Consider the following 288,358-nt stretch of genomic DNA (forward strand, 5'->3'; position numbering starts at 1 on the left):
AAAAGGGGGGACATGATCGAAACATTTAAATATGTTAAAGGGTTAAATAGGGTTCAGGAGGGAAGTGTTTTTAATAGGAAAGTGAACACAAGAACAAGGGGACACAATCTGAAGTTAGCTGGGGGAAAGATCAAAAGCAACATGAGAAAATATTATTTTACCGAAAGAGTAGTAGATGCTTGGAACAAACTTCCAGCAGACGGTAAATCCACAGTAACTGAATTTAAACATGCCTGGGATAAACATATATCCATCCTAAGATAAAATACAGAAAATAGTTTAAGGGCAGACTATGAGGTCTTTTTCTGCCGTCAGTCTTCTATGTTTCTATGCCCACTTTGGGTCCCTTTAGGCCTCCTCTGCCCTGCTGTCACTCACTTGTCACTGGCTGCAGCTGCAACAGGGCACAGCCCTCCTTCGAGTCCAGCACTTTGTAGTACGACAGTGTCTTTCTTGCCTCCTTGTTTTGGAGGCTCTTACGAGACGGGGAAGCCACAGGAACTGCCTGTAATCCAGGCAAGCATCAGCGTTAGCACCAGTCAAGCACAAAGAGTCACGATCATACGTTAAGCTCCAGCACAGAACATTTATGATTCAAGCCCAGACACAAGAATCTAGTCAACTAATGCTCAGCACTAAACTGCTGCTAGATAATAATCAAGGTGTTAAGGGTTATTACCTGTAAGGCCCTACAGATTATTTATGGAACTGCCTTTCTGCCTCACCTGCATTGGCTGCCAATTGGTTTCTGGACTCAATTCAAAGTGTTGGTCGTGATCTATAAAGCCCTACATGGCATGGGACTAGTGTTGGGCGAACCCGCTGAAGTTCGGGTTCGGCGGGTTCGGACGAACTCAACGTCGAAGTTCGGGTAGGTTCGCCGAACCTTGACCGCAACCCCTCTGGCCCGGCGGGCTTCAAGCGGGGGGTGGGCGGGAGGGCTCTGGCTCGAGCCTCCGAGTACTCCCCGCCCCTCCTGGCCATCACCCGCTTGAAGCTGCCGGCGGGGATCCTGAATGGCCGGCCGGCAGAGCCTGCCTCCCGAGCATGACACCCCCCACCTCCAGCGCTTTGCTTCCTGCGGGGCAAGAGGGCTCGGGAGGCAGGTTCTGCCAGCCAGCTTTTCAGGATCCCGGCCGGCAGCTTCAAGCAGGCGATGGCCGGGAGGGGCAGAGAGTATTTGGAGGCTCAAGCCAGAGCCCTCCTGCCCACCGCCCGCTTGAAGCCCGCTGGGCCAGAGGGGTTGCGCTTCAGGTTCGGCGAACATACCCGAACTCTGACGTCGAGTTTGTCCGAACCCGCCGAACCCAAACTTCAGCGGGTTCGCTCAACACTAGTTGGTGCCCGGATGCCCGGTGATGGCCGGGAGGGGCGGGGAGTACTCGGAGGCTCCAGCGGGTGGTGGGTGGGAGGGCGAGGCGGGGAGGGGTCTGAGTCACCCACCACGGTCATCGGCCACCATGGTGGTGTGTTGCTTGAGCCGCTCCAACTTCTGCTTTTTCACGGGGGAAACTGACTTGATCGCACGAGCGGTGGCAAAAGAAATTAAAGGAGGAGGAGGGGCTGTGGTGTCCGAGCCTTTTTTGTAAGAAATAAAAGGAGATTGACACGCACGTGGCTTCCGGGCCTGCGCCGCCCGAAAGTTTTGTCTGACAGGCAGCCGCGGGCTGTTTTGCCGAAGACGGGAGGGCGGGGCCTACGTCAACACAGAACACCCCTCCCCTTTCCCAAGAGCGCCGGGGTGAGCTAAGGCTGCCCTGGGCAATGGGCGCAACAGGCGATTGGTGCAGGCTTTGGTTTAGTTTCCTGCTCGGCAGCCAATCAGTATCGCTCTGGGTTGCAGGACGAGCAGGGCGGTATCGTGGCCTTAACTTCCTTATTTATTTAGTCCAACCTTGGCAACTTTTAAGACTTGTGGACTTCAACTCCCAGAATTCCTCAGCCAGCTTCGCTGAATCAGAGCGCTCCCGCCCACCGCGGTGTTCAAACAAACAGCAAACCTGAACCCGGACTTCTGAAAAGGTCCGGGTTCAGGTTCGGTATGCCGAACACCACAACCTTCGGCACAGACCCGAACTATGCAAGTTTGGTTCGCCCAACACTACATGGGACCAGACTACTTGCGGGACTGCCTTCTGCCGTGTGAATCCCAGAAACCGGTTAGGTCTCACAGAGTTGGCTTTCTCTAGATCCCATCAACTAGACAATGTTGGTTAGTGCGTTCTAGGGGAAGAGCCTTCTCTGTGGGGGCCCCGGCCCTCTGGAATCAACTTCCCCCAGAGATTTGTATTGCCCCCACCCTCCTCACCTTCCATAAGAGTCTTAAGCCTCACCTATGCCATCAAGCTTGGGGTTATTAAATTCTGCCCCCTGGCCAATGAATGTATAATGAGTTTCTTTGAATGTTTTAATGGATATGTATGTATTTTAATAGGTTTTTAAGCTTTTAAATGTAACTTTTTAATCTAATGTTAACTGTATCTCGATGTATACTACCTTTTTTATACTGCCCCGCGTCCTCGGAGTGGGATAATAATAATAATAATAATAATAATAATAATAATAATAATAATAATAGTAATTTGGAAAGGACAGATCCCACAGATTTGGCCTTCTCCAGGTCCTATCAGCCAAGCAGTGCTGGCTGGTGGGGCCGCGGGGAAGGGCCTTCTCTGTTGCAGCTCCGGCCCTCTGGAACCAACTCCCCCCAGAGATTCGCACTGCCCCCACCCTCCTGCCTTTCGAAAGGCCTTTAAAACACGCCTTTTCCGGCAGGCTTGGGGCCACTGAGTGACAACATCTTGCTCTGGCCACTAGCTATGAATGAATGACAGATGAGAGTCTTTTTAATTTTAGGGTTTTAAACTTTGTATTTCCCTTTTAACCTTGTATACCGCTCTGACTCGTCAGGAGAAGGGCAGCCTATAAAAGCAAAATAATAAATATATGAATAAGCAGAATTCAGGGGGAGCAGGGCTAGATTTGGATCCTTTGTGGTGATGCAAGGATTCCAAACTAATGATGCCTTTAACTCCGCCTTCCCCAGCTCTGTTTGGTCTTCTCCCACATCATCTAATTAAATCTGTGCCCAGGGAAGGAAGTGCAATTCCAGATTGGCAATATTGGGATTTTTTTTAATCTGTTACCCTTCTTGTCCAGAATAGCAGCCAGAAGCCTTCTAGAACCACAATCTAAAACTCTTCTGTCCATACCCCACTTACCACATTAAGGCCATCAATCTCCACCAACTTGAGGCCTGTGTGAACTTCTCCTTCAGTAGCTACTGGAGTCCTGGTAGTCACAGCACTGCAAAGAGAAGGATATCAGGCAATGCTTTGAAAACGATAGGGAAAGTGCGTGGATAAAATATATCCACAGCTCACATTAGAGAAACATCTTTCGGCTGTGGCGAGGGGGCCGTTTGCCCAGGTTCGCCTGGTGCACCAGTTGCGGCCCTATTTGGACCGGGAGTCACTGCTCACAGTCACTCATGCCCTCATCACCTCGAGGCTCGACTACTGTAATGCTCTCTACATGGGGCTACCTTTGAAAAGTGTTCGGAAACTTCAGATCGTGCAGAATGCAGCTGCGAGAGCAATCATGGGCTTTCCCAAAAATGCCCATATAACACCAACACTCCGCACTCTGCATTGGTTGCCGATCAGTTTCCAGTCAGAATTCAAAGTGTTGGTTATGACCTATAAAGCCCTCCATGGCACCGGACCAGATTATCTCAGGGACCGCCTTCTGCTGCATGAATCCCAGCGACCTTTTAGGTCCCACAGAGTGGGCCTTCTCCGGGTCCCGTCAACTAAACAATGTCGTTTGGCGGGGCCCAGGGGAAGAGCCTTCTCTGTGGCGGCCCCGGCCTTCTGGAACCAACTCCCCCCGGAGATTAGAATTGCTCCCACCCTCCTCACCTTTCGTAAGCTCCTTAAAACCCACCTCTGCCGTCAGGCATGGGGGAACTGAGATACTCTTTCCCCCCTAGGCCTTTACAATTTATGCATGGTATGTTTGCTTGTAGGTATGATTGGTTTTAAAATAAGGGTTTTTTAGTTGTTGTAGTATTGGATTTACATGCTGTTATTATTATTGTTGTTAGCCGCCCCGAGTCTACGGAGAGGGGCGGCATACAAATCCAATAAATAAATAAATAAATAAATATATTCCTTTAGGAAAAGCTTTCCTTAACGGATGCTCTCCAGGTACTTGGATTGCAAAATTTCCAACTGAAGAATCTAATGAGTCCACAATCTCCCATCCATCCCCCAAAAGGAAAACAATAGAAAATGTTTTCTCACCAGTAAGTAGCAACTGGCTGTTTTTTCTTCTTACGCTGACTGTAAAAATCTTGGAGATATCGGGTGGTTTTTGGGCAGCTTGACAGCAGAACAAGCCCAGAACCTTCCCTATAAAATGCACAAAGTCTTTAAGAAATATCCACCCATTCTTTGACCGGAGCTATTAATAAATCTCACTGAATGATGGAGACTCTACTCAAAAAGAGGATAAATCAGCACCTAAAAAACAATAACTTATTAGACCCAAATCAGCATGGCTTTACTGAAGGCAAATCATGTCAGACTAATCTCATTGATTTCTTTGACTATGTCACAAAGGTGTTGGATGAAGGTGGTGCCGTGGATATTGCCTACCTGGACTTCAGCAAAGCCTTTGATACGGTTCCACATAAAGAGCTGATAGATAAATTAGTGAAGATTGGACTTAATCCCTGGATAGTTCAATGGATTTGCAGCTGGCTGAAGCGTAGACATCAGAGAGTTATTGTTAATGGCGAGTATTCTGAGCAGAGTCAGGTTACAAGCGGTGTGCCACAAGGGTCTGTTCTGGGTCCTATTCTTTTTAATATGTTTGTGAGTGACATAGGGGAAGGTTTGGTAGGGAAGGTTTGCCTATTTGCCGATGACTCTAAAGTGTGCAATAGGGTTGATATTCCTGGAGGCGTCTGTAATATGGTAAATGATTTAGCTTTACTAGATAAATGGTCTAAGCAATGGAAACTGCAGTTTAATGTTTCCAAATGTAAAATAATGCACTTGGGGAAAAGGAATCCTCAATCTGAGTATTGTATTGGCAGTTCAGTGTTGGCAAATACTTCAAAAGAAAAGGATTTAGGGGTAGTGATTTCTGACAGTCTCAAAATGGGTGAACAGTGCAGTCAGGCGGTAGGGAAAGCAAGTAGGATGCTTGGCTGCATAGCTAGAGGTATAACAAGCAGGAAGAGGGAGATTATGATCCCACTATATAGAATGCTGGTGAGACCACATTTGGAATACTGTGTTCAGTTCTGGAGACCTCACCTACAAAAAGATATTGACAAAATTGAACGGGTCCAAAGACGGGCTACAAGAATGGTGGAAGGTCTTAAGCATAAAACGTATCAGGAAAGACTTCATGAACTCAATCTGTATAGTCTGGAGGACAGAAGGAAAAGGGGGGACATGATCGAAACATTTAAATATATTAAAGGGTTAAATAAGGTCCAGGAGGGAAGTGTTTTTAATAGGAAAGTGAACACAAGAACAAGGGGACACAATCTGAAGTTAGTTGGGGGAAAGATCAAAAGCAACATGAGAAAATATTATTTTACTGAAAGAGTAGTAAATCCTTGGAACAAACTTCAAGCAGACATGGTAGATAAATCCACAGTAACTGAATTTACTGGGATAAACATATATCCATCCTAAGATAAAATACAGAAAATAGTATAAGGGCAGACTAGATGGACCATGAGGTCTTTTTCTGCCGTCAGACTTCTATGTTTCTATGTTTCTATGAATGGAGAAAACCAAAGTTCTGTTTGAGACCACTCAACTAATTTACAGAAATGATGGGATCTGAACTTTGGACATTTTTCATGCAGTTTTAGTTTACATCATATCATGAGCCATTGCTGACTTAACTCATAATCCTGGATAATCATACAATTGGCTTGAATATAGTAACTGAATCAGACAAACTACAGGTAGTTCTTGACTTATAACCAATTAAGCCCATAATTATGTTTGGATGATCATTAAGGTGGTCACCCAAGATGACATAACCCGATTTTATGACCCTTATTGTGGAACCCACTAAGTGAATGCAGTGGGCATTAAGCAAATGTTAAGATTATTAAGCAAACATGTTTTCTATTGGGCATTTCTTTTGGCTAGAAAACAGAAGAATAGATTAGAATAGAATAGAATAGAATTCTTTATTGGCCAAGTGTGATTGAACACACAAGGAATTTGTCTTTGGTGCACATGCTCTCAATGTACATAAAAGAAAATATACATGACAAAATTGAACTGGTACAAAGATGGGCTACAAGAATGGTGGAAGGTCTTAAGCATAAAACGTATCAGGAAAGACTTAATGAACTCAATCTGTATAGTCTGGAGGACAGAAGGGAAAGGGGGGACATGATCGAAACATTTAAATATGTTAAAGGGTTAAATAAGGTTCAGGAGGGAAGTGTTTTTAATAGAAAAGTGAACACAAGAACAAGGGGGCACAATCTGAAGTTAGTTGGGGGAAAGATCAAAAGCAACGTGAGAAAATATTATTTTACTGAAAGAGTAGTAGATCCTTGGAACAAACTTCCAGCAGACGTGGTTGGTAAATCCACAGTAGCTGAATTTAAACATGCCTGGGATAAACATATATTCACCCCAAGATAAAAATACAGGAAATAGTATAAGGGCAGACTAGATGGACCAAAAGGTCTTTTTCTGCCGTCATACTTCTATATTTCTATTTGTCAATGTATATTTGGCTGGCTGTGAAATTCTGGAAGTTGAAATCTCCAAGTTTTAAAGTTGCCAAGGTTGGAGACCCAATTTAAGGGCACCCTAGGATGGCCTTCGAAGAAGCAACGTGGTTTTTAAAATTAAGCAGACCTGGAGGCCTGATGATGGAAGATAACTTTTGTCTATCACTTTTACATTTCTCCCTGGAACTAGGATTCAGCTACTTACTTTTCTGGAGCTTTGACCACCTCAAGAGTCTGTGGAAGATTTAGATTCTGGCTTAGCTGTGGCAGAACAGATTGCAAAGTCAGTTCTTCTGGCTTGCCTATTGGAGGAAAAGAAACCCTATAAGCGACACACATTCCAAACAAATCTTATTTACCACTCCTTCACTTGTAAGAGAACTTTTCCCCTTACCACTGGAGGTCTGCTTGTCCTCCAGATTAAAATTAATATCAGTTCCTAATTTATTTTAAGAGAACACCTGTTATCTTCACATGTCTCCTAAATTATTTGGAGAAGAGTGCTAACAGAAAATATGCAGATACTTTCACTGATTGATAAAAATGCTTCATTATTTCATTTATAAGAAAAGTATCCAAGACAGTCAGCTGTGTCATACCCCATACAATCACAGGACTGCATACCTGATACAGGGATAGCACAAGATTTGTTAATGGCCACGAGGGTACCTGAAATACAAAATTGAAAGGACAGGTGAGTTCAAAACAATTCCAGAACAGGCTAACAACTGCTCCAGTAATTAGAAGCAATTGCTGCCAACCTGCCTTCCATTGAGGACCGTATATTTCAGGAGTTAAAAAGAGGGCTGTGAAAATATTTACTGACTCCTCACATCCTGTACATAAATTGTTTCAACTCCTACTCTCACAATGACGCCATAGAGTACTGCATACCAAGACAACGATATACAAGAACAGTTTTCCCGAATGCCATCACTCTGCTAAACTAATAATTCCCTCAACGCCATCAAACTATTTTCTAAGTCTGCACTACTATTACTACTAGTTTTTTCCCATCATTCCTATCACCCATTTCCTCCCACTTTTGATTGTAACTTGTTGCTTGTGTCCTTAAGATTTTTATTAATTGTTGTGGTTAGCTCTGGCCCAGCTCCTGCCCCAAGGACTGTGGATGTGGGGGAGACATCCACATGCTGCAGGCCTGTTTTGCCCCCGGTGGAATCTGATGATGAAGGCTCCTCTGACCAAGAAGACATGAGTGACAGGGAGGAGGAGAGTGTGGCAGACATCTCAGAAGGAGATCAATTATCTAGCTCCTCCTTGGATTCAGAACATGAGTTAATGATACAGCCAGGCATGCGGAGAGCGATGCATAGGCAGCAACAACTGAGAGATTATTATCAAAGAAAATGAGGCCACCTGTGGTTGGGTGGGGCTGTGGTAATTAGTGAGGCTGCTATAAATAGCAGCCTGTGGGTTTGGCCATTGTGGAGGATTATCTGATCGTTGTGTTCGTGACTGCTTTACTGACTTTGACCTTTTGTGTGCTGATTTTTCCCTGCTTTGAAACTAAACCAGAGCAAAGTGTGTTTCACTTTGTGAAAGAAGAAGGACTGTGAATTGCCTCACAGCTGCAAGCTAAGTATCACAGAACTGATAAGGGACTTGTACAAATTACCAGTTTGTTTGGAGACGAGTGCTCTTTGCTATACCAAAAGAGGGCTTAGGTTAAGTGAATTTTCATTTATAAAGAACATTGTTTTGAATTTTCAAACGTGTGTGTATCTGAAATTTGTACCTGTGAATTTTTGGGAGGAGTCTACCAGAGAGCCCGACAGAACATTAATATTGTCTCTTGATTGCTTATTTGAACCCTATGACAATCATTAAGTGTTGTACCTCATGATTCTTGACAAATGTATCTTTTCTTTTATGTATACTGAGCATATGCACCAAAGACAAATTCCTTCTTGGTCTAATCACACTTGGCCAATAAAGAAATCTATTTTTGATAACTCAGAAGTTCTGGTGGAGTTGCCTTTAGGGAAGTGGCTATCTTATTACATTTCACAGTTCCCGTATTCATTCCTTTCTTCCCATTTTCTTTTAAGTTCAAGGAAAGGAGAGAGAGAGAGAGAGAAATATATAGACATTTGAAAAATGTACAAAGTGACTCAAATTGTAACTTGTTACTTTCCAAGATAGGTAATCCTTATTTAACAATCATACATTACATTGTGAAGCCAAAACAATTGCTAAGTGAAATCACAACTGTGCTAATGATTTTCCTTCAGTTTTACAATTCTATAAATATCATAAATGCAACGTTTGGTCGTAAAGTTACTTTTCCATCAATGTGGTAACTGTGAATGATGCTAAATGAGGACTACTTGTATCAACAGAAAGGATTCGATCGCAAATGGCTATGAATGACAAAAACAATAGCAATAGCATTTATATACCACTTCATAGTGCTTTTACCGCTCTAAGCGGTTTACAGAATCAGCCTATTGCCCCCCAAAATCTGGGTCCTCATTTTACCCACCTCGGAAGGATGGAAGGCTGAGTCAACCTTGAGCTGGTGGTGAGATCTGAACTGCTGAACTATAGCTAGCAGTCAGCTGAAGTTTTTTGTGATCACATGATCTTGGGATTGCTATGTTGGTCATAAGTATAAGGATAAGATTTTTTTCAGTGCCATTGCAACTTTGAATGGTCATTCAATAAATGGCTCTATATTGAGAACTCCCTGCATATACCAGGGTGATTCAACAGAAAACACAGACACATATGTATATACAGTATATATATTAAAAACTTATAACAATAATGGAATTTGAATTCAGCAAGGTTTCACTACCATTGGCTCAAGAATTATGAGAGAAGACACATACCATCCGCATGGACTATAGATGTTTTCAATATTTTCAACAAGGAATCAGGCTCCAGTGACTTTAAAGGTTTCAAGTAGCTTATTTTATTGGGGGTTTCTCCCATTGACTTGTCTACTTTTTTAAGGTTCAGCAAGTGATACCTAAGTAAAAAAAAATTATTAAAAAATATGACACTTGTATTTTTTTTCTAGTAATTTTCTAGTACAATACCTCGTGATTCTTGACAAATGTATCTTTTCTTTTATGTTCACTGAGAGCATATGCACCAAAGACAAATTCCCTGTGTGTCCAATCACACTTGGCCAATAAAGAATCGTAGTGTATTCTATTCTATTCCAACTGTTTTTGGTTACATGTAGATGACTACACTAGACACTCTTGGCAGTTAAGGGCTGGAATTATGCCCATCAAAAGATTCACAGGATGCAATGAGGGGGAAACCTAGATGTTGCTGCACAGCAGTGAGTGTTTGCAACTGCAGAGCAGCAACATCCAGGATATTTCGTATCAATATTTTCATCCCTCGCTGCATTTCTCGTGGGCACCAGTCATGCCTGTTGAGCTTCTGCCTGTCACGCACCGAACAGACCGAAGCCCGAGTAGAAGATGATAATGGAAACCGACCGACTTTTCTTTTTCTTACCAAGACGGAGGGGTGCTGAAATGCGCGCGCAGCCTCCCGCGCCCGCCTCCCGCCCGGTGGAGGCTAAGCCCGAACATCCCCGAGCGCGCGGCGACCCAACCCGGAAGTGTCTGCTGCACGGTAGACAAAGCATGCGACGCCTGCATAAATCTAATGAAGAAGCGCGGTGCCTGCTGGGAAATGTAGTTTCCTTCCAGAGAGAGAGAGAGGAGAGAGAGAGAGAGAGGGAGACAAAGTGGGAGGGGGGAGCAAATGACACTTAGCACCGCCTCTTTTCCCAAGCACCCGGGAAAGCCCGCCCGACCCAAAGAAGCAGCCATTGACAGAAAGTACAAATTCGCGGGAGGCGGGGCTCCAAGAGCAACACGTTAGCACATGTGAACACGCATGCGCTCTTCGCTTCGGCGGTCCCTCTCTCTGACCCTCGTGAAAGATGGCTTCGCGCGCGGGACCTCGAGCCACGGGAACCGATGGCAGCGACTTCCGGCACCGGGAGCGCGTGGCCGAGCATTACCAAATGAGGTGGGGTGTGGGGTGTCGCGCTCATGCACCCATTAGGAAGCGAAAAGAAATATATATATAGTGTATATATATATTTGCTTCTTGTCTTTAAACCTGCATGTTGCAGCACATCGAAGGCTGCCGCCTTCCTGCCTGCCCTGTCTGATCCGTGCTCTGCAACCGACTCGGCAGGACGATTGTCGTTTAGTTGCTCTTGTCGATCATTGAATTGGTGGTTTCCCCTAAAATGAGAATCAGTTAGTGCATTTCTCTCCCCCTCCCTTTATGTGTGTATATGTGTATATGTGTATGTATGTATGTATGTATGTATGTATATGTCTTCGTATGTATGTGTGTGTGTAGATATAAACTATAGATCTATACTAGTCTCCCTTTTCATTATGAGCAAAAATATGTTACACACACACACACACACACACACAAGACGGATAGCATGCTGTTCGATTGCAGTGGCTTGGTGCATCCTCTATGTCACAGCAGGTAGTGGTGGCAGCATTTAGCTCACCTCAAAATAGCTAAACAGGATTAGTACTTATTATTAATTATTATTAGTAATTAGATTTATTATTATTTTTATTATTATTATTATCCGCCCTTCTCACAGACTAGCCAACCATCCTCTTTTATTTATTTATTTATTTGTTGATTGATTGGATTTATATGCCGCCCCTCTCCGAGGACTCGGAGGATTGGATTTATTGCCTAGATAATATGCCTTTGGGGTCAGCAAGATTTGACTTGCTGGAGGCCCTCTTTCATCCAAATAAAATGCTTTTGCAAGGTTTGAATGAGAAATGTGCTTGTTAAAGCAACTTTCTCGAGATCTAAATGGAGTTTATTGAGAGAAGAAAACAAGGAAAAACAAGGGTGGCTAGTATCACCTAGACCAGACATCTCCAACCTTGGTAGCTTTAAGACTTGTGGACTTCAACTCCCAGAATTCCTCAGCCAGCTTGGTTTTGCTGGCAGAGGAATTCTGGGGGTTGAAGTCCACACGTCTTAAAAGTTGTCAAGGTTGGAGAACCCCGATCTAGACAGACTTTCAAATGGAACAAATCCATTCAATCCAGCTATCTTTAACGTCTTCACTTTCACCACATTTTCGATACTTATTTCAGAGAATGTGGCCTCCTTTGATGTTAAGCAAGCCTTCCTTGTTTTCTCGGACATTGTCCTCTGTTTTTTGGAATGGAGAAGAGTAGAGAAGTATCTTTACTTGTAAACATAGGTTTTAGCAGGGTTATTGTTTTATGCAAGTCACTTTAAACTCATGGCAACTTTCTGGAGGAGTCTCTAACAATCTTCTTGGCAAGGATTTTTGATTTCAAAGGTTCTCTGATGTCATGAGTTTGGCCAACCAATCAAAGTATTATTGGATACTTAAGCCCACCTTACTTACTGATTTATTTATTACATTTTATCATGCCTCTATTTAGCATTTAGACTTAGCTAAATTTAGCATTTAGGCTTCACGGTTATTTACGGGTTCACAGTGCTTTATAGCCCTCTCTAAGCAGTTGACAGAGTCAGCACATTGCCTCCAACAATCTGGGTCCTCATTTTACCCACCTCAGAAGGATGGAAGGCTGAGTCAACCTGAAGCCTGGTGAGATTTGAACTGCAAAATTGCAGCTAGCAGTCAGCTGAAATTATTCTCAGTGCCGCAGTCTAACCACTGCACCACCTGAGCTCAATGTTACCACTTTATAAATATCTCAAGGTGGAGAACATACATACCGTATTTTTTGCAGTATAAGATGCACCATTCCCCCCTCCCAAAAGAGGCTGAATTATATTCCAAAAATACGGTAATACACCTCCCTTCTTTTCCTATTTACCCTGCAACAACGACCTTGTGAGTTGAGTTGGGTTGAAAGAGCATGATTGATCAATTCATGCAACCAGCTTTCACGCCTAAGGCAGAAATAGAGCCAGAAATAGTCTTGTGGTTTTTAGGCCAGCACCTTAACCACGATGGATTATTCGTTGATTGATATAGGAACTGACTTGGTTTTTCTAGCGGCTGAAAAAAGAGGTAAATGGAAACCAAAAGATAGAGTCTGTCTTTCCAGGCGTTTAATATGTTGCCGATTTACCAGATCTTTCTTTCTTTCTTTCTTTCTTTCTTTCTTTCTTTCTTTCTTTCTTTCTTTCCTTCTTTCCTTCCTTCTTTCTTTCTTTCCCCTCCTTCCCTCCCTCCCCCCTCCCCCCCTTCCTTCCTTCCTTCCCTCCTTCCCTCCCTCCCTTCCTTCCTTTGATTTCTATGCCACCCTTCTCAAAGCAACTCAGGGTGGCGTACCTGAGTGGGTACATATTGAAAAATGAGAAAGTTGTCATAATCTTCCCTGTGACATAGGTGCCACAAAGTGGTCATTCTTGGCAGGGGTGGAATTGAAAAGCCAGGGTAAATGTTTCAGTAAATACTGTGTACAGCTGTCACTTGGTGGCAATTTAGCTGGTGAAGCTTTTTCCATTGCAATATCATTCCACTGGGAAAAACGGTCAGCAAATGTTTGCTTGCTAGGCTTTGGGAGAAAAACATTTTCACAAATACCTCTTCACCTTTCTCACGAAACAGTTTTCCTCAAAGAAGCAATGTGCATAGGCCTCCCTGAAGTCTGGGACAGTGAAAAAATGTCCAAACATTTCAGGACAAATCTGATTTTTACAAAGCCTGGAACAAGTGGTATAATTGGCTTAGCCAAAACAAATATTCAAAATTCCAAAACTAAATAAAAACTGAGACAACCTAAATACAGAGAAGATCTAAATGTCTATCTTCCTACACGGACCGAAAGAAATTAATTTTAGAAATTTACTAATAATAGTTAACCAAAGCGAACGCATCAGACCGTTATTTTAATTATCAAATGAATACAAAGTTATGAAGAAATATATCATATACAGTAGTACCTCTAGATACGAGCTGCTCCACATGCGATCATTCCAAGTTACGAGCCACGACGGGAGCAAAATTTCTGTTCGACACCCGAGCTCAAATTCGGGATACGAGCCGAGCTTCCACTAGGTGGCGCAAGAATCCTTGCTTCTGGTTATCTCGGCATGGAAAAACAAAGGCTAAAGGCATTCGTTTGAGATACGAGTTGATCAACATACGAGCTCAGTTCTGGAACGAATTAAACTTGTATCTAGAGGTACTACTATATTATAATCAATTTAATTTCTTTGTTTTAGTATACAAAATCACTTAAAACAAAGTTATAAACACATATAAGATACATAGGAGATACACACTTTATCAACAGGTCGTAGAACATAAAGATCAACAGGATGTATTCAAGTATGTTGAATGTCTTCTACATAAATATGTTTACATAGAGAGATTTATAAGTGATTGCGTAATTGTGAATGTAAACTTGTATATATGAAAATATTTGTGTGAATGTATGTTTGATTGTTTATTTGTCTTCTCTTTTTTATGAATACATTTGATAAAGATTATTAAAACAATAAACAAATGGGCAAACCAGAACTTCGGAAAAAAGGACTTCCAATTTGCCCATAATGTTGTTTTTCGCACTCAGGTTCTTCAGGAAGTTTCCCCGAAGCTTCAGGAGTGCAAAAACAGCCCAACGGGCAAAACGGAAGTCTGTTTTTCCAAACTTCCGGTTTGCCTGTTGGACTGGTTTTTGCACTCTGGGCTATAGGTTCGCCATCATGGATCTATCCCGTAGTTCAGGAATAGGTAATGAAGCAACCATTGGTGTTTTTTCTTAATAGCTGTCAGATTATCTGCAGTAGCTGGATAGTTTTTTCCCCCAAAAAAGATTATTTTAAATGAAATAAAAGGAAGTGCCCATTGAAAATAAGTACCAGTTTTATTTGTAAAGATAGTGCTCGACTTACAATCACAATTGAGCCCAATTTTTTTTTTTTTAAATAGAATTTATTAGTTTTAGGTCTTTTTTAATTTAAAAAATTATTTATTTATTTATTTATTAGATTTGTATGCCGCCCCTCTCCGTAGACTCGGGGCGGCTCACAACACAATAAAACAGTTCATGACAAATCTAATAATTTACAATTTAAAATATTAAAAAAACCCCATTATTAAGCAGACATACATACAAACATACCATACATAAATTATATAGGCCCGGGGGAAATAATCTCAGTTCCCCCATGCCTGACGACAAAGGTGGGTTTTGAGGAGTTTACGAAAGGCAAGGAGGGTGGGGGCAGTTCTAATCTCTGGGGGGAGCTGGTTCCAGAGAGTCGGGGCCGCCACAGAGAAGGCTCTTCCCCTGGGGCCTGCCAACCAACATTGTTTAGTTGACGGGACCCAGAGAAGGCCAACTCTGTGGGACCTAATCGGTCGCTGGGATTCGTGCAGCAGAAGGCGGTCTTGGAGATACTCGGAGATACAATAAATACACTAAGTGATTCTGCATTGTTACATCATTGAGCCCAGTTTTCTAAGCAAGGCAAGTGCAGGATCAAACTCACCATTCTTCCTTCTGTCTTTTCTCTGCTGTCCACAGCGTATCGCTCAAGTCAGAGATTAAGAAGCTGATCTACATGCAGGTGGGCCTGTGGCTGTTGGTGGCAGCCCAGATGTGCGTGGCTCACTTCAGACTCTTACCCCACGACAAGGTGGCCATGCCTTACCAGTGGGAGTACCCGTACTTGCTCAGCATCGTCCCTTCCCTCTTTGGCCTCTTCTCCTTCCCCCGAAACAACATCAGCTACCTGGTGATTTCCATGATCAGCACCGGCCTCTTTTCAGTGGCGCCTCTCATCTACGGCAGCATGGAGATGTTCCCGATGGCCCAGCAGCTGTACCGCCACGGCAAGGCCTACCGTTTCATCTTCGGTTTCTCTGCGGTCTCCGTCATGTATTTGTTGGTGGTGGTGGCGGTGCAAGTTCACGGCTGGCAACTTTATTACAGCAAGAAGCTCTTGGACTCCTGGTTTACCAGCACTCAGGAGAAGAAGAAGAAGTAAACAAGAGGGTTGGGCAGCTGCATGCATCAACACTTGCTTGGATTTGAGGGGTGGGGGAGAGGGGGGGAGGTCGATAGCGCTCTTGGGTTTCTCTTCACAATTCATACTGAGCAAATGGGAGATCCGGGAGTTCCACCTGCCTGAATGAACATTGAACTAGGCTCTGCGGGGTTTTTTTTTCCAGCTGCTGTGATTTTACAACTGGGAGTTGTAGACTTGGTTAGTCCTGCTTTGAAAGGGATTTAGGGAATCTTCCTTCCAAAGGAGAGGCAACGGATTACCCTTTAGAGCAGGGGTGTTGCAAACTCGTGGGCCAGAAATGCCACACGCTGGCTAGGCCCACCCCCGTTTTCAATAAATAAGGGGGGAAATGGCAATACGTCATATGACAGCAGCATGTCATCACGAGTTTAACAATCCTGTTTTAGAGATAATGCTTCCATCACTTGAGTTAGGCAGACGAGACTTGGCTGGGAGTCTCCTGTTGGTTTGAAGGAAACCAATATTGAGCTATGCACTTTAAAAGGTTCGCCTGTGCACTATTTTGAATTACGCTGTGAATAATTGGGTCCTGGTAGAAATAGGAAAACAGCACACAAGGCCAGAAAACCCCTCTTCCCTCCCTCCCTCCCCTCCCTCCCTTCCTTCCCTCCCTCTCCTACTTCAGAATATTATACACTGCTTAAAAAATAAATAAATAAAGGGAACACTTAAATAGCACATCTTAGATCTGAATGAATGAAATATTCTCATTGAATACAGTGGTACCTCTACTTAAGAAATTAATTCGTTCTGTGATCAGGTTCTTAAGTAGAAAAGTTTATAAGTAGAAGCAATTTTTCCCATAGGAATCAATGTAAAAGCAAATAATGTGTGCAAACCCATTAGGAAAGAAATAAAAGCTCGGAATCTGGGTGGGAGGAGGAGGTGGAAGAAGAGGAGGAGGACAGTCGCTGCCGAAGGAAGAAGATGAGGTGAATCAAAAAAATCCAAAACTTTAAGGCTTAAAAATAATAGGGACTCTGAGGCGGTGAGGAGGAGCACGCGCCTCCCATATACCCAGCGCAAGGCTGCCTCCCATACACTGCGCCAGGGAGAGAAACCCAGGGGGAATGGCAGGAAACTGGCCGGGCCTTCATGCCACTCTCAAATTTACATAGAAACAGAAACAGAAGTCTGATGGCAGAAAAAGACCTCATGGTCCATCTAGTCTGGCCTTATACTATTTTCTGTATTTTATCTTAGGATGGATATATGTTTATCCCAGGCATGTTTAAATTCAGTTACTGTGGATTTACCAACCACGTCTGCTGGAAGTTTGTTCCAAGGATCTACTACTCTTTCAGTAAAATAATATTTTCTCATGTTGCTTTTGATCTTTCCCCCAACTAACTTCAGATTGTGTCCCCTTGTTCTTGTGTTCACTTTCCTATTAAAAACACTTCCCTCCTGGACCTTATTTAACCCTTTAACATATTTAAATGTTTCGATCATGTCCCCCCCCCCCCCTTTCCTTCTGTCCTCCAGACTGTACAGATTGAGTTCATGAAGTCTTTCCTGATACGTTTTAAGACCTTCCACCATTCTTGTAGCCCATATTTCCTGGGAAATTTCCTGGGAAATTTTTCCAGGCTCGGGTTCTTAAGTAGAAAATGGTTCTTAAGAAGAGGCAAAAAAATCTTGAACACCCGGTTCTTATATAGAAAAGTTCTTAAGCAGAGGCGTTCTTAGGTAGAGGTACCACTGTACTTTGTTCTGTACAAAGTTGAATGTGCTAACAAAATGAAATTGATTGTCAATCAGTGTTGCTTCCTAAGTGAACAGTTTGATTTCACAGAAGTTTGATTTACTTGGAGTTATATTCTGTGGTTTAACTTTATTTTTTTGAGCAGTATATGATCCAAACCCAGTCAAAAGATTATTGTTACCTGTGGTCATGCCAGGAGCAGCTACTTACCCTGGTGGTAAGAGCTGCCGCCCCAATTTTACTCTTTCTCCAGCCCTGCCAATCAGGGACTGGTACATGCCAAGCACTGAGACCTCCGTTGCTGAACTTACCCTCAGCTTGAATTGCCGTCTTCCACTATAGCCAGCCCAACAGGGACTTTTTTAACAAGCTGCCTAGGTGTTCCAGGAATGGCTGCCGCTACCCATCTCTGCTCTTGATGCTTGTGAACCAAATAAAATGCTACCTTAAAAAAATCTTGTTCTCAGTTAATGTGTTTTTTAAAGTGGATCATGTGTCTTTATGGTTTATGGTTTATGGTTCCAACAAATTCAGTCGTTCTACTGTAAGACCTTAATTTTGTTAAGAAAATACATTAGCTCCTGTAAGAGGTATGCAGTGATACCTTGTCTTACAAATTTAATTGGTTCCGGGACGAGGTTCTTAAGGTGAAAAGTTTGTAAGACAAAACAATGTTTCCCATAGGAATCAGTGGAAAAGCGATTAATGCGTGCAAGCCCAAAATTCACCCCTTTTGCCAGCCGGGATTCCCCTGAGGCTCCCCTCCATGGGAAACCCCACCTCTGGACTTCTGTGTTTTTGCGATACTGCAGGGGAATCCCAGCAGGGGAATCTCAGCATCACAAAAACGAGCGCTTCGCTGGCAACAGAAGTCTGGAAATCCCACCTCCGGACCTCTGTGTTTTTGCGATGCTGCGATTCCCCTGAGGTTCCCCTCGCTGGGAAACCCCACCTCCAGACTTGCGTTGCCAGCGAAGCGCCCGTTTTTGTGCTGCTGGAATTCCCCTGCAACATCACAAAAACAAGCAAATCTGGAGGTGGGGTTTCCCATGGAGGGGAGCCTCAGGGAAATCCCAGCAGCGCAAAAAATTGACAGGTAGGACATTGTAGCAGATAATTTTATGTACTACATTTAGGTCAGATCGAAGATGGCAAAGTTCTAAGTTGTGTAAGTCCAAAATTTCAAGTCTGGTGGCATAAGGTATTCTGTTGCAAGCAGAGGAGTGGAGGACTCGACTCAAGAAATATCTCTGGACACGTTCCATTGTATCAATGTTTGATATGTAGTGCAGGTTCCGACAGATGAGTTGTGAAGAATCTAATGATTTTTGTTGTTGTTTTGGTGCCTTTGAAATAGTACTGAGTCTTGCTGACTATCTGAACTAATCCTTGCAGTGTTTTTGGCAAGCATTCAGATTTTACCTCCTTCCTAAAGTGGAGAGTGAGGGCCTGGCATAAGTGTCCAGTTGGCCTCATCCTCAGGTGGTCTAGAACTTATTGTCTCCTAGTTTCTACCTTGATGCTTTAATCATTGCAACAAACTGTACACTTTGATTTAATGAAAATCAGCCAAGACCAGCATGGTGCAGTTATCTAAATGCCGATTGAGAGAAAAACAATGATAATCACAGGGCAGTGGTTTACCACCACCGGTAGCAGATTTCTGAAAACTGATGGTTGTTATGATAAACGGAGAATTCTGCAGTACACGATCTAAATGTTTATTCCTGGAATGTTGTACCACAATGCTAGGAAAGTGGCAGGGTTTGCAACAAGGAAAGCCCCATTTTTCTTCGTTTAAAATAATTTAAAATGACATGAGGACAAGTGAGGGCTAAACCAAGCAATGTTTTTGCTGGGGTTTTAGTTGGCGCCAGGATGTAATAAATCTGCTCCAGCTGGCTCTTAACATATTTTGATACGCCCAAGTTACTGTATTTTTCACCATATAAGACACACCTTCCCCTCCCCCTTAAAAGAGGTTGAATATTTGGGGGCGTCTTATACTCCGAATGTGGCTTTTTTGGATATTTTCAAGAGGAGATTGGACTGCCATTTGGCTGGAGTGCTGTAGGATTTCCTGCTCAAGCAGGGGGTTGAACCTGATGACCTGTAAGGTCCCTTTCAACTATAATAATAATAATAATATTAATAATAATAATAATAATATTCCTGGAGGGGTCTGTAATATGGTAAATGATTTAGCTTTACTAGATAAATGGTCAAAGCAATGGAAACTGCAGTTTAATGTTTCCAAATGTAAAATAATGCACTTGGGGAAAAGGAATCCTCAATCTGAGTATTGTATTGGCAGTTCTGCCTTAGCAAAAACGTCAGAAGAGAAGGATTTAGGGGTAGTGATTTCTGACAATCTCAAAATGGGTGAGCAGTGTGGTCGGGTGGTAGGAAAAGCAAGTAGGGTACTTGGCTGCATAGCTAGAGGTATAACAAGCAGGAAGAGGGAGATTATGATCCCGCTATATAGAATGCTGGTGAGACCACATTTGGAATACTGTGTTCAGTTCTGGAGACCTCATTTACAAAAAGATATTGACAAAATTGAACGGGTCCAAAGACGGGCTACAAGAATGGTGGAAGGTCTTAAGCATAAAACATATAAGACTTAATGAATTCAATCTGTGTAGTCTGGAGGACAGAAGGAAAAGGGGAGACATGATCGAAACATTTAAATATGTTAAAGGGTTAAATAAGGTCCAGGAGGGAAGTGTTTTTAATAGGAAAGTGAACACAAGAACAAGGGGGCACAATCTGAGGTTAGTTGGGGGGAAAATCAAAAGCAACGTGAGAAAATATTTCACTGAAAGAGTAGTAGATCCTTGGAACAAACTTCCAGCAGACATGGTTGGTAAATGCACAGTAACTGAATTTAAATATGCCTGGGATAAACATATATCCATTGTAAGATAAAATACAGGAAATAGTATAAGGGCAGACTAGATGGACCATGAGGTCTTTTTCTGCCGTCAGTCTTCTATGTTTCTATGTTTATAATAATAATAATAATAATAATAATAATAATAATAATAATAATAATAATAATAATAATAATAAAAAGCTTTCTCCCCCAACCCTAACAAGGTGCTAACAATCTTCCAGGCTCTTCCCTGCTTGCAAGATTTTTTCATTGCTACTTTGAAGAAGGTTTTTTTCCCAGCCCTAAGTCTTTGCAGGCTTGATTTCATTGTTACTCCTTCTAAAGATTATTTTTCCCATCCCTAACCAGGGGATAAAATAGTGTGCTAAAGCTGACCAGACTAAAGACGCTAGCCAGATGAATCCCTGACAGGTAGATTTTGTCCCCTATTTTCCTCCCCCCAAACTAAGGTTATACTCTGTTGAGTCTTTTATACAGTACTCCAAAAATATGGTACTTTTTACCAGCCACCTTTTCCAGAAGAGTCAATTTTTTCATGCCTACCTTTTTTTTACAGTACTGTATATCTATTCATTATTTCATTTATTAGATTTCTATGCTGCCCCTCTCCGTAGACTCGGGACGGCTCACAACAACAATAAAACAATTCATGACAAATCTAATAATTTAAAAACATTAAAACCCCATTATTAAAACAGACATACACACAAACTTCCTGTCTTTCGTAAACTACTTAAGACTCACTTATACCGCCAGGCATGGGGGAGTTGAGACACTTTTCCCCCAGGCTTTTTTATACTTTGTTTTATATTTGGTATGAATGTTGCTGTTTGGTTTTTGTTCTCTTCTATGCATAACTCTACGCATGTGTGGGTCTAGCAATTCCTCATCCGAATCTACCGAAGATAATGGAGATTGGCTTCCTGGGCTGTCTGCCAAGCCCCCCTCTTCCAAGTCACCCCCACCTTCTTCTTCCGAGGAAACTTCACTACCTGACTCTGTCGGCAATAAAACAGGCCTATGACATGTTGATGTTTCCCCTGCATCCACCTCCACATTCCTTGGGGCAGGAGCTGGGCCAGAGCCAACCACAACAGAAAGAGTCTTTGGACAACACTGTCTCCTTCGGCTAAGAAATGGAGATGAGCTGTGTGTTAGGCCGAAGCCATCATTTGAGTTTGAGAATTTGGCCTGCCATATATTAGAACGTTGAATCAATATTGGGTTCCTACTGGAACGGGGGGGGGGGGGCACGTTGCAATAGTGAAAATGGTTCTGGGTGCATAGCTCTGGGTGACCAGTGGGCAAGCGCGCATGCACAGGAAGTAAAATCTATGAGAGGACGTGTGGGATGTGAGATTTCGGTGATTTTCAGGTGTTTTTTTTTTGCTTCCGCACATGCACAAAAGCAAAAATATTGCCAAAATCTCACGCGCCTGTGCATCTTCTTGCGAAATTTGTTTCTTGCGCATGCACAGAAGCCAATTCTCAGTTCAGCGTGTGCGCCCGCCAATCACCTGGAGCTGTGCGTGCATCAGCACCGGTAGCAGAGATAAATTGCAACCCTGCCTGTGTAGAATGTATAAGTGCTGTAGAAATTTGGAAGGGGCAGTTGCATGAGTGTGGAGATGTAGCCATAACAAATTTCTTCCAGATTCTCAAGGTCATCCTTTGTTCAGCACCTGCCTGGAAGTTGATGGGAGGACTGGACATGTTGGCAGAACCAGACTGGGCCATGTGATGAACTTGTAGGTGTGGGAACAAGGGGAGGAACTTTAAACTGGGTGGAGAAACCCACGGGTCGTCAGATTCGGGTTTCCTCCAGATGGGCCAACATGGCTCTGCTAATAAACTGGTTTCTTGACGAAGGCCTTGCCTCCGATTCTGATTTCATTTTGGATGCTATTTGGAACCCTGACACAGTGCCCGCTAGAATCAGACACAACTGGATAGGGCAGGGTTGTCATAGAAACATAGAAGACTGACGGCAGAAAAAGACCTCATGGTCCATCTAGTCTGCCCTTATACTATTTCCTGTATTTTATCTTACAATGGATATATGTTTATCCCAGGCATGTTTAAATTCAGTTACTGTGGATTTACCAACCACGTCTGCTGGAAGTTTGTTCCAAGGATCTACTACTCTTTCAGTGAAATAATATTTTCTCACGTTGCTTTTGATCTTTCCCCCAACTAACTTCAGATTGTGTTCCCTTGTTCTTGTGTTCACTTTCCTATTAAAAAAACTTCCCTCCTGAACCTTATTTAACCCTTTAACATATTTAAATGTTTCGATCATGTCTCCCCTTTTCCTTCTGTCCTCCAGACTATACAGATTGAGTTCATTAAGTCTTTCCTGATACGTTTTATGCTTAAGACCTTCCACCATTCTTGTAGCCCATTTTTGGACCTGTTCAATTTTGTCAATATCTTTTTGTAGGTGAGGTCTCCAGAACTGAACACAGTATTCCAAATGTGGTCTCACCAGCGCTCTATATAAGGGGATTACAATCTCCCTCTTCCTGCTTGTTATACCTCTAGCTATGCAGCCAAGCATCCTACTTGCTTTTCCTACCGCCCGACCACACTGCTCACCCATTTGGAGACTGTCAGAAATCACTACCCCTAAATCCTTCTCTTCTGAAGTTTTTGCTAACACAGAACTGCCGATGCAATACTCAGATTGAGGATTCCTTTTCCCCAAGTGCATTATTTTACATTTGGAAACATTAAACTGCAGTTTCCATTGCTTTGACCATTTATCTAGTAAAGCTAAATCATTTACCATATTACAGACCCCTCCAGGAATATCAACCCTATTGCACACTTTAGAGTCATCGGCAAATAGGCAAACCTTCCCTACCAAACCTTCCCCTATGTCACTCACAAACATATTAAAAAGAATAGGACCCAGAACAGACCCTTGTGGCACACCGCTTGTAACCTGTCTCTGCTCAGAATACTCGCCATTAACAATAACTCTCTGATGTCTACGCTTCAGCCAGCTTGAAATCCACTGAACTATCCAGGGATTAAGTCCAACCTTCACTAATTTATCTATCAGCTCTTCATGTGGAACCGTATCGAAGGCTTTGCTGAAGTCCAGATAGGCAATATCCACGGCACCACCTTGATCCAACACCTTTGTCAAACTCAAAATCCATAGGCTGGATCCAGCCCATGGGAGGAAGTTCTGAAAACAGCCAAGGTGCCTTTGTCAGCAAAAAGGGAGCTTGAAAGGGCCCCAGGCAGCCTCCCGAGCTCCATTTTCACTGGCAGAGGCTTGCAGGAGGCCATCGCAGCCAGAAACATCTTGGGAGCCCATTTCCATCGGCAGAGAACCACCGAGGTCAAACACAATGAAATGGAGTTTGACACCCATGGGATAGGAAAAACCTTTATACACAGTATTGCCTATAAAAGGGAGAGAAATGTTATTTGAGTCAGTAGAAAAACCAACTTGTAAAATAACTAGTTCACACAAGAGGGAGCTCTTTTTTTAAAGTTTCCTACAGCATGCAAGTCTAAGTTGGTACTTTGGCAAAAGGTCAAACACATTCAATGTGGTCAATGGTCTTAGGAGGAAAGCAAATTAATGTATCCTTTCCAAATAGAACCTGGCCCAGTGATTTTGCTCTTTCTCTTAGGCCCCTTCTCATAAAAATAAATTATGGACAGCCCCCAAAGAACTTTTCTTTGTATGCATTGTATTTATTGATATTATTGTGAAATAATAAATAAATGAATATTGTACAATGCTGTAATTTATAGTGAAACAATATGGTAAGGAATATCCTTCTGGGATCTGTTCCAAGTGGGGATATCTCAGGGACCGCCTTCTGGTGCACGAATCCCAGCGACCGGTTAGGTCCCACAGAGTGGGTCTTCTCCGGGTCCCGTCAACTAAACAATGCTGCTTGGCGGGACCCAGGGGAAGAGCCTTCTCTGTGGCGGCCCCGGCCCTCTGGAACCAACTCCCCCCAGAGATTAGAATTGCCCCCACCCTCCTTGCCTTTCGTAAACTCCTTAAAACCCACCTCTGCTGCCAGGCATGGGGGAATTGAGATGCTCTTTTCCCCTGGGCCTTTACAATTTCATGTATGGTATGTCTGTATGTATGTTTGGTTTTTTTATATTAATGGGTTTTTTAATCATTTTTAGTATTTATTGGATTATTATTGTACATTGTTTTATTACTGTTGTTAGCCACCCCGAGTCTCCGGAGAGGGGCGGAATACAAATCCAATCAATCAATCAATCAATCAATCAATAAGAAAGAAAGAAAGAAAGAAAGAAAGAAAGAAAGAAAGAAAAAGAAAGACACTGGATTCATAGAAGTTGCTTGGAAAAATGGTTTACTGATGGACAGGAGCACATGGTACAATCTCCTGAACAGATCCACGTATGGGGGCCTTTTAAAACTAACAGATCGTGATTTTGTCAATGTTTATTGTTTTCAAATGTCAGTTGAGGTCTTTTGGCACTGGGACCTGTACTGGTTTATGCCAGAGTTGTTGTAGTTCGATTTTAAGATCCTGATATCGGCTACATTTTTCTTTTTGCTTTTCATCAATTCAACTGTCATCTGGTATGGCGACATCAACGATCCACACTTTTTTCTTTTCCACAGTTATGAGGTCCAGTGGATTGTATTCCAAAGCCTTGCCAAACATTGAATTTGAAAGTCCCAAAGTATTTTGGGTCTTTATCAGGTTTAGGATCCCACCAGTTCTTTACCCCTGGTAGGTTATAGTTGTGGCACAGGTTCCAAAGGAGCATCTGGGCCACGTAGTTGTGCTTCTGTTTGTAGTCCGTCTGTGCGACATCATCATCATTATTATTTACAATGCGGATTCCAGGCAGACGAGCTGTATTCCAGAATTGATCTGGCAAAGGTTTTGTATGTCTTAGTTTGCCATAAATATGCTATGTGAAATTACAGGAGAAAATAATGTAACATAGAATAACAAATCAGTAACAAATTTATTGAGAACAACCCCGAAGATGCTTTTTCTTCAAGAGGCAACTGGACTTTCTAGTTTTTCTTTGAAGGTGTTTAGCTTCTCATCCAAGAAGCATCTTCAGCTCTGTAAATTTGGGATAGAGGACTAGATTCTAACCCTAACCCTGTTGTGTTTGGGCTTGGGCCAGCCGTTGCTCCCACAGATGGGAGAGATGCAGCACAAAGTGAGTGCGAAAGCTTGGCTGACAGCCAGGAAGACGTGGCAGATAGCCAGGAGGATGAGGCCACTGGTTCAGAGGAGTTGGCAGACAGCACGCAGGACTGAGCAGACAGCCCAGGGGATTTGGCATGCAGTCGCTCAGACAGTCTATCGTCCTTGGATTCCTCTGCAGACCAATTCATAGACATGTGTAGCCGAAGAGCTATGCAAAGGAGGGCTCAATTGAAGGATTATTACAGGTAATCAGAGTAGCACCTGGGCTGGGTGTGGTTCCCTTAATGAGGGCTAAAGGTATAAAAGGGAACAGAGGCACAAGGCAAACTGTGGCTGTTTATCTGTGTTATTTTGTGGTTCCTGCTTTGAAGTTTCTGTTCCGTGCCTTTGGATTTCAACCCAGCCTTTTCAGGCACGTGGGAGGTGAAACCTCTGGGACTTGCTGTTTGCTCTGAAGATTCAAAGGACTCCTGAAATGTTTCTGCTCCATGCAGGTTGTCTTTGTTTGCTTTTTCCTGTGTTTTGTATGCGGCTGAATTACGCCTTGCACTATCATTATTGCCTGACATGAAGGACTGTTTTGGTTAACCCTTTTTTGTTTGTTTAATACAAGTTTGCTGATTAGAAGAACACGTGTGTGTTTGATTTCTTTTCCTTGGACTGTTACGCATTGCCTGAGCCCAGTCAGGCAGAACAAACCCTAACCCTAGCCTAACCATTACCTTAACCCCTAACCCTTCATGAACATGTGTGTCAAACTTGTGCAGGGCCCCATGCTAGTTTGTTGTTAAAACACCAGGCTAGAAACTGGGAGACCATGATTTCTAGTGCCACCTTAGGCACAAAGCCCACTGAGCAATCTTGGGCCAGTCACCATTTCTCAACTCTAGGAATGAGATAATGTCAAACAACTTCTGAAAAACTTTGCTAAGAAAATTGCACGCAGTTTTCCAATCTCCAAGAACTGGACACAATTGAACAGAAGAAAAACAAAGTTATTACACTTACACACACTTTCCTGGAGACTTTGATGCATTTCACAATACAGTAGTGGCTTTCACACCACCTATCTAAGCTAGGGATCTCTAACCTTGGCAGATTCTAAAGTTGTCTAAGCTAAAATAACATTACATCAAGCCTTACTTTGTTGAATTGCTATAAACCAGCCAATTATTTCTCAATTTATTCTTTTTCCTTTCTTTGTCTTAATCCTTTCCCATTAGCACATCTTAATAAATGGCAAAGCTTAAAAAAAGATTTGTAAAAGTAGGGCTTAAATAAATGGACCATGTTTGACAGTAATTAACCTCCCTTTTAATAGGGCTAACCAATGATATTTTCTAATTCCCATTAATACGCTTAAATCTTACCAAGTTTTCATAAACCCAAACCATAACTGCCAAAATGCTGATTTTCACAAACATCAGCTACATATATTGTTTAGAATGAAATCCTCAAAATATAGAAGTACAGTGTTCCCTCGATTTTCGCGGGGCATGCGTTCCGAGACCACCCGCGAAAGTCGAATTTCCACAAAGTAGAGATGCGGAAGTAAATACACTATTTTTGGCTATGAACAGTATCCCAAGCCTTCCCTTAACACTTTAAGCCCCTAAATTTACAATTTCCCATTCTCGTAGCAACCATTTAGATTATTACTCACCATGTTTATTTATTAAAGTTTATTTAAAAAAAAAGTTTTTTAAAGGAAGATGAAAGTTTGGCAATGACATATGACATCATCGGGTGGGAAAAACCATGGCATAGGGGGAAAAAACGTAAAGTATTTTTTAATTAATATTTTTGAAAACCGTGGTATAGATGTTCGGCGAAGTTCGAACCCGCGAAAATCGAGGGAACACTGTAGTGCATTTCTGAGGCAAAACTATACATTCTCTTACCAAGGAAAAGCTTGCATTTAAGATAACAATGGAAAAAGAGAAGGAAGAGCAAAGTTTTTTGACGTGACAGTTTGACAGTTCAAAAGCTTTTTGATTTATTTTCTAATTCAGAGTTAATTGTCAATAGCAGTAGCTTCTATGCATATATATTTATTCAGAAATTTGTTTCAACATGTCTGGTAGGACTTGTTCCAAAGTAAAGAGTACAATGGGGCCTTGAATTGTATAAAGGTAGTGCTTAATTTAGGACCACAATTGAGAATTTACAGGGAGTGGACAAAAAAATGGAAACACCATGAAAAATCATCAAAATATCTTTTAATATGGTGTTGGTTCACCTTTTGCGGCAAATACAGCCTCAATTCTCTGTGGTATTGATTCATACAAATTGTGAATTGTTTCCAAAAGAATTTTAGCCCATTCTTCAGTTAAAGCACCCTCCAGTTCTCAATAATGTTGAGGTCTGATGATGGTGGTGGCCAGATGAGATGCTGAACTTCATTAGAACGTTTCTCGTGCCATTCTTTAACAATTCTTGCTCTATGGATTGGTGCATTATCATCTTGAAAGATGGCATCCCCCTCTGGAAACAGTTCTTGAACCATAGGATGAATTTGGTCGGCCAAAAGTCCTAAATAGTGATGGCTGTTAATTCTTCCATGAAGGGAAATCACTGGCCCGGCGGATTTCCAAGAAATAGCACCCCAGATCATCACTGAACCCCCGCCATGTTTGATGGTTGGGAGAAGGCAGTCTGGATGAAATGATTCTTTTGGCTGTCTCCAAACGTAAACACGTCCGGAGGTTGGAAAAGATAAATGATGATACGTCAGAGAAAATCACATTTTGCCACGGCTCGAGGGATCATTTCTGGTGGTTTCTACACCACGCTAAATACTTTGAAACATTTGTCTTTGAGAGCAGAGGTTTTATAATTGCAGCTCTTCCGTGGAATCCAGATTTGTGAAGCTCCCTTAGAACAGTTTTTGTGGAAACTGGGTTCTGTACGTGTCTATTGAGCTCTGCAGTGATTTCAGGAGCTGTGGTCTTGTGATCTGCTCTCACAATTCGCTTTAGAGTCCAACGGTCTCTCTCAGACAACTTTGACATTCAACCAGATCTGTGCTTGGCTGAGGACATTTTCCCTTCTCTTTCAAAAGCAGTCATTACTTTTGAGACATTACCTCTTGAAACGCCAAACACTTTCTGTTACACTAGTGCCTGCCATTTGAGCTCCAACAATTTGGACTCTTTGAAAGTCCGAGAGGTCTGTCATTTCTAGAAGGTATAATCAATTTCCTTAAATTTCTGTAAAATAAAAAGGTAGTTTAAAAAAACATATCAAATAACAGAATTAAAAAAAAACGCAACTTGGGCATCCTCCTCGATCCACAGCTGACATTGGAACATCATCTTTCGGCTGTGGCGAGGGGGGTGTTTGCCCAGGTCCGCCTGGTGCACCAGTTGCGGCCCTATTTGGACAGGGAGTCACTGCTCACAGTCGCTCATGCCCTCATCACGCTCTCTACATGGGGCTACCTCTGAAAAGTGTTCGGAAACTTCAGATCGTGCAGAACGCGGCCGGGAGAGCCATCGTGGGGCTTCTTAGATTCGCCCACGTTTCTGCAACACTCCGTGGCCTGCATTGGCTGCCGATCAGTTTCCGGTCACAATTCAGACCTTTAAAGCCCTGCATGGCATTGGACCAGAGTACCTCCGGAACCGCCTGCTACCGCACAAATCCCAGCAACCGATAAGGTCCCACAGAGTTGGCCTTCTCTGGATCCCATCGACCAAACAATGTCGTTTGGCGGGCCCCAGGGGAAGAGCCTTCTCTGTGGCAGCCCCGGCCCTCTGGAATCAACTCCCCCCGGAGATTAGAACTGCCCCCACACTCCTTGTCTTTCGTAAATTACTCAAGACCCATCTATACCGCCAGGCATGGGGGAGTTGAGACACGTTTCCCCCAGGCTTTTTTATATTTATGTTTGGGTTTGGATATGTTGTTTGCTTTTTTAAATATGATAGGGTTTTATGTGCTTTTTAATATTAGATTTGTTTTCGCTGGAATATTGTTTTTATTATTGTTGTGAGACGCCCCGAGTCTTCGGAGAGGGGTGGCATACAAATCTAATAAATTGAATTGAATTGAATTATGATGCCAAAAAATCAAGTGTTTCCATTTTTTTGCCCACCCTGTACAACCTTAATCTATGTGGTCATTAAGCAAGTCACCATGGTAGTTAGGTGAATTGTTCAGTCATTAAGGGAATCTGGCTTCCCCCATTGGCTTTGCTTGTCCTAATCTCCCTGCTAAGGTTGCAAATGGCAAACATGTGTTCCCAGATGTCATAACCATTTTAAATATGCCGGTTGCCAAGTGGCTAAATTTTGATTTTATGACATTAGGGATATTGCAACAGTCCTAAGCACGATAACTGGTCCTAAGTCAGAACCTGGGGTTATTTGCAGGGTGCAAACAAGTTTGAGAAATAATGCAATGCATAATTTACTCAAATGAAATACTGTATACTGAATTATATTTATCGGCAAAGAAATGAAGAGAGACTAGAAGATCTATTTCAAGCTATTTAGCTCTCCTCCCTTCGGGTATGGCTAGTTGAGGAGAGCCAAATATCGCATTCTTAAGACTATAAGATGAAGAGGAAAACAACAAAAAGTTGTTGGCCTCCGTATGCCCCATTTTCTAACCTTCTTTTGGGTCTTATCCAGCCTTTTTTCTGCCTATTTTTGAGGTTTTTTTCAGCCCATTTATCAGGCTTTTTTCATCCCATTTTTGAGGGTTATTTTAGGGATCTTTTTTTTTTAAAAAAAAATCACCCCCTGGAAAGCCTCAAAAATAGGCTGAAAAAAGCCTAAAAAATGAGCCAAAAAAGGCCTCAAAACAGGGCATGCAGAGGCCAAAAATGACTGACAGGTGAGCAAGGCTTGGGCAATATTTGGTCTATAAGACATAGAAACATAGAAACATAGAAGTCTGACGGCAGAAAAAGACCTCATGGTCCATCTAGTCTGCCCTTATACTATTTCCTGTATTTTATCTTAGGATGGATATATGTTTATCCCACGCATGTTTAAATTCAGTTACTGTGGATTTATCTACCACATCTGCTGGAAGTTTGTTCCAAGGATCTACTACTCTGTCAGTAAAATAATATTTTCTCATGTTGCTTTTGATCTTTCCCCCAACTAACCTCAGATTGTGTCCCCTTGTTCTTGTGTTCACTTTCCTATTAAAAACACTTCCCTCCTGGACCTTATTTAACCCTTTAACATATTTAAATGTTTCGATCATGTCCCCCCTTTTTGACTTTTTGGCATCATAATGTTTGAACATGTTCAAATCAATCAAAACACATATATATTTCCACTCCCTTTTGGGAGACAAAGAAGTGTGTCTTATACTCTGAAAAATACAGTAACCTGAAATAGATCTGCACTAAGCCTCCCTTTATTTCTTTGGTGGTAAACATAAATTCAACACAAAAATAGTTTGTCGCGAAAACGACTGCCTGTGAAGGCTCCTGGATTGGGGGTGAAAGGCGAAAGCGGAAGCAGTATGCTATTTATTTTATTTTATATTTTATTTTATTTTATTTTATTTTATTTTATTTTATTTTATTTTATTTTAATATTAATTTATATATTAATTTATATATATTTTTATTTATTTTTTTATTTAGACTTACCGTCTATGCCGCCCAACTCCTGAAGGACTGCTCTGTCCCATAATTGGGCAGGCCAGGTTGCCCTGATAGACCGGTCTCACCGGAAAACAAATGGAATAGCTTTTAGGGCAGCATGCAAGATTTTTGCAGCTGTAATATTTGTTCTAGTCCTCTCCTCCATAATTAGGTGAGTAGGAATGGGAAACTAGGCACGCTCCTTTCCCCTGTTCTTTGCCAGACTAAAAAAATCCATTTCAGGTCATAGATGACTCAAGATACCTGCTCATCGCAGGCACGGGAGTGACTAGAATTGATGGGGAAAAGGGGGTTCCCCACCTCCTCATCCAGTCTAGCCTGAGGTAGGTTGTTCTTTCTATGTCATTGATGGCTAACCTTCTTTTCCTCGGGTGCCGAAAGAGTGTGGGTGCGCGCTATGGTGCATGCACGAGTGTCCACATCCAATTCAATGCCTGGGGAGGGCGAAAATAGCTTCCCCTGCCCCCTGGAGACCCTCTGGAGGCCAGAAATGGCCTGTTTCCCAACTTCTAGTGGGCCCAGTATGTTCGTGTTTTGCCCTCCCAAGGCTCCAAAGGCTTCTACGGAGAGGGGCGGCATACAAATCTAATAAATAATAACAATAACAACAACAACAACAACAACAATAATAATAATAATAATAATAACTGAAATGAATGAGACTCAGACAGGAGTACAAGATGGTTCCGTTTATTCAGCTCTCTCGAAAGTGACTTCAGCAAGGAACGCATCTGAGCTGTCAGTGTCAGAACAGCCCTTTTTATACCTTTGAGGCTCGCGCCTAAAAGAAACGGCCGTGCGTCTTAGCCAATCAGACGCGGCCAAGGTTTATTCATAGTTTAAACAGTATTTACAAGGCATTTTCTTTTACAGATTTTACATTGGTTATATACAGACTTAACACCCCTCCCTCATTAGTTGAGACAACTGTCACTCAGTGAGCCAAGTGACGTAGTCCTCCAATCGATTGGGTCGGCGTGACGTGCGCTCAGACCTGCGCAGATCATTACCGGCTGGTATGTCTATGGTGGAGGTTGGTTCGTCGTTGTCTCCTGTCCGCGGCTGGGCCCAAGTTGGGGCTCTGGCCTGCGGAGATAAGTATGCTGATGGTGCACCGTGCCCAGAAGAGGAGGAAGGCTCGGCATCGCTGGAGGAGGCATCTGGCCGTGGTAAGTCCTTTTGTAATTCCAAAAGTTCGAGTTGCGAATTAATGTCTGCTTGGGGGGAAGAATTTCCGTTAGCGGCCGGCAATCCATTTGATGCTATGCGCCCCCTTAAATGATCGATGTGCCGCCTCCATGTGCGGCCATCTTCCAGTTGTACCACATAAGACTTTGGGGCTGTTTGTTGCAATATTTTTCCTTTCAGCCAACTCAACCCCCCATCAAAATTTCTAGCAAAAACAAGTTGCCCTAAGTACATAGTTCTTTCAGGTGTTATACATGTTTCATTATTTACATTTTGAGTACAATAACGAGGGTGCAACCTGTCCAGGGGGGACCTTATTTTTCGACCCATTAGAATCTCTGCTGGGCTTTTATTTGTGATAGAATTTGGGGTGATATGCTGCATTAATAGAAACTGATCTAATTTGTGTTGTATTTCCCCTGGGCCTGCCCTGCGCAAGGCTTCTTTGGCCACACGTACATAACGTTCTGCAAGGCCATTAACCCATGGCGAGTAAGGGGATGTGAGTGCGTGTCTGACCCCCAAGTTGCTCAAAAAACACTCAAATTGTCTGGCAGTCAATTGTGGCCCGTTATCTGAAACTAGGATGTCTGGGCACCCATGTGTGGCAAACAAATGGTATAGTGCCTTGATGGTGGCACAAGTAGTAATGTTTTGCATAGCAATGATTTCCACCCATCTGGAGAACGCGTCTACCACAATTAGAAAGTTTTGGGTTCCAATAGGCCCTGCGAAGTCAATATGAATGCGGGACCATGGCCCAGTGGGTCTTTCCCATTCCAGAGGTGTTGTTTTCGGGGGATTGGGCCGTGACTCCTGGCAAGGGTCACAGTTTGCTACCCATTGCTCAATGTCCCTATCTAAACCTGGCCACCACAAATAGCCCCTGGCCAACCCTTTCATTCTGACAATGCCTGGGTGGCCTGCATGCAACATACTTAGTACCTTCTGTTTTAAGGTATTGGGAATGACCACCCTGTCACCCCATAACACGCATCCCTTCAAGTAGGATAATTCCAACCTTTTAGATTTGAATTCTGACAGCCCAGTTTCCTCAGAGTCTCCCAACCATCCTTTTAGAATACAATTGATTACTTTTAACAATAGTAAATCCTTCTTGGTGTGCTCAGCCACCTCTTTGGCAGTGGTCAGGCAGTTTTCCTCAAGGTCAATTAGTAAGACATCCTCTGTGGGGGTTGGATCTGAGACTAACTCGGGCATGGGGCATCTACTTAACCCGTCAGCATGATTTATTGATTTTCCCCCCTTATGTGTTAGATGGTATTGGTATCCTGACAGGAAAAGGGCCCATCTTATTAATCTGGGGGACATGAAGGGAGGAGTTGGTTTATTGGCAGCTAGAAGACCAAGCAGGGGTTTGTGATCTGTTATTAGTTCAAAACTCCTCCCACAGAGATAATAATGGAATTTCTTAACGCTAGAGACTAGGGCCAATGCCTCTTTGTCTAATTGGCTGTAGTTTCTCTCTGCCATGGACAATGTTTTAGAAAAGAAGGCGATGGGGGCCTCTGTATTGTTTGGCATTATGTGAGCTAATACCCCACCTACCCCATACGCCGAAGCATCGCACGTGAGCCTTATTGGCAAAGTTGAGCTATATTGAACCACTACGCTTTTAGAGGTCAATAACTGTTTTATTTTATGAAAAGCTTCGCGCTCCATTGTGCCCCAGGTCCAGGGAACTCCCTTCTGCAGCAGTCGGTGTAGTGGTTCTGCTGCCGTTGCCTTCTGTTTAAGGAAGACAGAATAAAAATTAAGGAGGCCCAGAAATGCTTGGAGTTCTGTCTTATTATTTGGCTCGGGTGCTTTGGTTATGGCCTCTAGTTTGTCTGCTGTGGGGTGTATTCCCTCACTGTCTATTCTATAGCCCAGAAATTCTATGCTGCTTGCTCCCCACACACACTTGTCTGGTTTTACTTTTAACCCCTTAGCTTGCAGTCTAGCCAATACTTCTCTTATGCGCATGTTTAATTCTGCTTGGTTTTTTCCTGATATAAATATATCGTCAAAATATGGGGAGGTTCCTTTTATACCTGCCAATAATCGTTCCATGAAACTTTGGAAAATACCTGGGGCGGTACTGACCCCAAATTGCAGGCGGGTGCACCTAAAAGCACCCCTATGGGTTACTATGGTCTGGGCCAGGGATGTGGCCTCATCGACCGGAAGCTGTTGGTATGCCTGTGCCAGGTCGATTTTCGAAAATACTCTCCCTTCCCCCAAAGAATGAAGCAATTGTTGGACCACTGGGATCGGGTATGGATGGTGTTGAAGGGCCTTATTGATAGTGGCTTTGTAGTCTGCACAGACCCTTAAGGAGCCATCAGGTTTAACTGGAGTGACAATGGGGGTTTCCCATGGCGCTTGTTCTACAGGGACTAAGATGCCCTGGGCAATCAATTTGTCCAATTGGATGTCTAGTTTAGGCAATAGTGGTAGGGGTACCCTACGAGGCTTAAGTCTGACTGGGGGTACCTTGGGATCTAGAGAGAAGGAGATAGGGGCCCCATTATAGGTGCCCAAAGTAGGGCTGAAAACCTCAGGAAATTCTTGGATAAAGTTAGGAATATCAGGTTCAGCATTTACATGACAAAGACCCAGTATTTCAATTCCCAAAGGAGACATCCATGTTAACCCCAGGAGGGAGTGTTTGGCTCCCTCAACCACAATCAGAGGAAGAGAATATTCACAATTTTTAAATTTCACAGGCACATCTACTTTCCCCAAAACAGGTATGACATTACCTTGAAAATCCCTTATTATCAAAGTTGAGTTAACAAAGTCAGTTTTAAGAAAATTTGGCATGTACATTTTGAATTTGTCCCAAGGCATAATAGAATGCTTAGAGCCTGTATCTAATTCTAGGTTACAAGGTTTGTTATTTAAAAGTAGTGAGATGATAATCTTGTTCCCTCCTTTAGCAGTTGCGCAATTTACGTAAGTTTGTGCTTTACCTCGTGCGTAGTCACGGTTAGCGGTAGAGTCGTGTCTGCGATTGAAGCCTCTGGAAAATTTGTTGTCTCGCGGTTGTTGTGCCTGGTTGTTGAAACGTTGTTGGCGGGGTGTAGAGAAGGACTCCTCTGGAAGGGGCGCTCTGCAAGCCTCGGCGATGTGCCCGCGTCGATTGCAGCGGCGGCAAATGGCGTCCCTGAAGGGGCAGCGTTGTCGTGGGTGATTTCCTCGGCAACCGGGGCATGGGTTGGAGGGGCGTTGGTATCTGGGTTGTCTGGCTTGCTCGGAAGGCAGCAGGAGACAGGTGTCGTCGTCCGTGGCAGCTGGGCTGAGGTCATCTGTGGTTTCGGCGCGGGAAACAGCAACGGAGATTTTGGAGACGGTGTCTTTCTTTTCGTGTTCCTTGAGTTCTTTGGCGGCCGCGTCAGCTACTTCGGCTGTTTGAGCCAGCTTGATGACTGACTGAAGTGTTGGGTCGTCCTCTGTTAGGATTTTGTTCCGGACGGTCGCATTCTTCATCCCAAAGATCAGAGCGTCTGTGAGGCGAGCTTCTGGGCTGTCAAATTTGCACTTTGACAGCACCGTGCAAAGTCTCGTGGCGAATTGATTGATTGTCTCAGACTCACGCTGGGTCATCCTGGAAAATTGATGTCTGTAGACTACGGCAGGCTTCGTTGGTTTGAAGTGGTTTGCCAGTCTTGCTTGGAGGTCGTCCCACGGAACGGATTTAGCTGGAAGCGGGTCGGTAAGCGTTTGGACGAGGTCAAAAATCTCAGTCCCGCAATAGTTCAAGAAGATCGCCCGCTTCCTGTCGTCTTCAGCTTCTCCCATTCCTGCCGCTTCCAGGAAGATTTCAAATTTCGCCATGTAGGCGTCCCAAGACGACTTCTCGGGGTCGAAGTAGTCGGGAGCCCGGCCGATCTGGAGGTGATTCATGCTTGACTCGTGGATTCTTCGTTCTCTCGTCGCCAGTGAAATGAATGAGACTCAGACAGGAGTACAAGATGGTTCCGTTTATTCAGCTCTCTCGAAAGTGACTTCAGCAAGGAACGCATCTGAGCTGTCAGTGTCAGAACAGCCCTTTTTATACCTTTGAGGCTCGCGCCTAAAAGAAACGGCCGTGCGTCTTAGCCAATCAGACGCGGCCAAGGTTTATTCATAGTTTAAACAGTATTTACAAGGCATTTTCTTTTACAGATTTTACATTGGTTATATACAGACTTAACAATAACGCCCTCTCCCATCACCTGGAGGCTCTCTGGAAGCCAAAAACGCCCTCCCAGAACCTCTGTGCAAGCCAAAAATCAGCTGGCCAGCACACAAAGGCACCTTGGATCTGAGCTGGGGCAACGGCTCACGTGCCAACAGATATGGCTCTGCGTGCCACCTGTGGCACCCGTGCCATAGGTTCGCCATCACTGTTCTATGTCGATTGAACCTAAACTTGGGCTTTCAATGAAATGCAGAGGCAACACCACCAGCCCCATGTAGATAATATGTGAAGCAAAATTGGAATGCTGACTTTTCACAGTTTAGCTAACTAAACAATGTCGTTTGGCGGGATCCAGGGGAAGAGCCTTCTCTGTGGCGGGCCCCGGCCCTCTGGAACCAACTCCCCCCAGAGATTAGGACTGCCCCCACCCTCCTCCCCTTTCGTAAATCATTAAAAACTCATCTATGCCACCAGGCATGGGAAAATTGACACCCCACCCCCCAATTGTCAAGGTTGGTGAATGGTTTGATTGGATTGTGTTATTATTTTATTATAAGAGTTTTAAATTGTATTTTTTTAAAATTGGATTTGTACACTGTTTATGTTGTCGTGAGCGGCCCTGAGTCTTTGGAGAGTCTTTGGAGAGGGGAGGCATACAAATCTAAATAATAATAATAATAATAATAATAATAATAATAATAATAACAACAACAACAACAACAATAATAATAATTACACTGGTAGCAACCCATCCCTGAATTTAAGGGAAAGGGAAATAATAATAATAATAATAATAATAATAATTATTATTATTATTATTATTATTACTATTATTATTATTATTTCCCTTTCCCTTAAATTCAGGGATGGGTTGCTATCAGTATGATAGGCAACTGTGCACCGGTGGCGACTGCCAGATTGCGCAATTTACGCATGACCGTCCGATGCCAGTCCTATGGGTGACGCCATCTATTTTCCCCCCAATTTTTTTTCGCTTCTCGCGCATGCACAGAAGCAAAATCTCATGAGGGGATACATGTGTGTGCAAGATTTCAGTGATTTTTTTGCTTCTGTGCATGGACGTAAGCAAAAAACCGCTGAAATCTCATGTGTGCACTCATCCCCTCACAAAGGTTTGGTGCATTATTGTTATTGTTATTGTTGTTGTTGTTGTTGTTGTTGTTGTTGTGGTTGTGGTTGTGGTTGTCGTTGTCGTTGTCGTTGTTTGTTGTTGTTGTTATTGTTGTTGCTATTGTTGTTGTTATTGTTGCTATTGTTGTTATTGTTATTGTTGTTATTGTTATTGTTGTTATTGTTGTTATTGCTGTTATTGCTGTTATTGCTGTTATTGTTGTTATTGTTGTTGTTATTGTTGTTATTGTTGTTATTGTTGTTGTTATTGTTGTTATTGTTGTTATTGTTGTTATTGTTGTTATTGTTGTTATTGTTGTTATTGTTGTTATTGTTGTTATTGTTGTTATTGTTGTTATTGTTGTTGTTATTATTATTTAGATTTGTATGCCGTCCTTCTCCGAAGACTCTACTAAGCATGCGCAGAAGCAGAATTGCACGAGGGAACATGCTCGTGTATGCAAGCAGAGCAATAGTACATACACGAAACATCACAATGCAAACTGGTAACGAAGGTAAGTGGAACCCGCTCCTGACCATTTCTGTACAAGGATCAATTAAGTTCTCAAACCCCTTTGGGGATCGAATGACCGTTTCACAGGGGTCACCTAAGACCAGGGGAAAAGACAAATTTCCAACGGTGTTAGGAACTAAAGCTTCTATTCTGGCACCTTGGAACCTATTTTTACAATACGACCAATCAGACGTTTACAGTGGGGGTGTCCCTCTGATCTTCCTGCCAATCAGCTTAAAGCTCTGTTGGGAGAATCGGCACTAGACTTATGTTTGGGGGTCACCACCACATGAGGAACTGTATTAAGGGGTCGCGGCATTAGAAAGGTTGAGAACCACTGAATGAAAGAATACTTCCACACAGCCAGTGTTTTCAACTCACACAGCCATAGATGTCATCATCATTGCTAATAAGATGTTGATCAACTCTTTCTACTTGGCCAATTGAGGTAACCAAATGTCAACATGCGAGATTGCAAAACTACTTGTCAGTCATCCAGGTCAGGGTTGTCCCAAAGGTGCTTTTTCTGGGTTTTTTAAATCTTTCTTTGAAGTCATTTCACTTCTCATCCAAGAAGCTCCTTCGGCTGTGACTGGACAGTAGGGAATGGAAGGATTTACCCTCCTTGAAGGCGGCTGGTCAATTGCATCCTTTTAGTGAGTCATTAAAATCACCTGGAGGTTTATCTGTATCATCAGGTTCACCTGAGTGATGCAAATGGGCGTGGAGCCTTCTGGAACTGTTGAAAGGACTGTGTAAAAGATTGGAGATTCTACAACATGGTCCTTTCAACAGTTCCAAGAAGGCTCCGCACCCATTTGCATCACTCAGGTGACCCTGATGACACAGATAAACCTCCAGGTGACCTTAACGACTCAAAAGAATGCAAATGACCAGCTGCCTTCAAGGAGTGTAAATCCTTCCATTCTCTCACCATCTTGTCACAGCCGAAGAAGTTTCTTGGATGAGTAGCGAAACGTCTTCAAATGTAAAACCAGAGAGTTCAGTTGCCTCATGCAAAAAGCCCATTTGGGACTGCTTTTGTAAAGCCTTCTCCAGAACGGCAGCAGCAGGTTGGAAGTTCATTGGCTCAGCACTGAAGCAAGTAGGCTTCAGTCAGGTCCTCCGTTCTGGAGGGAAAATACTGACTGTTGATTGGCTAGAGCAGTGAGGGCAAACCTTTTCTCCCCTCAGGTGTCAAAAAAGCATGGGCACGCTCTATGAGCACCCACACCCATAATTCAATGCCTGGGGAAGGCGAAAACAGTTTCCCAGGCCCCCCGGAGGCCCTCTGGAGGCTGGAAATGGCCTGTTTCAAAACTTCTGGTGGGTCCAGTAGGCCCATGTTTTGCCCTCCCCAGGCTCCAAAGGCTTCCCTGGAGCCAGGGGAGGGTAAAAACAACCTCTCCCATCCCCCAGGAGGCTCTCTGGAAGCCAAAAATGCCCTCCCAGAGCCTCTGTGCAAACTAAAAATCAGTTGGCCGGCACACACATGCGCGTTGGAGCTGAGCTAAGCAACGGCTCATGTGCCAGCAGATATGGCTCTGCGTACCATCTGTGGCACCTGTGCCATAGGTTCGCCATCACTGGGCTAGACTGTCTGGCAGCTCCCTATAAAAGGGCTGTCTGTCAGACAGAGACTTTGATGGGTTATAAATAGTTGCCAAATAAAGAGTTGTTGTTTTGAAGCCACTTCTGTCTGCCTCTTCCATTCACCCTATCCAACACAAACCAAACCCAGCTTGACAGCATCATGGCATGCAATACAACTAGTATATTTGGTTTGCAAAATTCTGGACAACCACCAACTAGGAGATACAGAATTCCCTTCAACTTTCCTTCCATTGAACATTCTGGATTTTATAGTCCAGATATAATAACCTTAGTGAAGTAAGTGATTACAAATTGACATAATGTGTGTAATAGAAGGCAGTCCTAAGACTCCTAGGAGACATTATCTGTTTTTATTTATTTGTATTCCACCTTTATTATTTTTACAAATAAGACAGCAAACATATCCAACACACCTTCCTCCTCCTATTTTCCTCACAAGAAGAACAACTCTGAGGTGATTTGGGCTGAGAGAGAGAGAGAGAGAGGGAGGGAGGGAGAGAGAGAGAGAAAGAGGGAGGGAGAGAGAGGGAGGGAGAGGGAGAAAGAGAGAGAGAGAGAGGGAGGGAGGGAGGGAGGGAGGGAGGGAGGAGAGAGAGAGAGAGAGAGAGAGAGAGAGAGAGAGAGAGAGAGAGAGAGAGAGACTGGCCAAAAATTACCCAGCTGGCTTTTAAAGTCAAACAAACAAACAAACAAACAAACAAACAAACAAACAAACAAACAAGATTAGGAACTCCCAGTCTCCCACTGTTTATAGTAGCCTGGTGGTGACTTGTACTAAACCAAACTGGCTCAGTTGAAATATTAAAATTAAACATCACTAATTTTTCTTCCCAGAATATGTAGATGTCAGCCTGGGTGCACTGAGTTTCAATAAACTGAAGTTTTTCCTTTCTAGAATTATACTGAGAAATTATACCGAATTTTATATCGATTAGAATTATACTGATTTTTTTTTCTAGAGTTACACTGAGTAATACGTTTTAAATCTTTGATTAGAATTAAACGATCTTTCAAATTCCAAGGCTGTGGTCACTCAACACACTGATGAACATTGTTACTACATGTATGATGAGAATAATGATGTTTAATTTTAATATGATATTCATCACTAGAAGATATTAAGAAGATAATGAAAAATTTAACCAAGTTTAGTATATCATAACTTTAAGTTTAGATAAATAATATTGATGTGGATGTGGATGTTGTAAATGGTGAAAGATGTAGCACAGAGATTTTTCTACCCAGATGACTCATTACTTAAGGAAAGATGAAAATTTTATATTTTTGAAAATGAAAAATACTTATGGAAACCCCCCCCCCCAACACACACATGCTGGATCATAAATTAACCAACTACTTTTTAGGCTGGTGTGAGATATAAACTCAGACCCCGAGGCTAATCTGTGATTCATTTGTCACAAGAATCTATAATATTGGACTAAATCATGATTCAACTTATCATGTCAAATGAAGCCTGAATCAGAAAGTGGTTTCAGTCCTGTGCAATTTGCATTAGATTATAGACTCGGAATAACCATACAGTTGGAAGGGACCCTGGAGGTCTTTTCGCTTAGCATTTATTCATGTATTATCAGATTCCTGATTACTCAAATGCTGTTCAGAAGATGGTAGTATGGACTTTTATAATCTGTTTACAAAGATGCAAAGCTCTACAGGATTTTCCAGATGGCCAGCCTTTCCATTCCCCCAATTTTAGAAACATAGAAGACTGACGGCAGAAAAAGACCTCATGATCCATCTAGTCTGCCCTTATACTATTTTCTGTATTTTATCTTAGGATGGATATATGTTTATCCCAGGCATGTTTAAATTCAGTTACTGTGGATTTACCAACCACGTTTGCTGGAAGTTTGTTCCAAGGATCTACTACTCTTTCAGTAAAATAGTATTTTCTCATGTTGCTTCTGATCTTTCCCCCAATTAACTTCAGATTGTGTCCCCTTGTTCTTGTGTTCACTTTCCTATTAAAAACACTTCCCTCCTGAACCTTATTTAACCTTTTAACATATTTAAATGTTTCGATCATGTCCCCCCTTTTCCTTCTGTCCTCCAGTCTATACAGATTGAGTTCATGAAGTCTTTCCTGATATGTTTTATGCTTAAGACCTTCCACCATTCTTGTAGACACTTGAAGATGATCCGACCTGTTTTAAGTATCTGCCTATTGTCTCACACATCAGGGATGTTGTAAGCCTAGCCAAGTTTGTAAGTGTGAGAGTGGATTGTTTACAGAGAACCCTTAGCCAGTGAACTAAGTCACATTATCCTTTCAGACTAGCCAATGGAGTAGAATTCAGACTTTAAAGCACAAACTGAGTTTGTCCAACCTTTAGAAACATAGAAGATTGACGGCAGAAAAAGACCTCATGGTCCATCTATAGTCTGCCCTTTTACTATTTCCTGAGTTTTTATTATTTATTTATTTATTTATTTATTTATTAATCAAATTTGTATGCCTCCCCTCTCCACAGACTCGGGGCGACTAACAACAGTAATAAAACAATATAAACAAATCTAATATTTAAATTAATTTTAAAAGAAACCCCAATTTAAGAAACCAACCATACATACAGACATACCATGCATAAATTTTTATGCATGTTTAAATTCATAAATTAAATTTATCCCAGGCATGTTTAAATTCAGTTACTGTGGATTTACCAACCACGTCTGCTGGAAGTTTGTTCCAAGCATCTACTCCTCTTTCAGTAAAATAATATTTTCTCATGTTGCTTCTGATCTTTCTCCCAACTGACCCCAGATTGTGCCCCCTTGTTCTTGTGTTCACTTTCCTATTAAAAACACTTCCCTCCTGAACCTTGTTTAACCTTTTAACACATTTAAATGTTTCGACCGTATCCCCCCTTTCCCTTCTGTCCTCCAGACTATACAGATTGAGTTTAGTACTGACCTGCCAGCAGAAGTAAACTGTTTTCTGGTCCTTAAATCTCAGCCCCACATTTGACCTATGTCTGGTTTACTGAACAGGACAGCTATTAAAGTTATTTTTTTTAAAAATGAATACAAAGCAGTCTATCACGCAGAAATTGTAACTGAACCTTTATATTTAATGTTCATAAAAACAGACAATATTAACTGCAGCACTGAAATAAAAGGTCCAAAATTTTAAAAGGTTTAGAAAAGAACGTTTCTCTAAGTGGACAAATATAGCACTGTTCGTTATTTAACAATAGCATCATTGGAAGGACTTGTGTTGAAGTCTACTTACTTCAATACAAGTCCTTCAATACAAGTCCTTCAATACAACTGGTTTATTGATAGCACTGGAGCTAAAGATGGGGTAACAATGCCTCTTTATAGACTTGTGCAGATTTGAACATGATTGGATGCAGCAGCAAACAATGAGTATTTCTTTAGATCATATACCTAGTGAGGTCAGTAAGGCCATTAGGATATAATTAATAAGGCAATGTGTTATGTACTGACATACGGACTAAATTTGCATAGCTGCCACTGATTGAACATCAGAACCTAAGAAGAGCCATGCTGAATTAGGCCAAACCCCATCAAGTCCAGCATTCTGTGTCACACAGTGGCCCACCAATTGTCCATGGGGATCTTGAGCAGAAAGAGAAGGCAAGACCCTCCCTTTCCCCTGACCCCCAACCAATGGTACCCAAGGGAATCCTGCCTGCCTCAACCAACATAGAGGCGGCACATAGACATCCATTTCAATAACCACTGATACACTTGGCATCCATGAATCTGTCTAATCCTGCCTTGAAGCTATCAAGGCTGACAGCTGTCACGACCTCTTCAGGAAGTGAATTCCATAAACCAACAACCCTCTGGGTGAAGAAATATTTCCCTTGATTTGTCCTCGCTTTCTTACCTTACCTATGAGCTTTAGGGGGTGCCCCCTCGTCCTAGTATTGTGTGATAAGAGAAAATAATTTTCTCTATCCACCTTTTCTATCCCATGCATGATTTTATACCCTTCGATCAAGTCACCCCTTAAACGCCATCTTTCAAGGCTGAAGAGACCAAGGCTTTGCAACCTGGTATCATAAGGGAGATGCTCCATTTCCTTGATCATTCTTGTTGCCCTTTTTTGCACCTTTTCCAGTTCTATTATATCCTTCTTGAGGTGCGGTGACCAGATTGGCTAATGTAGTGGCGGCAGAATTGAACAGCTGTCACTGCCTGGCCAGATTTCAGGGAAGCCCTTAAAAGCGGCTTCCCTGCGGCTCTCCGGCAGTTTTATCTTAGTAATAGCCGAAGCTCAATAAAGGTGCTGAACTGTTTTACATTTCGATTCTTCATTTCTGTGCAATCTAATACAATGGGACCGCTCTACAAAGACAGTAGGGTTTCAAAAGAACAAAGAGGCAGTATTCCACAAACATTGTTTCTTCTAGGACAGTGGTGTCTGATATCTTAATAACCGAAAGGGACATACAAATAAAATATCAGAAGAATGAACAGCTTTCTTACCTTGGGCATACAAAATAGATGTGTTATACTTATGACAGAATTCCTGAGAAATGACAAATAGAAAATGAAAAGAAATCCATTTTTGGCATATTATTTAAAGGGAATAAAGATATTTAAAAGCGAAAAGAAGGAATATAATGTTGCCTTATTTGATCATAGATATAATTACACCAACACACACACATGAAGAGACACTTCCATGGTCATATAGCCAGCATGCCTATACATCAAAGGCTCACAGAAAGCTGCTTCTTTCTTACCAAAGAGGGAAGGTATTAATATTTATATATTAATAATTAACTTTATTAATATTGATTGCTTCCTGATTGCTTATTTGTACCCTTTGGCAATCATTAACTGTCGTACCTCATGATTCTTGACAAATGTATCTTTTATGTACACTGAGAGCATATGCACCAATGACAAATTCCTTGTGTGTCCAATCATGCTTGGCCAATAAAGAATTCCATTCCATTCCATTCCATTCTATTCAGTACCTATTTATCTATGGATTGTATTTGCATGGTTTCAAACTCCTAGGTCGGCAGGAGCTGGAGCAAAGAACAGGAGCTCACTTTATCTTACTGTACTTAGGTCTCAAACTGCTAATCTTCTGGTAGACAAGCCCAGTATGTTATCCACTTAGCCACTATATTCCTATTATGTAAGTATGTATGTATGTAGGTAGGCAGTAGGTAGGTAGGTAAGTATATAATCATAGCTCCACCGGACTACGGCTAAAACATCAGAAATATAGAGAATATAGAACCCCCCCCCCCCCACGTCAAATGAGCAACCTGCTTGGAGGTGAGGTGTCCCTGCTTCCGAAGACCTGAATTCAGCGTTGTTCGCGGCAGGGGTGAGCTGTTTGGCCGCGAACACGCCCGGAGCCGGATTGACAGAGACGCGGCGGAATGGTGGCTGCTGTTTACAGCTGAGCTGTGTTGTGCTGTCGGGAGGGAGTCGGAGGCGCCGGACAGCCCATTTACAGCTCGTTTGCAGCCCGGTGGCTTGGAGGGTGAACATTTGCTGCGTGTCTTCTGTGTGTCTTCTGTCTTCTTCGCTGTCTCCTTTGCTATAAAGACTGTCAGACCGATCAGCTGGGAAGCGGGAATGGCGGCGGCTAATTAGAACTCAGCCGCCCCCCCCCCCGCTGCATGTTGCCTTCCTCTGTTGCCGTGCTCGATAGGATGGGGAGATTTGGAGGCTGGAGAGAGAGCACCCCCAATAAGACCTTGATACCTGCAGCTCTGGAGTGTCTTTCGGGTGGTTGTTGTTGGGAAATACTACCGAGACTGAGCACCAAGATTGAACAAGGCTGGACCCTTCAGTGTTAAATCTAGTCCCGGGACGCTGTGGTGCCAAATGGTGGGGGCGCCCGTCGTCGGGGGGACTACTGAAACGGGGGCCATGGTGCAGGCCTGGAGCCAGAGAGAATATTGCGAGGGGAGATGCCACCCAGGAAGAACAGCGAGCAGTGGAAGGCAATTGAAACAAACGACAAGAAAAAAGAAGAACATAAGGTTGAGGAAGTTGGGGGAAACAATAATTAAACCATATGGACTTGGACTGGGGATGCTGGTCAGTGGTCAGGGCCAGCACTTTGGTGATCTTTTTCCCCAGAAACCTGGAAAATTGCTAAGTGGACAATTATATAAAATCTTAAGCCATTTACCTAGACTTTGGTACCACCTTGCTATTGACTATTTAAGAACTACTGACTGGCTCCTTTTTCTTCTATATTTTTCTATATTTTTAATACATCTTAATACATTTTATTCTTAGCTATTTTTATATTTTTATATTTTTATTTGTTTAATATTTAACTAACTAATTAATTAACTGGAAATTGCATTTTTTACATATTTATTAGTGTTTTTACTGTTTTAACTGTTATAAATTTAATCTATTTTTAGTATTGGGGGTTCAAAATTTAAATGGATGACTGGGACAGAATTACTTGTGTGCATGGGCTGAATGGCCGGTATGATTGGGATGACTGGGGTGGGTGGGGTCACGGTATGGATGAGATGAATGGTGGGAGTATGAATGGTAGATTTGGCCCACCTGACGCTCAAGAGGCGGGAGGGGATGGGGCATCGATCTCTGGGGTGGCAGAGGGTCGGAATATTCCTGTGTTGCTGGGGAGAGGCAGATATGGCGGGGGCCACGGAGTTAGCCGTTCCAGGGGAACGAGGGACCGTTGCTTAATAACGATCCCTTGTTCTGGCTCCGTGAGCCCAATCTTGGGTACTGGTGATGAGTGTAACTCTGGCCCTGGACTCAGGTTGCTGCTGCTTAATGCCAGGTCGGTGGTAAACAAAGCTCTCCTCATCCGGGATCTGATCCTGGATGAGGAGGCCGACCTGGCATGTATTACTGAAACCTGGCTGGGCCCAGAGGGAGGTGTTCCTCTCTCTGAAATTTGCCCAGCTGGGTTTCAGATATGGCATCAACCTCGACCCCAGGGAAGGGGGGGAGGAGTGGCTATTATAGCCAGGGAGAGCCTTTGCCTACGTGGACTCATTGCTCCGGAAATTGCGGGTTGCGAGTCACTCTTGATGAAGTTGGACCTAGGGGTTCAGGTGGGCTTATTTCTCACGTACCTGCCTCCCAGCTGCGTGTCAAAAGCCCTGCCTGTGCTACTCGAGGAGGTAGCCGGGTTGGCGGTGGAGTTCCCCAGACTTATTGTCTTGGGGGACTTCAACCTGCCGTCACTCGGCGAAACCTCTGGGTTGGCACAGGAGTTCATGGCCACCATGACAGCCATGGACCTGACTCAAGTAGTACGGGGTCCGACTCATGAGGGGGGGCACGCACCCGACATGGTATTCCTTTCCGAGCAACTGAGTAATGGTCTGAGACTAAGGGGCTTAGAAGCAGTGCCTTTGTCATGGTCAGACCATTTTCTACTACGGCTTGACTTCCTGGCTCCAATCCTTCCCCGCAGGGAGGCGGAACCAATTAAGATGTTCCGCCCCAGACGCCTGATGGACCCAGAGGGCTTTCAGACGGCGCTTGGGGTTATACCAGAGGCACTTGTCCACAGTTCGGCAGAGTCTCTTGCGAAAGCCTGGAACGAGGCTGCAGCAGAGGCCCTTGACCGGATTGCGCCTTTGCGACCTCTCCGTGGCGCTAGACCCCGTAGAGCTCCATGGTTCAACGAGGAGCTCCGGGAGTTGAAACGCCAGAAGAGACGTCTAGAGAAGCGATGGAGGAAGAGTAGGTCTGAATCTGATCGAACACTTGTAAGAACTTTTATTAAGACTTACAAAGTGGCGCTCAAGGCGGCAAGATGCGCGTACCATGCCGCCTTGATTGCATCAGCGGAATCCCGCCCGGCCGCTCTGTTTAGGGTGACCCGCTCCCTTCTTAATCAGGGGGGAGTTGGGGAGCCCTTGCAGAGTAGTGCCGAGGACTTTAACTCGTTTTTCGCTGATAAAGTCGCTCGGATTCGGGCCGACCTCGACTCCAATTGTATAGCAGAGTCGACTGACAACGAGTCAGTCGAGGTGACTGGGGCATGTACTTGTCCACCTGTCTGGGAAGAGTTTGATCTGGTGACACCTGATGAAGTGGACAAGGCCATTGGAGCTGTGAGTTCCGCCACCTGTTTACTGGATCCGTGTCCCTCCTGGTTGGTCTCGGCCAGCAGGGAGGTGACACGGAGCTGGGCCCAGGAGATTACCAACGCTTCCTTGGGGAGGGGAGTTTTTCCATCACTCTATAAAGAAGCGCTTGTGCGCCCCCTCCTCAAGAAGCCCTCCCTGGACCCAGCTGTGCTTAATAACTACCGTCCAGTCTCCAACCTTCCCTTTATGGGGAAGGTTGTTGAGAAGGTGGTGGCACTCCAGCTCCAGCGGTCCTTGGAAGAAGCCGATTATCTAGGTCCCCAGCAGTCGGGTTTCAGGCCCGGTTACAGCACGGAAACCGCTTTGGTCGCGTTGATGGATGATCTCTGGCGGGCCCGGGACAGGGGTTTATCCTCTGTCCTGGTGCTCCTTGACCTCTCAGCGGCTTTCGATACCATCGACCATGGTATCCTTCTGCGCCGGCTGGAGGGGTTGGAAGTGGGAGGCACTGTTCTTCAGTGGTTCTCCTCCTACCTCTCTGGCCGGTTGCAGTCGGTGTTAGTGGGGGGATAGAGGTCGACTCCTAGGTCTCTCCCTTGTGGGGTGCCTCAGGGGTCGGTCCTCTCCCCCCTGCTATTTAACATCTACATGAAACCGCTGGGTGAGATCATCCAAGGACATGGGGTGAGGTATCATCAATATGCCGATGATACCCAGCTTTACATCTCCACCCCATGCCCAGTCAACGAAGCGGTGGAAGTGATGTGCCGGTGCCTGGAGGCTGTTGGGGCCTGGATGGGTGTCAACAGACTCAAACTCAACCCGGATAAGACGGAGTGGCTGTGGGTTTTGCCTCCTAAGGACAACTCCATCTGTCCGTCCATTACCCTGGGGGGGGAATTATTGACCCCCTCAGAGAGGGTCCGCAACTTGGGCATCCTCCTCGATCCACAGCTCACATTAGAACAACATCTCGCAGCTGTGGCGAGGGGGACGTTTGCCCAGGTTCGCCTGGTGCACCAGTTGCGGCCCTATCTGGACCGGGACTCACTGCTCACAGTCACTCATGCCCTCATCACCTCGAGGTTCGACTACTGTAATGCTCTCTACATGGGGCTACCTTTGAAAAGTGTTCGGAAACTCCAGATCGTGCAGAATGCAGCTGCGAGAGCAGTCATGGACTTACCCAGGTATGCCCATGTTTCACCATCACTCCGCAGTCTGCACTGGCTGCCGATCAGTTTCCGGTCACAATTCAAAGTGTTGGTTATGACCTTTAAAGCCCTTCATGGCACTGGACCAGAATATCTCCGAGACCGCCTCCTGCCGCACGAATCCCAGCGACCAATTAGGTCCCACAGAGTGGGCCTTCTCCGGGTCCTGTCAACTAAGCAATGTCGGTTGGCAGGCCCCAGGGGAAGAGCCTTCTCTGTGGCGGCACCGGCCCTCTGGAACCAACTCCCCCCGGAGATTAGAACTGCCCCTACTCTTCCTGCCTTCCGTAAACTTCTTAAAACCCACCTTTGCCGTCAGGCATGGGGGAATTGAAACATCCCCCCCCCCTGGGCACGTTGAATTTATATATGGTATGCTTGTGTGTGAGTCTGTTAGTTTGTGGGGTTTTTTAAATCTTTAAAATTTTAAATTGTTGATTACTTATGATTTGTCTTTTTACATGTTGTGAGCCGCCCCGAGTCTTCGGAGAGGGGCGGCATACAAATCCAAGTAATAAATAAAATAAGTGTATAAGCATAGGGATAGGTGTGTGTGTGTGTGTATATATGTAGTCTTGATCAAATAAGCCAGCATATTACAACACGCTAAACATATACACACACAAACACACACATTATGGTATATACAATGTATATATAGTATATATGGTATGTGTGTGTGTGTGTATGTATGTATATATATATATATACACACACACACCATATATTTAAGTATATATTTATATATATATCTGACATGTTTGGGTTTTTTTTGCTGAATTTGAAAATTAAGGGAGACTAGGATAGATCTATTTCGGCCTTATTTTGGCCTCATCAGCTAGCCATACTCTCTGGGACTTGAACCTCCAACCTTTGCCTTGTAAGGCAGAGAATTACCTTCTAGGCTACAGTATCCAATCCCTTCAGCTCTGCACCAGGGAAGGGTTACATATTTTTGTGTCGAATCACTCTGGTGTATTGAAGGAACATCACAGCTCCTTATTTGCCTCTCAGCCCCACCCAGGGCCATTTCCAAGGCAGTTAAATTTTATTGATAGCCGACAATTCTATCTGTATGTGTCACATGTTTTTTTTTTTTGCCGAATTTGAAAATTAAGGGAGAATAGGATAGATCTATTTCGGCCTTATTTTGGCCTCATCAGCTAGCCATACCCACTGGGACTTGAACCTGCAACCTTTGCCTTGTAAGGCAGAGAATTATCCTCTAGGCTACAGTATCCAATCCCTTCAGCTCTGCACCAGGGAAGGGTTACATATTTTTGTGTCAAATCATATATATATATACTTAATTTAAAAAATTCAGCCAAATAGTTTGTTGGCTATGATCAAATTAACTGCCTTGAAATGGCCCAGGGTTGGGCCTATAGGCAAAAAGGAACTGTGACGTTCCTTCAATATACCAGGGTGATCCAGCAGAAAAAACATATAGCCCCTCCCTGGTGCAAAGCTGAAGGGATCAGATCTGGTGGCCTAGAGGTTAATTCTCTGCCTTACAAGGCAGAGGCCCCAGGATAAAATCCCAGTAAGGGTATGGCTAGCTGATGAGGCCAGAATAAGGCCGAAATAGCACTATCCTAGTCTCCCTTAAAATTAAAAATTCAGCAGAAACATGTGATATATATATAAAACATGTGTATGTATACATACATACATACATACATACATACATACATACATACACATACATATATATACACATACACACACTGTATATATACTGCATATATGTGTATGTAATGGATTTTTCTCAATCAGGAGTGAATAACAAGGCTTTAAAGATTCGTTTATAGATAAGCGAAGAAGAAATCTTTTTGGTTCTATTTTTCAGAGAAAGTGATAGACGATGGTGTTTAAAGTAAAGAATTACAAAGCTGGCTTGTTAAAGATTAAAATATAAATGTTAAGGAGTTTCTCAGAGGAGATAAATAGAAAATGACAAGAAATTAACTTGTTGGCGTAAAGATCAGGAATTTTAATACGTTGTTGTTTCTGGTAGCTCTTAACAGATTTTTCATGACTAGGTTTGAATGACTAGGTTTTAAAGATTTGTTTACAGATAAGAAGGAAGTTATGGGAAGGAGAGATTTTTCTTGTATTTTTAGTAAAAAGGGTAATTACTGTGTTCAAACCAAAGGAAAAGTATATGAAACTGATTTATTTGATTAAGGTTAAGTATATTGTTGTTATTTCTGGTAACAATGGACTTTTTGCTGGTTAAGACTGAGTAATGTGGTTTTATATTTCATTTACAGATAAAAGATAAGATACGGGAAGAAGAGATTTTTAGCTGAAATTTTAGAGAAGGTGATAAGTTACTGAAATTATACTAATCCTAGTCAAGGGGAAAAATAATTTCTTTATCTTTTTCTCTTTATACCTTTTTTCCTTTTTTTCCCTTTACGTTTTTATTATTATGCTTTTCTGAATTTCATTTTTAAAAAATCTTTGTATTTTTAAGACAGACAGGCAGAAGACTAGCAAAGTGCATCCATGAACACCAAGTAGCACTCCAAAAACATGTTGAAAATGCTTTATTTATTATTTATTTATTATTTATTTATTGGATTTGTATGCCGCCTCTCTCTGTGGACTCAGGGCAGCTCACAACAAACATAGAATACATAATAAAACAATTTGATCCAGTCAACGAAGCAGTGGAAGTGATGTGCCGGTGCCTGGAGGCTGTTGGGGCCTGGATGGGTGTCAACAAACTCAAACTCAACCCAGACAAGACGGAGTGGCTGTGGGTTTTGCCTCCCAAGGACAATTCTATCTGTCCGTCCATTACCCTGGGGGGGGGAATTATTGACCCCCTCAGAGAGGGTCCGCAACTTGGGCGTCCTCCTCGATCCACAGCTCACATTAGAAAAACATCTTTCAGTTGTGGCGAGGGGGGCGTTTGCCCAGGTTCGCCTGGTGCGCCAGTTGCGGCCCTATTTGGACAGGGAGTCATTGCTCACAGTCACTCATGCCCTCATCACCTCGAGGCTCGACTACTGTAACACTCTCTACATGGGGCTACCTTTGAAAAGTGTTCGGAAACTTCAGATCGTGCAGAATGCAGCTGCGAGAGCAATTATGGGCTTCTCCAAGTATGCCCATATCACTCCAACACTCCGCAGTCTGCATTGGTTGCCGATCAGTTTCCGGTCACAATTCAAAGTGTTGGTTATGACCTATAAAGCCCTTCATGGCACCGGACCAGAATATCTTCGGGACCGCCTCCTGCCGCACGAATCCCAGCGACCAGTTAGGTCCCACAGAGTTGGCCTTCTCCGGGTCCCGTCGACTAAACAATGTCGTCTGGCGGGACCCAAGGGAAGAGCCTTCTCTGTGGGGGCCCCGACCCTCTGGAACCAGCTCCCCCCTGAGATTAGGATTGCCCCCACCCTCCCTGCCTTTCGAAAACTCCTTAAGACCCACCTCTGCCGTCAGGCATGGGGGAACTAAAACACCTCCCCCTTGCCCATGTTGTTTTGTTGATTGATTGACTGTGTGCCTGTTTTTATATATACTGTACTGTTTTTATGAGATTAATAATTTTAAATTGTAATTAGATTGGTGGGCATTGGATTTGGTATTATGTACTGTGCTGTTTTTTTATTATTGTTGTGAGCCACCCCGAGTTTGCGGAGAGGGGCGGCATATAAATCCAATAAATCTAATCTAATCTAATCTAATAACAGTTAAAAGACTTAAAAAACATCATAAAAGCTTAAAAACATTCAATTCTCATTCGCTCAATCCATAGATTATTCTAAACACATTTGTTGGTGAGGAGGAGAGAGATCTAATGGCCCCGAAGATGAGTCTTCAAACTTTTTTGGAAAGCAAGGAAGGTGGGGGCAGTGCGAATCTCTGGTGGGAGCTGGTTCCAGAAGGCTGGGGCCCCCACAGAGAAGGCTCTTCCCCTAGGCCCCGCCAGCCGACATTGTTTGGTTGATGGGACCCTGAGGAGACCAATTCTGTGGGACTTCACCGGATGCTGGGATTTGTGCGGCAGAAGGCGGTCTCGGAGATAATCTGGTTCTATGTCACGTAGGTCTTCATAGGTCAACGTCATCACACTTGGACAGACTACACCATTGTTTCAACTGGAAATCCGTGACCATCCTAAAGCAGGAGTCCCCAACCTCCAGTCCGTGAACTGTCACCCGGCTCTGCCATTCTGAAAACCACACAAACAAGCAAAACCCCATCCGTTGGATGCAGGCAGCACACAAAACTGTGCCTTCTCCAGTCCATGGAATATTCTCTCTCCGTGGTACTGATCCCTGGCAGGCGGGAGTTGTCCAACGGGACATGTGCACCGATTGGCATGTGATTTGGCTTCTGTGCATGCACAGCAAGTGAAATCCCACGCGAGGGTGCTTATGCATGTGAAATTTTGGCAATTTCTTATGCATGCGCAGAAGCAAAAAAAAAATGCTGAAAATCGATGAAATCTCACCCGCGAGAGCGTCCTTGCATGAGATTTCACTTGCTGCGCATGTGCAGAAGTGAAATCTCATGCAGGTGCGCATGGGCTCACGTCGGGAGTGCAGAAATGCATGCACAACGCCATTTCCGCCACCGGAACTCCGATTCTAGCCGTAGCGGCTGTAAACCATGACTCGTCCCTGGTGTCCTTAAGGTTGGGGGCTGCTAGAGAATTCCTAAAAGCCTGGCACAAATTGGCCATCAACAGGCACATAGACATAAACAACATCTACATACCATTTAGAAGAAACAAGAATAAAGCTAAAAGGAAACAAAAAGACGTCCTCACCAGCAAGCAACACCCAGATGAGCAGATACTAACACCACAATTGACATTAGATGGACAATGATGAGGTCAATATCCATACAAACTGGCAGTAAACCACAGCCCAATCTCAGAACCCCTCCCACCAACACTGACAGGGCAAACAATCCACACTCCATACTAGCACTTATAATGTTACCTAGTTTGGTAATGAAATGTCTGCAAGAACTCAACCAAACTCAGAGAGCACCAAGGACCCCACAATGCATTTTTACACTTTTAATACACCTTATTATTAAAAAAACAAAATCTATTAAAGCCTTTCCATTTGTATGTAAACGCCCAATTCTAACAGATATTAGTATTTTCGTATTTGTTCCATCTTCTTTTCCTTTGTTGTTCGGATGGGAACTTAATAGTGGGAGATATGGTAAAGGAAGAGTATTCTCTTTTTTTTATATATATATATTTTTTAAATTCTCCACCTTATAATTCATATGCAAATGAAAAAACAACATCAATGCCTAACAATATACATACAAAATTTTCTTATCTCAAAAAACTTAACAAAGCATTCTAAAATTCTGTTTTCATTTCATCAGTCGTAATTCCATCACTTCAACAACTAAGCTAAAAAATAATTATAAAAATTTTGTAATCAAAATGATATAAATCTTAAACTGCTTTAAACTTGTGTTAAATAATTATCTAACGCTGCCACCATTTCTCTTTTCATCCTCTGGGTTTCTACCATCCAATTTGTAATTCTTTATTTACATTACTTTCAAAATAATAATAATCTATTTTAATTATTGCTATTTTTATTTTCAATTCCTTCATAAATTTTTTCCCCAAACTTTGTAAGTTTCCAACAGAATATTCTCCATTGGAAGCAAGGGACAATTTATTTAGTTATTGATTTATTCATGATTCATGATGAGCCACGGCGGGAGAGGGGTTAGAGTGCAGTATTGCAGCCTAATTCTGCTGACTGTCAGCAGTTCGATTCTCACTGGCTCATGGTTGACCCAGCCTTCCACCCTTCCAAGGTCAATAAAATGAGGAACCCAGATTGTTGGGGGTGGGCAATATGCTGACTCTGTAAACTGCTTAGGCAGGGCAGTAAATCACTATGAAGCAGTATATAAGTTTAAAGTGCTACTGCTATTTATTTATTATGTGCTTGTTTCTTGAAGCACATGGCTGTGATACAATGCCATTTCTGAAACAGCATTTCCCCACCCACAGAAACAACCCTACGGGCATGGTGTAATACAGTCTTTCTCAACATTGGCAAACTTGAAGACATATGGACTTCAACTCCTGGATTTCCCCAGCCTACCCATCTTCAAGTTGTCACAAAAACTTGTACAGTGGAATCAGGAGTGGGCTGCTGCCCAGACGGGGGGGGGGGGGGCGATGCAGTGGGGATAGTGAAAATGGAGCTCTGCCCCAGAGGACCCAATTTGCACCCAACAATGGTGAAAGAAAATGCAGGGTGTCCTCTTTGGGCAACCTCTGCCTTCTTCCTGAAAGGGTTTAAAACCCCCAAAATCAGCGTTTCTGCTACAAACTAAAGTATCTAGGAAAAGTATAAGGAGATAATAATAATAATAATGATGATGATGATAATAATAATAATAATAATAATAATAATAATTGTGCTGAAACTACCATTTACCAGTGGCAAAAAACTGGTGGGATCATAAGCCCGAAAAAGTGGTCGAAAATGAGCAAGCAAAACTACTGTGGGACTTCCGACTTCAGACTGACCGAATTCTGAAGCATAACACACCAGACATTGTGATCGTGGAGAAAAAGAAAGCATGGATCATCGACATCGCAATCCCAGGAGACAGCAGAATTGAGGAGAAGCAGCTACAGAAATTAGTGAAATACGAAGATGTAAAAATCGAGCTGCAACAACTCTGGCATAAGCCTGTGAAAGTGGTCCCAGTGGTACTTGGCACGCTAGGCGCAGTGCCAAAGGATCTCAGTGGACATTTGAAAACCATCGGAATTGACAAAATCTCCATCTGTCAATTGCAAAAGGCCGTTTTACTGGGATCGGCAAACATAATTCGGCGCTACATCACGCAGTCCTAGGTGCTTGGGAAGCGCCCGACTGGTGATAAAATACGAAATCCAGCATAGTGATCTCATTTGCTGTGTTGTACTGACATAATAATAATAATAATAATAATAATAATAATAATAATAATAATAATAATAATAATATATTAAATTTGTATGCCACCCCTTTCTGAAGACTCTGGGCGGCTCACAACAACGGTGAACAATATACAGTGATACCTCGTCTTACAAACGCCTCGTCATACAAACTTTTCGAGATACAAACCCTGGTTTCAAGATTTTTTTGCCTCTTCTTACAAACTATTTTCACCTTACAAACCCACCACTGCCGCTGGGATGCCCCGCCTCCGGACTTCCGTTGCCAGCGAAGTACCCGTTTTTACGCTGCTGGGATTTCCCTGAGGAATCCCAGCAGCGCAATGGGGTTGCCCATGGAGGCTCCCCTCCATGGGCAACCCCACCTCCAGACTTCTGTGTTTTTGTGATGCTGCAGGGGAATCGCAGTAGGGGAATCCCAGCAGCGCAAAAACGGGCGCTTCGCTGCCAATGGAAGTCCGGAGGTGGGGTTTCCCAGCGAGGGGAGCCTCAGTGAAATTGCAGCATCACAAAAACACAGAGGTCCAGAGGTGGGGTTTCGAGGACTTCGGTGTTTTTGTGATGCTGCGATTTCACGGAGGCTCCCTTCTCTGAGAAACCCCACCTCTGGACTTCCATTGCCAGCAGAGCGCTCGTTTTTGCACTGCTGGGATTCCCCTACTGGGATTTCCCTGCAGCATCGCAAAAACACAGAAGTCCGGAGGTTGAGTTTCCCATGGAGGGGAGCCTCAGGGGAATCCCAGCAGCGCAAAAATGGGCGCTTCGGCTGGCAAAAGGGGTGAATTTTGGGCTTGCGCACATTAATTGCTTTTCCATTGATTCCTATGGGAAACATTGTTTTGTCTTACAAACTTTTCACCTTAAGAACCTCGTCCCAGAACCAATTAAGTTTGTAAGACAAGGTATCACTGTATAACAAATCCAATAATTAAAAACGCTGTCTAAGATAAGATCTGGAATTAATTATATGTGATCTGGGTTTCTGCCTCGCCCTCCTTTCCAAATTGCTGTAGTATTCTCTAGAACGGAGGTCTTCATAGCTGGCTGGAGAATTCTGGGAGTTGAAATTCACAAGTCTTAAAAGTTTGTTTGTTGGATTTATATGCTGCCCCCCTCCGAGAACTCAGGTGGCTTACAACATCTCAAGACAGTGAAAACTTCGGAAATCCAATTAAATTTAAAAACTAATTAGTCTAAAACCCCAGTACATTTAAAAAACAGTCACTCCCATTTAAACAGCAATAATAATAATAATAATTTATTAGATTTGTATGCTGCCCCTCTCTGAAGACTCGGGGTGGCATCTTGGGGCGTGCATAAGTGCACCAGTGTGCCTTCCGTCCCCTGTCCAATTGTCTCTCCTTATCTCATTTATCTTTTCTTCCTTTCATATATGATCTCCTATACTTTTATATCTTTTCTTCTCTCCTTTTCTTCATTTATATTACTACATATCTATTCTCTTCAATGTGAATTATGTATTGGACTAAATAAATAAATAAATAAATAATCTCAAGCAAGCATCCCTTTCATTCATCGGCCAGGGGATAAGCAGTTATTATTATTATTTTTTATTTATTATTATTTATTAGATTTGTATGCCGCCCCTTTCCGTGGACTCGGGGCGGCTTACAACACAATAAAACAATTCGTAACAAATCTAATAATATACAATTTAAAATTTAAAATAGTTATAAAACCCCATTTTTAAGCAGACATACCTACAAACATACCATACATAAATTATATAGGCCCGGGGGAGATGTTTCAATTCCCCCATGCCTGACAACGAAGGTGGGTTTTGTGAAGTTTACAAAAGGCAAGGAGGGTAGGGGCAGTTCTAATCTCTGGGGGGAGCTAGTTCCAGAGAGTCGGGGCCGCCACAGAGAAGGCTCTTCCCCTGGGACCGCCAACCGACATTGTTTAGTTGACGGGACCTGGAGAAGGCTGACTCTGTGGGACCTAATCTGTCGCTGGGATTCGTGCAGCAGAAGGCGGTCTCGGAGATATTCTGGTCCGATGCCATGAAGGGCTTTATAGGTCATAACCAACACTAATAGCCCCAGGCCTGGTGGCGCAAAAGTTGCCAAGTTTGGGGACCCTTGCTCTAGAAAATAAATGAATAATGCTTGAAACCTAATGTTTTGCCAGAAACCTTGATTTTGTTTGGTAGTCTGCAGGAAGGAGGGTTAAGACTGTTATGTGGAATGGAGCATTTTGGGTGTTCACTTAGGCTGTGAAAGTAGAAAGGAACACTTTAGATTGTTGCCTTTGAGTAAGTGATTATGTTGTGAGTGGCCATTTTAATCATGAAGGCACCTTTACGACAATGCTCAAAATGTGCTTTCCAAATTCTAAGTGAGATGTTTCTGTCATTTCAGTGTTCTATAGCTGCTCACTTCTAGGATGTGGGTGAATTTGATGACCTGCTTTTTTTTGAGTCCATTGATATGGGTATTGTTTTGAGGTTCTTGGAAAATCTTTGGTCAAGTCACATGATCTTCAAGCCACTCCCACCTTGTCACATGGTCAGCAAGGCACTCCTACCTGGTTACATAACCATCAAGCCACACCCACAAAATAAGCCACACCCACAGTGTGGTAATAAATTTTTTGACAGCCCTTCACTTGATAGGTCTTCTGCTCAGGTAGGGGGTTGGATTAGAAGACCCTCCAAGATCCCTTCCAACTCTGTGTGTGTGGGAGGCAATCTTGATGTTTGAAGGACAATAGCTTTAAAAAACCAGAAACATCTCTCCCCCACTTAACAATTTTTGTCCAGCCTGGCTACAATGAGGTGGCAATGGGGCTCATTGAAGACTCCAGGGTTACTTAGAACATACTGTAGAATACCATGTTTTCCCGAAAATAAGACGTACCCCGAAAGTAAGGCATGTCAGAGGTTTTGCAGAATTTGCTAATATAATGCACCCCTCAAAAATAAGGCGTAGTCAAGTTTACATACTGTGTAAACCGGTGGAAAAACATACTGTACCATTCAAAGCTGTTCATAGCGGTACCGTAATAATGTGGCGTCCCCTGCTGGCCCCTTCCATCGCATTGTACCGTCCAGTACAGCAGATACAGTCTGCTGCTGTCTCACCGCCATTACAGTCTCCACTACAGTGCGTAGACTGTAGTTCCTCTGGTGGCCGGAAGCTGCAATAGCGGGAGTATACTGTTGTACCATATAAGTGCCGTTGTTTGTGTGTGTGGGTGCCATACTGACAGGTACCGTACCGTAATCAGTGTACCGTACAGTACACTTTCTTTGGGGGTGTCAGCTTTTCTGCCTGTGAATTTGTCTTATTTGAGAAATATAAGGCACCCCCCGAAAATAAGACGTAGCACAACTTTTGGAGCAAAAATTAATATAAGACAGTGTCTTATTTTCGGGGAAACACGGTAATAAGATTTGGAAGGGACTTTGGAGGTCTTACTCCAGACTTGGTATTTCCTGCTTTAAAGAAGTTGTTACAACAATGGCAGCACAAGGTGCTTGAACTAAGCGAAAATGATTGGTGTTGAATAAGGTGTGAGTAAGACTTCCTCTGTCTCTCACTTAGAGCTGCTGCATGTGTCTCTCACTATAGTGGCTTTTTGTATTTGTTTCACAGCCCCCATTATCCACCAAGGCAGCCTTACAGGAAACCTCAGCTAAAACAGGTCACCCACAGCGTGGCCTAGATTTCGCACCTAGGTTCTTTGAACAGTCTTTCTGAAGGTGAAGAAAGGACCAGTTTGAAAGAGTTGTGAGAGGGGGAGTTAGAAACCGAGTAACTCTAACACTACCCGGTGAAGAATGTGCATATTAAATAATTTGAAATAACGCTTTGAAATAACGCTCAGAGGTTTGCAAAGAACGACTGAGGTTTATTAGAAAGAGCTGTAAGGAAGTAGAAGGCTGGCAACAAGTAGAAACCCAACAACTCTGGCCACGCCTGGCAGCTATTTATATGTCCCACTGCCAGGCTGGGCCAGCTTAATATTAATCGCTCCAAACATGACTGTAAAAAATATGACTTTAGTAATCGAGTTGTCAAAGCGTGGAACTCATTACCGGACTCCGTAGTGTTATTTCCTAACCCCCAACACTTTACCCTTAGATTGTCCACGGTTGACCTCTCCAGATTCCTAAGAATCTAAGGGCACTAGTGTGCCTCCCGTCCCCTGTCCTATTGTCTCTCCCGTATCTCATATCTCATCTCTTCTATCCCTATTCTTTTATTCTATTCGCTCATTGATATATTTTTTCCTATATTTTCTCCTCTATTCTTTCCTTGATATATTTTTCCTATATTTTCTCCTCTGTTCTTTCCTTGATATACTTTACTTCGAGGATATCCACTATAATCTTCATTGTGTATTATTGTGTATTGGACTAACTAACTAACTAACTAACTAACTAACTAACTAACTAACTAACTAACTAACTAACCCCGAGTCTACAGAGAGGGGTGGCATACAAATCTGATAAATAAACAAACAAACAAACAAACAAACAAACAAATAAATAAATAAATACCTAACAACTTCTGCAGGCAAGTTTTTCCACTGATTAATTGCTCTGACTGTCAGGAAATTTCTCCTGATAGTTAAAATTAAAAAAGGATGCATTAGTAAATCTGAGAGACTGTGGGAGGTGTGTGGGGAGGAATCAGCTCTTAGGTGAACAGAATTGATCAAATCAGGTTAGATATGCAGAGATATAAGGCCCCAGTTTGTTCTTATTGGAACAATTAGAATTTGCAAATGCAATGCTTTTCTTGTGGCATCGGGCAATCCCAAACTGACCCCTGCTCTTGTTTTCCTCCCTGTTTTATTGCTTTACTCCTCCCTTTTGGTTTCTGAAGGAAAACAGGAGCAGGAAATAACTTTATTCACTTTAGAAACTTATTATTAACTTGAGATCCTTTATACATGAATATGTACGCGGTCTTGTACATGGTTTATGCATTTGTCTTTTGCATCTTTCAGTGACGTACAAATATTAGGGTATCCCTTTGGGAGGTGAATTCTCTTTCAATATTATTGGGAGGAAAGCCCAGCAATATGTGCTATTTCAATAACCATTGCAAGTAAGCCTTGATGATATCCGTGTTTGATTGCACAGGATTTTTGGCAGATTAGCCATAATCCTGCTTCCCAGTGGTTTTATTACTGCCCATTCTTCTAAATATGCATTGCTGGAATTTATTATATTTGGGGGAATTAGGAGAAGGTGTTTCTATGAAAGAAGAGGGAGCTCCATTCAATTTTGGAATAAACGATTAACTCAAAATTATTCATTCTGAAAATAGTGAATCTCTTTGTGGCTGGATAGATCCTGGTGGGTGCATCTCAAGATTCTGGTAAAGCAAAAAAACAACACACAACAAAACTAGACTTACAATCCTGGGTCTCGAAAGCTTAGAACTACGTCGCCTTAAACATGACCTAAGCATAGCCCATAGGATCATATGCTACAGCGTCCTCCCTGTCAACGACTACTTCAGCTTCAACCACAAAAACACACGAGCACACAACAAATTCAAACTTAATGCAAACCGCTCCAAACTTGCAAAAATACGACTTTAGTAATCGAGTGGTCAAAGCATGGAACTCATTACCAGACTCTGTAGTGTCATCCTCCAACCCCCCAAATTTTACCCTAAGACTGTCCACTATTGACCTCTCCATATTCCTAAGAGGTCAGAAAGGGAGGTGCATAAGGGCACCAGCGTGCCTTCCGTCCCCTGTCCTAATGTCTCTTTATGTCTTACTAACTTCATGAATATGAACTCTATTTTTCCCAATGATTATTACTTCTATATTATTCCTAATGTTTTTCTAATCTTCTATTGATGTATATTACTATGATTATATAATAATAATAATAATAATAATAATAATAATAATAATAATAATAATAATTTATTGGATTTGTATGCCGCCCCTCTCCGCAGACTCGGAGACTCCGCAGACTCCTCACAACCCTACATTATGTACCAGAATAAATAAATAAACATACAGAATATAGTTGTCGGCTATGAATAAATTAACTACCTTGAAATGGTCCTGGGTTGGGCCTAGAGGCAAAAAGGAGCTGTGACGTTCCTTCAATATACCAGGGTGATCCAACATAAAAAACATATAGCCCCTCCCTGGTACAGAGCTGGGGGGATCAGGTCTGATGGCTCAACTGTTAATTCTCTGCCTTACAAGGCAGAAGCTGCCAGATCGAATCCCAGTAAGGAAGGGTGTGGCTAGCTGATGAGGCCAGAACAAGGCCGAAATGGTACCATCCTAGTCTCCCTTAATTTTAAAATTTCAGCTAAAAACATTTGATACATATATATAAACTATATTTACAGCAGCACGAAGCTTACAACTTCAGCCTGATGATGGTGAATGCGATTTCACTGAAACATCGCATAGACATGCATAATATTACACGGGGCAAAACCCGAACTCAGAACAATCTACATACATATACCCGTGAAAATCTACGAAAACAAATATATATATTTGTTTATATATATATAAAATCACAGTAGTGTAAGTCTAACTACCTTTATATGAGGTACATTGGATTAATAGAAAGAAATTCAGCTTTGACTCAGGTCTTATCTGATTCTTATCTTTATCTCTTTTTTTAAAAATATAATTTTTATTGATTTTTATAGGTTTACAAAAAACAAACATATAACAGTGCACAGTGCTTGTGCCCATCACCAAACAACACACACACCCCGTCACCCCTACAGGAGGATTCAAAGAGGTTTAACTTGTTTATCTATCTATTAATCCTTGGCTCTATCCTGAGCAAATTTTACTAAAAGAGTGATTGTAGTTTATTTTTCGTATTTATCTTTATCTCAATGTATAGTTATCAGTGTATTCTACCCACAAGGTCTCTGTTCAATCAGGTGTCCTTGCCACGCTTCAGTTGAGTGCAGGGCATGCAGTATAAAGAGCATATAAGGCAAGTTGTAATTTATATTGGCTGTTGTATTTCAGCAGGGAAATAGCAATAAATTAACCTGTGTCATTTCAGCAGGAGATAACAGTAACCTCACCTGATTTGACCTGGGATTGTATGCTATGGTGGCTTTTGTTAGAATTCAGGTGAAAGACCACCTAATACAGGTAGTCTTCAGTTTGCGGCCCCAATTGAACCCAAATTTCTATCACTAAGTGAAACATTTATTAAGTGAGTTTTGCCCCATTTTATGACTTTTCTTGCCAGGGTGGTTAAGTAAATCACTGCAGTTGGTAAGTGTTGAATATGTAAATATTCAAATGTACAAACGTTATGAGTTCACATTTGCATGATGACCATTGATTGGCTACCCTGTCTTAAGCGGGAAAAAGCAACAACTGTCAAACTGCGCCTGTTGCTGGGGGAGAAAGGATGAATAGTTAAAGATGCCCGCGCTTTCCCTCAGACTTTTCGCGCCTCTTTGAGTAGACTACTCCTGATTAGAGCTAGCCGATCTTTAGCAAAATAAACTACTACACAGTCTGTCTCCAGTGCACTTATTTCAGTAAATTAGTATTATTTATTTATTTATTTATTGGATTTGTATGCCGCCCCTCTCCGAGGACTCGGGGCGGCTAAAAAACAATTAAAAAGACAATGTAACAAATCTAATATATTAAAAAATAATCTAAAAAACCCCAATTTAAGAGACCAATCATACAAACAAGCATACCATGTGTAAATTCTATAAGCCTAGGGGGAAGGGAAATTTCAATTCCCCCATGCCTGATGACAGAGGTGGGTTTTAAGGAGCTTGCGAAAGGCAAGGAGGGTGGGGGCAACTCTGATATCTGGGGGGAGCTGGTTCCAGAGGGTCGGGGCCGCCACAGAGAAGGCTCTTCTCCTGGGTCCCGCCAAATGACATTGTTTAGTTGACGGGACCCGGAGAAGGCCAACTCTGTGGGACCTAACCGGTCGCTGGGATTCGTGCGGCAGAAGGCGGTCCCAGAGATATTCTGGTCTGATGCCATGAAGGGCTTTATAGGTCATAACCATATGACCATGTAACCATAATATCGCTAAAAAACTTTAAAAAACTCTAATAACATATAAAACCATTCATTCCCATTCGCATATTACACTCGTCGGCCAGGGGGCTGGGATCTAATGGCCCCAATCCTGGCAGCACAGATAGGTCTTTAGACTTTGATTGAGGGAATGTTTAACTTTATCAAGGTGATGGATTTCAAGAATGCGTTGAAGTACAAAGTAAATCCATATTTAAAGGTTTTCTACCGATGAACCGATCAAGAATCGCAGAAGATTCTGTCTTGCCTGGCCGGTGACCACGCCCCTTCCCGAATCGCAGATATTCTTAATTAACAAATAACAATCATATCCAACATGTTATTGTCTTCCAGTCATGTTGAACTTCAAAGTCTTTCATGCTCTTGGGCTAAGCTCAGTGAAAATTTGGGCTGTTGAAATTCGGTTGAGCTGGAGAGCATGAAATTGTGGAAGACTAACATATGACTGTTTTTATATTAAGGGTTTTAAATTGCTTTTTAACTATTGGATTTGTACTGTGTTTTTTGCTGTGAGCTGCTCCGAGTCTCTGGAGAGGAGCGGCATACAAATCTAATAAAGAAAATAAAATAAATAAAGCCTATACTGTATACTGTTTGTGTCTGAAGAAGGATAGACAGAGAGATGATTGGGAAAGATGAGAGAGAAGAATGTTGATGGTTCTCCTGGCCCTTTTGCTAAGGGAACTACGAGATATTTTTATTTATTCTTATTTATTCATTGGCTGCCTGTTCATTGGGGACAAACCACAGGCCTTCCATTATTACAGTAGACTCAACTGTGCACAGGGAAAGAATATACTGTATTTTTTGGAGTACAAGATGCACCTTCCTCACCCCCAAAGGGGCTGAAAATTTAGGTGCGTCTTATGCTCGAAAGTAGCTTTTTTGAAGCTTTCCTCCCAGCCCTATTTATTAATTTATTTATTTATTGGATTTGTATGCCACCCCTCTCTGAGGACTCGGGGCAGCTCACAACATATCAAATAATATTCAATGTACATATCTAAAAAATCCAATTAATATCGCTAAAAAACTTTAAAAACTCTAATAACATTTAAAATAATTCATTCCCCTTCACATAGCAAGACATGCTATACTCGTCGGCCAGGGAGCTAGGTATAATGGCTCAAAGCTTGGCGGCGCAGATAGGTCTTTAAACTTTTACGGAAGGCAAGGAGGGTAGGGGCAGTGCGAATCTCTGGGGGAAGCTGATTCCAGAGGGCCGGGGCCCCCACATAGAAGGCTCTTCTCCTAGGCCCTGCCAAGCGACATTGTCTAGTTGATGGGACCTGGAGAAGGCCGACTCTGTGGGACCTGACTGGTCGCTGGGATTCAGGTGGCAGAAGGCGGTCCCGGAGGCAATCTGGTCCGATGCCATGTAGGGCTCTAATGAGGTACTAATGATCTTCCTGGCTCATCCTGGCTTCCAGGCTTGTTTTCATTGCTACTCCCTCCAAAAATGTTTTTTCAGCCCTAATCAGGGGATAAAATAATGTGCTGAAGCTGACCACACTAAGGATGCTAGCCAGATGAAAGTTTGTTTTATCTATCTATCTATCTATCTATCTATCTATCTATCTATCTATCTATCTATCTATCTACCCACCTACCTACCTACCTACCTACCTACCTACCTACGGAGGGTGGGGAAAATTCTGTTCCAGAGGGTCGGGGCCACCACAGAGAAGGCTCTTCCCCTGAGTCCCGCCAGACGACATTATATCTTTGTATACCACCAATATGTACTTGACAAAACAAACAAATAAACAAATAAATAATATAGTGCTGTCAATTGCTCTCGGGATACGGATTCCCCTTTTGACTCCAGTAATTAAGACTGGAAATGATTCTGAAAAGCTCACGTTGGGCTGTATTTCCCCAGGAAGAAGTCGAGATATATTGGACAGGAGGGAAAAATAAAAGTAAACCAGGAAGCATCTGGTAGCGGGCACGTTTTATTGGGGTGGGTAGGTGGGTGGGAAACAGCAGCTTTCGTGAGCTACCGCAGACTTAACATGCTGTCCTCGTAGGACGGGGCAGAGAGAGAAAGAGAGAGAGAGAGAGAAATTTCCCCTTTCCCCCGCCTCCCAGCGACAGCCCTGCACAACTCCGGCTGTCCTTATCAGCAGCAGCACGAACAGCAGCAGCCAAAGAATGCAGCCCAGCCAGATTAGTTAGGTTAGGGCAGGGCAGGGTAGAGAGCGCGGTGTGCAAGGGAAGAAGAGGTGGAGACACGCTGGCAGCTCTCTTTGGCCTAGATACTCTGCGGAGAGCTCTCTGACTCTCGAGACTGTTTGACAACAGCCATGTTCCAGCCCAGCTGAGGTCGAGCCCCTCACTCCATGGGGAGTCCCACTCCGAGGGTCCTCCTGCTCCTCACCGCCTTCCTCCTCAACCTCCAGTCTGCTGCGCTCCAGACCCACCAGCCGTATCTCTGCGGAGAAGTCCTCACCAACTTTGTAAGGAGATTCTCTTCTGGGGCAGGAGAATGACAGGGTGGGTGGGAGGCTTGGTGGAGGTCTTCCTCTCATACGCGACCAGGGTTCGAATGCCGAGGACGTGGGAATTGGTTTCTTCTTGGTTCACGGGAATGAAAGCCACCAGGAGCGGTGAAGGAGGCACCTTCTCCCGTGCCTGTTCCATGGCGTGACAGGTAGTGGAGAAGACTTATCGAGGCCATGTGGTTTCTGAGGTCGGAACGTATGAGGAAAGGATATCCTTCTGCCCGACCTCCTCGGCTAACTTGTGGCTGACGGTGGATATGTTTGAAGGGAAAGACATTGTCACGTGTGGTCCTATGTGGCACATCCAAGAGTTGGAGGTTTTGTGTTTAGCAACATCATGAACGAGGCTCATGCCAGCATGTTGTTTGTCCTCTTAATAATTGTTGGAGTGATGAAGTTGTGATAGGTCTAAAGAAAAATAAAAATTTAAAAGTTTTTTTTTTGGGGGGGGGAATCAGTAGTTAAGAAAATGTTATATACACTGCTCAAAAATAAATAAATAAAGGGAACACTTAAACAACACAATATAACTCCAAGTAAATCAAACTTCTGTGAAATCAAACTGTCCACTTAGGCAGCGACGCTGATTGACAATCAATTTCACATGCTGTTGTGCACATTCAACTTTGTACAGAACAAAGTATTCAATGAGAATATTTCATTAATTCAGATCTAGGATGTTTTATTTGAGTGTTCCCTTTATTTATTTTTTGAGCAATATATATAAATTGTGAGGCATTGGTGTTGTATTTGTTGTATTTGTTTACTTTTACAGTTTAAATATTTTAGCTGTTAACCTCATGATCCATCTAGTCTGCCCTTATACTATTTCCATCTTAGGATGGATATATGTTTATCCCAGGCATGTTTAAATTCAGTTACTGGACATATACAGTATATCGTTAGGCATTGATGTTGTGTTTTTATTCATGTATGTTTTATTTTAAGGTGAAGGAAAATAAAAAAATTTATACTCAAAGTAACTGATACCAGCCTTACCTTTAAATTTAACTTGCATGTTAAAGGTCAGTTTCATGCTGTAAAATCAGAATAAGTGGCAATATGTGACGAATATATTCAGTTCATTACTGAGTTAGTCATAAAGAATACCAGACTGAGTAGGGCTCAAAGCTCAGAGGGCACAGATTCTGGACATAGAATTGTCCCAGGCTGAAATAATGGATTTCACAAACAGTACAAAGGTGCAACAGTTTATTGCCTAGCATGATGTGGACAACCAATCAGTTATCAATTTATTGTTGATAATCCCTTATACAGTCCAAAACAAAATTGACAAGAGTATTGGAAAGAGAGCAGAGAAAACGGAGACGGAGGAGTGGAATGGGGTTTCTGGCATTTTAAAGGGGAAAAAAAAATCTTGCATTAGCTACAGTAAAAAAATAATAATAAATAAATAATTTTAAAATCTCAGTTGTAATTGACAGAATAGCTGTCTATGTAGAAATTTAATTTAAAAATATGTTATTATGCAACAGAGGCAGTTCAAGAATTTTTAAACATCACAGAGATTTGGAGAATTTCAAAAGCTTACATTAGGCTTAAAGGGTGTGCTTGCTATGTCATCAAAATGATATATTTATTTGTTGCTAAAGGTGCTTGCATTTTTCTGAGCATTTTATGAAAGATGTGCAAACCAGCAGCAATAGAGAAATTTGTCTATTTTGGCTCCCCCCCCCCCTTCTTTAGCAAATCTGTAAAGTTGATTTCATTGAATTGGGCTGTTTTTAGAGTTAGTATTGTGATTTGCACATTCCTTGGGGAAAAGGAATCCTCAATCTGAGTATTGTATTGGCAGTTCTGTGTTAGCAAAAACTTCAGAAGAGAAGGATTTATGGGTAGTGATTTCTGACAGTCTCAAAAAGGGTGAACAGTGCAGTCAGGCAGTAGGAAAAGCAAGTAGGATGCTTGGCTGCATAGCTAGAGGTATAACAAGCAGGAAGTGATAGATTATGATCCCTCTATATAGAGCGCTGGTGAGACCACATTTGGAATACTGTGTTCAGTTCTGGAGACCTCACCTACAAAAAGATATTGACAAAATTGAACGGGTCCAAAGACGGGCTACAAGAATGGTGGAAGGTCTTAAGCATAAAACGTATCAGGAAAGACTTAATGAACTCAATCTGTATAGTCTGGAGGACAGAAGGAAAAGGGGGGACATGATTGAAACATTTACATATGTCAAAAGGTTAAATAAAGTCCAGGAGGGAAGTGTTTTTAATAGGAAAGTGAACACAAGAACAAGGGGACACAATCTGAAGATAGTTGGGGGAAAGATCAAAAGCAACATGAGAAAATATTATTTTACTGAAAGAGTAGTAGATCCTTGGAACAAACTTCCAGCAGATGTGGTAGATAAATCCACAGTAACTGAATTTAAACATGTCTGGGATAAACATATATCCATCCTAAGATAAAATACAGAAAACAATATAAGGGCAGACTAGATGGACCATGAGGTCTTTTTCTGCCGTCAGACTTCTATGTTTCTATGTTTCTATGTTTGATGTGCATGTCTTTGAATTTTACTACAAGTTCACACTTTTGCAAATAATTCCTTTTATAATGTTTTTTGTGCATTATTTTCACGCATACATGCATTGTAATTCACACGTTTTTCCTTAATAAATGTGTTTAAGAACACCGATGAACAACATTACAGTATTCAATTTCAAAATACTTAGAATTTTGAATGACAGTTTAGCTTTGACTTGTAAATTGGTTTTTTTTTTTTAAATGGGCAAAATTAAATAAACAAATGTCTCCCTAATCCCTGCATCTAGTCCCATGACTTTGATCAGAAGTCAGATCAGGTGATACAATCTTAATATCCTGATCGTAACCTACAAATTAGCAACTTTCCAAAAGCTATACGATTTGGAAGCCACTCCTAGTCCTTTGGCAGTTGGGCAGCATATAAATATGGTTAATAAATAAATAAATAAATAAATATGCTACATTGTCAAACCCAAGATCCCCAGGGCTAATTTATGCATTCAACAAAGATAAGAGGATTTATTTCCCCTAATAAAGTTCTCATAATGTGGGTGTGAGAGAGTATAGGTTCTTGCATGCACATACATGTGCAAACACCCACTTCCTTTTAATTTTCCAACTCTCAACCCTGGAGAAAGTGACGGGGATTGGTGATACATACACACTGTCGTTCAGGTGCATCAAGGGATGCAGAAACTCAAAAAGTAAAAAAAAAGAGAGGAAGGAAGAGACATCCCAAAATAATACGTCTTAAAAGACATAGGTAACTGGAATTGATCAATGGAAAGTGAGAGGCCTGTTCTCCTAACTTTATTTATTTGTTGTATTTGCTTATTTATTGTATTTTTATGCTGCCCAACTCCCGAAGGACTCTGCGCGGCTTACGATTTATCTGAAATTTATCAATTTCAGAGCCTGTAATAAAATAACAAGGATTTCCTATGACTTCTAACATTTCACTAAAGAGCAGAGAGGAACATAGAGAGGGTGCAGGAAATGATGGAGCTGCAAACTTCCAAACTGTTATAACTTCAGGATGGGATTGCACTGGAGGAGAGGGCTAAGCTGCCATTGGTTTAAGATGCTGAAGGGCCGCACTTACCTTTCCCTACCAGATCGGTCCTGGAGGCGGGTGGGTTCACCGGCGGCGATGGGTGCATGCACTCCAATGCGAGAATTTGCTTCCGAACATGCTCAGTTGGCAAAAATTGCCGAAATCTCACATGAGGACATTCGCATGCTAGGGGTGAGATGCAATTTTCTGCGATTTCTTTGCTTCTGCCCATGTGCAGAAGCAAATTCTTGCATGGGCGTGCGCAGGGCATCCACTACCAAATCGGCAATCCCAGGAATACCAGGACCAGCCCAATACTGGTTTAAGAAAAGTATCATCTCCTGCATCAGCTAAAGCAGATCTAACCCGTGAATAGTATATTTATAAGTAGTGTTGGGCGAACCGAACCCGCACAATTCAGGTCCCTACTGAATTTTGTGGTGTTCGGCATGCCGGACGCGAACCCGAATTTTTAAAAAAATTCATGCTCCGGTTTGGCGTTCGTGCTGAACACCGCAAAAGCCACCGCCCGGCTGTCATCTGCTGAGAAGAGGAGGAGGAGCCGGGCGCCGGTGGCGGCGGAGGAAGGCGAATACCGGGAAGCTGTCAGCTGGTTGGGAGGATGGGAGGGAGGCACAAAAGGAGCTGGGGAATCCCTCCCATGAACAGATTCCGGGGGGCGGAGCTTTGACATCACGTATACTGGCAGGTTGCTAAGGATGCCAGGGTGATCATTTCCTGGATTCCACCTTTCGTGGCCGGAAAAGGTGGGGAGAAGCCTCCGTGGGGTCTCTCTAGGAATCTCCCGGGAGGAAACAGGGCCTCCACCCTCCCTGTGGTTTCCCCAATCACATGCATTATTTACTTTTACATTGATTCCTATGGGAAAAATGGCTTCTTCTTACAACCCTTTCTACTTAAGAACCTGGTCATGGAACGAATTAAGTCCGTAAGTAGAGGTACCACTGTATTTATTAATAGTATATTTCTGTTTCGTTTGCAGATAAATTAAGGGATGGTGCTAGGGATGAGATGCTCTCGGTTTGGGCGTGCCATTTGGTCACTGGATAGCCGATCGCAAAGGGAGTTCAAGACTCCGCCTATCCATTGCCATTTGGGTTCTTTCACCCTCTGCACATGCACAGAATGCTTTGTGCATGTGCAGAGGGTAAAAGAATCCAAATGGCGGTATCCAGTCAGGTGGGTGGAGCCTCACACTCCCTTTGCAAGCGGTTCTCCGACGACCGACAGGCACGCCCGAACTAGGAGAATTTCACCCTGGATGGTGCATATAGAGCAGTGATGGCTAACCTTTTAGTTATTTTCAGCTTTCCATTGGTTGGTTTCCTTGTGTTGCACAAAGAATTGTAAAAGAAATGTTCTTCCTAAATACAAGTGCGAGTACAAGTGCACTAGAGTGCCTTCCGTCCCCTGTCTATTGCTCTCCTATATCTCCTATACCTTTCTTCTATTCCTATATCTCTTCTTCCATTCTTTCATTGATATGTTCTATTACTATATCTTCTTTTTTATTCTTTCTTAGATATATTTTACTATGAGTATCTCCTCTATAACCTTCATCATGTATTTTACTATGTGTGTGTGTGTGTGTGTGTGTGTATATATATTTGTTTTCGTAGATTTTCACGGGTACAGGTATGACGGTCTTGGTATATTCGGGTTTCTTCCCGTGTAGGATTTGGAAATTTCTGGCGACGTTTCGACGAGGTCTCACTCGTCATCTTCAGGCTGGTGTTTCTGTCCTTGTTCTAAGGCGAACACTGAGATACCTAAGCTGCCTTCCTTCTATAAATACTGGTGGCTGGGTGTGGTTTGATGGCTCAGCAATTGCCTGCTGTGTAGAAACTTCCTGGTGAGTCAGTGGGGTAACATCTGGGGTCGTTGATGTAGCTGAAGTATGCTGATTAGTTAATGGTTGTTGATTAGGTGTGATATTTCCAAAACAGAACACTACAGCAAAAGAATAATAATGGAAGCCATCGAGATAGAAAAACATCCCCAAAATAGGAACAAGCGGGATGATACCTGCAGCCTACCAGACATCTGGAAACCAGCCCTCAAACGTAACCCAGCCATAAAAACAGAAACTACAGTGATCCCTCGAGTATCGCGAGGGTTACGTTCCAAGACCCCTCGCGATACTCGATTTTTCGCGATATAGTGGTGCGGAAGTAAAAACACCATCTGCGCATGCGTGCCCTCGCGCATGTGCAGATGGTGTTTTTTACTTCCGCACTTGGGAAGACCCCCGCCCAACAGCTGAGGACCCGCCTGCCCGCCGCTTGTCCGGCCGCCGCGCCGCTCGTGCCGCCGCGCCGCTCGTGCCGCCGCTGCTGGCGCGAGCAACGCCGCTTCCCAGCTGAGTGGCGCGAGCAACGGCATGGGTGGGCGAAGGGCGGGCGCGCGGACAAGGGGCGCACGAGCGGCGTGGCGGCCGGACAAATGGCGGCCGCGCCTGGCGGCAGCACGAACAACACAAACAGCGTGGCGGCCGAACAAACGCATGAGCAATGCAAGCGGCGTGGCGGCCGGACAAATGGCGGCCGCGCCTGGCGGCAGCACGAACAACACGAACAGCATGGCGGCCGAACAAACGCACGAGCAACGCAAGCGGCGTGGCGGCCGGACAAACGGATTCTCCTCCGACCTGCCCTCACCTTAGCTTCCAGCTGATGCTTCGATCCTTGGAAGAGGCCAGAGCGCCTTTCTGCACCACACTCTGCGCTCGGGTTCCTTTCCGGAAGATGGAAGTTTCTCTCTTTCCATCCTTTCTAGCAATACAATACTCGATGGTTAAAACCATTTTAACCATCGAGTATTTTATTGCTAGAAAGGATGGAAAGAGAGAAACTTCCATCCTTCCATCCTTTCTAGCAATACAATACTCGATGGTTAAAACCATTTTAACCATCGAGTATTGTATTGCTAGAAAGGATGGAAAGAGAGAAACTTCCATCTTCTGGAAAGGAACCCGAGCGCAGAGTGTGGTGCAGAAAGGCGCTCTGGCCTCTTCCAAGGATCGAAGCATCAGCTGGAAGCTAAGGTGAGGGCAGGTCGGAGGAGAATCCGTTTGTCCGGCCGCCACGCCGCTTGCGTTGCTCGTGCGTTTGTTCGGCCGCCACGCCGTTCGTGTTGCTCGTGCTGCCGGCAGGCGCGGCCGCCATTCGTCCGGCCGCCACGCCGCTTGCATTGCTCGTGCGTTTGTTCGGCCGCCATGCCGTTTGTGTTGCTCGTGCTGCCGCCAGGCGCGGCCGCCATTTGTCCGGCCGCCACGCCGCTTGCGTTGCTCATGCGTTTGTTCGGCCGCCATGTCGTTTGTGTTGATCGTGCTGCCGCCAGGCGCGGCCGCCATTCGTCCGGCCGCCACGCCGCTTGCGTTGCTCGTGCGTTTGTTCGGCCGCCATGCCGTTCGTGTTGCTCGTGCTGCCGCCAGGAGCGGCCGCCGTTTGTCCGGCCGCCACACCGCTCGTGTGCCAATGTCCGCGCGCCCGCCTTTCGCCCGCCCACGCCGTTGCTCGCGCCACTCAGCTGGGAAGCAACGCTGGGGTTTCCCCGCCGCCCACGCAAAGGGGAAACCCCGGCAAGAGGGGGAAGACCCAGGGAAGCCACCCAGCAGCTGATCTGGCCAGGGGGAAGCAAACTCCACCATCTACGCATGCGTGGCCATAGGAAAAAAAAATGGCGCACATGCGCAGATGGTGTTGTTTACTTCCGGGTTGAAAAATCGCGATATAGCGTTTCGCAATAATCGAGATCGCGAAACTCGAGGGATCACTGTATACTCAGAACACATGTTGAAAAACAATCAAGTAGCCTGCAAGCTCCAACTACCCAGGATATCACGCCTAATCAACAACCATTAACTTAAACCCGAACTCAGAACAATCTACATATATATATATGTTCGGGTTTTGCCCCGTGTAATATTTTGCATGTCTATGCGACGTTTCGGTGAAATCACATTCACCATCATCAGGCTGAAGTTGTAAGCTTCGTGCTGCTGTAGATATGCTGTAGATATATATACACCCACTAAAACTCTCATTGTGTATGGGACAAAATAAATCAATAAACAGACAGACAAACAAACAAACAAACAAACAAACAAACAAACAAATAAACAATTCCCTTTGGGGAAGAGGGATAACTTTATATTCTACCTGTCCTCTCCTTCTTCTTTTTCTTGTCCTCCTTCCCCTTCTCCTTCTCGACAACTACACACTTTTACCCCGTTAAGGCTGTTTATTCTGTTAATCTCACTTAGAAGTTTAGTATTTTGTCCTCCTTTGCAAAGCTCTTAATCACTTGGTGACCACTTATATCTGACAGGTGACAATTTTCAGTTGGCACTTTCTGTAGCAAAGAGAAACAAACTCTTGACTTTCTGCCCATTCTCTACTTTACTTGTTTATATAATAGCATACGCCCGCCCATAACAGCTTTAGAGCTTCAAAGACTTTGTATTTATTTTAATGTAGGTATTGCTACTGAAAATGGATTAATGTAATGTAATGATAGCGGATGTGTATTCACTTGAGTTAAATTAGGCATTAATGTAGGGAAAATTCTCAATATTACCACTGTGCTTTTTTCTCACAATTCCTCACGGGGACCTGATTTCCATGTTTTCCTCCAGATATTTTGTCTTCCAATCAAATATCTGTGCCCTACACACAGTGAAAGGCTGCATTTTTTTTTTACTACCACACTATGGGCGTGGCTTATTTTGTGGGTGTGGCTTGATGGCCATGTGACCACGTGGGAGTGGCTTAACGATCATTATTATTATTATTATTATTATTATTATTATTATTATTTATTAGATTTGTATGCTGCCCCTCTCCGTAGACTTGGGGCGGCTCACAATAGCAATAAAACAATTCATGACAAATCTAATAATTTTAAAACAGTAAAAAAAAAAACCCCGTTATTAAGCAGACATACACACAGACATACCATACATAAATTGTAGTCTCAATATCTCAATTCCCTCATGCCTGGCGGCAAAGGTGGGTTTTAAGGAGTTTACGAAAGACAAAAAGGGTGGGGGCAGTTTAATCTCCGTGGGGAGCTGGTTTCAGAGAGTCGGGGCCACCACAGAGAAGGCTCTTCCCCTGGGACCTGCCAAACGACATTGTTTAGTCGACAGGACCCGGAGAAGGCCAACTCTGTGGGACCTAATCGGTCGCTGGGATTCGTGCGGCAGAAGGCGGTCCCGGAGATATTCTGGTCCGGTGCCGTAAAGGGCTTTATAGGTCATAACCAACACTTTGAATTGTGACCGGAGTGGCTTAAAGATCATGTGACTGGCTTAAAGATGGCCAACTTGATATCACTCACGTCAAGGATTTGAGTTAGGGTGAGGGTTAGGGTTAGGGTTAGGGTGCCTGGCCTCTCCTTGCCTCAAAGAAATACAATTTCCCTATCTATTTACTATTGCTGAAGATCCAAAATATACCATTTAATTCTGTGTATATAGGCCATATGTGTACATACATATTACGCACAGGCACACAAAAATATACATTATCTACTATATAAACTGTATGTGTATATACACACAGAGAGACACGCACAGCTCTTCCAAAATTATACACCTTCAACCTCATTTACTGCGATAGGAAAAACAGACCCAGAGCCCAGGAGGGATTTTTTTTAAAAAAATGCAAAATATTTTTACCCGTTCTGCGTACCTGACCGTACCCGTAGGAGCCCATCACTGCATACACATTAATACAATGTTGCATTGGACCTTTAACGGAATAATATATAATATAATTTTTTAAAAAATCTTTGGGGATTATTGACAGGCTCTCTACAAAGGTCATAGTGCCTTTAGCTCGATCTGACCAATTGGGGGGAACCCATCTTTGGGTCCCGCCCATCTCTATCCCCTTGTAGGGGTTAGACGGCAAGACCTCCCACATGCAGGTGCATGGCTGGGATCCAGGTGAGGGCAGGGTCCTTCACCTGGATCAGCATGGAGCTACGCCCATAAGTTGCCCCGGAAGTTTTTCTGACGTCATTTTCCGCCCCGGAAGTAATTGTTTGACCCTGCGGGTCCTTGTTAGGGTTTAGTTAAATTTATGCTAATTTAATGAATAAATTACGCAAATTTAATTAATAAAAATGACCCATTTTAAATCCAGCTCTCTGTGTCCGTGTCGTTACTCCGCCTCTGCTGCAATAATATTTTTTCCTTCACCATTTTTTCCCATGCCAAAAAAAGACCATCAGTAGTTTTCCGTTATTTATGAACAAAAACAATGATTAAGTATTTTACGCCCTCTTCCTCTTCTGCTGAAACGACTCCTAAGGGGTTTTACGCATCAATCAACGGAATTGTTGCCATCGTTTTTACAATAAAAATGACATACCTAAAAGGAAACAGCGATGGGAAGGGAAGAGGAAAAGGATGATGATTGACTGGTACAAGGAAATCAAAGGCGCCTTGTCTTTGCCGTTGTTGATGAGATAAGCTTGCTTTTAATTTCTCAGTCTGTTGCAAACTCTCAGAGAAAATTGTAAACAAAAGTTGACTGTCTGCCGTAAGATATTTATTCTTCTTAGTAAGTGCAGATTGTCCTTGACTCACATCAGTTCATTTACTGACGGTTCAAAGTCACACCAGCACTTATGACCGTTTTTCACTTTTACGGCATTTGCACGTGATCTTAGTCACGTGGTCAAAATTCGGATGCTTGACAACTGGCATGTGTTTGTGTCGGTTGTAGAGTCCGGTGGTCATGTGATCACCTTTCTGACGAGCAAAGCCAATAGGGAAGCCAGAGTTACTTAACAACTGCAAAGTCTGCGGAGAGGGGCGGCATACAGATCCAATAAATAATAATAATAAAAAATAATAATAATGATTCACTTAACAACTGAGGCGAGAAAAGGTCGTAAAATTCGGCAAAACTAACTTAACAAATGTTTTGCTTAGCAACATAAATTTTGGGGTCAATTGCAACAGTAAGTCGAGGACTACTGATAGAACTCTGTACAGTGGCACCTCTACTTATGAACTTAATTCGTTCCATGACCAGGTTCTTAAGTAGAAGAGTTTGTAAGAAGAAGCAATCTTTTCCATAGGAATCAATGTAAAAATAAATAATGCGTGCGATTGGGGAAACCACAGGGAGGGTGGAGGCCCTGTTTTCTCCCAGAAAATTCCTAGTGAGGCACCACAGAGGCCTCTCCCCACCTTTTCCGGCCCTGTTTCCTCCCAGGAGATTCCTAGAGAGGCCCCACGGAGGCTTCTCCCTGCCTTTTCCGGTTACAGTTTCGGAGGCTCAGGTTTGTAAGTGGAAAATGGTTCTTGAGAAGAGGCAAAAAAATCTTGAACACCCGGTTCTTATCTACAAAAGTTCGCAAGCAGAGGCGTTCGTAGGTAGAGATACCACTGTATTTTCTTTTGCGGATCTTGTCATTCTTTGCTTTTTATATTCTATTGTTACTTTTTCCAATTCCTTTTCCAATTCCTGTTTAGTTAATTGGAATTCTTGTCCCCTTGCTGCCTCATCCAGTAATTTCACTTCTCTTCTCAATTCTAGCTCTCTCATTCCTTCTTCAGTCTGCGTGTGATTCTCATGTTCTCTTTGCAGTTCCAGCTCTCTTATTCATTCCTCTGTGTACATATACAGTATATATATATATATCTTATATGTACGCAGAGAAACGAATTTTCATTGTCAGCAAAAATATGTTACATATATATTATTTATATTTATATTTATATTTATATTTATATTTATATTTATATTTATATTTATATTTATATTTATATTTATATTTATATTTATATTTATATTTATATTTATATTTATATTTATATTTATATTTATATTTATATTTATATTTATATTTATATTTATATTTATATTTATATTTATATTTATATTTATATTTATATTTATATTTATATTTATATTTATATTTATACTTATATTTAATTATTTATATTTAATTATTTATATTTAATTATTTATATTTATATTTATATTTATATTTATATTTATATTTATATTTATATTTATATTTATATTTATATTTATATTTATATTTATATATATATTTATATTTATATTTATATTTATATTTATATTTATATTTATATTTATATTTATATTTATATTTATATTTATATTTAATTATTTATATTTATATCTATATCTATATCTATATCTATATCTATATCTATATCTATATTTATATTTATATTATTTGAAACATAGAAGTCTGACGGCAGAAAAAGACCTCTGGTCCATCTAGTCTGCCCTTATACTATTTCCTGTATTTTATCTTAGGATGGATATATGTTTATCCTAGACATGTTTAAATTCAGTTACTGTGGATTTACCAACCACGTCTGCTGGAAGTTTGTTCCAAGCATCTATTCCTCTTTCAGTAAAATAATATTTTCTCACGTTGCTTCTAATCTTTCCCCCAACTAGCCTCAGATTGTGCCCCCTTATAAGGGGGCACAATCTGAGGCTAGTTTGGGGACTAAAGCTTTGCCTCCTAATTAAGATTTTTATAATTTGAAAGTACAGTATCTGGTTGTCTATCCCAGCCTTAAATCCCCAGCTTTCCCTTTGTACCCAGAACAGATTGAGTAATGTTGCTGCAGTAGAGCTCAAATGTTTTTCAGTGATTTGTTACTGGCAGAGTGTTACACAATCAAAGGTGTGCCTCTCTCTCTATGCCTCTACTTGGTTAGAGCAGAGGTTGCCCTGATGCAGGAACAGAAAACCACATTTGTGGGCACGCTGAATGCACCAAATCTCCCCACACTGAGAAGCGAAACGAGAGCAAAAGTCAATTTTTGAATTGCCCGTCTCCTGAGATAAGAATCGTGTGTCAACAACCGCGGAGAGAAATATCGAAAGAAAGCCAACTTTCCTATCCCTGATCTCCATTTTGTCTTAGATCGCAAATGACTAATAGAGGATCGTGTAGGTGGGGGAAAGCAGGATTATCTGGTGGATCTGTTTTTGACTAGGCCGTATTAAAGTCGTTGCAGAGTTTGGTAAACAAAGTAACGTGGTGGATTATACGGGGAAATGGGTTGCTGCAGTATTTTCCCCCAATCCCTTCGTTCTTAGAAAAATTAGGATTCGCTCAAGTCCTGGGAATCTTGGTGTCTTTCAAAGGAGTTTAAGAAAGGGCATTTAGAAATAATAGAATTTTTTTCTTTTAAAAAAAGGTGAATGGTGAGTAAAGATATTAAGTAAGGAGAGGGAACAATATGGCTTAAAATTAAGAGGCATGAGAGAATCTTTTGGGAAGTTATGCTATAGCGGTTACTTTGGGAAAAAAATGAAAATGAATTGGTAGTACAGTATTCCCTCAATTTTCGCGGGTTCGAACTTCGTGAATAGCCTATACCACGGTTTAAAAAAAATTATTAATTTAAAAATACTTCGCGGGTTTTTTTCTATAACATGGTTTTTCCCGCCTGATGACGTCATACTTCATCACCAAACTAATAATTTTTCCAAATAAATAACAAAAAAAATAATTATTGTTAATAAATAATTATGTTTATAAATATCAGGATCACTAAGTGTCTTATTCAATAGTGAGTACCAGTAATAATGGTGAGTAAATTATTGTTAAGGGAATGGGAAATTGTAATGTAGGGGTTTAAAGTGTTAAGGGAAGGCTTGTGATACTGTTCATAGCCAAAACTAGTGTATTTACTTCCGCATCTCTACTTCGCGGAAATTCGACTTTTGCGGGCAGTCTCGGAACGCATCCCCCGCGAAAATCGAGGGAACACTCTAAACACAAGAGACAAAAACTACCATATTTTTCAGAATATAAGACGCATCTTTTTCCTCTCTATAAGAGGCTGAAAATTTGAGTGCATCTTATATTCCGAATGTCACTTTTCCAAAGCTTCCCCCACTCCCCAGCCCTGAATATCTGCTGGAATCCCAGGTTTCCTCTGTACATGTCCTTGATAACTCAAGGGTTCTGCACACTCCTTAACAGTATATTATTGACATATTTTAAGGTATGTGTATTGATATACAGTGGTACCTCTACTCACGAACTTAATTCATTCTGTGACCAGGTTCTTAAGTAGAAAAGTTTGTAAGAAGAAGCAATTTTTCCCATAGGAATCAATGTAAAAGCAAATAATGTGTGCGATTGGGGAAACCACAGGGAGGGTGGAGGCCCTGTTTCCTCCCAGGAGATTCTTAGAGAGGCCCCATGGAGGCTTCTCCCTGCCTTTTCTGGCCCTGTTTCCTCCCAGGACATTCCTAGAGAGGCCCCATGGAGGCTTCTCCCCACCTTTTCCAGCTCTGTTTCCTCCTAGGAGATTTCTAGAGAGGCCCCACAGAGTCTTCTCCCCACCTTTTCCAGCCCTGTTTCCTCCCAGGAGATTCCTAGAGAGGCCCCACGGAGGCTTCTCCCTGCCTTTTCCAGTTACAGTTTCGGAGGCTCAGGTTTGTAAGTGGAAAATGGTTCTTGAGAAGAGGCAAAAAAATCTTGAACACCCGGTTCTTATCTAGAAAAGTTTGTAAGTAGAGGTGCTCTGAGATAGAGGTACCACTGTATAAATGGAAATTGTGGAGAATTTTTTTTAAAAAATTACAAAAAAAAAAAAAAGAATTTAAGAAGAGTCCTTCCTGCGATGCTTCCCAACTCAATGGAAACTCCCATGAAGTTTATGTCAGAAATGGTGCTTTCATACCATGGAGTTGCCTCTGTTTTTCAACGGGCAGATTTTACGCAGCCCTGTAGATGACCTTCAAGAGTTTAGATGGCCTTAAAGATCAGCAGCCACGGTATCATTGTGGTGACGAAAGTCCCCAAATTTTATTAGATGTTGTGTGAAGAAGTTGTTCTTTTATCTCGTCATCTTCAGACTGAGCAAGGGTTGGCTGAAACCCAGTGACTATGTCCAATACACACGCAATACACAAAGCCTCCAGAAGAGGCTTCAGAGAGCTTGTGAATGTTCTGTTTTACAAAGCGAAGCCTTGGATTTCACTCCCCCTCCCTCTAATTCTACCTTTCTTTCTTGTTTTGCAGGATTGCAGTGTTTCTGGTAAGAAAATTAACATTTTTAATGAAACTTACTCTATGTTGAACTTGAGCCCGGGCAGCGGTGGGCTACTAGCCGGAATGCTAAATTGCACTCGCCCCCATGGTTTGTAAGTTCTTGCGGGACCAACGTGATTTTGCTGCTGCACCTGCGGAGGTAGCAAAATCGCGCATGGAGCTGCAGGTGCACCCGTGTTTCTGCATGTACGGAAGCAAAAAAAACCTAGCCGAAACATGGGCGCACCTGCGGTTCTGTGCGTGATTTTGCTTCCTCCACAGGTGCAGCAGCAAAATCGCGCTGGCCCCACAAAAACGTACGAGCTGCAGCATCGAGCGCAATTAGCGTTCCGGCTCCAGCCCAGGGAATATGGAGATAGCAATTGGGATCTGAATGAGGGGTGCGGAACGGAGATCGTGCAGCATTCAGTTGGGCTGAGGTTGGAGTAGACAACCAGGGGTCTTTGGTGCTCTCATATGATGGATTCTCTTGACCAGCTTAATTGATGATGGTACCTAGCTGGGTAGTGAAATGTCTGCAAGAAACAACCAAGCTCAGAGAGCACCAACTCTCATTTCAACTCTTGAGTTACAAATATTTATTTATTTATTTATTTATTTATTTATTTATTAGATTTGTATGCCAGCCCTCTCCGAAGACTCGGGGCGGCTAACAACAATGAAAAGACAATGTAAACAAATCTAATATTAAAAATAATCTTTAAAAAACCCAATTTAAAGAACCACTCATACATACAAACATACCATGTATAAATTCTATAAGCCTAGGGGGAAGGGAAATTTCGATTCCCCCATGCCTGACGACAGAGGTGGGTTTTAAGGAGCTTGCGAAAGGCAAGGAGGGTGAGGGCAACTCTGATATCTGGGGGGAGCTGGTTCCAGAGGGTCGGGGCCGCCACAGAGAAGGCTCTTCCCCTGGGTCCTGCCAAACGACACTGCTTAGTCGATGGGACCCGGAGAAGGCCAACTCTGTGGGACCTAACCGGTCGCTGGGATTCGTGCGGCAGAAGGCGGTCCCGGAGATATTCTGGTCCGATGCCATGAAGGGCTTTATAGGTCATAACCAACACTTGGTAGGAAACCAGTGCAGATTTGATTTCAAGGCGTTGTGACTTGAGACCAATGGTGCACCACTACAAAAACTGTTAAATTTGCCCTCGTGGGTTTTTGAAGAGCTTTTTGATTTCAGCTACTGTAGCATATCATCTTATCCATGGCATGAAGACACCCTGTTGACTTTTTTTTTTTTTAACATTATTCTATTAATTTGATGTTATCCCCAGATACCCAGCTAAATTTGAAAGTTACCGTATTTTTCAAAGTATAAGATGCACCTAGATTTTAGAGGAGGGAAACAAGGAAAAAAGTATTCTGAACCACATGGTGTAGTAATATATTAGTTCATAAAATACCAGTGTAGCAGAATACGTTTTACAACCATGTACACTTTTTACAACCATGTACACTTTCTACAGCCATATACACTTTTTACAAACTTCAAACTTGGCAGCTTTAAGACTAGTGGACTTCAACTCCCAGAATTCCTCCTCCAGTCATGCTAGCTCAGGAATGGGAGTTGAAGTCACGGCAACACTCATAAATTCCATGCCTGTGGCCATGGGCCCAGATTTTGATCAGAGTTGCTTGATTGTTGCAAGTGCAAGGACTGATGATAAAGTCCCCTCTTTCAGCACCATAGCAACTTGAACAATCACTAAACACCTGTGGATAGAACAAGAAACACTGGATGGAAGCTGAACAAGGAGAGAAACAACTTAGAACTAAGGAGAAATTTCCTGACAGTTAGAACAATGAATCAGTGGAACAGCCTGCCTCCAGAAGTTATGAATGCTCCAACACTGGAAGTTTTTAAGAAGATGTTGGATAACCATGTGTCTGAAGTAGTGTAGGGTTTCCTGCCTAAGCAGGGGGTTGGACTAGAAGACCTCCAAGGTCCCTTCCAACTCTATTGTTATTATTATTATTAAGTCAATGGCAACATCAATGGTGAAGTGCAGGCAAGGGTGAATGCATAGACAAGCATCCGAATTTAAATTAACATTTAAATATGTTAAAGGGTTAAATAAGGTTCAGGTCTCCAAGGTCTCTTCCAACTCTGTTGTTGTTGTTGTTGTTAACAGCCACACTTGTGGTTCTAAGTCAAGGGTTATCTGAACCACAGTTTAGATAGCAATAACATTTAGATTTATACAGTGTTCCCTCGATTTTTGAGGGTTCGAACTTTGCAAATAGCCTATAACACGGTTTTTCAAAAAATATTAATTAAAAAATATTTCACGGTTTTTTTCCTATACCACGGTTTTTCCCACCCAATGACATCATATGTCATCGCCAAACTAATAATTTTTGCAAATAAATAACAAAAAAAATAATTATTGTTAATAAATAATTATGTTTATAAATATCAGGATCACTAAGTGTCTTATTCAATGGTGAGTACCAGTAATAATGGTGAGTAAATGGTTGTTAAGGGAATGGGAAATGGTAATTTAGGGGTTTAAAGTGTTAAGGGAAGGCTTGTGATACTGTCCATAGCCAAAAATGGTGTATTTACTTCCGCATCTCTACTTCGCGGAAATTCGACTTTCGCGGGTGGTCTCGGAAAGCATCCCCTGCGGAAATCGAGGGAACACTGTATATCGCTTCACAGTGCTTTACAGCCTTCTCTAAGCTATTTTTACAGCTTAGAGAGGGCATATTGCCCCCCAACAATTTGGGTCTTCATTTTACCGACCTTGGAAGGATGGAAGGCTGAGTCAACCTTGAACCTACTGAGATTCGATCTGCCAAACTGCTGGCAGCCGGTGATCAGCAGATGTAGCTTGCAGTACTACACTCTAACCACTGCACTACCAAGACTCTCTGAGTTTGGGTGTTTTTTCCCCCCTCCACCGCTTAGTATGATGTACAAACCCACTCATTATTGGTTTAACATTCGATGTGAACCAAAAACAAATTATTTTTCTTTAAAATATCCTGCCTTAGCACCGTGCGAATGCAGTCAATCAAGCGTGCTGGTTTGCTTTGGAAAATCACCGAAGAAATCCACCTCCTTACTGCAATAGAGGAATTCTTCTTTTTTCTATGTTACATGCTAATATTACAGAAATCCTGCCGTGTTTTACTTCTTCCTTTGGAGCGTGTGCAAGTAGCCATTGTAAATAGACTTAACAATCAGCTATTGTATAGACACTATAATGCGAGTTAGGTATCCAAACAAGCTTTCTTATCCAGTCTCTAAGTGTATTTGTTTATTAGTGGATTACATGGAAAGGAAGATAATGGCTGAGTTTGCACATCAGGTAAAGACAAAACCAAACAAATCCTAATCAAATGTGAGTTGATTATAAACCAGGCAAATATGTCACCAAGGGCATTCAAATACATCACTCACCAGGGAATAGGTAAACATATATGGTTTTTGCTAGGTTCTTCTTGTCCTTTTTCTATAGAGACATACGCATTGCACTTTGATGCCTTACACCTTTTTTGCCTTACACGCAGGTTGTGCGTGTGGATTAATGTAAACTTTGCCCTAGAACCTGTTTGCAGTTCAATGTGCCTGTTTACATATTTATTTCATTAGTCAATTTGTGATGGCTGCCCACAGCTCACATTAGAGAAACATCTTTCGGCTGTGGCGAGGGGGGCGTTTGCCCAGGTTCGCCTGGTGCACCAGTTGCGGCCCTATTTGGACCGGGAGTCACTGCTCACAGTCACTCATGCCCTCATCACCTCGAGGCTCGACTACTATAATGCTCTCTACATGGGGCTGCCTTTGAAAAGTGTTCGGAAACTTCAGATCGTGCAGAATGCAGCTGCGAGAGCAATCATGGGCTTTCCCAAATATGCCCATGTAACACCAACACTCCACAGTCTGCATTGGTTGCCGATCAGTTTCCGGTCACAATTCAAAGTGTTGGTCATCACTTATAAAGCCCTTCATGGCACCGGACCAGGGTATCTACGAGACCGCCTTCTGCCACATGAATCCCAGCGACCAGTTAGGTCCCACAGAGTGGGCCTTCTCCGGGTCCCGTCAACAAAACAATGTCGTTTGGCGGGCCCCAGGGAAAGAGCCTTCCCTGTGGCGGCCCCGGCCCTCTGGAACCAACTCCCCCCGGAGATTAGAATTGCCCCCACCCTCCTCGCCTTTCGTAAGCTCCTTAAAACCCACCTCTGCCGTCAGGCATGGGGGAACGTAGATATTCTTTCCCCCTAGGCCTTTACAATTTATGCATGGTATGTTTGTTTGTATGTATGTTTGGTTTTACAAATAAGGGTTTTTTAACTGTTTTAGTATTGGATTTACATGCTGTTTTGTACTACTGTTGTTAGCCACCCCGAGTCTACGGAGAGGGGCGGCATACAAATCCAATAAATAAATAAAATAAATAATAATAATATTTCATTAGTCAATTCGTGATGGCTGCCCATCTCAACAAATAACTCTGGATGGCAAAATCAGAAATGATTTGGCTCATAAATACAAAGATTGAAACCCATAGTAGCAACCACAGAAGATAACAGATTAAACATTTGAATTTGAGGCCCAACGTAGGTTCACAATCAGGCACTGGGATTCAGGCCTCTCTCTACTACACAGTTATTAATTGTAGCTTCAAAATCTTTTTGGGGGTGGGGTGTTTCCTAGGAAGCTCAATATAGAACCGGACCGAACTGCCAGCAACCCATCTCTGCTGTGGTTTTCTTGTCAAAATTTCCCTTGCTGGCTTCTTCCTAGGGCTGAGAGAGAGGGACTTGCCCAAGGTCACCTAGTTGGCTTTACGTGTAACGCAAGACTAGAACTCTGGCTTGATGCTCTAATTCATTATTGCTTAACATTCTGGGTGAGAAATTCTGGGTGTTGAACTCCCCATGTCTTAATATGGCCAAGGTTAATATTATTATTATTATTATTATTATTATTATTATTATTATTATTATTTATTAGATTTGTATGCTGCCCCTCTCCGTAGACTCGGGGCGGCTCACAACAATAACAAGAACAATGTAAGAACAAATCTAATAATTTAAAAAATGCTAAAAACCCCATTATTAAAAGCAAAAATACACACAAACATACCATATATAAACTGTATAGGCCTGGGGAAGATGTCTCAGTTCCCCCATGCCTGATGGCAGAGATGGGTCTTAAGAACTTTACGAAAGGCAAGGAGGTTGGGGGCAGTTCTAATCTCTGGGGGGAGCTGGTTCCAGAGGGTCGGGGCCGCCACAGAGAAGGCTCTTCCCCTGGGTCCCACCAGACGACATTGTTTAGTCGACGGGACCCAGAGAAGGCCAACTCTGTGGGACCTGACTGGTCGCTGGGATTCGTGCGGCAGAAGGCAGTCCCGGAGATATTCTGGTCCGATGCCATGAAGGGCTTTATAGGTCATAACCAACACTTTGAATTGTGACCGGAAATTGATCGGCAACCAATGCAGACTGCGGTTGGTGTGACATGGGCATACCTAGGGAAGCCCATGATTGCTCTCGCAGCTGCATTCTGCACGATCTGAAGTTTCCGAACACTTTTCAAAGGCAGCCCCATGTAGAGAGCGTTACAGTATTCGAACCTCGAGGTGATGAGGGCATGAGTGACTGTGAGCAGTGAGTCCCGGTCCAGATATTGTTCTACAATATTGTTCTACAAATTTGCGTCCTTCTTCTGATTTGCTCTTCTTTGCTTTGTATTGGAAGATACTGACTTACTGTATTTTTCAGAGTATAAGAAGTACCCCCCCCCAAAAGAGTGTGGAAATGTAGATGTATCTTATATACCAAATACAGCCATTTTTGGCCTCTCAAAGCCCTCTCTCCTCCACCTGCAGAGAACTCTTGGGTGCTGGGGAATGGCAAAAATGCCTCTGTTTTTGTGAAAAACAGGCCAATTTTTGCCCGTTTTTCTCTCTCACAAAAATGGGGTTGAAGAAAGGGTCTGGCGAGCCTGCAGACTGCTCCTGGGGACTTGGGGAAAGTTTCTGGTCACAATTCAAAGTGTTGGTTATGACCTATAAAGCCCTTCATGGCATCAGACCAGGATATCTCTGGGACCGCCTTCTGCCGCACGAATCCCAGCGACCAGTCAGGTCCCACAGAGTCGGCCTTCTCCGGGTCCTGTCAACTAAACAATGTCGTCTGGCGGGGCCCAGGGGAAGGGCCTTCTCTGTGGCGGCCTCGACCCTCTGGAACCAGCTCCCCCCAGAGATTAGGATTGCCCCCACCCTCCTCGCCTTTCGTAAACTCCTTAAAACCCACCTCTGCCGTCAGGCATGGGGGAACTGAGACATCTTCCCCAGGCCTATATAGTTTATGTATGGTATGTTTGTGTGCATGTTTTTTAAATTATGGGTTTTTAACTTTGTAATATTAGATTTGTATTGTATATTGTTTTCTATTGCTGCTGTGAGCTGCCCCGAGCCTGCGGAGAGGGGCGGCATACAAATTTAATGAATAATAATAATAATAATTGTTTGCATGATAGTGGCCACTATCTTGAATTTTTGGATCCCTGTGGAGAAACCCTGTTCTGGTCCCATCTGCTTCTTTTCTGTGACTCAACTGATTTCCTCTCTCCCTGTTTATCTCTGTATCCTTGACAGAGTCCTTTGGAAGTGGGGCAGCTTATAAGTCTAATGAAGGAAGGAAGGAAGGAAGAAAGGAAGGAGGGAGGGAGGGAGGGAATAGATAGATAGATAGATAGATAGATGATAGAGAGAGATAATAGATAGATAGATGATTGATAGATAGATAGATAGATAGATGATAGAGAGAGATAATAGATAGATAGATGATAGATAGATAGATAGATAGATAGATAGATAGACAGATGATAGAGAGAGATAATAGATAGATAGATGATAGAGAGAGATAATAGATAGATAGATGATAGATAGATAGATAGATAGATAGATAGATAGACAGATGATAGAGAGAGATAATAGATAGATAGATAGATAGATGATAGATAGATAGATAGATAGATAGACAGATGATAGAGAGAGATAATAGATAGATAGATGATAGATAGATGATAGATAGATAGATAGATAGATAGATAGATGATAGAGATAATAGATAGATAGATGATAGATAGACAGACAGACAGACAGACAGACAGACAGATAGATAGATGATAGAGAGAGATAATAGATAGATGATAGATAGATAGATAGATAGATGATAGAGAGATACATACATACATACATACATACATACATACATACATACATACATACGAAAGTAAGAAAAACTTATTTGTCTCTGCCTTTCAATCACTTTTTACTCTCTTCGACAGGAGATCCACCCAGCCTCTGTTCCCAATGCCAGCGCAAGCTGGAGGAAACCCCATCTCAGCAATTGCCAGACCTTCTCCTAAGTGCAGTTCAGTGTTGCAACAATGAAGAACAGACCTGTCTGCAAATCTACGTGGCTCTGAACTCTACAGGTATGATGGAGCCCAGGTGGAGGGTGTTGAAGTTGGGGACAATATTGCTGAAGGAGAGCTCAGGTTGTTGAGGGTGCAATAATTGTGGGAATCTTGATAGAACATTTGGAGTGCTATAGGTCGAAGTGGAAAGGGCAATGCCTTTCTAAGGCACAGCCTTGAAAACATTGTTTTCACAGTATTATTAATTTTTTATTTTTTCCTTCATACTCTTTAGTACAATGTCAAATATCTTCTATTTCCAGTACAATAAAAGGCAGTATTTTGTTAGTAACTCTTGTATAATCTCAGGAAAAAATCGTATACAAAATTCTTAATTTCTCTATAGATCTTTTGCAAATATATATATATATATTTATCTAATCCTGTTGTCCAGCAATCAAAACCATCATGTATTACCTCTCTTCATTAATGTTCCCTCAAATATATACCGACAAATAATATTTCTAACATTATAATTAACTGATGGGCTACAGTGCCTCCTATTTCTATTTACACATTTTACTTAAATCTAAAAACCCCTATATCAAATCATAAACATTGAAAATACTGTACTAAAAAAGGCAAGAAAAGAAAAAAATATAACCAATTTCTACATTTTTTTTCAGTACACCATAAATCATCTATTGTTCATTAATTCCATTTTTATGAATCTTTCAAAACCATCTCTGTTCTTATATGCCAATTTTACTATCAAATTCGACTTGCTTTATTAAAATATTTCTTTAAAATATCTCTATTCTTATATTTCAGTTTTATTTATCATATTTAATTTGTTTTATTTGTACATTTCAATAAAACTAATTAAGCTTATTTTAATATAATGAACCAACCTAATATTGTTTTGTTTATCGAGGACTTCCTGTGAATCCAGTAAGTACACAAATCATACAACATAAATATAAAACACGTGGAATTCACCCTATTTGGGAAAGCTAGGATATAAGATTTTCCCTTCTTGTTTGTTTTGACTTTAGGTATTAAAGGCTTGGAACTGGACTTTTTCGATCCAAGCTCTAAGCGTTTCGGCAAGCTTCAGGTCATGAAAACGCAGGAGCATCAGAACAAAACTGTGGCTAAGGTAACATATGCGCACAATAACCTGAACAAGGCACACTTGACCCATCTTGGGACCAGGTTATCTGAGAAACTGTTTCATGCTGGTTAGATCTACCCAGCCCACTAGAGCAGGGAGGCAAGCAATGCTGCGGTCCCATCCCCTAAGGCAGTGATGGTGAACCTTTTTTGTTTCACATGCCAAAAGGGGTGTGGGTGTGCTAGCATGCGTGCAAGTGCACACACCCCTTCCCTTCCCCCCCATCCATGTGCACCACCCCATTCATGAACACCTCCACCCCATATCTCCGGGAACCGCCTTCTGCCGCACGAATCCCAGTAACCAGTTAGGTCCCACAGAGTTGGCCTTCTCCGGGTCCCGTTGACTAAACAATGTCGTCTGGTGGGACCCAGGGGAAGAGCCTTCTCTGTGGTGGCCCCGACCCTCTGGAACCAGCTCCCCCCAGAGATCAGAATTGCCCCCACCCTCCTCGCCTTTCGTAAACTCCTTAAAACCCACCTCTGTCATCAGGCATGGGGGAATTGAGATATTCCTTTCCCCCCAGGCCTATACAATTTATGCATGGAATGTTTGTGTGTATGTTTGATTTTTAATAAGGGTTTTTAGTTATTTTAAATATTAGATTTGTCATATGCTGTTTTATTATTGTAGTTAGCCGCCCCGAGTCTACGGAGAGGGGCGGCATACAAATCTAATAAATAAGTAAGTAAGTAAGTAAGTAAGTAAGTAAGTAAGTAAGTAAGTAAGTAAGTAAATCAGTCAGTCAGTAAGTCAGTAAGTCAGTAAGTCAGTAAGTGAGTAAATAAGTAAGTAAGTAAATAAGTAAGTAAATAAATAAGTAAGTAAGTAAGTAAGTAAGTAAGTAAGTAAGTAAGTAAGTAAGTAAGTAAGTAAATAAATAAATAAACAATACCACGCCCCACCCGCCCGCGCATGTGCACAGGCCTTGTCTGAAAAAAATGCAAAAAGGGCAAACCGGAAGTTCGGGGAAATGCACTTCCGGCTTGCTGTTGTGCTGTTTTTTTGCACGCTGGAGGATTCAGGGAAGCTTCCTGAAGCTTCCCTGAATCAAAAACCAGCACAATGGGCAAACTGGAAGATCAGAAAAACACAGTTCTAGTTTGCTCATTGTGCTTTTTTGTGCACTCCGGGGCTTCAGGAAGCTTCCCTGAACCCTCCAGAATGCAAAAAATAGTACAATGGCAAAACGGAAGTGCATTTTTCCAAACTTCCGGTTTGTTCGTTGGGGGATTTTTGGCAAAGTCTCACGTGCCTTCTGTTATGGCTCCGCATGCCACCTGTGGAGATATATCTGGCGGGACCCAGAAGAAGGGTCTTCTCTGTGGTGGCTCCCTTTCTCTGGAACACAATCCCTGTCAGTATATAAGAGTTCATGAATTAGAATAGCCATGGTAACAGGTTGTGAAGTAAATCTGGTTTCCCTATTGCGATTTGACAAGGAAGTCAATAAGGAAACCAGATTTACTTCACAACTCAACTACTCTTTAGTTGTTACCAACTTAACAACTACAGTGATTGTTGTTCTGTGGCAAGAAAGGTTGCAAAATGTGATAAAACTCACTTAACAACTGTCTCAATGGAAACTGCAGTTTAATGTTTCCAAATGTAAAATAATGCACTTGGGGAAAAGGAATCCTCAATCTGAGTATTGCATTGGCAGTTCTGTGTTAGCAAAAACTTCAGAAGAGAAGGATTTAGGGGTAGTGATTTCTGACAGTCTCAAAATGGGTGACCAGTGTGGTCGGGCAGTAGGAAAAGCAAGCAGGATGCTTGGCTGCATAGCTAGAGGTATAACAAGCAGGAAGAGGGAGATTGTGATCCCCTTATATAGAGCGCTGGTGAGACCCCATTTGGAATACTGTGTTCAGTTCTGGAGACGCTATAGTATTACAAACAACAGGTGTTTCATGGGTGTGTGTGTCAATTGCGGTCATAAGGACTACCTGTATCAATACAAGTTGTATAACAGGCAGAAATTCAGTGAGTTAAGTACTCTATTCCATCCAGGGAAAACTGTAGATGTAGAATTTCTGCCCCTTGTAACCTCTTCTAGCCTGGATCTTTATAAACATGAGTTGCAGTCCATGTGAAGTGGTCACATGAAGTGTTAATACCACTTTATAAAGACTTGGTAAGGCCACACTTGGAATACTGAATTCAGTTTTGGTCGCCACGATGCAAAAAGGATATTGAGATTCTAGAAGAAGGGCAAAGAACAGTGACAAAGATGATTAAGGGACCGGAGGCTAAAACATATGAAGAACGGTGGCAGGAACTGGGTAGGCCTAGTTTAATGATAGCAGACCTGATCGCAGTGTTCCAATATCTCAGGGGTTGCCGCAAAGAAGAAGGAGTCAAATTATTCTTCAAAACACCTGAGGGCAGAACCAAAAGCAATAGGTGGAAACTGATCAAGGAGAGAAGCAACTTAGAACTAAGGAGAAATTTCCTGACAGTTAGAACAATTGGTCAGTGGAACGGCTTGCCTCCAGAAGTTGTGAATGTTCCAACACTAGACGTTTTTAAGAAGATGTTGGATAATCATTTGTCTGAAGTAGTGTAGTGTTTCCTGTCTAAGCTGGGGGTTGGACTAGAAGACCTCCAAGGTTCCTTCCAACTTCTATTCTATTCTATGTTTCTATGTTTCTATGTTTCTATGTTTCTATGTTTCTATGTTTCTATGTTTCTATGTTTCTATGTTTCTATGTTTCTATGTTTCTATGTTTCTATGTTTCTATGTTTCTATGTTTCTATGTTTCTATGTTTCTATGTTTCTATGTTTCTATGTTTCTATGTTTCTATGTTTCTATGTTTCTATGTTTCTATGTTTCTATGTTTCTATGTTTCTATGTTTCTATGTTTCTATGTTTCTATGTTTCTATGTTTCTATGTTTCTATGTTTCTATGTTTCTATGTTTCTATGTTTCTATGTTTCTATGTTTCTATGTTTCTATGTTTCTATGTTTCTATGTTTCTATGTTTCTATGTTTCTATGTTTCTATGTTTCTATGTTTCTATGTTTCTATGTTTCTATGTTTCTATGTTTCTATGTTTCTATGTTTCTATGTTTCTATGTTTCTATGTTTCTATGTTTCTATGTTTCTATGTTTCTATGTTTCTATGTTTCTATGTTTCTATGTTTCTATGTTTCTATGTTTCTATGTTTCTATGTTTCTATGTTTCTATGTTTCTATGTTTCTATGTTTCTATGTTTCTATGTTTCTATGTTTCTATGTTTCTATGTTTCTATGTTTCTATGTTTCTATGTTTCTATGTTTCTATGTTTCTATGTTTCTATTCCATTCCATTCCATTCTATTCTATTCCATTCCACTCCACTGCACTCCACTCTATGACTGAGTCTTATTATAGGAGATGTTGTCCTTTTCTATTTGACTGAGAATCCCCTTCCCACCAAATGGATCAGGTGCAGAAAGAGGCCTCTCCTCTCAGACTTAGGGTAAATAACGGTTCTTTTATTTAACAGAGCAGAAGGTAACAGTTAAGGAACAAAACAAGACAACAACATGGCCGTTCCTGGCAGCTATATATACCCTTGCTGCCAGGCTCAGCCAACCAATCACCTTGTAGTATTTCCCCGCCCAAGGAATATGGGGCGGGTACAAGGCCTAACTCTCCTCTGGACACAACAGTACCTGATTCACAAGGCTGGGGTGACAGACAGTTATCTTGACACTGGAAATAGATGCTGCAGTGCAGATGATTCACAGGGCTGGTGAGAAAGCAGCTGCATCATCAGCACATTACTTTCAAAAGCGATTTCATGAATCTCCATTGAGCTGAAGTCAGGCAACTTCGTGGCTGCATTGTGGGCTGTAGGAGAATTGGCTGAAGTCCATGTACAGCCCTCAAAAGCTTATCAGATGGTTTGTCATCCCTCTCTCAACCCAATTCAAAAGAGCCTCAATGGTGCAGTGGTTAGAATGCAGTACGTACTGCAATCTACTTCTGCTGATCAAGCAGATCGAATCTCAGTAGGCTCAAGGTTGACTCAGCCCTCCATCCTTCCAAGGCCAGTAAAATGAGGACCCAGATTGCTTACTCTCTGTAAACCGCTTAGAGAGGGCTATAAAGCACTGTGAAGCGGTATACTGTACAGTGGTACCTCTACCTAAGAAATGCCTCTACTTACGAACTTTTCTAGATAAGAACCGGGTGTTCAAGATTTTTTTGCCTCTTCTCAAGAACCATTTTCCACTTACAAACCTGAGCCTCTGAAACTGTAATCGGAAAACTCAGGGAGAAGCCTCCATGGGGCCTCTCTAGGAATCTCCTGGGAGGAAACAGGGCTGGAAAAGGCAGGGAGAAGCCTCCGTGGGGCCTCTCTAGGAATCTCCTGGGAGAAAACAGGGCCGGAAAAGATGGGGAGAAGCCTCCATGGGGCCTCTCTATGAAACTTCTGGGAGGAAATAGGGCTGGAAAAGGCAGGGAGAAGCCTCCATGGGGCCTCTCTAGGAATCTCCTGGGAAGAAACAGGGCCAGAAAAGGCAGAGAGAAGCCTCCATGGGGCCTCTCTAGGAATCTCCTGGGAGGAAACAGAGCCGGAAAAGGCAGGGAGAAGCCTCCATGGGGCCTCTCTAGGAATCTCCTGGGAGGAAACAGAGCCAGAAAAGGTGGGAGAAGCCTCCGTGGGGCCTCTCTAGGAATCTCCTGGGAGGAAACAGAGCCAGAAAAGGCAGGAGAAGCCTCCGTGGGGCCTCTCTAGGAATCTCCTGGGAGGAAACAGAGCCAGAAAAGGCGGGAGAAGCCTCCGTGGGGCCTCTCTAGGAATCTCCTGGGAGGAAACAGAGCCAGAAAAGGCAGGAGAAGCCTCCATGGGGCCTCTCTAGGAATCTCCTGGGAGGAAATAGGGCCCGAAAAGGCAGGGAGAAGGCTCTGCGGGGGTCACTCTAGGAATCTCCTGGGAGGAAAGAGAGCCAGAAAAGGCGGGAGAAGCCTCGGTGGGGCCTCTCTAGGAATCTCCTGGGAAGAAACAGGGCTGGAAAAGGCAGGGAGAAGCCTCCGTGGGACCTCCCTAGGAATCTCCTGGGAGGAAACAGGGCCAGAAAAGGCAGGGAGAAACCTCCATGGGGCCCCTCTAGGAATCTCCTGGGAGGAAACAGGACCTCCACCCTCCCTATGGTTCCCCCAATCGCACATATTGTTTGCTTTTACACTGATTCCTAAGGGAAAAATTGCTCCTTCTTACAAACTTTTCTACTTAAGAACCTGGTCACAGAATGAATTAAGTTCATACGTAGAGGTACTACTCTACTCTACTCTACTCTACTCTACTAAAAGTCGTATGGGTTTGCCTGACTTTGGTTTCCTAGTCTGCTCTACCTTGGAGGCTTGGGAAGATCCATCATGATTCACACGCTGGGAATAATGAAAGGGGCATTTCTGACTCCCAGGCATTGTTTTTCCAGTGGCAGATGCAGTTCGGCAGCTTCCAGGTGTCCAGTGATGAAAAGGTGTATGTCTCAGTGAAGAGCATTCCTGCTGGGAAGCTAAACCTCAAAGAGATATATAAAGTCCCTAATAACCAACCAGGTAAGACCCCTTTACAAGGCACGTAAACCATGCATGCATCATCACCTCCTATCTTCCAATGTATATTTAGAAAAAAAACAACCCCAAAACTACTTCTGCTGGACATCAAAAACTTCAGCATTGAGAGTTGCTGAGTATTTATTAAGTGAAGAAGAGAAATGGCCACGAGATCGTTGGAAGGTTTTAAAACTAGGATAAGAGGGAATCCACCAGTTCCAGCCATCATTGAGCTCCCTCTGCTGTTAGCTGATAACACAACGCAGTCCTCTTGACTCACAATCAGTCATTCAAGCTATTCAAGCTATTCACCAAAGCACCCGAGGGCAGAACAAGAAGCAATGGGTGGAAACTAATCAAGGAGAGAAGCAACTTAGAATTAAGGAGAAATTTCCTAACAGTTAGAATAATTACTCAGTGGAACAATGTTGTGAATGTTCCAACACCGGACGTTTTTAAGGAGATGTTGGATAACCATTTGTCTGACATAGTGTAGGGTTTCCTGCCTAAGCAGGGGGTTGGACTAGAAGACCTCCAAGGTCCCTTCCAACTCTGTTATTCTATTGTATTGTATTTAGTGGCTGTTGAAAGTTACAATGGCATTGAAAAAAGTGACTTATGACTGTTTTTCACATTTATGACTGTTGCAGCATCCCCGCTGGTCAAAATTCAAGCGCTTGGCATGGATTTACAACAATTTCTCTGTCTTGAGGTCATGTGTGATCACCCTTTGTAACCTTCACAGCTGGCTTGTGACAAGCAAAGTCAGTGGGGGGATGGGGGGCAGAGCCAGATTGGCTTAATGATTCATTTAACAACTGCACTGATTCATTTAACAACTTTGCCAAAAAGATTGTAAGACTCACTAAAAAACCTTTTTGCTCAGAATTGGAAATTTGGGGGTCAGATGTAAGTTGAGGACTAGCTGTACAGCGATTGCCATGTTGTGGGGAAAAGTGTGCCATGGCAAGGAAGGCTGTGTGGTTGTAGCCTCTTGACAACAAAAGACAATTTGGCACAGGAAACTGGAAAAAGAAATGAAACGATATAATTACTGGGGAGATTGTCGCTATGCTATTGTTGTGAGCTGCCCTGAGTCTTCGGAGAGGGGTGGCATACAAATCTAATAAATAATAATAATAATAATAATAATAATTATTATTATTATTATTATTATTATTATTATTATTTATTAGATTTGTATGCCACCCCTCTCCGCATACGTGGTTATTATTATTATTATTATTATTATTATTATTATTATTATTATTATTATTATTATTATTATTATTATTATGAAGCAGGAGCGTGGAACTCCATTTTATTGAGGGCTGCATCAGGGCTGTGATTGAACTCCGGGTCTGGACAAGCATGGCTGACTGGGTGGGCATGGCCAGCTTGATGCCACTCACTGGGGGTGACCAACTCGGTGGGCGTGGCCAGCTTGATGCCACTAACGGGGGGTGACCAATTGGGTGGGCGTGGCCAGCTTGATGCCACTCACGGGGGGTGACCAACTGGGTGGGCGTGGATGCCACTCACTGGGGGTGACCAACTGGGTGGGCATGGCCAGCTTGATGCCACTCTCCAAACTGCTGGCATGCGGGTCATTCTTTGTCAAGTGGACCAGGTGTCCCCACTCGACTACCTTCAGTTTCAATGAAACTTTGCACATATATTCCCTATGGTATAAAACTGAAATTTTGCATACCTCAGTTTTATACCATAAGGAATATATGTGCAAAGTTCCATTGAAACTGAAGGTGGTCGAATGGAGAAGATTCTGAAAATTGGTCCACTTGACAAAGAATGACCCATGCGTCTTCCTTGCATTGACCGGGCTAAAGCAATGCAGGCCGCACCCTTACATTTTCCAGCATGGCCCCGCCGGCCAGATCCAACCACATCTGGCCCTCAGGCCTTGTGTTTGACACTCCTGCTATAAAGGAACTTGTCATTTGATGAGACTTAATTTTTGTTCGCTGGTAACAGCCGAGGATGTCTCTGATTGGTCATTTCGCAGAGAGGGAGCTTCCGGAGCTTCCCATTGGTTGCTGCATCTGATAGCTGCATATAAATGAGCTGTCAGATTGCGGCTGAGGTGATTTTTGTCTATGTGTTATTGACACTTCTGTCTTTTTTTTGCTGTTGTTTCAATAAAAGGGCTTCTCCCATTCTGGCTCGCCTTGCTTTCTCAGTGTCCGGTCATAACAATTCTCTACCCTGTTCTCCCACTTTCAGGACTTGAGTTCGATTACAAATGGATACCAGCTTCCCGAGCTATTGAAGTGTCTGCTCCCAAGGCCATTACTGCACGCCTCTGTCATCAGTTGAGTTTGGGATGCAAAGAATTGCAGCCATCTTTCCATCGGCAGGTGGGCTCATGAAGGGGAAAAAAGTCAAATCTGGAAAATACCCATGGATGCAGGGGTCAAATCCAGCAGGTTCTGACAAGTTCTGCAGAACCGGTAGCGGAAATTTTGAGTAGTTCGGAAAACCCTGAATTTGTTTGGAGGCACTTTAACTTTTTCTCTTAATGCTCAGTTTATTTTGCTCTTATATAGAATAGAATAGAATAGAATAGAATACGTTCTGTCGGGCTCTCTGGTAGATTCCTCCCGAAAATTCACAGGGACAAATTTCAGACACACCCACGTTTGAAAATTCAAAACAATGTTCTTTATAATGAAAATTCACTTAAACCAAGCCCTCTTTTGGTGTAGCAAAGAGCACTTATCTCCAAACAAACTGGTAATTTGTACAAGTCCCTTATCAGTCCTGTGATACTTAGCTTGCAGCTGTGAGGCAATTCACAGTCCTTCTTTCACAAAGGGAAACACACTTTGCTCTGGTTTAGTTTCAAAGCGGGGGAAAATCAGCACACAAAAAGTCAAAGTCAGTAAAGCAGTCACGAAACACAACCATCAGATAATCCTCCACAATGGCCAAACCCACAGGCTGCTATTTATAGCAGCCTCACTAATTACCACAGCCCCACCCAACCACAGGTGGCCTCATTTTCTTTGATAATAATCTCTCAGTTGTTGTTGCCTATGCATCGCTCTCCGCATGCGTGGCTGTATCGTTAACTCTTGTTCTGAATCCAAGGAGGAGCTAGATAATTGATCTCCTTCTGAGCTGTCTGCCACACTCTCCTCCTCCCTGTCACTCATGTCTTCTTGGTCAGAGGAGCTTTCATCAGCAGATTCCACCGGGGGCAAAACAGGCCTGCAGCATGTGGATGTCTCCCCCACATCCACAGTCCTTGAGGCAGGAGCTGGACCAGAGCTAACCACAACAGAATAGAGTAGAATAGAATAGAGTGGAATAGAATAGACCAGACCAGAACAGAACAGAATTCTTTATTGGCCAAGTGAGATTGCAGACACAAGGAATTTGTCTTTGGTGCATATGCTCTCTGTGTACATAAAAGAAAAAGACATATTTGTCAAGAGCCATGTGGCACAACATTTAGTGATTGTCGTAGGGGTCAAATAAGCAATGAAGAAACAATCAATATTAATAAAAATCTTAGGATACAAGCAACAAGTTATAGTCATACAATCCGGAGTGGGAGGAAATGGGTGATAGGAATGATGAGAAAAAACTAGTAGGAATAGAAGTGCAGACTTAGTAAAAAGTTTGACAGTGTTGAGGGAATTATTTGTTTAGCAGAGTGATGGCATTTGGGAAAAAACTGTTCTTTGTGTCTAGTTGTCTTGCTTTGCAGCTCTGTAGGGATGTTTTGAGGGTAGGAGTTGAAACAGTTTATGTCCAGGATGCGGGGGGTGGGTGGGTGTCAGTAAATATTTTCACAGCCCTCTTTTTTTTTTTTAGTTGGCATTGGCGTCTCTTGTAAAACTCAAGACTTGAATTTTGCTTATTTGTTTTTTTTTTAATGGCTTTTTTTTCCTTTTTACCTCCCAGGTTCTGGTTTCCAAACATCGCCCTGCATTGCTGCCATACGAGTTCCTGCTTCCTTGTCTGTGCATAGAGGTGTGTGCAGCATCTCAAGAGGTTTGAATAAAGGGGGTTTTTTTGAAGTGGGGACAATGCAAAATTTGGAGAGAGGGATTAAAGAACCCTACGAAGTTCAGTCTCGAGACAGATCTCACTAGATTCCTTTGTATATTTTTATTGATTTATTTATTCATGAAATTTATATGGCTGCTCATTTCACACAAAAAAAGGTGATTCTGCCTGCCGTACAACTGGTGGTGGTGTTCAACTGGTTTGACAACCAATTCGGTGAGCGCACGCCAGTCGCGTACATGCCACCCATTATAAAGCTCTAAAACTTACCTTCCATTGCAGTGCTGGTGATTAAAACAGCCGAGGTGCAGCAATCGTATCAGGAAAGACTTAATGAACTCAATCTGTATAGTCTGGAGGACAGAAGGAAAAGGGGGGACATGATCGAAACATTTAAATATATTAAAGGGTTAAATAAGGTCCAGGAGGGAAGTGTTTTTAATAGGAAAGTGAACACAAGAACAAGGGGACACAATCTGAAGTTAGTTGGGGAAAGATCAAAGGCAACATGAGAAAATATTATTTTACTGAAAGAGTAGTAGATCCTTGGAACAAACTTCCAGCAGATGTGGTAGATAAATCCACAGTAACTGAATTTAAACATGCCTGGGATAAACATAGATCCATCCTAAGATAAAATACAGAAAATAGTATAAGGGCAGATTAGATGGACCATGAGGTCTTTTTCTGCCGTCAGACTTCTATGTTTCTATGTTTCTATGTTTCTATGTTTCTAATCTGCTGTGCCACACGAATCAGCTAAGCTGAAAAACACAGAAACATAGGACAGAATAGGGCGGGGGCAAGTGGGCGGGGCCAGCTGATCCCCGCAACTACCAGTTCATCCGAACTAGTCTGAACCGGTTGAATACTAGCCCTGCATACAACTAAAATAAACTGTCCTGAGTCCTTCAGGATTGGGCGGCATAGAAGTCAAATAAATTAACAATAACAATAACAACAATAACAATAACAACAATAACAACAACAACAACAATGATGATGATAATAATAATAATAATAATAATAATAATAATAATAATAATAATAATGCTTTACTGCTTTACTGGGATCGGCAAATATAATTCGCCGCTACATCACGCAGTCCTAGGTGCTTGGGAAGTGCCCGACTGGTGATAAAATACGAAATTATTATTATTATTATTATTATTATTATTATTATTATTATTATTATTTATTGGATTTGTATGCTGCCCCTCTCCGTAGACTCGGAGCGGCTAACAACAATGATAAAAAAAGCATGTAACAATCCAATACTAAAACAACTAAAAACCCTTATTATAAAACCAAACATACACACAAACATACCATGCATAACTTGTAATGGCCTAGGGGGAAGGAATATCCAGCATAGTGATCTCGTTTGCTGTGTTGTATTGACATAATAATAATAATAATAATAATAATAATAATAATAATAATAATAATAATAATAATAATAATAACGGCATAAGCCGGTAAAAGAGGTTCCAGTGGTACTTGGCACGCTGGCTGCAGTACCAAAGGATCTCAGCGGACATTTGAAAACCATCGGAATTGACAAAATCTCCATCTGTCAATTGCAGAAGGCAACTTTACTGGGATCGGCAAACATAATTCGCTGCTACATCACGCAGTCCTAGGTGCTTGGGAAGCGCCCGACTGGTGATGAAATACGAAATCCAGCATAGTGATCTCGTTTGCTGTGTTGTACTGACATAATAATAATAATAATAATAATAATAATAATAATAATAATAATAACAACAACAACAACAACAACAACAATAATAATTATAGAATGCCTCAACATAAATGCTTCTGTTGGTCTATACCAGTGATGGCGAACCTATGGCACGGGTGCAACAGATGGCATGCAGAGTCATATCTGCTGGCATGTGAGCCGTTGCCCTAGCTCAGCTCCAACGTGCATTTGTGTGTCAGCCAGCTGATTTTTGGCTCTGGTTCTGGGAGGGCATTTTTGGCTTTGAGAGAGCCTCCGGGGTGATGGGGGAGGGAAGCCTTTGGAGCCTGGGGAGGGAAAAACATGAGCCTAATGTGCCCACCAGAAGTTGGGAAACAGGCCGTTTCTGACCTCCAGAGGGGTGGGGGGAAGCTGTTTTCGCCCTCCCTGGGCATTGAATTATGGCTGTGGGCACTCACGCATGCGCGACAGCGTGCTCACACACTCTTTTGGCACCCGAGGAAAAAAAGATTCACCATCACTGATCTATACAGAAGGTGGCACAATATTATTTGAGGGGTTCTTGGCAATTTCCATCCTTAGCCCTACCTGAGCTCAACCACTGGGCCAAGGATGGGATGCAATCAACTGGTACCTTTCTGACTTAGTTTCTTTTTCTGCAGGCATCAGATAGCAAGAAAGACAGCGTTCGCAAGATCGTGTGTCCTTTCCGGAATCAGCCAAAAGCTTGTGAGTCCTGCTATAGGCAAGATTGATGATAATGATTTTTTTTTTTTTGGTTTATTAATTGGCTGAACGAGAGCTAGGATTTCATAGGTTATGGGAAGAGTCAGTGGCTCACAAATAATAGTACGGGCAAATATCTGATGCCTATATTACGGAATCCTTGGTGGTCTGAACTTGGTTGTTTGCTTGCAAGCATTTCATTACGTCATCAGTGCTGGTGTGGGGTTTGCTCCCTGATTATATACAGTGGTACCTCTACCTAAGAATGCTTCTACTTACAAACTTTTCTAGATAAGAACTGGGCGTTCAAGATTTTTTTGCCTCTTCTTAAGAATCATTTTCCACTTACAAACCCGATTCTCTGAAACTGTAACCGGAAAAGGCAGGGAAAAGCCTCTGTGGGGCCTCTAGGAATCTCCTGGGAGGAAACAGGGCCGGAAAAGGCAGGGAGAAGCCTCTGTGGGGCCGCTCTAGAAATCTCCTGGGAGGAAACGGGGCCGGAAAAGGCGGGGAGAAGCCTCCATGGGTCCTCTCTAGAAATCTCCTGGGAGGAAACAGGGCTGGAAAAGGTGGGGAGAAGCCTCCATGGGTCCTCTCTAGAAATCTTCTGGGAGGAAACAGGGCTGGAAAAGGCGGGGAGAAGCCTCCATGGGTCCTCTCTAGAAATCTCCTGGGAGGAAACAGGGCTGGAAAAGGCGGGGAGAAGCCTCCATGGGTCCTCTCTAGAAATCTCCTGGGAGGAAACAGGGATGGAAAAGGTGGAGAGAAGTCTCCATGGGTCCTCTCTAGGAATCTTCTGGGAGGAAACAGGGATGGAAAAGGCGGGGAGAAGCCTCCATGGGTCCTCTCTAGAAATCTCCTGGGAGGAAACAGGGCTGGAAAAGGCGGGGAGAAGCCTCCATGGGTCCTCTCTAGAAATCTCCTGGGAGGAAACAGGGATGGAAAAGGTGGAGAGAAGTCTCCATGGGTCCTCTCTAGGAATCTTCTGGGGGGGAAACATGGCCTCCACCTTCTCTGTGGTTTCCCCAATCGCACACATTATTTGCTTTTACATTAATTCCTATGGGAAAAATTGCTGCTTCTTACAAACGTTTCTACTTAAGAGCCTGGTCACGGAATGAATTAAGTTCGTAAGTAGAGGTACCACGGTGCAATAACGTATCCTGCCATTGTTAATGGGGTGTGTGATCTTGTCCTTCATAGTTTCTTGATCAGGCTATTGTTTTCTGCTTGGTTGTTTGTCTGCTTGATTTTTGTGTGGTGTTAATCCCTCCTTATCTGCAGGTCAGCTACTGAAGAGAGTATTTTTGTTTCCTTCTTTGTTTTTTTCATTGTCTCTTTTCAATGGTGGGTATATGTGGATTATCTCTTTGTGTTCATGGTTGATGCCCATATCTCAGGGGCCTTTAAAGCCCTGCCGTTCCCCACCCCTACAAAGTCTGAGGGCAAGAAACTGATGTGATAGCAGGAAACTGGCAATCTGGAATGTAACCAGGAAGATTTAAATTTAATTTAATAAATAAAGATAAGAGTAATGATCCATATGAGGAAGAGGTTTTTGTTTTGTGTTTTTATTAGCCTCACCTTTTTACCAGTCTCTTGTTGCTCAGACATTGTTTATCTCGTTGCTAGTGATGACCCAACGGTGTTCAGGTTTGGCAAGTTCGGACGAACTTTACGCAAAATTCGGCCGAACCCGAACCGAACCCGAACTCGAACCTGAACGGGGGATACCTCCCGTGAAGAGATTCCCGGGGTGGAGCTTTGACGTCACCGGCAGGTTGCTAAGGACGCCAAGGTGATCACTTCCTGGATTCCATGGAATCCAGGAAGTGATCACCTTGGCATCCTTAGCAACCTGCCAGTGACGTCAAAGCTCCAAATGCCGAACACGACCCCAAACTTTGCCCGAAGTTTGAAAAAATTCCAGGTTCGTGTTCGGCATACCGAACATTGCAAAATTTGGTACAGACCTGAATTGTGCGGGTTCAGTTCGCCCATCACTACTCGTTGCCATAAAATATTAATTACCGGTAGCTAATTTCTACATAAAGAAATAGTTTAGAAGCTGGGAGACCGTCTGTAAGTACTAGCCTTGCCTAATAAAATCTTAATAAAATCATCCTGGTGACTTTGGGTCAGACAGAGAGAACAACTAGGATGATTAGGGGACTGGAGACCATAACATATGAAAAGAGGTTGCAGGAACTGGGCATGGCCAGCCCTAGCGAAGAGAAGGACAAGGGGAGACATGATAACAGGGTTCCAGGACCTGAGTGGCTACCACAAACAGCTTTGTTTTTGGAAATTGTGGGAGCTTCGTCATTTTCAAGAAGAGATTGGACTGCCATTTGTCAGAAGTGGTGTAGGGTCTCCCCCTTGAGCAGGGGGTTGGACTAGATGACCTACAAGGTCTCATCCATCTCTGTTAATCTGTTAACCTTCTCTCAACCTTAAGAAGAAGGAAAAAGAAATTCTGAAATTATTGCCAAGAAAACATCATAGATTTGTCGAGGAAGCTGCCTGGAGTCAACAATGACATGAAGGCACACACACTGACAACACACGCACACACACACAGAGAGCACAAACAAAAGCACATAAAAATTTACTATAGGTAACAAATAAAACTAAACTCTGCCAAATCATTGCCTAATTGTTGGCAAACTGAATCAATCAAAACTTCCTTTGTGTTATAGTCATACTGACTCTCTGCCTTGATTAGTAAGTATAAATGTTGCCTGTACCGTAAATGGTCTTTGCCAAGGTCTGAAAATATTCCTTTTCATTCTGCTAACAGAGCAGGTGCTTATTTGATTTACCAATTATCCGTTGTGGCTTTCAAAACAATTGTTTCCAAGCCGTGCTGAGCAAATATTTGCAGAATTATTTGGCCCATCAATTATTAGTTGACTCTCCTTGGCCAGGTTTAAACATCAGCTTTTACATGGTTTATTTGTTATAGACTTTCTGAGATTTGTGAACCCAGCCAGTTGATATTTAACAAAATTGTAGCTATTATACATGTGGGAGTTTAGCTGTTTTCTTTAAATCCAACAGAATTCATGCCTTTTGTGAAGTTAAAACAGCGTAACTTTGCACAATTTCAATTTTTGTTTCTTGGATGAATTACATTCCCTGTGTTAACTCACTGTTGTTTTAGAGTTAAACATTAGAACTGTTTCAAATATGTTGTAACATTTTAATTTTTCTGGGAAACTATAGTATTTTACTTATATATTTTGTGATCTACCCTACGCATATGTCAAAGGGGGCAGGCAGGCAAGCAGTAGGCAGGCTGGCAGGCAAGAAGGAAGGAAGGAAGGAAGGAAGGAAGGAAGGAAGGAAGGAAGGAAGGAAGGAAGGAAGGTTCATTTTCTCTTCTATATTTATTTCTACCTGAGGTAACAGAGAACTTAGTCAGCTGGGGTACCTGTAGGTAGGAAATGCAATGGTAGAAACCAATATTTATTTTCAATAGGTTGAAAGACAGCTTGTGTTGAACCCTACATCCATTTCTCAAATTCATATTTGCCTTTGAAATTTAGGTTATACTGTATGACAGATCAAACTGATTACTATATAGACCATGCAGACAGGATACAGCAACACATATTTCTAAACAATACAGGGTGATTGCCTGGGGTTCCTGAAAAAATACTGTTTCTTCTAACAAAATAAACACTAGGGAAATATTATGCAACATAATACAATATTAATGTCATAGTGTCAAAAGGAGGTATTGAAAAACTGGTGTAAGTTTAGAAATCAATCTTTCTTTCTTTCTTTCTTTTATCGTATTTATCATATTTAAGACATCTGACCTATTTCCCTGAAAGAGCAATTCTGGGCAGCATGCAAATAGCATGAAAATGTAGAAATTGGTTCATTGGTTCGTTCGTTCATTCATTCATTCATTCATTCATTCATTCATTCATTCATTCATTCATTCATTCATTCGTTTTCCTTATTTATTTTCCTAGATGCTGCAGATCTCTGGTCTTCGGCGCATTTTTATGACTTCAGTTCCATTGACAAAACTGAAATGGCTATATCTTTGAGTGGCCGCTGCAAGTTTCAACCCACTGTCTCACTTTGCTGGAAGGAAAACTCTGCTCCAGAGGCTATGTGCAAAGATATCCCCAATTCCACAGTCCCTGAAGTCAACCAGGTGAAAGGACATCTAGATCACACTGAATAGCATGAGAATAACAAGGTTTTGTGGGAAGGGCAGTCAAGTGTTTATTTATTTTTATTTTATTTAGTTCATCAAACAGAAAATAACAGGTATAAGTAGAAACATGGACACGAATACAGGAAATGAGTACTAATAAATGAGGGACCGTAGGACAGGGATGGTAGGCACGTTGGTGGGCTTATGCATGCCCCCTTACGGACCTCTTAGGAATGGGGTGAGGTCCACAGGGGACCGTTTAAGGTTGAAGCTGTAGGGGTTTGAGGACGTAACAACGGAGTAAGGTAGAGCATTCCAGGTGTTGACCGCTCTGTTGCTGAGGTCGTGTTTTCTGCCATCGAGTGTGGAGGGCTTTACCTTGAGTTTGTATCTACTGTTTGCCTGTGTATCACTGCAGTTGAAGCTGAAGTAGTTGTTGACAGGCAGGACGTTGCAAGCAGACAATTTTGTGTACTATGCATAGTAGTAGCAAGTGATGAAGGCCAAGTGATTCTAGGAACCTACTCCCTTAGTTTCGCACGCTTCATTTCCTGAACAGATGGAAGAAAAAGGTGGAAGGCAGAATTGGTATTTGTTAAGAGAATGTCCTTATCAGGCACTTTACGAGAGAGCTTCTCCCAACCTGCCATGCGAGCTGAGGAAATGAGAGTGAAGGAGGTTGGGGTGGAGAACATCATCTTTCGCCTGGTGCACCAGTTGTGGCCCTATTTGGACAGGGAGTCATTGCTCACAGTCGCTCATGCCCTCATCACCTCGAGGTTCAACTACTGCAATGCTCTCTACATGGGGCTACCTTTGAAAAGTGTTCGGAAACTTCAGATCTTGCAGAACGCAGCCGCGAGAGCCATCGTGGGGCTTCCCAGATTCGCCCACATTTCTACAACACTCCGTGGTCTGCATTGGCTGCCAATCAGTTTCCGGTCACAATTCAAAGTGTTGGTTATGACCTTTAAAGCCCTACATGGAATTGGACCAGAGTACCTCCGGAACCGCCTACTACCGCACGAATCCCAGGGGCTGATAAGGTCCCACAGAGTTGGCCTTCTCCGGGTCCCGTCGACTAAACAATGTCGTTTGTCGGGTCCCAGGGGAAGAGCCTTCTCTGTGGCGGCCCCGGCCCTCTGGAATCAACTTCCCCCGGAGATTAGAACTGCCCCCACCCTCCTTGTCTTTCATAAATTACTCAAGACTCATTTATACCGCCAGGCATTGGGGAGTTGAGACATCTTTCCCCCAGGCTTCTTTATATTTTGTTTCATGTTTGGTATGAATGTGCTGTTTGGTTTTTAAATATTTGATAGGGTTTTATATGCTTCTTTTAATATTAGATTTGTTTTGTTATAATATTGTTTTTATTGTTGTGAGCCGACCCGAGTCTCCGGAGAGGGGCGGCATACAAATCTAATTAATAATAATAATAATAATAATAATAATAATAATAATAATAATAATACATAATTCTGAGACATTCGGACATTGTATCTCTGGTATTCATTTACTTATTTTCTTTATTTATCCAGACTTCTGTGCCCTTTGAGTTTGTGGACATTGACAGGCGTGCAATTCCTATTGCAGTAAGTAAGATTAAAACCCTCAAAGCTAATCATCTAATCAGTTCATATTGCCTGGAGACCTTGGGGAAAAGTCATCCTTTTGGCCAATCTCCAATAGATGGGTTAAAAAACAAAACTGTTTCATGAAAGCAGAAGAAGAGCAGAGAGGGATAACCTTATACATGGGGGAAGCCTATTGCAGAAGAGGGTCTGGTGCACCAGGTCTCCTGATAATCACATTCCTTCAAAAGCAGGACTCTTCTCTTTCCAATCTCGCTGGATAAATAGATATACTCAGAGCACATTACCAGGCCTTGAGCATATACAGGGCTTCAAAAGTAACAATCAGCATTTGAAATTGCACCCAAGAGATAAGCAGTACCAAATGTAGCTCTTGCAGTCGAGGTTCCATGTGGATCAGGGGTCCCCAAACCCCTTAGGCCACAGCCCCCTATTGGCTTATGGCCTGTTCGAAACGATTAAAATTCGTAGTAAAATAAAACCAGAAGTGTACACAGATGACTCATCAAGCTGGATTCAATAACTTCTTTATAAAAATAGTAATATGTGAATCTACAATACCATTGTAGATTCATACATTAGTTCTTTCTTTAAGCAAACACAAGCAGGAGTTAGTTTCATTACAGCAGAATTCAGAGTGGAAGAATTTAGAGTGGAGACAGAGCAGAGACTGGAGCCACAGCCAAGCTTAAATTCCAGTTTTGATTCTCTGCACAGACTCAGAAGTAGTTAGCTCCCATTGGCTGATGGAGTTGCTAGGCCTATTCATTGGCTGACCTTGCTACCACTGGCTCTCCCAGTCATGAGTAGTGTTGAGCGAACTGAACCTGCAAAGTTCAGGTTCGTACCGAACTTTGCGCGGTTCGGTATACCAAACCCAAACTTGAATTTTTGCAAAAGTTCGGCAAAAGTTCAGGTTTGGGAGAGCGCCAGTAAGCACCGCCGCCCAGCTGTCACCTTCCAGAACAGTCGGGGAGCTGTCGGCCGGTCGGGGGGCGCAAAAGGAGGTGGGGAATCCCACGAGGAGATTCCAGGGGTAGAGCCCCCATTTCAGCTGGCCAGGAAGGATGTCTCAGTGATGTCAAAGCTCCGCCCCTGGAATCTCGTGGGATTTCCCACCTCCTTTTTTGCCTCCCGACTGGCCGACAGCTCCCCGGCTGTTCTAGAAAGTGCCGCCGCCCAGCTGACACCTTCAGAAACAGCCGGGACGCTTCTCGGCGGTCTCCTGAATGCCAAACCCAGAAGTTCGGCAAAAGTTCGGGTTCGGGAGAGCACCAGGAAGTGCCTCGGCTGTTCTGGAAGGTGACAGCTGGGCGGCGGCGCTTCCTGGCGCTTTCCCGAGCGCCGAACTCGAAAGTTCGGCAAAAGTTCAGGTTCAGCACCCGAACACAAACTTTTTAAAAAATTCACCCAACACTAGTTATGAGTATTGTAACAGAAACTAGGCTTTGTGAACGATAGACAGGCACATGCATGAAGTTCTACTTGCACAAGCATCAGGAAAGCACATCCATACAAAGCCCTACTCATGGGAGCAGTGAACCCTTGCACTCCTATGGAAAGCTCCACCTGCACAAGCAGAGGGCACTTGCACATCAAGCTCCATTCATACGAATGGGGCTTTGCGCAGAAGCACACTCCTTTTGCACGAGGGGAGCTTCGCACACGAGCACAAGCATCTGCCACTCTTGGAAGCAGAGCTGCCTGCTTGCCACTTGAACGATTGGAGCTTTGCACAGGAATGCAAGTGCCCACCACTTGCGGACAAAGCTACATTTGTGCGAATAGAGTGTGTGTGCTTTGTCCGCAAATGGCGGAGACTTGCGTTCCCATGCAAAGCTCCATTCGTGTGAGTGGAGTGTGTGTGCACCTGGTACTAACACCAATACTAGCACCAACTCTGTGTGTGTTGTGTGGGTGTGGGTGCACACCTGCCACTCACAGGCCATTCCACCCTCTGTGCCAGGCCAGGCTGTCAATCTGGAAAGGTTGGGTAGCGCTAATGTAAATAAACTCCAGCACACTCATCATTCCTAGAGCTGCTGCATTTTAAACAAGTTGGAGAAAATGCAGCCAGACCCTCCTGTTTTTTTTTAATAGCAATAGCATTTAGACTTATGCACTGCTTCACAATGCTTTATAGCCCTCTCTAAGTGATTTACAAAGTCAGCGTTTTGCCCCCTCCCCAAAAATCTGGATCCTCATTTCACTGAAGGATGGAAGGCTGAGTCAACCTTGAGCCTGGTGGGATTCAAATTGCCAAATTGCAGGAACCCTCAGTCAGCAGAAGCAGCCTGCAGTACTGTATTCCAACCACTGCACCACCATGGTGCATAATAATAGCTGGAGGCAGCATGGTCCATATTCCTAAATACACAATATATAACGTCAAGTAAATCAAACTTCTGTGAAATTGAACTATCCACTTAGGAAGCAACACTGATCGACAGTCAATTTCACATGCTGTTGTGCAAATGGAATAGTTGTGCAAATGAAATATTCAATGAGAATATTTCATTCATTCAGATCTAGGATGTGTTATTGGAGTGTTCCCTTTACTTATTTATTTTTTGAGCAGTATATAATAATGGGAAGACTTGCTGGTTGTTTTTTATTATTTTTTCCCGGGGTTATTTTGAGGCACAAAGACTGTATTGGTTTTTGAGAGAGAGCGAGAGAGAGCGGGAGGGAGGGAGGGATAGGGAGAGAGAGAGAGAGAGATGCTCCCTTCCATTGTCCTAACATTTAATTCTTATGCTAGGCGTACATCATTGAAAGCGTAGATGTGAATCCACAGCTCTGCTTCAAGGTAAGAGATACATCTACACATAAACACCCATCGCATCCTTATGAAATAGTTGCCTGTTGAGAACTGAGTGACTGTGATCTATTATAAGCCTAACAAACACTAAGAAAGTTTGAAGGTACAAATGTGCAGTGAAAGCAATGAACTTTATCTAGTTTAGGAACTGTTGAAGTAAATTGTATCTAAGGAAATTAAAACTGCAGCATTGGAAAGTGCTCAAGCGGTGATAGTTTTAGGATGGAAAGATTCTACAAAATGGACAGTACAAAATTGGTATTGGTATATGGTGGATCACATATATTTTGAAATTATGGAAATAAGATTAAATAATTTTGATCAGAATAAATTAGAAAAGCTGATGGTGCGATGGAACAAGGTAAAAGATTATATGTTAAGTAAAATCTGTGATGTAAATACGAAAAATAAACTACAATCACTCTTTTAGTAAAATTTGCTCAAGATAGAGCCAAGGATTAATAGATAGATAAACAAGTTAAACCTCTTTGAATCCTCCTGTAGGGGTGGTGGGGGTGATGGGGTGTGTGTGTTGTTTGGTGATGGGCACAAGCACTGTGCACTGTTATATGTTTGTTTTTTGTAAACCTATAAAAATCAATAAAAATTATATTTAAAAAAAGAAGAAGTAAATTGTATCTGTGCTCTTATGAAAGTATACAACTAAGATGCACGTCTATAGGGAATCCTTGATTTATAACCCGTTGCTTAGTAACTGTTTGAAGTTATAGTGAACCTCCTTGTGGGGGACCTACAACCAGAGTTCCAAAGTGACCCTTCCACCATCATCATGTGACTTGGGTACTTGGCAACTGGCCTGCATTTACTGTTTGCAGGCTGCCACAGTCACGTGGCTGCATTTTATGAGAGTTTTGTCAAAGGAAATGACATCTACTTCCATTTTTCAGCAAAAACAACCCATAGTGAATCATTGGTTTATTTAATGATCGCCGCTGAAAGGTTATAAAATCGGGTGAGCCACAACTTAAAATTGTGATGGGTAGACTCCATTATAGCTGCAAATTGTTCATCGCCTTTAGAGCAAAATGCGCCATTCCAAAAGAAAATTACTCAGCCCAAACTACTTCTTTGTAAATCTTTGAGACTCAGTAAACAGTCATTGAAAAGTCTTTCAAAATGTACTTTTCATACATTTACAGTATAGTAATCAGACTGTTGAAGCTACTCAGGGTTATATTCGGGGGTGGGCTAGTGCCCGGATTGGGGAGGGATGCAGTTGGGTAGCGAAAATGGAGCTCCACCCTAGCGCATCCAATTTGCACTGAAAGATGTTAAAGCAAATGCAGGGCGTCCTGCATAAACCACGCCCACAGTGTGTTAGTAAAAGTTTTGGTAGCCCTTCACTGGTTATATTGTATAAGAAGGGAGTCATATAAGTCTTTTAAATAAACAAAAGTTAAAAACCATAGAAAGTGTATCCAAGGAAAGAGACACTAGCAGCATATAAGATGTAGGTTTACTTAAAATTATGTGGAATATATCACGCAACGTCAGAAGATTGATGATGTAGCAGTTCAAGATGGGTTACTATAGTCTATGTCTGCAGGTCTACAAATGAATCAGTTCTAAGAATAGAAATTGAAATAGAAATAGAAATAATAGAAATAATAGAAATGATAGAAATGATAGAAATGATAGAAATGATAGAAATGATAGAAATGATAGAAATGATAGAAATGATAGAAATGATAGAAATAATAGAAATAACAGAAATAATAGAAATAATAGAAATAATAGAAACAGAATAGAATAACAGAGTTGGAAGGGACCTTTGAGGTCTTCTAGTCCAATCCACTGCTTAGGCAGGAAATTTTGGCCTATACAATTTCAGACAAATGGTTATCCATTCCCTTCTTTAAAACTTCCAGTGTTGGAGCATTCACACAATTTTTGGAGGCAAGTTGTCCCACTGATTAATTGTTTTATCTAATGTAATGATTGCTAATATGGCACCTGCAAGGTTTCTCTCCTCTACCTGCATCCCTATGACTTCCAATTTTGAATTTAAATAGAAATGATGACAAGTCACATAAGATCTTTCTGATGTTGTACAAGATGTCACGAGAGCTTATATTAAAATGCAAGATGTCCAATGAGAGTTTGGCAAAGTTTAATTTTTTAAAAGAATTGTATTATTCTTGGTTGAATTACAAATTCCCGCCCCCTCCTCCCGCAAAAAAATTAGTAAATCTTCTTTTCTGGAAGTCTTTAGAGTCAAATGGGATAGTCAGGCTTCAGCCTTGAGGCAATAATTAAAAGATTTAATATAGCTCAGTCCTTTGATTTAGGGCAGTTCCTCATTCTAGCGTGACAAATGTTTAATGAAGGAAGGTACAAGGTTAACTGGGGGACTTAAATTTTCTTAAGTATTAAATCCGAGTTAATATTAACTGCAGGGTTTTATATGATTAGTCACAACTCAATCTTTTTTTTTTAGTTTTCTTATATGAACACCAGCCACACCGAGTGCCCACACCAGGCAGGTGAGTCTACTTAAGTCACAATGTGAACCCTTATAGATATGATAATCCATTTTTAAATCCATTTTTTAAAAAAACTACCGGTTCTGTGGGCGTGGCTTAGGGGGCGTGGGCGTGGCAGGGAAGGATATTACAAAATCTCCATTTCCTCCCCACTCCAGGCAGAAGGGTATTGCAAAATCTCCATTCCCACCCCACTCTGGGGCTAGCCAGAGGTGGTATTTGTCAATTCTCCGAACTACTCAAAATTTCTGCTACCGGTTCTCCAAAACCTGTCAGAACCTGCTGGATTTCACCCTCTGCCTCAATAACAATATCCCTTAGACTTATATATCGCTTCACCGTCCTTTACAACCAACTCTAAGCAGTTTACAGAGTCAACCCAGTGACCGATTAGGTCCCACAGAGTTGGCCTTCTCTGGGTTCCGTCGACAAAACAATGTTGTTTGGCGGGACACAGGGGAAGAGCCTTCTCTGTGGCGGCCCCGGCCCTTTGGAACCAACACCCCCCAGAGATTAGAATTGCCCCCACCCTCCTCGCCTTTTGTAAGCTTCTTAAAACCCACCTCTGCCGTCAGGCATGGGGGAACTGAGATATTCTTTCCCCCTAGGCCTTTACAATTTACGCATGGTATGTTTGTATGTATGTTTGGTTTTATAACTGCCCCCACCCTCCCTGCCTTCCGCAGTCTATCTTGGCAGGCATGGGGAAATTGATTCCCCCGGCTGTCCCGTTTTATGCATTTTATGGTTTGTTGAGTTGTGTGATTGTTTTTAATAAGGGTTTCTTAATGTGTTTTGTTTTTAAATATTGGATTTGTAAATTGTATTGCTTGTTGGAAGCCACTCCGAGTCCTCGGAGAGGGGCGGCATACAAATCTAATAAATAAATAAATAAACCTATTGCCCTCCAACAATTCTATCCATCTTGGAAGGATGGAAGGCTGAATCAACCCTGAGCTGGTGAGAATCAATCTGCCAAATTGCAGGCAGCCAGCAGGCAGCAGAAGTAGCCTGCAGTACTGCACTCTAACCACTGTGCCACCATGGCTCATAGTTATTGTCAGTACATTTATCATGTACCGTAACACATTTCTCCTCAAAAGATTGGAAATAGTAGATTATTGTCTGATAAATGAACACAATTGACTTTGTTCTTTCTTTCCAGATGCTACGTGGAATGTATCTCTCAGTGTGAAATGTCTGCAACTCCACTTAAACTTCCATTCTCGCACACCAGCTTCCTTTAGTTCCGCCTTGTGCCAGCCAGTATCTTCAAGTCAGTGCCAACCTGAACCCCCTGTCTATAGCATCACCCATGTAAGTGACTCCTGGTCTCAAGCGGAGGCATTTGGGATAGTTTCCAGAAATAACTCAGTCATGACTGCTGAGTGTGGAATACCTAAGAAAAGATGTTGTATTTGACCAGGTTGGTAGCGGAAGGATTTAATTCAAGGTTATGTTTTGCAGACAGGGGGATCTTCCTTGGGTGAAATGAACCTCATTGTTCCTTGGACAGTCTCCGGAAGTTGTGTGCTGGTAAGGGCTAGCTTCCATTCTCCCTTTGTTAAGAGAAGAGTAATTCCTTAGTGAAATGTGTACAGTTTTACCACAGAATCAATTCCTTCTTGTTTTGTGAGGAATTGGGCCTGGCAACTTGGCCATGTAATTTTTCCCTAAGTGAAAATCACATGACCTGGATTTTATGGTTTTCGCTATGACTGTGATTATATGACTGTATACTGCACGAGTCAAAAAGAGGGCTGGAAAAATATTTACTGACCTCTCACATCCTGGACACAAACTGTTTCAACTCCTTCCCTCAAAACGTCGCTACAGAGCACTGCACACCAAGACAACTAGACACAAGAACAGTTTTTTTCTGAACGCCATCACTCTACTAAACAAATAATTCCCTCAACACTGTCAGACTTTCTACTAAATCTGCACTTCTATTCTACCAGTTTTTCTCATCATTCCTATCACCCATTTCCTCCCATGTTGACTGTATGACTGTAACTTGTTGCTTATATCCTAAGATTTTTATTAATATTGCTTCTTCATTGCTTATTTGACCCCTATGACAATCATTAAGTTTCGTACCACATTATTCTTGACAAATGTATATTTTATTTTATGTACGCTGAAAGTATATGCACCAAAGAAAAATTCCTTATGTGTCCAATCACACTTGGCCAATAAAATTCTATTCTATTCTATTCTATTCTATTTTATTTTATTTTATTTTATGATCAGTTTTCCTTTGCTTCTGGCTACGTTCCTTCAGGTCAACTGGGCTACTTCCGCTTTGAGGGCATCTCCATGTAGGGCAGTGTTTCTCAATTATTTTCTATTACGCCCCCCCAGGAAGAAGTAAACATTTTGCCCCCCCCCCCCAACTCTCTGCCAGGATGATTGTTTGCAATATTCGGCATGTTGGTTATGACCTTTAAAGCCCTTTATGGCATTGGACCAGAATATCTCCGAGACCGCCTCCTGCCGCACGAATCCCAGCGACCGATTAGGTCCCACAGAGTGGGCCTTCTCCGGGTCCCGTCAACTAAACAATGTCGGTTGGCGGGCCCCAGGGGAAGAGCCTTCTCTGTGGCGGCACCGGCTCTCTGGAACCAACTCCCCCCGGAGATTAGAACTGCCCCTACTCTTCCTGCCTTCCGTAAACTCCTTAAAACCCACCTTTGCCGTCAGGCATGGGGGAATTGAAACATCTCCCCCTGGGCATGTTTAATTTATACATGGTATGCTTGTGTGTGTGTCTGTTAGTATATGGTTTTTTTAAAATCTTTAAATATTTTAATTAATTGGATTATTTATGATTTGTTGCACTTGTTGTGAGCCGCCCCAAGTCTTCGGAGAGGGGCGGCATACAAATCCAAATAATAAATAAATAAAATAAATGTTTTTGCTGAAAAATCTCAAGCGTCTTATCAGCGTGATTGGGGTGTAATGTGTTTAAGTGACCCCTTAATTTATTTGGCTTCATGCTGTCCGCTGCCAACATTTTTAGACACAGTAAACTTACCGGTCTTTCCTTGTCTCCCACTGTAGTCACAGTGAAGCTAAGCGCTACATATGCTTCGTCATATTTCCTTGTCTTAGCTTTCAGGTGACTTACGTTTGTCTCATTATCTCCGTCTCTCTCCTCCTTTCTTTTCATCCCTGTTAAATATTTTTCCGTGGTGTCTCTTAAGACACCATGGAAAAATATGGTTATCTGCACTTCATAAATCCTGCTCTGTGTTGTGTGCTATTATTTGGTTCAAACCCCCCCCCACTCCCTATGACAAAAAAAAATGTTCCCCAGGGTCATACGCCCCCCCCCCACCCTGGAATTGCTCCTTGCTCCCCCAGAGGGGCCCACCACACAATTTGAGAAGCACTGGTAAATAAGCAAGTTAAAATAAGAGCAGACAGACACTGTGAAAGTCATAGATGACTGATTCAGCTGGATTCATTAACTTATTTAGAAACCTAACTATATATTTACAGTACCATTAGCACAGTTCTTCTTCAATCAGTTACAGACAGCAGAGAACATAGTTTCATTTCAGCAGAGTTCAGAGAGGAAACCGCAGAGTGGAGACTGGAGCCACACCCAGCCTTAAGCTTAAGTTTTTTAATTTCAATTCTCTGCACAGACTCCAAAGTAGTTAGCTCCTATTGGCTGACTGAGTTGCTATGCCTATTCATTGGCTGACCTTGTTACCGCTGGCTCAGTTCATAAATATCTTACCAGGTTCTATTGAACTGGTTTGAGATGTAGGAAGTCACCATTGGGCCTCCGCCATTGACTTTGCTTCTCAGAAGGGGTCTGAGTAGTTTGCAAATGGTGACCAGGATGCTACAGCCACCAAAAATACATGCTTGTTGTCAAGCATCTGAATTTTGATCCCATGACCATGGAGATGCTACAATAGTTATAAACGGGCGGATTCCACTTACCGCTGCTACCAGTGCGTTTCCCACAGAGCTCTGTGACCCCAGCATGTTCCCCCATGTGTCCGAGTGATATTTTGCTTCTGAGCATGCACAGAAAGCAAAATCTTGTGAGTGGGTGCATGTGCACACAAGATTTCATCAGTTTTTCTTCTTCTGCGCATGCGCATAAGCACAAAATGGCCAAAATCTCGCTCTTACACCTGTCCACCCACAAGATTTTCCTTCCTGTGTATGCACAGAAGGATCTCCACCCCATGTCCAGTCAACGAAGCAGTGGAAGTGATGTGCTAGTGCCTGGAGGCTGTTGGGGTCTGGATGGGTATCAACAGAATCAAACTCAACCCTAATAAGACGGAGTGGCTGTGGGTTCTGCCTCACAGGGACAATTCCATCTATCCATCCATTACCCCGGGGGGGAATTACTGACCCCCTCAGAGAGGGTCCGCAATTTGGGCGTCCTCCTCGATCCACAGCTTACATTAGAGAACCATCTTTCAGCTGTGGCGAGGGGGGCATTTGCCCAGGTTCGCCTGGTGCACCAGTTGCAGCCCTATCTGAACCGGGACTCACTGCTCACAGTCACTAAATGAATAATGTTGTAAGCCGAGGACCGTCTGTACTGAGTTCCATTATCTCATTCCCACCTCTTTTTTTCCCTCCCACTTTTTAGGTCTGGCGTTCTGATGTACGGTTTGCTGGCAAGCGACTCCTGTGTCCGGATGGTAAGTTCGGAGATTGTTCCGACAAAAACAAAATGAATAAAGAGGAGATTGTTGTGTGATCCTATTGTGAAAAATAGCCCTTATGTTGTGACTTCTGTGGTGTTTTTTTGGAAGGTCGAGAGAGACCAAGGAACTGTGGTACAACTGTGGTAGCCACAACTGAGAACAGAATTCCCATTGTTAAGTAAACAGGTTGTTAGAGGAGCTGTGCCTAATTTTACAACCATTTTGCCAAGGTTGTTAAGCAGATTGTTGCAATTGAAAAAGTGAATCCTGTGGTATTTTAAGTAAATCTGGCCTTTCCCAATGACTTTGCTTGCTAGAAGCTGGCTGGGAAGATTGTTAAATGGCAGTCACGTGACCATAGTTCCCTCTAAGCTGAGCAGTGAGCAATCGCTCACTTAAAAATCATCATCAACTCAGAGTTTTTCAAACCTGCCCAGAAGCCGAGAGGGAAAGAGTGAGAGGGAAGGAGAGAGAGAGGAAGAGAGGAAGAGAGAGAAACAGATAGAAAAAAGAGAGGAAGGAAAAGAGAAAGAAAAAGAATGGGAGTAAGGAAGAGAGAAAGAAAATCAAAATCTAGTTTGAAACTAGCTCAACTATTTAAGTGGCATTTTGATATTGATAGAGTTGCCCTATTATGAGCTCACTGTTATAGACACACAGTACAGTATTTTATTTTGAAATTCTCTGAGGCAAAACAGGGTGGGTTTTTTATTTGTTTGTTTGTTTGTTTGTTTATTTATTTACTTACTTACTTACTTACTTACTTACATACTTACTTACTTACTTACTTACTTACTTACTTACTTACTTACTTACTTACTTACTTATTTATTTATTATTTCTGTGCCGCCCAGTCCCAAAGGACTGCTGCTCAGACACTATACTTTTCTGCCCACCCCCCAAAAAAATTAGAGGGAACACTGCACGTGACCCCAGAACACAGCACACATTGTAAATACATGCCGGATGTTGAGCAAACAAATAGCATTTAGCATTAGCAGTAGCATTTAGACTTATATACCGCTTCATAGTGCTTTTATATCCCTCTCTAAGCGGTTTACAGAATCAGCCTATTGCCCCCAACAATCTGGGACCTCATTTTACTCACCTCGGAAGGATATTTTTGATTCCTCAAAAATATCCAAAATGAATACAATGTAGTATACAGAACTAAAGAAAACAAACACACAATTCCACACACTAGATACAAATGTACTTAATATTAGGTTGCTTGATAGTGATAGTCAACAATACAGTTGTCTTTTATACAAGTAAATATTTGTATGTAGTGAAAGGAAATATTAACTGATGATAAGCAAATAACTATCTATGTGCATATATCGAACATCATTGAAACTGAACGCTCTATATGTTCTATAGGTTTATAAGCTGATTGGTCTGTCTACTTTCCTTCATTTTCCTTTCTTTTTTCTTTCTTTGTATGTTTTGTTTGTTTAGATTGTTTTTTATATGTAGAAAATTAATAAACATTTTTTTTAAAAAAAAAATTTCACCTTGGAAGGATGGAAGGCTGAGTCAACCTTGAGCCGGTGGTGAGATTTGAACTGCTGAAATATAGCTAGCAATCAGCTGAAGTAGCCTGCTGTGCTGCACTCTAACCACTGTGCCACCCCGGGTCTTTTTTGTGATCACATGACCTTGGGATTGCTGTGTTTGTCGTAAGTGTGAGGACGGGTTGTAAGTCATGTTTTTCAGCGCCGTTGCAACTTTGAATGAAATGAATGGCTGTATATCACTAAATGAATGGCTGTATATCGAGAACTCTCTGCATATACATCTGACAAAGCCCAGATTGGGGGAAACTGATAAGTAAGAGATATGACATGGGTGCCTTTCTGCAGAAATGCACAAGTAATCAAGAATTCCCTTACTTTCTATAGCGATTTCGCATCATTTTTCTTCTTTTCCTCCTAGTTACTCACCGACGCTGGGGGTTGCTGGCCTTTGGTGTAGGTCTGGGCCTGGGATTGCTGGCTCTGGCAATCTTCCTGATTCACTGGAATGTGCACAGACTTCGTAGAGGTAAAAAAGCATCAGGAGAACTGGTTTATAATGGGCGTGGGTGGATACGACTCTATACTTTTTACCAATCTCAAGCAGCCAAGCAGAAAATACGACGATGCAGCAGAGACTTGTCAATTTCATGAGAAATTGAGTCTTATAGTCAGCCAGAAAGACGATAACTTTTTGCAACATGCATAGACTTGATACACATTGGATGCCAAATGTACAAGCAGGCCTTGAGTTACGACTGGTCACTTAGCGATCGTTTGAAACTATAACAAACAAAATCTACTTACCACCTGCATTCAAAGTTCCCGTAGCAAACTATGCTTAATGACCACCGCATTTGCTTAATGGTTGCAGCAAAAAAAGATTGTAAAATTGGTTGTGGTCACATGACCCGCTTAATCACTACGATGTCTTAACAACCAAAATTGCAGTTGTTGCCATTGTAAATTGAGGATAATCTGTATGCAAATGTGCTAATCAGGGCTCAGTATTACAAGATCCTGGGACACGTATATTTGCTTAGTATTACATATAGAACAGTCCACACTAACTTGTTTAATAATCCCTATTTTAAAACGATCACTGTGCTGGAATAGAATAGAATAGAATAGAATAACAGAGTTGGAAGGGACCTTGGAAGTCTTGTAGTCCAACCCCTCCCCTGCTCATCCTGGCCTATTTCCTGGAGTTTTCGGAGAGGGGCGGCATATAAATCCAATAAAACTTGAAACTAAAACTTGAAACTTGAAACTATACAATTTCAGACAAATGTTTGTCCAATCTCTTCTTAAAAACTTTGAGTGTTGGAGCATTCACAACTTCTGGTGGCAAGTTGTTCCACTGATCAATTGTTCTCACTGTCAGGAAATTTCTCCTTAGTTCTAAGTTGCTTGTCTCCTTGGTTAGTTTTCACCCATTACTTCTTGTTCTACCCTCAGGTGCTTTGGAGAATAGCCTGACTCCCTCTTCTTTGTGGCAACCACTGAGATATTGGAACACTGCTATCATGTCTCCCCAGTCCTTCTTTTCATAAGACTAGACATACCCAATTCCAGCAACAGTTCTTTATACGTTTTATCCTCAAGTTTAATGTTGTAGCTATATGGATCTAAATGTTAATTTAAAAAAAAAAACCTCAAGCAAACTAAAATGAAATGTGCTAGGGAAGATGGCATAGAGAGAAACACGAAAAAGAAGTTGATTCAGTTGCATTCAGGTGACCTTTCGTTAAGGAATTATTTCTAAGGCTTCCAAATATGGATTATTAAAAAAACACCTCTACCTTTTATCTTTTGTCTTATCCTTGAGATAAATATGTCAAATGCATGAGAAGATTCCTATTTGTTTCTTTTAGTATTTTGATTTATATTTTCTTTGCTTCCCATCCAACATGCCATGTAATTTAATCTTATAAGATCCAATCAAATGTTTGTTTGTTTGTTTGTTTGTTTGTTTGTTTGTTTATTTAATCAAACATGTATAGGACAGTAGTTTGTATAAACATAACGTAAGATGAGTAAAAAGTAATGATAAAAGAGGACAATAGGACAGTAAAAGAGGGACGGTAGGCACAGTGGTATGCTTATGCACGCCCCTTACAGACCTCTTAGAAATGGGGAGAGGTTGACTGTAGATAGTCTAAGGCTAAAGTTTTTGAGGTTTGGGGAAGAAACCACAGAGTCAGGTAGGGCATTCCAGGCATTGATCACTCTATTTATTTATTTGTTTATTTATTTATTTGTTTGTTTGTTTGTTTATTTATTTATTTAATTAATTAATTAATTAGATTTGTATGCCACCCTTCTCCTTAGACTCAGGGCGGCTTACAACATGTTAGCAATAGCCCTTTTTAACAGAGCCAGCATATTGCCCTCAAACAATCTGGGGCCTCATTTTACCCCCCTTGGAAGGATGGAAGGCTGAGTCAACCTTGAGCCGGTGGTGAGATTTGAACCACTGACCTACAGATCTAGCAGTCAGCTTTAGTGGCCTGCAATCAGCGGCGGGCTACGAGCCAGAATGCTAAATTGCGCTCGCCGCCTTGGCTCGTAAGTTCTTGCAGGGCCAGTGCGATTTTGCTGCTGCACCTGTGGAGGCAGCAAAATTGCATATGGAGCCACAGGTGTGCCCGTGTTTCGGCATGCGCAGAAGCAAAAAAACTCACCAAAACATGGGCGCACCTGCAGCTCCGTGCATGATTTTGCTGCCTCCACAGGTGCAGCAGCAAAATTGTACTGGCCCTGCAAGAAGTTACAAGCCGCGGTGGCAAGCGCAATTTACCGTTCCGGCTCGTAGCCCACCGCTGCCTGTAGTACTGCTCTCTACTCACTGCACCACCTGGGCTCATTGCTGAAGTCATATTTTCTGCAGTCGAGTTCAGATCGTGCAGAACGCAGCCCGAAAGCCATCGTGGGGCTTCCTAGATTCGCCCACGTTTCTACAACACTCCGTGGCCTGCATTGGCTGCCGATCAGTTTCCGGTCACAATTTAAAGTGTTGGTTATGACCTTTAAAGCCCTACATGGCATTGGACCCGAGTACCTCCGGAACTGCCTGCTACTACACGAATCCCAGTGACTGATAAGGTCCCACAGAGTTGGCCTTCTCTGGGTCCCATCGACCAAACAATGTCGTTTGGCAGGCCCCAGGGGAAGCCCCGGCCCTCTGGAATCAACTCCCCCCGAGATTAGAACTGCCCCCACACTCCTTGTCTTTCGTAAATTACTCAAGACCCATCTATACCGCCAGGCATGGGGGAGTTGAGACACCTTTCCCCCAGACTTTTTTATATTTATGTTTGGGTATGTAGATGTTGTTTGCTTTTTTAAAATATGATAGTGGTTTATGTGCTTTTTAATATTAGATTTGTTTTTCGCTGGAATATTGTTTTTATTATTGTTGTGAGCCGCCCTGAGTCTTCGGAGAGGTGCGGCATACAAATCTAATCAATTGAATTGAATTGAATTAGATCAGAAATATCTTGTTTATGGTCTCTGGCTAGCCTTCCCAATAAGAGTACAGTAAAAAAAAAAAAAGAGAGAGAGAAATAGTTTAGCACATGTTTGTTGTTGGGGAAGGGAAAAATAATTATAGGACAATATTTTACTGAAAGAGTAGTAGATCCTTGGAACAAACTTCCAGCAGACGTGGTTGGTAAATCCACAGTAACTGAATTTAAACATGCCTGAGACAAACATAGATCCATCCTAAGATAAAATACAGAAAATAGTATAAGGGCAGACTAGATGGACCATGAGGTCTTTTTCTGCCGTCAGTCTTCTATGTTTCTATGTTTCTATAAAACCATTAAAATGCTAATTAAAAGCCTTCCTCATTCCCTTTCATTTCTGCTTCTCTTTCAGACGCCCCTTGCCGGCACCATTCCCGTCCCATCCTGCTGATCTACTCTCCTGATTCAGAGGAGCACAAACAGTTGGTTTGCTCCTTCGCGGCATTGTTGCGGTCGGCCCTGGGCTGCCCTGTGCTGCTGGACCTCTGGGAGTTGGGCCACGTGGGACGACTGGGCATCCTGCCCTGGATGTACGCCCAACGGGAACTCGTGGGTCACAAGCAGGGCCAGGTGCTACTGCTGTGGAGCGCGGGCAGCGCCAACGCTTACGGACTTTGGCAAGGAGAGGCAAGTAGCCCTGAGAGGAAAGCCCCAGAGCCCTACGACCTCTTTGGGGCAGCCATGGCCTGTTTACAAGGCGAGCTTCAGGGTGCAGCTGGAACGGTCCCGCGATGTGACTGGGTAATTGCCTATTTCAACAAACTGTGCGACCGGCGGGATATTCCGCGTGCTCTGCGCCTCCTCCCCTGTTACCGCCTGCCTCACGACTTGCGGGACCTGGTTGGGGTCCTGCAGGGCAACTCCAGCTCAGGACCCAGCTGGCTCCACACCAGTGCCAAAGCCCTTGTGTGCCATCTGCTCAAAGCCGAGAGGAAGAGGGGTTCGCGGAAACAGCGGAATCAGCCCTGGAGCAAGGACATCAGGAGACTGGAAGAATCCCTCTTCCCCCTCCGTCAACCCAAGGTGCACAGGCCAAGCTGCACTTGAGGTGTATTGCGAAACGGGATTGATCCCACTGGGGATCCGTAGCCAGAAGGTGTTCGTTGGGCCTCAGAAGGGTTGGCTTCTTTATGGTGTCTTAAGAAAGGACATCTGTAATCATCTTGGCTAGTCAATCCAATGCCACAAAAGACAAAGGAAGAGGTCCAGCCCAGCTTGAATGTAAATCAGAGAGATTTCTCTGGGTGTGCCAGAGAGGCCTCCTTTCTCCGCCTTCATCATCTGGTGGTCATGGCGTCTGTTGCCATAGAGATGACAGGGTACTGTGAAGAAGGAGTCGCGGCCTTGCTGCTGAATGTGGGATGGTGCAATATGAAACATTGTTGGGCCGTCGTGTGAGCGGTTCACAGGGGCTGCTTCCTAGCGAATTCCTCCGGGAGGATAGTAAGCTTGTCCGAAGGCAACCAGGTCATCTTGTTGCAAGCTAGATGGACTGAGCGAAGAGGCTTTAATTCTTGCTTTGTTCAACGCCCATCACTTCAGGACTCCAACCCACAGAAGGTGGAGAACATATCTGACACAGAATGTTTATTTTTCTTTTTCCTTTTCTTTTCAAAACATGGGTCCTTAAACATTTCTACTCGTGGAGACACAAAGACCAGCACAAAGAAGCCTGCAGATAGCAATCTCTGAGATCCATGATGGTGAACCTGTGACACGCAGAGCCATATCTGAGGGCACACAGGGGCATCGTCCTATGTCAGCTCCAGCGTGGATGTGCATGCTGGCCAACTGATTTTTGACCTTCCAGAGGGTGGGGGGTGGCCGTTTTTGCCCTCCTCAGGCTTCTTCAAGAAAGCCTCTGGAGCCTGTGGATGGGGAAAACAGATCAAATAAGCCTACCGGAAATTCAGAATAAAATTCAGGTAGGCCCATCGGGCTGTTTTTTGTCATCCACAGGCTTCTAAAGTCTGGGGAGGGTGAAAAACAGCCCAATGGGCCTACCGGAAGTCTGGAGGCTTCAGTGAGGCCTGCACACATATGTGTGTGTGGAGGCAGTGTGTGTGTGTGTGTGTGCATGAGAGGGAAGGGTTATGGGTTTGGGCACATGCATGAGAGAGAAAGAGAGAGAGAAAGAGACAGAGAGAGAGGGAGAGAGAAAGAGAGTGAGAAAAAGAGAGAGAGAGAGAGAGTGAGAGAGAGAGAGAGCAAGAAGGGGGAGAGAGCAAGAGAGAGAGAGACCAAGTGACAGAGAAAAAGAGAGGGAGAGCAAGAGACAGAGAGTGAGAGAGAGCAAGAGAGAGTGAAAGAGAAAGAGAGTGAGAAAAAGAGAGAGTGAGAGAGAGAGCAAGTGAGAGAGAGAAAGAGAGGGAGAGAAAGAGACAGCGAGAGAGAGCAAGAGATAGGGAGAGATAAAGAGAGAGTGAGAAAAAAAGAGAGTGTGAGAGAGAGAGAGAGAGAAAGAGAGAGAGAGAAAGAGGGGAAGAGAGCAAGAGAGAGAGCAAGAGAGAGATTTTTTTTGGCTAAACTTTTTTTAGCCCCTTCCCCCACACTCAATGGTGTCCCTCTTTCCCAATCTTAAAATCTGGCACTTTAACTAAGAGACATTCCCCAATGTAGAGTAAAGGTTCTCTCCATCGACCTATGAGCTGGCCAAAATGCTATGGTATGCCAGCAGGGAGTCAGCTGTCCCTATTACCAATGCCTATCCCAATTCTGTCATCCGTCCATGCAGTCTCCTGACTCCCTTCAAGGAAATGGGATGACAAAGACACAACAGGTTTAACACCCCTTAGAAACCACTATTTCAACACCAGTGGAGAAGAGAAGCCATTTTGCTCATAAGCTCTGGGGCAAGATGATGGCAGCGGATAAAACAAAATAAAAAATTATCAGGGTGCATTGTGGTTGTGTACAAGCGAGTCAGAAAAGGACTTACAAAGTCATACAAACAGGTGAATTTGAATGTAACCAGCTACCCACTTGCCTTGCTTTGGACAACTCCGTTTCCAATCCAGCAAAACAAGCACGTTGCTAGGAGAGTTGTAAGAGATCTTTATTTTGTGTGTTTAATCTACAGAGGGATTTTTTTGTTGTTGTTGTTGCTGCTGCTGCTCAGGTCTTACATCTATTCTTGGTGCTGTTATCTTGAAATTACAACAATAAAGATGACTTTTAAAGGAATCTTTTCTACGTGAGGTATCTACAACACTTGTACAGATGGTCTCTTTAAAAAGTTTAAACCTTTAAAAAAACTGGTTTAAAAAAGTAGAAACCTTGATAAACTAAAGTCACCATGCCTTATTTAAAAGTATTTCTGTGCCTTGAGGGTTTGAAAGTAAGCTTGCTAATCTTTTTGTTAGTTGGGGGAAAGATTAGAAGCAATGTGAGAAAATATTATTTTACTGAAAGAGTAGTAGATGCTTGGAACAAACTTCCAGCACATGTGGTTGGTAAATCCACAGTAACTGAATTCAAACATGCCTGGGATAAACACATATCCATCCCAAGATAAAATACAGGAAATAGTATAAGGGCAGACTAGATGGACCATGAGTTCTTTTTCTGCCGTCAATCTTCTATGTTTCTATGTTTCTAAATCATTTTTGTTTCAGTGCTGTTGTCACTTCAAATGATCACTAAACAAATTGTTATAAGTCGAAGACTACCTATATATCATACAGGGCTTGAGGTATTTTGTTTTGTTTTGTTTTACTTTCTTATATGCCTTTCCATTTCATCATTCAAATGACCCAATACAATGAATGTAGAAATAAAGGCACATTTCCGATTCATGATGAAACATATCTGATCAATAGCTATTCTCTGAGGAGATGGTGGCCCTTAAGTCAAGATTATTGAGCCCTTGTTCTATCTATGCTATTCAAATAATGTCAAAGGAGTTCCAGAACTTACAGTCAAATATAGAAACATAGAAACATAGAAGTCTGACGGCAGAAAAAGACCTCATGGTCCATCTAGTCTGCCCTTATACTATTTTCTGTATTTTATCTTAGGATGGATATATGTTTATCCCAGGCATGTTTAAATTCAGTTACTGTGGATTTATCTACCACGTCTGCTGGAAGTTTGTTCCAAGGATCTACTACTCTTTCAGTAAAATAATATTTTCTCATGTTGCTTTTGATCTTTCCCCCAACTAACTTCAGATTGTGTCCCCTTGTTCTTGTGTTCACTTTCCTATTAAAAACACTTCCCTCCTGGACCTTATTTAACCCTTTAATATATTTAAATGTTTCGATCATGTCCCCCCTTTTCCTTCTGTCCTCCAGACTATACAGATTGAGTTCATTAAGTCTTTCCTGATACGTTTTATGCTTAAGACCTTCCACCATTCTTGTAGCCCGTCTTTGGACCCGTTCAATTTTGTCAATATCTTGTTGTAGGTGAGGTCTCCAGATATCTTCCATCTGTTTTCCTCTTTTCTTAAACAAAAAGTTCCATCTAACTTTGGAATGGGTCTGTGGGAAGAATGGAGCTAAAATTTCCTGTTCTCCTCATCGATTCAATGCCTCATTGGCAAAGAGAGGAAGCGTGGTGGTGTAATAGGAATTCCCCAAAAGAAGTGAAGAAATCAAACAAGCCATAGTGATTTAAATTTAGCTTAAGATAACCCCAACCATGCATATAGTTGAACTACATTTTCCATCATATCTACCAGGGGAGGAGTCATAATTTCTCCCCCCTGAAATCACACTGATTCCTAGAGAGGCCTATGTCCAAGGCAATTTCAGTTCTCCAAACAGTTGCAGGCCAAATCGAGGTGAGTACGGAAGTGAGGGTGGGGATAAGAATAATTACAGAAACAGGTGGGAAATTATTTCTTGTCTGAACTCATTTGCCGTGTTGTGTTTTTTTCCTTAATTTTCTTTCGGTGTATCTCTAAGGGAACCCCCAGTTTCCTAAAATGGAATATTTTGTTTATTTATTTATTTTTCAAATTTATAAGCTGTCCCTCTCCTTCCAAATTCAGGGTGGTGTACAACAATAAAATATTAAAAAATACCCCAAAGTAGATACAATAAAAACAAATACAAAAGTTGAAACCCATATAAAATACACATACAACCAGGGGTGGGCTACTGCCCGGACAGGCAAGAACGCAGCCGAGTAGCGAAAATGGACCCAGAGCACCTAATTTGCATTGAAATATGTTGAAAGAAAATGCCACGCCCACAGTGTGTCAGTAAAGATTTTGGTAGCCATTCACTGCGTACAACTATCACTCATTCATACCAAGCCTGCCGGCACAAGCATATATGTGGGAAATAAGGCAAGATGGGGAACCCTATAGAACCCTATAGAGAAGACTGTCTTGGAAAAGAGACAGTCATCAACACTCCACGGCCTGAACTGGTTGCTGATTAGTTTCCGGACACAATTCAAAGTGTTGGTAATGACCTATAAAGCCCTACATGGCATCGGGCCAGAATACCTACCATACCGCCTTCTGCCACATGAATCCCAGTGACCGATTAGGTCCCACAGAGTTGGCCTTCTCGGGTCCCGTCGACAAAACAATGCCATCTGGCGGGACCCAGGGGAAGAGACTTCTCTGTGGTGGCCCCGACCCTCTGGAATCAACTCCCCCCAGAGATCAGGACTGCCCCCACTCTCCTTGCCTTTCGCAAACTCCTAAAAACCCACCTCTGCCGCCAGGCATGGGGAAACTGATTCCCCCCAGCCGCTCCGTTTTATGTATGGTTTCTTTGGGTTTTATGATTGTTTTTAAATTCAGGGTTTTAACTGCTCTGTTTTTAATCATTGGATTTGTATTGTGTATTGTTGTTGTGAGCCGCTCCAAGTCTTCGGAGAGGGGCGGCATACAAATCTAATAAATAATAATAAAAAATAATAACGGAAGGCTGAGCCAGTCAGGATCGAACTGCTGGCTATGGGCAGAGTTAGCCTGCAATGGGGAAACCAGTTTCACTTAACAATGGAGTTACTAATTTAACAACTGCAGTGATTCAGTTAACAAATGTGACGAGAAAAGTCATAAAATCGAACAAAACTCACTTAACAACGGAAGCAAGAAAGGTTGTAAAACGGAGCAAAATTCAGCCAACAAATGTCTCACTCAGCAATATAAAATTCGGACTCAGTTGAGGTTGTAAGTCGAGGATTACCTGTACATCTTCTGAAGCCACCAACTTCATTCCGCTATCAACTATATGTGTTGTCTCAAAGAATGCTGGTTTTGTTTTGGGTTCCACACAAACACAAAAGGCAAGGGGATTGCTTTATTCTGTTATAGAACAAAGGGCAATTCCAAAGCAAGCACTGTTAGTGGTAGGGAAGTACGATCTGTTGGAATTTGTTATCGACACGTACTAGTCGTCTCCTGGTTCCTTTTGCGCTTTAGATTGTTCCAAGTCAAGGCTTATCTTTGCCTGATTTTGAAAGTGATAGGGATTTCTGCTTTTTAAGCTAATGATTAATAAAAGTCAATCCGGGTTCATAAATTCGTACCCCCTGCAATTCTATCACAAGGGCTAGGACGTACAAGTTTAATCCAGGCCGTATAGCAATGTGTTTTAACCATGGCAACTTTAACGTGTATGAACTTCAACTGCTGGCAGAGAAATTTTAGGATCCACACATCTACAAGCCACCAAGGTTGAGAATCACCCTTGAATTTTGAAATCCACACATCTACAAGCCACCAAGGTTGAGAATAGTTATGTCTGACAGTTAAAGCAATCTATCCATTTTATTGGTTCCAAGCGACCGACGGCAGCAGCCGCTGATTGGTCAAGACAAATGCCACCAAAAAATAAACAGCTGTCTCAGTTTTCCCGCCATTTAAAAAAGTACAAATAGTGGAATGGTTTGTCGGCGTGGTGTGTGGAGTTTATGTAGTGTTAGTTACTGGTTATTGTTACAGCTCTTGTTCAATAAAGACAAGTTAAGCTACAACAGACTCAGTGTCATCACTGACTTAACAGTGGCGATGAAGGTGCCCGAACCTTCACACGACTCGGCTCAAAATGCAGTCCTCTATGGCTCAAGTGTCAGAATTCTTCAGTCAAGAAAAAGAAACCTAGACAACATATATGTCCAAATTTAGAATTTTTCTACAAGCAAGCAAGAAGGCTTCAAGAGTTGTAAACCTAATCTTATGTAGCTTCTGCTCTGGCAATCTCACACTATTTACCAGAGCTTACAAAACTTTTGCCAGACCCATCCTCGAAGACAGCTCATCTGTTTGGAACCCATATCGCACCTCAGACATTAACACCCTTGAAAATGTCCAAAGATACTTCACCAGAAGAGCCCTTCACTCCTCCACTTGAAATAGAATACCCTACGAGACTAGACTTGCAATCCTGGGCCTAGAAAGTTTAGAACTAAGACGCCTTAAACAAGATCTAAGTATTGCCCACAAGGCTACCTTTGAAGAATGTTCAGAAACTCCAGATCATGCAGAATGCAGCTGCGAGAGCAATTGTGGGCTTCTCTAAGTATGCCCATGTAACTCCAACACTCCGCAGTCTGCATTGGTTGCCAATCAGTTTCCGGTCACAATTCAAAGTGTTGGTTATGACCTATAAAGCCCTTCATGGCACCGGACCAGAATATCTCTGGGACCACCTTCTGCCACACGAATCCCAGTGACTAGTTAGGTCCCACAGAGTTGGCCTTCTCCGGGTCCTGTCAACAAAACAATGTCATCTGGCGGGACCCAGGGGAAGAGCCTTCTCTGTGGTGGCTCCGACCCTCTGGAACCAGCTCCCCCCAGAGATTAGGATTGCCCCTGTTGTATCCTTGTAAATAGTTGGTTCCGTGTGGAAACGTTGTCTGAGCGGGAAACAGGAAGTCGCGTCTGATTGGCTCAGACGCGGGCTGCTCTCTTTTGGCGGGAGCCGCAAATGTATAAAAAGAGCGGTTTCTCCCCAGGTTGAGCACACGGTATTCCGCTGATTGTCACTTACCTATAAGAGCTGAAATAAAGGAACCGTCTTTACCTAGCCTTGTCTCTGGACTTTTCACTGGCGACGACGGACGGAAGAACCACGCGTGCAAGATGAACAACCTTCAAATCGGCCGGGCTCCTGAGTTCTTCGATCCGGAGAAATCTTCCTAGGACGCCTACATAGCCAAGTTCGAGATCTTCCTCGAAGCTGCGGGAATAAGGGACGCCGACGCCGAACGAAAGCGGGCAATCTTCCTGAACTACTGCGGCCCAGAAATATTCGATCTCGCCCAGACTCTCACCGATCCGCTCCCAGCCAAATCCGTCGCTTGGGACGTCCTGCAAACCAAGCTCGCGAGCCATTTCAAGCCTACGAAACCAGCCGTCGTTTTCCGGCACCAGTTTTCAAGAATGGCCCAGCTCGAATCCGAATCCATTAATCAGTTCGCGACGCGTCTTCGAACGGTGCTTTCAAAATGCAAGTTTGATAGCCCGGAAGATCGCCTCACTGATGCCTTAAACCGGATGGCTCATTGAGGGTTTGCGCTGACTATAAGTCTACGCTCAACAAAGCCCTCCAACATCACCCTTACCCCATTCCAGTGGTACAACAGCTCCTTCACTCCCTGGGGGAAGGGAAAGTGTTCGCAAAAATCGATTTAGCCCAAGCTTACCAGCAGCTCCCTGTCGATGAACCAACAGCACTCGCACAGACAATTGTCACCCACAGGGGTGCATTTAAATGTACCAGATTACAATTTGGGGTAAGCATAGCTCCCGGGATTTTTCAAAGCATAATGGAACGTTTGCTGTCAGGAATTAAAGGGACCATTCCCTATTTTGATGACATTTTAATCTCAGGAGAAAACCAATCTCAACTCAACGAAAGAATAAGAGAAGTATTACATAGACTACAAGATAAAGGGCTAAGGATCAAACCTGACAAATGTGTGTGGGGAACCAACAGTGTAGAATTTCTAGGATATAGAATAGATGGGGAAGGCATACACCCCACTACTGAAAAGTTAAAAGCCATCAGGGAAGCCCCAGAGCCACAGAATAGAACAGAATTGCAGGCATTCTTAGGCCTTCTAAACTTTTACTCTGTCTTTTTAAAACAGAAGGCAACAGCAGCAGAGCCTCTACACCGGCTACTGCAGAAAGGAACCCTTTGGACATGGGGGAGAACTGAACACGAAGCCTTTTTACAAATAAAACAGTTGTTAACTTCCGCAAGTGTAGTAGTCCAGTATAGCACGTTACTACCCGTCAGGCTTACGTGCGATGCGTCCCCATATGGCGTAGGAGGGGTTTTGGCACATGTGTTGCCAAATAATACAGAGGCCCCAATTGCTTTCTTTTCAAGGACAATGACCAATACGGAGAGAAATTACAGCCAACTAGATAAGGAGGCTCTAGCGTTAGTGGCTGGGGTGAAGAAGTTCCATAATTATCTCTTTGGCAGGAGTTTTGAATTGGTTACCGACCACAAGCCTTTACTAGGCCTCTTAGCCCCCAACAAACCAACTCCCCCATTTATGTCTCCAAGATTAATCAGGTGGGCCTTGTTCCTCTCAGGATACCAGTACGAGCTCATTCACAAAGGGGGTAAAACCATCAACCACGCAGATGGTCTCAGTAGGTGCCCAATGCCAGAGTTAGTAGAGGACCCTGCCCCATCTGCTGATGTTTTAATGATAGAGCTCGAAGATAACCCACTAACTACTGCAAGGGAGGTGGCTGCGCACACGCAGCAAGACCCAATTCTAAAAAAGGTGGTAAACTGTGTACTTAAGGGGTGGCAGAATGACTCTGTAGAATCTGATTTATGTGATTTTAAAACCAAAAGACTGGAATTGTCATATGTTAAAGGTTGCCTGTTGTGGGGTGATAGAGTAATCATTCCTGGAAGTCTAAGGACCAAAGTACTCACAATGTTACATGTGGGCCATCCTGGGATTGTCAGGATGAAGGGCCTAGCTAGGGGGCACTTATGGTGGCCAGGTCTGGATACTGATATTGAAAAGTGGGTAGCCAAGTGTGATCCATGCCAAGAGTCGCGGCCTAACCCCCCCAAAACAACTCCAGCAGAGTGGGAATTCAGGGAGGAGGGGACTAGATTGGGAAGTATAAAAGGGTCAGAAAAGCCATTTTTAAACTGCACTTTCAGAACACAGAGGAAGAGGAGAGGAAAATAGTGCTGTTTACAGTTTGTATTCTTGAATTCAAGGAGGAGGGTATATAGCTGGCTGTAAGGGGAAATTTCTTTGGCTGATACTGTTATTGAATTCAAGGAGGAGGGGATATAGCTGGCTGTAAGGGGAAATTTCATTGACTGATTGCGTTATTGAATTCAGGGAGGAGGGGACTAGATTGGGAAGTATAAAAGGGTCAGAAAAGCCATTTTAAACTGCACTTTCAGAACACAGAGGAAGAGGAGAGGAAAATAGTGCTGTTTACAGTTTGTATTCTTGAATTCAAGGAGGAGGGTATATAGCTGGCTGTAAGGGGAAATTTCTTTGGCTGATAGTGTTATTGAATTCAAGGAGGAGGGGATATAGCTGGCTGTAAGGGGAAATTTCATTGACTGATTGCGTTATTGAATTCAGGGAGGAGGGGACTAGATTGGGAAGTATAAAAGGGTCAGAAAAGCCATTTTAAACTGCACTTTCAGAACACAGAGGAAGAGGAGAGGAAAATTATATAACTATAAACCAAAATCAGCAAAGTTTGGTAGCAATAGGGGTTCATTTTCTTGCTAAGTACCTGTATTCCAATACATTCTTAAGATGATTGGCTTGGTACAGTGTAACACTTGTTTGGCTGTTGTGTTCCGTAGTACCTTGTGGAACTTGGGGTACTGCCCTCTTTGCATTAGGACATCTAGGTTAGATGGCGAGATCTCTAGATTGCAGTCCTTAGTTTGTAGCTTGCAGGCAGAAGTGGAAAGATTGTCCCAACCACGTGCTGTATTGCAGCCATGTGTGCAGCCTCCACTTCCACAGCGCCCCCCGAGGAGGAGGGCTGTTTGGACAACTGTTGGTTCAGGAAGATTACGTGCAGTTGAACAAAAACATAACAATTTTGGTCTCTCTGTATCCAACTCCTATAATGTTCTTGCGGATTTAAATAGTAAGGATGTTGTAGATATTAGCAAGGCCCCTCAGGCGGAAAATGAGGGGATGTTCAAAGGAGAAGTTGTTGTAAATGAGGAACATAGTGTCACCAAACCAAGTCCAGTTAGTAGAAATAAAGAGAGGACACATGTTCTTGTGGGTGACTCGATTGTCAGAGGTGTTGATTTGGGACAGAGGAAGGATGTGGTGAAGGTGATGAGGTGTCTTTCAGGAGCCACTGCCCACAGGGACAGGAGGCGGATTACAAACATTGTCAGGGCTGTGAGTAAAGGTAATAAAGTTGATGTGGTGGTGCATCTTGGCACAAACGATCTGTCCCAGAGAAATGTTAATGTAGTAAAAAGAGATTTTCAAAGTCTAAGTGTGGAGCTGGGTAAAATAACTGATTCAGTGACTTTCTCAGAGGTGTTACCGGTTTGTGGCCAGGAGGGTAAAACAAGTTGTATCAGAGAGTTTAATGTGTGGTTAAGGCAGTGGTGTAAAGCTGAAGGTTTTGGTTATGTAAGTCATGATGTCAGTAGATGGTCTAATAGGGAGTTGTTTAAGAGGGATGGTTTGCATCCATCATACAGAGGTACCCAGGTGCTCGGTGAGGAATTCAGAGCTTTTTTGGACAGGCATTTAAACTAGGTAAAGGGGACAGAGATGTACCAGATGTGGAGGATTTCTGTCCCCGACCAATGAGGATACATCAGTTTCTGGAAGCTTATGAAAAGGGAGCTGAAAATAAAATAGATGTAGTTGTTGATGATAAGGGGCAAACTAATAATGAAAATAATGTTCTTCGGGTAATGTGCACGAATGCTCGAAGCTTGAGCAACAAGCTCTGTGAGTTAATGGCCATAATATCTAGAGATAATTTGGATCTGGTTGCCATAACTGAGACATGGTTTAAGGATTCCAATGAATGGGAAATATCCATACCAGGATATACACTGTATAGGAAGGATAGAATAGAGAGAAGGGGAGGTGGAGTAGCCATTTATGTTAAAGAAAGTCTAAAAACAATACTAATTCAAAATACATGTAAAGATCTGGAGACCCTCTGGATTTGCATGCAAAATAAAGACGGTTCTGTCATTAGAATTGGGGTGATCTATAGGCCTCCAGGGCAATCTGAGGAACATGACAACAAGATGGTGGATGAGATTACCCTAATGGCAGTAAAGGGAGATATTGTGGTTATGGGTGATTTCAACATGCCTGATGTTGACTGGAATATCCCCAGTGCCCTTACATGCAAAAGTAAGAATATAGTAGAGGCCTTTACAGGAGCAGCTATGGCACAGCTAGTTAAGACACCAACTAGAGGGGAGAATATTCTAGATTTAGTTTTTACAAATGGGAATCGGGTTTCAGAGGTCAAGGTGGGAGAAAATTTAGGTTGCAGCGACCATCTATGTTTGTGGTTTGATGTAAAAACTGATTGTGAGCAATCCTATACTGCAACCAAAGTATTGGATTTCAGAAAAACAAATTTTAATGCAATGGGGGAATATTTAAATAATGAATTAAAGGGGAGGGATAAAATGGCAGGAGCGAGCACCCAGTGGACTGTATTAAAAAAGGCCATCTTAAAAGCCACAAGACTTTATGTAAAGCAAGTAACTAAAGGTAAAAGGAAGAAGAAACCGCTATGGTTTAGCAATGATGTAAGGGCTATAGTCAATGAAAAAAAGGCTGCCTATAGGAGGTATAAAGAGTCTGGAAGTATAGCTGATAGAGAGGTGTATAAAATGAGACAGAAGGAGGCGAAACAGATAATATATGCTGCTAAAGCCTCAAAAGAGGAAGAAATAGCAAAATCTGTAAAGAAGGGGGATAAAACCTTCTTCAGATATATTAGTGATAGGAAGAAAAAAAACTGCAGCATCACAAAGCTTAGTACCGGGAATAATACATGCATTAATGGGAATAAGGAGATCGCTGACCATTTCAATAGCTACTTCTGTTCAGTTTTCTCAAAGGACACCTTACAAAATAATACTATAGAGGGATATAGCATTGCTTCCAGCTGTACGGATTCAGCTCCAGTGATCTTAGAAGCCGATGTCTTAGAAGAACTTGAAAGATTAAAGATAAATAAGGCAATGGGTCCAGATGGCATCCATCCCAGAGTTCTTAAAGAACTCAGATCTGTCATTGCTACCCCCCTGACTGATTTGTTTAACCAATCCCTGTTAACAGGAGATGTTCCTGAGGATTGGAGAATGGCCAGTGTTGTGCCTATCCACAAGAAGGGCAGTAGAGAAGAAGCTGGAAACTACAGGCCAGTTAGCTTGACATCAGTTGTAGTTAAAATGATGGAGACTCTACTCAAAAAGAGGATAAATCAGCATCTAAAAAACAATAACTTATTGGACCCAAATCAGCATGGCTTTACTGAAGGCAAATCGTGTCAGACTAATCTCATTGAGTTCTTTGACTATGTCACAAAGGTGTTGGATCAAGGTGGTGCTGTGGATATTGCCTATCTGGACTTCAGCAAAGCCTTTGATACGGTTCCACATAAAGAGCTGATAGATAAATTAGTGAAGATTGGACTTAATCCCTGGATAGTTCAGTGGATTTCAAGCTGGCTGAAGCATAGACATCAGAGAGTTATTGTTAATGGCGAGTATTCTGAGCAGAGACAGGTTACAAGCGGTGTGCCACAAGGGTCTGTTCTGGGTCCTATTCTTTTTAATATGTTTGTGAGTGACATAGGGGAAGGTTTGGTAGGGAAGGTTTGCCTATTTGCCGATGACTCTAAAGTGTGCAATAGGGTTGATATTCCTGGAGGGGTCTGTAATATGGTAAATGATTTAGCGTTACTAGATAAATGGTCAAAGCAATGGAAACTGCAGTTTAATGTTTCCAAATGTAAAATAATGCACTTGGGGAAAAGGAATCCTAAATCTGAGTATTGCATCGGCAGTTCTGTGTTAGCAAAAACTTCAGAAGAGAAGGATTTAGGGGTAGTGATTTCTGACAGTCTCAAAATGGGTGAGCAGTGTGGTCGGGCAGTAGGAAAGGCAAGTAGGATGCTTGGCTGCATAGCTAGAGGTATAACAAGCAGGAAGAGGGAGATTGTGATCCCCTTATATAGAGCGCTGGTGAGACCACATTTGGAGTACTGTGTTCAGTTCTGGAGACCTCACCTACAAAAAGATATTGACAAAATTGAACGGGTCCAAAGACGGGCTACAAGAATGGTGGAAGGTCTGAAGTATAAAACGTATCAGGAAAGACTTAATGAACTCAATCTGTATAGTCTGGAAGACAGAAGGAAAAGGGGGGACATGATCGAAACATTTAAATATGTTAAAGGGTTAAATAGGGTTCAGGAGGGAAGTGTTTTTAACAGGAAAGTGAACACAAGAACAAGGGGACACAATCTGAAGTTAGTTGGGGGAAAGATCAAAGGCAACATGAGAAAGTATTATTTTACTGAAAGAGTAGTAGATCCTTGGAACAAACTTCCAGCAGACGTGGTTGGTAAATCCACAGTAACCGAATTTAAACATGCCTGGGATAAACATATATCCATTGTAAGATAAAATACAGGAAATAGTAAAAGGGCAGACTAGATGGACCATGGGGTCTTTTTCTGCCGTCAGTCTTCTATGTTTCTATGTTTCTATGGGAACAACCTGCAGGGCCTTGGTCCAGGGTCCATATTGATTTTGCAGGGCCAGTGGGGTCACAATATTTCTTAATAGTGGTAGATGCATTTTCCAAGTGGGTGGAAATCATTGCAATGAATAATATAACCACGAGTGCCACCATTAAGGTTCTGCGCCATTTGTTTGCCACCCATGGCTGTCCTGACATCTTAGTGTCAGACAATGGCCCCCAATTGACAGCCAGGCAATTTGAATTATTTTTAGATAACTTGGGGGTCAGACATGCCCTCATCTCGCCTTACTCGCCCTGGGCTAATGGTTTGGCAGAACGATACGTTCGGGTTGCAAAAGAGGCATTGCGCAGGTCAGGCCCTGGAGATGTACAACAGCATCTGGACCAATTCTTGTTAACACAACATATTACACCAAATTCCCACACACATGTAAGCCCTGCTGAAATACTAATGGGAAGGAAACTGAGATCCCCACTGGATAGGTTACACCCAAGGTTTTGTACTCATAACCCTTTGTATGTGAACCCTGAAAGACAAATGTATTTGGGTCAAAGTGTTTTTGCAAAGAATTTTGATGGGGGTTTGAATTGGATGAAGGGAACAATTGTACAACAAACTGCTCCTAAAACATACATTGTAAAATTGGATGATGGTCGAATGTGGAAGCGGCACATTGACCATGTACGAAAGCGCATTGAAACCTCCCCTGAGCAAACCGCTAAAACAGACGCTCCCACTCTAATAGACTGTAATGCGCAACCCGCCTTAATGGACATTCAAATGGACTTATCGAGTAAGGAAGGATCCTCCAGCGACGCCGAGCCATCTTCATCCTCAGAGGTCGGTGTTGTGCCTGCCCGATCGACTCAGCGGGCCGGAGCCCAAACCAGGCCCCAGCCGCACTGGGGAAGTGCAGGCGAACCGACCTCCACCTTTGGAAGCGAGGACTCAAATGAACTGCGCAGGTCGGAGCGAGCCTCGCGAAGACCAAGCAGATTGGAGGATTTCGTCACGTGGCTTTCTTGAGTGATGTGTTCTGACTAAGGAGGGAGGGGTGTTGTATCCTTGTAAATAGTTGGTTCCGTGTGGAAACGTTGTCTGAGCGGGAAACAGGAAGTCGCGTCTGATTGGCTCAGACGCGGGCTGCTCTCTTTTGGCGGGAGCTGCAAATGTATAAAAAGAGCGGTTTCTCCCCAGGTTGAGCAGACGGTATTCCGCTGATTGTCACTTACCTATAAGAGCTGAAATAAAGGAACCGTCTTTACCTAGCCTTGTCTCTGGACTTTTCAGCCCCCACCCTCCTTGCCTTTCGTAAGCTGCTTAAAACCCACCTGTGCCGTCAGGCATGGGGGAATTGAAACATCTCCCCCTTGCCCATGTAGTTTTGGTCTATGATTGATTGTGTGCTTGTTTTTTATATATATTGGGGTTGCTTTTATGGACTTTTTAACTTAAAACTGTAAATTATATTGCTAAATATTAGATTTGTTACTATGTACTGTTTTTGCCATTGTTGTGAGGCGCCCGAGTCTGCGGAGAGGGACGGTATATAAATCCAATAAATCTAATCTAATCATATGCTGCAACGTCCTGCCTGTCGGTGACTACTTCAGCTTCAACCACAAGAACACAAGAGCACACAACAGATTTAAACTTAATATTAACCACTCCAAACTTGACTGTAAAAAATATGACTTCAGTAACCGAGTTGTTGAAGCGTGGAACTCCTAAGAGATCAGTAAGGGGCGAGTACAAATGCACTAGAGTGCCTTCCATCCCCTGTCCTATTGCTCTCCTATATCTCCTATACCTTTCTTCTATTCCTATATCTCTTCTTCTATTCTTTCATTGATATGTTCTATTCCTATACCTTCTTTTCTATTATTTCTTAGATATATTTTACTATGAGTATCTCCTCTATAACCTTCATCATGTATTTTACTAGGTGTATATACCCACTAAAACCCTCATTGTGTATTGGACTAACTAACTAACTAACTAACTAACTAACTAACTAACTAACTAAATACATACATACATACATACATACATACATACATACATACATACATACATACATACATACATAAAATCTTCATGACGCCTTAACAAGAACCACTGTCCTACAGGATCACAGGGTAGATTCTTTCTACCAAGGGTGGTTTCTGGATCCTTTTGCCGCCAGTTCACCCAGGGTTGCATGGGCAAGTGAGAAGCAAAATCCAAGATGGCGGCACCCACAGAGACACTGACAGAATCAGCTCCGTGATGTCATTGACAAGTTACTAACGGTTCTAAAGAACCGGTTAGGACTGGTAGGAACCCACGTCTGCTTTCTGCTGAATTTAAACCAGGAATTGGCAGCTTCTGATTCTAAAGGACCCGTTAGAAATATTCATTTCATGCCGCACACACAAAATGGCTGCTTTGGGGCTTATTTTTAATATAAGTTGTATTAAGAATTTTTACATGTGTAAAAGACAAGCATGAAGGAAAACTGCGCCCTGAAAAGAAGGAAAAATAAAGAGGGAGAGAAAAGTGCAAAAACCGAAACAGTAGAAAAGAAGAAGAAAGAGAAACTGGCAACTTCGGAATCCTTTTTAACAATCATGAACAATTTTTTTTAGTTCCTCCAGCCTCACTAATCTAAAAATCCCTTCAGCAACTTGATCAGACTTTTTCAGTCATTCAGTCCACAAGTCGTCATTTCACTTGTTTTTCATTTTCAGCAGAAAGTCCCCAAAAGCTTACACAGGTCTTGGGAAAGTACTTACTGTTTTCCACAAAGCTGCTTTAGGTAACCTTATAGCTTACCTGGCTACTTACCAAATTTGAGAACACAATTTTGTTTCTTCTATTTTACCTAAAACGCCTATTATTATCATAGACGAGATTAGACGAGACTAGACTAGACTAGACTAGAATAGACTAGAATAGAATAGAATATAGACTAAACTAGACTAGAATAGACTAGAATAGATTAGAATAGAATAGAACAGAACAGAACAGAATATAGACTAGACTAGACTAGACTAGAATAGAATAGAATAGAATAGAATATAGACTAGACTAGACTAGAATAGACTAGAATAGAATAGAATATAGACTAAACTAGACTAGACTAGAATAGACTAGACTAGAATAGACTAGAATAGAATAGAATATAGACTAGACTAGACTAGACTAGACTAGACTAGACTAAACTAGACTAGACTAGACTAGAATAGAATAGAATAGAATAGAACAGAATAGAATATAGACTAGACTAGACTAGACTAGAATAGAATAGAATAGAATATAGACTAGACTAGACTAGACTAGAATAGAATAGAATATATACTAGACTAGACTAGAATAGAATAGAATAGAATATAGACTAAATTAGACTAGACTAGACTAGAATAGACTAAACTAGACTAGAATAGAATAGAATAGACTAAACTAGACTAGAATAGAATAGAATAGAACAGAATAGAATATAGACTAGAATAGAACAGAATAGAATATAGACTAGACTAGACTAGACTACACTAGAATAGACTAGAATAGAATAGAATAGAATAGAATTGATTATAGACTAAACTAGACTAGACTAGACTAGAATAGAATAGAATAGAACAGAATAGAATATAGACTAGACTAGACTAGACTAGACTACACTAGAATAGAATAGAATAGATTATAGACTAAACTAGACTAGACTAGACTAGACTAAACTAGACTAGAATAGAATAGAATAGAATAGAATAGAACAGAATAGAATATAGACTAGACTAGACTAGACTAGAATAGAATAGAATATAGACTAGACTAGACTAGAATAGAATAGAATAGAATATAGACTAGACTAGACTAGAATAGAATAGAATAGAATATAGACTAAATTAGACTAGACTAGACTAGAATAGACTAAACTAGACTAGAATAGAATAGAATAGACTAAACTAGAATAGAATAGAATAGAATAGAACAGAATATAATATAGACTAGAATAGAATAGAATAGAACAGAATAGAATATAGACTAGACTAGACTACACTAGAATAGACTAGAATAGAATAGAATAGAATAGAATAGATTATAGACTAAACTAGACTAGACTAGAATAGACTAGAATAGAATAGAATAGAACAGAATAGAATATAGACTAGACTAGACTAGAGTAGAATAGAATAGAATAGAATACAGACTAAACTAGACTAGAATAGACTAGAATAGAATAGAACAGAACAGAATATAGACTAGACTAGACTAGACTAGAATAGAATAGAATAGAATATAGACTAGACTAGAATAGAATAGAATAGAATAGAATATAGACTAAACTAGACTATACTAGAATAGACTAGACTAGAATAGAATAGAATAGAATATAGACTAGACTAGACTAGACTAGAATAGAATAGAATAGAATAGAACAGAATAGAATATAGACTAGACTAGACTAGAATAGAATAGAATAGAATATAGACTAGACTAGACTAGACTAGAATAGAATAGAATATAGACTAGACTAGACTAGAATAGAATAGAATAGAATATAGACTAAATTAGACTAGACTAGACTAGAATAGACTAAACTAGACTAGAATAGAATAGAATAGACTAAACTAGACTAGAATAGAATAGAATAGAACAGAATAGAATATAGACTAGAATAGAACAGAATAGAATATAGACTAGACTAGACTAGACTACACTAGAATAGACTAGACTAGAATAGAATAGAATAGAATTGATTATAGACTAAACTAGACTAGACTAGACTAGAATAGACTAGAATAGAATAGAATAGAACAGAATAGAATATAGACTAGACTAGACTAGACTAGACTAGACTACACTAGAATAGAATAGAATAGATTATAGACTAAACTAGACTAGACTAGACTAGACTAAACTAGACTAGAATAGAATAGAATAGAATAGAATAGAATAGAACAGAATAGAATATAGACTAGACTAGACTAGAATAGAATAGAATAGAATAGAATATAGACTAGACTAGACTAGAATAGAATAGAATAGAATATAGACTAGACTAGACTAGAATAGAATAGAATAGAATATAGACTAAATTAGACTAGACTAGACTAGAATAGACTAAACTAGACTAGAATAGAATAGACTAAACTAGAATAGAATAGAATAGAATAGAACAGAATAGAATATAGACTAGAATAGAATAGAATAGAACAGAATAGAATATAGACTAGACTAGACTACACTAGAATAGACTAGAATAGAATAGAATAGATTATAGACTAAACTAGACTAGACTAGAATAGACTAGAATAGAATAGAATAGAACAGAATAGAATATAGACTAGACTAGACTAGAGTAGAATAGAATAGAATAGAATACAGACTAAACTAGACTAGAATAGACTAGAATAGAATAGAACAGAACAGAATATAGACTAGACTAGACTAGACTAGAATAGAATAGAATAGAATATAGACTAGACTAGAATAGAATAGAATAGAATAGAATATAGACTAAACTAGACTATACTAGAATAGACTAGACTAGACTAGAATAGAATAGAATAGAATAGAATATAGACTAGACTAGACTAGACTAGACTAGAATAGAATAGAATAGAATAGAATAGAACAGAATAGAATATAGACTAGACTAGAATAGAATAGAATAGAATATAGACTAGACTAGACTAGACTAGAATAGAATATAGACTAGAATAGAATAGAATAGAATAGAATATAGACTAAATTAGACTAGACTAGACTAGAATAGAATAGACTAAACTAGACTAGAATAGAATAGAATAGAATAGAACAGAATAGAATATAGACTAGACTAGAATATAATAGAATAGAACAGAATAGAATATAGACTAGACTAGACTAGACTAGACTACACTAGAATAGACTAGAATAGAATAGAATAGAATAGATTATAGACTAAACTAGACTAGACTAGACTAGAATAGAATAGAATAGAACAGAATAGAATATAGACTAGACTAGACTAGACTAGAGTAGAATAGAATAGAATAGAATATAGACTAGACTAGAATAGAATAGAATAGAATAGAATAGAATATAGACTAAACTAGACTAGACTAGTTTAGAATAGAATAGAATATAGAGTAGAATAGAATAGAATAGAATAGAATAGAATAGAATTTTATTGGCCAAGTGTGATTGGACACACAAGGAATTTGTCTTGGTGCATATGCTCTCAGTGTACATAAAAGAAAATATAGATTTGTCAAGAATCATGAGGTACAACACTTACTGATTGTCATAGAGGTAAAATAAGCAATGAGGAAACAATCAATATTAATAAAAATCATAAGGATGCAAGCAACAAGTTACAGTCATACAATCATAAGTGGGAGGAGATGAGTGATAGGAATGATGAGGAAAAACAACTAGTAGTAATAGTGTAAATAGTAGTTGCAACAATGAATTGCCTGAAACGACACGTTATCCTTCTTTTTATGTCATGCAAATGGGATCCTCTCCTAAGCTAAGGTAGGTCTCAAATGGAAGGTTTCAAGTCACATGGTGTGATTCCTTTTCTCTGTGGGCTTAATGTGTGGTGTGATCTTCCACCATGACAACTCGTTCAATAAACTGAGACGAAAACAAAACCCCGTCATTTAAATGTTGACAGTTACTGTCCAAAGCTTCATTTTTGGCCAGCTTGAAATATGAAGCTTTCCAAAGGGATAACATCTGGATTTGCTCTGGTGGCTTTGGGGAAAATTCTGGATTTAGTAAATTGGCGGTGATTTAGTTTCCTGCCTTCTTTGAAACGCTTAGGGCTGTCATTACTGGCACCCTGGCACCCAGCCTAGGCTCCTTGGCACATCCCCTGGATTCTAGAGGAAACTCTTGCTCCACCTCTTGATCTTTATTGTCCTGTGACGTAAACCTGGTAGTAATTGCAAAAGGGGAGGATATTTATTTACGAAGTCAGACCTGGCAAACCAAGCTTGGAAGATCAGCTCTTCAGATTCTCTTGCTCCTGTGGGTCGTGAAGAGATTTTTTTTGGGCTAACTGGATCTTTCACCTGCCTAACTTCAAAGGCTGGAAATGCTATGAAGACAACAATTCTTTGGAAGAAGAAATGGGGACATAGTGTACCAAGGCAGGATTTAAACTTATTCTGTGGAAAGGCAAGTTGGGCAATGGGAGGCACAGGATCTATATCATGTTGGCAATGAGTTACAAGGCAAACGATCGCCGGGCTACCTGAGTGAGATGCAGCTACTTGACTTGGTGCTGTTCCTAACTCAACTGATTTTGGCCTGCTTCCCCCTTACAACCTCGCCGAACTCTGTCAGTTGCTCACCGGTAAGTAAAAACCTTGTCATAGTGGTGGGAGGAGGCAGCGAAATTTAGAATCGAACAAGGGGCGTGTTCTGGATTCTGCCACTGCCAGTTCGCTCAGGGATACGCGGGGCAGGTACGCCGAAGCAAAAAACAAGATGGCGGCACCTACAGCGCTGGGGGGAGTGGCAGGCCTGGGTCACTGCTGGTTCCAGTGTTTACACTCCCTTGTGGACTAAAGGAACTGTTTTTAAATAATTTCTGAAGTGCTGCATGGTTGCTGAATCACTGGAGGCCTTCCAACCCTTTCTCCTTCTCAAGCTGGGGGTTGGACTAGAAGACCTCTGAAGTCCCTTCCAACTCTACTGTTCTATGTTCAGCCCTCAGCAACCAATATTATTTTCCTTTGTTCTTGCTAGAATGGATTGTTGACTACCAACGCCTTATCCCAAGTATTTTTGATATCTTGGATTTGTACGTCTATCGGAGGTTTAGTAACACAGCAAAGAGGAGGATAAAGGTGGGCATGTTATTTCCTGGGAACAAGATAAGGCATATCAACAGGAAGAATGAGCAAAATTGGAGCTGTGTTGCAGTGATGTTGCAATACTTAATGAAGACAAAATCTGTATTTCAAGGATAGTAGCAGATAGGACAGCGCTCCAGAGGGTTAATTGGTTGCCCTCTTCCATCTTTGGAAGAACTTTATAGCTCCCACTGCCTTAAAAAAGTTCAAAAGATACTTAAAGTTCCGGCATCCTTTTTTTGAACTATTACCATCTGGCTGACGGTACAGGATGATAAAAACAAGGACAAATAGACTGAAAAAAAGCTTCTATCCCAGGGCAGGATCTATATTGAATTCTATTGTATCGGAGGTGGATTTCTCCCAGTTTGGACCGATTCACCCAAACTGGTAGCAAACCACTGGTGATGTCACAATGACATCATGGAACCAGTTCTGGCATTGTCAATCTGTGGCTGCCACCATTTTAAAAAGAAAAATGGGGGGGGGGGGGGAGATTTTGTTCTGTGTTTTTTCCACCAAGTTTTCGGCACTGCACATGTGTCACGATCTTGTTTTTGGCTCTCTCTTTTTTTGGGGGGGGGGATTAAAAAAATTGGCACTGCAGGTGCCTGTGTGCACAAAGCACACTTGTACCCATGAGGCTCGAGCACAAGGCGTGGGATGAAGCAAACCAGTAGCAAGATAATTAGAACCTGCCTCTATAGTATATAGTGCACTATTAATGCAATATCAGGGGTTTTCAATTCAACTGTATAGAATGCGAAGGATGTGTGTTTTTGTAGGTATAATATGCACAGGAGATGATAATTAATTTATTGTACAAGTTGCAATGACAATAAACTAATTACAAATGAGCTATCATCACTATAAGTGTGAAGGTGTTTCAAGAGTATAGCCACTGGACACACAGATCACTTGTTTCAATAGGATTCGGTAGACGTAGTTGAGGAGAAACAGCCTTTCTTAAAAATCTTCCACATGAGATAAGTCTTTTCCTGCTTTGCTTTGTAATGAGTGGCAAAATAGGAGTATTCTCCAATTCCATTCCTTGAGGAGTAAAAAGAGGAAAGAAGATTCGAGTGAATATTAGTTACTGGATATGAAAAAGAGGAAGAGTTTTAAACTTAATTACAAGATATTCCTGAATCTTTACTCATAATAACTCCTCCAACTTTTATTTTATTTATTTATTTAGTGAAGTAAGTATTAGTAATACACATAGATATAATGCTGTTTATATACATGAGAGGGTACTAATAAGAGGGAAACATTAGGACAGGACCGGTAGGCACACTGGTGCACTTATGCACGGCCCTTACTGACCTCTTAGGAATCAGTGAGATCAACAGTGGACAGTCTAAGGGTAAAGTTTTGGGAGTTTGCTGACAAAGCCACAGAGTCAGGTAGTGAGTTCCAGGCATTAACCACTCGCTTCCTACCATTAAGTTTGGAGCAGTTTACTTTGAGTTTGTATCTGTTGTGTGCTCGTGTATTGTTATGGTTGACGCTGAAGTAGTCATTGACAGGAAGGATGTTGTAGGAGATTATTTTATGAGCTATGTTTAGGTTGTGCTGAAGGTGACGCAATTCTAAAATTTCTAAGCCTGGGGTTTCAAGTTTGGTTGCATAAGGTATTCTGTTACGAGTAGAGGAGTGGAGGACTCTTCTCGTAAAGTATCTCTGGACACTTTGTAATTATTTATGTCCGAAATGTGGTGTTGGTTCCAGAGAGATGAGCTGACAAAGGATTGGTCTGGCAAAAGTTTTGTAAGCTCTGGTTAGTAGTGTGATATTACTGGAGAAGAAGCTATGTAAGATTAGGTTAACAACTTGAAGCCTTTTTGGCGATGTTGTTGCAGTGGGCTTTGGCACTTAGGTCATTTGATATGAGTATTTCAAGGTCTTTTACAGAATGAGGGTCGTCTGCAATGTCTTGTTTATTCAGCCGCTCCGAGTCCTCGGAGACAGGCGACATACAAATCTAATAAATTATTATTATTATTATTATTATTATTATTATTATTATTATTATTATTATTTGGTGTTCTGATTCTTTTTGCCAATGTGTAGGACAGAGCATTTTTTGGTTGAGATTTGGAGTTGCCAGATGTTTGACCATTCCAACACAAAGTCAAGATCTTTTTGGAGGGTAGTAGTGTTATCGGTGGTGTTGAAGAGTTTTACATCATTGGTGAAGAGAACGCAGTTGCTTGTAATGTGATAGCAAAGATCATTTATACAGAGTAGGAAGAGTGTTGGTCCTAATATGCTGTCTTGGGATACATCGCCGTTAACAGGAATAGGATTATTTATTTATTATTATTATTTATTTATTACTTAGATTTGTATGCCGCCCCTCTCCGAAGACTCGGGGCGGCTCACAACACGTGGAAACAAATCATAAATAATCTAACAATTTAAAATTAAGATTTAAAAGACCACATATACTAACAGACATACACACAAGCATACCATATATAAATTAAACATGCCCAGGGGAAGATGTTTCAGTTCCCCCATGCCTGATGGCAAAGGTGGGTTTTAAGGAGTTTACGGAAGGCAGGAAGAGTAGGGGCAGTTCTAATCTCCGGGGGGGAGTTGGTTCCAGAGGGCCGGTGCCGCCACAGAGAAGGCTCTTCCCCTGGGGCCCGCCAACCGACATTGTTTAGTTGACGGGACCCGGAGAAGGTCCACTCTGTGGGACCTGATCGGTCGCTGGGATTCGTGCGGCAGGAGGCGGTCTCGGAGATATTCTGGTCCAATGCCATGAAGGGCTTTAAAGGTCATAACCAACAGATAGGGCGCTGCCTATTTTGACCACTTGTTTGTTTGATAGGAACACAGTTATCCAGTCATGTAGGGGTCCAGAGATAGGATTTCAGTTTTAGAAGTAGTTTATTGTGAACCACTGAGTAGAAGGCTTTATAGAAGTCTATGTAAATTGCATCTGTTGATTTGCCCTGGTCACGTTTTGTGCTCTATATGTTTTTGCAGTGTAGTAGTTGTAGACTGCAGGATAATTTTTTTCCTGAAATTGATTTTTTTGTTTGAAAAAAAGTTGTTAGTTTCTAGGGGGAGGGTAATGGATTGGTTTATGATTGATTCCATGACTTTGCATGTGACACATCATATTGGTCTGTAGTTTTCTACTAGACTGGGATCTCCTTTTTTGAAGATGGGGATGACCATAGCTAGTGACCATAGATTTGGTAGGAAACTGGTCCCGTAAGATTTTTCAAAGATTATGCTTTTTTAGGAAGTATGCACATAGTCCATCAGGCTTGATTGACAGAGAGGATTTTAGGCCCTGTAGTGCTTTTTCAATGTTGTCTTCAGTGAAGTTTATTTGTGTTAAATCGTTGTGAGTATTTGTGATACGACTAGGGCATTTTTGGCATGAGACGTTGCTGTTTACAAAGACTGAGCCAATCAGCATTTTAGAAAAACCCCAAGGTTTGAAAAGTTAAGGAAAACACTTTTTTTAGGCAGACGGGAAGGACTTCCACAAGCAACACTTTCTGGAAATACAAAATAGAGAGGGAAATGGAACAGAATAAACTGAAAAAAGAGGCATTTGAGAGGGAATTGCTGAATTCAATATTACATCACCATGTGTTATTAGAGATCTCATTGTTGTGTGTCATTGCAGAGTTGTAAGGCGAGGGTTGATTAAGTCTCTTTTTTTCAGTGTCATCATAACTTTGAACCATCACCAAATGAATGGTTAGAAATCGAGGACTACCAGTACTAAAATGTTTTTTTTTTAAGTACTCGCTTGCTGAATTTCGACATATGTTGCAGCACAGCCAGTAATATATTTACTCAACTCTCAATTGTTATTAAAAAAGATCTGAAACTCGTTCCAAGTGCTCTTATATTCAGCTGAGTGGCAGTAAGCAAAGTCATGCTTTGAATTTTTCAGCTGGGCTCTCCAAATCTCCCATCATGTCAGCCAATGGATTGGATAACGGCAAATACAATAGATGCCATTCTTCCATTCGGATAAATATGCTTATGTCCAGTAGGAAAGACTGATTACAAGTAGTCCATGACCTACAACCTCAATTTGGAAAATTGAGGTTGTATTATTTTACTGAAAGAGTAGTAGATCCTTGGAACAAACTTCCAGCAGACGTGGTTGGTAAATCCACAGTAACTGAATTTAAACATGCCTGGGATAAACATATATCCATCCTAAGATAAAATACAGAAAATAGTATAAGGGCAGACTAGATGGATCATGTGGTCTTTTTCTGCCGTCAGTCTTCTATGTTTCTATGTTTCAATTTGGAATTGGGATTTCTATTCTGGGCAATGCATTTTGTTAAGTGAGTCATACCAATTTTATGACATTTAATGAAGTCTTTAAAAAGACTTCAGTTGTTGCATGAATCACTGCAGTTGTTAGGTGAATCATGCAGTAGTTAAGAGAATTTGGCTTCTCCCATTGACTTAGCAGGACAAGAAACAATGGATGGAAACTAACCAAGGAGAGAAGCAACCTGGAATTAAGGAGAAACTTCCTAACAATGAGGACAATTAACCAGTGGAACAGCTTGCCTTCGAAAGTTGTAGCGGCTTCACTATTGGAGGTTACTAAGAAGAGACTGGTCAGACACCTGGCTAGATGACCTCTAAGGTCCCTTCCAGCTCTATTCTGATTGGTTTTAATGATCACATGACCCCAAGATGCTGCATAAATACATGCTAGTCTCCAAGCGCCTGAATTCTGACCATATACATTTTTCAATGCCGTTATATTTTTGAACAGTCACTAAATGAATTTAGGCTATAAGTCATGGATTGTTTTTACAAGAGAGACTAAGAAATGTTCATCTCCTCGCTCATTTGGCAATGTGCTAGAATGTTTTTGACAGACATTGCATGGGATGTTGCCAAATTTTACTCAAATGTTGCTTTGCACAAATTGCTTGAGAGCAGATGTGCCCGACCAATAGCCCATGGACTGCATGTGTTTATGGAAAGCCAGCAATACGGCCTCAGAATACTTTAGTAAAATACACTGCTCAAAAAATAAAATAAAATAAAGGGAACACTTAAACAACAGAATATAACTCCAAATAAATCAAACTTCTGTGAAATCAAACTGTCCACATAGGAAGCAACACTGATTGACAATCAATTTCAAGTGCTGTTGTGCAAATGGAATAGTTGTGCAAATGGAATATTCAATGAGAATATTTCATTCATTCATATCTAGGATGTGTTTTTTGAGCAGTATATTTTAAAATTTGTTATTTGTTGGGGTTAGCTCTGGCCCAGCTCCTGCCCCAAGGACTGTGGATGTGGGGGAGACATCCACATGCTGCAGGCCTGTTTTGTCCCTGGTGGAATCTGCTGATGAAGGCTCCTCTGGCCAAGAAGACATGAGTGACAGGGAGGAGGAGAGTGTGGCAGACAGCTCAGAAGGAGATCAATTATCTAGCTCCTCCTTGGATTCAGAACAAGAGTTAATGATACAGCCTCGCATGCGGAGAGAGATGCATAGGCAACAACAACTGAGAGATTATTATCAAAGAAAATGAGGCCACCTGTGGTTGGATGGGGCTGTGATAATTAGTGAGGCTGCTATGAATAGCAGCCTGTGGGTTTGTCCATTGTGGAGGGTTATCTGATCGTTGTGTTTCGTGACTGCTTTCCTGACTTTGACTTTTTGTGTGCTGATTGTTCCCCGCTTTGAAACTAAACCAGGGCAAAGTGTGTTTCACTTTGTGAAAGAAGGACTGTGAATTGCCTCACAGCTGCAAGCTAAGTATCACAGAACTGATAAGGGACTTGTACAAATTACCAGTTTGTTTGGAGACAAGTGCTCTTTGCTATACCAAAAGAGGGCTTAGTTTAAGTGACTTTTCATTATAAAGAACATCGTTTTGAATTTTCAAACGTGTGTGTGTCTGAAATTTGTACCTGTGAATTTTTGGGAGGAGTCTACCAGAGAGCCCGACAGAACAGTTATTTATAATAAATTGGCTATATTTTATCTAGAACCCAAGACAAATCTTCATTCGATTCAGCCCGGGCAAGCTAAACATTGGAGGGTTTTAAGGATTAATTTCTCTGCTGGACTATTGCATCCAATTCCTTTCCACATTTTATGATCCTTGATAGTAAATCAGTAAAGCCAATGATGCTGTTGTTTTAACTTAGCATGGCTGGCTACATTGTGTAATGGGAGCTGGGAAAATGGGTTTATTTTGAATATACCGTATACCTCGGTCATTGAACTTCCTCCTTCCTCTCTGTCCTTCTGCAGGGCCTGGGCTGTCAGCTAAGTAAGTATATATGTTTGTATATGTACATGTGAAAGTTCATTTTTTGTCAAATTAGTGCATTATAGTTGTGGTGGACAACAATCCTCATCTTAGTCGTGCTGGCTAAGAATGGAGAGAGTTGTGGTCCATGACACCTGGCAGGGTGCTGAGGAGACCAAAACTGATTTCTCAGTTTTTTGTAGTTCCTCGGGGTTCACAATAGCAACCCACGGGACTTGTCTGGACAAACAAGCCAGACAGGGTTAATTAAGCTCTTAAGAATGGTTGGCTTTCGTTTTATTATGCTGATCATGCAATTTCTCTTTCTCTCATGCACGCTCGCATACCCAAAGGGAGAACACAGATTTTATCTTGTGATTTCATGCCAGTAATATGTAATGGCTCCTTGTGCAAATAATCCATGTTGGAGAATGAGAGGAAAAAGAATGGGGGAGGGTGGGCATACGAGAAAAAAGTCATTTGGAGGCACCTCTTAAATTCTTGGGGTCCATTTCCACTGCTACCCACAGCTATAACATTTGCAAATGTCCCTCCCCTTCTGCAGAACATTAACATAGGCTCAAGATACAGAAGGATCTTGAACATTGGGTGCTATCAAACAAAATGAAATTCAGTGGTGAAAAAATAAAGTTCTACATTTAGGCAAGAAAAGCAAAATGCACAGGTAGAGTCTATGTAATACCTTCCTCAACAGTGAAAGGGATCTTGGAGTCCATTTAAATATGAGCCAGCAGTGTGCAGCAGCTGCCAAAAAACCCAACACAGTTCTAGGCTGCATTAACAGAGGGATGGAATCAAGATCACGTGAAGTATTAATACCACTTTATAAGGCCTTGGTAAGGCCACACTTGGAAGACTGCATTCAGTTTTGGACACCATGATGTAAAAAGGATGTTGAGACTCTGGAAAGTGTGCAGAAAAGAGCAACAAAGATGATTAGGGTACTGGAGGCTAAAATATATAAAGAATAGTTGCAGGAACTAGGTATCTCTAATTTAATGAAAAGAAGGACCAGGGGAGACATGATAGCAGTGTTCCAATATCTCAGGAGTTGCCACAAAGAAGAAGGAATCAACCTATTCTCCAAAGCACCTGAGGGTGGAAAAAGAAGCAATGGGTGCAAATTAATCAAAGAGAGAAGCAACTTTGAAAGCATTTTTAAATTGTTCTGCTTTTACTGCCAATTAGAACAATTAATCAGTGAAACAGCTTGCCTCCAGAAGCTGTGAATGCTCCAACACTGGAAGTTTTTTCAGAAGATGTAGCATAACCATTTGTCTGAAGTAGTGTAGGGTTTCCTGCCCAAGCAGGGGGTTGGACTAGAAGACCTCCAAGGTGCCTTCCAAGTCTGTCGTTATTATTATTATTTATTATTATTAACTTGCAACCATGTAGTCCAACCTCTCCCCTTCCTTCTCCTAACAAGCGTTTGGCTTTGCTAAAGCCATTTGGATTCAGCCCTTAGCCCCCTAAGCCCACCACCACTGCAATAAATTGCACCACAACTTCTGTGGCAGCTAGCCTATTGGTTGGTGTTCTGTCTGGGTCACTCCGGAAGCCAAGACCAACCCAAAAAGAGAAGCCAGACACACCGGTAAAAGGCAAAGGCAGTTTATAAAATTCAAGAAAAACACAGGTAACAGGAAATGTCCTTACAAACAGGAAAACGCTGTATCTTCAAAGATATCCATGAAGGCAAAAGTCCATGCAGCAATACAGGATTCTTGCTGCCAAGACGAGGCTGTAGATAGCAGACCTACACCTCCCCCGGGTCTTCCAAACTGCTGGGCCACAAGCCAGGAACAGAGACGCCGAGAACAAAGCAGGTCACCGTAACTCCAACTGATAACACTCCACATGGCTTCAAGGGCTTGCCTGCCTTTTAAACCCTGCTAAGGAGGACCACACCCAAGCCCAGCTGTTCCTAATTCAGTGCTGATAATACTTCTTTAATTGTTCCTTTCTTTGATCTGAACATCTCTGTCGCAAGTCAATGACGGCTTGTGCTTCATCCCCTAATGACTCCAAGCTACTGGCTGGGGAGAGGCCCCCCCCCCAGGGCTCTCATGCTGTTCTCCTTCGTCCCATTCCTGACTTTCCCCTCCCCCATCCGACTGCTCAGCCCCCTCCTCTTCGCTGTCCTCCTCCTCCGGGCATGGAGCCAGCAGAGACACAGCTGGTCCCTGAGCAGCCTCAGGCTGAACCACAACAGTTGGCGGCTAACTCTCTGAGCAGCAAAAAGCCATGGATGAACCCTGCTTCAGCCGTGCCGAAATACATGGGATGGATGGGCCGTGGAGCAAATGAGTGAGTGGAGGGTGGGTGTCAGTCGAACTGAATTGCCCGAGGAGGAACCTTGGTGGAAAAGGAGGTGCAGCCAAGGGTAGGAACCAAAAAGTCCCATTCCGCTTCAGTCTGTTAGGTTGGGCGAGGGAGCTTCCTGTATTGCCCCCATTCACATTCTCTCTCCATCCCCACCTTGATTTCAGAAAAGAAGGATGTTCTGTGTATACGTGGTGAATCCAGACCAGACCCAGAACTAGATCCAATCCTAAGGCTGGTTCAGATGAACTCAAGGAACACTCTTTGGTGCCCGGAGGAAGGAGGCTGCATTCCCTGTGTGCAAGTGACGTTAACTCTCGGATTGATAGGTAAGGGGAGGTGACCCAAGCATCAGTTCTTGGAAGTCTGATCTAAGTGTAGTAGACAAAATTATCTGCTACAACATCCTACCTGTCAGCTTCAATCGCAATAATACACGAGCGCACAATAGATACAAATTCAAGGTAAAGAGCTCCAACTCGATTGCAGAAAATACGACTTCAGCAATAGAATTGTCAGCATTCCAAACAACACCCAAGAAATAAACCTTGGCCCTCGCCCAAGTTCCAATTTATTGGCAGAGCCAGGTTGATTATGAAACTGTAGTCATCCCGATAATAACTTGTCCTACAGTTCTCCACCCAGGTTAAGGTTCATCCCACACCCACAAGTTCATCACATGGACCACTCTGTTTCTCTCAATGTCCACGATCCTCCCCTCTACTTCTGGCTGGTGCTAAACAAAGGATGACCTTGAATTTTCTGGAAATAATTTGTGGTGGCTAGTATCTATCCCTCTCATGCAATTACACAGAGAGAGAGAGACACACAATTCCCACAGTACTATTCTACTTGTGGCAGACCAAAGTCTCTAACTTTTAAATATTGGATTTGTAATGTTTTCTTGTTGTGAGCCGCTCCGAGTCCTCGGAGAGGGGCGGCATACAAATCTAATTTATTATTATTATTATTATTATTATTATTATTATTATTATGATAATAGTAGTAGTAATAGTAATAATAATAATAATAGTAATAATAATAATAGTAGTAGTAGTAGTAGTAGTAATAATAATAATAATAATAATAATAATAATAATAATAATAATAATAGTGAACCCAGCTGGTAGATACTGGGCTCACCTAAGACTTCTTAAGGTCCTAGTCCTTACACTTCACAATGCATTCAAGAGCTTTCCTCTTGCTGTCAAGGCAACTAAAATCTCATCCTTGCCCAACTTGTTAAATCTCTCTCTGCCATTAGATCTCTTCTTCCTTATTTCAATTTCCCACCCTGAAAATCAACAGTCATCTCTAACCACAACCAGCCATCAGAGGAACAAAGTGACAGGCGTTTAATGTCTTTCAAAAAGAAAAAGGAAATAATTGCTAGCTAACTATAAATCTTTTGTTCTGCATTTTGCATTCTTTTAGCCCTATGTAATATGCAAATAATAATAATAATAATTAGATTAGGATTAGGCCAGCATCTGACAGCTGTGGCTAGGGGAACCTTTGCACAGGTTCGCCTAGTGAACCAATTGTGATCATACTTGAATCGGGAGGCTCTTCTCACAGTCACTCATGCCTTTATCACATCATGGTTAGATTATTGCAACACACTCCACATGGGGCTACTCCTGAAGAGTGTTCGGAGTCTATAGCTGGTCCAGAATACAACCACGTGAGCTGTTGTGGGTGCATCTAGGTTCACCCACATCACACAAATTCTCTGTAGACTGCACTGGCTCCCAATTGGTCTTCAGGTGCAATTCAAGGTGTTGGTCATTACCTTTAAAGCCCTACATGGCTTAGGGCCAGGCTATCTTCGAGACCGCCTTCTACCACATAGCTCCCAGCAACTTATAAGGGCCCACAGAGTTGGTCTTCTCTGGGTCCCATCAGCTAAACAGTGTTGGCTGGCAGGCCCATGGGGAGGGCCTTCTCTGTGGCTGCTCTGACACTTTGGAACCAGCTGCCTCCTGAGATCCGGACTACGCCAACTCTACTGGCCTTCCAGAAAGCCATAAAGACCTGATTTTTCCGGTGGGTCTGGGGCTGTGGATCTGATGGTACATCAATCAGGATCTGGCCATTAATGACATGCATGCTTTTTAAACTGTTTTAATTGTTTTTAATTGTTGGTTTAAATTGTTTAAAATTGTTTTTAAGAGGTCTTGATATTAGATAGATATAGATATAGATATAGATATAGATATAAATATAAATATCTTTTATTCATAAATATTCACTGAATTTGAAAGATTGTCTTTGCAGTCTTTGATTTGTAACGTCTGTATGATAACTCATTACACAGATAGTATAAGCTTCTCTAAACATTTGGACTGTTGCACCCAAGGGCGGTTGATCCTGTAGTTTCACCACCTGTTATCTTTGGCAAAATAGATGCATTCCAATAGGCAAGGCTTCATTCCTTTTGCTTCTTTCTAGAGCCACCTGCATTGGGCGCAAAACAAGATGGAGGAGCCATCAGAGAGAAGCCCAAAGGACACCGTAAGAGTGAGTAGGTCCTCCTTGACTGCAGCTCCTTGTTACCGGATGGAAACGGTCCTTATTTTGCTTTTGACCCTGCTCTCTTTCTATCTCCAGAAATCCCACGAACACACGTTTTGCTCATGGCCAAGACATATTCTTCTTCTCGTTGTGTTGAAGTGGAGGTTTGGCTTCCCTACGACTGGGAAAGTCAGAACAATAATTCCTTGGTAAGACTCACAGATTCCTAGAGGCATCCCCTCTCCTAGAGGTAGGAAGATCTAGTTCAGTGATGATGAGCCTTTGTGGCTAGGTGTATCAAAGGGTCAGAAAGCCCTTGAACTTAACTCTGCTGTCATTTTTGCCTCCCACCACAAAAGACAAACAATTATTTACAATTATTTGTAAATAACACAATTCAAGATGTTGGTTATTGCCTATAAAACCCTACATGGCTTAGGGCCTGACTATTTACAGAACCGTCTCCTGCCACATCATCATCATCATTATTATTATTATTATTATTATTATTATTATTATTATTATTATTGATTAGATTTGTATGCCGCCTCTCTCCGTAGACTTCCCAGAGGCCTATTAGATCACACAGAATCAGCCTTCTCTGGGTCCCATCGACTAAACAATGTAGGTTGGCGGGACCACAGGGAGGGCCTTTTCTGTTGCTGCCCCAGCTCCATGGAATCAACTCCCCCCCCATGTTCGCTCTGCTCCCACTCCACTGGCCTTTCGAAAAGTTGTTAAGATCTGGCTTTGCCGACAGGCCTGGGGGCCATGAACTTTGATATCTGACGTGCCTGAATTATGTTTGACTGGTATGTATGTTTGTTAGATTGGTTTAAGGACTTTTATAATGGGTTTGTTAGGGCTATAATGGAGTTTTAAATCTACTGTTGATGTTCGACTTCTTTTTATTATTGTATAGTGATGGGTGAACCCAAAGGTGTTCGGGTTCGGCAAGTTCGGACGAACTTTACGCAAAATTCGGCCAAACCCGAACCGAACCCGAATGGGGAATCCCTCCCACGAAGAGATTCAGGGGGCGGAGCTTTGACGTCACTGGCAGGTTGCTAAGGACGCCAAGGTGATCACTTCCTGGATTCCATATGCAGGCTCGGTTCACCCATCACTATTATTGTACTACTGTTTTTATTGTTGTAAGCAGAGCTGAGTCCTATGGGATTGGGCGGCATAGAAGTCGAATAAATTAAATTAAATAACATGTTTATTTATTCTTTGAAAAAATGTAGTCCAGTCATGAATGCTGTCATCTATTGTATAAAAAAGCATTAATTAGTTAAAAAAAAAGAGAAAGAAATATGAGTGAAGCAAATTCATTTTTGGAGTTTGGCTTTCAAAAATAATTGTTGTTGGGAGTTGGTGAATTTAGCATGTCACCCAAAACATGAGGGTGTGTCTCTTTTGACAGTCCTGTCATACACTCATCATCACTGATCTAGTTATTTATTATTATATTGATTCCCAGCCCTTCTCTGGACGGTGTCTTGTCCTGGACCTAGGCCTGTGATGGCGAACCTATGACATGCATGCCAGAAATGGCGTATAGAGCCCTCTCTGTGGGCACGCGCACCAGCCAGTTGGTGACTGGTGAAGGGAGGGGGGGGTAGATAGGTGGAAATTTATTTATTTATTTATTTGTCAAACAATTATTGGGTGATAATTTGTACATATTAAACATTAGATAAGTAATGATAAAAAGTAGACAATAGGACAGGGACCGTAGGCACAATGGTGGGCTTATGCACGCCCCTTACAGACCTCTTAGAAAGGGGGAGAGGTCAATTGTAGATAGTCTAAGGTTAAAGGTTTTGGGGTTAGGAGCAGAAACCACAGAATCAGGTAGTGCATTCCAGGCGTTGATTACTCTGCTGCTGAAGCCATATTTTTTGCAGTCAAGTTTGGAGCGGTTGACATTTAGTTTAAATAAATTTCGTGCTCGTGTGTTGTTGCGATTGAAGGTGAAGTAGTCGTTAACAGGCAGGACATTTTGGTATATGATTTTATGAACTATAATTAAGTCGGAATGGAGACGTCGGAGTTATAAGTTGTCTAAACCAAGAATTTCAATTCTGGTGAGTAAGGTATTTTGTTGTGAGAAGAGGAATGAAGGACTCTTCTTGTGAAATATTTCTGGACTCTCTCAATTGTGTTGATGTCAGATATGCAATGTGGGTTCCGTACAGGCAAGCTGTATTCTAGGATTGGTTTGACAAATGTTTTGTAAGCTCTTGTTAGCAGTTTAAAATTACCTGAGAAGAAGCTGCGAAGGATTATTCCAAATTCCAAAAAAAATTCCTACCATTTCCTGTGGGCGTGGGCACAAGTGATATCAAGTTGGCCACACCCACTCAGTCACATGTCCCTGTCAGAGTTACTTTGAATTTGCGTTGGAAACATGGCGAATACCAAGCACAAGGTAGTTTTCTCAGTAAAAACACGACAGCAGTATTTTTCCTCAGAAGGCTCTTTTACTTCTTCAGTAGTATCAAAAAGTAACTATTTACAGAACAAACTGCCAACCAACCAGCCACTGTTAGACCACGCTATGCTAAACCACTAAACCAAACCATCAAACCAGACCACACCCACTCAAAAGGTGTATTACATTACATACATGTAGTGACCAATCAGATCATAAAAGAGATTGCATCCTTATGCTGAAGCACCATGACTCAGCATTCACTTCACTTCTACTGTACTTGTAATGTTACTTCAGGTTTATATCCTGATAGGCCCCAAAACCAGTAGCAAAAGTGTTTGAAAGCCACCACTGTGAAGCAGCCTTGGTAACTGAAGATACGTTGACTTCAGCCCCAAGACTGCCCCAGCCAGCGTATGTTTTTTTGATCCCGGGTGGAGTTCCCTACCAATAACAACCTACCAATGTTGCCATGGAGTCCTTTGTCCCTTAAAAAATGGAGTATACTAATATTTTATTTATTTTATTTATCCTTTGTCCAATATACAATACATATGGAAGAGAACAGACATTAAGTAATATATATGACGAGAGAAAGTAAAAAGAAGAGAAGTAGATGGGAGGGAGAGAATATATATGATATAAGAGATAAGGAGAGAATATATATGACATATGAGATAAGGAAAGACAATTGGACAGGGGACGATAGGCACATCAGTGCACTTATACACGCCCCTTACTGGCCTCTTAGGAACCTGGAGAGGTCAATTGTGGAGAGTCTAAGGGAGAAGTGTTGGGGGTTGGGAGTTGACACTATTGAGTCCGGTAATGAGTTCCACGCTTCGACAACTCGATTGTTAAAGTCATATTTTTTACAGTCAAGTTTGGAGCGATTAATATTAAGTTTGAATCTGTTGTGTGCTCTTGTGTTGTTGCGGTTGAAGCTGAAGTAGTGGGCAATACTTAAATCGTGTTTTAGGCACCGCAGTTCTAAGCTTTCATAATAATAAGTGCTTATTCTGTGTACTTTGTTTTGTGCGCTATTTGGTCATTATAATGTACACAAACTGAATTAGGTAGGTTAAAAAGACCGGCCTTGTCCTGATCTATTTGGAAAACCGACAAGCAAGGCATGCTGGTAATTACGTTTACCTTTGTTTGCATTTCTCTCAGCAGCTATTAATTTAGGATTGTTTTATTTACATTGTAATCTTACCTTTCTTCCAAAGAATGCAGGCTAGCATTCTTGCAATACATTAGGCAGAGTTAGCGAATCGACTGCCATCAGCTGAGTTCACACAATCAGGGGTTTTCAAACCTGGCAACTTTATGGACTTCAACTCCCAGAATTCTCTAGCCAGCTATGTTAAGTTTGGGGACCCCTGGGTTAAATGGTTAAAATGCTGGATTAGAAACCAGAAGTTTTAGTCCTGCCTTATTTATGAAAGACCACTTCTGTGATTTGGGGCCAGTCCCCATTCTTTCAGCTCAAGCCATCACAAAGGATTCTTGTTGTGGGGAAAATAGGAGGAAGGTGTATTGGATATGTTTGCCACCTTACATTACTGGTAAAATAACAAAGGTGGGATAGAAATATAAATAAATAAAATCAGCTGACATATATGGCATGGTTTCCAAACTCTGGGTGGCTACAAGCAAACCATATTTAGATTTAACACAAAGCATCTACGTATATCTAGATAGGCACAGGGTCTTTTCCTCTCCTTATTTTACCTGTCAGTTGCATCCATGCAGCTTTGTGGCTAAATCAGGGGTGGGTTCTAACTTACCTGGTTCGCTTCCTCCTGCGCTGAGTGGCCACCACCTATAGGTGTACACATGTTTTGCACTTGCGCAGTGCCAAAAATCCCCCCCAAAAGCCAAAAACCAGATGGCGGCGCATATACAGTGCTGGAAGCTTAGCTTCTGCACATGTGCAGAAGAAAAAAAATCAGAAAACAAATCTCCCCCCCTCAAAAAATCCCCGCAAAATTCCAAAAAAGATCCAGTAATACTACTACTAATACTACTACTACTACTACTACTACTACTACTAATACTACTACTAATACTAAGCATATAAGCATAGATCAGAGTTTCATTTTAATGTGTGCCATTGTGTACAGTCAGGAGTGAGTTCCAACTTACCTCTCTGCCACTCTGCTCCCTCTTGTGCCAAGTGGGCGCCCCACATGGGCGTACATGTGCTTTGTGTATCCACCTATGCGCAGTAATGAAAAACCCGAGGGGAGGGACAAAATAAAAGCAAAAAAAAGAGATGGCAAGCACATGCAGAGTGCTGGAACTTGGCTTTTATACATGCTCAGAGGGGGAAATAATAATAATAATAATAATAATAATAATAATAATAATAATAATAATACTGGTTATTATTATAATAATAGTCATCGCTTTTAATACTCATAATAATGATGATGATGATGATGATGATGGCGGCGCCCATGGACCGACACTGACCAATCTGATTTGTTAACACCATCGTGACGTCACCAGTGAGTCGCTACCAGTTCGGGCGAACCAGTCCGAACCCAACTCTGTGTACAGTATACAGTGGTACCTCTACTTACGAATTTAATTCATTCCGTGACCAGGTTCTTAAGTAGAAAAGTTTGTAAGAAGAAGCAATTTTTCCCAAAGAATCAATGTAAAAGCAAATAATGTGTGCGATTAGGGAAACCACAGGGAGGGTGGAGGCCCTGTTTCCTCCCAGGAGATTCCTAGGGAGGCTCCCCGGAGGTTTCTTCCCACCTTTTCCGGCCCTGTTTCCTCCCAGGAGATTCCTAGAGAGGGCCCCCGGAGACTTCTCCCCGCCTTTTCCGGCCCTGTTTCCTCCCAGGAGATTCTAGAGAGTCCCCATGGAGGCTTCTCCCCACCTTTTCCGGCCCTGTTTCCTCCCAGGAGATTCCTAGAGAGGCCCCACAGAGACTTCTCCCTGCCTTTTCCGATTACAGTTTTGGAGGTTCAGGTTTGTAAGTGGAAAATAGTTCTTGAGAAGAGGCAAATAAGTCTTGAACACCTGATTCTCATCTAGAAAAGTTCATAAGTAGAGGCGTTCGTAGGTAGAGGTACCACTGTACATAAAAAAATACCAATAAAGGTTATTCAATTCAATTCAGTTTGGATGAGAAAAGATCTTTGATTCCCCTCCCTCTTTCTTTCTAGTTGTCTCTGCAATACAACTGCTTCCCAGTAGCTCTCAGTGGAGACCTGCATCTCACAGTCTTCCTGTGGCCTCGCTATCATTCTGCTGGCATGTTACAGATCACGCACCATGGACCAGGTGAGTTTCTCCAGAGATAATAAATGGAGCAATAAATCCATTTGATAAAATCAGCCTGAACCTCCTCACCCATTGCATGTCTCTACTGTGTTCTGTTCATAGATTGTACCTGGCCCAAAGCCACAGATGCCATTCACCTGTGTCAAGGTATGCTGCAGCTCCAAGAATTCCTTTTCGTAGCATAAAAGAACCACATTTTTTTCCTTATAGCCAGAACATCCAGGAGTAAACAAGGCTTCAAATCACAATTTAAACCATCAGCCATAACTTACTGTTAGTACAGGGTACATGGTTGTTAGGGATTGCCATCGTAAACTGCATATTGTACACTGTACCAAACTTGTACTGTCACTTTAAATGTTACAGTTGCTACTGTAAAACTGTACTGTCACTTAAAGAGTTAACTTGTACTTGAAGAGTTAATATTCAAGGTTGTTTCATCACTTCCTCATTGAAGCTATAAAAGCTCATTAATCTGCTCGGTCATTTCCTTTACTTTTGCCTGAGAAGGGGGATTTGTTTATGCTTCGTGCGTATCGTCTTGTATAAGCTTCGTGCTTATCTATATTGTATTTTGCTTTGTGCTAATCTTGTAACTGCTCAGTGCGTATTATTCTGTATTTGCTCTGTGCTTATTCTGGATTATTTATATTTTGTTTATATGTAAATAATACTTATTTAACTAAGTCTGTGTCAAGCTTTATCACACATCCACGTTCTGTTAAAATTCTCTGCTCGGTATTGTCGAAGGTTTCATAGCCTAGCTAACCGAGACAAGCCAACATTGGTTATGGGCCCAGTGGTAGAGAATCATGGTTTGTTGATGTGTGGTTTCTTTTAGCCAGCATTGTATCACAGTTAGTTGTTGCTGTAAGTATTATTGGAGAAGAAACAAGAAGAAAAGAAAATGGCAACGTTTCAGTCCTCTAAATATTTCTCCATTGCTAAGATGGAGGGAAGCAACTACAGCACATGGGCTTAGGTAACCAAGACAAGCCAACACTTAAAAGCTAGAACAACTGTATCATGTTGCATTATGACTGTATTGTGTGATTCAAACCACTAAGTATTTCATTCGGATTTCCTCTGATGTATGATTACTACACTTATGATACATGCTAGAAACTTTCCTAATTTAGATTTCCTTTTAGAATCGGGTCAGATTATTGTGCAAGGCTGGACACCTAGCCCCCGACATTCTTTTTTAGATACCAAATTCCATATTCTTATTAATGTGTAGGGTGAAGTTTGACTTTCTGTGCCTGAAGAATATTTGAAATATTAAATAAAATTTGCACAGATCATCTTATCTATAATATGTAATTATGGACTACAGAATGCGGTTAGTTCTGATTGTCCTAAATAATTTACTAGCCACTCTGCAAAATTCACATGAAAGTTGGTATTTAAGAATGAAGGACCATTCGAAGTTACAACATCACCAGGAAAAGAGGCTTACAACTGTTTTTCACACTTCTCTTGATCTTGATGATCACACCATCAAAATTTGGACATTTCACAATTGGCATGTATTTATGACAGTTACCATATCCTGGGATCATGCAATCACCTTTTGCAAACTTTTGCCAAGCAAACTGAATAGGGAAGGTAGATTCATTGAACACTACCGGATTACTCACTGAATATTACAGCAATTCTCATTTAACAACTGTGGGCAAGAAAGATCATAAAATGGGACAAAATGCAGTAAACTCTCTTAAAAAGCCCCTTTTGGATTATGCAGCGCTGGGCAAGTGACCTGAGCCCTCAATGCTGCAGAATGTTAATAAGAAATTTTGTCTTACAGTGCCAAGTTTATCCATTTCTGTGGGGCTACAGTCGGCAATTCTACATGTGGAAGACATCCCTAAGGGACAGCATTTCAAACTGTGGTTGTATCTAAATCGGACGGATGGATTTAAAGGTCTTGATCAGGAGACTCCCAGGTTGCTGGTAAGTGAAGGTTACCCCCAATCAGTGAAGGGCTGCAAAAAAAAATTTACTACCACACTGTGGGCGAGGCTTATTTTGTGGGTGTGGCTTGCTGGCCATGTGACCAGGTGGGAGTGGCTTGTTTATTTATTTATTTAATTTGTATGCCGCCCCTCTCCGTAGACTCGGCTTGACGATCATGTGACCAGGGGGTGGTTTAAAGGTCATGTGACTGGCTTAAACGTGGCTAACTTGACGTCACTCATGTCAAGGATTTGGGTTAGAGTGCCTCGCCTCTCGCCTCAAAGAGATACAATTTTCCCTATCTATTTAATATTATTGAACATCCAAAATATATGTATATATGCCGTATGTGTACATACATATTACACACCACAGGCACACAAAAATATACATTATCTACTACATAAACATACAAAGGAGATGAATTTACTTAAGAATATTTTATATCAGTACCTTACATTTGTTTAATATATTCTTTGCATGAGTTATATTCTCACGTTTTACTAGATTTTAGCATATTATACTGTATTTTAACTTATTTATCCAAATTCCCTTTATTTTATCCAATTTTATTGTATTTTAACCAGTCGCAGTTTTATGACGACCGATGTGGTCACTATTTTTGCTTTGATATGGTCGATTGACTAATCAAATAAAATTGATTGCTGTTGTTTAAAAAAATACTACATAAACTGTATGTGTATGTACACACACAAGCACGCACGCACAGCTCTTCTAAAATTATACACATTCAACCTCAAAAAAATAAAGGGAACACTCAAAGAACACATCTGAATGGATGAAATATTCTCATTGAATACTTGGTTCTGTACAAAGTTGAACGTGCACAACAGCATGTGAAATTAATTGTCGATCAGTGTTGCTTCCTAAATGGACAGTTTGATTTTACAGAAGTTTGATTTACTTGGAGTTATATTGTGTTGTTTAAGTGTTCCCTTTATTTTTTTTGAGCAGTGTATATATGCCTTCATTCACTTACCTTTTAAGTCCTTAAAAAGTGGTTTTCCACTCTAGAAGTTAGGAGGCCAATGGTTGTGATATTTATATATTGGGGTGTGTTTTTTGGAGGGGAGAGCTGCTTGAAGATGTTCTTTGAACACTACCGTTTCTTTTTCTCTCTTATGTTTTTAATCATTGTTGGGGTGAGCTGTTATGGAATTATGGAATCTAGGATGGGTGGCTATATATGTATTTGAAATAAATAAATAAAATACAATTTTAGTTGAAATGAGTGGCATATTAATTTAATAAATAAAAGAAAAACAAACACATTAGAAATCTTAGTATCCTGAAAGCATATTTATTTATTTATTTATTGTTAGAGTTGAAAGGGACCATGCAGGTCATCAAGTCCAACCCTCTGCCTGAGCAGGAATCCTAAAGCACCCCAGCCAAATGGCAGTCCAATCTCCTCTTGAAAGTGTCCAGAGTTGGGGAGTTCACAACCTCCGCAGGCAGTTTGTTCCACTGGTTGATCGCACTGACCATCAGGAAGTTCTTCCTTACTTCTAGGTTGAATCTCTCCTTAGTCAGCTTCCAGCCATTGTTCCTCGTCCAGCCCTCTGGTGCTCTGGAGAATAGAGTGGACCCCTCCTCTCTGTGGCAACCCCTCATATACCTGTATACAGCTATCATGTCCCCTCTGCCCCTCCTTTTCTCTAGGCTATCCATGCCCAGTTCCTGCAATCTCTCTTCGTAAGTCTTGGTTTCAAGTCCCCTAATCATTTTGGTTGCTCTTTTCGGCACCTTTTCCAGAGTTTCTATGTCTCTTTTGAAGTGTGGTGACCAGAACTGGATGCAATACTCCAGATGTGGTCTGACCAGGGCGTAGTAGAGTGGTATTAATACTTCCCTGGTCTTGTGAAGTTCCGTATTTTTCAGAGTATAAGACGCATTAAATTATAAGACTAATGTGTGTCTTATACTTAGTTCTGGGGAGGGAAATAAGGGAAAAAATCTGCCTACCCGACATTCATCTGGCTATCACCCTTAGTCTGGTCAGCTTCAGCACATCATTTTATTCCCTGGTTAGGGCTTGGGGAAAAAAAAGTTTTTCAGAGGGAATAGCAATGAAAACAAGCCTGCAAGCCAAGGGCTTGGTGGGGAAAAAGCTTTGCAAAAGCTACCTTTGGAGTATAAGATGCACCCAAATTTTCAGCCTCTTTTAGAGGATAAAAAGTGTGTCTTACACTCTGAAAATATGATCGTTTTCTTTGTACATTTACTCACACTTTTCTATCTCCCCTCTAACCTAGGTAGGATCGGAGAATGTGAGTTTACCAATCTCGCAAGTGTTTCCATGTCTCTGCTTTCAGGTAAGAACAATGCTTCACAAGATCTCTCCAATACTTCTTTAGGCTACTTGCCCAGAATTAAATCTGGCCTAGCTGCTGCCTACAGCTTCTGAGCAAGTAACAGAGAACAAGATTAAGGCAGAGTTACACTTAGGAAATTTTTAGCTCATTTTCTCGTCAGCCACATTTCTCAGAACTGCTTCTAGGGATGGAAACATTGATGGGCTGCCAAAATTTTTACTGACACACTGTGGTGTACCTTACTTTATGGGTGTGGCTTGATGGTCATGTGAGCAGGTAGGAGTGGCTGGACAATCATGTGACTGGGAGCGGCTTAAAAGTCATGTGACTGGGTGGGAGTGGATTACCGACCACCTCTAGCATTAGGATTTAGCAATAGTATTTAGAGTTATTTACTGCTACACAGCCCTCCCTAAACGGTTTACGGAAAGTAAGCATATTGCCCGCAACAATCTGGGTCCTCATTTTACCCACCTTGGAAGGATGGAAGGCTGAGTCAACCTTGAACCTACTGAGATTCGATCTGCCAAACTGTTGGCAGCCAGTGATCAGCAGAAATAGGTTGCAGTACTGCACTCTAACCACTGCACCACCGAGGCTCTTATAAGCGTAATAAATTAAATTAAACTGGGGCAAACTCTCTCTCCTCCTTATCCTCTCAAATATTGTGTTCATAGGTCTGGCCCAAGATTGAACACCAAGCTGACATACCGCGAACTCATCTCTGTCCCTTTGCAAATGGTATGAAAATGGCATTCATTCACTTCTTAAGGCAGATATCTATTGTCGTTGTTGTTGTTCGTTGCAAAGTCGTGACTGACCCATCGTGGCCCCATATTCCTCCAGGCTTTCCCATTCTCTACCTGGAGTCCATTTAAGTTCACACCGACTGTTTCTAGCGATTCCATCCAGCCCCCTCATTCTCTGCTGTCCCCCTCTTCTTTTGCCCGAGCTATTGGCTAAAATGAATGTAAATATATGCATATATGGGAGAATGGACTTGCTGGGAAGATCGCTTTGATAGAAGTTGTCCCAAAGGTGTTTTTTTCAGGAGGCAACTGGACTTTCTTCAGGGGAGTTGGGGTTCTTTGAAGACGTTTCGCTTCTAACTTCTTTAGGTCTGAGTGGATGGTGGGGAATTAAAGGATTTATATTCCTTGCAGGCAGCTGCTTATCTGTAGCAATAGCAATAGCATTTAGAGCCGCCCTGAGTCTTTAGAGAAGGGCGGCATACAAATCTTAATAATAATAATAATAATAATAATAATAATAATAATAATTATTATTATTATTATTATTATTATTATTATTATTATTATTATTATTATTATTATTATTATTATTATGTCAGTACAACACAGCAAACAAGATCACTATGCTGGATTTCGTATTTCATCACCAGTCGGGCGCTTCCCAAGCACCTAGGACTGCGTGATGTAGCGGCGAATTATGTTTGCTGATCCCAGTAAAGCGGCATTTTGCAATTGACAGATGGAGATTTTGTCAATTCCGATGGTTTTCAAATGTCCGCTGAGATCCTTTGGTACTGTGCCCAGCGTGCCAAGGACCACTGGGACCACTTTCACGGGCTTATGCCAGAGTTGTTGCAGCTTGATTTTTAGATCTTCGTATTTCACTAATTTCTCTAGCTGCTTCTCCTCAATTCTTTATAATAATAATAATTATTATTATTATTATTATTATTATTATTATTATTATTATTATTATTGTCACCCCCACTACAAAAAGGACATTGAAACTCTAAAGAGAAAGTACAGAATAGAGCAACTGAAATGATAAATGGACTGGAAACCAAGACATACAAAGAGAGGTTGCTGGAACTGGGCATGGATAGTTTAGCAAAAAGGAGGGCCAGGGGGGACATGATAGCAGTATACAGATATTTGAAGGGTTGCCACAGAGAGGAGGAGGTCACACTATTCTCCAGGGAACCAGAGGGTCAGACCAGGAGCAACGGATGGAAACTGATCAAGGAAAGATTCAACCTGGAAATAAGGAAGAACTTTCTGACGGTGAGAGCGATCAACCAGTGGAACAGCTTGCTTGCAGAGGTTGTGAACGCCCCATCACTTGACACATTCAAAAGGAAATTGGACTGCCATCTGGTTGGGGTGGTGTAGGGCTTCCTGCTTGAGCAGGGGGTTGGACTTGATGACCTGCAAGGTCCCTTTCAATTCTAATAATAAATAGTTAGTTAGTTAGTTAGTTAATTAGTTAGTTAGTTAGTTAGTTAGTTAGATAGATAGATAGATAGATAGATAGATAGATAGATAGATAGATAGATAGATAGATAAATATAAATATAAATATAAATATAAATATAAATATAAATATAAATATAAATATAAATATAAATATAAATATAAATATAAATATAAATATAAATATAAATATAAATATAAATATAAATATAAATATAAATATAAATATAAATATAAATATAAATATAAATACTGTATAAATATAAATATAAATCCTTCCATTCCCCACCATTCAGTCAGAGCTGAAGAAGCTTCTTGGATGAGAAGCGAAAAAAACAAAGGTTTTTTTTCCAAGTGAAAAGGCAAGAAAGTCCAGTTGCCTCCTGAACGAGCATCTCAGACCTGGAAGACTGAGAATCGCTGCAGATATTGATCAAAGTACACCCTCTCATTCCAGACCCAGCAGCTTTGGCCAGGGCCTGGACGCACAGCCGCTTGGACGTTCACACTTCTGGTGGGAGTTTGAGCTGCTTGGTTTCTGCCCCGTGTGACCTTGAAGGAGAGCTGGTTCCCTGCTGGCGGGTGGAAGCGCTTGGCTGCCAGCCTCTGCATCCCCATCTGCATCTGGTCCTCATTCCACATGTAAGTAGAGAATGCAAAAATAGGAGAGGTGGGGGAAGAGAAATGTCAATCAGGAGATGAAAAAAACAAGTCGAGAATTGGAACAAAGATACGATCTCGTGTCAGTGTGCTGCCACTGCCAGGTTGAAGGGATTCTGGTAAAAAAATCTCACTTGGAATTACAAAGCATAAACCTGGTTGCTTCAAATTGTTCTCTCTTCCCTCCCCAATTTCTCTCTTTCCCCCTCTTGTTTCTTTTTTGTTCTTTCTCCCATTTTTTCACTGAGCAGGAGTTTTTCCTTCCTTCCTTCCTCCTTCCCTCCTTCCCTCCTTCTTCCTTCCTTCCTTCCTTCCTCCTTCCCTCCTTTCTTCCTTCTTCCTTCCTTCCTCCTTCCCTCCTCCCTCCCTCCCTCCTTCCTTCCTTCCTCCTTCCTTCCTTCCATCCTTCCATCCTTCCATCCTCCCTTCCTCCCTCCCTCCCTCCCTCCCTCTCTCCTCCCTTCCTCCCTTCCTCCCTTCCTCCCTTCCTCCCTTCCTCCCTTCCTCCCTTCCTCCCTTCCTCCCTTCCTCCCTTCCTCCCTTCCTCCCTTCCTCCCTTCCTCCCTTCCTCCCTTCCTCCCTTCCTCCCTTCTTCCTTCCTTCCTCCTTCCTCCCTCCCTTCCTCCCTTCTCATTCATTCATTCATTAATTCTTTTTTTGAAAGTCTGCTGAGAAATGGCATCTGACATCTTCATTTCTCCAGAAGACCTTTAGGAGATGGAAGCAGGAATAGAATTAAGCTGGTTCGAATCCGTTCGGGCGAACTGGTAGTTATGGCCAGCCCACTGGCGCCGCTCACCCACCCCAATATAAAAACAATAAAACAGTATTTTAAAAGCCTTAATTTTAAAACATTCATCCATTCAGCCGCATTCGCCGGTTCCAGGCCTGCTGGAAAAGCCATGTTTTTACGGCCTTTTGGGAAGTTAGGAGAGTGGGGATTGCGCGGATCTGAGGAGTTGATTCCAAAGACTGGAGCCACCACAGAGAAGGCCTTCCCATGTGGTCCTGCCAGCCAACACCATCTGGCTGAAGGAACCTTGAGGAGACCAACTCTGGGGGCCTGACCAGCCGCTGGAAGGTATATAAATCCAATAAATCTTATCTAATCTAATCTAAGGTATGTGGCAGAATGCGGTCCCATACATAATTTGGTCCTAAGCCATGTAGGGCTTTAAAGGTGATAACCAACAACTTGAATTGTGTCTGGAGACTGACTGGGAGCCAATGCAGCTCGCGGACTGTTGGTGTGACATGGGTGTACCTAGGTGCGCCCATAACAGCTCGCACAGCTGCATGTTGGACCAATTGTAGTCTCCGAACACTTTTCAAAGGTAGCCCCATGTAGAACGCATTGCAATAACTAACAAATAACTAAATAACTAAGGGGCGGGCATAAGTGCACCTTTGTGCCTACCGTTCCTGTCCTAATGTCTTTTTTATCTTTTCTATCTCTATTTTATACTTATATTATGTTGAACATACTACAATACAATACTATATTTGTATGACATAATAAATAATAAATAATAAATAATAAATAATAAATAATAAATAATAAATAATAAATAATAAATAATAAATAATAAATAATAAATAATAAATAATAAATAATAAATAATAAATAATAAATAATAAATAATAAATAATAAATAATAAATAATAAATAATAAATAATAAATAATAAATAATAAATAATAAATAATAAATAATAAATAATAAATAATAAATAATAAATAATAAATAATAAGTAATAAGTAATAAGTAATAAGTAATAAATAATAAGTAATAAGTAATAAGTAAGTAAGTAAATAAGTAAATAAGTAAATAAATAAATAAGCAAATAAGCAAATAAGCAAATAAATAAATAAATAAATAAATAAATCGAGACATGAGATAATAAGGGCATGAGTGATTGTGAGCAGAAACTCTTGATCCAGGTAGGTCCGCAACTGGTGCACAAGTCGAACTTGTGCAAAATACCCCCCTAGCCACAGCCGAAAGATGGTGGTCCAGTCTCAGCTGTGGGTCTAGGAGGACACACAAGTTACAGACCCACTCTGTTGGGGATAATATTCATCCCCCCGAGTCAAGGATGGACGGATTAAACTGTCCTTTGGAGGCAATGCCACAGCTACTCCGACTCACACCCAACAACCTCGGGAGCAGGGATCCTGCGAGAGATCAGAGTCTTCCAGACTATGACAGCCATTTCCCAACCCCTTCCCTGGTGTCGTGGCACCTGAAACCCATATGGGCTCATCTCCAAAAGGGGAACACAACGACACCTCGGGACCCAGCCAGGTCTCAGTCACACATGCCAGGTCTCGCTCCCCATCTAACAGTAAATCCCGGATCAGGGGGGTCTTGTTAACAGCTGACCTGACATTCAGCAGCCGGTGCCTGAGGCCAGGGCCCTGACTTCTCCTGTCACCAGTTGTACAGGTTGAGTAGACCAGTGGTCCTCAATTATTTTCTGTTATGCCCCCCCCCAGAAGAAGTAAACATTTCGCATGCCCCCCAACTCTCTGCCAGGATGATTGTTTGCAATATTCAGCATGTTTCTGCTGAAAAAAGTCAAGCGGCTTATCAGCACTCTTGCGGTGTAATGTGTTTAAATGACACCTTAATTTATTTGGCTTTATGCTGTCCGCTGTCAACATTTTTAGACACAGTAAATATACTGATCTTTCCTTGTCTCCCACCATAGTCACAGTGAAGCTAAGCATTACATACGCTTCATCATATTTCCACATCTAGCTTACAGGAGGCTTAACGTTTGTCTCATTATCTCCGTCTCTCTCCTCCTTTCTCTTCATCCCTGTTAAATATTTTCCCATGGTTTCTCTTAAGGGTTTGTTATCTGCACTTCATATCTCCTGCTGTGTGCTGTTGTTCGGTGCAAAAAAACCCCTGCTCCCTACCGCATAAAAACATGTTTCCTGGGGTCACGTGTCCCCATTGGCATTGCTTCATGCCCCCACCGGGGGGGGGACCCCACTATTTGAGAAACAATGATTAGACAGACCAAGGTCTGCCTGAGCAACTTTCATAGCAGTCTGGGGGCTATAGACAGGCCTTCACCTGCTTATACACTCGGGGGGGGGGGGGGGCCTCTGGCTCTCACCTTCACCAGAATATCTCCGGGATCGCCTTCTGCCGCACGAATCCCAGCGACCAATTAGGTCCCACAGAGTTGGTCTTCTCCGGGTCACGTCAACTAAACAATGTCGTCTCGCAGGACCCAGGGGAAGAGCCTTCTCTGTGGTGACTATGACCCTCTGGAACCAACTCCCCCCCCCTCAGAGATTAGGACTGCCCCCACCCTCCTTGCCTTTCGGAAACTCCTTAAGACCCACCTCTGCCGTCAGGCATGGGGGAATTGAAACATCTCCCCCTTGCCCATGTAGTTTTTGTGTATGATTCGATTGTGTGCTTGTTTTTTTATATATTGGGGCTCTTTTTGATTTTTAAACTTAAAACTGTAATTTAGATTGCGAAATATTAGATTTGTTACTATGTTTTGTTTACCATTGTTGTGAGCCGCCCCGAGTCTGCGGAGAGGGGTGGCATATAAATCCAATAAATCTAATCTAATCTAATCTCACCCCTGGCTCTTCTATTCATACGACTCAATCACTCCAAATCAGATACTCCCACCCCCCAACTAAGATAACAGTATTACAATGAAAATGGGAAGAGTTACAGTAAAATTAGTGCAAGACAATTACAATAAAACCCAAACCATTCCAGTCAGCTACCCAAGCAGGCAAGATGTTAACCATTCTCTTAGGTGTAAAGGGATTGTTGATGTACTTTCCCTTTAAGAAAGAAGCCTGCCAATACAATATCAGGTGTGGCAAAATTGTTCTCAGATGGAAACAGAGATTAAAAAGAGTCCTTTCCTAGGAACAGGAGGTCAGGTGAAATCAATATAAATGCCAAGTGGGTGGAAATAGTAGATGAGGCAAGCAAGGTGATTAAAGCAACTACAGTTGTAGTCCACTTCCACAGTCCCTGCATGGGACAAATAAAACCCCCTAATTAGTGTCCCAGGAATGACGTTTCCAGTTTCTAATTCCAACACAAGAACAAGGGGGCACAATCTGAGGTTAGTTGGGGGGGGAAATCAGAAGCAATATGAGAAAATATTATTTTACTGAAAGAGTCGTAGATGCTTGGAACAAACTTCCAGCAGACGTGGTTGGTAAATCCACAGTAACTGAATTTAAACATGCCTGGGATAAACAATATATCCATCCTAAGATAAAATACAGAAAATAATATAAAGACAGACTAGATGGACCATGAGGTCTTTTTCTGCCGTCAATCTTCTATGTTTCTATATTTCTATTAAATTCGGAGTATTAGAGGGAACATTGCTCTGCACTCCTGTCTTAGGATGAGCAACCCTTGGGATTGGTGACTTTGTATGCTTGAAGGATTCACTAAAGGGCTAGAGCAAGGGTGTCAAATTTGATTTCATTGAGGGCTGCATCAGGGTTGTGTCTGACACAACATGGGAGGTCGGGCTGAGAATGGCCAGGGTGGGTTTGGCCAGCTCGACGTCACTCAAGGTACTTGTGGAGAGAGCTCCGCCAGCGAAAATCAGCTCCTGAACTTTGTTTTTAGCTGCAACAGCTTCCTGCAACCCTCTGCCAGCGAAAACAGAGCTCCCGAGCTTTAATTTCAATGGCAGAAGCACCATGGATCGGTCCTTTGCTATTTCCAGGGCAGTCATAATGGCCAGATCTAAGCACTAAGGATTTGGCCCGCAGGCCTTGAGTTTAACATTCCTGGGCTAGAGTATTGAAAGCATTTCATTGGAGACTGTTGGATTATGGGAATAACGACAGGAGAAAGACTTTGAACTTCTTCCCTTGGCAAGTTCTCTGTACAACCAGCAACTTGCAGTCTGACAGCTAGCCCTTTTATAGGGAACTGTCAGATGCCTCAGCCAATAGCGTTTGAGTATTCTCCTGCTCAAACGCTAGACCAGGGTGAAACCATGTAGGTAACTGATAGAGACTTTAGGCGTAGCTCCTTGTAATCAGTTGAAGGTTGTGCTTTGCACATGAGCAGATTGGGTAGACACACAATAAACACACATAAATTTGCATTCCAGGCTTTCTGCAATGGGTTTTCTTGTAACATAACTGATTTTTCCTATTTTCATAGGAACCACAGGAATTCCCAGGACTGCGACCTCATCCCAACCTCTGTGTGCAGGTAGGAGCAGGGGGGGAAAGTGTGGGTGTGGAGGGGGCAACCTTACTTCCAAGGATCATCCACAGGTCTGGATTATTTTAGCAGACATCAAAAGTCAAAAAGAGGCTCTCCCATTGCTCTGAATTGGAGTTCGGACTGATTTACAGGAGAGAGAGTAAGAAGGAAGGAAGGAAGGAAGGAAGGAAGGAAGGAAGGAAAGAGGAAGGAAGGAAGGAAGGAAAGAAAGAAAGAAAGAGGAAGGAAGGAAGGAAAGAAAGAAAGAGGAAGGAAGGAAGGAAGGAAGGAAGGAAGGAAGGAAGGAAGGAAGGAAGGAAGGAAGGAAGGAAGGAAGATGGTATAAGAAGCATCTTCAATGACATGTTGCTTCTTGGAGCTGCTGTTGTGGTTCTATTGAGCTTCTTCCACTGTGTGTCTCTTAATCTAGATCATGGTTTTCAACTTTGGCAATTTAAAGATGGTAGGAGGGCTGGGGAATTCTGGGAGTTGACGCCCACCCATTTTTAAATTGCCAAGGTTGAAAAAGCCTTATCTAGATCAGTGTTTCCCAACCTTGGCAACTTGAAGATATCTGAACTTCAACTCCCAGAATTCCCCAGCCAGCGAATTCTGGGAGTTGAAGTCCAGATATCTTCAAGTTGCCAAGGTTGGGAAACACTGATCTAGATGTATAAGATGAAACTGCCTGCCGTTTCCTGAGCAATACCCAAGCAATATAAAATAATCATTGCTATTTGAGAGTCTGCTTTATGACTGTATCCAGCACGGAGCAAAATATCTATAAGAGGCGTGCATAAGCGCACCATAGTGCCTACTGTTCCTGTCCTACTGTTCTATTGTCTTCTATCATTACTTTTCATAATTACTTTTCTAATGTTTTATTTATACAAATTATCATACTATAATTGTTTGACAAATAAAAATAAATAAAAATAAATAAATAAAATAAAATTACATGCTCCACATTTTATACAAATAATACAAAGAGAATATGATCCAACTCCAAATTAAAGCCTGTTGTTTTATTGACTTGTCCAGAAAAATTACATCCACAGACATTTTTCTTCCAATTTATTTCTGCATTGCGCCTCCATAGAAGTGCCTATCCAGATTCAAACCTGATCAAGAAAGCCAAAAGTATTATTACTGAATAGAAACGATCCTCTTATCTGGTTATGTGATAAGTGGTGGTACACATGGTTAGGAGGCTGGGTTGACATTGAGGAAGCTCACGTTCGAGACGCGGGTGCTGCTACATAACGGGGCGAGCTCCTGTAACTTGCTCCAGCTCCTGCCAAAATAGAAACATAGAAGTCTGACGGCAGAAAAAGACCTCGTGGTCCATCTAGTCTGCCCTGATACTATTTTCTGTATTTTATCTTAGGATGGATATATGTTTATCCCAGGCATGTTTAAATTCAGTTACTGTGGATTTATCTACCACGTCTGCTGGAAGTTTGTTCCAAGGATCTACTACTCTTTCAGTAAAATAATATTTTCTCACGTTGCTTTTGATCTTTCCCCCAACTAACTTCAGATTGTGTCCCCTTGTTCTTGTGTTCACTTTCCTATTAAAAAACACTTCCCTCCTGAACCTTATTTAACCCTTTAACATATTTAAATGTTTCGATCATGTCCCCCCTTTTCCTTCTGTCTTCCAGACTATACAGATTGAGTTCATTCTTTCCTGATACGTTTTATGCTTAAGACCTTCCACCATTCTTGTAGCCCGTCTTTGGACCCGTTCAATTTTGTCAATATCTTTTTTGTAGGTGAGGTCTCCAGAACTGAAGACAGTACTCCAACTGTGGTCTCACCAGCGCTCTATATAAGGGGATCACAATCTCCCTCTTCCTGCTTGTTATATCTCTAGCTATGCAGCCAAGCATCCTAATTGCTTTTCCTACTGCCCGGCCACACTGCTCACCCATTTTGAGACTGTCAGAAATCACTACCCCTAAATCCTTTTCTTCTGAAGTTTTTGCTAACACAGAACTGCCAATACAATACTCAGATTGAGGATTCCTTTTCCCCAAGTGCATTAGAAGTTCAAAAGCAAGGAAACACGAGGAGATAGTTGGGTACCACTTCTGTGGGCACATTAATAGAGACAGGAAAGGAACCTCCAATCGGGATCCCCTGATCATCAGTGATGTCACCAGCTAATCCATTCAGCACGGAAGCACTTTGACCCTTCCACCACAAATCATGAACGCGGTGGTGATAATCTCCCCTGATTCCAGCAATCAACTTTTTTCCTTTCTCTACAGGTAAAAAGGAATGGAAGTATCTACCTCCAAAGCTGCCTGCAGGATGGTAAGTGCTGACTGTTGTTGTTATTACTATTATTATTATTATTATTATTATTATTATTATTATTATTATTTATTAGATTTGTATGCCACCCCTCTCCGAAGACTCGGGGCGGCTCACAACAATAATAGAAACAATATAACAGTGAAACAAATCTAATATTAAAAAATAAAACATATCTAAAACCCCAGCAATTAAAATCATACAACATTATACATACAAACATAAAATATAGAAGCCTGGGGGAGGATGTCTCAATTCCCCCATGCTTGGCGATAAAGGTGTGTCTTGAGTAAATTTGCGAAAGACAAGGAGGATGGGGGCCGTTCTAATCTCTGGGGGGAGTTGATTCCAGAGGGCCGGGGCCGCCACAGAGAAGGCTCTTCCCCTGGGGCCCGCCAAACAACATTGTTTGGTCGATGGGACCCGGAGAAGGCCAACTCTGTGGGACCTTATCGGCCGCTGGGATTCGTGCAGTAGAAGGTGGTTCCAGAGGTATTCTGGTCCAATGCTTCCCACAATTAGCACTTTGGTTCAGGGTTCCAAATAGCATTCAAATTTCAATCAGAGTCCAAGGCAAAGTCTTCCTCAAAGTTCAAATTTACTGCCAAAGCCATGTTGGCATGTCTGAAGGAAACCCGAATCTGACACTCCCAAGGTCCCCCAAGGTCCCCCACCAGTTGAAAGTTCATCCCCTATACCAGAAAAACTCAAAGATATTATAGAAGAATTTAAATTAAAGGATACATGGAGGGAAAGACACAGGGATGAATGTAAATATACTTATTATTCACACCCACACGACTCATGGTCTAGATTGGACATGATATGGACAAACATAGAATTACAACAAGAGATAATATCAGCAGAAATAGAACCTAACTTTTGGGCAGACCACAATCCAGTAAGTATTGTAATTAGAGGAAACCAAACCAAAAAAAATAAAAATAGAAGAAAACAAATACAAAGAATTTTCAAAAAAAGAATTAGATATCTTTCTAGAAAAAAATTGGAATGAAGACACAACCATACAAAATATATGGGACCCAACCAAAGCATATATAAGGGGGATAACCATTGCATACACTAGTAAAAAAATAAGGATAAAAATAGGGAGATGAGAGAAAATCAAAAAGAATTAGAACAAATAGAAGCCGAATGGATAAAAGATCCAAAAAAAATCGAACTAAAAGAAAAAAGAGATGTAATTAAACACAAGATTAACTTGATAGCACAGGAAGAAATAGCCCAAAAAATCAAAAGTGTAAAACAAAACTACTTCGAACATGCAAACAAACCGGGAAGGTGGCTTGCCTATAAAATTAAAAAAGAGAAAGAGAAGAAATATATCCAACAACTGGAAGATGAAAAGGGGAAAAAACAAATTGATATAGAAGAAAAAAAAAAGATAATACAAAACTATTTTCAACAGCTATATAGGAAAGATGATATAAAAGAGGAAGAAATAGATCAATATTTGAACGAGATTGAACTACCCCAAATATCGGAGACCAACATAGATAGAATGGATAAAACCATAACTATGACAGAATTAGAGCTAGCAATTAAAAAACAAAACAATAACAAAACCCCAGGAGTAGATGGAATACCAGCCGAATATTACAAAGAAATATACGAACCAGTTAAAAAATTATTACTACAGATGCTGAATGAGGTGCTAGATAAAGGAGCAATGCCTGAATCCTGGAAGGAAGGGTTAATAACACTAATACCAAAAGATTTGGAACAAAGATATTTAATAAAACAATACAGACCAATTGCATTACTAAACTCAGATTACAAAATTTTCACAACAATATTAGCAGAAAGGTTTAAAGGGATAATTAACGAAATCATACATACGGACCAGAACGGTTTTTTACCAAACAGAAATATAAAAAATAATCTGAGAAACATTATAAATATTTTAGAATACTATGAGGCAAACCCAGGAAAGAATTTGGCATTAATATTTTTAGATGCGGAAAAAGCATTCGATAATTTGAATTGGAATTTCTTTATTAAACAACTGACCAAAATGAAATTTAAAGAAAAATTTATAAAAGCAATCAAGACGATATACTCTACACAATCGGCAAAAGTTATAATAAACGACCAATTAACGCAAAATAGAAAAATAGAAAAGGGAGTACGGCAAGGATGCCCCCTTTCCCCATTAATATTTATTTTGGCCATAGAAATCTTATTAAATCAGATAAGGTTAAATAAAAATGTTAAAGGATTAAATTTGAAAGGACAAGAATACAAAATTCAGGCATTTGCCGATGATCTAGTATTCAATATAGAAGATCCAATTGAATCAGGGGAAGTTTTATTAAAGGAGATTACTGAATTCGGAAAAGTAGCAGGACTTAAAATCAATAAACAAAAAACCAAAATACTGACAAAAAATTTAACAAATACAGAGAAGAAAATATTAGAAGACAGATTAGGCCTACAAATAGTAAAAACAGTTAAGTATTTGGGAATAAAATTAACAGCAAAAGCAATCACAATAAAGGAAGATAATTATGCGGTTTTAATAAAAGAAATAAAAAAGAAATTAGAAAAATGGAACAAATTGCCTATCTCGCTCATAGGTAGAATCTCAACAATAAAAATGTCCATCTTACCCAAGATTCTATATCTATTTAGGACGATTCCAATTATATTAAGAAAAGACTTTTTTCAAAAATTAAATAGAATGATTACAAAATTCGTCTGGGCCGGAAAAAAACCTAGAATTAGAATACAATATCTACAAGATAATATCAAACAAGGAGGATTTGCACTACCAGATTTCGAATTATATTATAATGCAGCAATTATGGATTGGTTGAAAGATTGGTTTAAATTGGAAAATAAAAGACTATTAATACTGGAAGGACATGATATGAGAACAGGGTGGCATGCTATCCTCTGGGAAAATAAAGAACAAACACATAGTTATTTCAAACAACATATAATAAGAAACTCGTTATACACAACTTGGAAAAAAATCAAAAAAATGTACTACCACCAAATCCCCAAATGGTACTCGAGCTTAGAGGCGACGGTATACCCAAACTCAAGAGAACTAAACAAAATGTTAAATTATTATCAAACATTAGAAAAAAATGGGGAATTAAAAACCAGGGAACAATTAGAAAAAATTGGAATCAAAATTGATTGGTGGGCGTATAACGTAATTAAATCAAAATATCAAGAAGGGAAAAGGAAGGAAATACAAATAAAAGAGATAGAATTAGATAAGATAATTTTAGGCCAAGAAAAGAAAATGATTTCCAAAATATATAGATATATGCTACACTACAAAATGGAGGAACACATAGTTAAAAATAGTATACATAGTTGGGGCAAAAATTTTGGTTATAGCATAAATTTAGATAAGTGGGAATCAATTTGGATCAAAAACTATAAATTAACAAAATCTACAGCTTATAAGGAAAACATAGTACAAAATGTATTATAGGTGGCACCTTCCACCGGCAACGTTAGCCAAAATGTATAAAGGAACAAGCCCAAAATGTTGGAGGTGTAAAAAAATGGGGACCTACTACCACATTTGGTGGACCTGCCCAAAAATGAAAAAATTCTGGAACAAAATGCAGAATTGGATAGAAGAGATTTTACAAATGAAGATAAATAAAAAACCTGAAGCCTTTCTCCTGGGAATTATAGATCAAAAAATTGAAAAAAACAAACATTACTTATTAATTCATATATTGACATTACTTATTAATTCATATATTTCCCGCACTGTCACCATGCGGAAGTCAACATAACCAATAACCCCGTCCCCGCCTTAAACAAGGCGAAGCCGGCATGTCAGAGGTTTTGCAATAACGATAGCTCAAAATTGGAAGCAACACGAACCACCTGAAGACGATTTGATAATTAAAAAAATATTAGACTGTGCTGAATCTGACGCACTAACAATTAAATTAAAAAATAAAGAAGATTCCGAACATGATAAAACCTGGATACATCTTTATAACTGGTTTAAGAAAAGAAATAAAACTCAAAAGAAAAAACCAAATTAACAATACTTTATATCCTTTTTATTACATAGAAAAAAAAAATACAAAAGACATATATACAAAAAAACCTTTTTATAAAGAAAGATCTGTATGATATTAAAGAAATTGAATACGAATAAAAGAAGGCGGATAAGAAAGAATTAAATGATTTAAAGAACAGTGACAACCTACAAGAGAAAATGGTATACGCTGAGGACACAACATACTTCACCAGAAAATAATTTAAAATCAAAAATCATTCAAAACTTACCTCCTGAAGGGAATACAAGTACAAATATTATAAAATATGCTAAGTGAATAGTTATTGTTATTAATGTACTTAAATAAGCAATTAGATCTTTTTTTAAGAATATTTTTTTGTTTGTTTGTCATGTTTGTTTGTTTGTTTATTTGTTATGCGTTGATTTAGCCTTGTATTAATATAAAACATATATTGTATGTAAATGTGTATATATTTGTAATAAAAAATTTCTAAAAAAAAAAAAGAAAGTTCATCCCCTTGTCCCCCCACAACCAAATCCGTCATGTTGCCCACTCAGATTCTGCCAATGTGGCTGTTCCTTCTCCCAGCTTCCGGTCAGGTGGTGGACAAAGGATAACCTTGAGCCTCTAGAAGGAATGTGTTAGGTCTACATGTGCTCCCTCATGAAATCACCCCTCCCAGATTCCCATAGTCATCAGGCCTTCTAAGACTAGTATGGCGAGTGATGCCCTAAGTCCAGCATCTCTCAACACTTTGGTTTATTCTGTAACATTTATGTTAGCTCCAAAAGTGGTTCCAGGAAGCTTTTAAAGTGGGGAATGGCCAAAAACATGCAGTGTGGCTATGGTGCAGCAGAACAAGAGCTACCCTGTTTCCCCGAAAATAAGACGTACCCCGAAAGTAAGGCATGTCAGAGGTTTTGCAGAATTTGCTAATATAAGGCGCCCCCCGAAAATAAGGCACAGTCAAGTTTACATATGGTACGGTGGAAAAACATACGGTATCATTCAAAGCTGTTCATAGTGGTACCGTAATAATGTGGCATCCCCTGCTGGCCCCTTCCATCGCTTTGCACCGTCCAGTACTGCAGACACAGTCTGCTCCTGTCTCACCGCCATTACAGTCTTCACTACAGTGCGTAGACTGTAGTTCCTCTGGTGGCCGGAAGCTGCAAGAGCGGGAGTATACTGTTGTACCATATGAGTGCCGTCGTTTGTGTGTGTGGGTGCCATACTGACAGGTACCGTACCGTAATCAGTGTACCGTACGGTACACTTTCTTTGGGGGTGTCAGCTTTTCTGCCTGTGAATTTGTCTTATTTGAGAAATATAAGGCACCCCCCAAAAATAAGACGTAGCACAACTTTTGGAGCAAAAATTAATATAAGACAGTGTCTTATTTTCGGGGGAAACACGGCAACACCTGTAATTCAAAAATGTCCCCTCAGAAAATTTCAAGACACCTGGGATGATCTCATCTCAGCCACACCAGAAGCAATTAAATGATCGGCTTCCTTGGATATGAAATTATCTATCCCATTTCAACTCTATGGTGCCTTATTATGGTGATTTTATTATGGTTTTATCTTAAATCAATATTTTATCTCATATATTGTATTGTCTGCATACCTTTTATTTATATATGTGTGTGTGTATATGAATATGATTTATATAATATATATTATTGGTTAATTAATGATTGCATGGCCTCGGTAGATGCTATAACCAGTGGTTCTCAACGTTTCTAATGCCACGACCCCTTAATACAGTCACTCATGTTGTGGTGGCCCCCAACCATAAGTCTAACGCCAATTCTCCCAACAAAGCTTTAAGCTGATTGGCAGGAAGCTTAGAGGGACAGTGTGCAGCAGCTGCCAAAAAAGCCAACACAGTTCTAGGCTGCATTAACAGAGGGATAGAATCAAGATCACGAGAAGTGTTAATATCACTTTAAGAGACCTTGGTAAGGCCACACTTGGAAGACTGCGTTCAGTTTTGGTCGCCATGATGAAGAAAGGATGTTGAGACTCTACAAAAAGTGCAGAGAAGAGCGACAAAGATGATTAGGGGACTGGAGGCTAAAACATATGAAGAGCGGCTGCAGGAACTAAATATGAATAGTTTAATGAAAAGAAGGATTGGGGGAGACATGATAACAGTGTTCCAATATCTCAGGGGTTGCCACAAAGAAGAAGGATCGACCTAGTCTCCAAAGTACCTGAGGGTAGAACAAGAAGCAATGGGTGGAAACTAAACAAGGACTGAAGCAACTTAGAACTAAGGAGAAATTTCCTTACAGTTAGAACAATTGATCAGTGGGACAGCTTGCCTCCAGAAGTTGTGAATGCTCCAACCCTGGATGTTTTAACGAAGATGTTGGATAACCATTTGTCTGATGTAGTGTAGGGTTTCCTCCTAAGCAGGGGGTTGGACTAGAAGACCTCCAAGGTCCTTTCCAACTCGTTGTTGTTGTTGTTGTTGTTGTTGTTGTTGTTGTTGTTGTTGTTATTATTATTATTATTATTATTATTATTATTATTATTATTATTATTATTTCAAAAAAGAGGGATGCAAAGCTTTTTCAAAATCTACCATTCTTGGTTCCAAAGATGATTAGAAAAAAAATAGGGACTCTCCAGAACCCTCTCCGATTTAAAATGTCACCGAATGCAAGAACTGATTCTAAAATCCATGAGATCACTGGCTGAGATTAATCGTTTATGCTTCTTTGATTTTCTCCTAGATGTCACAAGAAGTCAGAAATACTTACTCTTTCAGGAGATTCAGGATCCCCAGGGGAATTCTTTCGTTCAAGTTATGGAGCAAGGCACCTGGGTCTCCACTGCTCAGGTCTTCAATACAGTAAGGCCTCTCTCTAGCCTTTCTCTTCCTCCTCCTGTGAGTGGGCAATCCAGTGATCCTTTCATTCACACATATACACCCTTTCCTTCTTTACAGGGAAGAAGAACATTGGAGGAAGACCTGAGGAACCATGTTCAGTTAGGAAAGTGTACACAGGTGAGTAGTAAAATAAGGGCTGGAAGCCAAGTTAGTGGGACCCTACGATCCAGAAGGAGGAAATGTACAATAGAAAGGACACACTTGCTTTTATATATCTATTGCAGTCCAATAAAATCTTGCTGGATGGATAGAGGCCTCCAGATGGATTCTCCATCGTAACACGAGGTACATAACATTTCAGGACTCATTTCAATCCATTTGGTAAAGTGGAAGGTGTGTGGACTTCAACTCCCAGAATTCCTCAGCCAGCCATTCTGGCTAGGGAATTGAATCATAGAATAACAGAGTTGGAAGGGACCACTGAAGGGCTGCAAAAATGTTTACTACCACATTGCGGGCGTGGCTTATTTTGTGGGTGTGGCTTTGCTGGCCATGTGACCAGGTGGGAGTGGCTTGATGATCATGTGACGGGGTGGCTTAAAGGTCATGTGACTGCCTTAAAGGTGGCCAACTTGATGTCACTCCCATCGAGGGTTAGGGTTAGGGTGCCTGGCCTCTCCTTGCCTCAAAGAGATACAACTTCCCTATCTATTTACTATTACAGAGCATCCAAAATATACTATTTAATTCTATGCATATATGCCATATGTGTACATACATATTACACACAAGCACACAAAGATACATTATTTACTATATAAACTGTATGTGTATTAATTTAATTTAATTTATTAGATTTGTATGCCACACGCACGCACAGCTCTTCTAAAATTATACACATTCAACCCCATTTACTGCGATAGGAAAAACATATACAGAGCTCAAAAGGGGGAAAAAGAAAAAAAAATCTATTTTTTTCTACCAGTTCTGCATACCTGACCATACTCATAGGAGCCCGTCACTGGAAGGGACCTTGGAGGTCTTCTAGTCCAACCCCCTGCTTAGGCAGGAAACCCTGTATCACTTTAGACAAATGGTTATCCAACATCTTCTTTAAAACTTCCAGTGTTTAAAACTTCCAGCCGCCCCGAGTCTTCGGAGAGGGGCGGCATACAAATCTAAGTAATAAAATAATAAAAATAAATAAAGTGTTGGAGCATTCACAGCTTCTGGAGGCAAGTTGAAGTCCACACATTTTAAAATTAGCAAATTTGGAGACTGATGGCTCATAAATAGCCCCTCAAGCCAGCCAGGGAGAGATTTGGGAATTTCTTGAAGTATTCCATGAGCTGCACTATAAATGAAGATTGCTTTGGTAACTTGGACATTGTTCCTGAAGCTTCCGAGATTCTCCGTTTAGTCCAGATGAACGTTAAAGAGACTTCACCTACATCTTGCCTTATATCTTTGTTTTATGTGGCACTTGACAAGTGAATATTTTTTACCAGACAATTGTCCTTTTTTTTTCTACAGGTGTGGCAAGAAAACGGGACCAATGCTACTATACTCTGGGCTTGTTCAGTGGAGCATTGTGAGTGTCTTGTGTTTGAGATTAAAGACCAGGAATGCTACTTAGAAACCCACCACATCAAAAAAACTAGAGCAGCAGTTGCATAAAATGTGATTGGATTGCTTGGTATACCCTGGGCTCAACTCCCATCCTGACTGCTGCCTGGGGGGAAAGAGTCAGACCTCCACTGTTTTCCATAAAGCTAGGAGGGCAGAGGTCCTTTGGATTTTGTCAGGAGGCTGCTCCCTGGAGTAGATGCTGCTACTGAGAAGGCCTATATCAGTGATGGTGAACCTTTCTTCCCTGAAGTACCAAAAGAGCATGGGCGCATGCTATCGCGCATGCATGAGTCCGCACGCCCATAATTCAATGCCTGGGGAGGGCGAAAACAGCTTCCCCCGCCCCCTGGAAGCCCCCTGGAGGCCGGAAATGGACTGTTTCCCAACTTCTGGTGGACCCACTAGGTTCATGTTTCGCCCTCCCCAGGCTCCAAAGACTTCCCAGGAGCCGGGGGAGGGTAAAAACGCCCTCTCCCATCCCCCCGGAGGCTCTCTGTAAGCAAAAGACACCCTCCCAGAGCCCCTGGGCGAGCCAAAAATCATCTGGCCGGCACAGACATGCATGTTGGAGCTGAGCTAGGGCAACTGCTCGCGTGCCAGCAGATATGGCTCCGCGTGCCACCTGTGGCACCCGTGCCATAGGTTAGCCATCACTGGCCTATATCAACAACGACAACCCTTTTTGTTGTTATGTGCCAAAAATGGCAGCACGCACGCACGATTGTGCACAAACGTGCCAGTACCTATAAATGCAAAGCTGGATGAGGAACTCTGGGAGTTGAAGTCCACAAATTGCCAAGGTTGGAGACCCCTGGAATAGACTGGCCACTGACAAAGGTTGGGGGAATAAGTGAGCTGGGCCCAGTCTTAATGACTAATTGACAAATGTGAGGGCTACTAAGAGTGAGTATTTTTCTGCCCCAAAATATGTTTCTCCATTTTCTAATCGAGGGAAATATAAGATTCTGCCTTTTTAAAATATTTCCAAAAATATTCCTCTTTGAGGGTGATAGATGCCAAGTTCCTACAGCATCTCACCATGGTTCTCAACCTGGAGGCCGGGACCCCTTTGGGGGGGCTGTCGAATGACCATTTCACAGGGGTCACCTAAGACCATGGGCAAAAGACAAATTTCCCATGGTGTTAGGAACTAAAGCTTCTATTCTGGTGCCTTGGAACATATGTTTACAATCCGGCCAATCAGGCATTTACAATGGGGGTGTCCATCTGACCTTCCTGCCAATCATCTTAAAACTCTGTTGGGACAATTGGCACTAGGCTTATGGTTGGGGGTCACCACAACATGAAGAACTGTATTAAGGAGTTGTGGCATTAGAAAGGTTGAGAACCACTGATTCAAGAAGGAAAGTGAGAGCCAACAAGAGTGAAACATGTGAATCTAAAACTACATGTACAAGGTTTCCAAAACTGTAGTTCTGGACCAGCTGAAACATCTGGGCGATCTCTAACAACAGCCCCATATAGAGTGCATTGCAGTTGTCCAGTCAGGGAGTGACTTAAGAAATTGATGTCTATGAGCTTGGGCCTTCTGATCCAGGAACAAACCCAAATGACACACAAAATAAATTTGTGCAAAAGCCATAACTGCCACTTTTCCTCCGACAGGAGCTATCACTCTAAGAAGACTCCCAAAATTGTGCATTAATTGTATTGGGGAAAATGAGACCTCCATCAATAGTTAAAGTTGGCAACTCTCCAGGTCCCGGACAACCAAAGAAGTCTTCCTTAAAGTGAAGCCAGGACTATCTGCCCAAGACTTTGCCTTCTGCCTTAGCCAATGGGAAAATGACAGGAAGAGGAAGAGGTGGGCCGTACAAATTTGGCTGGGGTCCAAATACTGAATCCCTCCTCTTTGTACTTTGATGCAGATCCTCGGACCTATTGGGTGCTGATCTGGTTGGTCATTCTCCTAGGTAGCTGCTCTGTTCTGCTCATGCTCCTGTTCAAGAAAGAATCAGTAAAAGGTACCCTTTTTGTTTCCAAAACCCCAAATCTACTCCTATGCTGCCATACTCAATAAACATTGCCACCCAATTAATGTTTTTCTCTATTTACAGGCTGGTTCAAGATCCTGCAAGAAGATTACAGTTCCAGAGGGGAAGGCAACAGGCAAAGGCAAACCTGTAAAGATTACCATTCCAGAGGTAAAGGTAAACACCCTCTTATTGTATTTTGAAGATTAAACTATGGCAATAATTCTTCTTTGGGAAACAGTAGTAACAGTGAGAGGGATCTTGGAGTCCTAGTGGACAACCATTGAAATATGAGCCAGCAGTGTGCAGCAGTTGCCAAAAAAGCCAACACAGTTCTAGGCTGCATCAACAGAGGGATGGAATCAAGATCACGAGAAGTGTTGATATCACTTTATAAGGCCTTGGTAAGGCCACACTTGGAAGACTGCATTTGGTTTTGGTTGCCATGATGCAAAAAGGATGTTGAGCCTCTAGAAAAAGTGCAGAGAAGAGCAACAAAGATGATTAGGGGACTGGAGGCTGAAACATATGAAGAACGGTTGCAGGGCCACTTTTAAATCGTGAGAGAACAGGCAGTGGTTTGGCCAGATTCGTTTATTAGGAATCCACAGCTCACAACAAAGAAAGCATTTTGGGCTCGGGTCTAGGAGGCGCGGCTTTGACAGCTGCTTGTACTTTCCCGCACGCAGCTTAACCAATCACTTTAAACTATGTACAAATAGGTAATTTGCATAATGATTGACACCACCGTATACATGGATACAGAACAGTTAGTTTAATGAAAAGAAGGACCAGGGGAGACATGATAGCAGTTTTCCAGTATCTCAGGGACTTCCACAAAGTAGGAGTCAATCTATTCTCCAAAGCACCTGAGAGTAGAACAAGAAGCAATGGGTGGAAACTAAACAAGGAGAGAAGCAAGTTAGAACTAAGGAGACATTTCCTGACAGTGAGAACAATTAATCAGTGGAACAGCTTGCCTCTAGAAGTTGTGAATGCTCCAACATTGGAAGTTTTTAAGCAGATGTTGGATAACCATTTGTCTGAAGTAGTATAGGGTTTCCTGCCTAAGCAGAGGGCTGGACTAGAAGACCTCCAAGGTCCCTTCCAACTCTGTTGTTGTTGTTATTGTTATTGTTGCTGCTGCTGCTGTTGTTATTGTTATTGTTGTTGTTGTTATTATAAGATTTGTTATTGTTTATGGACTATCTTCTCTCTCTCTCTCTCTCTCTCTCTCTCTCTCTCTCTCTCTCTCTCTTTCTCTCTGCAGGAATGCTTCAGGGGCGACCGGTCCTCATTCTCTACTCTCCAGATCATGAAGGCTACGAGCGCGTGGTGGGAATCCTGGCAGATGCCCTGACTCAGCTGCAAGTCTCTGTTTCCCTGGAGTTGTGGAGCCGTGGGGAGTTGGGGTCCCTGGGGCCCATGCAGTGGCTCCATGCCCAGCGACGCCTGGTACTTCAAGAAGGCGGAGTTATCGTCCTGCTGTTTTCCCATGGCGCCCTGGCCAGTTGTGCAGAATGGCTGGGCTGGAAACACAACTTCCCTCGGTCCACCTTCAAACCAGACAGCACATTCTTGGCTTCCCTCAACTGCGTCCTGCCTGACTTTCTGGCGGGCGAGGCTGTGGCCACCTACGTTGTCGGCTGCTTTGAGGAGCTTCTTCCAGCCAATGAGATCCCCGATCTCTTCCGTTCTGTGCCTGTCTATCCTCTGCCCTCTCAGCTCTTTAGCTTCCTGCAGGCCTTGGCTGGACACAGGGTAGGACACAAGCAGAGGAACAGCCTCAGGAGACACGCAGAGGGCATCCAAAAGTGCCTGGAACAGGCAGTGCGCGATTGCCAGCAAAATTACCCCAGCTAGTAGAACTTATAATTGCTGTTTTCTCAGCAGGAGGATAAACAGAGGAAATGCATTTGGTCACCATCCTTAAGTGAGCTGGTAAAAGTCCATTTCACAAATAGTTTTTCAACAAGTCAGAGTGGCCAGTTTGTTCCTGTAATTTGGAAAGAAGACTTTGATGATGTAGTAAGAGAGAATCATGGATGGGAAATTGTTTTGCATGGCGGTTCAAGTGTTTAATTGCCCGCTGGAGGTAAGGAGCTGGTCATCGTATTACTGAATGGTAACCAGCCAATAATATTGAAGGGAGACCCTCAGTAGATCCAGAATGAAGAATCTCCCAAGATGGGGGCCTCTTGCCTTCATGCCTTGTTTTGGAGCTCTCTTGAGGTAAGTGCTTGACCAGCAAAATGCAATAATGATAAAAACTTGAAATAACTCAAATTAAGAGTAATGCAGAGCACTTCATAAAATTAGCTCTCTCAGAGCATCAAGGGAGCCATGTCCCGTGAAGTCTCAGCGTTGACTTGGTTTTTATGGAAGGGTCTTCAGGGTATGTATCTCAGAAGGTTGGGGAAACATCTCAACATGGTGACACTGAACCTGGACTGATATGGCTACCTCAGCAAGTTTGGAAGGATGCGTTTACTGATTTCCAGAAGGTTCCTTTCAAGATGGTTCACACAACCTTTATTTAAAAATGATAAAGGGCTTTGGGCACATTCTCCGCCTTTTATCAGGAACTCATCCCCACATCCTGCTTGCCATAATGTCTGCATTACTAAATGTTTGAGAGACCTCTGCCACAGACCACAGAATCATCTTTGGTTTGTTTGTTCCAATTGGGAAGTGGTGTTTCCCTTCTTCTCCGGACAATTTCCACGAGGACAATTTAGGATGTATCAGGGAAGCGTTTAGAGATGAGGAGTCAACGAGAGTGATTGGCTCAGCTCCAGCTATCTTGGCCAGTGGGTTCCTCCCCTGCCCAATAACTGGGCCCCATACCTCCACTGTAGTGGCCCTTGGTTGACTCAGCCTTCCATCCTTCCAAGGAGGACCCAGAATATGCTGATTTTGTAAACCACTTAGAGAGGGCTGTAAAAGCATTATGAAGCGGTATATAAGTCTAAATGCTATTGCTATTTGTCTTTGCTGGAGAACAGACTGGACACCTGGTCTCTATGTAGAAAGTTTTCTTTTATTTATTTTGTGGGTGTTGTTATTGTTTTAAAGTCTTTTCAATTGTTTTTTTAAATTGTCTTGAAATTTTAGAATTGTAAGCTCCCCAGAGTCACCTGGTTGAGTTGGGCACCTAGAGATATTGACTAAAACAAATAAAGTTTCCCTCAAGAGAGAAAGAGAAAGGAAAGCAAGTCCCAGAGGCACAATAGCATTGAGCATTCCCAGGTTTCTGGCTTGGTATTTCAAATTAGATCTTTTGCTCATTTGAAGCAGACTTTTGGGTGAAGAGGGAGGTACAGTATATTGATCCTCTGTTTCTTTGACAGAAGATGTTCTACAGTAGCCCTTGACTTACAAGCATTCATTTAGTGGCTCTTTGAAGTTACAATATTGCAGCATTCCCATGGTCACATGATCAAGTTATGTATTTATAACGGTTGCAGTGTCCTGAGGACATTGAATCACCATTTGTGACCTTCCGACAGGCAAAGTCAACAGGGAAGCCACATTCATTTAACAATCATTTTACTAACTTAACAATTCACTTGATTCACTTAACAACTGTGGCAAGTAGTGATGGGCAAACCCAACGGTGTTTGGGTTCAGCAAGTTCGGACAAACTTCATGCAAAGTTCAGCCGAACCCGAACCCAAACCGAACTCGAACTTGAACTCTGAACACTACGTGACATCAAAGCTCCACCCCCGGAATCCCATCGTTTTTTATATTTATGGATTTTTTTAAAATTATTTTTATTTTTACGAAAAAGGACCGCCCTTTGCTTGCAGTGCCGCTGCGGCATCCTTTTTCGTAAAAATAACAATGTTTATTTTTACGTGAAAAGACCTCCCTTTGAAGGATCTAGGGAATCCCTCCCACGAAGAGATTCTGGGGGTGGAGCTTTGACATCACGTATACCGGCAGGTTGCTAAGGACGCCAAGGTGATCACTTCCTGGATTCCATGGAATCCAGGAAGTGATCACCTTGGGGTCCTTAGCAACCTGCCGGTATATGTGATGTCAAAGCTCTGCCCCTGGAATCTCTTCGTGGGAGGGATTCCCCAGCTCCTTTTGTACCTCCCTCCCATTCTCCCGACCGGCCGACAGCTCCCCAGTGTTCGCTTTCCTCCGCCGCCACCGGCGCCCGGCTCCTCCTCCTCTTCTCAGCAGATGACAGCCAGGCGGTGGCTTTCACGGTGTTTGGCACGAACGCCGAACCGGAGCACGAATTGTTTTTAAAATTTGGGTTTGGGTCTGGCATGCCGAACACCATAAAATTCGGTACGGACCCGAATTGTCCGGGTTCGGTTTGCCCAACACTAGTGGCAAGAAAAAGTCATAAAATGGGGCTTAACTGTCTCTCCTAGCAATATAAATTTTGGACTCAACTATGATCACATGTCAAGGATTTAGGTTTCTTCTATTGCCCTTTACAGACAAATGATCCTATGAAACACATTAATAACACTGCCATCTAGAGCCAAAATTCTGCAGATCCAGACAATTGATTCAAGAGGACAATACTGTAGTCCTCTTGGAAGAAACATACTGCAAATAAGAACTATCAACATATAAATACATAACTTGTCAAAGGGTAACTTATTCATTTCATAGATACTCTCATAAAATGGCAAGAGAGATGGGTGTGGACAGTCACAAAACACTTGTTTATGAGAAAATAAATTGGTAGGTTTCCTGCTGTCTTTGTAGCTTTCCAGGATGCTCTACAGTCTTTTCCTCTTAATCCTGGACTTTTTCTTCTGGGAATTAATTTCAAACAAAATTTGCCCTTCTTATTTCTTGAGGATGCCTCTGGAGAATTTCTGGATCCCAAAACATAGTTGAGAAGAAGCTATATTTGCTTGAGTCAGAGTTTATTTTTAGGGCATGCCAAGTGCTCTTTCATTTATTTATGTATTTTAAATAAAATCATTTTAAAACCCAGGTGGAGAGGACTTATTTTAACTTCCTCATTCCTTGCAAACATGAACAAGAAGCTGTAAGACCGATGGGACTTTTCCCAAGTGAGCTGTGGACTGAACTATTTCACTATCAATTTGAACCAAATGAGCATTTAGGGTTTTTTTTTACATAAATTGAAAGAATACTTTATTTCCAAAGATGCTGGACATTTGGTGCTCTATAAAAACAGGAACAATAAAACACTATAGGGCGTCTTATGTGACCTATCCCAAAGTCTGGGAATATAGACAGATCTTTGATACCTTTCAGAATGTTTATTTATTTATTTATTCATTCATTTGTCCAATACATAAATACATAGGAAGAAAAATAGACATGTAGTAATATATATAAGGGTAAAAGTGAACTTAGAGGAGACGATATATGAAAGAAAGAGAATATATATGATAGGTGAAAGAAAGGGAAGACAATTAGACAGGGGACAAAAGGCACACTAGTGCACTTATGTACGCCCCTTACTGTCCTCTTAGGAACCTGGAGAGGTCAATCGTGGAGAGTCTAAGGGAGAAATGTTGGGGGTGAGGGGTTGAGACGATTGAGTCCGGTAATGAGTTTCACGCTTCGATAACTCGATTTTTGAAATCATATTTTTTACAGTCAAGTTTGGAGTGGTTCATATTAAGTTTGAATCTGTTGCATGCTCTTGTGTTGTTGCTGTTGTTACCAGGATTGGAGAAAGATGAAGGCTACCTTTACTTTTTGGAATGATTGTAGCCTGTTTTGGGGGATAACTGGGAGTGGGGGCTATTTAAAAAAAATCAAAATATCAAAGCTTACAGTCCTTTTTAAAAAGTGTTGCGCAAAATGAGGGCAAGGCTTCGATGACACTGTTGTGCCTGTCATCTTTTCACCTTTTTTTGATACCCACTGTAACATACCCAGATCGATGCTCCTGCTAAATTCTGGAGAGAATAGCCCTAATTGCTCTCTCTCTCTCTCTATTCCCCCCCCCCCTGTAATTTTTATCCTCAGAAGGGGATGAGGTAAGTTTGGGTCAAAAAGGGGGAAAAAAACATGTCATTCTTTGCACAGGCAAGTCTTCGACTTAAGACCATTATTAAGTTCACAATTATGTGTGTTGTGATGGTTGTTGTGAGTCCTTACAGGACAATCGAATCTGGATCCAAAGTACCTTTTTCGGGGTCCTTTATAACTGTCCTATAAACAGTCACTAAGCAACCAGTCATAATTTGAGTCTTTTCAAATTGGCTTGACTCAGCTCTGTAGCTGCCATCTTGTCTACCATCTCTCTATGTTAATAATAATAATATGGGTGCAGTGCCAAAGGATCTCGGCGGACATTTGAAAACCATCGGAATTGACAAAATCTCCATCTGTCAATTGCAAAAGGCCGCTTTACTGGGATCGGCAAACATAATTCGCCGCTACATCACACAGTCCTAGGTGCTTGGGAAGCGCCCGACTGGTGATGAAATATGAAATCCAGCATAGTGATCTCGTTTGCTGAGTTGTATTGACAACAACAACAACAACAACAACAACAATAATAATAATAACAACAACAACAACGAAGTCCTGTCATAACCAGGCATATTCCATCGCCCTGCGTACCATCTGAATTTTCCCAGTGAGTCTGTACTGATTGATCTTCTCCCTAGTTTACTGAATTGGCTTTTAATCCTTATTATGAAAAGACAGAAAAATATATACTGTATTCTACATTGTTTAAAACCCCGGTGGTTGCTGAATACGTCTTTTCATTGCCTTTTTCTTCAATTTACTATATTTTAAAAATACTGACAAATCTTGTGACAACCCTTTATTGCCTTTTTTTGTATACTACTCAATCACAATGAATTTAACAAAAGAAATGCAAGCTTTAGTAAATAATTAGAAACGCCGGTTGATAAACACAGTGTTACCATGTTAACAGTTTGGATGAAGGAAACACTTTAAAGGAAAAGAGGCCCCAGCTTTGTTTGATTATGTTCCAGTTTCTCGTGTTTTCTTTTTATTAATGTGAAAAGCTTATTATTAGCATATTCAAATGCCAGAGCAAGGAAGGGCATCTCTTCAGGCTTCTTCCCAGAAGAATTACCATGTTTTAATGGGCTTGGGTAGCACAAAATATGAGCAAATATTATATTGTTTGCTTTGCTATTCTATTGATAGGACCTTTTGTTCCTCTTTTAACGCAATGATTTTTTCAATCTTTAAAATAACACAAGCTTCAGTTGTGATGGCCCCCTCCATTGTCTTAACGCATCGACCTGATGGGCATTTGCCCATGGGCCCCACGAGCATAGGGGCCCCATACTAATCTGTATATGTAAACCCTTCAATGCACCTGGTATATAAATACAGCAACATTTGGAATACTGTGTTCAGTTCTGGAGACCTCACCTACAAAAAGATATTTTTTTTATTTTTTTTTATTTATAAATTTTATTATTAAAATGTAAACATATACATCATATATACAACTTATGGTACAATGAAAGAAGACAAAAAACAGAAAACAAAACATACAAACAAAAACAAAACTAGTAACAATATCGGCGAATAAGCAGTGGAGTTGAGTTAAAAACGAAAATTAGGTCAAGATATTTTTGCTCAGTAACATATTTCGGCTAGATTATCAAGAATGATAAATACCAGTGTTGCGTTTACAAATCTTGTTAAGAAGTTATCAAATAATAGTGATAAGTTTACATAGTTAAATACATATACAGTCTCGTGTAATAATATTAGATAATAAAATCCTTTATACCGGATTTGTGTCAGTTCATTTTTATTTTATTTTTTTCCCCTTAAAGCCTATTGGTCTCTCTGTTGCTACCTAGCCATTTATAGAGAGGGTCCCAACAACTGTTAAACGTATCTAACGGTTCGTTCCTGACTAATAGGGTCAGTTTTGACATTTCTGCGCAGTACATTATTTTCCTTAATATTGCTTCATTTGGGGGAAGGTCTTCATTTTTCCACCACTGCGCGTATGTTAGTCTTGCTGCGGTAGTTAAGTGGATGATTAGATGAACTTGGGGTTTCGACAATTTTTGCCTAACTATACCTAGTAGAAAACATTCAGGGGTCTTGTCAAGCATCAAGTTTAATATTTCTTCAATCCAATTTCCAATCATTTCCCAATAGGTTTTGGCTTTATTGCATTCCCACCATAGATGAAAGTAGGTACCCAATTCTTGTTGACATTTCCAACAGATTGGTGAAAGTTTATTGTTCACTTTAGTTAATTTAACTGGGGTAATATGCCAACGGTAAAACATTTTGACCAGGTTTTCTTTATAAGAGGTGGCAATGGTCAGTTTATAGTTCTTTGTCCAAATTTTTTGCCATTCCTCCTCTGTTATCTCTTTTTTAAGGTCGCGGTTCCATTTCTTAACATTGGGTTTTTGGTTAAAGGTGTCCAAGTCGTTGTAGTTTAAATAGCCATAAAAATTTTTGATTATCTTATCTTGGGGGCCTATACATAGCTTATCTAACAGAGCATTTTTGGTAATCCCGAATTTTTTTTTGTCTTTGTTAAATTTAGACTGGATCTGGAGGTATTCCCACCATTCCACTTTTTGGCCCAAATTTTCAAGTTCTAATCTTGTTTTGATTGTCCCGTTTGGGTTTAAAATGTCTTTATATCTTAATATATTATTTCTCTTATGTAAATTGGGATGTACGTAGGCTTCTAAAGGAGCATACCACATGGGAATTCCTTTGTATAATTTCGTTTTAGTTTTTTTCCAGGTGCCAATTAACGATTTTCTAATCAGGTGGTTGGAGAAGTATTTGTGGGTTGACGGCTTTTCGTCCCAGAGATAGTAATGCCATCCTGCATGGAGGTCGTGGCCTTCTAATTTAAGAAGTCTAGTGTTTGTTAGACTCATCCAATCTCTTGTCCAATCTAGCAATGCAGCAGTGTAGTAGTCCTTCCAATTTGGAAGTGCCAAACCGCCCTCATCTTTTTTTCCTTGTAGGTATTTTAGTCGAATTCGGGGCCGCTTGTTTTGCCAGATAAAATTGTTGGTTATTTTAGTCAAATTAGTAAAAAAATCCTGTTTTACTTGTATAGGGATAGTTTGAAATAAAAACAGTATTTTGGGCAAAGTGTTCATTTTAATTGCTGCGATTCTCCCTAGAAAAGATAGTTGTAAATTCCTCCATTTTGACAAGTCTTTTTTTATCTTGTCCAATAATGTATCATAGTTGTTTGATTTTAAGCTTGACACTCTATTTGTCAGATTGATGCCAAGATATTTAATTTTTGTGACAATTTGCATATCCATTTTGGCAGATAAGATATCTTTTTGTGTTTGTCGCATGTTTTTTGTTAAAATTTGGGTTTTGGTTTTGTTTATTTTGAGACCTGCCACTGTACCGTATTCTTCCAGAACTTCTAATAGTTTAGGACCTGAATTTAAAGGATCTTCTAAGATGAATACCAAGTCGTCTGCGAAAGCTTGGAGTTTATAAATTTCTTTCTTACAGTTTAGACCCCATATGTCTTCCTTGTCTCTAATTATTCTTGTTAGTACTTCAAGGGTTAATATGAATAGTAAAGGGGACAATGGACAACCTTGCCTTGTGCCTTTGTATAAAGAGATTTTGGTTGATGTATCCCCATTGAGAATTATATAGGCCGATTGGATAGAGTAAATAGCTTTTATTGCGTTAATAAATTTGGGGCCAAATTCCATATATTCAAGCTGTTTTAACATAAATTTCCAAGACACATTGTCGAAGGCCTTCTGGGCGTCAAGAAATATTAACGCCACTTGTTTCTCATTATGGGCTTCGTAATATTCAAGCGTGTCTAGCACGATTCTAATATTATTCTTTAGCTGTCTCCCGGGGAGAAAACCGTTCTGATCTGGATGTATAAAATGATTTAAAAAACCTTTGATTCTGTTCGCTAAGATAGAGGTGAAAATTTTGTAATCGGCATTTAAAAGAGAGATCGGGCGGTAATTAGCTATATCAGTCTGATCTGTATCTTTTTTTGAGATTAACGCTAGGTTTGCTTCTGTCCATGAATTTGGGATTTTGCCTCTATCTAGAGCATCATTTAACGTCTCTAAAAAGGCTTTTTCCATTTCCTTGGGAAGATCTTTATAAAGTTCTGTGGGGAGTCCATCCGGACCTGGTGCTTTGTTGTTTTTTTGACTTTTTATTGCTTCTTTTAATTCTATTTCAGTGATCGGTTTATTGATTATATTGACCATTTCTTGCGGTACTTTAGGGAGTTTAGCCTGCTCTAGGATTTCTTGAATTTTTGTATCATGCGTATTATTTTGTATAGTTTCGGAATATTCATAGAGTTTACTAAAAAAATCGCTAGCAATCGTTTTTTTCCTTTCCAAGTCATGGCATGGTTCCCCATTTACCTACAAAAAGATATTGATAAAATTGAACAGGTCCAAAGACGGGCTACAAAAATGGTGGAAGCTCTTAAGCATAAAACTTATCAGGAAAGACTTCATGAAGTCGATCTGTATAGTCTGGAGGACAGAAGGGAAAGGGGGGGCATGATCAAAACATTAAAATATGTTAAAGGGTCAAATAAGGTTCAAGAGGGAAGAGTTTTTAATAGGAAAGTGAACACAAGAACAAGGGGGCACGATCTGAGGTTAGTTGGGGAAAAGATCAGAAGCAACGTGAGAAAATATTATTTTACTGAAAGAGAAGTAGATGCTTGGAACAAACTTCTAGCAGACGTAGTTGGTAAATCCACAGTAACTGAATTTAAACATGCCTGGGATAAACATATATCCACCCTAAGATAAAATACAGGAAATAGTATAAGGGCAGACCATGAGGTCTTTTTCTGCCATCAATCTTCTATGTTTCTATGTAACATATTTATTAAATTTTACTGCATTTTCATGAATCCTAACATGACAGTAAAATAAATGTATTTAATTTTATCGACCATTTACATTTTTATACCTGTGAGTACTTGTAGAGGCCACAGTACACTGCTTTGCCCAAGGTCCATAATCAGTAGTGGGTTGTTATCGATGCGATAGCGGATTGTGCACCAGTAGCAGCTGCCAGACTTCACAATTTGCGCGCGACCACTCCGGTGGTAGTCGTATGGGCGCCACCATATTTTTTTTAAATTTACCATATTTTTTGCCTCATGAGCATGGGCAGAAGCAAAAAATGCTAGGCGTGCATGCACACATGCAAGACAACCAAAGTTGCGCATGCAGCACACTGGTAGCAAAGGTAATGGCAAAAGTCCCCTGCCCATAATGCTGTTAAGATGCCCTCCCCCTACTTCCCTTTTCAATCAGGATATCTTAAGTACTCTCTCTCTCTCTCTGAGGCTTATAAATGTATTACTGTACTACTGCCAAAAGAACACTTCTTCATGTTGGAGCTCTTCAAACACACTAGTGTATATACACTCACTGAATACATACATACAAATTGGAGACAATTTGTATGTGTTTAATGATAGAAATCTTTTTCTGATTGCTTTGTATACATTTACTTTCTTTCTTTCAGAAGGCCTCAGTTTCTACTTTGCATTGTCAAGTGAAAAGTAGGGAATGGTGTACAGTGTTCCCTCGATTTTCGCGGGGGATGCGTTCCGAAACCGCCCGCGAAAGTCGAATTTCCGCGAAGTAGAGATGCGGAAGTAAATACTGTACACCATTTTTGGCTATGGACAGTATCATAAGCCTTCCCTTAACACTTTAAACCCCTAAATTACCATTTCCCATTCCCTTAATTTACTACCATTTACTCACCATTATTACTGGTACTCACTATTGAATAAGACAATTAGTGATCCTGATACAGTGGAACCCCGACATAAGAGCTGCTCTACTTAAGAGCAACTCGAGATAAGAGCTGGGAGGGGAGAGATATTTTTGTTCTACTTACAAGCCCAAATTCGAGATACAAGCGCCAAGGAGCTGTCTCCTGAAGCCAAACGCTAACTTCCGCGTCCGGCTTCAGGGGACAGCTGCGAAGCGGCGCGCATGTTTTAAAAGGTTGCAGCCGGCCTGGGGGGCTCGGGGGGGTGCTTGCAGCTTTCTTTCTTGCTCTTTTTCTTTCTCTCTTTTACCTTCCCTTCTATTTCTTCTTTTCTTTCTCCTTCCCACCTTCTTCCCTCCCTCCCTCCCTTCACTCATTCCTCTCTTACTCTCCCCTTTCATAAGTTTCCTTGCTTCCTTCCTCTGTTCCTGTCCCTTCCCCCTTTCTTTCTTTCTTTCTTTCTTTCTTTCTTGCTCTTTTTCTTTCTCTCTTTTACCTTCCCTTCCTCTATTTCTTCTTTTCTTTCTCCTTCCCACCTTCTTCCCTCCCTCCCTTCACTCATTCCTCTCTTACTCTCCCCTTTCATAAGTTTCCTTGCTTCCTTCCTCTGTTCCTGTCCCTTCCCCCTTTCTTTCTTTCTTTCTTTCTTTCTTTCTTGCTTTCTTTCTTGCTCTTTTTCTTTCTCTCTTTTACCTTCCATTCCTCTATTTCTTCTTTTCTTTCTCCTTCCCACCTTCTTCCCTCCCTCCCTCCCTTCACTCATTCCTCTCTTACTCTCCCCTTTCATAAGTTTCCTTGCTTCCTTCCTCTGTTCCTGTCCCTTCCCCCTTTCTTTCTTTCTTTCTTTCTTTCTTTCTTTCTTTCTTTCTTTCTTTCTTGCTTGCTTGCTTGCTTGCTTGCTTGCTTGCTCTTTTTCTTTCTCTCTTTTACCTTCCCTTCCTCTATTTCTTCTTTTCTTTCTCCTTCCCACCTTCTTCCCTCCCTCCCTCCCTTCACTCATTCCTCTCTTACTCTCCCCTTTCATAAGTTTCCTTGCTTCCTTCCTCTGTTCCTGTCCCTTCCCTCTTTCCTTCCTTCCTTCCCACCCTCCGTCCATTCATTCACCCATTCCTCTCTTGATCGCTTAAAGCCGGTCCCTGGTGCAAAAAGGGTTGGGGACCTCTGTCCTACAGGATTGGGTGGCAGAGAAGTTGAACATATGTAAATTTAAAAGTTTAAGAAAGTTTACAAGTTAAGTGAAAGAAACTTCATTATTCATTTATATGTACATGTACATTTCTTCATTAAAAACATGTCTTTCTGCATAATTTAGACTAACTTTGTGAGTTTTTTGAGGGCTGGAACCAATTAAAATTATTTACATTAATTCCTATGGGGAAAAGTCGTTCGAGATAAGAGCTGCTCGACTTAAGAGCCCAGGTCCGGAACGAATTAAACTCGTATCTCGAGGTACCACTGTATTTATAAACATAATTATTTATTAACAATACTTTTTTTTTTAATTTGCAAAACGTATTAGTTTGGCGATGATGTATTATGTCATTGGGCGGGAAAAACTGTGGTATAGAAAAAAACCCGTGAAGTATTTTTTAATTAATATTTTTTGAAAAACCGTGGTATAGGCTATTCGCGAAGTTCGAACGGGTGAAAATCGAGGGAACACTGTATCTGTGTTGGAAAACTATTGTATGCCCAAAAATGGAAGGACACTTCGATTCTTACTATACAGTATTTATTTATTATTTTATTGACTGATTGATTAGATTTCCATGCCGTCCTTTTCCTCAGACTCAGGGCGGCTCACAACAAAATGAAAAACAAAACATGTAGAAATCTAAAGTTAAAATACAGTACATTTGTAAAACCCCAATTTCTTAAAACCAATCATCCACATCCATTCTATTATACATATAAATTCATTCATCGGCTGGGACTAGATGTTAAACTTTGTGGCCCCAAACCTGCGGTCAAAGATGAATTTTTAAGGCCTTGTGGAAGGCGGGGAAGGTGGGGGCAGTACGAATCTCTGGTGGGAGTTGATTCCAAAAGGCCAGGGCTGCCACAGAGAAGGCTCTTCCCCCAGGTCCTGCCAGACAACATTGTCTGGCTGACGGGGCCTGGAGAAGGCCAACTCTGTGGGACCTGAATGGCCGCTGGGATATTTGAATTATATGGACAAATGATTGCAGAAATTGATGGAGTTGGCTGTAATGGCAAAATTGACATCTTTGATTAAAGAAAAGTACTTTTGCTTCCAGGAGGAGACTGCTTCTGAAATTCATGCTTGATGTGGAAAAAAGAACGAAACTTTGATTTTGGGTTTTATCGAGTGAATTGATAGATCTTTACAGAAATGGCTTGTTCATATTATTATATTGCTTTTCTATTTACTTTCATATTTTACAATATTTTATAACTCAATAAAAATGTTAAACTAGAAAACTACTAGGTAAATCTGTGTTTCCCAACCTCAGCAACTTTGAGGTGCATATGGAGCCAACTTGGGGGAATTCTGTGAAATTGAAGTCAACAGATCTGAAAGTTGCTAACCTGAGAAACACTGAGGCAAAATCAAAGAGAGGTATACAATTTGATGATTTCCACTTGATTTGGAGTATATTGTCACTCCTAGCCAGTATGGCCTGGGGATGTGAGGATTGTAGGCTAAAATATTTGGAGAATACCAGGTACCTTATCTCCTTTTGTAGACAGATTAGGGGTTTTTTTAGAAGGCAATTTCTTGCAGGTTTTCATAATTGTATTTTGTTCTTCATCAAAGTAGACTTTAAGTGTTTCATGTCCCTCTCCATCTGTGGAGGCCAATTCATCCTGCTGCAAAAGTGACCTGATTTTGAAGGGCTTTCAAAATTTCCCAAAGTAGCCTCCTCCCTATACAGGATTTGTGCAATTTCTGATCTTTCTTAGCTTTTTTTAAAGTCCCCCCCCCCTCACATTTCCAACACTCAGCGAGCTGCATTGGCTACCAGTTGGTGTCCGGATGCAATTCAAGGTGTTGGTTATCATCTTTTAAAGCCCTACATAGCTTAGGACCAGACTATTTATGGGATTGCCTACCTCACATTTCCCTGCAGCCAATAAGGGCCCACAGATTTGGCCTTCTCCAGGTCCCAACTGCCAAATAATGTTGGTTGATGGGGCCATGGGGAAGAGCCTCCTCTGTGGTAGCTCCAACCCTTTGCCCCCGGAGATTTGCACTATCGCTACTCTACCGGCCTTCCAGAAATCCATTAAGACCTGGCTTTTCCGGTGGGCCTGGGACCATGAATGACGGAATGTTTGAATGTTATTAATAGGGTTATTGATTGTTTTTATATTTTATTTTGGTACTGTAATTCTTATATTGTTGTTAGCCGCCCAGAATCCATGGCACTTGGGCAGCATACAAATCTTGTTAAATATTAAACAAACATTTCTCAGTAACTTCTCTGAATGGGATTCTCTCCCTCTCCTCCACCCCCCCCCCCCGCTCAGTTTTACAATTAGGAAGATATTCCTGCTATTGCAATTGAGGCACAAATCCACCCAAATTCGTATTTACATACGCAAACTTGATGTTTGCACAGCTGCTCCGTGTCCAGCCAAGGTTTATATAGCAGTGATTGCAAAATGCAGATTCTACTTGATGATACAGCATCAAGATCCGGCCATCAATGATATATTTGGTCCTATTGTAGATTTTAAATTGTTTTTAAACGTCTCTATTTTTATCGATGTTCAAATATATTGCTAAAATAAATAAAGGGAACACTCAAAGAACACAATATAACTCCAAGTAAATCCAACTTCTGTGAAATCAAACTGTCCACTTAGGAAGCAACACTGATTGACCATCAATTTCACGTGCTGTTGTGCACATTCAACTTTGTACAGAACAAAGTATTTAATGAGAATATTCCATTCATTCAGATCTAAGATGTGTTCTTTGAGTGTTCCCTTTATTTTTTTGAGCAGTGTATTTTAATACTGTATGTATGTAGTGTATATATGTATTGATTGATTGATTGATTGATTGATTGATTGATTGATTGATTGATTGGATTTCTATGCCGCCCTTCTCTGGAGACTCAGGGCAGCTCGCAACATATGAAAAAAAGTAAATTACAATAAAATGAATTAAATTAAATTAAAATTACATGGTTAACTAAAATCCTTAATTTTATTAAAAATCAATTCCAGTCATTCATATAGCAATCATACAATGTCTTGTTCTTCTTTGTTGTGAGCCGCCCAGAGTCCTTAGGGAGTTGGGCGGCATACAAATGTAAATACATACATGCATACATACATACATACATGAATAATACTTTCTAATGAAATGTTAATTTTAGCAAAGATTGCTGGCGACAATGTTTATGCACCTTTATCCAACCTTCTTGAACCAGGGCAGAGAATTCAATAATAATAATAATAATAATAATAATAATAATAATAATAATAATAATAATAATAATAATAATAATAACAACAATAATAATAACAATAATAACAATAATAATAATAAACAACGAAGTCCAAAACGCTTGGTAAGTTTTTGACTTGTGATATTGTGATACGAAATCCAGCATATCAATCTCGTTTGCTGTGTATTACTGTTTTTGTGAATAAAACAACAACAAGAACAACAACAATAATAAAATAAACTAATCTGCAGGGCAAACATAGTGGGAAAGACCGGATTATGAGCTCCCCGAAGCATATTTTGGGCTCAGAACGAGAACACTTGTGTTCAACAGTAACAGGGTTTTATTTTTGTTCGGACGATTTTTAATGGAGGGTGAAATACAATCTCGTTCCGGAGGGACTTTCTTGCCTTCACAACTGCAGAGTAGCCTGATTGCGGCCCTTTTAAGCGCCTTGACAGGTGCTGCTCCGGCGGGGGGGAGTGGGGAAACCGGACGGAGCCCGGCTATTGGTCGCTGGGAGGAGGAGGAGTGATGTCATCGCACAGGGCCCGATGTCATTGGTGGAGACAGGAAGGATTTACCCTCCCCTTTCCCTCTTGATGGCGATCTTGCGGTCGCAGGGGGACGGGGGGAGCGCTCAGCTTCGGGGGACCCGGGTGTAGCCTTGCGTGCGAAAGTGGGCGCTGCACTTCCGGGCCTCCCCCGTTGGCTTGCGCTGCTCTCCCGAGGGGGCCAGCCGGGAGAGGCCAGGTAGGTTGGGAGTCCCCGAGGTAGGCGGTGGGTCAGAAAAATAAACACGTTTTCTTGGACTTGTCTGGGGGGGGGGGGGAGAAGAGGGGGGCTGGGTTGGCCATTCGGTGGCACAGAGTGGATCCAATTTTTCCTATCTGCAAAAATAGGGGCGCCCCAGAAGGGGAAAAAAATCCCTCCTTTGGACTTGGAGCCGCTAGGCAGAGAGAGATGGGAGCAAGTGGAATCCCGTGTCATCCCGTTTACACGTTCTCTAGATCCGTTATGTGCCATCAAGTGGGGGGTGTGTGTGTGTGTGTTTGATTCCAGCAACCATATAGGTAGATCTTCCAACGTTGCACCCCATAGCAACGTTGGTCCCACCGTCTTCTTTCCTTTGCCTTCCACCTCTCTCATTAGTACAGCCTTCTCTGATGAGCCAGGTGCTCCCATGATGTCTCCGACTAGGATCCTTTGAGCGTGGTCATTCTGTGCCTCCAGCGAGAACTTTGGATTTGATTTGCTCAATGATTCCTTAGATCCTGAAGTAAGTCCTCCTAAATTCATAATTGGCTTTCTAAAGGAAGTGGTCATCATCCGTTGACGTCCCTATTGTGCTGTGGTGGCTTGCTGCTATATTCTGAATTTCAAATAGGAATGGGGATAGAATGGAATGGAATAGAATAATTGGGAGGGACCTTGGAGGTCCTCTAGTCCAACCCCCTGCTTAGGCAGGAAACCCTACACCACTTCAGACAAATGGTTATCCAATATCTTCTTTAAAAAGTCCAATGCTGGAGAACCCACAATTTCTGGAGACAAGCTGTTCCATGGATTAATTGTTCTAACTGTCAGGAAATTTCTCCTTAGTTCTAAGTTGCTTCTCTCCTTGATTAGTTTTCACAGATTGATTCTTATAACATATATACTGTTCAAAAAAATAAAGGGAACACTCAAATAACACATTCTAGATCTGAATGAATGAAATATTCTCATTGAATACTTTGTTCTGTACAAAATTGAATGTGCACAACAGCATGTGGAATTGATTGTCAATCAGTGTTGCTTCCTAAGTGGACAGTTTGATTTCACAGAAGTTTGATTTCCTTGGAGTTATGTTGTGTTGTTTGAGCCTTACCTTGCTTATAACCTCCATCAGTAAGGCCAACCGAATGACTGTTGGTTATGTAGGCTGAGGAATGGTGGGAGTTGTAGTCCAATTCTTGTGGAGGGTGTCTGCCTGGGAAGGTAGATTTGATACCATCTGCTGGAGATTAGGATACCCCATACCCACAGCAGCTTTAATATTTCCGGTATCTCTTGTCCATTCAGATTTTTGCAGTTTACTTTAAATCGATAGCATTTAGTAATCTGTTAAAAGAATGAGATTCATAATCTGTTTATTAATGACAGTTTGGGAGACTGAGGGTTTTTTTTTAGATCAAGCAGTTTGATCCGGCTGTTACTGGTTGCATCCAGTATCTGTGACTTTTATATTTGTGATTGGTGTCTGCCTAAAATGTGTTTTGAGCCATTGAGTTCGTTTTCTATATCTCTCTGATGCTACAGGGAAATGGCAGAACACCAAGGCCAAGCTTAATGCATATTTACCAGTATTAGATTTTGGATACTACCAGATTGAGTGAGTCTTTTCTCCTTGATGTGACTTACTAATTTATATATAAATTGCATCTGTTATTTGAGGCTTATTAGTTTATATGACTTGCAAGTCAATTACTGTATATCGTGAGCATGCTTAAATGGACATTATATCCAGGGAACCTGGGATTAACACAACTCCTGTTTTTCAGATTCTTTTGCCACAGGAAGCTTAGGTTTCTCCATTCTCAAGCGTGAGAATATAGACAAAGCAATGGAAAATTGGTACACTATCAGAGCAGTTACTGGGCAGCTAAATGGCTCTTGGGAAGGAGATTATAATAATCCATTTACTTTCCAAAAATGTCTTTAGTGTTCCAATACAATATTGTGCAGAATGCAGCTGCGAGAGCTATCATGGGCTTTCCTAAATATGCCCATGTCACACCAACACTCCGCAGTCTGCATTGGTTGCCGATCAGTTTCCGGTCACAATTCAAAGTGTTGGTTATGACCTATAAAGCCCTTCACGGCACCGGACCAGAATATCTCCGGGACCGCCTTCTGCCGCACGAATCCCAGTGACCAGTTAGGTCCCACAGAGTGGGCCTTCTCCGGGTCCCGTCAACTAAACAATGTCGTTTGGCGGGGCCCAGAGGAAGAGCCTTCTCTGTGGCGGCTCCGACCCTCTGGAACCAACTCCCCCTGGAGATTAGAATTGCCCCCACCCTCCTCGCCTTTCGCAAGCTCCTAAAAACCCACCTCTGCCATCAGGCATGGGGGAATTGAGATATTCTTTCCCCCTAAGCCTTTACAATTTATGCATGGTATGATTGTTTGTATGTATGTTTGGTTTTAGAATTAAGGGTTTTTTAGCTGTTTTGTATTGGATTTACATGCTGTTTTTATTCTGGTTAGCCGCCCCGAGTCTGCGGAGAGGGGCGGCATACAAATCCAATAAATAATAATAATAATAATAATAATAATAATAATAATAATAATAATAAAAATAAAATAATAATAATAATAATTAGATTTTGGATACTACCAGAGTGAGTCTTTTCTTCTTGATGTGACTTACTAATTTATATATAAATTGCATCTGTTATTTGAGGCTTATTAGTTTATATGACTTGCAAGTCATTTACTGTATATTCGTGAGCATGCTTAAATGGGCATTATATCTAGGGTAATTGGGATTAACACAACTCCTGTTTTTCAGATTCTTTTGCCACACGAAGCTTAGGTTTCTCCACTCTCAAGCATGAGAATACAGACAAAGCAATGGAGTTGCACAGAAATTGTACACTATCAGAGCAGTTACTGGACAGCTAAATGGCTCTTGGGAAGGAGATTATAATAATCCATTTACTTTCCAAAAATGTCTTTAGTGTTCCAATACCTAAAGGGCTGCTATAAAGAAGAGGAAGTCACGTGAAGCACAGGACAAAAAAGAGTGGATGGGAAGTAATCAAGGACAGGGGCAACCTAGAACTGAGAAGAAATTTCCTGACAGTTAGAACAATTCATCAGTGGAGTGGTTGCCTTCAGAAGGTGCTCCATCACTTGGGGTTTTTAAAAAGAGATTGGACAGCTATTTGTCCAGATTGAGTGGTTGACTTTGGGTCTCTCCAATATCTTAAACTACCTTGTGGAGTAATTTGGGGGAAATTGAATATATGTCTGGATATGCAACCTTGGCCATTCAGATTTTTGCAGTTTTCTTTAAATCAACATAATTTAGTTCCTGGGAGGGAACAAATAAATGTAACAAATAAATGATTTTTTAAAATCTTGTCCGGTTGTTTGCAATAGATCTCCTTATAGCCTGAAATTTTTAAATTCCAACTTCTTGTGGTTAAGATTTGGATTGTCACCCAGCATATCAAGAATACAGGTGTAGAGCTTATGCAGAATAATCTTTAACCCATGTTGTCACATTTCCACTGCCTAGAAGTCTCTTGCCCCATCAGTTTCTTTACTAAGAAACTTTATTATTTATTATTATTATTTAATGTATTATTTACCAAGACTGTATTATTATTATTCTTGTCCTATTAGATATCTCCTCCTACTTACGGCTGTAATCTTGTTGCTTGTATATTTATTATTTATATTGTTTTATTTGTTTCCTAGTATGATTTGAGTGCTTATTAGTAACCTATGACTATCACTAAGTGTTGTATCTTACTACCGGTATATGATTCTTGATGAATGTATTTTTTTCTTTTATGTAGTCTGGAAGCATATGCACCAGTAGTGGGTTCTAATCCCTGTCGCTTCTGATTCGCTCTTGAGTGAGCGAGCGCGACGTTTCTGCACATGTGCAGAAGCATCCCAGGCGGGTGGGTGGAACTTCCTGCCACCACTACTGGTTTGTGGAAGGAGGCCGAACTGGGAGCAACCTACTGCTGATGTGCACCGAAGACAAATTCTTTGTGTGTCCAATCACACTTGGCCAATAAAGAATGCTATTCTATTCTTATTGGTCTCACCACCCTTCTTCTTTCTTCCAGTCTTGTTTGTGGCCTGAAAATGGCTTTTTCCAGGATGAAAGTCCCACCTGCCCTGCTCTTCTTCCTCTTGCTGTTCCACTGGATGCCAAGCTCTGGGGGTTCCCAGCAAGATACCTGCCAGACCTGTCGGGATCTTGTCGAAAATTTCAATAAGGTAGGAAGCTAGAAAGGATTTCCAAAATGGACTGGGTGTTTGTTTGTTTATTATTTTTCAAATGTATAGGCCGCCCTTCTCCTTGTGGACTCAGGGTGGCATACAACAATAAAATGATTACAATACCCCAATACATAGAATAAAAACAAGTAGAAAAATTAAAACCCAATATAAAGGGCATACGATCATACATTCATACTACTGGCAGGAGCGGAAAACTTATTGCTCAACAGACCCAGGCCTGCCAGCAGAAAGTGGGTTTTTTAAGCCTTTCAGAAGGTGAGGAGAGTGTGGGCAGTACAAATATCTGGGGGGTGTTGGTTCCAGAGGACCGGGGCCGCAACAGAAAAGGCTCTTCTCCATGGTCCCACCAGCCAGCATTGTACGAGGATCGCCCAGAAAGTAATGCACCACATTTTTTTCCTTCAACAATTATTTATTGAACACAATGAAACTTACACACAAGAAAGAATGATGTTTCTTCTACGCTTCCTATTTTTCCGCGTAATCTCCGTCCTGTTCTATGGCCTTCCTCCAGCAAGACACAAGGGCGTGTATGCCCTGTTGGTGAGACCACATTTGGAATACCGTGTTCAGTTCTGGAGACCTCACCTACAAAAAGATATTGACAAAATTGAACAGGTCCAAAGACGAGCTACAAGAATGGTGGAAGGTCTTAAGCATAAAACGTATCAGGAAAGACTTAATGAACTCAATCTGTATAGTCTGGAGCAGTGTTTTTCAACCAGTGTGCCGTGGCACACTAGTGTGCCGCGAGACATGGTCAGGTGTGCCGCGAAACTCAGAGAAAGAAAACGAGAGAGAAAGAAAGCAAGAGAGAGAGAGAAAGAAAGAAAGCAAGAGAAAGAAAACAAGAGAGAAAGCAAGCAAGAGAGAAAGAGAACAAGAGAGAAAGCAAGAGAGAGAGCAAGAGAGAGAAAGAAAGCAAGCAAGAGAGAGAGCGAGAAAGAGAGGGAGGGAAGGTGGGAGAGGGAAAGACATAGAGGGAGGGAGGGAAGGAGAGAGAAAGAGAGCAAAAAAGAGAAAAGAAGGAAGAGAGAAAGAAAGGGATGGAGAGAGAGAAAAAAAGAGGGAGAGAAAAAGGGAGAAATAGAGCGAAAGGGAGGGATAATTTTTTTGTCCAATCTTTTTTTAGCTGCCCCCCCCTCAATTTGCCCCATGGTTTTGTAAATGTAAAAAATGTGCCGTGGCTCAAAAAAGGTTGAAAATCACTGGTCTGGACTCTGGAGGACAGAAGGAAAAGGGGGGACATGATCGAAACATTTGAATATTTTAAAGGGTTAAATAAGGTTCAGGAGGGAAGTGTTTTTAATAAGAAAGTGAACCCAAGAACAAGGGGGCACAATCTGAGGTTAGTTGGGGGAAAGATCAAAAGCAACATGAGAAAATATTATTTTATTGAAAGAGTAGTAGATCCTTGGAACAAACCTCCAGCAGATGTGGTTGGTAAATCCACAGCCACTGAATTTAAACAAGCCTGGGATAAACATAGATCCATCCTAAGATAAAATACAAAAAATAGTATACGGGCAGACTAGATGGACCATGAGGTCTTTTTCTGCCGTCAATCTTCTATGTTTCTGTTGGTACCACTCCTTGTTCTGGTCACAAAGACATTTCTGCACTATGCAAATCACTTCTTCGTCATCCTCAAAATGTCTCCCGCAAATGGCATCCATTCAGATCCATGCAGATTCTCCATAAACTGCACACAAACATTAGTGAATGTTCCCAACAGTTTCTTTCTCCTCAGTGAGAAATTCAATGAGGACATGCTGCTTGTAATGTACATCGCTTACAGACGCCATTTCAAAACACTGCTGCAGCTACGCTATCTGTCTGAAGAAAGGCAAAAGTTACACACGCACTCCCGACAGTTCAAATAATGTATATCTAAAGTTCCGCATTTGTGCCGTTACTATAGCCTCAGAAAAAATTTTTGGTGCATTACCGCACAAATCTCAGTGACCGATAAGGTCCCACAGAGTTGGCCTCCGGGTCCCGTTGACTAAACAATGTCGTTTGGCGGGCCCCAGGGGAAGAGCCTCTGGAACCAACTCCCCCCCGAAGATCAGAACTGCCCCCACCCTCCCTGTCTTTCGTAAACTACTCAAGACTCATTTATACTGCCAGGCATGGGGGAGTTGAGATATTCCTTCCCCCTAGGCCATTACAAGTTATGCATGGTATGTTTGTCTGTATGTTTGGTTTTATAATAAGGGTTTTTAGTTGTTTTTATTATTGGATTGTACATGTTGTTTTTATTATTGTTGTTAGCCGCCCCGAGTCTACGGAGAGTGGCGGCATACAAATCCAATAAATTATTATTATTATTATTATTATTATTATTATTATTATTATTATTATTATTCTGGGCGACCCTTGTATGTATGCAATGTGTGCATTGATGAATGGAAAGTGGACATTCCAATTTATCTAGGCATTCATCTGCCCCCCAGTCTCAGAAGGGGGCTTGGGGGGATGGAAGGGAAGTGTTCTGGATCAAATGCTTTGGAACCAACTCCACCTGGAGATCCGAATTGCCCCTACTCTTCCCAATTTCTGCAAGATGTTGGAGACCTATCTACGTCGCCAGGCATGGGGGGAATAATTATCTCTTCCCCCCACTACCACCTTTTTTTCCTGACTGTAATACATGAGAATGGTATGATTGCGCAGTAATGCTTGTTTTTAATATCTGTGGGTTTTAAATTTCGTTGTTAATTTATATTGGATTTGTACTCTATATATTTTATTATTGTTGTTGTGAGCCGCCCCGAGTCTTCGCAGAGGGGCGGCATACAAATCTAATAAATAAATAAATAGAGAGAGAGGTATGGAGATGTGTCGATGATGATAAGGGGCAGACAGCAGCAATGCAGAGGGTTGGTTTTCATCGCATGGGGTTGTGGGTTGCGGTGCTGGGACAGGGCAAGAAGATCAGCTCTGGCTTTGATATGAGGCTTCTCCTGTCTTCTCAGGGTCTGGAGCGGACACAGCGAGAGAACTTCGGGGGCGGGAACACCGCCTGGGAAGAAGAGAAGCTTGCCAAATACGCCAACAGGTGATTTGAAGGCTGGGCTGCCACCGGCCATTGGTGAGATGCTGATACTGCAGACCCCGGGGCCCTACGAGTATCCTTGTTGGGAAGTAGCAACCTCTTACTCTAGCATCCTGATCACATGAAGTCCAACGAGATGGGACTAAGACACCCAAGACAAAGTCTCTTTTTTAAAAACACACACACACCAGGGCTATGATAACTTAGATAGTTGCTTGGTTTCCAACATTATTGTGAAAGTTCTGACAATACCCCAGTTTATTTATTTTATTTTTATTTATTTATTTTTGTCAATCAAGTATAGTAGTTTATATAAACATAACATAGAAAGTAATGACAAATAGGACAGTAGGACAGGGACGGTAGGCACAAAGGTGCACTTATGCACGCCCCTTACAGACCTCTTAGAAAATGGGAGAGGTCAACTGTAGACAATCTAAGGTTGAAGATTTTGGGCTTGGGGGAAGAAATCACAGAGTCAGGTAGTGAATTCCAAGCGTTGATCACTCTATTGTCTTCGGAGAGGGGCGACATACAAATCTAATAAATTGAATTGAATTGAATTGAATATTGCTGAAGCTGTATTTTCTGTAGTCTAGTTTGGGGCAGTTTAAATTTAGTTTGAATTTATGTGCTTGTTTCTTGTTGTGGTTAAAGGTGAAGTAGTCATTAACAGGAAGGACATTTTGGTATATGACTTTGTGAACTGTGGTTAGAACCTATTGACAGAAAGATTTTGCCAGAATCTTTATCGCAATTGGAGGCCGACTGACGGTGTACACATGGACATCAACTCCCAGAATTCCTCAGCCAGCTTGGTTGGGGGAATTCTGGGAATTGAAGTCCATGTGTCTTAAAGTCACCAAAGTTGGGAAGCCTTGTCTTAAAGAGACGGTAGTTCTAATGAGGAAAAACCTGAACAGAAGTCATTAAGTCTAGTCAATTAGCTGAGAAATCTACATTTTTGCCAGGAGAGCCGTAAAAAAAATGTTTCTGCAAGTATTGATTGAGTTCCTCTCCTTTGTCATCAAGATACTTTTCCTGTGTCTTTTACATTTATTAGTTTTTTAACAAGTTTGTTAGCCTTTAATTATCCATTGTGTGAGTTTTGGTTTTGGTGAACTTGAAAGCTTATACTTTTAAAACAACAGCAACAAATAAAGATACACGGCATCCTTTTATCCTTTTTTTCCCTTCATGCAGTAGATTTGCAGCGCGAAGCTGATTGCTGCAACAAGTTAAGGAAATGGTTGTGTGTGTGTGTGTGTGACAAACACCTTTCCTGTTTGTTCCATGTTTCCACAGCTGTTGCTCACAGAATCCCCAGAGTCACTTGCCTCTCATTTTGTCAGCTCCTGACTTGACTCTGGGGAGGAAAGAAAGCATTGGGGACTGGGTGCTTGCCGAAAGAATATCTGGATGACATTTTGAGAAAGACTATGAAGTTTATTTAAGGTTCCTGTGTGAAAGGTCAATAGAGAGATTTCTGAACCGTTAGTTGGACAAAAGGTATCTTAGAAGCAGTGTTATTCAAATTTGGACAGCTTGAAGATAGATGGGCTTCAACTCCCGGAATTTCCCAGCCAGCCTTTTCTGACGGGAAATCTGGGATTTGAAGTCTACCCATGTTCGGGCTGTCAAGGTTTCTTCCTGTGTAGAATTTGGAAATTTCTGGCAACATTTCGACGAGGTCCCACTCGTCATCTTCAGGCTGGTGTTTCTGTCCTTGTTCTAGGGCGAACACAGCGAGACCTGAGCTGCCTTCCTTCTATAAATACTGGTGGCTGGGTGTGGTTTGATGGCTCAGCAATTGCCTGCTGTGCATTATGGAAAAAAGAAAAAACCTCCTCCCTTTTCCAACACTTCAAAACTACAGGACATGAAATTGATTTTGACAGTACCAAATTAATTTCCCAAACAGAACACTACAGCAAAAGAATAATCCTGGAAGCCATCGAGATAGAAAAAACATCCCCAAAATATGAACAAGCGGGATGATACCTCCTGCCTACCAGACATCTGGAAACCAGCCCTCAAACGTATCCCAGCCATAGAAACTGAAATCAGACTCAGAACACACATTGCAAAACAATCAAGTAGCCTGCAAGCTTCAACTACTCAGGATATCACCCCTAATCTACAACCATTAACTAATCAGCATACCTCAGCTACATCAACGACCCCAGGTGTTAACCCACTGACTCACCAGGAAGTTTCTACACAGCAGGCAATTGCTGAGCCATCAAACCACACCCAGCCACCGGTATTTATAGAAGGAAGGCAGCTCAGGTCTCGCTGTGTTCGCCCTAGAACAAGGACAGAAACACCAGCCTGAATAGAAAAGAAGACACAGTAATAGAACATATTAATGAAAGAATAGAAGAAGAGATATAGGAATAGAAGAAAGGTATAGGAGATATAAGAGAGCAATACTGACCTCTTAGGAATCTGGATAGGTCAACCGTAGACAATCTAAGGGTAAAGTGTTGGGGGTTTGGGAATGACACTACGGAGTCTGGTAATGAGTTCCACGCTTCGACAACTCGGTTACTGAAGTCATATTTTTTACAGTCAAGTTTGGAGCGGTTAATATTAAGTTTAAATCTGTTGTGTGCTCTTGTGTTGTTGTGGTTGAAGCTGAAGTAGTCGCCAGCAGGCAGGACGTTGCAGCATATGATCTTCTGGGCAATACTTAGATCATGTTTAAGGCGTCTTAGTTCTAGGCTTTCTAGGCCCAGGATTGAAAGTCTAGTCTTGTAGGGTATTCTATTTCGAGTGGAGGAGTGAAGGGCTCTTCTGGTGAAGTATCTTTGGACATTTTCAAGGGTGTTGATGTCTGAGATGCCATATGGGTTCCAAACAGATGAGCTGTATTCGAGGATGGGTCTGGCAAAAGTTTTATAAGCTCTTGTAAGCAGTGTGAGATTGCCAGAGCAGAAGCTACGTAGGATTAGGTTTACAACTCTTGAAGCCTTCTTGGCTATGTTGTTGCAGTGGGCTTTGGCATTTAAATCTTGTGTTGTTAGTATACCGAGGTCTTTAACTGAGTGGGGGTTATCTGTGATAATTTGATTTTGATTGTGATAATTTGAATAACACTAGCTTAGAGGGGATAACAGAGGGCTATTTGGATCAAGCAGACTTTCTAGGACAGAGTGGTCTTCTCCAATCCCCTCAATTCCCTTGTCCCAACTCCTTCAATTCTCATGCTTTCTCTTTCTCCCCATCCCAGTGAGACCCGTCTGTTGGAAGTATTGGAAAGTGTGTGTTCTGCATCAGATTTTGCCTGCCATCAGCTGCTGGAACAAAGCGAAGACCACGTAGAAAACTGGTGGTTCCATGAGTGAGTTAAAAAGCAAGAAGCAGACAGGAAACTTTAACTTACCGTATTTTTCAGAGTATGAGACACACCGGAGTATAAAACTCACCTTAATTTTGGGGGAGGAAAACAGGGAAAAGAATCTGCTTAGCAGATATTCATCTGGCTAGCATCCTTAGTCTGGTCAGCTTCAGCACATTATTTTATCCTCTGGCTAGGGCTTTAAAAAAACCCTTATTTGGAGAGAGTAACAATGAAAGAGCTTGCAAGCCAGTATGAGCTGGGAACATCATTAGCACCTGGAAAGAAACATTTGAAGCAAGAAGAGCAATGGAAAAAAACCCTGCAAAGACTTAGGGATTGGAAAACATTATTTGCAGAGAGTAGCAATGAAAGAGCTTGCAAGCAGGTAAGAGCTGGTAACATTGTTAGCACCTGGTTAGGACTGGAAAGAAACATTTGGAACAAGTAGAGCAATGAAAAAACCCTGCAAAGACTTAGGGCTTGGAAAACATTATTTGCAGAGAGTAACAATGAAAGAGCTTGCAAGCAGGTGAGAGCTGGTAACATTGTTAGCACCTGGTTAGGACTGGAAAGAAACATTTGGAACAAGTAGAGCAATGAAAAAACCCTGCAAAGACTTAGGGCTTGGAAAACATTATTTGCAGAGAGTAACAATGAAAGAGCTTGCAAGCAGGTGAGAGCTGGTAACATTGTTAGCACCTGGTTAGGACTGGAAAGAAACATTTGGAACAAGTAGAGCAATGAAAAAACCCTGCAAAGACTTAGGGCTTGGAAAACATTATTTGCAGAGAGTAACAATGAAAGAGCCTGCAAGGTAAGAGCTGGGAAGATTGTTAGCAGCTAATCAGGGCTGGGAAAAAAGCTACATTCAGAGTATAAGCGCACTCAAATTATCAGCCTCTTTTAGGGAGGAAAAAGGTGCATCTTTTACTCCAAAAAATATGGTACTTGGTGTCCAACAAGCCCAACCTGGGGCCCTATTTATTACAGATTGTATCAGTATTTCCCTATATTAGCAGGAGGAAAATTCAAGTTTGGGGTTGAATAGAGGAACTTCAGTGATCCGTATCATTCAGCAGGCAAAGTTAAATTTAAAAACAAAACAAATTCAGAGACAAAATACTGGTTTACCTGCAGAAAGCCCTAGTTCAACTCCCAGCATCTCCAGGTAGCCAGGAAACCACAAATATCACCACTAATCAGTTTTTAGACAATCCTGTGTCACATGGAATATGATCTCATTTTGTATCTGTGTCCTTCTGCCCAAATACTCTATGGCAGTTTCCTTCTTGGGAGTTGTGCAGAGCTCGTATCATTGATAAATTGCACCATGGTGGGATGAGGAGGAGCAATAACCAGAATATTATTGTTTTTTATATAGGCAGCAGCGCCACCCGGACTTCTTCCAATGGCTGTGCATGGATACCCTGAGGTTATGCTGCCCACCTGGCACCTATGGCCTTGATTGCCAGAGTGAGTATTTCTAAGACCTTTAGCGTTTATTGGGAGGGATGTTCCAACAGTCTATGCACATCTCTGACTGTTAGCTCATATGTGGATCCTCCAGAATCTGGCCGGAGCAAAGATTCCAGTTTTTCTCCCTGATTTAATTTCTTAGCAGCATATATATTTCATATTTTCATGTCATCTGCTGATACTATAGCATGGCAGCATTTCCAGGGACGGGCTTCAAAAATTTTAACAAGGGGTTGTCTGCCCGGGTGTTGGGTGGGCGTGGCCATGTTGGGCGTGGCCTAGTTGGCCTCCTGCACCATGGCGGGAGGGGTGTTTTTGCCCTCCCCGGCCCCCGGCCTCCGTAGTTGACAGGCTACAAGAATGGTGGAAGGTCTTAAGCATAAAACGTATCAGGAAAGACTTCATGAACTCAATCTATATAGTCTGGAGGACAGAAGGGAAAGGGGGGACGTGATCGAAACATTTAAATATGTCAAAGGGTTAAATAAGGTGCAGGAGGGAAATGTTTTTAATAGGAAAGTGAACACAAGAACAAGGGGGCACAATCTGAGGTTAGTTGGGAGAAAGATCAGAAGCAACGTGAGAAAATATTATTTTACTGAAAGAGTGGTAGATGCTTGGAACAAACTTCCAGCAGACGTGGTTGGTAAATCCACAGTAACTGAATTTAAACATGCCTGGGATAAACATATATCCATCCTAAGATAAAATAAAGGAAATGGTATAAGGGCAGACTAGATGGGCCATGAGGTCTTTTTCTGCCGTCAGTCTTCTATGTTTGTATGAGTTAAGAAATCCGAGCCCAGATCGGGTTCCACATCTGATTTCCATCTCTCTTCAGCCTGCCCTGGGGGTACCGAGAAGCCTTGTAGCGGATACGGGCAATGTGACGGCGATGGCACACGTGGGGGCACGGGTCTTTGCATGTGTCAGACTGGCTACGGCGGTCCCTTTTGCTCCGAGTGTGGGGATGGCTACTATGAAGCTGCTCGCAATGACAGCCACCTGGTATGTGCGGGTATGTAGAGTGTTTGTGCTGGGCTGGGCTGGGGAAGGTTGGGGGAAATTGTCATTCTGTAACGTCTTGCTATGAGCCAGTTGGGTGTAAGTGGAGAAACATTGGGTGTGAAACCAGGAATGTCACAGGCACAAAGCCAGCTGGATGACCTTGGGCCAGTCAGGAAGGAAACAATGGCAAATCACTTTTGAAATCTGGCCAATAGCACTAGCACTTAGACTTGCCTTATTTTTCGCACCGGAGATTTTAGAGGTGGAAAACAAAGAAAAAAATATTCTGAACTGCCATGTCCCTAGCAACAGCAGGGGGCGATATTCGGCAGGAAAAGAGTACGATCCTGATTGGTTAGCAGGGCAGTATAAATCACCTGCCATTTTGTAAGTTGTTCTCTTTCTGTGGTAATTGTTTTCCCAATAAAGTTGGTTATTGCATCGGCTGTCTGCCTCTCTTGAATACACTGCATGAACCAAGTGCTATAGTAATGTATTATAATTTAATAAAATACCAGTGTAGCAGAATACTTTTTACAAACATGTATGCTTTTTGCAACCATGTACACTTTTTACAAACTTCAAACTTGACAGCTTTAAGACTTGTGGACTTCAACTCCCAGAATTCCTCCTCCAGTCATGCTGGCTCAGGAACGGGAGTTGAAGTTCACAAATCTTCAACTTGCCAAGTTTGAAGACCCTTGTACTCCTAACCCTCAACTCAAGGCTCTTCAAATTTGACAGCTTTAACACTAGTGGACTTCAACTCACAGAATTCCTCCTCCAGTCACGCTAGATGGGTAATTAGAAGACAAAAACAGCTCAATTTTTGTGAAAAACAGGCCGTTTTCTGCCCGTTCATAAAAATTGGGTGGGGAAAGGGTCTGCGAAGTCTGCAGGGAGCTCCTGGGTGCTGGGGGAAGCCAAAAATGGCCATATTTTTGTGAAAAGGGGCCATTTTGTTTTACAAAAATGCACATTTTTGCCATTCGTCAGCACCCAAGAGCTCTCTGCAGGTGGGGGTTGGGCTTCGGTGCAACATTTCTACCCTCTTTTGGGGGTGGGAGGATGAATCTTATACTCTGAAAAATACAGTATATAATGCTTTACAGTGCTTTATTTGTTTTTGGTCTTTCAATGAAATGAAAAATGAAAAAGTGAGGTTTCTCTGAACGTTTCAAGTTTTCTGGCCATAGAAAACAGCACTCCTGCTACATTGCAGAACCACGCTGAGTAAAAATTACCAGAAAATTAAATTAAGGGGATGATTTTGAAAATGTTAGGATCAATTCCTATAGAAAATCATTGGACCACATCTTTGCTTTTGCTGACTCAAAAATTGCTTTACATTAGAACCTCTTATCAGCCAGAATGTCAGATTAGAGGGTTCTTTAAAATTAAAATAAACTTTTGGTCATTTTGTCAGCAGCTTCTTGGACAAAGACGGAGTTAATTTCCTTAGTTTCTTTTTAATTAGCACAATTCCTTTTTGTTCATTTGCACCCATACATTTAGCAAGCAACAAATCTAGATTTTTTAAAAGAATAGAATAGAATAGAATAGAATAGAATAGAATTCTTTATTGGCCAAGAGAGATTCGACACACAAGGGATTTGTCATTGGTGCATATACTCTCAGTGTACACAAAAGAAAAGATACATCTGTCAAGAATCATGAGGTACAATGATTAATTAAAATAACTACAGCCTACAAGTCTAGGCCCAGTAAAGGAACTGTATTTTTAGCAATGTTTTTTCTTATATATAAGAAGAGATGCTTTCTGATGGAAATAAAGAAAAAGCAGAGGGATTGCCGGTATTTCTCTTAGCATTGTAAGGTAATGAGGAACATTATCTTTATAACAACAAACACAAGAACATGCAGTGTGCATGCATAGACACACACCAAACTCAACAAATTTCCTTACACCACCCTAGAAATGTTGCATTTTAGAATAGAATAACAGAGTTGGAAGGGACCTTGGAGGTCTTCTAGTCCAACCCCCTGCTTAGGCAAGAAACCCTGCACCATTTCAGACAAATGGTTATCCAACATCTTCTTAAAAACTTCCAGTTTTGGAGCATTCACAACTTCTGGAGGAGAGCTGTTCCATGGATTAATTGTTCTAACTGACTAGACTTTCAATCCTGGGCCTAGAAAGCCTAGAACTAAGGCACCTTAAACATGATCTACGTATTGCCCACAAGATCCTATGCTGCAACGTCCTGCCTATTGGCGACTACTTCAGCTTCAACCACAACAACACAAGAGCACACAACAGATTTAAACTTAATATTAACCACTCCAAACTTGACTGTAAAAAATATGACTTCAGTAACCGAGTTGTCGAAGTGTGGAACTCATTACCGGACTCCATAGTGTCATCCCCAAACCCCCAACACTTTACCCTTAGATTATCTACGGTTGACCTCTCCAGATTCCTAAGAGGTCAGTAAGGGGCGAGTATAAGTGCACTAGAGTGCCTTCCGTCCCCTGTCCTATTGCTCTCCTATATCTCCTATTTCTTTCTTCTATTCCTTTATATCTCTTCTTCTATTCTTTCATCGGTATGTTCTATTCGTATACCTGCTTTTCTATTCTTTCTTAGATATATTTTACTATGCATATCTCCTCTATAACCTTCATCATGTATTTTACTATGTGTGTATATATATATGTAATTTTATTTTAATTTTCAAATTCAGCAAAAAAAACATGTGACATATAGGTATATATATATATATATACACATACATGCCCACTAAAACTCTCATTGTGTATTGGACTAAATAAATAAATAAATTTACAGTTACATTTCTAGCACCTCACAAGCATTTATGTGTACCCCCACCACACACTTAATGTTATCTGTCAATAAAAACAACAGATTTGCAATTTACTCATCCCAAAGCAAAGGTTTTTTTTTTTAAAAAATGACTGTAGGTTATGTGGCAGGTTGGCCGGAAGGCATACAAATGGGAATTGTGTTTTCTTCAAAGCTTCCAACCCACCTTACTTGTAAACTGTGTTCCCTTTCGCCCAATTCTCTCTCCCACCCAGAGTGCTACCGGGCCTGTGGGCGCTGTTCAGGCCCCGAGGATACCAGCTGCCTTCGCTGCAAGAGAGGCTGGATGCTGCACAACCTACGATGCATCGGTGAGCCTGGTGTTAAGGAGTGTGCAGAGTGATCCCTGAGTTATCGAGGATGCCCATGCGCAAAGGAAACGTGGAATCCTAGCAGATATCCAGTAGTTAATCAGGAGATATGAGTAATGGTTCAGTTTAACAATACTACAAGCCTTACTTGTACAGTTCACAAATACATAAACCATCATTGAACACACAGTTCTTACTATAGCAGTCAGAAATACTAAACAGAAATAACAGAGAGAGGGAGCAGAAAGAGACAATCATGCTTTCTGGCTCCCTCTTGTGGCAATTTGCAACACTATCTCTTAAAGCTATAGTACTTCAATACAAACAAATATTCATTATTAGCTTGTTTATATATTGCCAACCCAACTATTTTATACAAAGTACTAACACCTGTGACCCGGAAATAATTTGGAGTCGGCTTAGTGATGTTCGAAAAGGAAGAAATTCCTTCAAAGACCCTTTTCTTCTGGATAGGGTACAGGTAGTCCTTGATTTATGACCGGTCACTTAGTGACTGTTCAAAAATATAATAGGCACACACACACGTAAAAGGGGTTTACAAGCCAGTTCCTCCCCCCCTCCACAGACAGACAGACTGAATTTTGGGAACTTGGGAACTGGCCAGCATTGAGGGCTATTTGCAATGTTCGGCAGTCACGACTGACCCTGATTTATGACATTTTTGCTGAAAATGTTCCATGGTGAACTTAACAACTGTCTTAAAGCCTGCTGCAAAAAAGAATGGTCACAAAATTGAATCGGTCATTTAACGATTGCCCTGACTTACGAGAATAATTGGCAAGCTCTGTTAAAATCGTAAGACAAGGGCTATGTATACTGCATTCACTAAATAATCATGGAGATAGGTAGTCCACAACCTGGGAGCACAATTGAGCACAATATATATTATGATTAAGCCAAGGCAATTGTTAAATGGGTTTTGTCCCATTTTACGACCTTTCTTGCCACAGTTGTTAAGTGAATCGCTGCAGTTGTTAAATTAGTAAAAACATTGTTAAGTAAATCTGGCTTTCCCATGGACTTTGTTTGTTGGAAGGTCACAAAAGGGGGTCATATGATCCCAGAATACTGCAAACACCATAAATATGTACCAGTTGCCAAGCGGTAAAGGTCGTAAGTGTGAAAAACATGGGGGGGGAGTTAGAAACACCGTTGCAAAGTGAATCTGGCTTCCCATTGACTTCGCAATAGGGAATCACATGACACTGCAGCTGTCATCATAAATATGAACCAAACATCCTAACTTTGATCACATGACCATGGGGATGCTGCTCCAGTTGTAAGTATGAAAAATGATCTTAAGTTATTTCTTTCAGTGAAGTTTTTGGCCGATCTGGAGGCTGAAACGGAGGTGGGGAATCCCAATAGGGAATTCCATGGGCGGAGCTTTGATGTCACGAAGACGTCCTTCCTGGTCGGCTGAAACGTGGCCTCCGGGAAGGACGTCTTCGTGACGTCAAAGCTCCGCCCATGGAATTCCCTATTGGGATTCCCCACCTCCATTTCAGCCTCCAGATTGGCCGAAAACGCCACTGCCGATTGCAAAAACAGCGCTCCGCCGGGCGCCACCACTTGGCTGTAACCTTCTGAAACAGCCGGGCGCTTCTCAGCGGCCTCCGGAACCCGAACCCGAACTTTTGTCGAACCTCTGGGTTCGGTGTTCTGGAGAATGACGAGAAGCCCTCCGGCTGTTTTAAAAGGTGACAGCCGGGCGGCGACGCCCAGCAGAGCACCATTTTGCGATCTGCGGTGGGTTCGTAAGTCGGAAAAAGTTTGTAAGAAGAGGCAAAAAATTTCCGAACCCCGGGTTCGTATCTCGAGATGTTCGTATCACGAGGGGTTCGTATCACGAGGTACCACTGTACAGTAAAAGTAAAGTGAATGCTGAGTCATGTTGCTTCAGCAGAATGATGCAAACTGTTCTATGATCTGATTGGTCAGTACAGGTATATAATGTAATACACCTTTTGTGTGGGTTTGGTCTGGTTTGATGGTTTGTTTGGCTTAGTAGTTTAGCATAGTGTGGTCTGATAGTGGTTGGTGGTTTGTTCTGTAATATAGTGAATAATTACTTTTTGATACCGAAGAGCCTTCTGAAGAAAGAACTCCTTCTGTTGTGTCTTTATTGAGAAAACTACCCAGTGCTTGGTATCCGCCATGTTTCCAACAAAAATTCAAAATAACTCTGACAGCCATAATAAATTTAATAAGTAAAAATTAAGAAAAGAAGGACCAGGGAGACACAATAGCAGTGTTCCAGTATCTCAGAGGCAGCCACAAAGTAGAAAGAGTCAACCTATTCTCCAAAGCACCTGAGGATAGGACAAGAAGCAATGGGTGGGAACTAAATAAGGAGAGAAGTAACTTAGAAATAAGGAGAAATTTCCTGACAGTGAGAACAATTAATCAGTGCCTCCAAAAGTCTCCAACACTGGAAGTTTTTAAGATGTTAGATAACCATTTGGCTAAAGTAATGGAGAATTTCCTGCCTAAACATGGGTTGGACTAGAAGATCTCCAGGGTCCCTTCTAACTTTGTTATTAGTAGTAGTAGTAGTAGTAGTAGTAGTAGTAGTAGTAACAGCAACATGCAAAAGCTCAAAGGAGAATCTTAAGATCCCTCTGTGAGAATGGAGAGAGTGGAGGAAAGAGGGAGAGAAAATATTGATCTCTCTATAGAAACATAGAAGACTGGCGGCAGAAAAAGACCTCATGGTCCATCTAGTCTGCCCTTATACTATTTCCTGTATTTTATCTTACAATGGATATATGTTTATCCCAGGCATGTTTAAATTCAGTTACTGTGGATTTACCAACCACGTCTGCTGGAAGTTTGTTCCAAGGATCTACTACTCTTTCAGTAAAATAATATTTTCTCACGTTGCTTTTGATCTTTCCCCCAACTAACTTCAGATTGTGTCCCCTTGTTCTTATGTTCACTTTCTTATTAAAAACACTTCCCTCCTGATCTCTCTTGATCTCTCTGTCTCTCTTACAGACATAGACGAATGTGGCACTGATATGGCACACTGTCGCAGCAACCAGTTTTGTGTCAATACAGAAGGCTCCTACGAATGCCGAGGTAAGAGATTAAAGCTTCCCAAGTGAACCGTCTGTTGCTTTGCACCTCAATGCGCTTGGAACACATTCAAGAAGCAGATCTGCTTCTGCTGGGGAAACAGATCGGATGACTCTGTTCCTATGGATAATGTGTGGAAGTCATGCTGTTAGCCCGTCAACCCTCATTTTGTCTTGCTTTGGGGCATGAATCCTAATATAGATGAGGCTGTTGAAGTTCTTCAGGGAAGCAACAATGGCAGAATCTACCTGCTGAGAACATTATTTTTCTCCCCAATCTCCCATAGGTTGACATTCTTATATATATTTAGGCAGGTGGCTAGGTTTACATCTATGGCAGCCACCTATGGTTCAGTCATAAGCAGGAAGCAGCAGATGGAATGATGCTTCATGCTAGGCTTGTGTGCGTATGTGTGTGCCTTTGAGTCAGTTTCTGACCGCTGCCCATTTCTTGGGCCAATCCCTGCAGTTTTCTTGGCAAGGTTTTTGGGAAGGGATTTGCCCTTGCATTTTATTTTACAGCACTTCTTAACAGAGCCAGCATATTGCCCCCACAATCTGGGTCCTCATTTTACCCACCTCGGAAGTATGGAAGGCTGAGTCAACCTTGAGCCAGTGATGAGATTTGAACCGCTGACCTTCAGATCTACAGTCAGCTTCAGTGGCCTACAGTACAGCACTCTACCTGCTGCGCTACCCCGGCTCAGTTATGTTTATTGTTTATGTTTATGTTTATTTAGATTTGTATGCCGCCCCTCTCCGCAGACTCCGCAGTTATATTTATTTATATTTATATTATTTATATTTATATTATTTATATTATTTATATTTATTTTTATATTATTTATATTTATGCTTGTTTGCTGATTGATTCATTGATTGATTGATTGATTGGATTTCTAGGCCGCCCTTCTGTGGACTCAGGGCAGCTTACATGTCAAAATCAATATAATACACATCAGACAAACCCAATAAACCTAAAAAGAGTATAAAACCAAGTCTAAAACCCCCACATTAGACTAACACTCGTTCACTATCAATCATTCATAGAAACATAGAAGATTGACGGCAGAAAAAGACCTCATGGTCCATCTAGTCTGCCCTTATACTACTTCCTGTATTTTATCTTAGGATGGATATATGTTTATCCCAGGCATGTTTAAATTCAGTTACTGTGGATTTACCCACCACGTCTCCTGGAAGTTTGTTCCAAGCATCTACTACTCTTTCAGTCAAATAATATTTTCTCACGGTACTTCTGATCTTTGCCCCCAACTAACCTCAGATTGTGCCCCCTTGTTCTTGTGTTCACTTTCCTATTGAAAACACTTCCCTCCTGAACCTTATTTAACCCTTTAACACATTTAAATGTTTCGTCCACGTCCCCCACTTTCCTTTCTGTCCTCCAGACTATACAGATTGAGTTCATTAAGTCTTTCCTGATAAGTTTTATGCTTAAGACCTTAAGATTCAAAGCATCGACTGGAGCATGAGGTAATGCTCAATGACCCCAAGCCTGCCGGCAGAGGTGTGTTTCTAAAGCTTTATGAAAGGCCAAGAGAGTGGGGGTGGCACGAATCTCTGGGGGACATGATTCCAGAGGATTGGAGCTGCCGCAGAGAAGGCACTACCCCTAGGACCCGTCAGACGGCATTTCTTAGCTGACGGGACCCAAAGAAGGCTGGCTCTGAGTTCTAACCAGTTGTTGGGATAAACGAGGCATTATTTCCTCCTTACTAAGTCTGGGAGAGAAGGACTGGCCTGAGATCGCCTAGCTGGCTTTGCACCCAAGGAAGGGGCTAGAATTCCCAGTCTCCGGGCCTCTAACCTGATGCCTTAACTGCTACACCAAAGTGGCTATGGCAGTGATGGCGAATCTTTTTCCCCTCAGGTGCCAAAAGTGTGTGCGCGTGCACTATCGCACACCTGTGAGTGCCCCCCCATACCCATAATTCAATGCCTGGGAAGGGCAAAACCGGCCTCCATCTCCCCCGCAGAGGCCTTCTAGAGGCTGGAAATGGTTCTTTCCCCAACTTCCGGTGGCTTGTGAGGCCTGTTTTTTGACCTCCCCAGGCTCCAGAGGCTTCCCTGGAGCCTGTGGAGGGCAAAAACACCCCTCCCTTTCCCCCTGAAACCTAAAATGCCTTCCCAAAATCAGCTGGTCAGTGCACACGTGCACACCGGAGCTGAACTTGGGCAACGGCTCGCGTGCTGGAAGATAGGCTCCGTGTGCCAACTGTGGCACCCATGCCATAGGTTCACCATCACTAGGCTATGGCTTATACATAAAAATAATGTTCTAATATTATTCCCTTACCTTTTCATTCAGCCGGCCACCCAGCCTTACCGGTACTTATTATCCCTAGGGCCAGGATGGTGAACCTATTGCACATGTGAAAATAGGTGCCATGCACAACCCTCTCTATGGGCATGTGCACCATCGCCAGATGCTCTTCTGGTTTCCGGCATGCTTGCTGGTCTTTGTTGGTGTAGGAGCACCAGCATACAGCCCCCCAAATGGCCAAAAATGGCCTGAAAACCAGCCAAAAAAACAGGCATACGCACACCGTCCAGCTATACACTGAGAGCATATGCACCAAGGACAAATTCCTTGTGTGTCCAATCACACTTGGCCAATAAAGAATTCTGCTCTTTGGGTTTCTGCCATGTATGCATATTCCAGTTTGGGCACTCGGTGCTGAAAAGGTTCACCATCATATCCTTAAGGAGGGGGAGGTGTCAATGCCTATGTCCATCTCTTCATTTCACCCTCTACTTTCTCTTCAGACTGTGCCAAGGCTTGCATTGGCTGCATGGGCGCTGGGCCTTCTCGCTGCAAGAAATGCAACAGGGGCTACCGGAGAGATGGTGTCAAATGCCTTGGTAAGTTCAACCGTCGCCCCTTTCTATGCGAGAGTTCCCGTGAGAGATTCTCGGTGCTCTCTCTCCTGGCCGGCCAAAACGTGGACTCCAGGAAGGACGTCTTCATGACATCAAAGCTCCGCCCATGGAATTCCCTATTGGGATTCCCCACCTCCGTTTGAGCCTCCCGACCGGCCGACAGCTCCGCGGCTCTTTTGCAAAGTTGACAGCCGGGCGGCAGGGCTTCTCAGCGTCCTCCTGAACCCGAACGCTGAACCCAAACTTTTGCCGAACTTCCGGGAGAACGCCGAGAAGCCCCCCGACTATTTCAAAAGGTGACAGCCGGGCGGCGGGGCTTCTCAGCGGCCTCCCAAACACCGAACCTGGAAGTTCGGCAAAAGTTCGGGTTTGGCGTTCGGGTTCGGGAGGACGCCGAGAAGCCCCCCAGCTGTTTCAAAAGGCGACAGCCGGGCACTGGGGCTTCTCGGCGGCCACCCGAGCCTGAACTTTTGCCGAACTTCCGGGTTCAACGTTCAGGCGGCAGGTTCGTAAGATGGAAAAAGTTCAGAAGAAGAGGCAAAAAATTTCCAAACCCCAGGGTCGTATTGCGGAAAGTTCGTATGACGAGGGGTTCGTATCACGAGGTACCACTGTATACTGTTTCAGAGCAGGGGGTGGGCTTCAAAGATTTTAACAAGGGGTTCTCTGCCCAGTTGCTGGGTGGGTGTCGCTATGGTGGGCAGGGCCTAGTTGGCCTCCTGCACCATGGTGGAGCGAGGGACATTTTTGCCCTCCTGGGACTCTGGCGGCTTTTCTCGAGCCTCCAGGAGGCTGAAAACAGCCTCACCAGGCTCTGGAGGCCAGAACTGGGCCCATTTCCAGCCTTCCCAAACTAGGCCCATTTTTCCTCATCCTCGAATTTCCACACGCACTTATCTGTAACCACAACAGGCCGTGTGGGGACTCCTGAGAGGGGAGGTGTGGGCGGGGCCAGTCAGCAGTGGGAATTGGGGGTTCTCTGGACTGCACAGAATCTTAGCTAGAGGTTCTCTCGAACCCCTGCGAATCCCCCAGCAGCCCACCCTTGCTTCATAGTAATTTACAACAGAATTTCCCCAACATGTATGACTTTGAGGACTGGCAGTGGGGAGGAAAGTTCTGCTTGAGTACGATAGTGGGCAAGTGCATGCGTGCACAGCTCCATTTGGACAAGTGGCAGGCACAATTGGAGCATTTTATTTTATGTATTTATTTATTCATTTTGTCCAATACACAATAATACACAATGAAGGTAATAGAGGACACCTTCGAGGAAATAGAATTATAGAAAGAATAGAAGAGAGAATATTGGATAAAATAATCAACGAGAGAATAGAAGAAAGATATAGGGATAGAAGAGAAGGTATATGGGATATAGGAGAGACAATAGGACAGGGGTTGGAAGGCACTCTAGTGCACTTATGCACGCCCCTTACTGACCTCTTAGGAATCTGGAGAGGTCAACCATGGACAGTCTAAGGGTAAAATGTTGGGGGTTAGGGGATGATACTACGGAGTCCGTTAATGAGTTCCATGCTTCAACAACTCTATTACTAAAGTCGTATTTTTTACAGTCAAGTTTGGAACGGTTAATATTGAGCTTGAATCTGTTATGTGCTCTTGTGTTGTTGTGGTTGAAGCTGAAGTAGTCGTTGACGGGCAGGACATTGCAGCATATAATCTTGTGGGCAATACTTAGATCATGTTTAAGGCGTCTTAGTTCTAAGTTTTCTAGACCCAGGGTTGAAAGTCTAGTCTCGTACGCTATTCTGTTAAGGGAGGAGGAATGCAGGGCTCTTCTGGTGAAGTATCGCTGGACATTTTCGAGGGTGTTAATGTCTGAGATGCGGTATGGGTTCCAAACAGATTAGCATGTTCGCATCATTGGGGCACGCGTGCACAGGCTCTCCCTCTGCTTGTGCAAGTGAGGATGTGCGTGCACATGCGTGTTCTCCCACTATTTTTGTGGCCTGGTTCTGAACAGCTCAAGGCCCAGTAGTGGACCGTGGTTGAGACGCCACCTTTACAGCCCTTCCCACAGGTTACAGAGTCAGCCTATGGCTCCCAACAATCCGAGTCCTTGTTTTAACAACCTCAGAAGGATGGAAGGCTGAGTCAACCTTGAGCCTGGTGAGGATCGAACTCCTGGCAATGGGCAGAGTCAATGTACAATACTGCATTTCTAACCATTGTACCACCACTCAAACTAGGTAACATCATCAGTGCTGTGGCAGAGGGGTGGGTGGGATGTTGCTCTCAATTTATATTCTAGTGGCTTGCCCTGTCAGTGTTGATGTGGGTGGTTTTAGAGTTTCTTTTGTTGGGCTGTTTACTGTTAGCTTGCCTGGCAGTTCCTGGATGTTCCTATTCCTGCATAACTGGGAAGCAGCCAATTCTTCTGGGTAGCCTAGGGGAGTTCTGTAATGCTACAGTGTTGTTTTTTTTAACTGCCAGTAGGCCTGTTAATGTAGCAGGAAACTTCTTTAATTTTAACTTTGGGAGTTGCTGAATTGTTGCAATCCGTTTTCCTTGGACTCCAGATGTTGCTCTGGTGGTTGGCTCTATCCCAGAAATGACTCTAAGTTGACCCCAGCCCTGTTAGCCTTTCCTAAGGTCCTAAAACCATGTTGCTAGGATTTATTTATTTATTTATTTATTCATTCATTCATTCATTCATTCATTTATTAGATTTGTATGCCGCCCCTCTCCGCAGACTCCGGGAAAGCTCACAACAATAATAAAAACAATGTATCACAAATCTAATATTAAAAAGTCTCTAAAACCCCCTTATTTAAAAAAGGAAAACATACACACAACATACCATGTATAAATTATATAGGTCCTGTGGAGATATCTCAATTCCCCCATGCCTGACGGCAGAGGTGGGTTTTAAGAAGTTTGCGAAAGGCAAGGAGGGTGGGGGCAATCCTAATCTCTGGGGGGAGCTGGTTCCAGAGGGCCGGGGCCGCCACAGAGAAGGCTCTTCCCCTGGGTCCCGCCAGACGGCATTGTTTAGTCGATGGGACCTGGAGAAGGCCAACTCTGTGGGACCCAACTGGTCGCTGGGATTCATGTGGCAGAAGGCGGTCTCACAGATATCCTGGTCCGGTGCCAGGTCCGGTGCCATGACGATGCTGGGGAGCTCATTCATTCTTTGCCTTTACCTTGAGGGGGAGTATATTCTGCTTTGTGCTGCCATGTGCGGTTTGTTGTTTATTTCTGCTCTGTGCTTGTAAATACTGTATGTATATATGTAAATAATACTTGTTTAGCATACTAAGTCTGTGTCGTTACTGGCTATATCACACATCCACACTCTTACCTTAAACTCTGCTCTGCATATGTCGAAGGTCTCGCAGCCTAGCTGCACCGAGACATACTAACACATATATACATACATACATGCATACATTGTCATGTCTTTCCAGCACCCAGATGTGCTGCATCTTTTTCTCCAAATAGTAAATCTAAATGCAACCAACTAATAGGAGGAGAGGCCCGAGAGCCAAGCACTTGTAAAGATGTAGCCTAATGCGTATAAAATATGCAAACGCGGTCTGGATTGATTTGCTAGGCAACAGACTTTCCCCCTCGTTTGGAGCAAGGCCCGAATTTAGATTTGTCCTTGACGCTTGAAATCTGCTGAATCAAGGTCTGGAAAAATAAGGATTTACTGGCTTCAGCAATGGCGGGCAAGGCGCAGCAGTGGAGCAGAGAACCCAGCAGAAAGCTCAGAAAGCTGCTGCATTTGGGCATGAAAATGGGAGATACGAAAGGGACATTTTTTTAGCCGAGGTTGTCTCATGATTCTTTGAATGTAACGCTCCCCTTCCTCGTCAGATTTCGACGAATGTGCGGGTGAAGTGGAGGAGCCAGTGTGTACGGCACCCAACGAGGTTTGTGAGAACACGGAGGGCAGCTACCGGTGTGTTTGTGCTGAGGGACATCTACGCAAAGAGGGGATCTGCGTGGAAGACAAGCCCCCAGGTAAAAGTCAGCAGGTGCATCTTATTTTTATTGGTTTATCTGCATCCTGTCTTTATTATTTTTTTACACCTAAGGTGACAGATAAGCCTAATACTCCTTCTTCCTGTTTTTCCTGCCAAAACAACCCAGTGAGGCAAGCTGGGCTGAGAGAGAGGGGGGGACTGGCCCAAAGTCACTCAGCTGATTTTCATGCCTAAGGCAGGACTAGAATTCACAGTCTCCTGGGGATTGGCCCAAAGTCACCCAGCAGGCTTTCATGCCTAAGGCAGGACTAGAATTCAGTCTCCTGGTGATTGGCCCAAAGTCATGCAGCAGGCTTTCATGCCTAAGGTGGTACTAGAGCTCACAGTCTCCTGGTGATTGGCCCAAAGTCACCCAGCAGGCTTTCATGCCTAAGGCAGGACTAGAATTCAGTCTCCTGGTGATTGGCCCAAAGTCATGCAGCAGGCTTTCATGCCTAAGGTGGTACTAGAGCTCACAGTCTCCTGGTGATTGGCCCAAAGTCACCCAGCAGGCTTTCATGCCTAAGGCAGGACTAGAATTCAGTCTCCTGGTGATTGGCCCAAAGTCATGCAGCAGGCTTTCATGCCTAAGGTGGTACTAGAGCTCACAGTCTCCTGGTGATTGGCCCAAAGTCACCCAGCAGGCTTTCATGCCTAAGGCGGGACTAGAATTCACAGTCTCTTGGGGATTGGCTCAAAGTCACCCATCAGGCTTTCATGCATACAGTGGGACTAGAACTCAGAATCTCTTGGGGATTGGCCCAGTCACCCAGCTGGCTTTCATGCCTAAGGCGGGACTAGAACTCACCGTCTCTTGGGGATTGGCCCAGTCACCCAACAGGCTTTCATACCTGGGACTAGAACCAATAGTGGGCAGCTGCATGGACGGTTTGGTTCACAGTCACATTTGGAAAAATGAAGATGCACATGCATCTCCGCATCCACGACACATGCACGCATGCGCACGCATGAGATTTAGCTTCTGCGCATGTGCAGGAAGCAAAATCTCACGTGAGGATGCTCGTGCGTGTGAGATTTTGCCGATATATGTGCATGCGTGGAAGCAATGAAATTGCCGAAAATCAGCAAAATCTGGCACGTGCAAGCATCCTTGTGTGAAATTTCACTTCCTGCATGTGCGTAGAAGTTGACTTCTGTGCCGAACATATACGCACCATTGCTGGATGCGCACATGCCCACATTGGTCACCGGTAGTGCCAGCAATGGGAAGCCCTTCTCTGACTAGAACTCAGAGTCTCTTGGAGATTGGCCCAAAGTCACCCAGCAGGCTTTCATGGGATTAGAACTCACCGTCTCTTAGGGATTGGCTCAAAATCACCCAGCAGGCTTTCATGCCTAAGGCGGGACTAGAACTCACAGTCTTCCGGTTTCTAGCCAAATGCCTTAACCATTAAAATCTAGTGACTAGACCAAGGGCAGACAAAGTTGGATCTTCTGTGACATGTGGACTTCAACTTCCAGAATTCCTGAGCTAGTATGATTGGCTCAGGAATTCTGGGAGTTGAAGTCCACGAGTCATTTGCCTACACCTGGACCGGACCATTCCGATATCCTTGACAGCTCACAGGTTCTTGCTATTGAGGTAGCCACAATTCTATCTAGGATCAGCTTTGAGTTCCGTCTTCTTTGTTATTCTCTGGCTCCCTTCATTCTGCAGACATTTCCTCATAAACCGTCCCTTTTAGGAATAGTTAGGGTTGATAACTGAGTTAAACACAATCATCCCAATCGGAGGGATATTCCAAACCAGACACAAATTTGGATCTGCTTTGGAATAAATGAATTTTGAGATCATCCCCAGAGAGGGGCGGCATACAAATCCAATTAAATCTTAAAACTTAAAATCTTTACTGCTTAAATATCTTTTTGAATTAAGCTGAGACTCAGTTTTTACACACTGGGCAGGGGAAGGGCGGACGTAAATGAGTGTTTCTCAACCTTGGCAAGTTTCAGATGGGTAGACTTCAACTCCCAGAATTCCCCAGCCAGCCTTGGCGAGGTTGAGAAACACTGATCGCCTAGTCCCACAAGATGGCGAACCTATGACACGTGTGCCAGAAGTGACACGCGGAGCCATATCTGCGGGCACACGAGCCCTTGCCCTAGTTCAGCTCTAGTGCGCATCGGCCAGCTGCCCCACCCACGCCGCCCCTCCCCTCTCAGGAGTCTTCTGCAGCCCATTTTGGATACCAGGAAATACAGGGTTCATGTGGAGGGCATTTTTGGCCACTGGGGGGGAAACGAGAGAGGCCATTTTTGCCCTCCCCAAGCTCCAAAAAAGCATCTGGGACCTGGGGAGGGTAGAAAGCACACCTATCAGGCTCACCAGAGTTGGAGAATGGGCAGTTTCCGGCCTCTTGGAGACAGGGGAGGCAGTTTTCACCCTCTCCAGACTCCAAGGAAGCCTCTGGAACCTGGGGAGACTGAAAAATGGTGCTACTGGGCCCAGCGGGAGTAGGGAAATGGATTGTTTCTGGCTTCAGGGAGGCCTGGTGGGCCCAAAACAGAGCATGGTGTGTGTGTGTGCATGCAACTATATGGGGCAGGGGGCGGAGGGGCACTGAATTATGGGTATGGGCACACACTCATGTGCTATCACATGCGTGCATTGCTTTCAGCGTTTGAGGAAAATAAGGTTCTCCATCACTGACCTAGACAGTCAAACTGCTCCAGCGTTTAAACGCGGACTGCCCTTTTGCCGTGGCTGATGGCCTCTTGGTTGCCTTGCAGATGCTCCCGAGAAAGGATTCTTTGACGACATCACCGACGACGAAGTGGTTGTGCTGCAGCAGATGTTCTTCGGGGCTATCATCTGCGCCCTGGCCACCTTGGCTGCCAAAGGGGACATGGTCTTCACCGCCATTTTCATCGGCGCCGTGGCTGCGATGGCCGGCTATTGGATGTCAGAGCGTAGCGACCGCGTTCTCAACGGTTTCATGAAAGGGAGATAGGGCTTAAGGCAGGGATCGCTCCCTTCTGCTTCCTGCCCCGGAGAGCCAGCTGTAGGTGGGGGGAGAGGGGGCAGAAATACCTTGACCCCTGCCCTCTTCCCCTTTACCTTTCGCAGGTGTGAACCCTAGAGGTGGAGAACACAACCCACATCCCCATCTGGGCTAAAGGAAGCCTTGATTTTCTTGAAGATATGCTGGAGGGATAAATAGGAGCCAGGAAACCATAGGTGCTCTGCAGGCCTATCGCTGAGCGGTACTGACAGGTATTAAAAGGGACTGAATTAACCCCGAGGGAAGTTTAAGGTTCAGATGAAACCGCCCCTCTTATTGTCCAGCTGATCCCCGCTCTCCGTGCATGTTGGATGATCCCGAAAGAGTTTATCCCAGTAAGCTATGATCTGTCCCACGTGGGGCTGCCAAGGCTAACTGGAGAAAAGCTCAGCTCTATGGGTCTGTGGTTCCCTGCTGGCTCTTTGGGAATCTGTCCTCTGGCCCAGAGTTGGCCTACACGTCGCCATGAAGGAAGTGAGAAGTGGTGGCAATACGTTTTTAGAGTGTTCTGCTTTCAGGTAGGATTCAGTGTTTGGGCTGATCCCCGACCTCAAAATCACCCTTGTATTGAGTCCAACCAGTATCATAAAAGAGAGCGTAATATAAATTTAATAAATAATAATATATGCACTTATTTTGTGTGGTCCGAAGTGATACCTTTCAAAAAAACCCAAAACCCAATTCTCATCTATATCATGTGATGGACTTGCTCTAATGCTGCTGGTGGCAGCTTGGGAGACAGAGGGAATTGAAAGAGGTCTGCATGTTCACTTTTTGGCTTTGCAATTCTGTATCTCAGGAAAAAAATAAATGTCTGTGTCTCAATCCACCCCGTTCTTACTGTTGCACGCTCTCTCTTTTTCACGTGCCACAGGTTTTTATTCTATCAGACTTGTACGCACAAGATTTGAAACTTGCAATTTCACTTCAGCCTTCACGTTAAAAGACTCTTGGAAGATTTCAAGAAATCACTGAAAATGTTCTTCCCTCCCTCTTTCACAACCGCATTTGCCTTCTCCAATGTTTTATGGGTCTTTTCGTATACATAAAAGTTTGGTCCTTGGACTATCAGGCAGGAATGAATGGAATGTCAACTAAGGAAGCTTCAATCCTCTCCTAAGCTTAACTTGTTTGCTTGCTGGTGCTTGTAGGTCACTCATTATAGAAATAAAAGGAAAATGGCTAAACGACAGCTAAAGCAAACCATAGAATGTTGTTTTAGAACAAATATTTAAACTGTTGTTAAGAGTCAGCAATAGCAAAAGCCCTTAGACTTATATGCCACTTTACAGTGCTTTACGACCCTCTATAAGCGTTTTAGAGTCAACATATATTGCCCCCAGCAATCTGGGTCCCCATTTTATCCACCTCAGAAAGATGGAAGGCTGAGTCAAGCCTGAGCCTGGTGAGATTTGAACTGCCAAATTGCAGGCAGCCGGCAGAAGTAGCCCGCAGTACTGCACTCTAACCACTGCACCCCCATGAGTCATCAGAACAATTAAAAGCCCAGAATAATGAAGCACCCACAACTCCTGAAGGCAAAAAGCTGTTCCACTGGTTAATTGTCTTCACCGTTAGGAAGTTTTTCCTTAATTCCATGTTGTTTCTCTCCTTCATTAGCTTCCATCCATTCTTTTTTTGCCTTCTGGTGCTTTGGAAAATAACTTGACCTCCTCCAGTTTGTGGCAGCCTCTCAAATACTGGAATACTGCTTTTGTGTCATCGTTGTGTGCCCCCGCTTCTTTTCTCTAGACTGGCTGTATCCAAATCCTATAACCGTTCTTCGTATGTTTTAGTCTCCAGGCCTTTAATCATCTTAGTTGCTCTTCTTTGCCCTTTTTCCAAAGTCTCAGTATCTTTTTTGTTATGCGGTGATCAAAACTGGATGCAGTCTTCCAGGTGTGGCCTCACTAAGACTTTACAAAACAGTGCTAATAGAAAAATATTAAATAGTTTTAAAATATTTTAAATATGTAAACGTTAGGTATAAAACAATAAAGCATTGAAGGTGCTCCATTGTTGATGGCTTTGGTGGGTGGACTATTTAAGAAAGCAATGAACTATTTTCAAGAGTCATCATACTGGGAGACCATAAAATAATTCAACCCTGAGGTTATCAGCATTTTGAGTTATGTGAAAAAGAAAGTGCACCCCCTTTGAGTTCTATGATTTTACATATCAGGACATAGTAAAAATCAGCTGGTGTTTAGAACTAGGTAAAAAACTAGGTAAACACTACCTCAGATGAAAAGGTAGAGCTTTTGACACATTACACCACCAACGCCCTCAAAATGAAAATCTGAAGATGTGTGCAGCACTCTCCAGAAGTCTATGCTCTGAAATTGGTAACCTCCACCTTGTTCATGCTAAGTTTCCAGTTTAGTTTGCAGGATAGATAGATAGATAGATAGATAGATAGATAGATAGATAGATAGATAGATAGATAGACAGACAGACAGACAGACAGACAGACAGACAGACAGACAGACAGACAGACAGACAGACAGACAGACAGACAGACAGACACAGACAGACAGATGATAGACAGACAGACAGACGCTTCCCAGAAACACACACGCACATGCATACGCACACATACACACACAGCCAGTAATGGGTTGGTCCCAATTCAGCCCGGTTCTAATAGATAATGATAAAGATAGATAATGATATATATAAAGATAGATATGATGGATGATAGGTAGGTATGTACGGTAGGTAGGTAGGTAAGAAGAGAGAGATGGGTGGATGGATAATGATAAAGATAGATATAAAGATAGATATGATAGATGATAGGGAGGTATGTAGAGTAGGTAGGTAGGTAGAAGAGAGATGGATGGATAATGATAATGATATATAATGATATATATAAAGATATGAGGATAACAGGTAGGTTAGGTAGGTAGATAGGTAGAAGAGATGGATGGATGATAAAGATGATATATATAAAGGTAGATATGACAGTTGATAGGTAAGTACAATAGGCAGGTAAGCAGGTAGGTAGGTAGGTAGAAGAGAGATGGATGGATAATGATAAAGATAGATAATATATATAAAGGTAGATATAACATGATAGGTAGGTAGGTAGGTAGGTAGGTAGGTAGGTAGAGGATGGATGGGTGGATAGATAGATAATGGATGATTGATAGATTATTGATGATGGATGGATGATAGGCATGCAGATATAACATGACATTATTACGTGATTTGACAGATGTAGATAAAAGGGATGGATGGATGGATGATGTAATAGATGATAGAAAATAGCTGGAGAGGAGAAATCTGGAGATAAGAGGATAGATGATAAATACTGATGACTGATGGGTGATTGACAGACAGGAGAGAGAAAGAACTGCAATCAAAGGCTCATTTGTCAGACAATATTGGACTGCAATTACTAATAAGAAATACTGTAGATATTTTACTTTGATTCCATATACATAATCTCCTGAGAAGATATATAAACATTTACATGGTAGAAAATTCATCTTTATAAATTCAAATGCAACTGTTCAGATTTTAAGGTTTCTAGGAGAATTATTAAAAGCCCTAATCAAATTGTTTCATTGAAAGTCTTTTATATGTAAATGGAGGCATAATCACTTGGGAATCTTTTTGTTCTTTTTTTGAACCATGTCCCAATAGCACAGTTGTGTTTCTAGCAGTTTCTCTCCCTTCCCAAGAACTCCAGAGACTTGATGTTCCTGCTCTTTTGGGATGATTATGCATCTTGATCCTTGATAATGAACTTTGAATTGCAAATCAGATGTAATTCTTTTGCTAAGGAAACTAGATTGTACAAAGCTTGTCTTGAAATGCAGCTGTGCAAACATTAAATGTGTCACTTCAGAATAACAGAGATGGAAGGGACCTTGGAGGTCTTCTAGTCCAACCCCCTGCTCTGGCAGGAAACCCTATAGATCATTTCAGAATAGAATTCTTTATTGGCCAAGTGTGATTGGACACACAAGGAATTTGTCTTGGTGCATATGCTCTCAGTGTACATAAAAGAAAAGATAGATTTGTCAAGAATCATGAGGTACAACACTTAATGATAGTCATAGGGGTCAAATAAGCTATAAAGAAACAATATTAATAAAAAATATTAGGATACAAGCAACAAGTTACAGTCATACAGTCCTAAGTGGGAGAAAATGGGTGATAGGAATGATGAGAAAAGATTAGTAGAAATAGAAGTGTAGACTTAGCGAAGTCTGACAGTGTTGAGGGAATTGTTTGTTTAGTAGAGTGATGGTGTTTAGGAAAAACTGTTCTTGTGTCTAGTCTTGGTTTGCAGTGCTCTGTAGCGACATTTTGAGGGTAGGAGTTGAAACAGTTTGTGTACAGGATGTGAGGGGTCAGTAAATATTTTCACATCCCTTTTTGACTTGTGCAGTATACAAGTCCTCAATGGAAGGCAGGTTGGCAGCAATTGCTTTTTCTGCAGTTCTGATTATCCTCTGAAGTCTGGGTCTGTCTTGTTGGGTTGCAGAACTAAACCAGACAGTGATAGAGGTGCAGATGACAGACTCAATGATTCCCCTGTAGAACTGTATCAGCAGCTCCTTGGGCAGTTTGAGCTTCCTGAATTGGCACAGACAGAACATTCTTTGTTGTGCTTTTTTGATGATGGTTGTCCAATCTCTTCTTAAAAACCTCCAGTGTTAGAGTACCCAAAGCTTCTGGAGACAAGTCGTTCCATTGATTACTTGTTCTGTCAGGAAATTTCTCCTTTGTTCTAGGTCAAGCAGCTTCGTTTCTGAGTAAATCAGGCAGAAAGTCGTTGGAATGTACCAACTCTTGCCACACCGTCCTCAGGGGTTTCCTTCCCAAAATATAGATGGGGCTGCTTGGATGAGCAGTGAGACATCTCAAGCTAACAAGAATTAGAGTGGTTGACGTGATTCAACCTTATGACACCTTTGCTTGGTTGACTGAGAGTCATCGTCAACCTATTGTAACACATTTTGAGGAGGAAATCCCCGAGGTTGGTGCAGTGAATTGGTACATTCCAACTTTCTGCCTGACTTACACTTAGACCAGGGGTAGGCAAAGTTGGCTCTTCTGTGACATGTGGACTTCAACTCCCAGAATTCCTGAGCTAGCATGATTGGCTCAGGAATTCTGGGAGTTGAAGTCCACATGTCACAGAAGAGCCAACTTTGCCTACCTCTGACCCAGGTGAACATGCCCATCTAAAATAAAGAAGGAATATAATTAGCCCCGTTTCCTCCAAAATAAGACCCAACTGGAAAATAAGCCCTAGTATGATTTTTCAGGATACTCGTAAGCCCTACCCCCAAAATAAGCCCCAGTTAAGATCGTCAGCCAGGTGGATGTATTTAGCTAGCACGATTGGCTCAGGAATTCTGGGAGTTGAAGTCCACAAGTCACAGAAGAGCCAACTTTGCCTACCCCTGCACTAGACCATTGATGACTTAAACTAGTGTTTCCCAACCTTGGCAACTTGAAGATATCTGGACTTCAATTCCCAGAATTCCCCAGCCAGCATTTTCTGTCTGGGGAATTCTGGGAGTTGAAGTCCAAATATCTTCAAGTTGCCAAGGTTGGGAAACACTGACTTACCGTGCCACAAGTGACACATGGAGCCATGTCGGTGGGCACGCGAGCTCAGGCCCAGTGCACGGAGCTGATTTTTGGGCCTTCTGGACCCACTGGGAATTGGGAAACTGCCTGTTTTCAGCCTCTGGAGGAGATGAGGGAGGCCTGTATTTTTTTTTGCTCCAGAGCCTTTCTAGGAACCTGGGGAGGGCAAAAACAGGCTTCCCCACTTCCCCAGAGGCCCTCTGGAGCCCAGAAATGGCTCTGAAGCTTGGGAAGTGAAAAACAGCTGTGCCATCACGTGCCGGGACTCAGGGGGGTGGGATGGCTTCCACACACGCATGTGCAGGCAGGCACGGAATTATGGGTGTGGGCACACATGTATGACACACACCCCTGGACATTCCCCATTTTTGGCATGTGAACCAAAAAAGTTTTGCCATCACTGCTCTAAGCTGTCCCAAAATTTCAAGTCTGGTGGAATAAGGTATTCTGTTGCAAGCAGAGGAGTGGAGGACTCTTCTTGTGAAATATTTCTGGACTCTCTCCATTGTATTAATGTCCAATGTGCAGTGCGGGTTCCAGGCAGGTGAGTTGTATTCGAGAATCTAGCTTGCACAGTGATGGCGAACCTATGGTACTAGTGCCACAAGTTGCATGTGGATCCATATTAGAGGACACGCGAGGCTTTTCCCTATGTCAACTCCAGCATGCTTGTTGTGTGCACTGGCCAGCTGATTTTTGGCCTTCTGGAGGGCAGAGGGAGGCTGTTTTCATCCGTTGGGCATATTGGGGTGAGTCGTGTTTTCAGAGAAATACAATACACTCTGCATTGCCATGAAGGAGAGGACATCAGCTTCTGACATTTAAAAAGGGACATAAAAAGCAGACATCAAGACAAAGGATCCTCCAGCAAAAGTTTTTTATTTTATTTTCTTTTGGCACAAATAGACCACATGACATTCAGCAGCCTCTGTTCAACTTCAGATCTGGAAAGCCTGAACTGTCTTCTCTTCTGCCACTGCAGCAAATGATAAGATAATAACTGGGCAAATACAAGTTGTGCTATTATGAGAAACATTATCTCTACAGTTTCCGCTCCAGCGTACAACTCTTGTTCTCCTCCATTCCCTACCACATCCAGGTTTGAATTTCAGGCAAGTTTTGGATTTGGATTAAAAAAAAAATGAAAAAAACAATGGAATACAGGTAAGTCCTTGACTTACGATAACAATTGAGCCCAAATTTTTCATTGCTTAAGCAGAATAGTTGCTAAGTGAGTTTTGCTACATCTTATGACCTTTCTTGCCCACAGCTGTTCAGCGATAAGTGAATCACTGCAGTTGTTATTAAATATTAGATATTAAGAGAATCTGGCTTCTGCTTGTCAGCAGGTCACAAAAGGTGGTCCCTTGAAGCGGGACATTGCAACCATCATAAATACAGGCCAGTCCTCAAGCATCTGAATTTTGATTATGTGATGCTGCAACAATTGTTAAGTGTGAAAAAATGGCCATGTCACTTTTTTTCAGTGCCATTTAGCTTCACACAGCCACTAAAACCCATGGTTGTAAATCAAGGACTTTCTGTTAGAACCAATTAAAAGATGCACAGATCGATTAAAAGATACACAGACAGAGCCTGCCAGAAAGGCTCTAAAAACCTCTTTTTTTTTAAAAAAAAGATCAAGATCAAAAGTTCGACCCTGTAGCATTTGAAAATGCATCTAAACCAGTGAGGGGGAACCTTTTTTGGTTCACGTGCCGAAAGGGGTGTATGTGTGGGTGTGCTAGCATGCGTGCACATGTCCACACCCCTCCCCTCCACTCATGCGCACAGGCCTTTCTGAAGCTCCACAGGTAAAAAATATTTCCCAACAGATAAACCGGAAGTTTGGGGAAACGCACTTCCTGTTTGCCAATTGTGCTGTTTTTTGTACTCTGGAGCTTCAGGATGCTTCCCTGAACCATCCGGAGTGCAAAAAACTGCACAACGGCAAAACTTAGAACTAAGGAGAAATTTCCTGACAGTTAGAACAATTAATCCATGGAACGGCTTGCCTCCAGAAGTTGTGAATGCCCCAACACTGGAAGTTTTTAAGATGTTGGATGACTATTTGTCTGAAGTAGTGTAGGGTCTCCCGCCCAAGCAGGGGGTTGGACTAGAAGACCTCCAAAGTCCCTTCCAACTCTGTTGTTGTTGTTGTTGTTGTTATAAACTGGAAGCACACTTTCCTGAACTTCCGGTTGGTCCGTTGGGGGATTTTTTTTATTTTTATTTTTGCCTCTGGGGTTTCAGGGAAGCTTCCCTGAAGTGTCCAGAGGACGAAACGGCCTTTCCCAACGCTGAAAATTAACTGGTCAGCATGCGCATGCGTGCTAGAGCTGAAATCTACAAAGCCTGGCGTGCCCTCCAATATGGCTCTGCGTGTGCCATAGGTTTACCCTCACAAATTTAGACATTTGTATCTGCAAATGGGGAAAAGTCGCACCTATTTTGGTAGCCAAGGAGAGATTATCTGCAGTTCACATTTTCTGTCCCAGTCATTACAAAGACTTACAAAGAAGCTTTCCAAACAAAAAAAAGGTGACGTGGCGGAATTCATCGCCGCCTTCTGAACTACAAATAACTTAAACAGAAACCTCAGCAAATTCAAGGATTCCCAAGACAAATTGCATGTTTATAGAGCTCCGCCTGATGACATCTCCTTACTTGATTGTTGCCAAATGAGCTCAGGATTATCACCTCTTCATTGGCACCACGAGGACTTGGGTCAAATTCCCTCCTAGACCTGCTACTGTGTAATCACCATCTTCTACGCACGGACTTCAAAACTCCCGAAATACTCCAGCTGGCATGCCAATGCAGATAGTCCTTGACTTACGACCACAATCAAACCCAAAATAGCACTTAGATTTATATACCGCTTCATAGTGCTTTTATAGCCCTCTCTAAGCTGTTTACAGAATCAGCCTATTGCCCCCAACAATCTGGGTCCTCATTTTACCCACCTCGGAAGGATGGACGGCTGAGTCGACCTTGAGTCAACAAAAATGGCTGTTCGTGAAGCAAGACATTTCTTCAGTGAGTTTTGCCCCATTTTTACGACCTTTCTTGACCTCCCGCAGCGGTTAAATTGAATCGCTGCAGTCACTAAGATAGGAACACGGTCGTTAAGTGAATCTGGCTTCCACGTGGACTTGGCTTTTCAGAAGCTCGCAAAAGGGGGAAATTACACGATCCCAGGATACTGCAATCGTCATAAATATGAACCAGTTGCCAACCACCCGAATTTTCATCCTGTGACGGTGGAGATGCTGTTAACGGTGGTGCGAAAAATGGTCATAACTCACTTTTTTTTCCGTGCCATTGTAACTTTGGCTACTGAATGAACTGTTGTAAGTCAAGGACGACCTGTAGCTTAAAGGTTGATGAGGTTGAGGATCGCTGGTTTATGCCAATAGTGCCTTTATGCAGGGGAGATGTTCAGCATGCAAAGCTCCCTTAGGCCCATCCCCCATCCCCTTTGCTGAATGCTTCCTTGCCCCACTCTGCCTTCCCTCCAAGAGCATCGCTCTTGCCAGAAACTATGTTTCCCTTTACCATTCATTCTGCCAAATTTCCAGGGATTTGCCTGTTGCTAGAGTACAGCGCTTAAAACAAGGAAGCCGGCAAGCGTAGGGTATGCTTTTACTCATTATTACGTGGTGGGCACTACAAGGGAAGCTTGGCACCCTCTGTGGGTCCATTTCACAAATGGTTGGGGCTGCAAAAAGCCCTGCGGCTCTTAAAAAAAGGAACTGGAATTGCCGGGAACCCCACACCCCACCAGGCTTCTCGGATTCCTGATAGCGGACAGGTTTTTAGCTCTCGTCCCCTTACAATTCAATAGTGTCACTTGAGAGGCTACGGGAATCCACTTGTTTGCTGAGGGCCAGAAAGCTCTTACGGGCCTCACGTTCGGAGTTTGGGGCGCTGCTGGGTGGCGCCAGTGGAAGATCCTCTGCCTGAGCCTGGAGATGTTGATTGGGTAGCTCCTCTGAGGGCAGGCTTTCGGGAGAGGACGCCCCATGGCGCCAGGGGTTCCAGCTGATTTTCAGGGACGCCCGGGAGAAGGAGGTGCGCGAGAAGCTGCCCAGTGATGTGTCCGTGGCGGGCTCGCTGGCCTGGTCTCGGCTGATGAGATCTCCCACTGAGGTGGTCCGCGCTAAGCTGTACAGGCAATCGGGATCACTGCTCCGACGGGGTTGGGCAAGCAGGGGCTGGGCTGCATGGGACAGTGTGGAGCAGTCCCCACGCAGAGAAGCACAGGAGTCCTGCCGTGCCGGGAAGCGCAGGCTAGAGCGCAGGAAGATGGAATCGCGTACCAAGTGCTCACGGAAGAGCGCTTCGTCAATGCTGCGGCTCAGGTTGATGGGCGAGGGCGGGCGGAACTCCAGGTCTGCCAACGAGAGGACTGACTCCCGCTCGAAACAGATGCTGGTGTAAGAGCGGCCCATCGCTGCTGCCGCAGCCACGTTGGGGCACTTGGGGCTGTAGCCTCGATGCCTCGGACAGGGGCTAGCACCGTGGCCAGGTCCTGATCGCAGATCGTTGTTGTCCTTGAGAGCCCAGAGTAGCCCACCGGCGGAGGAGTTCCGGATCAAGTTATTATTGAGGTTGTGACTGGGTATCTTCTCCAGGACTCCGCCAGGCCAGTCGTAGCAATTGTTGGGGTACTCCGGCACCTCAGCCTTGCGGTAGGCGCAGAAGTAGCTCAGGAGCTTGGCCCAGCAAGAATGCTTGGTGGTGTCGTGGTGCTGGCAAAGTGCCTGCCAAGCTAGTGAGACCAGGATAAAGGAGAGGGCCAGTTCGCCAATCCGGAACCAGAACTGCACAAACCACCAACCCCAGGTGAAAACATCTGGTTGTCCCAATGCTCCCGAGAGCCACAGTACCCCATAGAACTGCAGGACACAACACGGCAGTACCAACCCACTGCTTGCCAACAACACCCAGGCTTCCCGCCACATGCTTGGCTCCAGAGTGCCCTCCGTTCCCTGGTTGTGCCGCAGCAGCCAGTACACGAACACGGTAGCTGGCAGGAGGCAGAGACCGGCAGTACAGGAAAGGGTGTGGAGTCCCACCGACACAGCTGAGTGCATTGGAGGGGACAACAAGTCAGCCCCCAAGAGAACGATGCTGTGTAGGGAGCTCACTGCAGCCCAAAATGGCAAGCTCTGCCATCTGGGGGGCAGGATCTGCATCCGAGCCTGATGAACCAGGCACAGCAGAAGCACCGTGAAGGTGCTCAGTAGCAGAGGGAAAGGGGCAGTGTATAGCAGTCGCATAGCGCGGGCAGGCAGCCGGCCCAGAGAGCCGTACGGGTCAGCCAGGAAGAACGTGGCACGCAGTACCCCAAACACCAGGAGCAGACCACTGGCGGCCAGGACATAGGGGAGCTGCGACCTGTGCAGAAAAAGGGACACCCCCAGGCATGCCAAGCTCAACAGGCTTAGCAGCAGAAAAAGCACTCCAGCGCCGTAGACGTGCAGGGCCCAGGCAAAACTCAGCGTCTGCTCAAGTTCCCCCCAGCGCAGAAAGGTCTTGTTGGGCAAGAGCTGGTGGCAGGTGCTTCCAAGACGAGGGCAAGGTGGACTGGAAGCAGGGGACATAGCAGGCAGGCTTGGATCCGGCTTGGGCAACTGAGGATGCTGCACAACTCTTTGCGTGGTGACTTGGATTAACCCACGGCGAGGGGTAGCTGGAAGACGAGCAGATGTAGTGGAGACCACGGTGCTACTTTGCCCAGAAGGGTGCTTCCAAGCTGGATCTGAAAGTAAGAAAGAGGCGAAAGGATGATCAAGACTTAGAATGCACCGCGCTTACAGTACATCACAATTTCCTGATTCTTTGTCATTCTTTTTTTTCTTTAAATTATTCTTAAATTATCTTTTATCTTTAAACATCATAACATCTACATCCAAATTTCATACTTTGCAGTTCACAGTATCTATTTACAATATATCATATCTTTTGATTGTCCCGATTCTTCGTCTTTTCCACACTTTATAATACTATTTTGTCCAAACTTTATAATAATCTGACTCATTTTGTCCTTTCAATTCTATTGTCAATTTGTCCATTTCAGCACACCTGTATATTTTATCAATCAAATACATTTTCCACTGGAGATTTGTCATCCTTCCAATATTGGACATACACAATTCTTGCTGCAGTAATAATGTGTAGTGATAAATATTTTATATCCTTTGGTTGTTTTTTTCTTATTATCCCTAGTAACAAGAATTCCGGAGTGTATTCCATTTATTTTCCTGTAATCTGTTATAATCAATCACAAATCTTTTTCCAGTGCTACTTTGCTTTAGGGCACAACCATCATATATAAAAGAAGGTACCTACATCTCTTTTACACTTCCAACAAGCCAAATTTGTGTTTGAATATATTTTGATTCTTCGTCATTCTGACTAGTGCCCATAATAACAAAATAGAGGGTAGCATGTTGAGGTCCAATACAAGTCTAGAATACAGTACTAAGTGATAGTCATGAAATAAATGTAACTTTTATTTTATCTTCTTCTTTAAATAGGAAGCAACAAATTAGAGTTTCAGAGGCCTGTATGAGACCAATTGGAGAGGCCTGTGTGATCCTCGCTCCTTCTTTATTTTGTTCTTTCAAACATAAAATATACATTAAAAAAATACGTGGCTGTGAAGAATTTGGTGTGATATAGAATTTAGTAAATTTCATAATTTTGGGGGGGAAGCACAGTTTTGGAGCTAAAGTGAAAATGTCTCTGTTTTGCTGATTGATCTGCCTTCAAGAACTATCAGAATTATTGACAAATATTAAAAACGGGGCCTCTGCAGGAGTGTCCCTTGTAATGATATGTGGGATTCAGTTGGTTCTGACTAGTTCTCGAGAACCGGTAGTGGAAATTTTGAGTAGTTTAGAGCAGTGTTTCCCAACCTTGGCAACTTGAAGATATTTGGACTTCAACTCCCAGAATTCCCCAGCCAGCAAATGCTGGCTGGGGAATTCTGGGAGTTGAAGTCCAAATATCTTCAAGTTGCCAAGGTTGGGAAACACTGGTTTAGAGAACCGGTAAATACCACCTTTGACCCCATCTATTTCCTGCCTCCTGTGTCCCAGCTGATCGGGAGGAAATGGGGATTTTGCAGTAACCTTCCCCTGGACTGGGTGAGAATGGGGATTTTACAGGATCCTTCCCCTGCTATGCCCACCAAGCCATGCCCATAGAACTGGTAGTAAAAAAAAAAAAAAAGAATCCCACCAATGAAATGACTTGACAAGACTGGTTGGGGAATTCTGGGAGTTGAAGTCCACCAATCTTAAAATTGCCAAGTTTGGAGAGCCCTAGCCTAGATAACAATGAGATGAAAGGAGGGATGGGAGTGGAGAAAGTTCCGCCCTAGTTTTCGGGAGAGTAAAAGTAAGGGGGTAAAGAGGGAATTTTAAATTGCAGATGATTCTCTTACAGGTAAAAACCATTGATTCAGTGATCCTTAAAAGGCTACAATGGTGCTGAACAAGGAGATTTAGAACCAGTCCTTGTATTTGCAGCCGTTTCCGTGTTCCCATAGTCACAGGATTGGAATTCAGATGCCTGGCAACTGGCTCACAATTACGACAGACACAGATCATGTGATTGCCCTTTGCAACCTTAAGTGTCCAGCAGCTTTTGACAAGCAGAACTAATAGAAAATGGTGATCGTGGAATATCATGCTAAATGACCATTAGTAACCTGGAACTAGAACTGACAAGTTGGTGTGGCCATGTGACACCTCGCTTTACAACTATGGTTTGTAATGACAGAATTGCTGGACCTAATTACCCTGATTAACTAAAAACCTGAAGTACAGTGATACCTCATCTTACAAACGCCTCGTCATACAAACTTTTCGGGATACAAACCCGGGGTTTAAGATTTTTTTCCCTCTTCTTACAAACTATTTTCACCTTACAAACCCACCGCCGCCGCTGGGATGCCCCGCCTCCAGACTTCCGTTGCCAGTGAAGCACCCTTTTTGCACTGCTGGGATTACCCTGAGGCTCCCCTCCATGGGAAACACCACCTCTGGACTCCCGTGTTTTTGTGATGCTGCAGGGGAATCCCAGCAGGGAAATCCCAGTAGTGCAAAAACAGGCGCTTCGCTAGCAACGGAAGTCTGGAGGTGGGGTTTCCCAGCGAGAGGAGTCTCAGTGAAATCGCAGCATCGCAAAAACACAGAAGTCCAGAGGTGGGATTTCCCATGGAGGGGAGCCTCAGGGGAATCCCAGCAGCGCAAAAACAGGCGCTTCGGCTGGCAAAAGGGGTGAATTTTGGGCTTGCACTAATCGCTTTTCCATTGATTCCTATGGGAAACATTGTTTCGTCTTACAAACTTTTCACCTTAAGAACCTCGTCCCGGAACCAATTAAGTTTGTAAGACAAGGTATCACTGTATAACTTAACAATAAAGATAGTGTTACTATTCATGATTGATGCTTCTTGGATGGACTTTCTCACAGAGCTGCCATCCCCTTGAACATCTCAGCATTATCTTTGGCAATTTTTTAAGCAGGCATGGTTTATAGGCAGGTTGGCTGGGTTCATAGGAGACATTTATCCAAGCTCATTAATTAAACTACAATTGAGTTAATTAATCCAAATTCCTCAGCTCATAACGTTCACTGGACCATATAACCAGAGAGGATGGATTTGCACATCGTACTAGGACCTAAAACGTGACTGGCTATTTTGTACTACAGTATATTCTGTAATTATAATCTATGTGCTTTAATTTAGCTGTTTTAATTTGATTTCTATTTGAGTTGATTCGGCTAACCATTATTTTGGCTTCTGTTTCACAGGTATACCACACCTCTATAGATTTGTTATATATTGTATCTATTAATAATTAAAGTAATAAATAAAGTAATAAATAAATAAATTATTAATAACGAAAGTGGTACTCTAGATTCAGAATAAGCTTTAAAAATATGTATTAACCTAAATACATATTTAGATGTTTTCCCAATTTTCTTGCGATTTCTATTTATTAAAAAGTAAAACCTATTAGTTTTCAAAATAGAAATCACAAGAAAATTGAGAAAACACCTAAAGGCATGAAAAACAATCCATGCAATTAAATTGTATTGTGTGAAAATGGAGAAAAAAGACCACAGGAAAGAAAAGAGATTTTTTAAAATCCAAACTTTCTAAAGAAAAGAATAAAGAATAAAAAATGACTGTACACATTGAACTGCTGTGGCGCAGTGGTTAGATTGCAGTACTGCAGGCTACCTCTGCTGACTGCCGGCTGACTGCAATTTGGCAGTTCAAATCTCACCAGGCTCAAGGTTGACTCAGCTTTCCATCCTCCTGAGATCGGTAAAATAAGGACATAGATGGTTAGGGGTAATGTATGCTGACTCTGTAAACCGCACAGCACAGAATAGAATAGAATTCTTTATTGGCCAAGTGTGATTGGGCACACAAAAAATTTGTCTTTTGTGCATATGCTCTCAGTGTACATCGAAGAAAATATACGTTAGAGAGGGCTGTAAGGCATTGTGAAGCAAGACGGAGTGGCTGTGGGTCCCGCCTCCCAAGGACAATTCTATCTGTCCGTCCATTACCCTGGGGGGAGAATCATTGACCCCCTCAGAGAGGGTTCGCAACTTGGGCGTCCTCCTCGATCCACAGCTCACATTAGAGAAACACCTTTCAGCTGTGGCGAGGGGGGCATTCGCTCAGGTTTGCCTGGTGCACCAGTTGCGACCCTATTTGGACCGGGAGTCACTACTCACAGTCACTCATGCCCTCATCACCTCGAGGCCCAACTACTGTAACGCTCTCTACATGGGGCTACCTTTGAAAAGTGTTTGGAAACTTCAGATCGTGCAGAATGCAGCTGCGAGAGCAATCATGGGCTTCCCTAAATATGCCCACGTTACTCCAACACTCCGTAGTCTACATTGGTTGCCAATCAGTTTCTGGTCACAATTCAAAGTGTTGGTTATGACCTATAAAGCCCTTCATGGCACCGGGCCAGAATATCTCAGGGACCGCCTTCTGCCGCACGAATCCCAGCGACCAGTTAGGTCCCACAGAGTGGGTCTTCTCCGGGTCCCGTCAACCAAACAATGTCGCTTGGCAGGACCCAGAGGAAGAGCCTTCTCTGTGGCGGCCCCGACCCTCTGGAACCAACTCCCCCCAGAGATTAGAATTGCCCCCACCCTCCTTGCCTTTCGTAAGCTGCTTAAAACCCACCTCTGCTGCCAGGCATGGGGGAACTAAGATACACTTTCCCCCTAGGCCTTCACAATTTTATGTATGGTATGTTTGTATGTATGATTGGTTTTTATATAATGGGTTTTTAACTGCTTTTTTTTTTTTTTTAGTGTTGGATTTTGTTGTACTGTTTTACTGCTGTTGTTAGCCGCCCCGAGTCTGCGGAGAGGGGCGGCATACAAATCCAATAAATAATAATAATAATAATAATAATAATAATAATAATAATAATAATAATAATGCTATTGCTATTACTATTCAACATATTGATAGTCACTGGTTTACTCATTAATATCTTGAAATGAGGTGTGTGGTATGGAACGACATTAAGTAAATATATTACAAGGGCATAAGGTTTATAGGAATTTCTGATTCTAGTTATAAAACACATGTTTTTTCAAATCTAAATGCCAAAGCCAATTTATCCCCTCAGCTTCTAGCAATCTGTACTTGTTTTCCACTCTTCTCTGGAGCTCAGATTTCCTTCCAGCCTTAACAATTACATCTTATTTTTTTGGAGGGGGGGAGGCTTATTCCATCTGTTTGAGCTTAATTTTCTTTTTCTCCTGTTCAGTCGTGTCCGATTCTTGGAGGACTGCCTGGACAAGTCCCAGCAAGTTTCTTGGCAAGAGTTTCCACAAGTGGTTTAACCATTGCTAGAAAAAGTGATTCACCAAATTCACTCACCTGGTTCAAGATGGGATTGGTCTCCTGGTTTCTAGTTTATGCCTTAACCACTAAAATCAAACTGGCTCTGGTCCTAAAATTAGGTGCAATACGTATCTTGGGTTTTCCATGAACACCAGGGTATATAAAGTATCTTCAAGATTATCTTCTCCGTTTTGAATCTGCCCACCCAGATGAGGAGAGAAAGCCTGTTAAAATTTCAAACGATGGGGACCCATCAGTAATCTTCTCCCCACTGTGTTACAGATTGCCTCCTAATGTTACCAGTCCACCCCTTCTCTGTGGGTCTACCAGAATGCTTGGACAGATGGAATTTCAGGAAAGGAAGTGTATGATAGTGGATGTTTATAACCACATATTGTGGTTATTGGTTTAATCTTTTGTATTGCTGGCTATAAACTGCTCAAAGCTTTTGATACTTTGAGCAACACAGAAACAGGAAGGAAGGAAGGAAGGAGGGAGGGAGGGAGGGAGGAGGAGGAAGGAGGGAGGGAGGGAGGGAGGGAAGGAAGGAAGGAAGGAAGGAAGGAAGGAAGGAAGGAAGGAAGGAAGGAAGGAAGGAAGGAAGGAAGGAAGGAAGGAATCCCAGCGACCAGTTAGGTCCCACAGAGTGGGCCTTCTCCGGGTCCTGTCGACTAAGCAATGTCGTCTGGCGGGACCCAGGGGAAGAGCCTTCTCTGTGGTGGCTCCAACCCTCTGGAACCAGCTCCCCCCTGAGATTAGGATTGCCCCCACCCTCCTTGCCTTTCGTAAACTCCTTAAAACCCACCTCTGCCGTCAGGCATGGGGGAATTGAAACATCTCCCCCTTGCCCATGTTGTTTTGGTCTATGATTGATTGTGTGCTTGTTTATATATGTTGGGGTTGCTTTTATGAATTTTTAAATCTAAAACTATAATTAGATTGGTAAATATTAGATTTGTCACTATGTACTGTTTTTGCCACTGTTGTGAGCCGCCCCGGGTCTGCGGAGAGGGGCGGCATATAAATCCAATAAATCTAATCTAATCTAATCTAATTTTGAATTTCATGGTGTAATATACGTAGAATACAAACATTAATATGATCAGACTTGCAAGCTCGTGTCTTCCAGGCATATATCTTACTTCAGTTCTCAGGATGGCTAGTAACTGAAACCAAAGCAGACTTGGAAGGCACCAGGAAGTTTTAAGACTGTTCTAGATTTTGTTGGAGGTGCAAACACTGGAAGATTCAATTGACCCATACAATATGGTTGAGTCATCAACTGGCAAGTTTTTAGAATAATGTTTTAATGCATATAAGTAGATTAGTGAGGAAATCCTTAAGTGTTAAATATGTTAATGTGTTGCTGAATAATATCCCAAAGCTTTGGAATCTGTTTATCAGAAATTATGGCTGTATCAAATACAGGGCTACAGGGTTAGCTAAAACAATGACTGGAAAGTTCATATTATTAAGATTGTAAAAAATGTTTTTTGGAAATGTGTGAATTATCTGTTATGGAGAAGACAATATTTTTACTAATCAAAAATGCAGAGATGTTTGTAATATGTTATAATAATATTTTTACAAATTATTTATATTATAGCATTGTGTAGTATTAATGAGAAAACAAATGACTATTGTTATGTTAAATATACAAAGTCATTTTTTTTCCTTTTTTTTTTCTTTAGCCAGTTTGGATGTTTTAAAATTCATTTTTTTTCCTGTGGATTTTATTTTCCATTTTCACAGAGTTTTACTCCCCTCTTTGGAAAGTATAGTAGTTCTATCTCATCTGTTCAATACTTTCTGAGCTCAAGCCATGAGAAAAGGTATCCTCCAAGCCTTTTTTTATTAAGATAAAAAGCATAATAAAAGCCTTCCAAGAAAATAAGATGGTAATCACACTCTCAGCTGTATAACACTTTGGTTGTGAATAATTGGATTCACAATTTAGTTGTGAATAATCGGCCCTGAATCAGCAGTGTAGGAACTGGTCCATCGCAAGGATCCTCCCATACAATGCACAAAAACAGTATCTCAAAGATGCCAGAAGAGTTGCTGAATCAGCTTTGTAGTGTCTAGGAGGCAGAGTTTGAATACACAATGGATTATGGAGAGAAGCTGTGGATGCAGACCTAATACTAGGTTACCTAGTTTAGTATTTTCCTCTCTAATTCCCATAGTTCTTTATAGGAAAAGCATTGTTTGTTTGCTTGTTTACATTATTTATTAAATAAATTGCCTATATAAACCACAGAGGGGAACCCTCCATGGCTATAACCTTAAAATCCACAACATAAAACTCCACAACATAAAAACCCATATTCCCCCTCCCCTACCCTGCCAACAGTATGGTGGCAACAGCGACACATTTATTAAAAAAATAAATTGTCTCCTATCAGATACCCTTTCAACAATGATTTCATATACCACCCAAATCATGTGAATTTGATTTAGGGCAGAATAAATGTGGTACTTAATGCACCAATTCTGAACTCTGTTCTGATTCGTGCCCAGTTTTAGCTTCACGGGGCAACCAGAAACAGCCCAGAAGTTTATATGTACAAATTATCACCCTATAATTTGTTCTGTCTGGGTCACTCCGGAAGCCAAGAAAGACCAACCCAAAAAGAGAAGCCAGACACACCGGTAAAAGGCAAAGGCAGTTTTATAAAATTCAAGAAAAACACAGGTAACAGGAAATGTCCTTACGAACAGGAAAACGCTGTATCTTCAAATATACCCACGAAGGCAAAAGTCCATGCAGCAATACAGGATTCTTGCTGCCAAGACGAGGCTGTAGATAGCAGACCTACACCTCCCACGGGTCTTCCAAACTGCTGGGCCACAAGCCAGGAACAGAGACGCCGAGAACAAAGCAGGACACCGTAACTCCAACTGATAACACTCCACATGGCTTTAAGGGCTTGCCTGCCTTTTAAACCCTGCTAAGGAGGACCACACCCAAGCCCACCTGTTCCTGATTCAGTGCTGATAATACTTCTTTAATTGCTCCTTTCTTTGATCTGAACGTCTCTGTCGCATGTCAATGACGGCTTGTGCTTCATCACCTAATGACTCCAAGCTACTGGCTGGGGACAGCCCCCCCCCCCCCGGGGCTCTCATGCTGTTCTCCTTCATCCGATTCCTGACTTTCCTCTCCCCCGTCCGACTGTTCAGCCCCCTCCTCTTCGCTGTCATCCTCCTCCGGGCATGGAGCCAGCAGAGACACAGCCGGTCCCTGAGCAGCCTCAGGCTGAACCACAACATAATTGTTTGATAAATAAAATAAAATAAAATAATAAAATAAAATAAAGAAGTGAGAGGTTGCTTTGATGCGCCTGCCTGGAATTATACCAGATGCTCTGCATACAAAGTCACTACAAATCAAATCTTGGTTTTCTGAACTCCACCAGCAGCGGGATATGAATTCAACCATCCCCTCAGAAATTGGAGCGTCTCACTGAGGGGAAAATGGAAGGGTTCGCCCGAGGCCTGTAGCCATTCAGATGCACAACACAGTATCTCTCCAACTCCAAAGCTCTCCTCCTGTTTTTGCAGCCGCGGAATAACTCATGCAGCATTCATCACCGTCAACATCAAAATATCAGTCAAATCAGCTTTTTCCCACCACAGCAAGCTTAACAATTGCTTTGGAACTCCGCTCCAGAGATAATGCGATTCAGCTCCTTCAATAGCATTCCCACACTATTATTAAAATGGATTATTCATAGGGCATTGACAGGGTAAAAGGCACTTTACAGCATAGGGAAAGCCATGACACTGCTCTTAGTTTCTAATCCAAAATGTAAGAGTGACAGAAGACCGTAGATGCAAATTCTGGAGAGCACAGAGAAGGAAGAAATAATTTGAGAATAAAACTAGTGCTTGGTATGGTTTGTCTCATATACTGTACTTCCAAGGAAAAAGACATACAGGTTCCCAATCTGGAATTTGTATTTAATATTGATTTTTTTAAAAATCAGCTCTTACTATTTTTATCTCTTCCTGTATATTATATATTATAATATTATATAGTAATTTTAGTAATTCTAGTTATAAAGCTTTAGTAAGGCCAGTCCTGGAATACTGCATCCGGTTTTGGTCAACGCATTACAAAAAAGATGTTGAGACTTTGGGAAAAATGCAAAGAAGAGCAACTGAGATGATTAAAGGACCGGAGATAAAACGATATGAAGAACAGTTGCAGGATTTAGGTTTCGCTAGTCTAGAGAAAAGAAGGACTTTTATTTATTTATTAGAGTTGAAAGGGACCTTGCAGGTCATCAAGTCCAACCCCCTGCTTAAGCAGGAAATCCTACAGCACCCCAGCCAAATGACAGTCCAATCTCCTCTTGAAAATGTCCAAAGTTGGGGAGTTCACAACCTCTGCTGGCAGGCCATTCCACTGGTTGATCGCTCTGACCGTCAGGAAGTTCTTCCTTATTTCTAGGTTGAAGAACCGTTGTACTCACCTGAACGGTCTTCTCCAGGTCCTGGAAGGAGAGTCCAGCATGGGATTTAGCTCAATCTTATTGGTAGGAACTGAGTTTTAAATTAATATAATTAACATATTAATTAGGTACCGCCCCCTTGCTGCCCCAGTACCTCAGTTTTAAAAAAACGAATATCATGAATAAACAGAATTTATTTAATAAGCAACAACAAACAGTAACTGAACGCAACAACTGTCCATGGTTCAATGGGAGGGTATGGACTCTCCTTCCAGGACCTGGAGAAGACCGTTCAGGTGAGTACAACGGTTCTTCTCCCATGTCTCTGGAAGGAGAGTCCAGCATGGGATATACCCAAGTTCCACTGTTCAAGGGAGGGATATCATTGAATCATGACCCTGTAGTGTCACACACTCGTTGCAACACTCTCCTCCCGAAAGCCGCCTCGGCTGAAGCAAACGTGTCCAATTTATAGTGCCGTATAAAGGTGGTAGGGGTGGCCCACGTGGCCGCCCTACAGATGTCCTCTATCGATGCATGTGTGGCCCATGCCGCTGAAGTAGCGGCACTACGAGTCGAATGAGCCGTAATTCCACTGGGTAATGGCTGGGAACATGCTTTGTACGCTTCTGCTATACAAAGCTTCAACCATTGACTAATTGTCTGGGATGACACCTTGAGACCCAGTCGATGTTGGCCGAAGGATACAAACAAGGCCTCTGACTTGCGAAAAGAGGCCGTGCGCCTAATATAGAGTTTAAGAGCTCTGCGCACGTCCACCTTATGCCACTTAAGTTCCAATGGATGTGATCCATGCACGCAGAAATCCGGCAAGACAAGTTCCTGTGTCCGGTGAAAGTGGGTGTTAACTTTAGGTATGAACGTTGGGTCCAAACGTAAGGTCACCCTATTAGGTTGAAATGTACAAAGGTCAGGCCTCACAGACAAGGCCGCCAGCTCTGACACCCGCCTTGCAGATGTAATGGCCACTAAGAATGCTGTTTTAAGAGATAACATCCTCAAAGACACAGTTCTCAGCGGTTCAAACGGAGGAGCTGTGAGCGCTTGCAACACCGTCGTAAGATCCCAAGTAGGAAAACGTCGTATCGGTGGGGGATGACTATTGGTAGCCCCTTTTAGAAAGTCTCTAATCAACGAATGGTGGGACAATAATCCCCCATCCTCAGATCGAATGATCGTTGCCAAAGCCGCTACCTGTCTCCTTAATGTGTTGGGGGCCAATCCCTTCTCCAGACCGGATTGTAAAAACTCCAACACCAAGACTAAATTAGCATCCTGTGGCCGTTGATGTTTGACCTCGCAAAAGGCGGTAAATGCGGCCCACGTAGCCTGGTATATCCTAGTCGTTGAAGGCCTCCTGGCCGACTGGATCGTAGCGATGACATTCTCAGGAATGTTCCAGGTTCTTAATCTGTCCCCCTCAAGCGCCAAGCGGTCAGGTGGAACCACTGCGGCTCTGGATGGACAATCGCTCCCTGAGTGAGGGTGATTAGGTTGTCTGGGATCCTCCAGGGCTGGACTATCGAGAGCCCCATCAGGTCTGCGAACCAAGCCCGGCGTGGCCAGTGCGGTGCTATCAGTATGATCTCCGCCCATTCCACTAGGATCTTCTCGATGACCCTTGGAAGAAGTGGTATTGGTGGAAAGGCATAAAGCAATTCCTTTGGCCACGGAAGGTACAGGGCATTGGTCCCCTCGGCTCCCGGTGTGGGAAATCTGGAATAAAACCTCGGGAGCTGGGCATTGCGGGAAGTCGCGAATAAGTCTACCTGTGGGTTGCCAAACCGCTTGGTCACTTGCTGGAACAGGTGCGGAGTCAGACTCCACTCCGCGGGATCCACTGCTTGCCGACTGAGCCAATCCGCCTGAATATTGGCTTCCCCCGCAATGTGCTCCGCGTGAAGAGACGCAAGATGGATCTCCGCCCAGTCGAAAAGGAGTTGTGTTTCCTCCATCAACCTGAGGGATCTGGTCCCTCCCTGGTGGTTGAGATGCGCCCTGGTTGCAACATTGTCCGTGCGGACCAACACATGCTTCCCGTGGAGGAGCATTGCGAAGGTAGACAAGGCAAGGCGCACCGCTTTTAGCTCCAGGAAATTGATATTCACAGGAACCAAGTCCTGAGGCAGCCACACTCCTTGGGTCACATGATGGTCCACATGGGCTCCCCAACCCAGGAGGCTGGCATCCGTAGTCACAATGATGTGTTGTAGGTGACCAAAGGGAGACCCTTGATGTATCGCCCGGGACTTCCACCATCTTAGGGAGTCTCGCAGGCCTCGTTGCACCGTAATTGACCTGCGTGTGTGACTGACACGGCGTTTTTGGTAAGGAAGTAAAGTCCATTGTAGCGTGCGAAAGTGATACCGTGCCCAGGGAACGATGTCCACGCACGACACTAGAGTCCCTAGGACCTTGGAAAGGAAGGCCAGCGGCACCATCCTCTGATGTTGTAATTTGGTGACTAAGCCCTGGACGTTGCGCTTTCTCTCCGGAGACAGGTAAACTCTCATGGAGATGGTGTCGATAACCGAGCCAAGATGGGTTATAATTGTGGTGGGCGAAAAATGACTTTTTTCGTTGTTTATCGTAAAGCCATGCTCTTGCAACAGCGCTACCGTGTCCCGCAGATCCTGCTGCGCGGTCGCCCGATCCCTGGACAATACGAGGATGTCGTCCAAGTATGCTAAAAGTCTTATTGATCGGGACCGTAAGGCGGCGATTAACGAATCCAGGATCTTGGTAAAGGTGCGCGGTGCGGAAGAGAGGCCAAAGGGCATCGCCCGGTACTGATAGTGCCTCCCTTGGACATAAAATCGGAGGTATTTCCGGTGCTCTGGGTGGATGGGAATGTGTAAATACGCCTCCTTCAGGTCGATGGATGACATGAGATCTCTGGGCCGGATGGATGCCAGGATCGTGCGGAGGGAGGCCATCTTGAATCTGCGGTATAACACGTACTTGTTTAGATGTTTCAGATTCAAGATGAGCCTGTAACCTCCTGATGACTTGGGTACTATGAAGACCTTGGAGTAGTACCCCATGCCCTCCATATGGGCTGGCACCCTCTCGATGGCTTGAATCTCTAGGAGATGCGCAATCTCTTGCTCTAGTAATGTCCGATTGATAATGTCCTTGGGTACTGGACATGACACAAAATGGGTAGGCGGAATACAAAGGAACTCCAGGCGTAGGCCCCGGCTTACCGTGTCCAGGATCCAGGCGTCGGAGGATGTGGTCCTCCAGGCGGTACAAAACCTTTGGAGTTTTCCCCCCAAAGGGACCTGCCCTATGGAGTCACTTGGCTCCACGGAAACCTCGTTGATTGAAACCCCGAAAGGGGCGTCTCGCCTGCTGGTATCCCCTGCCCCGGCCTTGAAAGTAGGTCCTATCGCCCCGGTACGAGTAGGACTGCCCATATTGACCCTGTGAGTAGGGTCGGGAGGCCTGGGTGGTTCCGGAGGCTGGGTCCCATTGAAAGGGCTGCCGACGTCGATACGGGGTGTTACTGCGATCTTGCCTTCTAGAGGATCTGGGAAGGATCTTCCTCTTATCCTTGTCTTCCACAAGGACGGATTCCAACACCTCCCCAAACAGTTTCGTGCCCTGGAAAGGGGCAGACGACAGGCGCCACTTCGACTTGGCGTCCGCCTGCCAATGTCGAAGCCACAGGAGGCGCCGGGAAGAGATAGTGGAAGCCATGCCCCTTGCAGAAAACTTTGCCGCATGCAAGGTAGCATCCGCGGAAAACTCGGCTGCCGCTAGCAGCTTGTTTAAGTCCTGCTTGAGGCGGGAGTCTTCAGGCCCCATCCTAGACTGCACCTCCTGAAGCCACATGATGGAGGCCCTATTGAAAATGGATGCAGTAGATGCCGCTCGTAGAGCCCATGCTGCCATTTGATGGGCCTTTTTCAGAAGCGTCTCAGCCCGTCTTTCATCCGGCTTGAGACTGTCCGCAGTCTCCGAAGGGACGACAGCATTGGATACCAGTGTGGCCACTGGCTTATCCACTGGCGGGAATTGCAGCAGGTTCTCCATCTCTTCGTCGAACGTATAGAAGCGACGCTCCATCATGGAGGGACCCTGTGCCGCTGCTGGGTGCTGCCAGGTGCGTTTGATATTTTCCAAAAATATCTCCATTGCAGGCACGTTCTTGGATTCCTTAGGTTGCTCCTTACACAGGGAAGCCGAAGTCCTAAGTCCATCCCCTGCATCTGTAGGTGCATTCGCCCCTGGCACATCTAAGGTTTGTTTCACCTTATGCAACAGCAGCCTAAATAAAGTTGGCTTAAATAGTCCTGCGGGAGCTGGCTGTTCAGGGCAGGCATAATCATCATCAGATAGTTCATTGTGCCCATGCTCGCTGTCTTCCTCCAGAAAGCCAGTGTCTCCCGCAAAAGAATCCAACCCAGGAGGGGGCAGTGGTGCTGACCAAAGATCCCTGGGCTGGTAAGCTTGTGGCAATGGAGGTGTTACTTGCTGGGCGCCGGCCACCATTCCCTGCGCATATATGTTAGCAATCATGTCCTGCAGGGATGGAGGAAAGGCTTGCCAGACATCACCTTGGGCTCTAAGCCCTGCAGCCGTAGGGGTGAAGGATGCCGAGGGAGCTGCAAGTGTTTGTGGACCAGTAGAAGGCCCATACAATGGTTGGCTGATTGAGGCAGGCCTCTCTGGCCTGACCTGAGGTGAAGGCAATGGTGTAGTTGTACCAGGTAATGCCTGACGGTCGGGGGACCAATCTTTTTCTGAGGCAGAGCCTAAGGCCCCCATTGGCAGTGTCCCCCCTGGTGGAAGTGGCTGAAATGGGGGTACAGTGATCCCCCGCTCTTTGCGAGGGTTCCGTTCCAGGACCCCCCGCAACGAGCGGGTTTTCGCGAAGTAGCGCTGCGGAAGTAAAAACACCATCTGCGCATGTGCAGAGGGTGTTTTTACTTCCGCAGCGCTAGCGAGGAGCCTAAGATTGGGGGCGGCGCGGGTGTTTTAAAACATCCCCGCCGACATGAGGGGCTCGCTAGCACACCCCCAAACCCGGGTTGGGGGTTCGGGGGTGTGCTAGCGAGCCTCCCATGTCGGCGGGGATGTTTTAAAACACCCGCGCGACTTTCCAATGAGTCCCGAAGACAAACGCGTTGTCTTCGGGACTCATTGGAAAGTCGCGCGGGTGTTTTAAAACATCCCCGCCGACATGGGAGGCTCGCTAGCACACCCCCGAGCCCCCAACCCGGGTTTGGGGGGTGCTAGGAAGCTCCCATTGTTGGCGGAGACCTTTTAAAACACTCGCGCGGCTTCCAAACCGAGTCCTGAAGCCAAGGGCGCTCTGCGCTTGGCTTCAGGACTCGGTTTGGAAGCCGCGCGAGTGTTTTAAAAGGTCTCCGCCAACAATGGGAGCTTCCTAGCACCCCCCAAACCCGGGTTGGGGGCTCGGGGGGGGTGCTAGGAAGCTCCCCATGATGGCGGAGACCTGTTAAAACACTCGCGCGGCTTCCAAACCGAGTCCTGAAGCCAAGCGCAGAAGTTCGCCTTTGGCGCTTGGCTTCAGGACTCGGTTTGGAAGCCGCGCGAGTGTTTTAAAAGGTCTCCGCCAACAATGGGAGCTTCCTAGCACCCCCCAAACCCGGGTTGGGGGCTCGGGGGGGGGTGCTAGGAAGCTCCCATTGTTGGCGGAGACCTTTTAAAACACTCGCGCGGCTTCCAAACCGAGTCCTGGAAGCCGCGCGAGTGTTTTAAAAGGTCTCCGCCAACAATGGGAGCTTCCTAGCACCCCCCAAACCCGGGTTGGGGGCTCGGGGGGGGTGCTAGGAAGCTCCCATTGTTGGCGGAGACCTTTTAAAACACTCGCGCGGCTTCCAAACCGAGTCCTGAAGCCAAGCGCAGAAGTTCGCCTTTGGCGCTTGGCTTCAGGACTCGGTTTGGAAGCCCGCGAGTGTTTTAAAAGGTCTCCGCCAACAATGGGAGCTTCCTAGCACCCCCCAAACCCGGGTTGGGGGCTCGAGGGGGGGGTGCTAGGAAGCTCCCATTGTTGGCGGAGACCTTTTAAAACACTCGCGCGGCTTCCAAACCGAGTCCTGGAAGCCGCGCGAGTGTTTTAAAAGGTCTCCGCCAACAATGGGAGCTTCCTAGCACCCCCCAAACCCGGGTTGGGGGCTCGGGGGGGGTGCTAGGAAGCTCCCATTGTTGGCGGAGACCTTTTAAAACACTCGCGCGGCTTCCAAACTGCTTCAGGACTCGGTTTGGAAGCCGCGCGAGTGTTTTAAAAGGTCTCCGCCAACAATGGGAGCTTCCTAGCACCCCCCAAACCCGGGTTGGGGGCTCGGGGGGGGTGCTAGGAAGCTCCCCATGATGGCGGAGACCTGTTAAAACACTCGCGCGGCTTCCAAACCGAGTCCTGAAGCCAAGCGCAGAAGGCGAACTTCTGCGCTTGGCTTCAGGACTCAGTTTGGAAGCCGCGCGAGTGTTTTAACAGGTCTCCGCCATCATGGGGAGCTTCCTAGCACCCCCCCCAGCCCCCAACCCGGGTTTGGGGGGTGCTAGGAAGCCCCCCATGCCGGCGGGAAGACCCAGGGAACGTTCCTTCGGCCGCCCAGCAGCTGATCTGCCGGAACGCAAACTCCACCATCTACGCATGCGTGCAGATGGTGTTACTTCCGGGTTGAAAACTCGCGATATAGCCGTTTCGCAATGATCGGGGTCGCGATACCCGGGGGATCACTGTATATGGAAGGCCCCTGCAGCTGGAGAATAGGCGTTGATTGCTTACCTGAACGCCTCTTCTCGTACGGTGAGCGGGTACAGCAGTCACACGGGGTTGCTCATGTCCAATCCGGTGGAACTGAGCCTAGTATTAAAAAAGCTTGCCGGATCCGCCCCTTCCCCAGAATTCGCGAATCCATAGACTAGGCTCAGTTGTGAAGCTCTGTAGTGTTCAACTCTCATTGTTAGAGGAAGAAAGGTATAGAAAGGTAAAGAAAACACATACAAGGGCGGGAAGTGACTGCTGTACCCGCTCACCGTACGAGAAGAGGCGTTCAGGTAAGCAATCAACGCCTATTCTCCGTACTGAAGGAGCGGGTCCAGCAGTCACATGGGACATACCCAATAGATGGTCCCTAGGGTGGGATTAGCTTGCTATCGTGAGAGATAACGGATTGGAGTACCCTTCTGCCGAAGGCAGCGTCCGCTGAAGCATAAGAATCAATTTTGTAGTGCCTGATGAAGGAATTTGGCGAGGCCCAAGTGGCTGCTTTGCAGACCTCCTCCAACGGGGCTTGAGTCGCCCAAGCGGCCGAGGTGGCTGCGCTCCTGGTGGAATGCGCAGTGATGTTCCTTGGAACTGAGAGGGAGGCCGACTCATAGGCCTTAGATATAGTCCCTCTGATCCAACGGCCTATTACTGTTGAAGACACTTTTGCCCCCATGACTCTGGGATGATAGGCTACAAAAAGTGCTTCTGACCTCCGAAAGGGTCCTGTGCGTTGGATATATATTCTCAGCGCTCTGGTGAGATCCAGGGTGTGCCATCTAATTGCCAAGGGATGGTCTCGTTGGAGGCAGAAGGAAGGTAGGACAATATCCTGAGATCTGTGGAACATGGAACTGACCTTGGGTAAGAAGGTGGGGTCCAGTCGCAAGACTACCTTGTCCTGATGGAATTGACAAAGGTCCTGCCTGATTGAGAGGGCAGCCAGCTCCGAAATGCGTCGGGCAGAAGTAATAGCCACCAGGAAAGCTACCTTAAAGGATAGGTACCTGAGGGACGCCGATTTTAGGGGTTCGTATGGTGCCTGCGTGAGGGAATGGAGAACCCGTGGCAAATCCCAGGATGGATACCTGTGGACCTTGGAAGGTCTGAGGTTGGCTATGCCCTTGAGGAATTCCTGAACTTCAGGGAGGGATCGGAGAGGCTGTCTGCGGGGACCCCCTAGGACAGATGAAATGGCTGCCAGATGACGCCGGAGGGTGCTGGTGGAAAGCCCTTTATGGAAGCCTTGCATAAGGAAGGAAATAATTCTGTGTATGGGGATGCACAGAGGGGAGAGACCTTCCTGTAGACACCACTGGTGAAACTTGGACCACGTGTGGTCGTAGATTCGATTGGTCGAGCCCCTTCTGGCCTTTAAAATGACCTCCACTGAATCGGAGTCATGCCCACGCAGTTCTAAATCTCTCCTGATAACAGCCAGGCGGTGAGGTGGAACCACTCCGGGTCTGGATGGAAAGAGGCCCCCTGCCGCAGCATATCCCCCGAAACGGGGAGTCGCCAAGGGTCCTGGACGGACAGCTGTTGGAGATCCGCGAACCAGGGCCGGCGGGGCCAATGAGGGGCGATTAAGATTACTCGGGCCCTCTCGGTGAGGACCTTGTGAATCACGTCCGGGAGGATTGGAATTGGAGGAAATGCGTAGAGTAGGCCTGGAGGCCATGGACTCCGGAGGGCATTGATTGCTTCCGCTCCCGGGGATGGAAATCTGGAATAGAAGCGAGGGAGTTGGGCGTTCGCATTGGTCGCGAAGAGATCCAGAACTGGTAGGCCGAATCTGAGGGTGATTTGATGGAACAGGTCTTGATGGAGGTTCCACTCTCCTGGGTCTATCGTCGCTCGGGATAGCCAATCCGCCTGGACGTTGAGACTCCCCGAGATGTGATCGGCTAGGAGCGACTGGAGATGTTTTTCCGCCCAAAGGCCCAACTTGAGGGCCTCCCTCATGAGAGCCTTGGATCTCGTGCCCCCCTGTCTGCAGATATGGCTTTTTGTGGCAATGTTGTCGGTGAGAATGAGAACGTGCCGGTTGGGAATGCGAGGAGAGAAATGCTTCAGAGCCAGGGAAACGGCTCTTAACTCTAGCCAATTGATTGGCCTGGAAGCTTCCTCCGGGGACCACGTGCCCTGGGCTATCATCCCCTGGGCGTGGGCGCCCCATCCCGATAGACTGGCATCTGTGGTGATGACAAATTGATCCGGGCACCTGAACGGGGATCCTCTGTCCATGGCCGGAGACTTCCACCACTTGAAGGATCTGCGAACACTCAGTGGGATGACAATGCGTCGATTTGAGTTGCTGTGCCCCGATCTCTGAAAAGGCAACAGAAGCCACTGGAGTTCCCTAGCATGAAGGCGAGCCCAGGGAATGATGCCTATGCATGACACCATCTTCCCCAAAAGGGAAGATAGAGTAACTATGGATACTGAAGGATTAGATAAAATGTTAGAAATTAACTCCACTATGCTGAGTTTTCTCTCGGGAGAGAGAAAAACCTGGGAAGATTTTGAATCAATAATGGATCCCAGGTGAGGAATGGAAGTGGAAGGTTGGAGGTGACTTTTATCAAAGTTGATGGAAAACCCATGGTCCTGAAGGACTGACATGGTGACAGAAAGGTCTGTTTTCACTCTCTCTAGGGAGTTCCCATGAATTAAAATATCATCAAGATAACATAAAATGTGGATGGGAGACGCCCGGATATAGGCCGCCAGGGACCCCAAGAGCTTTGTAAAGACCCGAGGGGCCGAGGAAAGGCCAAAAGGCATCGCCCTATACTGGAAATGCCTGCCTTGAAAGGAAAAACGTAAAAATTTTCTGTGGCATTTGGCTATGGGAATGTGAAGGTAGGCCTCAGTGAGGTCTAAGGAGACCATGAAATCTCCCGAGTGAATGGCGGCCAAAATAGAAGACAAGGAGTGCATCTTAAACTTCCTATATTTGATGAATAGGTTTAGTTTCTTTAAATCCAAAATGGCTCTCCAACCTCCGGAGGACTTTGGAACCATAAATAAGATGGAGTAAAAACCTAGGCCCTTCTGACCGGAAGGGACCGGTTGAATGGCTCTGATGGACAATAGATGAGAAATGGCCTCCTCCATACGGTTACAATCTGAGGATGACCTGGGAGAAGGGCAGGAAATAAAACGTTTAGGGGGAGGAGAAATAAATTCTAAAAGAAGGCCTGTTTGAACAGTGTCAATGACCCAAGGGTCCTTGGAGGTGAGACGCCAATTAGAAGCGAAATGAGCTAGGCGACCCCCTATGGGAATGGAGGTAAGATTACCATCTAGGTTTTTTTGAAGCCCTGTTAGAGGAAGCTCCCCTTTGGAAACGAAAACCTCTACCCCTGGAGTTCCTACCTTGGGAACGAAAGCGGGGGGAATACTGACCTGGAGATCTCTGATAGGAAGCCGCTTGATCTTGCTGGCGCCCTGGGCGACGAAAGGACTGCGTTTTGGTAACCTTTTTCGTGGTTGGACCCAAAACCTTCTTCTTGTCCGTGGTCTCCGTGAGGAGTGGATCCAGAAGATCACCGAAGAGAAGGTCGCGCTTTAAGGGGCCCTGGGATAACTGCCACTTTTGGCGAACTCCCGCTTGCCAAGGGCGAATCCATAGGAGTCTTCTTGCCGTTGTGGAAGCTGCAATAGACTTAGCAGAAAATCTGGTAGATTGCAAGGTGGCATCAGCCACGTACTGGGCAGCTGCAAAGACCTTGTTGAAGTCTTGTTGACCTCTCAAGTCATCGGGAGGAATGTGCTGTTGAAGTTGGCGAAGCCACAGCAGCATGGCTCTGGAGAAGAAGGAGGCCGCTGCAGAACTTTTAATGGCCCAGGAATCAGCGGAGAATCCTCTTTTGAGCATTTGCTCGATGCGCTTGTCCTCAGGACGGAGGACTTCCTCCGCCTCGCCTGGCACAGCCGCTGCCGAGTGAAGAATCTTGACAGGTTCATCTGGTTTGGGAAAAGATAGAAGCTCTTCATAGGAAGAGGAGAGTTTATACAACTTTCTGTCCTTGGTGGAGGGATTAAGGCCAGAGGCTGGAAAATCCCACTGTTTGAGTAAGGCATCTTTAAACAATTTAGGCATAGGAATTACCTCGTTATCCTCCTGTTCCTCTGTGAAGTAAGGTAAATTCTCCTCCGGGGGATCAGTGGAAGTGGAGGCTTGTTTCTCCTGGGCCGCTAATCCCGTAGAAATTCTAGCTTTGAGGAGGAGAGATTTGAATAGTTGAGAAGGAAAAATAGTAATTGGAGGAGGGACTTTTATTTGGGATTCCTCATCCTCTGATAAGCCCTGAAAGGGGTCTTCATCCTCCTCTACATCCTCATATTCATCCTGGGAGGATTCTGAATCATCCTGAATAGGAGCTCTGACCGCTGGGGAAGAACCCAAGGGGCGGGAGGAACGAGAAGGAGGAAGAGGTAAAGGAAGCTCATTGATGGTGGAGAGTTTGACATCAATGGCTTTGGACAACACAGCAAAAATAGATTGGAACTCAGGAGGTAAACTGGAAATATCAGCAGAAATGGCAGAAGAATCCCTAAAGGCCTGGGAGGATCCTGGCTGGGGGGAATCTTCAATAATATCTGGTTCCTCTGGACCTATGCCCCATAGGTTAGGTTGGGGTCTGTCTAGGTTTGGCTCATCCAGAGATAACACAGGGACCCCAGAAGGAGGCAGACTAGAGGCCTCTGGTGGGTCTTGACTACTGATTACTTGGGCCTGCACTTTCAAACGTTTTGCTGATTTGTCATGAATTTTTTGTAGGGCTAGGTCCCTTCTCTTCTCGGCCCTGGTGACCTTGGTCGAGGGGCGGGCCCCTGGAGAAGAGGAGGAAGAGGCCTGGGGGATACTAGTAATCTCATCGCCTGTAGGCCTGGCCTCTCTGGGACCTTTAGTTGTGCCTCTCTTGGGAAAAGTAGCCATAGTCTGACAATTAACAGAAGACAAGGCTGAGCCAATAACTAAATTATAAGGAGAAGATTTCAAGGACTTCCCAAGAGGAATGGATCCTGCTTCGAGGCCTCGAAGCTGCTGAAACGTGAGGACAATCTGGGCAAACCCAGAGTTCGTGCCCCCAAATCCAGCGGGGCCAGCCTCCCTAAACTTAGTAATTAAGTAAACCAAGGCACTCTGGTTGGAGGCTTAGCCGGTGGAGAATTTAGCCTGGGACCCCCAAGGCCCGCTCCCGGATCCACGCGGTGGACTGAGGCCTACGCGGCTGGCAGAAGGCCAACACGAGAGGCCTAGATTTTTAAAAAAAGGGCGCGAAGGCCTTCGCGCCGAAAAAATCGCTCCGTAGAATTTCTTAAGGGAAAAGCGATCGACTAAGTCCAGGAGACTATAAGGCGTCTCACTCCGCAGGAGGTATATTATAAGCCCTTAAATATTTGTATACAATAAATAAACAGTAATTCAATGGTAAATACTTGCACCAAGACCTCCAGGCCAAAGGATTAGAAGAATCCACAAGCGGCCGCAGGAATCGTAACCGGCAAAACCGCCGGGGGAAAACGAAACCGCAACTTCTCCCAAGGAAAAAAGCCGAGCCGCTTTTTTTCTTTTTTTCTTTTAAACGGCTGGCGCAATTAGTGCAAGTAATTAAATAAAGACAATAAATCTTACTACTTTTTTGAAGGAAAGATCGAAGGGAAGGTGTTAGAATGTTGAACGAGCTATCACAATACAACCGCAGGATATGCGAACTGAGCGAATTCTGGGGAAGGGGCGGATCCGGCAAGCTTTTTTAATACTAGGCTCAGTTCCACCGGATTGGACATGAGCAACCCCGTGTGACTGCTGGACCCGCTCCTTCAGTACGGAGAAGCTAATGCTGCATCCAAGCGTTGCTCTAACGCTTTTATTTTCCTCTCTGCTTCTCTTAATGAGGAAGACGATTGGGAAGATTTGGCCTTGGCCTTAGAGGAGGCCTTCTCCTTGCTTTTGCAGGAACCCTGAGCAGACTGGGAATGCTCCTGCCCTTGCTGGTCAGCCATCCTGTCAGAAATTGGGGCAGCTTTACTCACAAATTTCCTTGAAACCAGTATCCAAACACACTCTCAAACCGATTTTGCCTCCACTCGTGAGTGCCTGTAATGGCTGTCGGCAGTTGCTCACTTCACGTGAGCGACCTAGCCAATGAGCCTGTTGCTGGGTAGATCACCGGCCTGGCTCCTGGCGCGGTGCCAAAGCGCGCCAAAAATGAGGCTGTCAGGTCTGCCGCGCGCCAATTAAGCCCCAAAATGGCGGGCGCAAGCTATTGCCGCTTCGGGGTAAAGGGGGGGAGGGCGCGGCTTCCATGGCTCCGTAAACGGCCGAAACGCCGACTCTGCCCCCCCACTTGCTCGCCGCTTGCATTTCGAGCGGCTTCTCACTCTTCCCGACTTCAGCGGCTTTTTTTCTTTCTTTTTTTTTAAACAGTTAATTAGCCGTCAGCTGTGAGGCGCTCGGGACGGCTCCCCCGGCATCAGCTGAGAAGCGCGGCTTTCCAATAAGGCAGATCGGAACTGCGAAGTCCTTCCGCTGCCCCCTTAAGTGGGTAGGGGGCGGACCCCTCCCACACGGGGTGAAAGCCAGATATGACCGCGGAGGACAGGGATCTCCGGCTCAACATTCCTCTTCAGGGCAGTACTCTCGGAGAGAAGAGGCCCCATAAGGAGAACGATGGGGGCGCTGCCCGCGGAGGGCAGAAAACCCCTTAATCCTGTAGAAACCTGTTAAAGACATAAGCAAAAAACATTAAAACTGTAAACATAAATTTTACAACCATACACTTTATTTTAAATTACTCCTTCAGGAGCAAACAACTCAGTATCCCTATCCTAGACTGAGTTTTTTTAAAACTGAGGTACTGGGGCAGCAAGGGGGCGGTACCTAATTAATATGTTAATTATATTAATTTAAAACTCAGTTCCTACCAATAAGATTGAGCTAAATCCCATGCTGGACTCTCCTTCCAGAGACATGGGAGAATCTCTCCTTGGTCAGCTCCCAATTGTTGTTCCTCGTCTGTTGCCCTGGAAAACAGTGTGACCCCCTCCTCTCTGTGGCAACCCCTCAAGTACCTGCAGACTGCTATCATGTCCCCCCGGGCCCTCCTTTTCTCTAGGCTATCCATGCCCATTTCCCAAAATCTCTCTTCGTAAGTCTTGGTTTCAAGTCCCCTAATCATTTTGGTTGCTCTTTTCTGCACCTTCTCCAGAGTTTCTATGTCTCTTTTGAAGTGTGGTGAACAGAACTGGCTTGGGTGGACATGATAGCAGTTTCCAATATCTCAGGGGTTGCCACTAAGAAGAGGGGGTCAAGTTATTTCCCAAAGCACCAGAGGGCAGGACAAGAAACAATGGATGGAAACTAATCAAAGAAAGAAGCAACCTGGAATTAAGGAGAAATTTCCTAACAGTGAGGACAATTAACCAGTAGAACAGCTTGCCTTCAGATGTTCTGGGTACTTCATCACTGGAGGTTTCAAAGAAGAGACTGGACAGTCACATGTCTGAAGTGGTGTAGGGTCTCCTGCTTGAGCAGGGGGTTGGACTAGAAGACCCCCAAGGTCCCTTCCAGCTCCGTTCTGATTAATTGATATAAGGTTGTTTCTTTTCACTCATTTCGGATGTACAAGTGCTGCCTCTATGTTGGTTGAGGCAGGCAGGATTCACTTGGGTACCATTTGTTGGGGGTCAGGGGAAAGGGGTCTTGCCTTCTCTTTCTGCTCAAGATCCCCATGGACAATTGGTGGGCCACTGTGGGACACAGAATACTGGACTCCATGGGCTTTGACCTGACTCAGCATGGCTCTTCTTATGTTCTTATGACAGGCTTTTTAAATACATTGGATTAAGAAATAGTGAGTGACAAAGACCCCCGGTGAAAATCACAACTGAATGCAGAAGTGAACCCAGTTCTCAAGTCCTTCTCTGGTATTCAACCATGGTTCTCCCACATCTTAAAATGAACACTGGCTGTTAACAAGAATTCAATGCAATGCAATGCAATTACTGTATAGCTGATCTCTAATTCCATGGGATTGACTGAACAAGGGGAACAAGATGCTGAGCTAGGCAGACTTTGGTCTGATCTAGATCTATAGAGCAGTGCACACCAAAACAACTAGACACCAGAATAGGTTTTTTCCCCGAATGCCTTCACTCTGTTAAACAAATATTATTATTATTATTATTATTATTATTATTATTATTATTTATTATTATTTATTAGATTTGTATGCCGCCCCTCTCCGAAGACTCAACACTGTCAAACTATACACTAAGGCTGCATTACTATTACTATTAATATTTTCATTGTTCCTATCACCCATCTCCTCTCACTTATATGACTGTAACTTGTTCCTTTTATCCTTATGATTAAAATTGTTTCCTGATTGCTTATTTGTACCCTGTGACCATCATTAAGTGTTGTATCTCATGATTCTTGACAAATGTATATTTTCTTTTATGTGACACTGAGAGCATAGGCACCAGAGACAAATTCCTTGTGGGTCCAATCACACTTGGCCAATAAAGAAATCTATTCTGTTCTGTTTTATTCTATTATCTAGTAAGGGTCTCTCCATGTTAGAAAAATCTCACAGGATTCTTACTCACGTGAATGCTTGATTCTTGCATCATCCAGCAATTTAGAGGGGCTCTGTCCAGGGGTAGAGGAGCCAAAATTTGTCTGAGAAACTTTGGCATTCACAGCTCCCCTGACTCGTTGGGGTTCTGCAATATCCAGCATTTCTGTAGTCCCTGAAAAAAAGGAAAAGGCCTTGAGTGGAACCAAAAGTTGATCATCTCAAAGGTTGGAACTACCATGTTGTCTTGGCTAAGAAGGAACAGCAAAATTTTCCAAAGCGCAAAAATCTCCCCCATATTTATTATTTATTTATTTATTATTTAGATTTGTATGCCGCCCCTCTCCGCAGACTTGGGGCGGCTCACAACAGAATAAAACAATTCATAACAAATCTAAATTATAGTTTAAAATATTTTAAAAACCCATTTACTAAACAAATATACATACAAACATACCATGCATAAATTGTATATGCCCGGGGGAGATGTCTCAGTTCCCCCATGCCTGACGACAAAGGTAGGTTTTAAGGAGCTTACGAAAGGCAAGGAGAGTAGGGGCAGTTCTAATCTCTGGGGGGAGTTGGTTCCAGAGGGGCCGGGGCCGCCACAGAGAAAGCTCTTCCCCTGGGGCCCGCCAACCGACATTGTTTAGTTGACGGGACCCGGAGAAGGCCAACTCTGTGGGACCTAATCGGTCGCTGGGATTCGTGCGGCAGGAGGCGGTCTCGGAGATATTCTAGTCCAATGCCATATTAGTTTGATCTCCATGATAGAAAGGCTTGCTGGTATCTTTCCCATAACTCCTGACTTTAACTAACTAAACAGTCTGCTTCCTTGGCATTACACCTCAAATCTGAGATTTGGGACATCTAACGATATTTGTTTGTTTGTTTGTTTGTTTGTTTCTCTGTCTGTCTGTCTGTCTGTCTGTCTGTCTGTCTGTCTGTCTGTCTGTCTGTCTGTCTGTCTGTCTATCTATCTATCTATCTATCTATCTATCTATCTATCTATCTATCTATCTATCTATCTATTGGATTTATATGCCGCCCCTCTCCGAAGACTCGGGGCGGCTAACAGCAATCATAAAACAGCGTACAATAATAATCCAATACTAAAAACGATTAAAAACCCATTAATATAAAAACCAAACATACATACAGACATACCATGCATAAAATTGTAAAGACCTAGGGGGAAAGGGAATCTCAATTCCCCCATGCCTGGCGGCAGAGGTGGGTTTTAAGTAGCTTACGAAAGACAAGGAGGGTGGAGGCAATTCTAATCTCTGGGGGGAGTTGGTTCCAGAGGGCCGGGGCCGCCACAGAGAAGGCTCTTCCCCTGGGTCCCGCCAAGATGACCCTGTCCTTTAGCCTCTCCATCTCCTGCTCTGTTCTGTCCGGACAGGGCAATGATCAGAAAGAAAGAGCCACACACGCTGTCCAAAATTTGATCATAGACAAAATCTATTGGTAAAACAAGTCATGCAATAAACTGGTTAACTCTAAGGAATTTTCATGCTGGCAGCGTTTCTCTAATGAACCGAAGATAAGAGAAGACCAGGCTGCTAGCCAGCAAGAGTCATAAATCTCTCTTCCTGAAGTGTTTCTGGTAGTTTGACAACACTGTTCCATGGAATTCAGCAGCACATGAAACAGGCATGAGTAGTTTCTTTCACCAGAAAATACAGTGGTACCTCATCTTACGAACGCCTCTACTAACGAACTTTTCAAGATACGAACCCGGTGTTTAAGATTTTTTTGTCTCTTCTTCCGAACTATTTTCACCTTACGAACCCAAGCAGCTGCTGCTGGGATGAAGGGGTTTCTTTTTTTCAACTTTTTTGAAGAAAGAAAAGGGAGGGGCAGCTTGGAGGAGTAAAGATTTTGCATGCTTGCAAAGGCACTGAAACGGTGTCTTTTGAAGAAAGAAAAGGGAGGGGCAGCTTGGAGGAGTAAAGATTTTGCATGCTTGCAAAGGCACTGAAACTGTGTCTTTTGAAGAAAGAAAAGGGAGGGGCAGCTTGGAGGAGTAAAGATTTTGCATGCTTGCAAAGGCACTGAAACGGTGTCTTTTGAAGAAAGAAAAGGGAGGGGCAGCTTGGAGGAGTAAAGATTTTGCATGCTTGCAAAGGCACTGAAACGGTGTCTTTTGAAGAAAGAAAAGGGAGGGGCAGCTTGGAGGAGTAAAGATTTTGCATGCTTGCAAAAGCACTGAAACGGTGTCTTTTTAAGAAAGAAAAGGGAGGGGCGCCCCCTTGCCTTTCTTCCTTCCCACTCACCCTTTAGCCTAGCCTTGCTTCTTCCACCCGCCCCCTTTAGCTGCTCCTCCCTGCCCTCTGTTCACCTCCCTTCTAAAGTTTGGGATTTTCCTGAAGGATTTGCACCCATTATTTGCTTTTACATTGATTCCTATGGGAAACATTGTTTCATCTTACGAACTTTTCACCTTACGAACCTCCTCCTGGAACCAATTAAGTTCGTATCATGAGGTACCACTGTAATTTAATATCAGAAGAGATTGCTTATTTTTTCCTCCTCACAAGAGAATACAAATGATATATATTTTGTTGTTTGTTTACTGTCATTGTCAATATTGTTTATTGTATTTAATTTATTAATCAACTATTATTATTATTATTATTATTATTATCTATATGTTTTGTTTTGTATCTTTTTCTTTTTATGTTTTGTGAATGTGTAGATGTGTGTGTGTGTGTGTGTGTGTGTGTGTGTGTGTGTGTATATATATATATATATATATATATATATATATATATATATATCAATAAATCTATTAATAAAAAAGAAAGAAACAGGCATGGATAAAAGTCTGTGAAAGCAGAAAAGTCTCAGCTTCAATGCACCAACTGCCATGATGATAAACGTTGTTCGCCATGCCCACTTCCCCTTAGAATGTCCCTTATATACTGGCAAGGCGTGGCCAAGTGACCCATAGATCTATTAACGCCAAGAACCCCTTATTTTCAGATATTCATGTCTAGACCACGTTCTTCTGACCCTTGCATCTAGCAGGGGGGGCCTCCTCCTCTAATTCCCCATCCTCCTCTGACTCACTCAATACCGTAAGTGAGGGTCCTACAGTCTCTGATGGTTCCTCCATTCCTAACTCCTCTTTATTCTCATTCTCGGACTCAGATGGCAAGAATATTGGCCTACTCATTCATCTCCTGGTCCTCGAAATCCGTGATCAGCTGAGCCGGACGTGGACCACTCACAACATACTACAAAGGAGATCTCTTCACTTTGATCCTCCTTCTTCTGCCTTAGTTCCTTTCAGAAATTCTTTTCTCAAGGAAGGTCATTCGAAACAGAGGAAGAGGATGAAGGAGATTCTTCTAGCAGCTCTTGGAAACATCACATCAAAGGCAAGATTTGGAGTTGTTTTATTTTTTTTAACTTCCTAACCTAAGACGAACCAGCTTATCCTATTTAGGTTTCTCAAGATCAACTAACTGCTTTATAATAACAAATACAACCCATGATCAGGTTAACCATCGAATTAAGCTACTTTATACAGGTTTACAGATCACCTCCCCCCTCCTGTAAATCTATCATCAGCTCCAAAAAACCCACCCCACCCTGGAATATTCCTACCAGCTTTTCCTATTATTCCCATCTGCCTGCCCATCCCATGTTTCTTTCATCGCAACCAAATATGTTGGCATTCTAATGAAAGAAGTTGCTTAATCATATGCCAGCCTGCCAGCTGTGCACATATTGTATGTGGGGTCAAGTTGAATGCAACTTCACTGTACACGCCCCTCCCTTCCAGACGCATTCAATATTCACAACCATCACACCAGTTGGTGTTGGTTTTCTTCTTCTTCTCATACTAAACCACTTGTTCTCAACCTGGGGTTCAGGACCCCTTTGGAGGTCGAATGACCGTTACACAGGGGTCGCCTAAGACCATGGGAAAAGACAAATCTCCCATGCTGTTAGGAACTAAAGCTTTTATTCTGGCTCCTTGGGAACATATTTCTACAATCCGACCCCGCAAGCGTTTACAGTGGGGGTGTCCCTCTGACCTTCCTGCCAATCAGCTTAAAGCTCTGTTGGGAGAATTGGTGCTAGGCTTTTGGTTGGGGGTCGCCAAACCATGAGGAGCTGTGTTAAGAGGTCGCGACATTAGAAAGGTTGAGAACTACTGTACAGTACTGTAAACCAAATAACAAAGAATGACACTTGAAATAGATGTGATCTTCAGTAACAAAGAAACATGGGTCTTATTTGGATGTCAACCAACCAACCGAGCCCTCCTAACTTCTGTGAGCTCCATTTTCTTTTCTAAATTTCAACTCTGGTTACTGCTGAACACATTTTCCCAGCCTTTTTTCTGGCCTACGAAGGGGGTTCCTTGCCGTGATGGGTTGGATCAGTTCTTTAGAACCAGCAGCAATGACCTGTGGTCCATGGTCGTCCGGTCACTGCGGCTTGCCAAACATTTCTGGGTGTTTGGCGCGACATGACATAGGCCTGTGTGAGAGTGAAGCGGGCACACGCAGGTGCGTAAAATGCACACTTCCATTGCATTACGAACCGGTAGGAAAGGCAAGTGGAACCCACCCCTGGTTCCTGTGTTAACTGTTCCTCTTATGTAAAACTGGTGGGTGGACATGGAAATCAGGCTGGGATTTTGTTTTTAGGCACCTCATCTGGCTGTGTTGTTATTGAAGGTTGTAACTTATGATCATGATAAGGGTGATCATGTTTCAGGAAATGCTGCCCAGACATCACCAAGGAGTAAAGAGCTGCATAGAGGAGGAGGAGGAAGAAGAGGGGGAAGAGGAGGAAGAGGAGAAGGGAGAAAGAGGAGGGAGGAAGAAGAGGAGGAGGAAGAGGAGGGGGAGGAGGAGAAGGAAGAGGAGGGAGGAAGAAGAGGAGGAGGAAGAGGAGAAGGAAGATGAGGAAGAGGAGGAAGAAGAGGAGGAGGAATAGAAGGAAGGAAGAGAAGGAAGAGGAGGGAGGAGGAAGAGGAGAAGAGGAGGAAGAGGAGGGAGGAGGAAGAGGAGGGGAAGGAGGAGAACAGGAGGAGGAGGAGGGAGGAGGAAGAGGAGGGGAAGGAGGAGGAAGAGGAGAAGGAAGAGAAGGAAGAGGTGGAAGAAGAGGAGGAGGAAGAGGAGAAGACGAGGAAGGGGAGGAGGAAGAGGAGTACAAGGAAGAGGAGGGCGGAAGAGGAGGGAGGAAGAAGAGGAAGAGAAGGAAGAGGAGGAAGAGGAGGGAGGAAGAAGAGGAGGAGGAAGAGCAGAAGGAAGAGGAGGAAGAGAAGGGAGGAAGAAAGGGAGGAGGAAGAGGAGGAGAAGGAAGAGGAGGAAGAGGAGGAGGAGGAAGAGGAGGGAGGAAGAGGAGCAGGAGGAAGAGGAGGGGGAGGAGGAGGAAGAGGAGGGAGGAGGAAGAGGAGAAGGAGGGAGGAGGATTCAAACGGATAGTAAAGTTGGATAGTATTCAGTACTCTGGGCTAACAAGGTCCAGAATGTGTATTTTATAAAAATAGTCCCTTCTTATCTTTAGCATTCTGCAAGCAGTAAAGAAGCTTATTAGAGAGACATTTAAATTGTAGGTTAGGACGATTCTTGTAGCAACTTTTCTGACAGGAACAAGTTTAATTAAAAGGCGTAAGCTTTGGTGAGCTCAGCTCTTGCTTTTTAATACCATTTGTTAGTCAAGAAAGGTGCACCCAGCTTCCTGACAGCATCTTCTAAATTAGTTAATCCCTTCTCTGCCGATTTTGATTGATATAATCTGGTTGCTGGGATGCAGATGCTTGGAAGTGAAAGATGCCTTTATATTACAGGTAGTCCTGGATTTACAAACTACAACTGGGACCAGAATTTCCACTGCTAAGTAAGGCAGCTGTTACATGAATTTTGCCCAATATTATGATCTCTTTTTTTTGGCCAGGGTTGTTAAACGAATCACTGCAATTGTTACATGAATCAATGAAGTGAATCCAGCTCCCCCCACTGACTTCACTTGTCAGAAGTTAGTTGGGAGTTAAGTTGCAAATGGCAATCATATGATACATCCCCCCCGCGCCCCCAGGATACTGCAACCATGGTAAATTACATGCTAGTTGCCAAGTGCCTGGATTTTGATCACATGACCACGAGCATGCTGTGATGCTTGTCTGAGGATCAATTCTTAAATCACTTTTTTCACTGCCAATGTAACTTTGAACAATTGCTAAAATAATGGTTGTTAAGTTGAGGACTCTCTGTATCATGGACACAAACTGTGTCAACTCCTACCCTCAAAAGGACACTATGGAACACTGCACACCAAAACAACTAGACACCAGAACAGATTTTTTCCCGAACGCCATCACTCTGCAAATAAATAATTTCCCCACCACAGACAAACTATTCACTAAGGCTGCATTGCTATTAGATTTCTCATGGCTCCTATCACCCATCTCCTCCCACTATGACTATATGATATAATTTTGTTGTTTGTATCCTTATGATTGATATTGATATTTTTTCCTAGTACATTGATACCTTGTCTTACAAACTTAATTAGTTCCGGGACGAGGTTTTAAAGGTGAAAAGTTTGTAAGACAAAACAATGTTTCCCATAGGAATCAATGCAAAAGCGATTAATGTGTGCAAGCCCAAAATTCACCCCCTTTTGCCAGCCGAAGCGCCCGTTTTTGCGCTGCTGGGATTCCCCTGAGGCTCCCCTCCATGGGAAACCCCACCTCTGGACTTCTGTGCTTTTGCGATGCTGCAGGGGAATCCCAGCATCACAAAAACAAGCGCTTCGCTGGCAATGGAAGTCCGGAGGTGGGGTTTCCCAGCGAAGGGATCATCAGTGAAATTGCAGCATCGCAAAAACACCAAAGTCCTCGAAACCCCACCTCCGGACCTCTGTGTTTTTGCGATACTGCGATTTCATTGAGGCTCCCTTCGCTGGGAAACCCCACCTCTGGACTTCCATTGCCAGCGAAGCGCCCGTTTTTGCGCTGCTGGGATTCCCCTGCAGCATCACTAAAATATGGAAGTCCGGAGGTGGGGTTTCCCATGGAGGGGAGCCTCAGGGAAATCCCAGCAGCACAAAAACGGGTGCTTCGCTGGCAACGGAATTTCGGAGGTGTGGCATTCCAGCGGCAGCGGTGGGTTTGTAAGGTGAAAATAGTTTGTAAGAAGAGGTAAAAAAATCTTAAACCCTGGGTTTGTATCTCAAAAATTTGTATGACGAGGCGTTTGTAAGGCGAGGTATCATTGTATTTGATTGTTTATTTGTGCTCTATGACTATCATTAAGTATTGTACCTTATGAAACTAAATGACAAAGACTCGGAATACTATAAAACTTGAAACATATTTTATGAATGGTTAGAACTAAGAGGAAAAAAACAAAATTAGAGTGTATTAATTATATTAATCAATTATAAAAGTTATGATATTGACTTTGTTTAATTAATAATTTGTAAAATGGTAATTAATAGAAAACATGATTTGTATTAACTTAATAATTTCAAAAATGACTAAGTAAGGCGGAAAAAAGCAAAACAAGAATATATGTGATAAAAAACCATAGTAATTAATATGTCGATAGAAAGAATCGTAAAAAGATGTAAGGGTGTGATGTAATGTTTAAAAATTTTATGTGTTTTTGTTGTTTTGTTAGTGTTGTTATTGTTTTGTTCTGTTTTTTCTATTGTTTTTAGTGTATATAAATAAAAAATATTTTTTTAAGAAAAGAAGGTATTGTACCTTATGATTCTTGACAAATGTATCTTGTCTTTTTATGTACACTGAGAGCATATGCACCAAAAACTAATTCCTTGTGTGTCCAATCACACTTGGCCAATAAAGAATTCTTTTCTATTCTATTCTATTCTATTCCATTCCATTCCATTCCTGATTTCATTTAATTTGTGCCCTCCAAGAGCCTTTTCTCCTGATTTCCCAACCGTCTCTTGCTTCCTTGTCATCAGGCCAGCTCCCTGCTTCCCACAGCACTTGGTGTGTGTCTTCCCTTAAGTGTTGTTGCCATCTCCTGCTCCCTTCCACCTCATCCTCCTCCTGTTCCCAGGATAGGACACAGGTGTGGGGGACTGGGTGAGGATTTCCAATGGCCAAAGATTCCTTGTAAGCACATAATAAACCAATGTTGAATCTTTCACCTACCTGGGGTAGCAGAGCTGCCCTGAACGATGGTGGTTTCCATCCCAGCCGTGTCCCATCGTCCCGGCTGCTGGGTGGTATCAACGATCAGATTCCAATGTGTGCTTCTTAGATGAGGATTTGGTTCTTGGGAGGTCACCCCCGACAGCGAAGGGGTGAAAGGGGCAGGGAAGTGGTCATCCGAAACAGGTGGGTGGGCGCTTGCTGGGCTTTGCCTGTGCCCCTTCCCAATCAGTGGGGTAACTATTCCTTCCTGAGAAGGGGAAGTCACTGGTGGTCCATCCCCGTCTTGCCCAGAGAGATTCCGGGCATCTCCAACCACAGGCCTCAGAGGAGACGTAGAAAGCTCTTCCTGCCCGAGAAGGCCACTGTAGACCTGTCTACTCTGGTATGAAGCCAACTTCACTGTGGTTAGATTCCGGCCCAGAAGTTCCCGCTCCGGCACATTGTTTTCCAACCATCCTTTCCAAGCACCAGTCCTAGGTTCGCCATCTTCCATTGCCTCCCATTTGACAACAGGGAACGTTGCCAAAGGAATGGTGGACACTGTGGGCCTTAAGGTCGTTCCTGGGAGGCCATGTTTGGACCCTGCTTGGTGGAGGCTGGGCAAGGGTCCTTCCTGGGGGAGAAGTGATTCTGAGGCCTCTAGTCCAGGTGGAGTGGGAAGAGAGGCCGCCACAGAGGTGGACATGTTTCTCTTCGATAGGCCCGATGAAGGAAGCGGGAGCTTTTTCTTCCTCCGTTTTGGGCTCTGTTCCCAAATCATGCCGCCAGTATCCTCAACCTCTCCATGAACACCGAGCAAGCCTTCGGTTGCCTGTACGAGCCTCTCCTCAGTCAAGTGGGGAGCTAACAGTCCAGAAGAACCAGTCGGTGCCCCCTTTGCAAGGAGCTTGGACCTCCTCTTGGGTTTTGTAGCTCGAGGGTGGCCAGTTGGACCAGCATCTTGCCTGCTCTCATTCTTCAACTCCCCGTCTCCGCTAGAGAACTCGTGGCCGGAGGAATCCGAGCGGGGAATGACTGGCAGGGCCCTCCGAGGGGGCTCTTTGGAGGGGACTTCCAACCGAAGTGACTTTGCGACAGACTTCAAGTGCCTGGTAGAGTTCTCCAGAGCCGGGAGGTACAAAGCCAGGAGTAAGGTAGGCAAGAGCAGGCTCCAGACGAGGAACAACCCCAAGGCGGCCATCTTTAATGACAGACAGTAGGTCACTCAACATCCAGCGGGGGTTCACAGCTGCTCGTGCTCCATCCTGTGGATAAGAACGTTGGTTTTTTGATTGTGAGGATGAAGGAGTAATTTAACAGCCTGTAACATAGGGATAGACTTTCAGATTCGGAATTTGAAATTCAAATTAGATAAACTCATTACTATTTAAAACTTTAGTAAACATTAGAAATGTAACAAGACCATAAAGGCTGTGTGAGTCAACAGAGAGGTTGGCATGTCTTTGATGTACCTTTGTATAGGTTTTTTCCTCTTTTCTTTTTCCTTTTCCCCCCTTTCTTTCTCTTTCACTTTTCTTTTCAATGTGTTTTTCTTTCTTTCTTTCTTATTTAACTGAGACACTAAATATTTATTATGTTTAATAATAATAAGCTAGTTAGGTCCCACAGAGTTGGCCTTCTCCGGGTCCCGTCAACTAAACAATGTCGTTTGGCGGGACCCAGGGGAAGAGCCTTCTCTGTGGCGGCCCCGACCCTTTGGAACCAACTCCCCCCAGATATCAGAGTTGCCCCCACCCTCCTAGCCTTTCACAAGCTCCTTAAAACCCACCTCTGTCGTCAGGCATGGGGGAATTGATACTTTCTCTCCCCCTAGGCTTATAAAATTTATGCATGGTATGCTAGTATGTATGATTGGTTTTTAAATTGGGGTTTTAAATTAACTTAAATATTAGATTTGTTTATATTGTATTATTATTGCTGTGAGCCGCCCCGAGTCTGCGGAGAGGGGCGGCATACAAATCTGATTAATAAATAAATAAATAAATGTTTAATATTTATTAGGTTTAATGTATAACCCACATAATTGTATTTGTTCCCATGTTCCTCATCTTCAAACTACTTCTTTATTGTCTTTTTATATATTGTTTATTATATGTTGTGAGCCACCCCGAATCCTCAGAGAGGGGCGGCCTAAAAATCCAATCAATCAATCAATCATTTCCTCTTTAATAAATATTTAAATTAAAAAATGGAGAATGAAGGAGTAAGAGGCCCATTTAAAGTCAGGAAATGGAATAACATTAGGCAAGGGAGAACAGTCCAATGCAAACATTACAAAGGGCCTTCTCTGTGGTGGCTCCAGCTCTTTGGAACCAGCTACCTCCTGAGATCTGTACTGCCCCCACCCTACTGGCCTTCCGGAAAGCTGTAAAGACCTGGCTTTTCCGGCAGGCCTGAGGCTGTTGAGCAAATGAGGTATCATCTAGAACCAGCCACAAAAAATATGTATGGTTTAATATGGGTTTTTAATTATCTTTTTAATTGGTTTTTTTTTAGATGTGATGCTCTTTGTTGCAAGCCGCCCAGAGTCCTTAGGGAGTTGGGCGGCATATAAAGATTAGATTAGATTAGATTTATTGGATTTATATGCCGCCCCTCTCCGCAAACTCGGGGCGGCTCACAACAATAAAAAACAGTACATAATAACAAATCCAATGCCCACCAATCTAATTACAATTTAAAATTAATAAATTCATAAAACAGTCCCAATATATATAAAAAACAGGCACACAGTCAATCAATCAAATGGCAAAACAACATGGGCAAGGGGGAGATGTTTTAGTTCCCCCATGCCTGACGGCAGAGGTGGGTCTTAAGGAGTTTACGAAAGGCAGGGAGGGTGGGGGCAATCCTAATCTCAGGGGGGAGCTGGTTCCAGAGGGTCGGGGCTCCCACAGAGAAGGCTCTTCCCCTGGGTCCCGCCAGACAGCATTGCTTAGTCGACGGGACCCGAAGAAGGCCGACTCTGTGGGACCTAACCGGTCGCTGGGATTCGTGCGGCAGGAGGCGGTCCCGAAGATAAATTGAATGAATGAATGAATGAATGAATGAATGAATGAATGAATGATTACCACAGCCAGTTTTCTGGGAAGGGTAGAGAAAAGGCAGATGTTGGATGCAATGGGAGGAGGGAGGAAGATAGTTCGTGGCTGCACCATGTGTCCTCCTCCTCCTCCATGAGGCACATGGATGTAAACATGAAAAGTGAGTCACGTGCATGCACCATTCTTCCCTCACATGGCTGAGAGCGTTTCATTCTTCCCCCCTTTCTTTGTGCCACATGGAAGTGGCCGATCTCAGCAACTCCTACCCTGGGGCTTTTGACACAGCAGCTGGAACAAGACCCAGAGCCCCTGAAAGAAACAATGTGGACATTATCGGTGGCATCACCCCGAGCAAGGACAAGAATCAAGGTTCAACAGCCTTGAGAGTCTCTCTCCCCCTCGGTGCTGGCATCTCAAATAATGCCTTTTTCCCACTGCCCTTTGCCTGCAGCAGTGAAGACACAGAGTCACTGCCTGATCCATGTGAGCCACTACTTTCCACTCCAGCTGATGAGAGCTCACAGAAGCCTTTGGGGGGTTTTTTGCCCCCCCTTCCCTGCTTTAAACAATTTAACTGCTAAAATGCCGAGAACTGAATCTGCAAGGAAGACTGTAAACCTAAGATGTATTCCAGAGAATTCAGACTGTCCCACAAGGCAACCAGACATCTCATTTCTCAACAATCAACCCCCTGCGTATCTGGTGCCCCTAAAGTCTTGAAGGGCCCTCAGCCCACTCCCAAGTTCACCTTGAATGTCAGTATCCCATCCCGCCTTGAGGATGGGGATGCTCAGACCAAGCTAGCCGAGCCCTGCATCGCTGATTGGTGCCTAAAATCCTGCAACACTTAACCCCTTGCAACGAAAGAGCTGCATGATTTAGGGATTCTTGCCGAGCCCATCTGCGCAGCTTGGGAAAAGTTCTTTTATATTCTTGCTTAGAGGCAGCCACTGCTCCTGGGTGGCTTTAAACTGGCACAACCCACCTGGCCAATAGGATCCGAATCAGGATTACAGCCTCACTTTGAACTTGAACCCAACTGCCCACCCATGGAAATCCACACTTGTTTATACAGTTTATAAGCAGTCTTGTCATCCATGGAGGTGGTTTACAATTAAAAATCTCACCAACGGGCACAATCATGGCTAATCCCAGTGACTTGTTGGGAATGTTGCCCTTAAAGGTAAAGAGGGAGAAAGAAGAAAGGTGAAGGAGAAGAGGAATGGAGGGAAGTAGGAAGGGGGAGAGAAGGAGTAAGAAGGTAGAAGGAAGGTATGGAAACAGAGAGAGGGGAGTGTGAATGAAGAATAACAGTGATGAACGGTAATATAAAATAGGTGTAAAAAATAGGATATTGATTTAAGAATGATTGGGTACAAATGCATAATTGTGTATGATTGATATATTTTAAGTAATACTATTTTTAGTAATATTTTAATAATTTCATAATTTTTTAGTAATTTTAATAGTTTAATACTTTTAGCCGCTCAAAGTCCTTCGGAAATTGGCAGCACATGAATTAAATAAATAAATAAATGTTTTAAGCTATATGCATTTTTATATATACACTGCTCAAAAAAATAAAGGGAGCACTTAAACAACAGAATATAACTTCAAGTAAATCAAACTCCTGTGAAATCAAACTGTCCACTTAGGAAGCAACACTGATGGGACAATCGATTTCACATGGTGTCAGCATATTCAATGAGAATATTTCATTCATTCAGATCTAGGATGTGTTCTTTGAGTGTTCCCTTTATGTTTTTGAGCAGTGTGTATGTATGTATATATGTATGTATGTATGTATGTATGTATGTATGTATGTAGATCTATACTAGTCTCCCTTCATTTTCAATTCAGCAAAAATATGTTACACCCACCCACACACACACACATATGGAAATTGTGGAGAATTTTTTTAAAAAAATTACAAAACAATAAGATAATGTTGCCCTTGATAAGAGTCATCATTTTGGGGAGGAGAGGGGAGAGATCAATTCGCTCACCAACTGGTCATACCTTATCTTCACAGGCTAGTTTGCAAAAGGGGCTGGTTTGCAAAAGGGGCAAACCAGCCGCCTTTTAATTTTTTAATTTCTTTTCTTTTTTGCAAATCAGCCTTTTCACCCTCCCCAAGCTTCACAACAAACCCTAATCCTGCCAAGGGGTCAAGCAAATCCAAGGGCATCTTTTTCTTTCCTCCCTGCCAAAAAGGCATATTTTTTTGCTCGGAAAAACCCACCTGGGATCTTGAGCGGTGCAGACCTCCTCCGTGGGCCAACCCGAGGATTGATCTTCCCGGTGGAGGAAGCGGAGATGGGAAAAGGTAGCCGGCTAAGAGCTGCTTAAGCTTCTGCCCGGCTTCTTCGATGGTGCGATCGGAGGCTCCGGTCCCGACGGGGGAGGGCAGCCCGGGACCTCCTGCCTGGGCGTACCCACAGCCGGGGCGTCTCCGCCTCCGAGGCCGGCAATGGACAGGGCGGGCCAGGCGTCCCGATTGGGGAAAAGGCTCATTCATTCATCAGGGCACGAGAGCCCCCCGGTGCCCGCCCTGGCCTCGGGATGGAGAGAAGCACCACGGCCGCCTCGAACGGGGCTCCTCCTGTGGCGCTGCGACCGGCCGGGTAACCCTGCGCAACGGCGCGTCCTTGAGCGCCGGTCTTTCCGCCCCGATCGAGAAGCTGCGGGAGCCGCGCAACAAGCGTTAGGAGAGGGCGAGCCCCGGCTAATTGGTACCCCGATCCCACTTGGCGGCCGCTTTGCAAGCCTCCGAGTCGGATCCGTGCCCGGCGGGTGGGATGGTTGGGTTTGCGTTGGGACAGGGCGAGAAGAAAAAAATGGAGAGCACCGCCGCCCGCTATCCTTTCCGTGCAGGATTCGCACTCAGGGCCGCTCAGGAGGCGCTTGGGAAGACACACACACACACACACCGTGGGCTATCGCGTGCGAAGCCAAAGCCCAAGGATGGGACGCGGCCACTAGGCTTATGGGACTAGCGGGAGATCAGCCACCCGGGTTGGCGCGCCCGCCTGTTCTCTCTCTCTCTCTCTCCCCCCCCCCCCCGCTCGCGGGATCTGGCGTGGGAGGGGGGAGCGGGACGCCGCAGTGTCCACGTGGCTTCGTGTGGTGGCTAATCCGCCCCCCCCCCTCGCGCACCTGCAGTTGCGCGCGGGAAAGGAAAACGGCGGGTTAACTTTTGAAGCGACAGTTACCCGCCTTTCTTTTTCTACCCGCCCCTTTTTCCTCAGGGAATCTGAAACTGTTTGTAGGTATGGTATAGACCAGGGGTAGGCAAAGTTGGCTCTTCTATGACCTGTGGACTTCAATTCTCAGAATTCCTGAGCCAATCATGCCAGCTCAGGAATTCTGGGAGTTGAAGTCCCCCTGTCATAGAAGAGCCAACTTTGCCTATCCCGGTATAGACCAGTGAGGGCGAACCTTTTTTACCTCAGGTGCCGAAAGTGCAGGTGGTCAGGCGGGCATAAGAGCACCCTCATGCTCACCGCCCCTGTCCTGCTGCCCCCCCTTTTATTTGTATCCATTTCATGCATTCCTAAAGGTGTTTATACCTGTATGCATTATATTATGCATGCTTGACAAAATAAATTTAAAAATAAATAAATAAATAAAAAATTATGTGACTGGAGTTTGTGATAGAAGGTGCAAAATACCTTGCTTGGTAAGAAGATGAAATGTAAGCGGTGAAGAGGCCAAATGCAAATATTTTATTTGTTTGTCAAACAAGTACTGTATAGTATTATAGTACATATTAACATAAGTAGAATGTAGAAACAGAAATAATACTGCAAAAAGGAAGATGAGGGAATGATAATATGCTTGCTTGCGTCTTTAATTTACTTACTTATTTACTTATTTATTTACTCACTTACTTGTTACTTATTTACTCACTCATTTACTCCCTTGCTTGCTTGTTACTTATTTGATTGTTATTGCCACCCACTTTCTAGGTCCTCTGGGCAGCTACTTAAATGCATAAAAATATAGGTCAGGAATATAGTCCAAGACAGCAAGGACCTGTTAAAAACAGCTAGAGAAAATGCAGAACAATTTTGATGGATATCTTTGGAAGTTTTGGAACTGAAACAATATTACAAAATTGAATGTAGAAAGGGGTGGTGGAGAAGGAAATAAATGGTCTGGCAATGATAATAAATGGTGCAACTGCAGGTGCAGACAGTTTAACTGAAAAAAAATAGTTAAAATATGAATATCATTTGCTTGTGGAGTGACTGGACAACTTGTTCGGCAGGTATGAAGACTGAATTAGCGTTTGATGTTTAGAAGGTGCACTCACTGTTTCATTATGCAAAGAAGGAAAAAAGACTGGTGCAAAAGCTATAAAAAGATGCTGAGACTCTAGAAAGAGTTCAGAGAAGAGCAACAATGATTAGGGGACTGGAGGCATGTGACCATACAGAGAATGGTTGCTGGAATTGGGTTGGTTCCAAAACTTGTGTTTTTGGCAGTATCCCACACTGGAAAAGTGTTATTCTTTTCCTTGAGTCTTCCATGCTGGAATTAGGTATGTCTAGATTAATTAAAAGAAGGACTAGGGGTGACATCAGCGGTGAAATATACTTACCTTCCCTACATACACAGAGGGTTAAAAAGAGGAATATAGCGATGTCCAGGTGGGTGGGCAGAGCGTCATATTCCCGTCGCTCCCGGTTCTCTGAAACACTGTTGCCCGTCACTACTGGTTCATCCAATTCAGGCTGAACCAGTAGCATTTCATCACTGGGTGACATGATTTTATTGATTGATTGAATTTATATGCTACCCCTCTCCAAGGACTTGTAGCACTCCGACAACTAATAGCAATGTTCCGATATCTCAGGGGTTGCCACAAAGACGAGGAAGTCAAGCTTTTCTCCAAAGCACCAGAAGGCAGCACAAGAAACAATGGGACAATTAAGGAGAAGACCAACCTACAATTAAGGAGAAATATCCTGATGGAACAATTAAATCAGTGGAACAAACTTGCCTTCAGAAATTGTGGTTGCTCCATCATTAGAGACTTTTAAAAGAAGAGATTGGGCAGCCATTTGTTGGAAATGTTACAGTATACCATCCCCTGCTTAAATAGGGGGTTGGACTAGATGACCTTCAAGGTCCCTTCCAAGTTTTTTATTCTGATACTCTGTTGTAGGATGTTGGGGGGGGGGGCATAGCCTGTAAAACATGCCTGGGAGGTTGGTTGGTTGGTTGGTTGGTTGGTTGGTTGGTTGGTTGGTTGGTTGGTTGGTTGGTTGGTTGGTTGGTTGGTTGGTTGGTTGGTTAATTGATTTATAAGCCACCCAACCCCTTCCAGACTCTTGCCAGATATTCTAGCACTACTGTGCCTTAACATAAGTCTGTGTGTCGTGCTAACTTTTTTGAAGTTTCTACGCTTGCCATAAATTGCTCTGTTCATTTAATGGCTGTTGCTTTCCACTTTCTAAAATCCCAGTGTTGTTTGGCCAATCTGACACAAAGAGATGCTGGTGTTCACTGCAGAGATGAGATGTCTGGGGAAATCCTCCACTCAAAAATGGGACTGCCAGGCAGAAGTGATTTGTCAGAGCAACTCACAATCATCTCTCTTTTTAACCCACTAGCATTTTATCGCTCCTGATTGTTTTCAGCAACCACCATCTGTTTTGGAATCTTGTTTTTGCATTCCTGTTCCATCTGTTTCTACACTCCCCATTCGCTGGCTGGGGTTGCTACGGAAGACTTTTTATTTTGGATTATAAGAAAACCCTGGAATCTATCACACAGGAGTGATACAAGCTGAACTGCTTATTAAATGAGATGGAAACAATCTTATGAGGGAAGAAAGTGGAAAGAATGACACGCAGTTTAAGCTTCACTTTAACATTGACTAGGCTGCTTCAGCGGTGAAATCCACTTACCTTCCCTGTTGGTTTGGAATTGCATATTTTGCGTGCTTTTTCACCCTCTGCGCATACAGAGGCTATCAGTTTTCTGAACCACCGGTGGCTGCTACTACCGGTACGCCCAAACTGGGCCGAACCGGTAGCATTTCATCCCTAGACTGCTTCATAAAAATTTGGTAATGAGAGCTACCATATTTTTCAGAGTATAAGATGCACCCCCCTCCCAAAAAGAGGATAGAAATATCGGTGCGTCTTATACACCGAATGCAGCAATATTTGCTGTCTTTAAGTAGTCCCACCCTCACATCCCATTTTTGGTCAAAGGGTCTGGGAAGCCTGCAGAGAGCTCCTGGATGCTGTGGGATGGCAAAATGGCCTGTTTTTTGCCCATTTCTTCACAAAGGATCTGGAGAACCTGTAGAGAACTCCTGGGTGGTGGCAAAAATGCCCCCATTTTTGTGTGGGGGGGGAGCAATAAACAGCCAATTTTTTGCAAAAATAGGGCCATTTTTGCCACACACCTCAATCCCCCAGGAGCTCCCTGAAGGTTTCCCAGACCTTTTCCAAGCCCATTTTTTTGGGGGAAGAATGGCTGAAAAATGGCCCTTTTTTGCAAAAAAAAAAAAAAAAATCGATGTCCATAAGTCTTAAAGCTATCAAACTTGAAGAGTATAAAAAACGTACATGGTTTTAAAATGTATTAACTGTTACACTGGTATTTTATTAAATATTACTACACCATTTCGTTCAGAATACTTTTTTCCTTATTTTCCACCTCTAAAATCTAGGTACGCCTTATACTCTGAAAAATACGGTATAATTGATCAATCAGAATAGAGCTGGAAGGGACCTTCTCCTCCAACCTCCTGATCAAGAATAGAATAGAATAGAATAGAATAGAATTTTATTGGCCAAGTGTGATTGGAAACACAAGGAATTTGTCTTGGTGCATATGCTCTCAACGTACATAAAATAAAATATACATTTGTCAAGAATCATGTGGTACAACACTTAATGATTGTCATAGGGGTCAAATAAGCAATGAAGAAGCAATACAGTATTAATAAAAATCCTAGGATATACGCAAGAAGTTACAGTCATACAGTCAACATGGGAGGAAATGGGTGATAGGAATGATGAGGAAAAACTAGTAGAATAGAAGTGCAGATTTAGTAGAAAGTCTGACAGTGTTGATGGAATTATTTGTTTAGTAGAGTGATGGCGTTCGGGGAAAAAACTGTTCTTGTGTCTAGTTGTCTTGGTGTGCAGTGCTCTGTAGCGATGTTTTGAGGGTAGGAGTTGAAACAATTTGTGTCCATTGCAGGATACCATTGCAGAAATGTGACTGCTCAGAATAAAGAATCATCCAATTAGCCTATTTACTACCCTGGAATGCAAAGGGAGGGAAAATGTCCTGATTGCC

At 42.8% G+C, this 288,358-nt stretch overlaps 5 protein-coding genes across 12 annotated transcripts in view; 4 read left to right on the forward strand and 1 right to left on the reverse strand.

Annotated features, from left to right (window-relative positions):
• Positions 1 to 10,393, reverse strand: part of LOC139158400 (mitochondrial mRNA pseudouridine synthase RPUSD3-like) — a 16,772-nt gene extending 6,379 nt beyond the window's left edge. The window contains 7 exon segments of the mRNA XM_070735708.1: positions 379 to 505; positions 3,222 to 3,306; positions 4,305 to 4,412; positions 6,984 to 7,080; positions 7,403 to 7,447; positions 9,634 to 9,773; positions 10,277 to 10,393. Coding sequence (XP_070591809.1) covers positions 379 to 505; positions 3,222 to 3,306; positions 4,305 to 4,412; positions 6,984 to 7,080; positions 7,403 to 7,447; positions 9,634 to 9,773; positions 10,277 to 10,353 — 679 coding nt within the window. The 5' untranslated portion in view covers positions 10,354 to 10,393.
• A 270-nt stretch (positions 10,394 to 10,663) lies between these two features.
• On the forward strand, positions 10,664 to 17,965 carry LOC139158401 (protein jagunal homolog 1-like). Its single transcript, XM_070735709.1, is given in 3 exon segments — positions 10,664 to 10,705; positions 10,707 to 10,798; positions 15,301 to 17,965. Coding segments are annotated over 3 exon segments (597 nt in total). The 3' UTR covers positions 15,764 to 17,965.
• A 48,335-nt stretch (positions 17,966 to 66,300) lies between these two features.
• LOC139160304 (interleukin-17 receptor E-like) lies at positions 66,301 to 125,862 on the forward strand. 5 transcript variants are annotated; one of them, XR_011557917.1, is made up of 17 exons: positions 66,301 to 66,588; positions 88,599 to 88,748; positions 89,726 to 89,829; positions 95,276 to 95,399; positions 97,638 to 97,771; positions 99,324 to 99,413; positions 101,796 to 101,862; positions 105,843 to 106,030; positions 107,575 to 107,628; positions 110,390 to 110,437; positions 112,908 to 112,953; positions 114,119 to 114,270; positions 114,421 to 114,489; positions 117,578 to 117,629; positions 119,571 to 119,678; positions 123,032 to 124,717; positions 124,787 to 125,862. XR_011557917.1 is itself a non-coding variant. In XM_070738030.1 (17 exons), the coding sequence occupies exons 1-17, from the start codon at positions 66,451 to 66,453 to the stop codon at positions 123,724 to 123,726; spliced, it is 2,214 nt and encodes a 737-aa protein (XP_070594131.1). In that variant the 5' UTR covers positions 66,356 to 66,450; the 3' UTR covers positions 123,727 to 125,862. The 5 variants fall into 5 exon arrangements, 3 of the variants coding, with proteins under 3 accessions (XP_070594133.1, XP_070594131.1, XP_070594132.1); XR_011557918.1 differs by having other exon boundaries at positions 99,324 to 99,392; XM_070738030.1 differs by adding an exon at positions 81,248 to 81,263 and having other exon boundaries at positions 66,356 to 66,567; positions 123,032 to 125,862.
• Positions 125,863 to 144,510: 18,648 nt separating this feature from the next.
• Positions 144,511 to 189,221, forward strand: LOC139160305 (interleukin-17 receptor C-like). Of its 2 annotated transcripts, none has more exons than XM_070738033.1 (19): positions 144,511 to 144,698; positions 151,478 to 151,496; positions 153,986 to 154,147; positions 156,270 to 156,338; positions 156,429 to 156,541; positions 161,953 to 162,070; positions 162,173 to 162,217; positions 163,878 to 164,023; positions 166,303 to 166,362; positions 167,040 to 167,103; positions 169,042 to 169,226; positions 174,423 to 174,473; positions 176,741 to 176,786; positions 183,549 to 183,667; positions 183,764 to 183,823; positions 185,180 to 185,237; positions 187,165 to 187,260; positions 187,354 to 187,446; positions 188,540 to 189,221. In XM_070738033.1, exons 1-19 carry the CDS (start codon positions 144,606 to 144,608, stop codon positions 189,130 to 189,132), a joined length of 2,190 nt encoding a protein of 729 aa, XP_070594134.1. In that variant the 5' UTR covers positions 144,511 to 144,605; the 3' UTR covers positions 189,133 to 189,221. The 2 variants fall into 2 exon arrangements, with proteins under 2 accessions (XP_070594134.1, XP_070594135.1); XM_070738034.1 differs by having other exon boundaries at positions 187,354 to 187,440.
• A 14,772-nt stretch (positions 189,222 to 203,993) lies between these two features.
• LOC139160306 (protein disulfide isomerase Creld1-like) lies at positions 203,994 to 234,338 on the forward strand. 3 transcript variants are annotated; one of them, XM_070738036.1, is made up of 12 exons: positions 203,994 to 204,185; positions 204,585 to 204,711; positions 208,280 to 208,433; positions 211,436 to 211,518; positions 214,748 to 214,858; positions 216,240 to 216,331; positions 217,176 to 217,352; positions 220,403 to 220,498; positions 223,517 to 223,600; positions 226,384 to 226,479; positions 230,338 to 230,484; positions 233,238 to 234,338. In XM_070738036.1, the coding sequence occupies exons 3-12, from the start codon at positions 208,299 to 208,301 to the stop codon at positions 233,456 to 233,458; spliced, it is 1,242 nt and encodes a 413-aa protein (XP_070594137.1). In that variant the 5' UTR covers positions 203,994 to 204,185; positions 204,585 to 204,711; positions 208,280 to 208,298; the 3' UTR covers positions 233,459 to 234,338. The 3 variants fall into 3 exon arrangements, with proteins under 3 accessions (XP_070594137.1, XP_070594138.1, XP_070594136.1); XM_070738037.1 differs by having other exon boundaries at positions 204,027 to 204,185; positions 204,590 to 204,711; XM_070738035.1 differs by lacking the exon at positions 204,585 to 204,711 and having other exon boundaries at positions 204,060 to 204,185.
• The last annotated feature ends 54,020 nt before the right edge of the window (positions 234,339 to 288,358 follow it).

The sequence above is a fragment of the Erythrolamprus reginae genome, chromosome 2 (genome assembly GCF_031021105.1).
Source record: "Erythrolamprus reginae isolate rEryReg1 chromosome 2, rEryReg1.hap1, whole genome shotgun sequence".
Taxonomy (NCBI): Eukaryota; Metazoa; Chordata; class Lepidosauria; order Squamata; family Dipsadidae; genus Erythrolamprus; species Erythrolamprus reginae.

Coding starts and splice junctions, on each gene's coding strand:
- LOC139160304 (XM_070738030.1), top strand. CDS start 66,451: ATGGGGAGTCCCACTCCGAGGGTCCTCCTGCTCCTCACCGCCTTCCTC. Junction 97,772..99,323: donor AGCCATCTTTCCATCGGCAG/GTGGGCTCATGA, acceptor TTTACCTCCCAG/GTTCTGGTTTCCAAACATCG. Junction 101,863..105,842: donor CCGGAATCAGCCAAAAGCTT/GTGAGTCCTGCT, acceptor TTATTTTCCTAG/ATGCTGCAGATCTCTGGTCT.
- LOC139160306 (XM_070738036.1), top strand. CDS start 208,299: ATGGCTTTTTCCAGGATGAAAGTCCCACCTGCCCTGCTCTTCTTCCTC. Junction 216,332..217,175: donor CTATGGCCTTGATTGCCAGA/GTGAGTATTTCT, acceptor ATCTCTCTTCAG/CCTGCCCTGGGGGTACCGAG. Junction 230,485..233,237: donor CGTGGAAGACAAGCCCCCAG/GTAAAAGTCAGC, acceptor GTTGCCTTGCAG/ATGCTCCCGAGAAAGGATTC.
- LOC139160305 (XM_070738033.1), top strand. CDS start 144,606: ATGCAGCTACTTGACTTGGTGCTGTTCCTAACTCAACTGATTTTGGCC. Junction 164,024..166,302: donor AGGAGACTCCCAGGTTGCTG/GTAAGTGAAGGT, acceptor CCTCTAACCTAG/GTAGGATCGGAGAATGTGAG. Junction 166,363..167,039: donor TTCCATGTCTCTGCTTTCAG/GTAAGAACAATG, acceptor TTGTGTTCATAG/GTCTGGCCCAAGATTGAACA.